The 288,358-nt window shown below is 39.9% G+C and overlaps 6 protein-coding genes and 2 long non-coding RNA genes across 23 annotated transcripts in view; 5 read left to right on the top strand and 3 right to left on the bottom strand.

Annotated features, from left to right (window-relative positions):
* Positions 1-12,322, bottom strand: part of LOC136790258 (uncharacterized) — a 15,170-nt gene extending 2,848 nt beyond the window's left edge. Inside the window, exon 1 of the long non-coding RNA XR_010829798.1 lies at positions 11,190-12,322. This is a non-coding gene — a long non-coding RNA (uncharacterized lncRNA). The remainder of the gene's footprint in view (positions 1-11,189) is intronic.
* Positions 12,323-87,474: 75,152 nt separating this feature from the next.
* On the top strand, positions 87,475-102,316 carry HSF2 (heat shock transcription factor 2). Of its 4 annotated transcripts, none has more exons than XM_048065499.2 (13): positions 87,476-87,734; positions 90,523-90,631; positions 90,855-90,982; positions 91,769-91,893; positions 94,192-94,267; positions 95,412-95,473; positions 95,583-95,667; positions 96,515-96,681; positions 97,780-98,049; positions 98,602-98,707; positions 100,202-100,255; positions 100,877-100,961; positions 101,346-102,316. In XM_048065499.2, exons 1-13 carry the CDS (start codon positions 87,594-87,596, stop codon positions 101,633-101,635), a joined length of 1,698 nt encoding a protein of 565 aa, XP_047921456.2. In that variant the 5' UTR covers positions 87,476-87,593; the 3' UTR covers positions 101,636-102,316. The 4 variants fall into 4 exon arrangements, with proteins under 4 accessions (XP_047921458.2, XP_047921456.2, XP_013030794.3 ...); XM_013175340.3 differs by lacking the exon at positions 87,476-87,734 and adding an exon at positions 88,087-88,254; XM_048065501.2 differs by lacking the exon at positions 100,202-100,255 and having other exon boundaries at positions 87,475-87,734.
* A 1,063-nt stretch (positions 102,317-103,379) lies between these two features.
* On the bottom strand, positions 103,380-120,490 carry SERINC1 (serine incorporator 1). The gene is made up of 10 exons (XM_048065502.2): positions 120,341-120,490; positions 115,009-115,170; positions 114,020-114,213; positions 110,961-111,040; positions 110,648-110,785; positions 108,612-108,781; positions 108,394-108,484; positions 106,657-106,798; positions 106,316-106,546; positions 103,380-104,976 (listed from the first exon to the last, which is right to left on the bottom strand). Exons 1-10 carry the CDS (start codon positions 120,377-120,379, stop codon positions 104,838-104,840), a joined length of 1,386 nt encoding a protein of 461 aa, XP_047921459.1. The 5' UTR covers positions 120,380-120,490; the 3' UTR covers positions 103,380-104,837.
* A 2,826-nt stretch (positions 120,491-123,316) lies between these two features.
* LOC136790457 (uncharacterized) lies at positions 123,317-129,748 on the top strand. Its single transcript, XR_010830396.1, has 3 exons — positions 123,317-123,851; positions 126,947-127,061; positions 129,215-129,748. It is a non-coding gene; the product is annotated as an uncharacterized lncRNA (long non-coding RNA).
* A 13,637-nt stretch (positions 129,749-143,385) lies between these two features.
* On the top strand, positions 143,386-198,398 carry PKIB (cAMP-dependent protein kinase inhibitor beta). 12 transcript variants are annotated; one of them, XM_048065569.2, is made up of 5 exons: positions 143,387-143,702; positions 173,494-173,568; positions 173,784-175,416; positions 192,729-192,903; positions 197,480-198,398. In XM_048065569.2, the coding sequence occupies exons 4-5, from the start codon at positions 192,756-192,758 to the stop codon at positions 197,563-197,565; spliced, it is 234 nt and encodes a 77-aa protein (XP_047921526.1). In that variant the 5' UTR covers positions 143,387-143,702; positions 173,494-173,568; positions 173,784-175,416; positions 192,729-192,755; the 3' UTR covers positions 197,566-198,398. The 12 variants fall into 12 exon arrangements, with proteins under 12 accessions (XP_066850454.1, XP_066850453.1, XP_047921526.1 ...); XM_066994351.1 differs by having other exon boundaries at positions 173,406-173,568; XM_066994353.1 differs by lacking the exon at positions 173,784-175,416 and having other exon boundaries at positions 143,386-143,702; positions 173,494-173,537.
* An 11,866-nt stretch (positions 198,399-210,264) lies between these two features.
* Positions 210,265-213,635, top strand: FABP7 (fatty acid binding protein 7). Its single transcript, XM_048065590.2, has 4 exons — positions 210,265-210,465; positions 210,862-211,034; positions 211,673-211,774; positions 213,270-213,635. The coding sequence occupies exons 1-4, from the start codon at positions 210,393-210,395 to the stop codon at positions 213,318-213,320; spliced, it is 399 nt and encodes a 132-aa protein (XP_047921547.1). The 5' UTR covers positions 210,265-210,392; the 3' UTR covers positions 213,321-213,635.
* A 2,342-nt stretch (positions 213,636-215,977) lies between these two features.
* On the top strand, positions 215,978-231,895 carry SMPDL3A (sphingomyelin phosphodiesterase acid like 3A). Of its 2 annotated transcripts, none has more exons than XM_048065589.2 (8): positions 215,978-216,150; positions 217,951-218,164; positions 218,706-218,850; positions 221,880-221,976; positions 224,703-224,881; positions 226,108-226,288; positions 228,218-228,342; positions 229,519-231,895. In XM_048065589.2, exons 1-8 carry the CDS (start codon positions 216,036-216,038, stop codon positions 229,828-229,830), a joined length of 1,368 nt encoding a protein of 455 aa, XP_047921546.2. In that variant the 5' UTR covers positions 215,978-216,035; the 3' UTR covers positions 229,831-231,895. The 2 variants fall into 2 exon arrangements, with proteins under 2 accessions (XP_047921546.2, XP_013030856.3); XM_013175402.3 differs by lacking the exon at positions 215,978-216,150 and adding an exon at positions 216,383-216,745.
* Positions 231,896-262,050: 30,155 nt separating this feature from the next.
* Positions 262,051-266,446, bottom strand: LOC136790265 (putative uncharacterized protein DDB_G0286901). Its single transcript, XM_066993197.1, has 5 exons — positions 265,505-266,446; positions 264,911-265,350; positions 263,707-264,475; positions 263,271-263,552; positions 262,051-262,242 (listed from the first exon to the last, which is right to left on the bottom strand). The coding sequence occupies exons 1-5, from the start codon at positions 266,444-266,446 to the stop codon at positions 262,051-262,053; spliced, it is 2,625 nt and encodes an 874-aa protein (XP_066849298.1).
* Positions 266,447-288,358: the final 21,912 nt, after the last annotated feature.

Genomic DNA, 288,358 nt, shown 5'->3' with positions numbered 1-288,358 from the left:
AAACATCTGAGTCATCAACAATATCTGCAAACATTTTTTCCCTTTAAGATATAATTTAACCAATGTCACATTAAAAGAAAAAACAAGAAATGTTTTTCTTGTAATATAAAGATAATGTGAAAGCTACTTGTGGAGGCAAGTGGCATTTTTGATTCCACAATGGCTGATACTTTATCAATATAATTATGGAAGAGAACAACCATCCACAACTGCAGAAGTGCAGAAGACTGTCCTTTTGGGAGGCTTTTGCAAGAACAAAACAAAACCGGTGGTTGCATTAGACCGTGACACCCCGGCATCGGGTTGGGGCTGAAACCCCAGCCAGAAACACCTTGCCAGCCCTCTTGAGAGATCACTGATCAATGCGACTGCTCCATCCATTCTTAAGGAAGCCTTTCCAGATAGGAATGTAGGTTTTTACCCTTAGAAAGTCAAGCTAGCAGAGCCTGTCAAATAAACAAATCTGCCTGCAGCCTCGTGGTGCCAGCACTGCATTAAATGTTAGACATAACAACATTTTTCCTCTAGACAGCAAAATTCCCAGTCCCTCACTGGCGCTCGGCAGAACTGGCCGGGTTCCCCGCGGTGCTTTTGCGCAGCTCGAGCCGTGAGAGGTGCAGGCAGCTGCAGCTCCCCAGCTCCCAGCACGCTAAGCAAGCAGGCATCCTACAAGGCTGGGAGATGGGAGGGAGCACCATGCTCCCTCCAGGCAGCTGCTGGCACCCCTGAATGCTGCCTGCTGCCCTCCTGGTGCGCTGCTGGCACCGGGCTGGGCCAGCAGCTGTAGCCAGGTGAACCAGAGGTCCCCATCCCTTCAGCCATTCCTTGTGCCCACACCACAGGAAAACAGGCAGAGAAGGGCTCTTCCTGACTTCTGCAGACTGCAGCACTGCTCTGAGTTGGAGTAACTTGGTATCAGAGAGTAGAACCTGCAAAGCTTTCAACTTTCCTATCGCTTTCTAGCTTACAGCAATGATGTTTTAGGCTGTGAAGCTCTCACAATATGATCTGCACATTCTTCCCTTTCTGGGCACCACTGAGCTCACTGCTGGTATTTAGCACATACATTGTTTTAAAGTCCCTAGCAATGATTATTAGGATAATAATTTCTAAGAATAGGCAAGCTCCCTTAGTTTATTTGGCCAAATGAATTTCTCTTCAGTGTCAGAAAATTTGCTTCTCCAATCTGTCAGCTCTTAGAATCTTGTCACAGTAATATTTTTTTTTTCTAAAAACAACAAAGAATAATAGGAATATTCAAGTTCAGTTTTTACTTGAGTATTATCTGCCTTAGCCAAATTGCAGCTTGGCTGGAATATATGCCACCTTTAGGGAGTAGGAGACTGAGCAAATAATGCTGGCCCAAAGCCCTTGGCCCTTCCCACCAACATCCTGTGTCAGAAGACCCTAGTCTCCCCACATTCCTGTTCTCCTTTCTCTTCCCCGCCAGTGGTGATCGTGCCAGCTCAGTTCCCCTCTTGCAAATGTGGACAAGCTAATGAGCATTTTGTTGGCTCAGAAAAGCAAGCACCACTTCAGCTGCACTCAGGGACACCCAGCTCAAGTCTCTACAATCTTCTGCTCAGTTCCATGAAGGCAGTAATTTGTTCAGCTGGTTTTGTGAAAGTGATATGCCTCTAAAGCTACCAGCCTTCCTGCTCCCTGTAACTCTCCATCTGACCTTCTTTGCTAATCTTTTGCCCCAGGTTATTGTTTTAAATGCTGGAATGAAAAGCTGGACAGTCAGACCATGTTTCTTCGTTATGTTTTCTTTGTACTTTGAGCACTGCACAAAACACTGGAGGGACCTGCTGTGTTCGCATTTTGTGTCCTTTCTGTACTTTTCCTCTTTCTCTCTGGAAGGAACCTCTTGGCATGCAGCAGGAGAAGCCAAAGGGAAAATGTTGTATTGTTTGAAAAAAAAAAAAAGCATTTATTAAATGAGCTATTTCTCTTTTTTGACCCTCCAAGTAAAGGTTACTTTTCTGGCCAAAGATCATGTCATGCAGAGATACCCATACAAGCTAACTGATCTGTTTCAGCAGTAATACAGTGCACATTAGGGCAGTGCTACTAGCCCCACTCTGGGCTTTCTAAATTGTGCAAAATTCCATTGTTGTTATGAGTTGATAATAGGTAGTCCTGACTTGTGCAAGGGCACATGATCAGCCATTTCAATCCTGTTCATCTGTTACCTGCCCTAGACTTTCCTGGGCAAAACAGCTACTTGCAGGCTTGTCTCATATATTCCCCATTTATCTGTGGGACACCTATGTCTGAGCAAATGCTGATGATCTCAGAATTTGAGACTGTACTATCTCCTATGACCAACCTTTCTCTTTAAGGCATACCCAGACTCCCCTTTTTGAACCAGTGCAAATTCTCAACACAAAATATGTGCAGATTCCTCTGATGCCTTATCTGATCCTTCATTCCTCTGCAATTCTCACACCGACCAAGATACCATTTTCTATTATTACAAAAGTAGTGGGTTTAAGTTTTTAGCCAAATCGGCCGTCAAAAAGCTTGAGACCACATCTCAATGTTGCTAATTTATTATTTTAAAAGATGTGTTACTTTAATTTTTTTTCCAGAATTATCTGTTTTAGTCACAGTTAACTGCAATCATGCCTATGAATGCACATCTCATTTTCAGCTCTGCCATCTCAAGAATACAATAATCTGTAAAAATCATTTGATATGTACTATCCAACATGGTAAGATTAGCTTTGAGTAATGAAACAAAATAGTTTGGAACTACTACACACATTTTTCTAGCTAACACAATAAAGCCAGGCACACTTTATTCCAAGAGAACAGTTTTTTATAGGTTAATATGAGCAGTTTGACTCAACTTGGCTTGTATTTTCAGTATCTATGACAAAGATTAACAGCTTTCTCAATGTCACTGTTCACTGAAGTCAGCAGAAAATAGCTCTGGACCTTCTTAGATTTTTCCTTCCCTGAGTGACCTTCATCTTTCCTTCTAAATATATTTTTCTGTAACACTTTACCAATCAATAGGTGTGCCTTCAACAATTTCCTCCTAAAATTGATAATACAGGGGGAAAAAAAAGAAAAAAAGAAAAAAAAAAAAGTCCAAGCCATCTGTGCTCCCATCTTCAATGTTTTGCATGTTGGGTTTCATCTGAGCAGTAGCTATGGCACTTCACTCTCCTGCACTCCATCTGAGGCTGAACAGGACTTTGTAATCAGATTGACACAAACATAATCAAGGTCTGTTCTTAGCTTCACCAGCCTTCTGTTCAAGAGAATACACCTGCACCTACCAAACTTTACCAGGTTCATAAAAGATTTGTAATTTCATTCTGATTACATCTACATACAGAATACCATTCTCTATAGACTTATATTTCATCTGTGTACTGTATTGAAAGAAATAATCCCTCTCTGGGCATATTTTATAGATCCCAGTTCAAAAACAGCACACTATTGCTTTGTCCCATTTTATTCATATCCATCTTAATAGCAAAATAGCCCTGTCAGAATTAATTTAGTCAGATTTCTTTCATGCAGAGTATTACCTACATATTTCAATGTTGCATGATGAAACTTCAGTACTCCAGATCCTCCTGCAGAACAATTTCATGGTTATCTTTAAAATGTAAAAATATCCAGGCACTAGAAGCAACTGATATCAGAAATAAACAATCTTCTCACTGTACGTTTTTCTAATGTGCAAATTTAACTCTCTCCAGGTTTCTAAAATGTTCTCCAGAGACTCAGCTGCATTTTCTTTTATTTTAGGGAGGGAGAGTGCTGTTTTTCTACAAGTCAGTGTATATCTGTTATATTTACAAAGAAAACCTCAAAAATGTAGCTTACTGTCTGTCTGAATTTACAGAGAACCTGAAATAACAAGTCAAACTGCAAAAGGGTTTCATTTATTTCTACCTATGCTAACTCTGATGGCAGTAAGGACATTTTAAATGTCAGCAATTCCACTGCTAATAAAACCATGCAAGAAATGCAGGAATAGCTAATACAGAAATAGCGACTCACTGTATTTGAATGATTACTCCTTCAATCATGCATTAATTAAGTAGTTCCAGAAAGTGCTGCAAAAGTGATATAACTTTTTTTTTTTTTTTCTGAACTAGGTCTCAGAAATAAAAACACTTGGCTAGCAACTTTTGCTTCTGTCCCTAATCTTTCTCCAATTTTGCAAGCATTCCTTTTGAGAATCTAGAAATGAGCACAAGTTTGCAATTTGAAAAGAGTTTGCTCCCAATGCTTGTAAAGAAAGATTCGACATTTCTTTGTCATCAGAGGAGATTTTCATTTTATTTCAAGTTTTGCCTGATAAGACATTCCTGTATGAACATTTTTCCCATGCTATTTTTCACTGTTACGTTGTATAAGGGGTTGATTAAGGCCACTGAAATTTTATTAGCAATTTCTGCTCAAAAGTCTTGCCAAAATAAGTGGTTGTAAAAGCTTTTTTAAATTACCTACATTATTGAACCTCAAACACAAATTGCTACTACTGGAAAGCTTAACAACAAAAAAAAATTACCTGAGATGAGTACAATTCAGTTGCATTCAATATGTGTTTCAAACACTTGTACTATACTTTCTTGTCTTCTTGCTACACATATAGCTTCTGATTACTTGAACATATAAAAAAAATGGAAACATCAAGCATCTGTTTGCTGTGCTAAATAATTATAGTTCAACTGAAACACAAGGGGCCTGTACAGCAACACTAACAATGGTGGAAGGAGACCTCTCCGAGAATCTAATATACCTCAGGAAAAATGGAGCATTGCACCTCCAGAGGCTTCCAAATGTTACAAAAGTATTCAGTATAATGCATCTGGAAGGCAACCCACATATCTTTATGTTAAAACTATGCAAAAGAGCAAACGTTTTGTACCACCTGGAGCCTTGGAACAAGGATCACAAATGTATTTTAGTTATGACCAGACTCGTGTGGAATACACAGAAATGAAAGTTATGTGGGTGTGAAGTTTGGCCAGTCCTAATCACCACTCCATGAAAAAAAGTAAAGAGAGCCAAATAGCTGCCCCACCAGTAAAGAGAGAAACATTCCTCCCCAGCAGATGATAGGGTGGCTGTTGATGCCTGCTGCTCATTTGTTGTGATGAGCAAACGTGATTGCCCACGGACTGCTTTTCTGCAAAAAGGTGGGGGAAGTCTGCTGAACATTTTAATATCTCATTATTAAAGTTAACTTTGCAGACCTAGTGTTTTATATGCTAATGGCTGCATGCCAGATGAACGATTACTGTAAATGTGTCAGTTAAACAGTCCAGTGACAGGTCCATATGTGCTCTATAAAGAAACTAGTAAAGCTTACCCTGATCAAAACCAGAATGATTGACTCAAAATTTCAGGAGCTCAGAAATACAAAGACTGGTTAGAGATCTGAAACAGACTTAAACAGATTACCTAATACCTGCTGCAATCTCCATCCTACCCCCACTCCATATCGCATCCATGTACATGTTCTGCAGACCAAACAACCTCTGCTCCTAGATGCAACAGCACATACTTGCTTTGCAGATGATGAAAGAAGTTGGAAGATGCTGCTGCCGCTGGGTTGACCACCCACCCAATGGAGTTGTCATTGTGGGGACTGTAAGAACGATTGGAGAGAGACTTGTAGGCTTAGTGCAAAATCATGTACCTCTGCAGAGGTAACAGCTTTCTCAAAGGTCAGCTTGGCAAGAGAGGAAGGTGACGGTCAAAGCAGTGACCTGTACACTCAAAGGGAGATCAGTCAGACTTCTTGGTACACCCATGCCACTCTCAAAAAGCAATTTCTGGCGGCAAGTACTTCAGATTAAGAGAGTACATGTATCTTATGTCCCAAAAATTTTAAGTGTTTCTTCCAACAGAAACTGGAGATTTTACAAAGATGGTATTATATTTTGGGTCAGCTTTGGGTTCAGTTTTTGAAGTCGAGTAAGAGATAACACTAACTGAAAATAGTCTGGTATTGGTTTCAGATGTAATTAGTTTCCTTCGTATCATCAACCTCAAGAGCATCAATATGTTATTAATTTTCAGCCACAGAGCATGGCCTCAAAAGCAATCAGATGATGAAAGAGCCTGTGCATGTTGCTTTTGTTCAACAGCAGACCTGAATTTAATATACTTGAATCTATTTGTACTGTATAATTTATTTTCACAATTTTCAGACTCTGCTTTTCAAATTATAGTGATCACTTGAAGGTTAATATCCTCTCCATTGCATCCTGAAAACCAATGATTTTTACTTCATCTTAGCATAGAAATGAGAGAATATAGACTGACTATATTCTGTAACATTGTCATGCATATTGGGTTTAATCCAAAAAATCTACAATAACTGCAAGCACTACTGAAAAGTACAAACTCTGGACTAAGTTAATTCAAGGTAAGCTTCCACAGACATTTAGGTTTCATCACGACCAGTCACCATCAACTTGTTAGAGCCACAGTCTTCGTATATACCTTAGCATGAAGATTCCTTCAGCCTTCTAGAGGTTATTTGTATTGCATTGCTAAACTTTTAAGAATCAGTCTTCTCCATCTTCTTAACTCTTTTTTTGAGTACTTGTAGTATATTTAGAATGTAGAGGAACCAGAAGCCAGGAATGGATCAGTGTAGGATTGTTATGGGTTTGTTATTAGCACACAACTAAAGGCTGCAGTAAAAGGGCTCTATACTAAGGTGGAAAGGGTAGGCCAATGGTGGGTTGGAAGCTGACCTTAAGGTTGATCTTAACTGCTGCTGTGGACATATGCTAACTGCCTTCTGTCCACTGGAAGCCAGGAGAAGAAACAAAATAAATGAAGAAATAATTAAAATCCTACGTGCCCCTAACTGATGAGAAAACTCAAACAAGCATTTTCCTGCCCTGTGCCATGGTGAGGCCTAGTGGAAAAAAAACGTCCTGAATAAGCACACAGCAGATAGGAACAGTTCTTCACTGGTTTTGTGAACACAGCATAAAAATTCACATTCTTGAAATCATTTTGTATGCATGCTAGATTAGCTGAAATAATCAATTTTGAAGTGTCATTGTGGTTCACTTCATTAATCAAATAATATTATGTAGGAGGAGCTAAGACGTACAGTTTACTGCCAGTATGCCCACTAAGCCCAGTCTCAACAGGCAAGTCATTTCTCCCTTAGTAACATTTCACAATGAGGAAAGTATTACTCTTAAATAAATAAATAAATAAAATAGATTCACACTTGACTTTTCTACTTTGTTGGCATATCTTCAAGTGTCACGTCTTCCATGGCTGTGAAATGAACAGCTGCTACAACTATAGACTTGTGGCTTGGCTTGTTAAGATTTGTGGAACTGCAAAGTTTTTCCAGCAACGTCTCCCTTTGCATTTGTTGGTTATGGTTTCTTTTGAGGTACCTCCACATTTTTATGCCCATTCCTTTAGTGTCTGGTCTTTCTTTCCATGTATTTACTTAGCTGTGGTCTCTCACATTTTTCCTCATTCTGAAAATTGACTTTTCACCCCCTCTAAGCAGTATTTATGCATTTTAAAGCAAGTTCAGTTGGTGTTTAGGTCTCAGGATTGTATAAGTTGTTGAGTTCTTTCTGAATTCTAGCAAAAACTATTCCTCTGCTTCTACTTTCTGAATTTTATCAAAGACCCACCCTCTGCTTCTGACTCTGCTGAAAAGATAACAGCAGCAAAGAGTTTGGTTACTGTGTTCCATGTTTATTTTGTAAATTATTTATGGTGGTTGTTTTTGGTCTGTTTGTTTTGTGTGTGTAATACTATAGCGGTATTAAAAGGCACCAATGAAAAAATTGTCTTTGAATTAAAGAATGCATGAGTGATAGTGTCAGAAGTATGACAAGGGATATTAAGTAATGTTAAAACATGTAATAGTTTGTTAAAGGACCATACCATGAAAAATAATGTAAAGGTAGTGGATGAAACTTTGTATTCTGTTAAAAATACCTCATCACAGGCTTCAGTGAAGCCAGCAGTTCCCTTTTAAGGATAACAACATCAGTAAAGCAATGTGGTCATAAAAATGCTAACATGATCCTTAAAATTATTCTAAACAGATACTTTTAGATAAGATATGGAAGTACTAAGGCCGCTGTACATAGCAGTGGTGAGGCTTTACCCAGAGTACTGAGTACAGACCTGTTTACAAGAAAAAAAAAAATTTTGCTGTTTACATGAGCAGAAAAAAGCTGAAGAAATAGGTGTGCTACCTGAAATATACATTACTATGAGGAGAGACATAAAGGAGAGGATACCTATTCAAGTGAAGGGCGATGATGGATTATGAACAAATATACAGAAATGAACAGGAGAAGGTGTAGGCTAGAAATCAGAGGAGGATCCCCAGCCAGCAGAGCAGGGAGACTGCAACCATGCTGGCAGAACCAAAAACAGACTACCATTAGTGGGAAGCTGGATAAGTTTATGAGGATCATTGCAAAACAGACCACTGCAAAAGCAGATGTATTTTCAGCCCTGATCAAAAGAACACGGGCAATAGGATGTCTTCAGAAAGCATTTTGTCCCACGTGGACATTTTGTACTCATGAAGTCTAAATTCAGTGATTCCAGAGGATCTTCTAGTTTTGTGGTCCCATTTTATGCAGAAAGCCTCCAGTGCTTGAAGGGAGGTGAGAGAAAGCACAAAGGTATTTCAGGAAAAATTGACAATACTAAGCAATAAATGATAGGATCAAGGATTGCTAAATAGAGGAACCATATAACAGGTTTTCAAAATGCTGAGCATAACCCTATAAGCTAGTGGGAATCAAAGGTACTCAGTACCTGAGAAAACACTAAGAAACTGCTCAGTGCTTTGAAGATTATCATCTTCTAAATAAATTATTTCTCTTTCCAGTTCAGTCCTGGCCTGCTGACATAAAAGGCAATGTTTTCACTGATGTCAGCAACATAGGAACAGGACAAGTTTTTAGAAGAACTATGTAGCTAATGAATCAAGTGGTTTGTTCCTATCATTCATTATGATTTTAAGCCAGATGCAATATTTCTCTCAAAAAAAATAAAATAAAATAAATTCTTCTTCTGTGATAAATGGTCTACTTTTAAACACTGAAATTTCATGAAAAGCTTTAGAGTTTTGTTTTTAATCTTATTTAATCTTATTTGTTTAATCTTTCGCTGAGAACAAAAAATTTGAATTCTTGTTTTGACTTTTTTTTTTTTTGGTCACTGAACGTACTCAGATTAATAACCTTCAGGAACATTCCTCACCATAATAAAGTGTGTCCTGTGTGTCCTACTCCTCCCTTGCTTTTCCACCTTTACAAGCGGAAAAACACGTGTTATTATGTTATTTTATGTAAATTGAGTACTTCAGACTTTTGGAAAAGAACACTCCTTTCCTCACTTTTCATACAAATGCAATTTTACTGTTGTAATTCATGAAGCTGTAGAGCTTCAGTGGCTGTTGTAGGACACAGAAATATCCTCGTATTAATAGCGTCCAAACAAAACACCCTTAAAAAAAAAAAAAAAAAAAGAAAAAGAAAAGGAAAGGGTTACAGTTCGGCAAATACACTCCCTGGGATACAGTGGGTTGATACTCAGTCTGGGTTACAGACAGACCTTGGGCATATGTATAATTGCTCCAGGCTGCACAAATACGTGTTTTTTTCTCAGAAGACCCCAGAATATCTAGGATGTCCTACTGCAGATAGCATTTTTTGAGATTTCTTAAGACCTCAAAAAATATTTTGATTGTGCCAGACACACCTACACACATCATTTCCTTCTCTTCCATTTGGACATGCTCAGTATGAATGGTGATATGACGAAGGGCAGCCTCTCACATTCTCAATCACTTAAATGTTCATCACCCCAAGGAAAAGCCTACCAATTATTAATGAATAGCAAAGACAGACAATCATTAATGTGGCCATACAAACATTTTAGTTATTTGCTAAATTACTCTTAATTAATTCACTTACTCCTACCTTGAGCACTGCATGCTGCTAATAAAGAAATTTAACCAGTATCCAAAGGCCTAAACTTCAAGAGCGTGATACTGGTACAATAAAGCATCCTTAAAATTGAGAAGCTTTGTGTTGAGAATTTTGGTTCAAGTTCATCTCTGCTCATCAGGCTCATCACTGTCCTCAGAATGAAGGCTCCTGAGGACTGAGATCTGGCAGGAATAGGCTTAGCAGGAACAGGAGAGCTGGTGCACTGGTACCACTCTGAAATGGTTTTCCTTTTCATCCCAAGAGAAAAAAAAAATCACAGAATAGTGCGGGCTGGGGGTATTGGAAATGACTAACTAAGAATTACAGAAGATATTTCTGGCTTGCTTGCCTCAAGCCAGTTAGATATTCTAATAGGAGCTTGTGCTGTTTCAAGCAGCACCAATATTTCAATAAAACCTTCTACACATTTAATGATTAATAAGGTTATACTAAACACTTTGGAGGCAGAATTTTCTTTTTGAAAAATGATAAACCATTTCCGTAACAATATCTGTAAAATACTAAAGGCTGTGAATAGAACAGAGTTCTATATATTCATTCAAAGGAATAATGATTGTGTTCATACAACAACGGTAATTTATAACATGGGCCAAAGAGGAAGCAATATCTGAAAGCCATAGGAAATTTATTTTTAAAACATATTAATCATTTAAATTGTTTCTAAATGTTTTAGAAGTAGAACAATGTTTTCCAAACTGATGTTTTCAGCAGTTTCTGCTCATTCTGGAATGATCTGTATTTTATCCTTGGAAATTCTACAAGACTCGAGTATTTTCTATATGAATGGACAGAAGGACAGAACACTCTTTTTGTGACAATCAAGGTAAACACACAAGTTCATCTCACCTGAGAGTGTTATTGACTTAATTCTCAAAAATACAGTCTTAGAATACTGAACCTACATGTCACAGAAACTATGATATTCTATAAGGCAATATGTTCCTGGCACAGTCTGATTAAGACACACAGAATGTATGAGACTGCACTTGCGACATCAAGTTTTGTTCCAGTGTGCTCCTTTGACATCTTTAACCTTCTTCCTTCCTACAGCAGGAAGGCTCACTTCCCCTCCCCTCTCCTCTCCTGGGTTGGTGTAATTTAAGAAGTATCCTAGTCTTCCTCCTCTTGCAGAATGAGACCTCCTTTAAAAGTAGTTAGATGGTCAAACACATTCTCACATATCTGTCTTACCTCTGAAATATGCTGCAGCCTAAACAGCATCATACTTCCCCATCTTTCCTAGGGTTTCCTCAGCCTTCTTGCAATACCCTTCAACACCTCCATCTTCATATTTCCAGCTCTCCAGGTTTTGGAGCCCTCATCTCCCAAGATGTTAACACACTTGTAGTCTCTTTCCTCTAGTCTCTTTACAGCTTCACCTACTTTAAACTTACACAGCATTTCTCAGTCATGTGCTCTATTTGGATATTACAATACCCATAGAAAATTAGCTTCAGTTATAACTCCCATAAAAAGCAAAAGAACAGAAAGAAATATGGGTTACAAGCCCGGAAGACATCATTATACCACCCGCATAACCCACACCTTACCAGCCTCACTCAGTAACTCATGAAATTACCCACTAATTACTAGTTTAGCAAGAGTGCAACTTCTAGAAGGCTTGGGGCTGCCTTTCATAACTGCAGTTTTCCTCTCCCACAGAGTCTTTCCTTATAATCAGCATAGAGCCACGAATAAAATTGGTTCATTTCAAATATATATAGACACATTGGTCCCATAAAGGAGAACACATCAAAATGGTTTTTAACAAACATAATAGCACAATTGCATTTCTAAGAAGAAAAAAAAAAAAAAAAAAAGAAAAAGAAAAAGAAAGAAAGAAAGAAAGAAAAAAAAAGAATAACCACATTTTTTTCTTGTCTATAATAATTCTGAACTTCGACTTCTGTTAGACTTACCTCCTGATTTATTGGGAAGAGAATTCATTCCAGTAATGAATTAAAGTATTCATAAGTGCACTGGGATCCTTCAGGCTGAAAGATATTTCCATAAATATAATACATACAATCCTAACAAGACAAACTGCTTGGATATATCCAACTACGAGCAGATAGATTTAGATGCAAAACAAACAAATGCTATTATATAAACTATTTAGTAAGCTCCTGTAAGTTAAAAAACAGCCCTTCTCTTCTAAACAGAGTTTATATTGGCATTTTTTCAGTAAAAGGCAGATTACCTTCTGAATTTGTCAAGAACGAGAACAGCATTTTTCCAAGGAAGTGGTCATCCTGACTGATTCATTCATTTCATCTGAGTAAACTGCTGTGTTCTAAATTTTCTTTTTTCTCCTTTTCCAGCAAGGCTAGGAATCAGCTTTAGGCTGATAGGCTTTTAAGCTATTGACAGTACATACCTAAGCAATTTGACTATGCTAAGGGTTACCCAGCTCAACAGACATGAGCACAATGTTGGAGACAGCGCTTGAAAAGTCACTGGGTGTAAGTAGCTTCTAGAAAGTAGTTTACAAATCATAGAATGGCTTGGGTTGGAAGGGACCTTAACGATCATCAAACTCCAACCCATGCCATAGGCAGGGATGCCACCCACTAGATCAGGTTGGCCGAGACCCCATCCAGCCTGGCCTTGAACACCTCCATGAATGCAGCATCCAAAATTTCTCTTGGCAACCTGTTCCAGTGCCTCACTACCCTTACAGTGAAGAATTTCCTCCTAATGTCTCATCTAAATCTATCCTTTTTTTAGTTTAAAACCATTCCCCCTTGCCCTATCATTATCTACCTGAGTAAAGAGTCCTCTTCCATCTTTTTTATAAGAACCCTTTAAGTATTGAAATTACCCTTCCTAATAGCATAGTATTTTATAACATTGAGTATTGGGGTACTGATTGTGTTCCTGTTAAAAAATAAAATTAAAAAATAGCATGAATAACAATCAGATTATGGGAAAAATAGAAAATTATATCATTAATTTTAACAAAAAAAAAACACTTTTGTGACTGCCACAACCTGTGACCGCATTAGGCAAAATCTTGTCCCTCCATGAAGTTGTTTGTTGGATCACAGCCTAGTAGCTGCACAGTAAAGACTAAAATTAAGATTTAACTTATGAAGTAAACTATTTATAATGTGTCTACAGAGAATAGTTCAGAAACTGAATAAGCAATCAGAAACATTATAAAGCTCATGTAAAACCCATAAGACATACTCCCCCCTTTTAAGGAACACAACTTGATGAGGTACAGGACTGTTTTCCACTGCATAAATAAAAGAATGTAATTCAAGTTAAAAATGTGAACTGATTGTGAGTAATAGCTTTACTACAAGTACAAATATAAGTAAAGCAAAGAAGTGGAAGCATTAAAAAAAAAAAAAAAAAGGAAACTAAGAGAAACCTCTCTTAAAATGCTATTAAGAAGTGATAAGGAGAAAACTTTAACCTGGTACCTCTCTGCATTTTTCCCATTCATCATATGTGCCAGGCAGGAAAACTCCACTGACAGCATTATCCAGAACAACTGTCACAATGTTTGCAAAGATAAGTTACATACAAGAAAACATGCTTACGTTAATGTGTTTTAACAAAACATTGGAATTATAAATTAGTTCCTTGAAGTAGTCTATTTATTCGTATTCCTGTGTTCCCTACAGTAGCTACTACAAGTAAGGTTCTTCTCCTGATTAAGCTTGTGTGATATATACCTATTTACTAAATATACCTATTTGCAAGGGTTTTTTTGTTTGTTTGTTTAAAAAAAAAAAAAGACACTAACGATGAAAACCAGAGTAGAGAATGAATTTTGCTATTTCAGACTCAGCTCAGCCCCCAAAAACTCACCACAGGAACTTTGCTTTTCTGTGTCTTACAAGCCTTGCATGGGACCAATTAGCCTAAAGCATGTGACCCTGCACAGCACAATTCAAATAGCACAAAATACTGAAGCTGAAAGTTAGCTTGCCATTCAAAAGACATATGCTAAAACCTCATGGTTAAATTCTCGGCATTTTTTCCTTGTGTGAGGAGAAGGTGTGCTGCATGAAGTTGTATTCAGAAAGAGCATTTTTAATAAAGTTTATAGAACCAAACAGAATAGAAGTAGCAAAGAATACACTTTCAGTAATAAACCAGACACGTTCAGGGTACACAGTTAAAATAAGAGACAAGCTATAAATAAAATTGTATTCGCATAATTTAGACAGAGATAATACATTGCTGTTCCAAAGGAAAATGAGAAATATCTCAAGTAGAGAAATATTCTTCAAATTCTACATTGTACATTGTTAGGACATCTGGGGATTCTTTGTTCTTTGCAATTCCCACTTCTCCTAAACATCATTATTAAAGTGTCTAATAAAAACTGCTGGCAAGCCCTAAGTATTTCATAACGGATTAGGCTATCTTATAAGATAATATCTTGTTAGGGTGTGAGGCGACAAAAAAACAATATGTGGAAAACCGTTCAAGTCAGAGAAGTCAATACAAAGCAGAATAAAAGTAGGAAAGTACTCTCTTTGCTCAGTTGCAGCATCCAGACGAGTTCACATCATCCAAAGGAAATGGCAGGAGCCTCCTTGTGATAAACAAAGCACCAAAGAATACACTGAGGAAAGAACAACCATGAACTGAAGGGAAGATAAACAGACACTCAAGAAAAAAAGTCCAGACCTTAGTTTCTATCTTTTAGGCCAACTCCTGAAATATGAGCACCCATGTCTTGAGGGAGGGAGGGATAAGGGGGAGGCTGCCAATCAATTTTCCAGATTTGTTAAGTTTTTTTAAAATGGTCTACGGATTTCAGCTGCTATGTCTCATTCGCTGGTCCTTTAAATCATTTCGACGCCAGCATGACTCTGTTGAAACCAGCAGGGTTACATCATAACAGAGTGGAGAGTTAGGCCCACTAGCGCGATCGTTGGTTGCTAGACTGAAGGAAGAAAAAAAAAAAAAAAAAAACACTAAAACACTTTGCGCTTCACATAAGATCTTTTAATCACTACATGGGCTAAACTAATCCAAGAGACATCAGGCAATTCCTGTGTTTGGAGGACATCAAGGGAGCTACATTTCTGGTTTCCTAGTCTGGGACATGACTGAACTGATAAGACAAATAGCCTGGGCATCATAACTCTCAGAAGACACTTCTAATCCCACAGATGTGATCAGCAAATTAATAGAATGGGAAGCCAGGAAGAGCCATCAGGTCATCTAGTCTGCCCTTTCACATATCCTGGGCCAACAAATTTCATCCAGTATTTGAGGCCAGTAACTTGTATGTCTGATTAAAGCATTCTGTGTGCTTTGGTTAAAGCATATTTTCCCAAATGATAGCCAGATCTGAAGATTTTGACAGAAATTCACCACCTCCCTGGTGGTTACATTCGTGTTTAAAAAGAGAGAGAGAGAGAGAGAGAGAGAGAGAGAGAGAGATTCCAGGAATGACAGTGCTTTTGCTTTACAAAGTTAAATCTAGAAAATATGCCAAATCAAAGATGACTTCTATCTGTCACTAATAGACATTCCAACTGGCAACCTAACAAACAGCTTCCACCCTTAACAAGTGATGGTTTTCTGGAGAGGGACTCAAAGCACCTTCTCAGGATGACACCAGGAGGCTTTCAGGACCACAACTGCAAAAATTACAATCCTAACACAATCCCTGAAGAAACATCTCGCTTCCAAGCTAAGTAATTCTCTGCAGCTGCTCAGACTTCCTGACACCAACTTATAACCTGCAGTTCCCAGAATTAAGTAGTTTGCTACAGCTGCTGGCAGTCATTTGCAGGAACAGCCAGGCCTGAAAGATAATTAAGTCTGCAGAAATACCAGTCTAGGACCCTTCCTCAACATTAAAATCTGGTGTAGATGTCGTATCATTACATTGTTTGAGTCAACTGTTTTTTAAAATTAGCGTTTACTGTGCTGTTAAACCCATTATTTCTCCCTATGTATCTAAAGACACTAGGTTGTTCCCATTTACACAGTGACAACGGATTTTTGTACTTCTTACTTTTTCCAGGCACTCTAACTTGAGATGGCAGAAAGTACAGATAAAGACAGCAAGATTATTTTATTGCTGATATAATTCTAGTGCCCTGCAGGTTAGGTGAAGGGTTTTTGTTTTGATTTTTTTTTCTTTTATCCTTTAGGCTAGAAACTGTAAAAAGTGTTTACCTGCTTGACAGAACTGTTTTCATTTCAGAAACTCAGATATAGAGAAACTGCATTGCTAATAAGGAATACATGATAGAAAGACAGGAAATTACCACCCTTCCCACTTGATCTGAACACTATTACTGAATACAGGCAGACCTCTCTTCTTTAGCTTGCTTTTAGTTATTGTGTAAAATTGTGTAAATTATTGCGGGAATGGTGACAAGCGGCTTAATGGGACTCATATCATTCAACTGCTTTAGCAAATCCCACTTCTCAAATTCTGGTGATAGCCACAATTTTTCTGTGATCTATTTTGATTAAAGTGTATGAAGTTATATAAAAGTCAGGCTAAGGTTTTGCCAGGCTTAAAGAAAAAAAAAAATCTGAAAAAGACCTAAGTAACCAACCTGCACAGCACTTTGTAGGGGCTGTGCAACACATTAACTTAAAGTGCCTTAAAAGAAATTCAACTTTAAATTTGCCACATTTACCTTCTATAAATAGAGTGGTTTTAGGAAGGTCCTGAGAAAAAATGCCACAAAAAAAGCAGTTCAGATTATACTTGTATTTCACAAACCATTGTAGTAGTGGTGTCTGTACTCAGTTTTGATGCCTCCAACAGGGTGGTGGGAGCAGACATAGATCTCCTACAGCATCAGACTTAAAAGATGGGCCTTGGCTTGTTAACCTTGGAGACAAATCTGACCTGTATGGCCACTGTCAGGTTTTCCCATGAGACAAGGAAGGAGTCAGAAGTGGCTGCCACTACAGGGTCCAGACCTTTATATTTGGCAGATCTGGGAATGGAGAAGGCCTTCAGGATCTCTTCCTGCTCTCCCCTGGTGGCTCAGAAGTGGAAACAGCTGTAGCTGAAAAAGTAAGGCTATGACCCTGGGAGATGGCTAATCTCAGTGTCTTTTGGAAACCAATTATGAAGGAATTGATGATATTTTTAAGCACCTCTCATATCGCAATTTGTGTCCATTCTCCCTTGTCCTGACAGTGGGCACCTCTGAAAAGAGCCTGGCTCTGTCCTCTTTGCACCCTCCCTTCAGGTATTTATACACAATGGTGAGCCTACACATTGATGAGATCCCCCCTGAGCCTTCTTTTCTCCAGTCTGAACAGTCCCAGCTCTCACAGCCTCTCCTCCTCACAGAGGAGAGGTGCTCCAGTCCCTTCATCATCTTGGCGTCCCTTCTTTGGATTCACTCCCCAGTATGTCCATGTCTCTCTTGCACTGGGGAGCCCAGAACTGGACACAGCGCTTCAGGTGTGGCCTCACCAACACTGAGTAGAGGGGAAGGACCCCTTGACCTGTTGACAACTCTCTTTCTAATGCAGGATGAGGAAGGAAATGCCAAGGGGCCTTATCTTCACGCACAGAGAAACACATATGGATGAGCACAACATTGTTCAACAATCTGCTAGAAACGGGTACATTTCAATACCCATTTTGGCAAAATATCTTACAAAAGACTGTAGTCAAGGGCCTAAACTTCACAAAGCACCTTTTATGTTCAAAAGACAACTTACTCCTCAATATTAGCAACATGAATTTACTTTACTGACAGCTGACTGGCTCACATGGCTGATAGTATCATAGTATCACTTTCCCTGGTTATGCCACCTTACAACACAGTTGGAATTTTTTTTATTTTTTATTTTTAACAACTATGAAAAAAGTCCTCCTCCCATAAGTCTTGAAGTGCCTCTGTTCTGTTTCTGGACAGTGAGGCAGTTTATACGTTTGAAATATAACACAATTTTTCTGTTTATCAAGACTTCTGGAAAAGAAGTGACGTTTAAGCACCTTTCTAAAACTATATAGCTATATAATAAATTTTTAGCTGTTGATATCATTATACTATCACCTGATGATAATCAGACATATTTTACTAAAGATCCTTGATAAAATCATCATCATAATAATTGTAATCCACATTATTCTCTAAAGGATGCTTTTATCTTTGCCCATTGATTAACAGTAGGAGATGAGTGACTAATCATATTCAAAATGAAATCAATATTCCTCAGTTTACAAAACAGACTCTGAAAGTTTTGTGGGATTTCAATTAACAAAGGCTTTGCAAAAGAAAAGTATGAGCATCTGATATAGAGAGGGACCTGAGGCCCTTCTCACTGGCATGGAGAGCAAAAGCCTTAATGATAACTTAAAAAAAGTGTCATTATCTGATCAGATTTCTTGAGATCAACCCAGTATACTGATTTTCTAAGTAAAAATGAGCTCGGATTGGAATCTCTAAAAGAAACAAATTTGTAGAAGGCTAGGTGAATATGTTTGCGCTGGTTCCTGTAATATGTGTTACATTTTATACCAAAGATTAGAAAGAAACCACAGACAGCTCTTCTGATCGTGTCATGTGTAGCATCAGTTCACAGCAGGAACTAAAGATGAAAATCTCTAGAGTCAAAGTTCATAAGGAGCTCTAAGAACCCTTCCAGGTGTTTTCAAGGAAATTGATGCAATAGAGCATAGAGATGAAAGAGCAAATATATATTATTTTAAATCATAGCTTCAGGGTTTAAAGCTAAGCTCAGCAGGTACTAGGAGACCCAGCATGGATTTCAAAGCAAATGTACATCTAAGGAAAGCAATTTTTCATTACAGTCATATTTGACATTGTATTAACTTTTTTCTTTTTTTTTTATTTTCTCAGTTTTCTCTTCCTACATTATCACAATCTTTTCTTCCAATACTTCTCAAAAAAAAAAAAAAAAAAAGGTCTCAGAAAATCATTTCTGTTTGTCTTTGTTGACTCTTCATTTATTGTTTCCTGACCATGTGCAGAGTTCAGATATAATTCAGTTTAGAACTGGGCACGCCAACAGGTCATGTTCTCCATTTAAAAAAAATAATAATAGTGCTATAACAATAACAACTAATGCAAAATTTCATATGTCAGATGTGTGTTAGGAAAAAGAGAGTGAAGAGACAAGTACCATTTACACTTCAGACCTGCCATGGCATTCTAGAGGAAATAAGATTCTAAAAGCTCCAGTTCTGTGGTGATATGAATGCAAGATTGCCATGATATTCTGATAGGCACATATGCAAAACTAATATATTCATCTGGATTTTTGAAAGGAAAACATTTAATCTTTTATACACAGTCCTGCTCCTTACTGTCTTAAAAAAAGCAAGCAGAATATGAGAGCTGCTTGCACCATTTCTCATACCTCTAGACAGATGAACATATTTATTGTACGTGCAAAACTCTTCAAATGCACAATATGCACTTTACATGGCTGGACAGATAACTCTCACATTTGGGTTGGTAAGCTCTTTTTTGTGTGTGTAGACAAGGATTTTATAGACAAATATCTGGAAAAATAGTGGTAATTACGGTTCAATTTGATTTCAGGGACCACTTTACTGATAATTTTGGATAACCCACTGATATCTTAGATCATTATGAAGACTTCCAAGATGCTTGATGGTTTTCATATGGATGGATAGTATGTGTATATAGTTCATATTATGGACCTTTGTATTACACAGAAGAGATATACAGCCTCTAACATCATTTACAAATAAAAAATAAGTGTGTAAAGTAGGTTGGTTGGTTTTTTGTTGTTGTTGCTTTTCCCCTAATATTAGCTCTTTCTTTTTCTGTTATCAAAAATGAAACAAATAATAGTCATTTCACATGAATAGCTTAACACAATCCAGTCCTTTGTTCAGTTACCAGAAAAACCACTTTACAACAGTTCCTTGGAATTTATAGATTTTTCCATTCGCAAATAAACTTTTTAAAAGTTGTAAAAAAAGCTTTAAATAATTAGGAATTGAATGCCTAAGAGAAAAAAATTCTTTGAAAACACACTGAAGACAGAAACTATGATTTTATCACACTTTCCCCTGGGTTTCTGCTACCCTGGATGCCAGAACTACAGCCACAGAAACGCTAATATCAGGAAACATCAACTTTGCAACAGGGAACATAGAGCAGTTCTTTCCAATTCCTCTTTTATATGAGTTGAGCACCAATATGGGGAATTTTTATTCACCCATAGGACACAACACAGAAATAACTTTTTGTGCTCTAGTTGAATGCCAAGTGTACTTCCACTACCATATTCTGCTTCAAATAATTGCAAAGCCATGATGTACATAAAAGATTATTTGGACATAAGCAAAGAAGTATACAGAAATACATTGATTGCCCCCAGATGGATGCGTACTGTGTTGTGGCAGACAATAATACTGCAGACTGTTTAGCAAATGCATCTATCTGCCCAGTAAATTCCATACAGGACTATATGAGATATTGTAGATTAAAAGTAGAATGCATTCTTTACTTCTAAGAGCAATAGAGCTAGTGACATTTTGGATGATGGGGAGCTAAATGGATATTGAGGAGAAAGGAAAATGGAAGAGAAGAAAATATGAAAATGATTTTGTTTAGGCTGAGAAAGCAAGAAATCAGAAACATATACAAGCATGAACTAGATATTTATCATCATTATTACCGCATAGCATAATGCTTCAAATTTCTTAAAACCTTTCAGCCAAAGACTCTGAAGCATTAGTAGCCTTTTAGAAATTAATGAAGGTGAAAGACAAGGCCACTGGAAGGAAAATTGAGTTGTACAACAGCTATGGGATTTATCAAAGGTCAGGCATTGAATTGGTGACATGTGGAAATAAAAGCATGAAGTTTCCATTCCAGCACCCTCATTTCACTGCTATACTTCATATAAACGTTTTGCTACTTCTCACGGACATTCTGGCAGAAGCTGAAGGACTTAGTAGCCAAAGTAGTACAGCTTGCTAGGTTTTTTGAAAACTTATTTGCCTGCCTCAACATGTCCATTTTTTTAGGAAACAAGATTGAGTAAAACTCCCTGTAAAGATCTTCTTGCTTCAGTGCCAGCTGGACAACTATTTACTGTGGATTCTTTAGCCATGCTGTCAGTATGACCAAGTAAAATAGAATCTGCTAAAATAAGAGGTATCTTTTTTTTGTGTGAAATTAACTTCACAATATATATCCATAAACTTAGGAACAGATGCAGATAGATATAGATGTGTTCTTAAGTTCAATATTAGTTAAATTGTCTTCTGTCTCCCCTAAGCATGTCTCACTGGCTACTCTCCCATTAATGATCCTCTTTATTGTCATTATGTGAATTTAAAAGAGGAACAAGTCTAAGTCACACAGACTGAGGCTACTAGTGATGCCATGTAATATGAGCACTGTTGCAGCCATGGCTAACACAACAAAATAAGGTTTGTTCAGATGTAGTGCTGAGCAATCCAACCACATTAGCCATTTCTGCTGACTGCTGCTGACGGGGAGCATTGGACCACAGAGTTACCCCATGAATCTCTTTATGAGCAAGAGAAGTTGCATTCAGAATAGTGAATTGCTGCAGCTGACAGGACAAGGATCAGTGTCAAGGGTCGGGAATAGAAACCTCAAAATGCACCACATATCTTGGAGGTTCACAGAATCATCATAACTTTTTCATGATTAAGTGAGCCAGATCAATTCCTTAATTGCCTGTGGTTTGTCTGTCATCATTTTCACATGTGCCATGATTACTCTGTAAAAAGCTACGCATTTGAAAAGCTAACCCCTCTATTAGGGGGCAAGCCTACACCACATATAAAAGCACATGGAACAAACAGAAACAATTTTCAGCTTTTAAATGAAGTCTAAATGGCCTTCCCCTTTCAAACTGTTCATGTTAAACAACAAGCACAAGGGACTGACATTTTCCCTTTGTATGCTGCCAGGGCAATCTCCAGAAATTTCCTGCAGTATATCAAAGACCTATGTTGCATGTACTAAAGCGTATCTTAGTTCAAAAATAAATAAATAAATAAAGGTTAACTATCTTCAAGACTAATGCATGGTGGCTAATTTAAACAGGTGCCTGCTGGGTCCCCATCAGAAGGTATGCCACAAGCATGAAATATAATATTGACTGCATTTTCCACACCTAGGACTCTGGATGAATCTAATTTGTTGTGTTCTCCTAAAACATTAAACTGTCAAACTGTAGTGAGAGACTAACTGGCATATGTATTAGGTGTATCATGAGCAGTCTTGCTTTCAGCCACTGTTAATGTGCATCAGCAAACTACATATTCTCAGCCTAGTGTGGCTTATTGCTATTTAAATAGGTCTCATATGTGTAGTTATAATGCTTAACTGCCTTCATAAAATGTTTGGAGATCTACAGGAGGAAAGGCCATGCAACTTCAGGACTGCTTTCCACAACAAAAGACCCATTTCATGGCCACCCATGATTTCAGGGTCTGGGTTCTGTGGCCCAAAGGATTGCTGGGACTTCTACACACTTCTGATAAAACATAATCTCTACTCGGCTTCTCCAGGGAGTCTGGGGATCCTGTTACTAAAAGGTAATGTAAAGCAATGATGGATGGTTTAGACACAGTCCTAGATTTTTAGAATATGCAGCTAATGCTTTAAAATTATGCTTCAGAAATCAACAATGGTTAGGCAGCCAAACTCTGATCTCACTGATAATCCAAGTAACTTCAGTGAAGTAACGAATTTACACTTGTCCCAGCAAATGAGATCAGCATTGGCCCATTTAACAGAGCAGAACCCCACCCAGTGTTATTGTCTTAGCTCTGTAATTATCAGCATTGGTTGATGTTCTGACTGCCTGTAGCTTTAGTCATAAGTCTAAGGTGTTGACAACTCTTTACTGTCCAAATAATTTAGCTGATCAAGACAAACTATCAATCCACTCATACTCTCCTTTACTACTTCTTAGGAAGCAGTGTTTATTTAGACTGGTGAGCGTAAATCAGTGACATATCCCTATCACTGACATCACTGCTGATGTCACTATTTACACCAGTGAGGGATGTGTGTGGTGTGCACACAGCAGCAAAAAACAGCTTCTTACAAAAGCACATCTTTACCTCATCCCTTTTCTCACTAGGATTTTCAAGTCGAAATGATAGAACTTCACACAATCGGGAATATTTACTGTGGTTTGTCATCCCTGCAAGCTTACAGAAAAGGTGTTCTGCTTCAAAAAAAAAAAAATATTTTGGTTATTTGGATTACTGCCTGGACAGGAAATGATGAAACAGATGTCAGGGAGCTGGATGAGTAATAGAATAATTTTGAAGAGTGATTTGAGCTGCTAAGAAGATGACACTTAAGAGGTCAGAGGCACAAAACATTTTCCACTTTCTTTCCTTCTGAACTCAGAGCTTGAAGGATAGGCTGTGTGTAATTCAGCCTTGTCGAGCTGGTGTGGTCTGCACAGCTATTGTTTAGATCTGTTTAGCCATTGTGAAGGTCCTCAACAGTGCCATTTCAGAAAATAAAATTTAGGGGGGAAAAAAAAAAGCAGGGAGATGTGTTACAGGTAGCATAACAGTGCATGGAATAGTTTCTCTATTACAGACACATTTACCAGAGAGGCTGGAAAACTATCAGCTACCCAGCGTGTCCCCAGCAGCACAGCCTTCACTCGCACAGCTGTGCAAGCTCCCCCCTCCCTCCCATTTAGAGAGAAGCTGCAGTTGGGGCTGTCCTAGTGCTAAGTGGATGATGAATCATTATTTATTTTACAGTGATAATGATAAGCTTTCTCTGTCTGGATGAGGAACTTTCCCTCTTGGTACTAGTCCCTGGCCCCAGTGACAGAGACTCTCTTCCTGGTCTCAGTCTACAGCCTAGGCTGGCAGGACAGAAGAAAGGTGCATGGCAGACAATGCTGTTCTCTCTCCTCCTGAACTGGGGAAGGGGGACACCCAGAGGTGAGGGAAGTGGCCTGAATACCCAAGGGAAGGTCATGACAGGATGGGGAGCCACTGAAGTCCCAATCCTCAGGCACTTTGATCACAGAACTGTCTTGGAGCAGAAGTTTGTGAAACTGACAGTTCTTTACCCTGGTGTAGTAGGTCTGGGTAACAACTTTACCCAGGTTAAACTTGCTTTTCTGATGTTCACAAATCATGCATGATGACTGCAGGAACAACTGCAGACACCTTTTTTTCAGAGTATTGGGGCCCCATCCAGATCCTTCCACTTCCAACATGCTGAGCAGCCAAAACTCAAAGAGCACTGAAGGGTACAGCACAGCAAGAAGAGCACCCCAAATTTGTGTGGGGCCATAGCATCAGGCATCCTATAACAGTGTACCAGGGAAATTGGTAGCTGCAGTCAAGGGACTTCTGTGACATTTTACCATGTAAAATGTAAATAACAAAGTATTCAGTTACTCTACTTTTATTACTGTACATTGCAAGTTATCTGTAGACAACTATTAGTACACTTTCAGGGATATTGTATCTCACAGTGAAAGCTCTTTGCTCCAGAAGATAAGCACAGAAGTACATCTTTTTGCGTAGCTAAAAATTTCTATTGTAGAGAACCTAGAAAATATCAGGATCAGTCTACAACATAACCAAACAAGACTGAAACTTTCTATTGAAGAAAGTTGCTGCCACCTTCGGACGAAATTGAGGATTAGCAGAACACCCATGGAGATGAAATATATTCTGAAAAACTGGAAGTCCAGTGAAAAGGCAAGTAGCAATAAATTTCTCAGTGCTGTCTCAATAATAGTTACAGGTTTCTATGACAATACATTTATCTTTATATTGTAAGAGGTCAGAATAAGTGATGACCATGCCTCCTTTAGCTCTTAACATCTATTAGGTTTGGGTGTTTTTTTCTGTTCTGTACAATGCTTTTTTATTTTCTTTTTTCTTTTTTTTTTTCCTTATAAATAAAGGGTTAAAAAATGCTTTAAGATACATACATGTAGGTTCTCTGTATTGCTGCTCACCATTGAGAAGTCTTTCTCTTGAGGTGAAAGACACTTGTAATGAGATAAGGAATTGTAGATAACTAGTGGTTCAAATAAGATTTGGGCTAAAACATGGAGCTCAACATGTTTTCTTCATCATTACAAAGACAGTATGGATTTCTTAATAGCTATAACTTGAATGAGCAAGATCAAGAAGAAAATTGTATGTTTTTCCTAACTATGGGACATTGGGAATAAATGAAGGGAAAAGGGCAGCCTGATGTTTTTTTCTTTTCATCCTTACTTCAGAGAAACTCCATGTATTCCTCTAGTATTTGTAGACATTTTAGAGATCTAGAGGACACTCAAAACTATCAAAGTTCAAAACGGAAAATGCTGGGTGCTGCTCAGCTTTGAGCTAGAGTGTCCCTTAATGACAGCTTCTTGACAGTGTGACTCAACTGGAGTCAGAATCTCAGCATCTCACTAGCCAAAATCTTACAGAGCCATCTGTAAGATGAGCTTCTAAAAAGTGGAGAAGGCAAGCAGCAAGCTTAATGAAGTCTCAGATTATATTTACATTGTTAAGTATTTGTGCAGAGCTGGGATGTATCTATACACTCTTTAAAGGATAGCCCAGAGAATTTTGACTTTCTGTCCGGGACAACAGGAGGCTGGTCATATCATAGCTATGGCTGTCACCCAGTGCAAATCACTCAAAAAAAAAGGCAATAAAAATTGTTTTGGTGGTGTAGATCAACACAGCCCAGCTGAAAGCCACAGGTGATCAGCACCTCAGAGTCCACAAGATGGTACTTACAGCACTGTCCAGAAAGGACCTGCTGCAAAAATCCCAAACACTGCTCCCAACAAACTTCAGGTAGTTACTTAGCTGTAAGATCAAAGCAGACAGTTCTGTGGCTACAGTGCAGGGAGCAATCTGTACCTTCCCAAGAAACATAGCCAAGCACCAATACCGGATTTCTTTCTGAAAATCAGAAATATATCTGCAGCCTCACATGCAAGGCTTTGCAAAAATATTTTTTATGCAGACATAAATACTTTTATGAAATAGAAAAATTCTTGTTATCAGGATTTTTAATGATGACTTTAACTTGTCCTCTGACTTCAGTTATGCTGAAAAAAAACGTTAGCATAGCAAAGATCAGGCTGCATGAAAAGTCTCCACCAGTCTTTTTATGTGCAGGAATACATCAAAGGGCTTCAAGGGGTTTAGTAATGGAACTATGACAGCCCAAAGAATAAACAGAATTTGAGTGGACAGTTGCACAGGACTTAGAGCTTAATCTAGGGAGTCTGCAACTTGCTGAAAGGAGCCAATATTAAAGTAATTATGCATTTAAAACAATTACTATTTATTCTTCAAAGAGTCATACTCGAAAGAAGTAACCCATTTTAAATTATTTCTGGTAATTGCATTGTATCCCCAAATTATACGTCTACATTCTCTTTGAAGTAGACTTTCAAAAAAATATATATTTTTGTTTAAAGACTACCCCCCCCTTGAATACTTCCCCCCTAACTTATCATTTCCTACAGCTGTAATATAGGGTGTTAAGCCTGAGTAAATACCACTAATTTTAGTTTCTGTGACTAGAACAGAAACCAGTTTAATAATGAACAACTGCAAATACCCTGGATGCTCACTTACCATTGACTTTTGATAACCTGGGAAATTCTATAAAAGCATCAGCACATTACTATTAAAATTGTGGTAGTTCACCAGTACTTAGTAAAACGACTGAACACAAACTTAGGAGGAAACATTGTTTTGCTTCAGATAGCATAAAATAGCTTTCCATTTACAAATTTTTCTACATACAAAATCTGATTTAAAGTAATTTCCAATGTCCGCCGGTTCTCCTGAGACACGCTCACATTATGCTTGTGTAGAAGAACCCGAAGAGCATACTCTATATCTTCTTACTAGCCAGGATGGTAGGGTAATTTTTACTTTAAAGTCTATTTGACAAGGTTAATGATCAGTTTGTGGGGAGATTTCCAGTGCTATGCTTAAGAATACATCTTGCTCAGATATACATGCAGAGGTTAATTTTAAACTAGCTAGCTGTTACATTGCTGAGAGCATAACAGCCGCAGAACAGGCTCTGTACAGGCTCCCCTCCATGGAACTGGGTCATTTGGGGCAGTTGATCTATGCCAAGATGCAGCTCACAGCCACCTGCAGTGTGAGCAGTACCCACCCCTAGCCAGTTTACAGCTGGATTGCAAGAGTCTAAGTGAGCTGCAGTCCCAGTCGGAGTTTCATATTTGCGGTGAATGCAGAGCTGATTCAAAATGAAATGATTTGGATTTCTGTAGATATGACACTCCTTCCAGGTCTGCCTTGAGTCCACCAGCTCTTCTCATTCTATCTGAAGAATAATTCCTCTCCACCTCCATGCCTTGTTAAACTTTCCGTCCTCTTTTGTTCCATTGTACTAAGGCTAGGTTTATCTCACACAGCTATATGCAAGCTAAGCTAGTTGTCTGTTCTAGCTCTATCTTCTACCATATCAAAAAAGAAAGATCAGCATCTTTCTGAAGGGAATGATACCTCTACCTCAGACCCTGTCTAAGGGGAAGGCGCATTGAAGAGTAGCTTCCACAACACAGAGAGTCTTTGAAGCGAGATTAAAGAGAATTATTTTTGTATCATTTTCATTATTGTTTTCTAAAGCAGAGACAGAATTCCCCTGCCTATAGACAAGCCACAAACAAGCTGCTTAGACTAGTTATCTGAAGCTGAATTCAGTTGCCTAAACATTGGCATCTAGTGAGATTTGAGTTGCCGCAAGGTGTTTAATGCATGCTATGACTTTGGCAGATATGACAGAGGATGTATAAGAAGCCCACTCCTTTCTGGTGTGGCAGCCAGCAGCCACACTACATACCCTATAGCACCCAAGCTAGACAGATGCTTACATTTATGCAACTGAATTGAGTCCCTGCTGCTTAGGCATTTAGAGTTATTTATGACTGTTCCTATGCTTATTTTCTAAGAACAAGAAGAAATTCTAAGAATTTCTTCTATTGGAAGAGTGTGTGATTTCCATTTTCAGGATAACTAAAACCTGTGAACTATCCTACACAGTAAAAGCACAGTGAGAAGTGAGCACTTCCATTTTACTGTGGATAAGTCTCTTGATGACAGTTGTGACATGGACCTAAGGATAACACTGGAGTTACTGGTTCTTGCTTGTTGTAATATCTGGTTGGGTAACACATTGTATTTACACTATTTAAAATCCTGGAAATGAGATCTCGGTATTTATTGGACAACTTACCAGCTCTTTGTATGTTAGTTCTTGGTCTATTAGAGAATTTCATTGACATGGGCATAAAATATAAATATCTGAAGCCCTGATAAAATGTAGGCCTCTTCAGGAGCTGTTATGCTCTTATTTGAATTCACTTCTTTAAGTAACTTCCTAATTTAAATACTTCTGGATCACCTTATTTCCTAAGTTCTTTAAAATTTCCTTCATAAATGTTCTGTGTGCTGTATCAATTTATCTATTTATCTATTTATTTATTTATTTTTAAGTAAAGCAGGTTTAAGCAATCTGTTACTGCATCCCATAGTACTTTTAGCAATGTGATGTCTAGAAGCCTTTTCTGCAAATAAGGAAATAAGATATTTCTATATTTCTCAACAGTCTCCTACTCTGGTTCACTCTTCCTCTTGAAAGCACTTGGTGTCACCACTGCCTTTATCCTGAGGTAAAAATATTTATCCATGCTGTCTGAGGAGTTATGCATGGGGCAGAGGGCTCTATAAAGCAGGCTCCTTCTCTTGGTCACCAGGTTTTCTCTCCAGAAGCAGTCTCCTACCTTCCACATCTTTTCTGGGTCAAAAACCTTGACCTGGCCAATTGCTGGCTGCTCCCGCAGGCACTCCAAGGGTAGATGGTCACCAGCACCCCCTCCAGGACACAGGGAACTCCTGAGCATCCTGGTGGCCTGTTCCAGCTCCAGGCATCCAGGGAGATCAGTGGGTCGTGCTGGCAGACATGTCTTCCTGCCTGAGGTCACCGCTGATCCTAGAACATCCCTACTCTTCCAGCACTTCAGGCTAGCTGGCTGTGTCTCTTCAGTTCTTTATAATACAAATTCCTCTCTCTCAACAACTCCTTGAGCTGATCTTTCCTGTGCTGTTTATAATTCTTTTTTTTTTTTTTTCCACTCTGCCTTTTCCTTCTGCCTTCTGGAAGAGGATGCGAGGAAACAAACATTTTTCACTTGTTTTTTTTTTTCTTTCAACAATACTGTTTTTTATTAGCTCCGTTTTTTTCCATTAGTCAGACAGTACCCATTAAAAAAAAAAAAAAAAAAAACACTCTCCTTTCATTTCACAGTGAGAAGAGTTTCATGTGGAGTTCAGAGCTAACCTCCCCTGTGAAAAAGGTGTGAAGCATTTGTTGGGGCCCCAAGGGCACCTAGGGCCTTATGGGCTTCCCTAGGAGCCCATTTCAGCCCACAGCAGTGCCAGTCTCCAGCCATGGACCCACCAGCAGGCCAGGCCACACCATCCTTCTTTTGGGGGATGAAGGTGAGATGCGAGTGTCTCGGAGGAGTGGGTGGGCACAGGTGAGGGCATCAGGAAATGACTTCCAGACAAGCAGCGTAAGCAAGTCTGCTGCTTCTCCTTTGGCACCACATTGCATTGCATTTTGTCCATACTTTCCAGCTTTTGGCTGACTGACTAAGAAATAAGACAACTTTCCTTTCCCCTACTTAACTACTATCATTAACATGCTCTGGACAATCAGAGTCCGTCACATAGACTGTTATTTAAGGAGACATTTGAGATGTGCGCAGTCAGCTGTCTCAAACAAACATGACACTACTGGTCTACCTAGACAAAGGCCAATGTAGCTCAGTGTCCCACTTCTAACTGATCAGTGATGATATCAAGGAAAGCAGTGCAAGGAACAAGGTAAGTATACAGAGACACTTAAACTTTTAGCTTGCAAAAGACACTTAAACTTTTAGCTTGCAAAAAACTTATACCTTAGGACATCATAAGCCAGACATTGTATCCTCATCTTTGCATTTATTAGATCTAGGTGAATTTTCTTCCATGAATTGATACAGCTGTTTTCTGAATCCATTGGTATTTTTGCCCCCACAATATTCTGCATTCCCAGATAAAACTGTATGTTACAAGAAGTATTTTCTTCTGCTTTTAAACTTCTGTCTAGTGGTTCTCTGTTGTCCTCAGAATTCACTAAAAGGTAGTAGTTATTTAACAGCACAGCTGAGAAGTCATAGCTGGATGCAAACTGCCTCTGGCTTGGTCTGCATCAAGGAGAGAGGCCATTTATGCTGTGTTTGTGAGACTCAGCAGCTAATACAGCAACACATTTCAGAGGAACTGTTCTTTCTAAAGCAAGAAATACTGAATTTCTTTTGAATAAGCACTCTTTGGGCTCATTTACATAATTGTATAACAAGAAGACCTCTGTGTGAGTATCAATACCATGTCAAGTAAAAAGGCTAAAAGTCATTGCAGAACATATCAACACTCTTCACAGACAACCAGGAAACCTATACCGTACTGTCAGCTGAAGTAAATAGCATGTTTTTTGCAGACTTCTCTCCCTGCCCAAAGAAAAAAAAAGTCAAAACTGTGAACTTATGAGTGCTGAGTTGCACAGTTCAGCATTTCTGCTAATATCTTGAGCTGTCTCAACAAGAAGTGTGCATAAGGGTTCAGCCAAGCTTACTTCATATGTAAAGTGAGGTTCAGATCAATCCATGGCCAAAAAGCTTTGCTCCAAGGTCAGTAAGTGATGTAGTTCAGTTGCCATCAGTAGATCTAAAGTATTTAAAAAAAAAAAAAAGAAGATTAATATTCTTACTCTGTGAATCTCATAACAAAATCTTCATTTGTCGGAGAGCCACAAGACATATACCACATCTTTTGAAGTGGTGAGAAGGGGGGAACTCTCAGAATAGCTTATGAATGGGACAGAGTAATGATTCCTCAGGGTACCACTAAGATTAGGTTAGGAGGCTGGAAGTGCCCACATAATGTTTACTGAATAGCACCTGATGACTCATTTCCTCCTTCAGTAAAAACAGAGATGTCTTGGAGAAGCACCTGAAGTATGTGTGAAACGTGCTTGTGCTCAAAAAAATGCAAAAAGACAACTCCTATTCTAAAGTAAGGGAAAGATTGGATTTTCAAGTCAGCGTCTTCAGTGCTTAGGAAATTCTTTTAAGAGTTTAACTATAAGCAACTTGGGACACAGAGATTCCTCCTTCAAATAATTTTTAAAATTCTAGCAGTCTCAATTTGCATTTAATAAGGTTATTTTTCTGAAGAATTCTTCTGGAAAACATATTTTAATGGATGTATATTAAGGGACAAAAAATATGCAGTCTAGTCACTTTATAGTCTGCTTTCAGAAAAGGTAATTTTCATGTCTTTATAAGCACAGACTTTTTGAAACAAATGTGGTATGATGACATTAAGAGTGAAATACAGTTATTAATTGTGCAAAGTGTCTTTTGAAAGGTGCTTTCACCAGAAGGCTCCTGTTGACCCCAATAAGTGATCCTCCTTTGCCTGAATTTATAAGGCAGATGAATGAGAATGATTTATGAACCTCTCCTCTCCTCTCCTCTCCTCTCCTCTCCTCTCCTCTCCTCTCCTCTCCTCTCCTCTCCTCTCCTCTCCTCTCCTCTCCTCTCCTCTCCTCTCCTCTCCTCTCCTCTCCTTTCCCTGTCCTGTCCTTTTCCCTTTTTTTTCCCTTGTGTCACATCCAGCTTGACAAACAAAACATCATCTTGGGCCAGAGTTAGCTTCTCAAAGTTTCGTAGCAAAAATTGAATCCCATCATCTAAAACTGATTTGCTTGCAACAGTATCTCCTGCCTTGGGAGGTAAAAGGTGAAACAAGTTTATCAGGGAACTCTGTGATCCTGCTGTTCCTGGCCAGGGAATAACGTATGTTTCCCCAAGCAGCTGCCTTCTCACACATTCTGATGCCACTGTTTGCAGCTATTGCAGTACTGAACTTGATTTTCCCAGATGGAGACAAGCTAATTTATGTATCCACATCTTTGTTGCAAAGAGTCTGCTATCATAGGTGACTGGCTATCTAGAACTGTCCTCGCTTCCTGCTAACACGTAAGGTAACCAAAGAGCTACCACTCACTGCATATTAAGCTGTGTCCTCTGTCCCATACCCACCTTTTCCCTGGAGGGATAGAAGAAGAGTCCATCTACCTGTGCTACTTTATTCTCCATCTACCTTTGTACCTTTATTCTCCTAAGAAGCACAGTAAAATGGTATCAGTGGAGCTCTGAATAGAGTAACTATATTGCCTTCTAGAAGTCACTTAGAGGCAACTCGGATACTTTGGAAATGGACAAAATAGCATGAAAAGTAAATATACCTACATGCAAGTTTCCAACCAGGACATACACTTACTAACACGTATAAGGCAGCAGAAAGAATGAGTGAGAATATAAAATATTGCTGTTCCTGTTCATTGAGTAATCAAAAAGAGTAAACAAAGAGAAAATGAAACATTTCCTCTTTTTCATAAAACTATAGAGGAAAGGAGAAGAAAGGGAAATATTTCTCTGTCACAAACCAGGGAATGGAGGAGGAACCCAGAAAGAGCTATAGATGTCATATCATAATGTCTACATACAAGATGTTAGAGAGTTCAAGAAAGAATTTGTCAACATTAATTAACCTCTCTGAAGCAGAACTGCATTTTGGGGAATAGGTCCAACTGCACAACGTGTCAACTTAAAGAAATCTATTATTTTAACCACAAACGTAATTGAAAAAGCCACAAAATGGGGGCTTAGGGTTTCCCAGGTACTATAAAGTAGACTGCAAACGTAAGACAACACTATTAATTTCATGCCTTCTTTTACAAGAGATAAGTAATGTTGCAATTCTTATAGTAAAAGCAAAATTAAATACAAACATTGCCTGTTTCTTTACAAGAAGTTTTCTGGTAGAAAATAATAAATTAAAGAAAATAATAATTTTAAAAAAATCAGTTTGTAGATACTATGTTGGCATAGACTGTGCCATACTTTAATGCCATATTATACTCTGGAGCTATAAACAAAACTTATTTACTGGCTGCTCCATTTCTTGGGATATAAGCAGCTTCAGAGAAAGAAAAAAGCTCCAGACCATTAATTTGAACACATGAACATTTATTTATTCTTAAACATGTTTCAGAACCACTCACTCCAAGCTGACTGTTCTGTCACAACACAAATATTAGAAATAGTGTATATATACCAGATATGGCAGAATTATCTGTACATGATTTCTTTATGGGAGAGAGGGAAATCAACAGCCCTGATGGTTTAAATCCCAGCAGAAGGAAGATATATACCTTAGGGACTTGGAAAGAGGTAAGCCTCACTGTGATTTCAGTTTGAGCAAGTTGGGACAAAGTGCACAGGACCTGCCTGGGTGCCCTTGAATGAAATATTTGGATAAACTGCCAAAACCTTGGAGGTACCATTTAGTACTTTGCCTGTAAAAACACTCCACATGCTCAAGGAGAAATAGTCAGTGATGCCACATTTATCTGGGCCTCTGCTTAAGAAGTTTTTGTCAGTGAAAAACACAAGGTTGTTTTTATGCACAGTAGCTACACTGCAAGCATATTCCAATCACCTCTCAGTGACAGTGCCTTCACAGCCACTATGAACAGCAGTAATGTTGAGAATTCGAGTAAGTTATGGTTGTGAAATTCAATGCAATGTGAATAAAACAGTCCTTCAGCCATGTGGCCAGTTGTTACCATTCACATACATAATACTGAAATCACAACTCCCAGGATTTTGGCAAAATCCCAAAAATGTTACTTTGGAATGGGAAGTCTGTAACTGGATTTTGCCACATGTGCAATGAAATAAGCAAATGACAAAAAATGGATAAGTAAAAAATTAACTAGTTAAAGTTCTTCTAAAGTATCCAGTTGCTCCATAAAAATTTGTAATTATATTTTGAACTATAGAACAAAATTTAGGAAACATCTTAATTTTTTCCTTGCAGTTTGCTTTCTCAGAACATATTAACATACGCTTTACAAAATTACTCAAGCAATTTCAGAAGAAGAATGAATATTAACACTGCCAGGACCAGTATTTATTTTTTCTCTGTAGTCACATAGTAAGCATAAGTGAGCATATTAATTATAGGCTGTTATTATGCTCTTATCTCAGCTGAACAGATCAGAGTTCAGCCCATGAGTATATATCTACTAACCAGATAGATAAACAGAGCTACTGAAAGCACATTCTATATCAGTGACATTGATCAATGATCCAAAAACCGAGTAATTATATCATTTAGCTACCTGAAGCTGCAGTCGTACAGCACTCTGAGAGAGCAATCTCATCACTGTGAGAGTCATCAGCAAGGAAACAGCTACAGATGGTAACTCTGGACCCCTTTCAACACCTGGATCAAAACACTCCACTCAGAGGCACTTGTTTCACGTAAATTTATCTCACACACTCAGAATTTAAGTAATACACACAGCAATTAGAATTAGAGTCCTTGCAAGATGCATGCATTTCATGATTGCTCTAACAGTTATTTCTTTTTTCTGACAATCAAGCATCTGACTTTCCAAGTGGATTCTTAGTTTTTCCTCCATTTCTTAAAACAAATTAATAAAATCACTGACAAGTTAACAGCTCTTTTTACTCCATATTGTCCTTTGTTTGACTTGCTGTGTTTTAATTGCTCCAAGCAAAAGGATCTTTTGATTTTGTTTCAACCCAACCCAGCAAAATTCAATATTAACCTCCACTGGTTTCTTTTGCTTTCACCAACTTTAACCCTGTAGGCAATATGTACTTTAAAAAGTTAAATAGGTGGGACAGATGCCTTCTTCCAAACACTTTTTAAGAGCTCTACACGCTGAAGTTATAGGACTCTCAGACAAATGTTCTTTTAAAGCTTTTGTTCTGAATCTGTAACAGCGCACAGCGATGGCTCATTTCCAGCAACTCCCTATCATATTCCATTCTGACAGTCATTTTCCAGCTATATCTACAGCTAGGATCTATGACTTGAACAAGAGGGAAAGAACAAAAAGGATGCTAGAAGATTAATGATCTTTGGAACTATATCACCACAATCCCAGCTTCAGTCACCATAAACAGAAACACATGAACAAAATCAATATATCATGTTGTCCCAGTCACTGAATATGCTTCCTATAAACTTCAGAAGAATAGCATTAGGCTAACATGGGCCTCTAAGCACCGCCCTGAAAATCAAGTACAGAATATCCAAGAATCTTCTCAGAAATGCCCCCTTATGATGCAGAAATTCCTCTCCGGTTATTTTTTCCCACAAAGAGTAAATGTTCTTCACTTGAACAAAGGATCACTACAAAGTTGGTTTTACTAGTCTGACATCAAGAGATGCACATTTGCCCCATTTTCCATACAGCCTGGCCTCAAAGAGAAGCTGTAGGTGTACAGTATCTGAAAATATTGGATATCTGGAGCACCTCCAACAAGTCCAAGAACAACTATCCAGATCTCTACATTGACCTCAACCTCTGTGCTTTAAGATGTCTGATAAGTACCCAAGTTACAGCACAATGTGGACCAATAAATACACGAACCAAAGCTTCTCTTTATTGTAAAGTGAGATTTTAATCCGATGCGTTCTTGGCACTTCATGCTGTAGGTGAGCTTTCTGTCCCACCTGGTGCTTCATCTGTTCCCTCTTCTTGAAACAGGGAGCCCTAGCAGGAAGGATTCAGTCAGTGGTGCCAAAATTTTTGCTCTGTCCAGACCCAAGCATGTGAGGAGCATGTGTCAGCCTGGGCTTGAGGATTTGAGAAGGACCTCAACTTTCATCCAGAGTAGTCTGAAGAGAACATGGTCCTCACATACCACAGCTTCATAGGTAGCAATGCACCCATCTAAGGAGTCTGCAGCCTTGTTCCTTTTCTGGTCTGTTTTCCTCCTCCCTTCCTCTGCTCCTAGTCATGAAGACCCAGTGTCTCCTGCCCACACTGTGGCATCCACTGGACCGCTTCCATGATTTGATTTAACTCATTAAGACAGATGGACATTTTTATCTGCCACGTTAATGAGGTAAGCTGTCTCACATGAGTCCCAGAGCTGGAACAAGATAAGCAATCAGATCCTAAAACAAAAAGCTAAAAAGAAGTGCATTAGGAGGAGAAGCAGAGCTTTCCTATTTCAGTGGCACTGAGCTGGCAAATGGGTATACCCCATAGAGACGTAGCCACTAAGTCCAAGCTTGGGGGCACACAGAGTGAGTCCAAACTTGCAGCTACAATAGAGTTTTTTCTCCAAATTTCTGGTCTCTTGGGCTAAGAGATATGAATAGTGAAGGAAACCCATTTATTAACATCTAACACTAAAAGACTACCCTGGTAATCCATTTCTGTGCTTGATAACTAGCCATGTGAGTGCACCAGGAATAAAGCAGATCTCATCCTGTAACTCCAAGAAACAAGCCACTGGGGATTATAGTGCTTCTATTTCTGAGGCAGCTTAAAATACCTATTATGAAATACCCAAACTTCACCCTCATCTTGGGGAAAAAACGTGGGAAATTAAGACTTAGTGAGGGTGTTCAACAACCAAAATCAGTCAAACCTGCACCACAAATTCGTAGGCATCAGAGCTCATATTTAAAATTCAAACTATACAAGTTGAAAGGAAGCTCTATGCTCCTCACTGGTAAGTACTACCTTTGAAAACAGTAATGTTACATAGTAAATACTGTGCTGTGTAGCTGCTCAAATCCAAGCTAAAGACTGTTTCTTAGTGAAAGTGATAAAATTGCATTGCTGGCATGAGCATACTAGGAAATTCCAAAGTATGTTTTAACAATCAGAGATATTTTTTTTTCTCACATCAAAAATCTCAGACCATGAAAGGATTTTCACATACAAGAGAAAAAGAAAACCTAATTAAATTCGATGGGAAATCAGAATGATAGGTCACCTAATTATTCCTAATTAACCCCTTCCCAGGAACTCACACACAAGGTGAACAGATGTACATAAACTTGTTTTGTGGATAACTTCTTCTGCTCAAGACAGGGGCAAATAACACAAAAGAAGCAGGTGGCATTCTCATCTTGCTATGAACAAAAAATACATATGCTGGATATCCTCCAAACTCACTCCTTCCTGTGATTCACCCTTAATGTTAACTTAAACACTGAAAGCTAAACTTTCTCCCAAAGCTTGGTGGTCCTTATAACTGTCCCATTAACACTTCCTCCAGCACTGTGCTCTGTCCTCTTTGCCCTTGGACCCCTTTTAGCTCTAAACTGGAGTTACACAAACACAGCAGTCAGTCTGACTTGATTTAGACAAGCACAATTATGGGGCTTTTATGTCAGCACATTCTGGGCAGCTGTAACCTTATCAGATGCTAAGTCGGCATTGTTCAAGATGAACCAAATTGCAAAGTCTTTTTAAATGAAGTTCCTAAGGGGATATTCCAGTCAAGATAAGCAAAATCAATAAGGCCACACATTCAGCCTTGTAACAGGTCAGCTTCTGACCTACCTCCTCCATTCCCACATCTCACTGAAACTGGACTAGCGTACAGCAGGGACAGGAAGCTGTATTAGGTGGTGCTCTACACTGCTTAGTCAGAAGGTCCATATCTTGCAATCCTGGGAATCAGGCATTACTACCAAGTAAAGATCAGGATAACAGAGAATAAAATCCTCCTAAACATATATTGATATCCTACTTTATACTTCTCCCCCAAATTTTTTAAGTTCTACTTGTTACGCCACCTGAATATTCAACAAGACTTAACAACCTAAAAGAATGTGTGTTTTCTCATGATGCAGGAAAGCTTACCTAATTTCTGCCTGCGACTGTTATTAGTGCAGAAAGAACAAAAGTGGTTTGTGCACACAGTTAACTTATTTTAGTTTCACATGGGTGAGACTAAACAAAATGGAATTAAACTAGAGGAAATTTCCATAGACAAGTCTCTATCCTTGCAAGTGCTATCACTGAGAATACCTGACAGGTATTCAGCTAGAAACTGCAGCTAAAATTAGAAAGAGTCACGAAGAAGTCATTTCTCAAAATAAATAAATGAATAAATAAATAAATAAATCTAATTACCAAGAACTATAAAAATATTCCTAGAGTTGCTATTAGTCATGTTGCATTTACTTCCAATAACATACAGTGGCTCACAATACCAATATAGTAGGCAGACCACATAAAGGAAAGAGTATTCAATTTTCTTTCTTGTTGGATTTAATGCTAAAATATTTTAATGGTTCTGCTGTGGTCGATCTAAGGTTTAAATATTTGCAGCAGTGATAATTTTAATGTATTCAATTTAGAGGCATATGCAGGTTTTATTGACTGCCCTGCTTCAGGAGCAATAGGAGAGATTCATATACTGTTTTTAGGCTTAGTTGCCCGATATGTTGAGTATGTTCTTCTTACCCCAGTGCATCCTGAATCATTGCTTGCTGAGGACATTGTCTGAACCACGCTGTGGGAGACTTCGCTGGAGAGGATCTGCTGCAAGGAAGTTTTTCACTCTTGTTTATTGACTGGAAAATGAAGAGGGAGACCAGCAATCTAACATCTTCAAGAGACCACTTGCCTACATTTTACTTTAAAATAAAATTAGCATAGTCTGTAATTGACACATACACACAAAACCACAACAGTTTACAATAGAGTTACTGCAGTGATTTTTTACCATTACTGTTAGTTTTCAACATCACTGTAGTGATTTTTAATAAAAGCAAGATCCTAGGGTAAGACTCAAATTACGTGCAATGGCTCTGGCTTGCCCTTCTCTAGAGACTAGTGAATTTCCTCAAAGCAAAGGAAGGAAAATATTTGGGTAAAATGGTTAAAAAAAAAAAAAGTTAGTGAACAAACTTTAAAAATAAATAATCCTGGCAGCATTATCTGTGTTAAAACTTAAGGAAAAACCACATATACATACTGTTTGTAGGAACTGTATAGTGCTGTTTTCCTGGGATATAATTATTGTAGATTGTGTTTTTGTCATTGTTTTAAATGATGAAGTATGATGAGTATATTTTTCTGTATATGAAAGGGTCATGGCTTAAAATCTATTAGCTTTTTCCTTTGTAGGCATAGCTTACCCCACTTGTAAAGAAACTTTCCTGGATTTCTTGCATGTGGACCAAGAAATTTTCTTATATCAGACTTCTAAGCTGTCACATTTCCAGATATTAATGAATTATTCTGAGTTATATGAAAGGAAGAAGAAGGAGGGCATATGGTTCCCTTCAAACTTTTATATTTAGAGTCAGACTAACAAAGACTTTGGTGAAATAAAGTGAAACACCAGCTTGTAAAAAATTTACAAACCATTTCAAATACCCCAGCAATTATGTTCTGGTATCTGTGTGGCATATACAGAGAAAAGGATTTGGGGGCAGAATTTATAGGGATTTTTTTAGGCTACCTGCTCTAACTCAAATATACATTATTTCTGAGTAAGATTATACTAGCTCACAGTGACTAGTACAATCAAAGGGTACCAAACAGGTATATTGACTTGGGCTTTTCAGCCTGAAAAAGAGGTGATGGCGACACAGATATGATAAGCATCTGAATTGTCCTGAAGCATGGCAGGAACACAGTGAACGTGGAACAATTTTTCAGTACGACCAATATGAGAAGAACTAGTGAACATCAAGCAGCAGGTACAAACAAGTAACGGAAGATCCTTTCTCTGACACTATATAAAACTGTGAAATTCATTGTCACGAGATATAATGGATGGGAAGAAAATCCATCAAGGCCTATTAAACACTAAACCAGAAATCTCCAAGCCAGAGATCCGTAGAACCTGAAAACTGGAAAGGAGGGAGCCAGCATGATATGACCGTGTACTTCGTTATTCTTCCATACGTGTCTGCTACAGCCACTGTCAAAGGGCAGGTGCTGTTTGTCAGGATAGACAGGTCCTCAATCTAAACAAATGAAAATCTCATTATATCATATATGATGTAGGTGAAAACAATTTATATATACTGTATCTTAATATATTTCTCCTTTCTGTACATATATATATTCGTATGTGTGTGTATATGTATGTATATATGCATACACATTTATGCAAAAGTGATAACCAAGATTTTCTTTGGTTCCAGGTACCCTTTCGAAGCAAGTGATAATAGAAATTGCTGTCCTGGAAAAGCTTTACTAATCTCCCGGTATGAGGACACTGTAATTTCATATGTATGGTGCCATTGAGACTCACGTTACAGAGATTCGTGTTACACAGACTCCTGAGCTAGTGGAAACTGCAACTTTAATAATGTTTTTTGACAGTTTATTTTTGTGTAATGCCCTAGATTAAAAGAAAAGAAAAACAACACACCACAAACAAAAGCTGAAAAGAAACCAGCCAGAATTCCAGCATGCAGCTCCGTAATCAGAGCCACATGTGCCTCCTGAAGGACTGGAACTTTTCTCTCTTCCCTACAGACATCCGCCACTAACCAGCTCTTTGAGGCGCAATCTGAAGCATCCGTGAAGTTTCTGCTTCAGCTTCCTCAGGTTTCCCAGTTCCTGTCACTTTGCCTTGCTAGTCACAGCCTCTCTGGCTCTAAGACTTGGTTGGTCACCTTGTTCCAAAAAATTTGCCTTCTGGCCTGAAGGTCATCTTACAGATTTCAGGCTTCAATTTACAGACACCTCTCCCCAGACTCTCAAATCCAGCATCTTCACAAAATATGTCTCATCTGCTATCTTACTTGCCCTTTTTCCTCTGGCTCCCAGCCAGTCTGAGGCAGTTTTGTTACTCTCTTCTCGTTAATCAGGCTTTTGTCTACTTCTATCAGTTTTATCTCTTCTCTCTCTCTCCCCTACATAACATTTTTTCCCTTTTGCATTTAAATCAGGTAATGTCCTTCTGCAGATTTCCTCAGTGTGTCTACACAGCCACAGTTTCCATCTCCTTGATGTATGAACCAGCTGGGGGAATCCTTTTTTGTCCCAAAGCAAACTTTTGTTTAATGAGGAAATATTTATACAACATAATTAAGAACATTAGTACACAGCATTTTTATGCCCTAACAGTGAACCTCTGGGTAGGGTATAGATTTTTGTTCCATTTCTCTCTGGTTTTTGGTCTCAGATGGTCTTTGTGCTTGTTTTGCATGTGTCAACAAACACGTGTCTTCTCGGGCCACTAATCAAGAGACTTGAGCTTTCTGCCTTGTAAAATTTCCTGCTGTTGCAGGAGGAGATAACAGCCAAGGCTACAGCAATGGATTTGGAGATCACATGTACCTTGGAAAGTTTGAAATTATTTCTCCCAAGACCTTCACCATGTGGAGTTGAGCCTATTCCAGCCTCTGCTCTTCCAGACGCATCAACAACTTCTATTCATCCTTCCCGTGCAGACGACAGGCCTTGATCTTTGCCACAGGGGTGGGAGGAGCAAGGCTCCAAGCACAAGAGCAGAAGCCATGTGAGAACAGGACCCCTTGTAAGGCTGGGTTCACTTTCTCAAGCCCAGGCTGTCAGACTATGAGACCTGCTCACCTCCCCAGCAGGAGAAGAGATGAAGCATAGTCAATGACTACATAAACTTAGAGATTTCGCAGTGCTGCATGTCTGAACAAAGGGTAAGCAGAGACTTTTGACTTCATTAAATGTATTTTCCCCAACCATATTCTCAATAGTAGCCAAAATATTTTGATGGCATTTTCTACACATGCATACACATCGTCAGACTGACATGTAGTCTAATAAAATTTTCCAAGTGCCAGAGTCTTATCTGATGGGCAGTTAACGACTTTAGCAGTTGCATCTGTAGCAAAAATTATCTGCCAAATAATTTTTTCCTTATTTTTTTTTCAAAAGATGTGCAGTCTGTCAGCTATCAGTTTTGCACATCTAATTAGCCATTGAGAAATCATCACCTTAGTCAAAAGCAAAGTGGACCTTAATAAGATAGCAAAGGTGAAGGCTTCCTGCATTGTCCTGCAGGTTATACATGCATTAGACCTTCCTATCATGAGATATTTAGGTTTAATGTTATAAATATCTATACTTTCTCCACCAGCTGCACACCTAAAAGAGACCATGCTTCCCTACTTTCTCTGCAGGTCTTCCCCACACAGGGAAAGGACGGGAGGGGCCAAGAGGAGGAGTTGGTGATATACAAGTAGGTCTAGGAATACAGCTGGGACTGGGTGAATGCACGTTATTCCTTTTCCTGTTCTGGGAGCTTCCCAGAATAGAAAGATGCTCTATGACTCCAGAACGGACTTTTCAGCTAAATGAGCATCTAAAGTTGGCTCGGCTGAGAGGAGTGACACATACCACAGACTGCCAAAACTCCACAGAGTTCCCTCTCTCTCCACTGTAGAGACAGCAATTGACTATCCAAATATATTTCAGAAAAAAAAAAAAAAAAAAGATTTTTTTGGGGGGGATGGGGAAGGAGGAGGTTGTTAGTGAATATTGAATGAATATTCTTAGTGACCAAATTTTCACCACTAGTCTCTGTCACTGTGGTTTTAATCTAATGAAAAGTAAATCAATGGTTAATCTTCACATTACTTTATAGTTCAGATTTGCTAAAGGTCATGAACTATGCACAGCTAAAACACTTCACTGCAAGGGAAAATATCATCACAGATATTTCACAATAAGTTGGCGGATTTTTCTTGTTCTTCAATTTTCTTTTTTCTTATTTTTTTTCCCTGTTACTCCAGGTATTAGAAAATAGGAAGCTGTTAAGAGGAATGTAGTAAGAGCAGCCAGGACATTCTGTTCACTCACTCTTTAATCTTTCTCCTGTAATGCTACTGTGATAACTGATAACAATTATTTTCATAATTCTGCTTGCAATTCTGTATGTATTGATCATATAGATCTAGTCTTCAGGAAAATCAAATAACACTGTCTGTGATAAACTCCAAGGTAGAAATTCTTCTTTATCGTCTTTTTACACATTTATGTTCTTGGGTAATAGGCAATTTAAAAGCACTGTGAAAAAGTAAAGTCCAATCCAGAGAATCAGAATGACACATAATAAAATGGACAAGTAAAATGTATTAATTGAAACAATCAGAGAAACACTGAATTATCACTTCCAGCCTGGAATTATGGAGTTCCTGAGTGGTATGCAGGTATATAATTGCAACACTTGAAAGAATGCTCTCAGATTGTGTCCCATATCACATCTGCTAAGCTTTTGCTTACATAGAAGACCAGTAAAAATTGTTTCCATAACTTTCTATAGGATTAACAACTTGCCTAAGTGAATTGTCTTTGAAATATTTAACAGATTACAACAATTAGAAAATAAAGAGGACACAACAAAGAACACAAAAGATGTAAAATCAAAGTTAATGTTGAATATGTCCTTAATCATGTTACTTATGCATTGTGTTCATATCTTTAATTACAAGAGCACACAGTGATATGTCTGTATTGCACTCTCTTGCAATTAGCCACACATGGATAATCTATTTCAGTACGCATATTGCTTTGTATATGCCATGCTAGACCACAAAAGCTATTTATATGAAATATAAGTATAAATTGCATTTACACAATATGCAACAAATTAAGGATAACAATAAGAAAAAGTAGTAAATATCTGCTAGCATATTTGGCCAACAGAATAGTCAGCCAAGAGTTGTCTACATGGAAAGTTCTATGCTTTTATTTAAGTTTTGCATTTAATTTAGTTAAACTGATACAAAAGGCAATGCAAACACTCATTTCAGTTTACATAAGGCTTGCCTCTTTTTGACTAGTATCATTTAGGAATGAGCTTAAGCCTAAAGAGAGTTTGAGCTTAAGTGAAAGAGAGTTTAGCCCTTACCTTGTTCACTCCTTTATTTCAGAAAGTAAGCTCTGTGTAATGAGCTTTATAGCCAACCTCCTCATTCTACAAATAACATTGAAAAGCTTTTGCCACACAGTGTACTATATACTTGAAAGAAGACCAGAAAAAAAAAGCATTTTAAAATTACTGTACAGTTAATACAGAGTGAGGAATGCAAAAAAGATACATAAGAAGCACAGATCCTAAAGAATTCATCAGATTTTAAAATTGCAGCACAGTTGACAATCCAAATTACTCTTTGTAACATGGGTACAAGTTAAAAACAATTTCTTCATTTTTTTTCTTCTAAAAAATGTAGATCATCAGATGACTGCAAAGTACTCTCTGTAACCCACTATCATTTTCAGCTACCTCAGATTTTAAAGTGGTGTATTGAAACAATACATTTTAAAATATAATCTTTTGAAATATACTAAACTACTGAGAAAATAAGTGAAAGAGCTTAAACTTGTCTAAAATATGAACAGATTGTGACAGATTCGTACATTCACAGCTATTTACATTTCAAAAATTAATAAATATACATGGATAAATACCATATACACATATAGCATGACAGAAGAAATCAAACGGATGTTGTATGAATTTCCATCTACATTCAAAAAAGGGGAGAAATGTGCAAAGTTAAAACCTCCTTAACTAGCTAGCATATTTTAAATGAAGAGTTAAGCTCAGTTAATCCTTATCCATAAAATTTCTTTTGCCTGTTAAACAAATTACTGACATCATATAATTTTATTTGCTATCCTTTTGAAAACCCCAGTTTCCAGTTGAGAAGAGATTTCCAGAGAGAAAGTAGAAAAGGTGTAATAGGATGAGGCTGATTTAGAAACTCTTGCAAATATTCTGATTTATTGCTCTGTTAAGCATGCAAATACACTGCCTAAAGCATTCCCCTTCCAGCCCTGGCCCTCCTAGGAAAACATGTAGAGTCAAATATGTGCAGGCTAGCACAATCTGAAGATATATTTCCTAAGGGCCTTTCCCACCTGCCAAGTACTGTGTAGCATTTTCTTAGGAAGAAACTTGTCTGCTTGTCTGGAGAAAAATTAAAAAAGGAGGGGGGGGGGGGGGGGGGAATGACACTGTATATTCCCAAAGCAAGTATATTTGCCTCTTAACACACCTTATGAACACAAGATATTCCTTCACATACTTGTGTACCAAGCTTGCTGCCCACCCAGTTGGAGAGCTTTGCGATCCTGGCTTTGTGGCATCCGTCTTGGTAAGAATCAAAGCAAATCTGATGTCACACAGCTGAAAATCGAAACTTTACTCAAGATCTACCATAATAAGTCTACTGCTGGAGATGTCATTCAGTGCACCCTCAGAGGGTGCACTGCTATGATAACGATGGGAAGGGTTTGATATTTAACAGGTCTTTCCAGCCTCACAGCTATGCTATAAGACTTGGCCAAGGTCACGGAGCTCTCATTCAGATTCAGGTCTGAATCCAGAAAACCCACAAGTTCAGCATTAATAGTGCTGAATGCTCAAGTTTTCCCACTGCTTAGTCCTGAGATACAAAGTGGATATCTAAATAAGGATCTCGGCAGAAATCTCAGTCTGTAGCTACAAAACAGTCAAATAAAGGTACTGTAATTGCAATGCAGGTGCAATGAGCTCACTTCTTAAACATGAGAAAATTAAATGCAAAAAAAAGTTATAAAAAACAGTGGCCATATTAGCTCAGATTTTTTTCTTATCAGATCTCAGAACTGAAATGGGACAGTCAAAGGAAATATTGGTGAAATCATTACATACTTTTCTTACATACTAAATAGAGAAACTAAGAATGTGCTTTTCAAGCAAAGGGATATTGCTGCCTAGAGGATGAGGCACAGAACTGAAACGATTTTTTTTAGTGGTCATAAAAATGTCTCACTGCATAGACATCAAGCCTAGTGCCCTGGCAAAATTCAAATTTGGATGACTGATATTCTGTATTCCTAAATTTTGTTTCCCTCACAACAGTATTGTGGAATATCTATCCTAAAATGCTGCACAGTGTTGTTCTAGGTCCTTAAACATTTCTTTGGCAGTAACTTCACTTTAATGATGTATAGACTACACCCCAAAATGTTAATACTTCTGTTAATATTATGCAAGCATTTTCTTATAAACTCCATCATTCAGAGTCACCTCCCCACAGCACCAAAATCTATGATAAAAATTCCCTCAAGCCCTGGGAAATCTGTTCATGAACATACAACACAAGGTTGGCACTGGGATTCTCCAAGTATCTTGTGATATCATATCATCCTTCTAGGTGATAGGCACTATATACAGCATAACTTGCTCTGTGGGACTTGGATTTCATTATAGGCCAGAAACTATAGGCTCCATTTCCTTTATTTTTGCCTTTGATAGCAGTGGCAGGAGTGCAGACATTTCCTGTTGCAGAATGAACAAACTTTTATTGGTGCTGTTTTAGAGGAGAGGGTCTTAAAAATATCTGTGGCATGGGCAGTCAGCCTGTGCTGCTGATTTTATTCTCACTGCCACCCACAGAGCTGCTCAGGCTGTTGCATTACTAGGAGAGCAGGAATAACTGAGAAGGTTGCACAGGCAAACTTCTGCCAGATCCAAAACCAACCACGGACTGTGATATGCATTCAGTCAGGATTTTAGTGTTTGCATTGTATTTTCCTTCTGCTGCACTGTTGAGGGATAATTGTGTTTGTATTTGTCCTAATTATGTGATTATGGGTTGCATGTGCCCTTTTAATGTGATATGGAAGAAGCTAATGGCATCCCCTTAGGATTAAACAAAGCAGTGAGCAAATCTCAAACCAACGTGGCTACTTCTCCGGGAATAAATGTATACAAAAGAGATGGGTAGAAAAATGTAAAAGTCCAGGCATCCTATTACCACTATTAGAAATAACTGGATTTTACGCATGTAAAGTGGGCTTTTGACACTGGAGATGTTAAAATTTTACCTATATATTTAAAAAACTATTTAATATGGTTATTTAGATAAATTAGATAAATTAGTAAATACAAATAATAATAAAATAGTAATGTTTTGAAAACTGGTCAATTTTTAATTTCACTAGCTGTAATGGCAAATCCTTAAAAGTTTATCATGTATTTTCATTGGAGAAAGCACTATATAGAAAACAAAAATCTTCCTTAGCTTGGGAGTCTTAAAATCAAATCAAACTCTGCACAGAGCTAACTACATAATATTGACTTGATTCTCTAATTTCTTTCCCATATCAGGTGAATTGGACTCTATATTTTTATAAGAAAGGATAATAGGAGAGCCAATTAAGAGGATTTTCATTGGCTTGCCTTCACATCAAGGAGGTACTGCATAACTGAAAGGATTCACGATTGAGGGTTTGGGTTTTTTTTAAATTAATGGCTATTCTTTTTTTTTATTATTTTTTCAAGTGAACGGAAATTGACCTTCATTGTCTCTTTAGTCAATCCAGCTCAAAATCAAAGAGCAAGTTAATTATAACCATTTAAAACTTAACAGTTGAAGCCTTTTGATGTAATATCACATTCATTTCTAATTAACTGTACATATGTCTTGCTGATTTATCCAATAACTCTTGAGATCTGTCAGCATAAATCTTTAATAAAAGCACGAACACTTCAGGATGAAGATTAGACAATCCTTATATAAGAAGGAACAGAAGGTGACAGGGAACAAGACTGAGTATAGGAAGAAATCCCTGTCTAACTGCTTTCCCTAGTGTTCTTTAATACACAGCTGCTGCTTCTGCTGCTGCATAGCTGTTCAGTGTCCTGAGAGTCTGGACTGGCATTTTTAGTTTTATGAGTAAGAACAAAATACAAGTAGCTTTATATTTCAGCCTTTTCAATGACCCATTGTGTAAAGTTTTAATTCAGTCAAGCATAAACATTTTCTTTCTGTGGCTATTTACATCTTCTGACGTAGAACCTGGTCACTGAAATCGGTTAAAGCCTCCCCACTAGCCTAATAGAATAAGCTGAATAAACTAGAAAAAGTCAAGTAGACCCTGACACGACACATCGTGATTGCATGGACAACCCTCTCCCCATGAAACTGTTCTCTCCAGTGACCAGATTCACCAGGTGTAGAGTTTGAGTTGTGTTGTGGGGTTTGCAATAAAGGACCCAGCAATGCACTAGGAGAGTATGGGATTTTGTTTTTATTTCTCCAATAATGACACTTCACTGTTTCTTAGTTCATTACGTTTATCATTATCATCATTATTCTTACTTAACACCCTTACTCCCGAAAGTAACGCATCTTGCAAAAAGACTTCACAACATGATCCTAAATGTGATTTTCATTCCACATAGCTCTTAAAATGGCAGTGATCTAAATAGCAGAGCTCAGAAAAAGAACCAAAGTCACAGTGTGCCTGCTTTTTTCAGAGCTGCTTCTATAACCCAGATGATAGACCTGGTGGTTTGTTGGTGGTGGTTTTTGTTGTTGGTTGGTTTTGTTGTTGTTGTTGCTGTTATTTGTTTGGTCTAATCTGGTGTGGGAAGGATAGGAGCAGGTTGATTCTCCTCTCTGCTTCTTCGGTTTTGAACCTTGTACTGGATCAGGTTGATTCTTCTCTCTGCTTCTTCAGTTTTGAACCTTGTACTGGATCAGGTGAGCCAGAATGAAACCAAACCAAGCACTGTCCTCAGAGCTCTGTTAACCCCACCAGGCACACCTGTCCATGGCTGAGAAATATCAGATGGAGTGCAATTTCTCTGTTTGCAGTAGGGACAATCCAGGGATAAAGGTCATCTTTGCCAACAGTGGTAGCCATGAATCAGGTTAAGAGTGATCTTCATGTGGGGGAGTATAGAAACCAGAACCAAATGGCTGGAAACCCTTTTGGAAGGATGCTTGAAAGACCAAAATATGGAGATCCAGTGGCAAAGAAACTGTGGATTTTTGTTGTTGTTAATTATAATTTAAATGCTGTTTGGAGATTACCGTGTGAGAGAAGTTTACTACAAATAGCCCTGACAAAGGTCCAGGAAAACTGAAAAAAAGCTGTGAATCTGTATTATTTTGAGGGATGTCATTTATTATGGGTTATTGTTACCTTGGGAAGGAGGAAAATGAGTTACGTACTGGATAATTAGAGAAGTCAGGAAAAGAAGCAAGACTGGGGAGACAGTAGGTACTGTTGGAAGAAATCTGTATATTACAACTTTTTTGTGTATGAAAGTGTGACACACCATGAGTCACACTACTGCACACTGATCTGCTAAACTCGTTGAAATCAGTGAAGAGACAGGAGCAAAGAAATATGAATCACACTCAAAGCATGTTTTCCATATTTTTCCCCAAGAACAGGGCTTTCTTTATTTTATTTATTGATAATCCACTGTACTCAGTATATAGGTACAGCATTTTGTTTTCACTTCACTAGATTTTTTTGCCCCACTGAAAATTTGTAACCAGTAAGCTTGTTCTTGCCAAGGTCTGGGAAGAATCAGACAGAATGACTTCTGTATCCAGTTAGACTTAAAATAAAAGCATATAATTGACCGCAAAAATCAGTTTTGTCCTCATAAAATCTTTCCAAAAAATACTGAAAGGAAATTATGTCACTGAGAATATTTTGTATTCAAATGTTTTTGTTTAGCTTCTCATCACAGCCAACTGGCTGTCATGAAAGTACTTTTATATTTACAATGTTCCTCAGCGTGAATGATCCCTTTTCTTTTTTTTTTTTTTTTCAAATGGGAAAATATTCAGCAATGAAATGCAGTCCCTTTGGCTTGGAAGGAGGCAGACAGCTAAACAAATGGGATTTGAAAAGGCCATGTAACTCTAAAATGAAGTAAATTATGGCCAGTGCTTATAAAGCAAATCTATGCACCATAAAAGAGTGACCAGAACGATTTTAACATCAATACAGTTTCTATTTTTGAGGGTTTCCTCTGAGTGAGGTCTGCACTCTGAAACAAAACTCAGTAGGTATTCACCTGAGAAATTATAATCTGTTGGTCTAGGGTCCTGAGATATATGAAACTTAATTTATCAGCCTTTAAGCTCTCACTGCTATTGACCTAAACAGATGCAAGTCGAACTTGGGATAAATTGAAATGTAATTCTGCATCTTGTACTACTCGTAGTGCAAGAAATTAGTATAATTTAGCAGCATATTGGCCATTTCCTCTGTGTAGCTATACTAAGGATCTGGCAAATGGATGACATAATTTAGCTTTCCTGGATCTAAGCAAGTATACTAATGCCTCAGTCTTCGAGACTTTTAGGTTGTTTCCACTCTTTCAGCTCTGACAACAGCAGCCAAAATACTAACTCCTCACATATGACCTTCAAAGACATAGCTAGGTTTATTTTGTTCTTGCTTCTGACACATTTAAGTTGTCACTGGAAGTAGTCTTCTCAATGTGAGTAGGAAAGCAGGTTTACAACACACAGGTTTAGCCCATTCTACCTTAGAGGATTGTTTAGAGACACACCAATCTGCAGTGAAATGTGATGGCCCATTTACCAAGCAACTAAAAGCTCCATCTTGTAAATGCTACATGAAATCCCATTCAGGGCTTCACAGCCCAAACCAAGCAAAGGTCATCAGCTTGCATGATCAGGAACTTTCTGCACAAAAACAAGTTCTACACAGAAATTCCACAACTACTCATTAGGAAAACCTAAAAGATCGTGATGACAGAACTGAAAATTCAAAACAAAATAAACTTGTATTGGAAAGGAGTTATCCAGACAGTCTTCATATTTATTGAATGTGAAAACTTCGGTTTATGCAAAAAGAGAGTTGGGATGCTCTTTTAACTCCTAGCCTTTTTAAGACAGTAAAAGACAAAGCTGGGAAAGGAACCCTGGGGTCCAAACATCTGCTATTGCACCCTGCCATATTTTTCTTTTCAGAAATGCAATCTGAAGCAGTGTGGTTTTTTGTCTGCGTTACTTGTACTACCAGGTTATTGCAGAGCATCAGGCTCTGACGGTTGAAGGCCTCCTTCTCAATTCCTCGCTGAATGTATTTGTGGCTGATTAACACTTCACCACAAACTTTAACACTTACCTTACACATTTTTTCCCCCCTTCTTAATATTTACTGCCCTGGTGTCTTTATGGCCAACACAAGCATCCTCTCTCACCCTTTCTCCTCCTGAGCAAAGTGATCCTAACTTATTGTGTATGGACAGAGCTAAACCAATGAAGGTCACAATGCCTTCCATGAAGACAACAAAACCACAACACTTCAAAACTGAGTGGAAAACCAAGTCTCTCTAAAAACTCCGTGTAGTAGGATTTTTCAGAACAATGCAGTGAACTCAACCCAAAGAGGTACAACTGCCTGAAATGGATGCTTCTGAAAGCAGAAAAGAGCTTCTGTGAAGAGACACTTCACTATGTGGGACAGCGTTGAACTCACTGAGCTGTACACAGTTGCATTGTCAGATGGGTTCATCAGGGTATAATATACCGTATTGGGTGTAGGTGTTAAGGTTCAGCTAGTGGGATGGCCACAGCTCTGGTCTCTGTGAGAAGGGTCCAGGGGCTGCCTGTGCTGGACTCAGCCAGTTTCATGTGGTTCCAATGGATCTACCACAGGACACAGCTGAACCCATCAGCCAAGCTGGTGGCACCTCTAGGAAAACATTATTTTGAAAAGGGCAGAAAACACTGGAGAAGAATGAGGGAACACAGTGAGAATGGGGGAACCAAAAGATGTGGAAGGGAGTGGTGGAAACAGCACATGGAGCAGGTCAGGAGGGGAGAAGGAAGAAGACAAGGTGCTCCGTGGCAGAGCAGATACTCCTGAAGCAACTGCAGCCCATAGGAGACCCATACCTGAGTGCAGGAAAAGTATAAGAAGGAAGGAGCAGAAGAGAGAAACCACTATGTCCTGACAGCAAATGCCTCCTGCACTGCCTATTGCCTCACTGAAGCAGTAACAGAAGGGAGGAGAGCAGTGACTGAAGGAGAAACTGAGAATGGGGCAGGATGGGTGTTTTAAGTGTCTTTCTTTTTTGTGTGTGTTTCCCAATACCCAAATAAATACTCAAAATATGTATTTTAACTGGTAAATCATTTCCCTGCCTTTATATTGATCCTCAGTCTTCTCATTCTCTCATTCTTGCTATTTGCTCCCTGCTGTCCTGCTGCCAGCCCAGTGAATGAGTCAAGCCACCATATATAATCAAGATGCACTTCTGAAGTAAAATAAATTTCTCCAACCCTCTCTCAGAGAGTCCAGATGAAAATCTAAACATTTCTTCTTCAGATTCTCATTTGCGTGTGCGTGTAAACAGCCTGGAAGACATGAGTTTCTGCTTTCCACAAAAGTGAATGTGGAGGACCTGCAGCAACAAGGACTCATTAAAGTCTCTGTTTCGGGCACTGAAGAGTAAACCTCTAGCAAGAGAGACTCCTTACCCAGAAGCTTATAAATAGGCAGTAGAAACAAAGGAAATGTCAGAAAACAGAAGAATGTAAAGGTAATGTTTCTCACTTGAAATCGTAAGCAGAAAATGTCAAGGTTAGCAATACTGCTCAAGAATGACTCCTGATGAAGTGTGTATCAGATCAAAGACACCACAGATCAAAAAGATCTGGTAGATAAGACAAGAAAAGGCAAAGCTTACAATCCCCAGAATAAGAAATAGGAAGAAAAAAAATGGGGGGGGGGGGGGGGGGGGGGGGAGAGGATAGTTTCAAAATAATGTTAATGGAAGTTAGATGTTTTCAAATCTGCTTGGCCTTAACAGAGTTCATTCTAAAATGCCAGCAGAGGAGGCTGTTGCAGTATGGTATTAGTTATCCCTAAGAACTCCTGGAGGCATGGGGAGGCATCAGAAGCTTAGAAAATAAAAAATAGTGCCTAAAGTGTGAAGCTAGCTTAACTTCAGTTCTGTTTCATGAACAAAAATTATTATTACTAATAATAATTAAAAAAAAAAAGATTGTAAGATTGTTAATAATTCAAAACCTAGAAGAAAAGGAGAGCAGGAGTTTATCAAGAACATGTTGTTTCAACCCATTCTAATTTCCTTTTGGGGTGTTTAACCCAGCAGGCAGACGAAACCAGGACACAGGGAAATGTAATAACTGACTTCAGCAAAGGCTCTGTTTCGTACTTGTTCTTACCAAACATAATCTAGATGAAATGTCTATAGAATGGAAAAGCATCAGCAGATAGCCATTCATATAGAATATTTTCTAGTGGGACACTATGAAACTAGAAAGATGTAATGCCTGAAGTTCTACAAGGGTCTTCCAGGGATGCAGTAGGTTCAGCTTTTAAATTAACCATCTGAATGATGGAATATAGAGTATAGCTACTGCAAATACCAACAACACAAAGCTGGAAGGGATTGAAGTCATATTAGAAGACAAAATAACAATTAAAATGATCAAACAGCAAAAATAATATTTTGGGGAAAAAGAAAATAGTAGGCCAGTGGCTAAGTAGCAGTCCTGCTGAAACTGGCTGTAAGGTTATAAAGAATTGCAAGCTAAACATGAATTAACAACATTGTGCTGTTGCAATAAGAAAGAAGGAAAAGAAGGAAAAGAAGGAAAAGAAGGAAGGAAGGAAGGAAGGAAGGAAGGAAGGAAGGAAGGAAGGAAGGAAGGAAGGAAGGAAGGAAAAGAAAAAGAAAGAAAGAAAGAGAGAGAAAGAAAGAAAGAGAGAGAGAGAGAGAAAGAGAAAGAAAGAAAGAAAGAAAGAAAGAAAGAAAGAAAGAAAGAAAGAAAGAAAGAAAGAAAGAAAGAAAGAAAGAAAGAAAGAAAGAAAGAAAGAAAGAAAGAAAGAAAGAAAGAAAGAAAGAAAGAAAGAAAAAGAAGGAAGGAAGGAAGGAAGGAAGGAAGGAAGGAGGAAGGAAGGAAGGAAGGAAGGAAGGAAGGAAGGAAGGAAGGAAGGAAGGAAGGAAGGAAGGAAGGAAGGAAGGAAGGAAGGAAGGAAGGAAGGAAGGAAGGAAAGAAAAGAAAGAGAAAGAAAGAAAGAAAGAAAGAAAGAAAGAAAGAAAGAAAGAAAGAAAGAAAGAAAGAAAGAAAGAAAGAAAGAAAGAAAGAAAGAAAGAAAGAAAGAAAGAAAGAAAGAAAAAAAAGAAAGAAAAGAAAAGAAAAAAGAAAGAGCGAGCTCTGGTATAAAGTATATCTCTCAACCATAATTCAGGGAAGATGCAGAACCAGGCAAGTGTAAAGCAGAACAAAAACAATGAGAGGGAGAGATAACACCCTTGGCTAGGGAAGATGAGCAAACTTAGAAGAGAAACTGATGGTAGACATAGTAAATCTTTCAAAAGCAGAATAAACTGATATAAAAAGGAAAGGATTAATTTATTTTCTAGAGTCACTTTAGATGCCTTAATGGATCCAACTTGGCCTCAGCTGCCTTTCCAGGATAGCATCCTGTAGGACTCGATCCATACCTGCCAAGCCTCCAGAGATGGCATAGGTCATCTAAAATGTTACTAGGCACCTTTGACAACAATCTCTCCTATGTGAGAGAAGATGGCAGGCATATTAGATTATGCCATGGGCAGTAGACCTCAAGGCTAAGTTAGTACTGGACAGTGTGCCTTCTCCCTAAACTCCACTCGCTTTTGGGAATGACTCCTTTCATCCAAAAGTCTTATGCCTGAAATAAATTAGGTGACTTGAACTTTAGAAGTGTTTATTTCCTTCCATTTTCCACAAGCGGAGAGTGACTAAGGCAGGTGTAGCTGTGTGTATTGTATATATCTAAAATTATATGCAATGAATTTCCCCCCATTGTACAAATATTAACTCCCAGGTCATCCGATACTTTCACTCCATCACAAATAATGGTCTTGATGTAAGAAATACAGATTGAAGTTCTATGACCTATGCTAAAAAGAAGGTCAGACCATAAATCCCATTTATTCTTATAGCCTACTCTGTATGAGCAACCCCTATCCTCCTGTACAGTGTGCAACTAAGCTTCCTGAACCCTGATAAGAATCACCATTACACACTACATAGGCCATAAATCATGAAAATAGCATGCCTGTTGTGAAGGTAATATAATTTCTCAAAAACAAAGAAAGGGAAATTTTAGCTGGTTATTCACTCAACACAGAAGTCAACAACTGCACTGTAATATGGTTATGCTTGGTATTTTATCTCTATATTGTGTTTTAAGGCTCATTGTGAAAAGCGTTCAAGAAGGTCAAATGAAGACCATATTTCAGTAAAAGGCAAAAATGTTTTCCATTTCTGAAAATGGACAAATTCATCCACAGTAATTGGCCATCCACCTAGCAAGAAATAATCCAAAGTATTCCCAATTGGTAACTTTCAGTTTTGTCTTTGTTTTGAAGGAGGGAGGAGAATATAGAAAAGAAAATGAACCATTGTTTCTCTGTAGAAATTTGTTTTCAGCTTTCCCATCTCTCCTGTTTGCTTTGTGTCAGACACTGTACAGGAATGAATGGTGAGACCCTTGCTGTGACTTTTTTATCATCTTCTGGTAATTCAAGGAAATAAAAACTAGTTCACCTTTGAATACACGCTGCTACAAGCAACAACTTCTTCAAAGTTCTCGAAGTAGTCTATATAAAAATCTAATTATCTGTAAGCCTGACTTGTGTAAGCAGGTCTCTGGTTTTAAAATAATCACCTTTATTTTCAGGAAGCTTCCACTGTCATTTAGCAGCACAATGCAAAGCATCTCTGTAACAGCCTGAACTACAAACTTGGCCTGGTTGAAGAAGCTGTATACATCTGCAAAATATCAAATGGCTTCATTCCCTACTCTTTGATTCCTTGAGTCTACAGTAGGCTTACTTACGAAGGAAATAAATTGCTGCTTAAGTTTCTGCTGCTTCCGTTTCTGACATGTTAAATGGTGAAGTTTACAATATTTTTTGATGATCCTTGCAGCATAAATAGAAGCAAAGGATACAAGCAAAGAAGTACAGTGAAACTGAAAGGATTATGCGTGCAAACCCCTACCAAGTGTGTAGTAAAAAGATTTAGGATTCTCTAGGTCTTCAGAACCTAATTTGTATTTTGTACTTCCACTCTCTACCTGAGCTGCTTCAGTACCATCCTTTATGCAATTTGGGATTCAAAGATAACTGTGTCTAAACCAGAAAACAGCTGAAATATTCACACTATTGTTTACAAAGCTTGTGTCATATGATGGAAAAATTCACACAAAAATAACTGTGCATACTAGTTTCTGTCCTTTATTTATATCTCTTGGCTACCTATGGATCTGAGCACAGCCTCAAAGTAAGTACTTTTTGCAATATTCAGGCTGCACATAGCTCAGTGTGAAACTGTATAATAGAAAATGGTAATTTAAACAGAGCTGATTTCACTCACATGGATTCTTACACTCACATGCTTGTATTTCCAAGAAGTCTGGCCAAGGCCACCTCAGTGGCAAGGAGGACAAGTGACACTGGCTATTGAGTATTCATCACATCACTTGTCTTCTTAGATTGGAGACCACATGCTGTTTTTCTGCTGTGCCTTTTGTACCCTTTAGGACTTGACAAGAATGGTGGTACTTTGTCTTTTCCACCCTTAACACCTCTGTAAATTGTCAGCTAACACAGCGGATTTTCTCACTGTTCTTTCAACTCCCTTTCTGCATGTAGCCTGTCCTTTATCTTAGCCTGTTCTTAGCCTGTCTCACAACTGGCCAAGTGGATTATATGAATTTCCCTACTCCTACACATCAGATCAATAGCCATTTTCAAAGACAACAAACCAACAATGGACAAATGGTCTACTATAAACTAATAAATCTTATGAGGCTTTGCCCTTTAGTCCATTTACCCTTTCTGAAATGAGAAATTTGTGTTGCCCCTATGGCTTAGTTACAGTACATGTATCATTCCAGAGCCTAAAAATCTTCACAGCCTGTGATTTAAGGGAAATAATGTTTGGTGTTTTTTGTTTGTTTGTTTGTTTTTGTTTGTTTGATTGTTTTTTTTTTTCAAAATACAACTATTTTTCAAGCAGTGACATGTCTGAGATAATTATGCCACCTATTTCATAAGCCTGAAAGTGGAGGGTTCAAACCAGCTCATACTGAATTTCAGTGGGCTGAAATTTGGAGAGGAGAGGAACAATACTCAACTGTAGCAGTCAACTACAGAAAATGAGTTTATGAACAGGTTTACAGACATAAGCTTATGGATGCGCTCAGTGTATATAGCAAGTAGCAAAGTGTTTACATAACATAGAAGATTGGTGTGAGACATTAAGGAGAAACAAAAAAAGAGTCACAACACAGTGAAACACTATCTTGCCAGGGGAGCCTATGCATTTCCATCATTCAAAGTCCATCAGGTATGACACAGATGTATGCCACACATCTTGAGGAAGAACAGTCTTGATGATTGGAGGTGGTCTGAATCCTCTCATGCCTTTTCCTGGCTCTTCCTTCTTTCTACTAAAATGCTAGAAAACAGGACTAGAAAAAGTGTTTTGTATGGGATCAGTCAAGGAGAAAAGGTGGCAATTCTGAGAAAGTAAGGGAAAAGGTCTGCTGAGTTATGGCATCCTTCATCATAAAAATCTACTGGGAGGCTTGTTGCAGGTGTGTATATCCAAGCAGAAAGGATTGTTATGATGCAGAGAAACCTGCCTTCACTCAGGGTAAAGGAGAAAAATGAAGTCCAAGCAAGCCCAGAACCACTGTAAGCTGCTGTCTCCACCGTAATGTGAAGTCCTAAGAAAACAGGGCCCAACTGCCCAAACAGCCCCAAAGATCCTAGCACCCAGGGACATAGCATAGCTTTCAACACTTGGTGTAGCTATATACTTTTCTTGATCATTTAGAAGATTAAAATCATAGCGTCCATCATTTTTTTGCATCCATTATGTACCAAGAGCATACTGACACATTCCTATGTGAGAGGTTACCCTTTGTAGAATACTACGACCAAAATAGGGAATCATAGAACTGGTGAAAACACAAGGGTTAAAAAAGTCTTTTATGTTTGAAAAAGAAATGTTGAGGTACAAAACTGTAGAGTCTGAATCTAAGTTTTATATCTCATCTAAAGCTTATCCCAATACTAAAACTTGAATCAGGAACAGGTACCAGACACAATCTCTTTGCACTCTTTATTCCTTGTATAGGTGGGTATCTCTGGTTACGTGAAATGACAGCTGGCATTCATGTGGAAGGAAGGAGTTTCGTTTTTCACTATTACCTCATTGTATACACAAAAACGTTGTTCTGGGATATGATGCGACTTGACATAAAGTGAGGCAACAGTAAAAAGAATTTTTAAAGGTTTCTTTCAGCTTGGGTGATTCTTGTCAATTTATGAAACCACCACAGAGCAAAATGTTTTATGAATAATTAGCAGGTTAATTACCCATAAGCAGTGAGTAATTTGTATTACCTATGTGGTTAGCTCGCCACACTGAAACCCATGCTGATCGCACGTCTGTGTTGCTTTACAAATTAAATGATTGGCTCTGCAAGGCACTGTCTGTCCTCAAACCCTACTGTTGCTCCAACAGTGCACAACATCTAATCCAAAAGATATTTCGAAGGGATGACAAATGTTTGATGGATTTCAGATTGGATGAGTTAGGACAATGTACTTTAAAAAAGAAAACAGTAAAGTCAAAGAAAAAGAAAAAAAAAAAAAACGCTATTGAGCCCCACCAGAGCAAAATTAAATATCTGTTGTTATGCATGCCAGGAAGGGAGCGGGTGCTCAGCCTTGTCCCTGCTGCCCTTGACCAGGCAGAGTACAGAGGACAAAGTGCCTCCTGGGATGCTAGATGTGGTAAACCCAAGGCCCATTCTTATCATCCAGCTGCCTCCTCTCTCAGCAGGCTGTGCAGCCCACCTATCATGCCATACAAGAGCCACTGCTATGTATATATTTCCTTTTAATTTAATAAAGCACTGAGGTGAGCTACAGGACAACCTATCTCTGGGCTTTGTCTCAAATGGAAATTAAATTGTGAAAAAGAAAGTCAGTAACAATGACTCAGAAGTGGTTTTCCATTTTTTATATCCAAAAGCTATTAGTATGTATCAGAATGCTGAGCAACCTAGGCTGCCAAGTCAGTCTGTACAAATGAGGCAGGAGGAAGAAAAAGTATCCTGAACTACAGTTCAAAGGAAAAATGGCTGGATAAATAATCACCTTTTATTATGAAAGAATGTATATTGTTTTAAAATAGGCATCAAATAATGCCAGCTCCTATTTTCTGCAAACTGTGCACAAATCTCTATTAGTAGAAAGCTTTGGTTTCCTTTCTCACATTTATATATATATCAGTTAAAGGCTTGAAAGTGCTTGCTTTCACAGAGGCCCAGAAAACTGTTGGCAGGCAGAGCTATGACTCTAGTGCTATGGAGCCTACATGAAAATTACTATATGCTAGACACATGTAAAATAAAAATTGAAAGCTATAGTATCTTTTAAAAATAAACTCAGTCATTAGATTAGTGGTTGTGTAAGACAGTTCTCCAAACAGTGAGCAAACTAATATCCAACATGCCACAATTCTTTGATACAACATTTACTTAAATATGTTTTGTCAAGCCCATTTCTGAAATGATTAGCTTCAGTGGGTTCAAACAAGACCTTTAAATGTTATTTGAACATAGATTTATGGGTGATTCATTTACCAGAAATTCTGTGAATTTTTCTTAGTTGCAAATTATCAATATGTTGAATAAATATGACTCCCTCTACTCAAAAGCTGCGCACAAAATGTTTTCACTGCTATCTGAAGCGTTTCTTAAAACGGCGATTTTGACCACCGAAATAACATTAGCACCACCTAGAGGCATACATTAAAACGACGCTTATCCAGAAAGATTGAATTTGAAAATGTCTGGTTTATACCTCTTTAGTTTCAGAAGGTTCCCTTCAGCCTATGGTTTTGAGGGTTATTTCGAATAGAAAGTTGGAAAGTTACACTCCAACTTCTTCATTCAACATGAGATTTCTAATGCAAAATAAAAATGTTTGATTTGCTTATATGCAGCCTCAAAAGAAACCTAAGAAAAAAAAAATGTGGGAGGTGGGGGGGGTGGGGGGAATGTCGGTAAAAAACCTTGTCCAAACTTTTGTTCACTTAAAATGGACAAAGTTTCTTCTTCAGTGAAAGAACAGACCAACAGTGCCATTTGCTGCTGCTTTACTAATTAAAAAGAATTAATGAATTCCTATTAAAACTGTTATCTTATTATTCCTGAGCTGGAACGCAGCTAATCAGATCTGTCTCTGAAGTGAACTCTTTCCCTTGAGAATATCCCCACAAGTAACCAGCATCAGGATCCCTTTGAGGCTTAGAAATACTTAGCCTGAATGTCTCTGCCTTTTTCTTGGCCTAAATCATGCCAGTGACAGCCGGTCATACTGTGTTTGTCTAGTACATTTAGGTCCTTTATTTCCTACAGATGACTTTCAATTTTTCAAAGACATTTTGCAGTTGATGCCCAATAAATAACCTTCTGTTTCATGCTATTGTATTTTTCCTTATTTCTTTCCTTCATTGTCAAGACTATCTAATCTTTCTAGTACAGTACTTCAACTCTTCACTCTCTTGAAAAAGTTTTGAAACTCATTTTGTCAAAAATGTCACTAACAGATGACTAACAGGTTTACATTTTCCTCTCCAAACAGTTTGCTACCTTTCTCAAAATGTACCCATTTGAAGATAAGACCTAAAATACTTGGCACTTTCTAATTATACTTTATGTCAGCCGAATAAATTCTTAGTTACTATATTCAGCTTTTCTATAGTGTTCTAACTGTTTATTAAAAACTTTTTCACAAAATATATTATTCTTCTCAGCTCAGAGACTATTTTGTGAAAAATTCTGTTAAATTTCATACTTCAGCTTTCACTAGGAACAACAGTGTCCCACTGTTACCAATATAATTTGCTTTTCAACCCATACTGGGAAATTAAATCCAGTCATCACGATAAACTACTTCACAGAATTTATCTTTCTAATATTAGGTAGTCAGATCACCCCTAACCAAACAAAATGAGACTCAAGGCTTTCAGTAGGTACCTACCACGATATAATAAAGCTTCTTTGAGATTTTTCTACAAAGATAATTTGAACCTACTCAGTTTTTTTATGGTTTGTACCTTACTGCAATTATTTCTAGTCATAGAATCATAGAATATCCCGAGTTGTAAGGGACCCACAAGGATCATCGAGTCCAGCTCCTGGCTCCACACAGGTCTACCCAGAAATTCAGACCATATGACTAAGAGCACAGTCCAAACGCTTCTTAAACTCTGACAGGCTTGGTGCCATGACTACTGGTGCCATGACTGGGGAGCCTGTTCCAGTGCGCAACCGACCTCTTGGTGAAGAATCTCTTCCTGATATCCAGCCTGAACCTCCCCTGTCGCAGCTTGACACCATTCCTTTGGGTCCTATCACTGGTCACTAAAGAGAATAGGTCAGTGCCTGCCCCTCCACTCCCCGTCGTGAGGAACATGTAGACCACGATGACTGTGATTCAGCCTCCTCTTTTCCAAGCTGCACAGGTCAAGTGACCTCATCTGCTCCTCATACGTCTTCCCCTCTAGGCCCTTCACCATCTTAGTAGCCCTTCTCTGGACACTCTCCAACAGTTTCACGTCCTTTTTGTACTGTGGTGCTCAGAACTGCACACAGTACTTGAGGTGAGGCTGCACCAGCGCACAGTAGAGCGGGACAATCACTTCCCTTGACTGACTAGCAATGCCATCCTTTGCACTAGGATCAAAACCCTTCCGATACTTTTTTCTAATCTCATCCAACATCCTCACATTAGATTAGGTATAAATTCCTTTTCTGCACATGCTCCAACAGCTATCAGTGCCGTTTTCTTTTTCCATGCTACCTTGTTCTTTCTAATAGATACTTACAAGCGTATAGATAACTAGTGATAGTACTAGAGGGAATGGACTCAAGTTGCGCCACGGGAGGTTTAGGTTAGAAATTAGGAGACATTTCTTCTCAGAAATAGTAGTCAGGCATTGGAACGGATTGCACATGGAAGTGGTGGCGTCACTGTCCCTGGGGTTTTTCAAGGAAATGTTGGACTTAATGCTTAGGGACATGGTCTAGTGGGTGATATTGGTAGTAGGGTGATGGTTGAACCAGATGATCTTGAAGGTCTCTTCCAACCTTAATGATTCTATGATTCTATATAGCTTAAGTCTACCATGTATCTTTTTTGACACATGAATGTCTCACATAGTCAAATAAGACAGGTATTACTCAAACCCCTCCATCTCTGCTTACATGCATTAGTGTTTTCCTGAACTGGCTGAGGCAGGTAAACACACATTTGATAGCTAAATATTTATTGCAGGATCCAGGCAATATATATATATTACTTAAATAAATATGGTAATGTGATAGCTGAGTTCCTGATCCTGAGAAAATTAATTCATAGCAGAATGGAGGTCATCCAGTCACACCTCTAACCTCTCCTTCACCATCACCATCATCACCACCGCATCTGCTGGCTCAGCTCTGTATATAGACAACAGGGTGCATCCCTATTTCTAGATAAAGCTTAAGGATTTTAAGTCCTGATTGCTGCATGCAGGTGACTTATTCTGCCATGTGGAAATGTTTAAATTTATGAAAATGGTGTCATTCAGCTTATATACAGTTTTCTCACTGGCTCGATTGGGTAGTCCTTTTCTTAGCACAGAGGTTATGACACCACTACTCACCAATGCTTAATTCTAAACACAGCCTTAACAGGTGACTATTAGTGTCACCACATGGCAGGATGTGGAAAGGTGACTGCACCAAGCCCATTTGTCCACTGCTGGGCGCAGCACAAGATGAAGGAAAGACAATGCACTTCCCCACACCTCTCCTAGCATACACAGTGCCCTGAGCACTGGAGGCTGAGGCTCATCAGAAGCCCCACTGGCCTCATCAGCAATGTGTGTCCCAGTGGGTGAGTGGTGGAGACCTTCTCCCAGTGTGCCTGGCTGGCTGAGGACTCCCTCAATATGTTCATGTGTCTCAGGTCACCCCACATTCATGTGTCCCTTCATCAGACAAGGCTGGGGTGCAGCCTACAGCAGAATATGCATGGGGAAACACTCTATGTCCTGCAGTCGGTTTCCCTGTGTTATTTACCAGAGCAATTGCAGGGATGTTTATGCTCACTGAGATGCTAGGGTGGCATGAGCCATGCAGGTTGTGTGTATAGACAGGCAGAAAACAGAGCATGGGCTAAGAGGATAGTAAGGCTGCGAGGCCATGATCACAAGAGACGCACAGGAAAAACACAGTATCAATTTAAAAGTAAATGGCCAGTGGGTGCAAAATAGTAGGGGACTCTTTAAAGAAATGGGATACTGAGGATATTTGAGCAATTGCATGCAGCTGGGGGCATGCAGCGAAGGGCTAATAACCACGCACGTAGGCCAACACACGGACCCCCCCCTCCACCATCTTGGTTAAGGGCAAGACCTTCCTTCGGGCATGCAGGAGGAGGCCGGTGTCGGGGACTTCCGCCCCAGCCCAAGATGTCTGCCACGCCCCGCCTTCCGGCTCGGCCCGTGTGCGCGGGGCGGGGGCGGAGATGGCGGCGCCCTGGCGGGGCGGGGGTCGTGGAGGCGGTGGGGCTTCGGAGAGGGGGTGAGTGTGCCCCCGAGCGGCCGGCCTGCCGGCGGTCGGAGCCAGAACGTGTGTTTCCTAAAACAAGGAAGAGCTGCTTTGGGAGAAGGCTGTGCGAGGGTACCGCGGTGCGGTGCTGGTAACGGCTGCCTTCAGGTAATAAAGCACACCCGCTGTGGCCCCGTGTCCCTAGCAAAGGTCTGGGGGTTCTGGCAGAGCCTCTCAGAAACCCCCTTAGGAATTATGTATGCTGTCAGCTCTCCGTGAGCTTACTCTGCTCTTAAAAGAGCATTAAAGGAAAGAAATGACTACTGTTCTTCCATATATCGTTATATAAATCCAATACAGAAACAAGTTTCTGTAGAGGCGTAGAGCTGCTGCTCACCTGTGGGTGAGATGCCAGTTTAACTACAAATGCCACGTTTGGCTAGCAGTATGGAAAACTGTTATGGCTTATCAGTTCTGCTGGCATTTGTGGATCACAGCTGATGTGTGATACTCCTGTGCCTTCATGAAGTCTTTGTAATGTGTGTTTTCACTCTGAGGTCACCTGGAAAGGGATGGGATCCTTCAAATCTCGTAAAATGGGGGGTCCTGGTGGAGGAGAGAGGCACAGGTTACTTGTAGCACCCCAGGGAACAATTCAGCTTCTTAGGCATTGCTAGAGGCGGTACTCAGTTGGGCGGTCATGGCAAGCCCCCGATCAGGTCTCCAGCATCAGAGCACCTTTGAGTCAGGTGCAGCACACCTTGACTGTAGTCCAGGTGAGTAGATAAGGGGAACTGGAGGCTGGGGGAGAATTTTGGCAAAGTAAAGGGGACAGAGGAAGAGTAGGAAGTGGCAGAGAAGTTCCTTGTAAGAAGCCTTGTCAAGAAAAATGGGTTCTGTTTGATCCGTTAAGCGTGAGGTTTAGGTCGCTTGAGAGACAAAGAGGCACTGTACACTTGTCAGGCACAGTTCCTGCAGCTCATGGGACTTGAGCAGTGTGATAGAATGGGCAGCCTCAGCCGAGGTTCCCCCATTTGGGAAGGTTCCCCGATTTGGGATGGACTGCATCATTCAGGGGAGTATGCAGGAGTCTTACTTACTTGAAGTCTGTGACTTACAGCCTTATGGTCAGGCTGTTAAGTAGTCAGCTGACAGCTGTGGCCGAGAGCAGCTCATTAGTCCACGCCTGGTGGGAATATGACAAATACATCAATATATCAAATATATCAATAAATAGATCTCACAGTGGTTTATCACTGTTTTGTTAATTAAATGCATTATATTGGGTGTATATGCATTATTATTTCAGAATAATATTGAATTTAGGGCTCGCTGAGCAAGACTTCACACAGAGGACTTGCTGCTTATACTCCAAGGAGCTTGCTGGCTGCTCATGAGACTCTTTTTTTCATGCTTTAGACATTGTGGTTTGAGACTTGATTCTTTTATTTAGGGGGGGAAAAAAAAATCATACTGACAGGTATTATTTGGATGTCTCTGAGACAGAGTGAGGAGAGGATCTTGGTTTATATAGTTTGACTGTGTGGCTTTTATTTTGTTTGGTAACTTTCAGGATTTCCACTGAACTAGCAAGTCAGGCTGGCTAACTTTAGCCCTTGTTCTTTAATTATCGACATCCTTTCTTATTTGTCTTTATAGGATTTTGTGTGCTAGTTGGGGGGGGAAGGAGTTAAATCCTTCCCTGTTCTCCTTTTCCCATGATGGAGTCTTTTCTGACCAAAGAACACTTCACTGAATGCTTCTGTAGAGTTGGTCTGATTCCAGAAACCACAGCACGTGATGGCAAAAATATTTTGTAGGTTTGAATAATATCAAGTGTTCAATTAAATCAAGTGAAACCAGACATTTCAATTCCAAAAAAAGTTGTGAAAAACAATTTGTCATTCATTACTAAAATGCTATGGTTGTGAAATCCTGAAAGTCATTAAAAGATTTTAAGCTTTTAAAATGTTATTTTTGTGGCTTATTCTATAACTGAAATGTATTTGTATTCCTCAATGTGTCTTTTAAATAAGATGTCTGTTACGAATTAGTGGTGTTTACAAGCTCTTGTCTGATGTGGTGGTGTGGTAGTCTCAGTGCAGCATGTAAATATGCAGCTAATATGACAAGTATTGAACATTATGATCCATAACAGATACACTGGATAAATGTGAATCCTCTCTTTAAAGAGAACATGGTGAACTTGCCTACAATGTCCTTGTTGTATTGACATCTATCGGAATCTTTTTTCATTTGCTCCCTCTTTCTCTTCCATGTGTGTATTGTTGTTTTTTGATGGTTTTCCTTTATTATTTTTTCTTTTCTTGAAGAACAATGTCTCCCCTAAATGACTTTCAGGGACCAGAGTTAACTTTCCTCTTACTACTTCTGTGTTTGTGGTGAGGATCAGTTTAAGCTTTGTCTCTTAACCTGCTGCTAAAGCCTTGTCTCCTAACCTGCTTGGCTCCTCCTAGTGGCAGGATGAGTGCCTGAGAGCACACTGGCCTGCAGCAATTGCTGTTAATGAGCTGAGAAGCAGGCAGGTGAGCTGAATTGATGTCTATTTTCCTGCCCCTGCACTGCCTCCTAGGGTGTGCCACCTGTGCAGGGAAGTGGGGTCAGGGAAGAGATCTGGGTTAACAAGCACTCTTTGGTTGAGTTATCTTTCTTGAATTAAATATTCTGCTGTAAGAATATGCTTAACAACACAGAACAGTTTGTTTTTTTTTAAAATACCGATTGCAGTAAATGTTTCTTTGAAGGTTTGTAACTGAGTTAAAGTCAAGATTTTTGTACTGAAGTTCATACAGAAGCCTTGACTGGTAGGTTTTATTGACTTGATTTGCTCTTAAAGTACATTCATCATGACTCCTGGTTTCATTAGCGATTAAGTTTAAAAGATAAATCTTCCATTTCTTAAGCTCCCTACACTCTTTGTATAAGTTCATAGAACAGACCAAGACTGACAGTGTCTACTAGTATTTATTGATTGAGAGCACCATTTAGTACTGTTACTGTTAAGTTACTCTGGTTGCAAACATTATGTCTCGCAGCTTCTGTGTTCCTAAGTGTTTGCAATGTAGTACAAGAACAGCTTAATACAATATCATAAGTCTTTTGACACTTTTAACTGAAAAAGCATGTATCGTACTGCCTCAAAAGGCACAGTTGCACATGATCCTGAAATACTGACAATTCTTGTAAATCTAACATCTGTGTCTAAAGAGTTGTATAAACAACATTCTCATTTTGGAATTTAAGACTTCTGTCTGAGTAAATGTTTTAGTAGTGTGTGGGATTGTTCTGGTTGTTCAACCTCATTTTCTTTTTTCCTATATATGCTTCTCTTCTTTTAATGAACCTTTTGAGAATGTGAGGAGGATGCTAAGTGAAAGGACTTAATTTTCTTTCTAATTCTCACTGCTTTTATTCAGTGTTCTGTTTTGCTTTAGGTGCCTTTACGTTGTATAGAAAATGTAACATTGATCCATAGAAGATTGACAAGGTGTTAGCAGTTCTTCATCCAGTGCAAGGAAGACAGGATGTAATGGACTCTGCACTTGAATCATTAAAAAGGTATGGTGAATCCTTCTAAAGCTGGTATGTATCAAGACACTGAGTGTCTTTTCCTCTTAGTTTGTGGTAGGAGGTTTCTTGTTTTGTTTCCTGTACCACCATCTCTAACAGTCAAAATCTTTGCTTGTTTAGGTACAGTTGGTAACTTCCGGTTTTTCTTATGATTATGGAAAATTGTTCTGTAATTAAACCATACATCTGTCCATTGCTTCAGGGGCCTGCTCAATGGAGTTGGATTTATCTGATAACAAAATGTGGTAGGAACCACCTGCTACACACTGCATCCGTGTTACATAGTTCCACTGCATCCGTGTTACATAGTTCCACTGCATCCGTGTTACATAGTTCCACTGCATCCGTGTTACATAGTTCCACTGCATCCGTGTTACATAGAGCATTGTCACTTTTTAAAGTGTTGAACCACATTCCCAAACGATGTCTTTGGGATCCCAGTACTCACCAAATTAGTAATAATTGCCTCTGTGTTCACAGAATCACAAAATGGGTTGGAAGGAACCTCTGAAGATCATGTAGTCCACACCCCCATACTGAGCAGGGTCACCTAGAGCACATTGCACAGGATGGCATCCAGGTGGGTTTTGAATATCTCCAGAGAAGGAGACTCCACAGCCTCTCTGGGCAACCTGTGCCAGTGCTCTGTCTCTCTCATGGTAAAGAAGTGAAGTGTTCTTTGTATACTACTTACGGTCATGTACCTGCTATATTAGTGTCCAGCTGGGAGAGTTCTGTAGCTTGCCATGCTCTTCTATTTCCTGGAAACAACTCTCTGGCAGGATAGACAATTAAAGAAATAATCTGTCTGCTAAATTGAGAAATGCTACCCTGAAAGTTGGATTTATTAAATCTAGTCACTTTTTTCTAGGACAGGATAAATTTCCCTTTTGGATGTACTTCACATTCCCAATCTGGAGTAAGTATCTTAGACTTCATGTTTTTAGATGGCTGCAATGTAGCATGCCTGGAGTGCCTAATGCTTGTTGGAAAGCTGTCTGATGTGCACTTGTGTTATAAGAATGTGACTTAAGCAGAGGCTTAAAACCTTTATTGTAAAAGAAATCTGGGAAACTTAAAATGCCTAACATGTTCTAGTATGACTTGAGGCTTTTCTGAGAGAGGTCTTGATAGTGAAAGCCAAGGAAACAATGTTTTGGGTTGTGTTTTTTTTTAAAAAAAAAAAAGAGTACCTCACTGAGACTTTCAGGGCATTTGAGTAATTCCTCGAAGAGATGACCTTTAAAGCTAATTTAATTAACTCAGGTTGCTGACAAGATGACTACTCTGAACTTACATAATCTCTCTTTCTCCAAGTGAAGTATCATCCCTTTCCATCTTCTCAGAATGGACTGCTAATTCATTTATGTTGGCTCTTTGTCTCTAAGCGAAACACAGCTCTTGTAATACAGGAACCTCTTTTAATGAATACTACTGTGATAATTTTATTTTTGTTTTGTTTTCCCTGTTCTCGTGGATTGAATTTCTTCCTGCCACACTTTTTCTTGGCACTGTATTGCAGACTTTAAACAAGCAGGTAGTATACTGTTTCTTGGATCTAGGTAACTCCCTGAAAGTGTTGTTGCACTATATGAGAGGACTTTTTGCTTGTTTGGCATAGCTTATCTGCTGCTCGTGATATTTTGAGGAAGCACTGCAACTGTTTTGAGAGATCGGGTATTATGATGAAAAGTGTTCACTGTACGTGACTCTTACTAAACCAGCACCCTGATCTTCACTATTGTCTATTTCCAGAGTCTGCATGTGGTATAATAATATGTATTAGACAAGGTCTGTGGAGGGAGGTAATCTTCTTTTATTAGACTGGCTTATAATGGGATAGGGTGCCAGGCAAGCTTTAGGTCACACAGTGACCTCAAGAGCTTATGTGCCTAGATGCACATCAGGTCTTTTTTCCAGCTATATCAGTTAGTCTAATAAAAGGTATTACATCTCCATAGAAACATTGCCTGACTCATAGTCCTCTTGGTACAAGGCTGCAACAACATGGCAGCTGTAATCAAAGCTGACCAATGTGTTATTGTGTGTACTGTTTGCAGTTCCCTTCCTCTTGTTTGTCATTTGCACTTTTTCAGTTCTAGGGTTTTTATATTCAAGATGCGATGAAGTCTACTTTAATCAATGTGATCTTTTAATTAAGTCAATTTGGAAACCAAATTTAATTTGACTGCATTGAAATGGGGACTCTCACTTTGGAATACCTCTGCTGTGTTTCATCATCGCTTTGGTGGATGTTTTAATAAATGAGACCCAGGTTAATAACTCTGGGAGCCTAAAGGTCACTCATGCTTTATGTATAAGCATGTATAATTTATCAGTATACTTGTCACACTTGTTTTGCTTTGCTTTAACTTACTTGTGTTCTCAAGCAGCAGAATGCTTCATGGGATCACCTTTATTGTTGCCCTTCATTTACTAAGTGAGGGATGCTAGAAACTTGTTCATGATGGCTATTTTATGCAGGATGTATTTCCTGCTTGAGATATGTAACTAAGAGCAGCTTAACTGGTACGGTGGTAGGATGTGTCAATAATGATCCCTTAGCTTTCGTGTATTGTCTCTCTAGATCTTTTCTGTTTCATGAAGAAAAATATATTTTCCTCAAAAGTGAAGTTTTAAATTATCATTTTGAGGACCTCAGTATTATTTTACAAAACACTTTTTTTCTGTCAATGTTCGGCTGTTCTAAGAGCTACTGAAATATTACCTTTAAGCTGTCAGGGGAAAAAAAAAAACTTTGGAAGGAAGTTCTTGATACTGAACAGAAGCAAATGAGGCATCAGCAGGTCTGAGGCAGTGATTAACTGGAGCTGCTGAGCAATGCTAGAGGAAAACTTTAATTTAAAATGGTGTGATTATGACCAACTTCTTTGACACTGGTGTCAGCTTGCAGTTGTGAACTGTATGGTCTTATAAGAAATATATTCTGGCTTCAATTAAGAGAATATAAATTCTTGTATGGAATTCCTTGCTTATACCCTTAATGTCTTTGCTCTTCCCATAAATCTGTGTGCATCTTGTATCAATATGATATCTGTCTAGGCAGCTAAAATGATCAAGAAGTTGAAGCCAGCAGGACTTGTTTGCCCTGAGTGTTTGCCATGATGGTTTTTGTACTGTTATTCCCTACAGTACATCTGTTCCATTAGCAATAGAAAGTTTTGTGCTGGCGATGTAATGGCTAATAGCTTTCCAGTATGTAACTTGATTTTTATATTGACTGTGATCTAATTAGTGAGAAATGACTGAGAAAAACGTTGCTTCTTTTAAGAACAGAAAACATAGCCATAGTGTCCCAAAATGTGTAAATTCTCATAAGCTTTGTGCACTTACTGTTTTCTAACAAAAGATACAAGCATTACCCAAGTCTTCTAATGATTGTCTGAAGAAATAGTCAGATTTCTATACGCTTGCAATATTACTAAAGTTACTAAAGTGACTAATAGAAGATTGGGGAAAGTATTTCAAATTCCTTTAGTTGTGGCCTTCAAATTGTTTTTCTGTATTACTTATGTATCACTTCTTATGCTACATCAAAAATACATTTTGGTCAGACTTGGTAGATTATTCTTACCTTCACTGGACATCAGTACTTACTCTTCTGCTTAGTAACATTTTCAAGGTATTTTTTGTTTTTGAAAGCTAGAACATCTTTAATCTTATGAAAGAAGAATTTAACACAGTTGGTGCCACATCAGGGTTCTGATATTTTGTTATATAATTTCTGAGATTTTTGTTTTATAATTACTGACAAAACTCTGCATGGTGCTGAGTCTTGATTGTGAAATGAGATATTGGAAGGATCATAGATGCACAGAATGGTTTAGGTTGGAAGGGACCTTAAAGACCACGCAGTCCCAACCCCCTGCCATGGGCAGGGACACCTCCCATCAGACCAGGCTGCCCAAAGCCCCATCCAGCCTGGCCTTGAGCACCTCCAGGGATGGGGCATCCACAGCTTCTCTGGGCAGCCTGTGCCAGTGCCTCACCACCCTCTGAGTGAAGAATTTCTTCCTAATATCTAATCTAAATCTCACCTCTTTTAGTTTAAAGCCATTCCCCCTTGTCCTATCCCTACACTCCCTGACAAAGAGTCCCTCCCCAGCTTTCCTGTAGGCCCCCCTTTAGGCACTGTAAGGCCTCTATAAGGTCTCTGTGGGAGCAGAAGCTCCTGTTACTTCTATTTTCACTTCTAATCAAGAGAATGTTGCTCACCAATACTGGAATATGCTTTTTTTTAATCTTTAAACATCTGATGTTTTATTTTTATTTTGGACCAGTCCCCTGAACTAACTGTTTGGATTTGGGCAAAATGGGTATCACAGAGGGGAAAAATAAATAAAATGAATGAAATGAGTATGATAGCTATAAACTTAAAATTCTGCCAATGCAAGCAAATAACATATACTCTCTAATGAACTCTAGGTATGTGTACCAAGAAAGGGAAGTTGATAGTAAAATTAGGAGTTCTGCTGTGAAAATCCTTGCACTCAAAGGAAAAGGAGGTTGCTATTATTCTTTCTTTTAATACAAAGATATGGGTAGATGCTGATCTCTTCTTGTGTGCATGCGCTGTAGTTCAATGGTGTTTTTTACCATCAGAAGGTAAAGGCAGATGTGAGTAAGCCAAAATATCAATTGATCAGTAGAAAAATGAAGTTGCTACAAGTTAAGTAGCTGTGGTTCTTCTAAAGCTGATATTTCTTTTATTTTTGAATATTAAGACTTACGTCACTCCTTGCAATGCTTTGTTACCTGACTTGTGAGAAAAACTAGCATTGTAGTTGCTTTCAATGATCTCCTAGGCCCCAGATAGCCTAGGAGAGAGACTGCAGTCAACAGTATGCTCAAGAGCTACTTGCAGTGAGCCAGGGTAAACCATTAACTTTTACTCATAGTTCTTCTCTAGAGCAACTGGTGTAGTTCAGCATGCACTCTGTCTTGGCTGGAGCTGCAATCAGTCTACACTTGAAATCATAGCTTATGTAAGATGTTATGTAGCATGATAATGAGCACAGTAGTTAATTAGTTGGTACTGCTCAGCACTTCCCAAGGGGGCTCTTTATCTATGTGCTTAGATTTTTCATTTTCCCTTGAGCTCTCATTCCCACTAGTTTTTACCTTGGTAATCATCACCACTTGTCATGGTCTTAAAACAATACTGCTGTAGGTAATGAAACTCCTAGTGTGTTTGTTTTCCTTATTACCAATGTGAGATGTCAATAATCTTACATACAAACAGCAAGGAATGTATGCAGTTGACAAGTCTGTAATAACTTCTGGGACTTTCACCGTAAGAGTGCTCTTGCCCTGTTGTACATAGTACCAAGTTGCAATTTTGAGGTATTCTTAACATTTAAAAATAATAATTGATTACATGTATCTGTCATGTTCTGTTGTATTTTTCTAGGTCAAACTGAAAAAAATGTGTTCTTCATGGCATGCTCAAATTGTCATGTTTGACAGTAACTGTTACTACGTACATATGGTCACTTTTAGTTGATGTTCCTAAGAAATCTGTTTATTTTTAAGTGTTCAAGTTAATATCACAAGAAACACTTTTTATTTTTATTCTTTACAGTGAGAACGATCAATCAGAGGAGTGACTTCCCCAGGGATGTGATAGAATCCCCATCACCGGAGGCTTTCAAGACAAGACTGGACAGGGTGCAGGATAATACCATCTAAGTTCCCATTTAGCCTGAAAGGTTGGTCTAAATGATCATTCGAGGTCCATTCTGATCTGGGCTATTTTATGACTATAATCATTCAGCATTGAAATGGCATTTCTTGAGACAAAGAACCTCTAAGTACTAGAAAAATATTTTAGTAGTCACACTACACTATTAGCACAGTGATGTCAACATGTAGAGATTGTGGAGTTAGCTTTTTTTTTTAGAGCTCTTTGGAGAATATTCAGTTCCTGAAATACGAAGTTGCATTAAGTATTTAATGCTACTATTTAATGCTTTACCTGACATATTGAGGAAGAATGCTGCGTAACTTGAGTTTAATCTTTTGTGTAATAGTTGCATGGGGCAGTAATTTAGCAGGCAAGGATAGAATGTACTTAAAGGAAAACTTGATTTTGATATTATTGGGATTGCTACCTGGAATCATTCAGTTTACTGAATTTTAAAGTGTTAGATCTGTTTTCTGGATTAATTTGTATAGTTTTATTTATTGAAAACTCATAGTACAATTAAAAAGTATTGATGGAAATGGAGTTCAGAGCTTTCAGTGAAAGGCTGATGAAAGGAATTTCTGAGGGGCTATAGAAAAATAGTGTGCCTTGATATAGGAGTAGAAAAATAACTTGGTAGCCTTGTAGCTCTAGTCATCAGAGGACCACATTCTTTTCAGTGACAGAAATTAAGCTATTGTCTTCTGCTCAAGCTGTTGATAGTTTGCACACAAACATTCCCATACAATTGCTACACAGTTGAGGATAAAAAGTGATTTAATTGTAGTGATTATAATCAAAAAGTCAAAATATATTTTCTTTTGAATTCTCATAAATCCTATGTATTGAATTTCTCAATCTGAAAATATAGTATTTGGAGGCCTGTTCTTATTAATGCTAATTGTTTTTGATGTTGACCGACAAGTTCTTTTTATCAATGACTGAAGTACAAAATCCTCATGTACTGTGTAATATTTACATTGAGAGCGAGCAAACTACAGATCCATCCATTATGTTGTCATGTTAACAATGTAGAAGCAAGGGCATGTTAGAGCTTATTCTTTATTGCCATTAAGTATCCTCATTTCCCTGATTGTGCCTGTAGCAGTCTCCTCCTCACATTATTTGAATAACCGAAAATAGCTTGGATATTTCTTGTGTAATAAATCAAATATTGAACAAGTTGCGGAGTTGCTTTGTGTTTTTTTCTTTCCAGACTTTGGAATAATCACTGTGATGGGACAGGAAGCAGAAACAAACATGAAACTGGAGGCAGGGACCTTGTTCATCGAAGACTTTGAGCAGACACATTTCAGACATGGGGAAGGATTGCTGAAGAGTAAGAACAGTGGGTTCAACTTTATGGGGAGAACAGTACCAGAACTCTTAGATCTGTCTAAGCAAGGAAAGGCTGATGATCTGTGGGAGTTGAGCATTGTTGGTCTCCGTAACAAGACACCCTTGCTGCAAGCAAATTAAACTAATATCCTTCATTTTTACCTGTTTGCTTTCTCTCTTGACTGAAGTTGTTCTGGTTCATGGCAGTTGGTTCAGCATGTTCTAGCTCATGGTCATAACTAGTTTGTAGTAGCTGTTTTTGAACTAAAAAACATGTGGGTAGGAGTATGTGTTCAGAAGGGTTAGTAGATAATCTGTATGTTTGAATGTGGTAAAACAAGGATGAGAAGTCTTGAAAAAGTGTCAGAGAGAAGGGCATCCATGCCCTTCCCTGTGTGGCCTACTCTGCTCTTGAGATAAGAAAACAAATAGAGCTACTAGGAAAAAGGGATACATGAGAGGGCTGGGAAACAATGCTCCTTTTTGAGGGGAATAAGGATGAGAAAAGGCATCCCTTTTTTTCTATGGAGACTTCTTCCTTATGGACCAGGGTATTCCTTTTGCTTGGTAAATTAGGAGCTGAGAAGTGAGGTGGTAGGTGGCTCAGCACCATTCCTGCCTGTCACTTCCCTCCTCAGAAGGAAGGGGGAAGAAAATGTTGGGGGGGGGGGGAAGCTCAAAGGTTGAGATAAGGACAGGGAGATCACTCACCAGTTACTGTCACAGGCTAAACAGAACTAGCATAAGGGAGATGAATGTAATTTATTGCCTATCACTAGCAGACTAGAGCAGTGAGAGTTAAAGCAAACTAAAAATGCATTTGCCCTACCATCCACCCTGGAGCTGACTCTGATCTGACATGGGGCAGCTGCTGGGTTCTGCTCACAGAGGCCACCCCTGCAGCCCCCACCCTGCTACCAAAACTTTGCCGCATAAACCCAGTATAAACAGTGAGAGACACACACTCTACTTCTTGCTGTTGAATGTGAATGGAGTTCTGCCGTGTGTAAAAGCAAAGGCTTCAGAGCGATAGCTTGGGTTCAGTATTAGTCTGAGGTGGAAATGTTCTTCCTGTTTCAGCACCTTTTCTGGCTAGAGGGAAAATGCTAATTCTTAGTGCAGCTCCTCTGTTGCATTAGGAAAAAGTATTTCATGGCTAGTTAGGTTTTTAAAGGGGAATTTAAGTAGTATATAGCGTATGGGTGTACCAGAATGAACATACTTTATGGACTCTGAAACTTCCGTTTGAGATGCTTATGAAACTTATCTTCTGGAACAAAGACAGCCACACAGTCATTATTTGCTGCTTTGAATCAATTTCCAAATAGTCCATTAGAATTTGAGACCTGTCAGGTAAAAATTAACCAACCTAAACCACAGGTCTTTTTGTTTTAAATTTACCTTTCCACAGTATAAGTCACAAATGAAAACATTCTTAAGAATGTTTTTGCTGATGTCGGGTCACCTCACAGGCTAAGCTGCAGAATGGTGATTTACTGAAGCTTTTTAATATGGATTAAATCCATTGCATTTCTTTCCCTGTTTTCTGTTGGGCTGGAGTGAGAGCTGTTGAGCAAATGTGTCCTGTTTTTATTCTGTGCTTCAGCTACTTTGCTACAAAGGAGAAGTCTAAACTCTTTGTTTTGACACCAAGAGGGAAAAGCTGTGGAAAATGTAGTTCTTACCTTCACATACGTACTTCTGTAATTGGAGCTGGTTACCCTAATAATATGAGTGAGCACTTCAGCAAGGCTGAGACTGAGAAGTTTGCTGTTAGTCCTGAAGATTTCAGACTGTGAGCAATTACGTGATTTTACATCTCTGCTGCAGGTATGTGAAGCTACCACCATTTCATAAACTGGAAGTGAAAGTTAGAACAGGTTAAGATTTGCCCAAGGGTTTGGTGTCATTAAATGAGTCCTTCACCCAGTGCTGTGTTACTGTCGACTCTGTGGCAGTTCGAAGTGTTTTCTTTTGCAAAAAAAAAAAAATTTACTTCCTCTAAGTTACTTTAGCCTTCTCCCTGGTCAGATTATTAACTGACACGTTCTAAGAAATAATTCAGTTGTGATTGCGATCTTCAGTTTGAAAGCATGAAAAAAATTTTTGTTGAATATTCACTGTGTGCACGCAGGCTGTTCTCTTACACCAATGTTGTTTGTAATTTCCAAAATGTCGAAGTTACTTGAGCATTACCTGAGTTGAAATTACTTTTTGTGATAGGATTTCACCTACAAGAAAATACTTGAAGAGCTCCCTTTCTTTGGCTGCTTTTCTTACACTGCTGGAAAGAGAACGTATTAACACTACTATGCAGATGCACAGAGGTTAAAACAGAACTTACTGAATAGGAAGATACTACAATTGTGGTGCAAGACAAGTCAGTCTTTTAAGTCGTGGTCTGTGTACAAGCCAAAATTTGTTCTACCAGTGGTATTTCAACTGTTTTCTGGCATGGCTAGTAACTTTGGTCACAAGGAAAACTCTTCAAGTATATGTTATCCTAAGGTTTGTGTAAAATGAAAAAAACTAAATAGTTATAAACAAACACGAGTTTTTATGGTGACGAATATGACTGTCAGAGGTGGCTGACTTAAGTCCCCTTTTTTTAGTAGGTCTGAACTTCTGCCATTGTTACCTTTGTTTTATTGGAATATTTCTAAATAATACTATTAGCTGTTGTACAGCATATGGTGTGTTAATGCTTTATTTTTATTTTTAGTTTGCCAGAACTATGCGTTCCTCCCTACAGCATGAGCTGGTTTTCCTTGTTCACATTCCTTGCAGTCCATCTGCCTATAAATGTTTTCAGGAGTACGTAGAATGATGATGCTATGATACTGATGTGTTAAGTCATTAGCAATAAAAATCAAACAAATTTTGTGGTGTTTTCAGCCCAAGTGCATTCCACCACTGCACCCAAAATCAAGTAACTTCCAGTTTTTATCTAAAATCTTAATGGAAGCTTTTAAGCTAAAATGAGCATTTGTTGTATACATTGAAAGCATTTCTAAGAGCAAATCTGATTTTTTTTCCTGTAGAATGGCCTAATGTTTTGTGGAGAGAAAATACCAAAAGATTTTTTTGAGATTAGGGCAGGTAGTGTAAAAGAAGTCCTCTCCAATTTAGGGAGAATCTGAGTTTGTGTTTTGTTTTGTTTTTACAAGTCACCGTGAAATGACGGAGCCTAAAACATGTATGCCTGTTTTAACTTACTAGCTGAAATGTCTGTATTCTGAGAGGTAGGTGGATTTCATCATATAATCCTAGTCCCAAAATGAAGCTATTATTTTGGGAGGTGGTGGAATAAAGCAGTCCATGTTCAGGAAGCAGCAGAGGCTGTGACCTTTTTCTTGCTTTACCTTAGTGGTTACTAATCTAAAAATATTAACAAATGCAGAGGTATCTAGTTCTGTCTATATTCATCATTGATGAAGCCACACCTGGAGAATTGTGTCCAGATCTGGGCCCCTCAGTCTATGAGCAATGTGGACATACTGGAAAGAGTCCAGTGTAGGGCCACCATGATAATGAAGGCCCTGGATCACCTCTCCTATGAGAAGAGGCTGTGAGAGCTGGGAGTGTTCAGCCTGTAGAAGGGGAGGCTCAGGGAGGAACTTACTAATGTCTATAAATACCTCAAGGGAGGGTGGAAAGAGGACAGAGCCATGCTATTTTCAGTGGTGCCCAGTGCCAGGACAAGAGGCAACTGGCACAAACTGGAACACACAAGGTTCCAGCCGAACATCAGGAAGCACTTCTTTGCTGTGTGAGTGACAGCACTGGCACAGGGTGTCCAGAGGTTGTGGAGCCTCCATCCTTTGGAGGTCTTCAGAAGTTGGCAGGACATGATCCTGGGCAACATGCTCCTGGTGGTCCTGCTTGAGTAAAGCTGGGGAGGGGGTGCAGAACAGATGACCTCTAGAGTCTGTAGTGTAGATCCTTGTGCCTAACTGATCCTTCATTCATATATGCAGCAACAATTTATTTCTTAGAAAAAAAGCTCTTCTGTTGTCAGTATCTGGCATGCTTCATTTAATAAGTGTTGTCTGCCAAGTTAACAACAGTATTACTTATACATGTAATTAAAAATCTTGTGTAAACAATTGGCTTACAGTGATATCTCTGTAGTCTTTACCAGTTCCAGATTACTGTCTAAATAGTACACCAGCATACACCTATAATCTTCGATGTAGCAATACTTTTGTAGTTAATCTCTGCATTTTCTAAGGCAGCATTTTTCCCAGGGTAGAAAAGGTTTTAAGGTTAGAATTTTGTGCTGCATTTGTCAGTATAGACAGCTTTAAACTTGTAAATGGGCATTTTGTTCTCATCAACAGCTGCTCAAGGATGAGCAGAAACTACCTTATCACTAACACAAACCTAGATGCCATCAAGAAAGAAGAAATAGGCAGGACCAATGCTGCTTCTAAATAGATCTGGATCACCATGGCAAGTATTAGTCAGAACCCTTCAATGGTCAAATGAGTACTCTATATGGATTTAGATCTTCTTTGGTAGAATGCTCAGGAAAGTAAGTCTTAAATGTCTGTGAATAACATGTCATTCTGGCATATCCATATTGAAGTTTGGTTAATGCACCATTTTTTGTAAAAGCATGTGTCTTACTCCCTTTTATACACACTTCCTCTGTAATGCAGCGTCTTCTTCAAACCCTTGTGGTACTCAAATATAGCACTGCCAAGCTTACGTGAGTTATTTCAAATTGCCATTTCAAAGGTTAAGGTCTGATTAAAATCCCACGGGTTTTATGCTTTAGGGAGCAGGGTGACTCAAAATGCCTGTGTCAGATGTCTTTAACCTCTCCAGCTGTCCTGTTAGTGACCATGAGTCACAAGCTGGAGTTCTACCACTATCAGTCACTAAATCTGGAAGGTTCAACTGTTAGGGTAACTGATTTAGCAACTTAGGGGTAGGATGTGGACTGGTGCGTTACTGAGGTGACAGCAGCCTTTCTGCAACACTGCCTCATTTCTCAGGGAAGGGAGAGTCTCTTTGTCCTTTGTTTTTTTCCCTACACAGACTGTGAAAACTATTTTCTGGGAGAACTGAGCTGACTGTGGGCTGATAGTGTTTAAAAAAAAAAAGGCATTCATGGGAATTTCTCAGGCTGATTCACTGTGTGAACAGTTTGTATGCTTCCTATGCAAAAACAATAAATCAGCACCTTCCCCCAAATGCCAGAGCTTATAGCACCTGATACAGGAGGAGGGTAATTGGTCTGCAGTCCTCCTGAGTCTGGAAGAAGGTAGGTGGCTGGCTCAGCCAGAAAGGTCAGATGTATAATAAGTGAAATTGTTCCTGTTCTGTGAAGGGGTGGTGTTTATTTGATAGATGATCGCGGTGCCCACCTACAGAACATTTTAGCAGACTGTGCCAAGTCTGCTGTAAAAGCTCTTGAGAACTGTCTTGCCTTGAAGGAGCTGATGGGACAGGCCCCCCTTCTGCCAGCTTCGCTTCCAAAACCAAATTACTATGAGATTACAGCCATTTGACCAGCTCTCTCTGGTTCAGGGCTGTTCTATAATGTTTCACGTTGGGAAAGTGTTTTTTTAATGTAACAGAACATGTCCTTACCAGGGACCTCATATGTGTCCTTGGATTTATGTTTGTGTTTTTTTTCCCATTGAACCTATGGTCAGCTTCTTGTTTCATCCCTTGCCAACCTTTCCAAGTTGTACTTAGACTTTTCTGTTTAAGACAGTTCCTGATCTCTGCTGGAACTGATCTAGATACTTCCAGATGTGTCGCAATGAAACAGATCTTTCCCTGAGGGAGATAAGACAGATTATCCTTTTGATTTAAAGAAATCTCCTTACGTTCTTCAGTGCTTCCACAGGTTTAGAGTGAAGCACAGCTCCACCTATAGATTATTAAAATGGGTTTCACAACATGAAACGTTGGGGGTGGGGAGGATCTTCTGGGTCATGTTTGGCCCCCTCCACTGGGACCTGGGGATCCTTACAGTTCAGTGGAGATGTATACAGTGTATATGTAAACTGCATTCGTGTGTTCAGTTGTGATGTTTCCACACCAGATGCCAGTTTTGGTACTGCTGTCCAGTAGATAAGTAGAACACCCCTTGTCACAATGAGGTTAAAAAAAATTCCTTGCAGAACTAGTACTCCTGTGCAAACTGCAGTTACAGCCTGTATGTTTTTTTTTTTGTGGCCTTCCCTGCCTTTGAATGTTTGAAAGGAGAGCTCTGCACTTAGTGGTCACCTAGAGACAGCGTACACAATACAAGGGAGTGATTTTTCTCTTGAATTTCAAGCTATGACAACTTGGTTTAGCCATAGTTACAAACAGCTATTAAGTGTCAGGTTAGATTAACTTTTTCCTTTTCCCAGAGAAAATCCACAGATCTAACAGCAAGCTTTGAAAAATTTAAAATATCAGTAGACTTGACCTCCTGTAATTTTACATCTGTAGGCACAGGGAAAAAAAAAAAGCATTTCTCTATTTCATTGCTGGTTACCTTGGCTGCATTTGAGAGCATTTGTGTTTTGGTTTGGTTTTAAGCATTGCATAGTGTTAAAACTATTACACAAACAATGTTTTCATTTTACTTCCATGCTAACTCCTACAGGCTTCAATAGAGATGCATACAAGAAGCAGGATTAAGTCCTAGCTTTACAACATGCTTAATTGTCCTTTTAAATGTACAGCTTTTACAGTAGTAGCCAGGAGGTTTTCAACTATTTTGGAAGATTTCTGAAGCTAGCAGGATTTGGAGTACTGCGCTGAATAGTTGTGAAAAGAACTTGGTCCGTAAAATCAAGTTACGAGGTCAGAGTGAGAATAAAACGAACTGCAATAAAAATGTACAGGTTCATTAACTAAGAAAGTGTATCTTGACAAACCAAGCTTTTGGAGAATGAAAGGAAGTTAGCAAGCTAAAAGAGTAGAAGCTCTTGGAGTGTAAAGGTTCTCTAAAGAGTTGATTTATGGGATTGGGTGAATCTCTTAAACTAATCTCCTTTTCTGGCCTCAAAACAGATTCAACTTCACTGGAAATACTCAGAGGAGAGGCATGCCTCTCTTCACCAGATAGGCATGTAAGAAATTGAGTAAGGCAGCCCACCAGTGGCATTTTAAGATCAGGCAAAGGTGCACGCTATAGAAAGTAGTCTTGATGTTTTCTGCAACTTAAGGTGTTTTCTAACACTGGTGTGGCAGAGTTGCTGTGTGTTTAGATTTAATTATTGTTTGTTTCTAGTGTTGGAAAAAATCTATCTAAAATGGTCTAAAAGTGTTTTCTCCAAGACTGAAACTGTTGTTATCACGCATAAACCTGTGTTGTCAGGTTTACATTCTTTTTCTAGAATATATACATCCAACATAGTTGTCAGACATCATAATAGAGAACATCTAGTAAGAAACTGAACTTCTGCCTGTTCTTTATTTACATTAAGAGATTTCTTCTAACCCAAGCCTACATTGTTTCTAACACCTCTGTCTCTTGTTGACACAAATTTTGTTTTGACACTTGTCTTCATTGATCAAAAATATTAAGCACCTGGAAAATCACTTAACCTAGCCTTCATCCTATGACTTAAAGTATAAAGTAAGTTTGGGGGGGGGGGGGGGGGAGAAATGTCTTGCTTTTTTTGTAGTCTGACAAGGTATAATTTGCCTTAACTCATGCTTCCTTAGCTGCTTGATTTTACTCCTGGATCTTTCTCTTGGTTGGGATGATGAAACTGCTTTTGCATCTGAATTATCTGAACTAGATTATAGAACTGATACAGGTTAAAAATTTATTCCCTTCCCCAAGGTGTTTAAGGAATCGATTGTTTATATTTTATAATCCCTTGTGCCTTGATCTAACAGTTATTGCATCATGCTGCAGGAGATGGCACAGTGGAGATGGTGGAAGGGATTGAATAACATGACATTGTTGAAGGGATAGGGAGGACAAAATGCTTATCAGTCCTACAGTCTTTTGTGTCCAGCTGTTCAGTGTTCTCTCCATATATTTTTGAAGGAGCAGCATCTAGCTTGAGAGAACTAGAGGACAGCTGTTTCTGAACAGTAACATGGGGAAATGCTTTTTTTTCCTAAGGGTGCTGGGGAGATGATCGTGTTTATTGGCCTCTCTAGTAGTATAGGTAGTAAATCTGCAAGTGGAATGTCCTTGTCATCTGTGTGTGTGGCTTGTTTGTTGTTTTTAAAAAAATACAGATTTTTCATTCATAATTTGTCACAAATAACAGAGCACTACATCCTGAGTTCTGTTCCTCAGCACTAAGTAGAGAACCTTAATGATCAATAACAAAATTAATGAAATCTTAATCTGTTGTTTGTAAAGTCCCTAAACAAGGTGACTGGGATCTGATTGCATCTCCTATCTAGAGGCAGGGAGAGGAGGAAGTGATTGTTGCTGAGACTCCATTAAAGTTTCAGGATAAGGCCCCAAATGTGCAAACCACAGACAGCATCTGCCAGAACTGTGAAGTCCAGATGCTCTGTGTGTATTTAGTTCTTACATCTGCAAAATATAGAAAACTACCAGTTGCTGGCTTTGTCCTGTTTTTTAACGTATAATCTCAACATAATAGCCAATCTGGGGACAAGAAGAATATGCAGCCTAGCAAGAAAACACATTGATAGCAAATTCAGAAATAACTTGATTACATTTTATTAACTAAACAAAGATGATGACAGCTGCAGTTGCAGCATAGACGGCGTTTCAGTTTCATATGAACAGTGGTGTGTGGTTGCTACAGCTGTAGTTTTAACCAAGCTGGAAAGGAAATAGTAGAATCCTGTGGAAACTGCAGCAAGTCATTACTTTCTCTAGCGTCTCTCACAATACTAGTATTTGGGTCATGTTCTTGGACATCAAGTAATTTTTTTCCCTTAAAATTACAGGAACTTGAGCAATGAAAAACAGTGGATTAGACACAGATGCAGAAGATTACCATTCTACCTGTTCAGATTCAGGTAGATCAGACTGAGATTAACCAGTTTGGTTTGTTATATTTTCAGTTTTGTGGGTTTCTCGGTTTAAACAGGCCAAAGAGGGTGGTTTAATAGCCATCAGCAGGGTGAGGTGGGAATGACATGACAGACTCCACAATCACAGAGCAGGTGGGTGTTGTGCATTCAGATCATCTCTGAATGACCTTTAAGAGGTGGACTAATTTAATACATTTTATTCCTGAGAATAAACTTAATTTTATAACTTAATAAGAACACTTATTTTTACATGTCAAATACATGCTTAAAATTGCACGCTGATACTCTGTGAAGAGTTTCTATTCTGCTTTGTGCTTTGGTAAGAGTAAACCAAATGGAAGGGATGTTCTTTGAAAACTTCCAAAAGCTTCAATAAGGATTAATTTTGCAGAAAGCCCTTAAGATCAGATAATCTGGCCTGATACTGGAACTTGTTCTTACGACGGCTTAAGAACTGGCTTTAGGTTCATATTTTTGGTCTCATTTTTAAACTTTCTTCAATGGCTTCATGCATTTTGAGACTGGATGTTTTTTAAAGAAGCGGATTGCATTCTATCTAAGAATCTATCTAAGCTTGTTTAAAACATCTTTTCCCAGTGTGCAAGATTTCCTTGTAATAAAATCAAAATAGTCTTTTAAGGTGCATTGAGCACTTTCATAGAGTTAGAAGATCTTGTCTAAGTGGGAAAGGCCTGAAACAAATATTCCTTTTACCTAAGCAAATAAAAAATTGATATAATTCCTGTGCCATTTTTATAGCAAGATATCTTGAAGAGTTAGTAATAAATACAAATGTGAGTATGAAATTTCCTTTTAAAAAAAAAGTCATCAATCATGAATGGAAATGGATTTCATACTTAAGTATCATAATTTAATTCTAAAACTTAGTCTTTATTTTATCATTGACCACTAGGTACCCTGTGTGCTGACAGTGCCATCTGCTTTTCTTGCAGGTTGTGTGGAGAAGAGAAGGAAAATGAATAGGTTAGCTATCCAAAAAAATGAACTGAAAAACTGAACACTACTTGAATCAAATGCACAAGGACGGCATGAAACAGAGGATACTTGTTTTAGAAGAATAACCTCTTCAGAAGCTCTCTGAAATTGTCTTTGTCTACTCTAACCAGTTGCATTATGAAGATACAAATTTCAAAGACTGTCCCTAAGTTCAAGGAGGATTAACTCAAAGCAAGGCCTCTTAGGGACACTTTTAAGGAGATGCTAATACATGCAGTGTTTGGACTCCCAGGAGAACGCTCTTTAGTTACTTAAATGGCATAATGTGTTTTTTTTTTTTAAGGGGGAAGGCTTGGATCAAATTTTGGTTGTGAAGTGCAATGCACAGCATTTGATACTGTGGGCATTCTAGGACAGTTAACTTGTGCCCTTATGTATTTGTTCCAGTGGCAACATATGTGCAAGCTCAGTGACTGCTTTTCTTTTGCCTTCACAGGGATCACTATAGGCAAACCAATAAAGATAACTGGATCTGAAACACACATCATAGTATGTCTGAGAGTTACAGGACTACTGTGTTTGTCTCTATTACCTTATCATTGCAACAACCTTCAAATGCTTTGTACTGCAGTCAGGATAAAGAGTGGTCATGAAAAGAAGAGAGCATTGCCTTGAAATGTGTCACCCTACCTTTGACTCCCTTGTCATTTTCAGTTGCTTATTTTGCTTCATGCTGTTTGTCTTGAGGAAAATCTGTAGACTGGTATCCCTTGGGGAGTTGACTTAGGCTTTACTCAGAGTCTGGCATAACAGGAATTTATACAGACTGCACTTCAGACTGAGAAGAGTCATAGCAACAGCCTGTGAGAGAAGCTTGGCTGTTGACCCTTGCTGTGTATTCCACTGTGGTGAAAGAAAAATCAGAATTGAGAGAAGACAGATAAAGTTCATAATAGAAGAGTGTTGTTACATAAGGGCTGTTCCATGTGACCTCTCTTTGTAAGTATATTTGTAAATACGTTAAAGCACAGAGACCATTTCAAATAATTTACCTTAAACCACATCAAAACAGGGCTATCTGTGGCTGAAGCTCATTCAAGGGAGAATGGGACTGCTATGTGGCTTGCGTGCTGCTCTGCCATGAGTGGAAGAGATCAGTGGTGGTGTGATTCTAAGCATATGTGATGTCCAAGTAAACAGGTAACGATATGAATAGATGCCTAGCTTTGTTCCATTGGCTTCCTGCCAAGATTTGCAGTGCTGCTACTTACATAGCCCCTCTGTGAAAGATGTAAGAGAGGGGTCTGGAAAGTAGGTGTTCCCTGTTGGCAGTGTGCTCTCAGTCCCCAAAGCACAAGGTCTTAGGTTGGAACTTCCACATGTGGGGACTCTGGGTCCTAGGGAGGGGACACAAGGTTGGGGAGGAATAGCAAAATATCCCGTCTGCTGGGGCCTGAGGGATATGGGGAGAATTAAGGGATAATGGGAGGAATTTTTTCTGAACTCACAGAATTTCACAATACCTGTAAAGTTTTACAGTGTTCCAATGTTTTTCTGGTGAAGGGAAGGTGGGAATAGTATTGTGAAAGATCTAATTAGTTTGAGCTGTCTCAGAACGGATAATAATTACCATATTTCGGCAAGATGAATGGAGGAAAAATTTACTTCAGGGTGGAAAAAGAAGCTTGATAGCACTGCTCATGAAGATACTGGGAAGTAAAATAGCCATGGGTTAAGCTGGTGAGTTCTACAGTCACTGACTCGTAAGGTAACAGGAAGTTTCACGAACATAGGCAAGAAGTTACCTTGCTTGGACCTTGTAAGACAATAAAAAACTAATTGAAGGGTTACTTGAGCGGTATGTTAGGTATTAAATTAATAACTTTGAGTTCTTATGCCCTAAGGCCTCAGAAGAAAATTCCTCTTTATGTTTTTCCCCTAAACTGAGGTCCAGCAAGAAAAGTTTGACTTCCCTCAACCCTAAGAGGTTAGCAACCAAATTATATAAAAGCCTTTGTCACCAAGATGATGATGTAAACAGAAAACATAAGATGGAGAACAAAACTGTGTCCAGATCAAATCATAATTATATTCGCTCTGCTTACCTGGCATTTCTAGCTACATAAATGAAAGCTGGTAGGAATTTGTATGCATGTTAGGATGAAAAAATTGCTTAGACAATTATTATAAATTTGTTTTTTAATAGGTTTTAAGGCATTTATTTTTAGCTTTTCAGGATTGGTATTTGGAATAAGCCTTAAACTCAGTAGTTGTGACTTCTCTCAGTCATGACCTAGTGAATGTGAGTGAATTAGTTTGTTAAAGGTTATTATAGCCAGCTAATGCTATGAGAAAGAAGTTAGGTGATATATAGTTTGAATATAAAATATTTAAATTCATCTTCCTGCAAGCTATCAAGCTGAAAGTTCTTAATGTGTTTTTTCTATCACATTGTGCTGTTCCCACTGCAGATTGAAGAAGATCAGGTTGACCTTGGTTTTTTTGAGACTTTGAGATTTGATTTGCAGTTTTATGGTACCTCTTAACAAACTGAAACATCAGTAATGCTGTCAACGGCTGAGCATTTGTTGTGAAGATAGTAGTTTTAGTGCCGTAGAGCTTCTTCATTGCAGACTTCACAGCAAATATTTCTTTTATCAGAATCGAGTTTGGAAGGAAATTTACTGCATTTTTACCACTCACTAGGCTATTTTCCTTCAACTGTGCTTCTGATTTAAATCAATTTCTTTTGAGAGGCTCTATAGTCAGTCAGTACATCTGAAGTTTAAATGCTTTACCTTGCAAGGAGGTCTCCTTTGGGAATGACAAACGTCTTCGCTAGAGAGCTTGGGTCTGTTGTGCATATGCTTATTATTTCTTTTTCTCATATCTGTATAATAAATTAGCATGGTATGTATACTCATGTTTTTCATCTGACTAAGAATGGTTAGAGTCTAGTTATTTTCTAACATTCTTACATTCTAACATTTCTAACATTCTCAGACTACAGAGCTTTCTGAAGACTAAGGATTGGGTAAGAAGGGCATGTTCTCAGCACCTTTGACAGCCAGGTGACACCAGAAATGACTGCTTCAACTAGCTTTGGAGAAGTGGATAGTTTTCTTTGTGAGTTACTGTGACTGGAAACTCTGAAAAATCAGCTTTTTGATTTATTTATCCTTGCAGGCAGCTGCAGTTACACTGCCTACGTTTGGAGGTACTGTGCCAAAATGGCAGCCAAAGGCTGGGGCGAGGCGGTCGCACCTCCCCTGCCGCCGGGAGGGCAGGGACCGCCGCTTCGCCGGCTTCAACCGCGGGGTGCCCGGGCAGCAGTGCCCACGGCCATCTTGAAGGGCCCCGGGCACGGCTCCACCGGCCGCGGGACCTCGGGCCCCTCAGCGCACGTGGCCCCGCCCCCCGGCGAGCAGGCGCGCGCCGCCATTGGTCCCCGCCCCTTGTCACTTGCACGTGCGGGCGGCGCTGTTGTGGCACGTGAGGGCGGCGCACGTGGGCCCGTTATGTAAAAGCGGCGCGCAGGCGCGCGCATGCGCGGCCGGCGGCCGGGAGGGGCGGAGCCGGCACCGGAGCCGCACCGCGCCGCTTCTCCTCCTCCTCCTCCCCCTCCTGCCCCTCCCCCGGCCGCACCGCGCCGCAGCGCCGCGGCTCCCGAGCACGATGAAGCAGCAGCACCCGCAGCAGCCCGCCCAGCAGCAGCAGCCACCGCCGTCGGCCGGCGCGGGCGTGCCGGCCTTCCTCAGCAAGCTGTGGGCGCTGGTGGGCGAGGCGCCCAGCAACCAGCTCATCACCTGGAGCCAGGTGCGGCGCCGCCCGCTCGGCCCGCCCGCCTCAGGGGGGGCACCCGCGCTGGGGGGGGGGGGGGCTCGGAGCCGTTTAACGGCTGGAAGGGAAGGCGGGGCGGGGGGGGGCGCGAGGCCGGGCCGCAGGCGGCGGCCACGTGGGGATGGCGGTGCTGGAGCCCTCCCCACCGCCGCCGCCACCCCCCCCGCACACCGCCGCCTTTGTTCGCCGCCGGCCCCGGGGGCACCGCGGTGGGTGCGGAGGGTCCCCTCCGGGGGTATGCGGGGGGGGGGGGGGGGGGATGTGTGCCGTGATCCCATCGGTCGCGTCTGGCTGGGCTTCGTCCCTCAGAAATAAATGTATATATAAAAAAAAAAAAGGGGAAATGGGCTGCGGGTGGCCTTCCTCTCGGATCCTTTGTGGTGAAGTGCCAGGCTGCCGTAGCGAGCAGCGCGGAGCCATTGCCAGGCGGCGAAATCCGCGAGTGTCTGAAAATACCGTAAAGCAGGACGTGCCCGCCTCCTTGCAGCCCGGCGAGGTAATGCGGGAGGCACGGGGAGCGATCCTGCGCGGGTCTGGGCGCAGGCAGCGGGAGCCCTCCCGTAGCGCCGCGCGGATTGTTCTACAATAACGTCATGCTTTTCTCTATCTTAAACGTTTTCCCAACAGCGTGTTTAAAAGGGCTGTTCTCAAACCGCGTTGGCATCTTCGAGTGGTGTTGAGATGGCAGCTTTCAGCTCAGTTTAGTTTAAATATTCAGGCAGCCATCAAAGGTTCCCTTAAGCACTGCACTGATAGCAGGTTACCGGTAGCTTCAACCTGAACCTTTTGGAGAAGGAGACTTGTGGATTCTGCCTAGACCACAACAGCTTTCCGTCTGCTTGTTTCCTTTGGAAGAGAGATGCTGAGCACTGCAGGGAGTGATGCCTGCCTTACGTGCCATTTTTGCCACCTTATGGACGCTCTCCAAATGTATTGCTTGTAGTAAAGTAAACACACCAAGGCTATTGCTAGGTTTCTTTGTGTTATTTCGTTAATTAAGAATTAAGGCCAAATTGTTAGAGATTCTGCAAGGCAGTTTTTGGAAGGAAGATCTACTAATTGTGGTTCATGTTAGCAGCATTTAGTGGTTCTTGGATGGAGGAAGGTATTGGCAGCCTTTGGTATGTGAGTGTTTGTCTGTTTTAAAAATCCACAATGTCAGGTGTAATAGTGGAGGAAAAGTGCTGTAACTGTAACATTTCACTTTTTCCTGTGTCTCTACCCTGGGTGGATAGAAACTGAAGCAGAACAACCACATTTTGTCTCTCCACATGCCTATCTTAGTGGAGGTTGCGGTGACATTGAAACATATACAGGGAATAACAGGTGAAATACTTGGACAATTGCTGTATGCTGCTGTCAGTAACAGTAAGACCTGAAAACTGTATTCAGCTATGTAGTAAGGCTTCGCTGAGTTAAAGTCAGGCCTTAACCTGACGTCTGTTTACAACATCAGTGTAAATGATTGTCAAGGCAACAAGGACGAGAAGAACTATCTCCTGAATTGTTCTGCTGTAGGTCTGAAAATTTTTAAAGTAACCGTGAAGTCAGGTGCTGCGTGAAAACTGTGTTGGCGTTACAGGTCACTGTAGCACCGGTTGAGTATCTTCAGCTAGTGAGTTATGTTAATGCATTAGCTAAAGTCATCTGTTCCTGCTGTTTTGCTTCCCATTTTCCTTACGCTGACTGATCCTCAGCGGGAGATAGGTATACATTACTGGGAAGCTTTCATCTTCCTACTGTTCTCAGATTTGTGCTTGTAACTCATCTAATGGCATTCCGTTTGTAAACTCTGCTTCTGATGATCCTCGCTTGCTTGTCAGAAACAAGGTCTTAGGTAAAGATCTTCACATGGTCTCGTGCTGGTTTTTCAAGCTGCCTGGGGAACATAGAGCTGATGGCGTTGGGGGGTAAGAAACAAGTGGGGCCTCTCGAACCGAAGGGCCTCTGAGAAGATGGAGTATCAGCGATGACGATTGTCGAAGATGGTAGGCTTCTCCATAGGTGCCAAGTGAGAGTACCGTGGGTAGACCACAGAGAAACCTGTACCATTTTGAAGCAGCTGATTTGGATCCTGCCAATTACTTGTCCTTTAATTACTGGAGCAAGATCATTGAAGAACAAAGAGCAGAGCCTTCTTTCTATTTTCGTCTCAGCCCGTGGATGAAATTTGAGGACCAGTTCAGTGGGGAAAAGATCAGTCCTCCCTCACAGTTGGCATCGCAGGAGGAGGGAGGTATTGTCTTAAGTGCTGTTTGGTAACTCTGAAATCCAGTGGACACCCTCAGCTTTTGACAGCTTCATCTTCTCTACAGGTCTTACCAAACTAGTCATGCTATTATGCTGAGAAGCAGAAGGGACTTAAGCTGTGTTTTGTTGTGTTGTGGTGGCTTTTTTTTTTTTTTACCTTGCAGTCTCTTTGCTGTATTCCAAGATTGTGAAGCTACATACAACATCGATAGTATTCTGCTGTAGTGACACTGATACTTGTTGGTAAACTGGTCGTTAAATCATTTCTCTCCAGGAAGTGAAGAGTAACAATAGAAATGTTTCCCTTTAGATATGGATAGCAATGTAAATCAGGAATTCTCTGTTGCTTTGCAACTGAAGGGTTTGTACACTTTTGTTGTGGAAAACTGTAGGCAAGCAGATCAGTTACATACTGCGTGCACAAAGGAAGCATTCCTATGTGGTGATTAATTCTAAAAGCCCAGAGTGTTTTCTACAATAGTCTTTAAGAAGCTTAATGTCTCTCTCATTTTAGAATGGCCAGAGTTTCTTGGTGTTGGATGAACAGAGATTCGCAAAAGAGATTCTTCCCAAATACTTCAAGCACAACAACATGGCAAGCTTTGTCAGACAGTTAAACATGTGTAAGTTCTTGGGGTTTTTTGGTTTCTGGCATAGTTCACGATCCTGCATGTGTTCAGTTATAGATTATTTCCTTTGAGCAGTTCTGCTGTGTTCTCTGCTACTAGGTTGCTGTCTCATTCTCAAACCTGATAAAAGGATAGTCATAGCGATACAGTTTGTTTTCCTTAACGTGGGCGTTGAGAGGTGTTTTTTTCTTCTCTTTTTTTTTTTTTTTTATTAAAGATGGTTTCCGTAAAGTTGTCCATGTTGATTCTGGGATTGTCAAACTGGAGCGAGATGGTCCAGTAGAGTTTCAGCATCCATATTTTAAGCAGGGTCGGGAGGACTTGTTGGAACACATTAAAAGGAAGGTTAGTGAAAAATCAGTATGTAAAAAAGCTGTACCAGTAAGTATAAATGAATAGCAAATTACATGTCATGTTTAATTGCAAGATTGTGAGTGCAAATGAGCTTGGAGTCTGGGGAAGCAAATAAACTGTGCTGCTCTCATTCATATATATGTATATATATAAGATGTATTTAAAGGTATTTTGGGGGGTTTGACTATTTGACTAGTCTCCTTTATCTGAGTATTTTCCTGTCATAGTGAGCTTAACAGGCAGCAAAAATGAGGTGTGTAAATAGAACACTTAGCAAACGTGTATTAGGAGTGCAGCACATGCTTTGACTGTACCATCAGTAATACAACAGTCTGTTTATGTAGCTTGTTTTAGAGCGCAGCTACTGCAAGTAGTAAAGTTTCCACCAAGGAGAAGAAGGAGCAAACGTATAAACACATACGTTTCTGAAATTTGCTCTGTTGTTACTCTGAAGAGGGTGAATGAGAAAATTGTTATGAAACAAATACAACAAGTTAAACTGTGGTGGAAGATGCTTTTTAACGTGGGTTAGTTTGAAGCAGTTACGATACAGAGCACTGGGTACAATGCCTGGAAAATCTGAATGAATACAGATGTTTGTAATAACTAAAACTAATATGGTGACTGTTGTAAGGAGTTTCTGTATTTTAGTATTTGATGCTTGTTTTATTATTAACTCATAGTATCAACACTAGACAAAATATACTTGATCTACAAAATAAAATAACAAATAACGAGTAAAGGAAAGTGTTGCTTCTGGATTCTCATCTTTTAAAGGTTTCTTCTTCAAGACCTGAAGAAAACAAGATACGCCAGGAAGATCTCTCCAAAATAATAAGTAGTGCTCAAAAGGTGCAAATTAAACAAGAGACTATTGAATCTCGATTGTCTGCTCTGAAAAGGTAAATACCCCATCAGCAACTCAGCTCTGAAATTGAGTAATTCTGACAATAGATACTGGAGAACAAATCTGACTTAAGTGTGAGACACAATTTTAAGGGTCTCTTGATTTCTGAGTGTCCAACTGTAACTATTGCTTTGGGAAGAGAAATTCCAGTAAAAGAATTGCATTTTAAATGGAACATTTTGATATGACTAAAAGTAATAGGCAAAGTTGATATTTGAAGAACTGTCTAGTAGTAGGCAATTAAACACGATTAATTTTAGTTCCATAATGGTGCTGAGGCTGAAGATTCAAGTAAGTTCTTAGCGTAGAGTATGCTGAGTATGTGTGACTTCAAGTTTGAAATGGTTATTGTGTTTAGTCTGAGGCAGAGTTTGGTTTGTGCAAATTGCTTATGATACTTTCATACTATAATTAATGTTTTTGCTCATTGTTTTTTTAGTTTCCTCTGTCTTCATTCCCTCACTGCTGAAATTGCAGGACAATTGATGGTTATAAAAATCTGGTTAGAAATCTAATTTGAAAATTCATTAGTTACCTCAGCCACAGAGATACAGAATCTAAAATCCAAATATAAATAGAGTATTTTTAGAACAGTATCGCTTGTGTAGTTACTATGATTTATTCTCAACAATATGAGAGGTGTGTCACAAATGTATGAATATGTAGATGCAAATGGGATAATAAGGGATAAGCTCTTGCACTGTAAGTCGGAGCACCTCCATGGTAACTCTGTCTCAGGACTCCGAATTGACAAAATAAACAACTGCTTGTCTCTGCAGCAGAGGTAAGCAGTATGTTCAAGTTTTGAGAATTACATGGTGTCATTCAGTTGGTGTTTTCAGTTCTAATTACTAGTGATAGAGTATTCAAAGGCAAACATTTTGGCCAGGAAGGGTCTTTATTAGAAACTGGCCAGTCTAAATTAAAAACGCTCACATTCATCCTTTTGAATCATAGATGAATTCGGGTTGGAAGGCATATCAGGAGGCCATAAGGTTCAAAGCCCTGCTCAGAATAGGGCTGACTTTGGCTGAAATGACATCTGGTTGCTAAATACCTGACAGTTTGTAGAGATAAGAAGATAGAATGGTCGGTGTTTGATACCCGTCTTGTTCCACGAGTTTAAAATGATTTAAGTAGAAACTGGAGCTAAGTCAGAAGACCTGGTCCTACAAAACATGTTCATAAAGCTGGTGGAAAGGTTGAGAAAGTTCAAAATCCCTGACTGCAGTTACTAAATTTGTGATGGAACTGTGCCTTTAAATTGTGTGTTAGACATTAATCCTCAGACTGCTGCTAAGCTTCATCATACTGCCTATCAGCAGCTGTTTATGAAAATTAAGCTTAAGGTTTCCTAAAAACACGAAACACCAATGGAGAGATTTTCTTCCCATTTTGGCATTCATCTGTTTTGAAAACTGAACTACGAAACAGAGGAGGGTGGTATGTTGTCTTATCCACTGAACCTTTTGGTATTCATTATCTACTGATTAATATGCTTTATGCTGTTGGAAGCAAGAAGGTTCGTGGATATGATAGCAAGGGTCACTTTACAGCACTTTTTATACTATCTCTGTTCTAGACTCTTGTGAGAACTGCAACAACCAAGGTTTGTGAAATGGCGGTGTTCCCTGAAAGCTGCCAGCTCTGCTGTGCTCCTGTTTTTCAGCATCTAATATATGTCCCTTTACTGAAGCTAATAAAGGCAGCTGTTACAACCTACAGCTGCTTGTAAGGCTTGAGCTTGTTCTGTAAAGGTGCTTTCAAGGTGGATGTAGTTTCTGATAGGTGTCTTGCATCTAGCAAAAGGTGTGTGAGGAGGGGCATACAGGCTTGATATAGACGAAGAAATGCAATATTTACTGGTGAAAGGGCTGTTCCCAAGGGATATTCCTTGGCTGTCTTAGTCCTTTGCTGCTGCCAGAAACCAGTTGTATGTTTGTTTGATTTTCATTGATTTATTTACTAGAATGAAGAGAAGGTAACTTTATGTGAAAGGAAACAAAATACTTCATTTTGAAATGCTGAACGTGTGTGTAATAAGTATTTCTCTATTTGGGGAAAAAAATATGTTTTAAGGAGGCTGGAAGTTCTCTTCAAGCTATTTGTTGTGTTTGGTTCTCCATTTTGTGGTTAGTTATTTATGAGGGTTGTTGACTTTGTGATTTTTTTTCCCTGAAACCTAAAAACACATTTCAAAGAGCTTTAATGAAACTAACTAATCTTTAACAATAATTATTCCTGTGAATATTTTAAACTTTGTTTTGTTTTTTAAATTATCCTTTTCAAACAGAGAGAATGAATCTCTTTGGAGAGAAGTTGCAGAACTGAGAGCAAAGCATTTGCAACAACAGCAAGTTATTAGGAAGGTAAGACGTTGTTCAAAGATCAGTATGAGTGCTTCTAAGCTAAGAATACTCTGTCAAGTTACCTTTCTTTGCCCTCACTCTTTTATCATAGCATGGGAAATAACTTTTTAATAAAAAAACAACTGGGTGGTGCATGGTGAGCAAACCTGTGTGAAAGAAACATTCAGTATATTTCACCCCATAAGCAAAAGTTAAGGCCAAAACTCTTGTAAACATTTTCAAAGAAAGAATTTCAGGAACGTTGTAAATCATTCATTAAGATAGCCTTAAAATGGTCCATTGGTTTTTGATTTCTTCAGGAATCAGGTAACTAATAGACAGTACTGACAGATCTCTGGAAAAAATGGTATCTTACTACACGAATTACAAAGTTCAGTATTGGAGATTAATTCCACTTAACGTTAGAAACACACAGTTAGTATTATCAGAAGAATAGGTTGTTGAATGGAACCCACTGCTAATATGTTAGCTTAACAGTCAGATTTATGATCTACCAAAACCAATGTAAATGCAAAGAGTTTACAGATTCTTATTTTGTTTATGTGTCAGAAATAGTAATACTATAAGCAGCCTTGTAGCAGAGACTTTTACTGATCTTTTTTTCAGTTAGTTCAAGCCAGAGAATTTCATTTAGTCCTTAAATTTAAAACATAGGTGAAAATAGGCTGAGATTTCAAAGGGAAAGGCAGCTGATGTCAACTGTATGTGTCTTTTTTTTAATCTGTCAAAAAAGCCTTTCATCAGGTCCAGTATTTATAGATACAGGTTATATATACAGTCAACACCCTTACATGCCTTCTTTCATTAGAATTAGAATTCTTCTGATAGTCTTGAGTTACTGGATTTCTTAATATATACTGAGTGACATGTAAAAAAATTATTACTTGCTATGTGGAAAAAAAAAGCCTTTCTCAAACAACTGAGTAACTCTTCTTTTTAGATATTACCAGCCATGTTTTCTGATCTGCCTTGATTTTTAATTCTTCTGAACAGTTCTATATAAAAATCACTGCACACACAATAAGTGATGTGCTATGTTGGTATAGATTTGGTTAACAAAGTCTTATGCTGTGAGGTATGTTGGTGCTCAGAGAGAAGCAGTTACAGGGTAAATTGACTAATGATAGTATTCTTTTCCTCATAGATTGTGCAATTTATTGTTACCTTGGTGCAGAATAACCAACTAGTGAGCCTAAAGCGCAAGAGGTAAATATGGCCTTGAAAACTTGCTATCCAGTAAGTATACTGACATGTTTTGTTGAATAAAATGGAAGAATTAGTTCTGAGATGGCTTTCTTCCTTTACTGTGATTTAGGCCTCTTCTCCTGAACACTAATGGACCTACAAAGTCAAATGTATTTCAGCAAATTGTGAAAGAACCGGCTGACAGTAACCATCATGTAAGTTTTCTTTTATGTGTGCCATTTGTTATGATGAAGGAAGGAGTCCAGGGAAGCAGGCAGATCAAGTAATGTGTCGTATTGAGGGTAGAAACATAACTGTGTACCGAGAGCTTTCAGCTTCTAGAAGCAGTATGCCATGTGTATCCTTCAGAAGCCAAGTGTGTTGATAATTACCATTCACTTGTCAGTATGATCATGTGTAAGCCACTTACCTGTGTATTAAATACAGCTACATGTGATCCTACTGAAAGCAGTTTGCTTGTAATAATAGTGCCATTAAGCATATGTATGTTCTGCTGTTGGCTCCTGGAGCTGAGGCCCCCATTCAGAGAAAAGAATCCACCTTGTTGTTCTGCAAGGCAGCACCCAACCCAGCAAAGTCATGTCAAGTTTTTGTGCTGCTTGAATGTGTCACAGCTCTGAAAGTTACTTTCTCCTGTACAAATAATTGTGGGTGGAGAAATCATCAGAATGAGTGCTCTAGCAAGTACTACTTAAATGGCAGGTCAAGACTAGTAGTCACTTTTTTAGCATTTTTACTTCTCGTGTAGTCCTGTCTTTGTATCCTTTTTGTTGCTTTTGCTAGTATATTTTTATTTCTATGCCTGTATTACTTGCCAAACATTTTTTTTCTGTAGCTGCTCTTCTCCATCTTGTTCATTTATTTATTCATGTTTTTTTTTCTGTTAAGCTTAGATCCATGCAAACCCCTTGTAATCTCCAAGGTGTTGGAAAATTCTTCTACTGTTTCAGAATTACAACATTTTAAGATGCAGTGATAAGTGTCAGAATGCTGAAGCCAATTGTCCTTTTGTACCCTGACTCTTTTAAAAATAATTCTCAGGTACCTCTCAACAGAGCTGAGGGGTTAAAACAAAGGGACCAAATTTCAGATGACATCATTATTTATGATGTTACTGAGGATGTGGCCGATGAGGACAGTACCATGGTTGATGAAAATTCTCCTGTTACACCAGAAGCACATGAAGATACCACTTCAGATTCTTCCAAGTAAGAAGTCTCTAGAATTCTGAATAGGTAGTTAGGTGTCACTGCTGTATATTGTGCTATAATTCAGATGTCTTAGATACTGTTTTAATAAAGTGGTAAGAAGACTCCTCCACGTATAGGAACATCATCCGTGAATTCATGCTAGGTTTCCTCTGGATTCCCAATAGTTAACTGGCTGTCAGAGTTTTAATATGTTGAAGATAGAAACTAGTGTGAAGTAACCTGTATTATTGGACTCTTGTTAAGTATACTACTTGTCAAAAGACAGAATAATTGATGTCTTCTTACTTTTAGTTATGAATACAGACAGGGATGGCATCCCTTGTTTTTAAAGGTTTTTTGTGGAGATTAACTTGCATGTGCTGTTTATCAAGTGTTGGTGTGGTCTTTGAACATTACTATGCTAGTCAATTTGGGGAATTTTAGTGTTTTTTTTCTAGTCCCGAGTAGTTTGGGACTACATTTCTTCTTTCTTTACTTAGCACTATAGAAGTAGTTCCTCATTTGCATGATATTGATAGGGCCTGTATTATGCCCCAAGGAACAAAATTTAGAGGTTAGTAGTTTATGCTTGAACTAATACTGTTATGTTTGTTGAACTGATGTCCGGAAATGCATTCTCTGATAGAAAAGTTTAATGAAGGTAAGACAGCACAACTACTTAAGTGTTAAGAAAACTACCAGTGTACAGCGGAAAGCAAGTTATTTGAAACTGCTTTTTCATGGTTCTTTTGGTTGCCTTCCTGGTGTACAAAGCAAGCTTAATTAACTGTAACACAGTTAACTGAGAGCCTTCATGTTACGGCTAATCCAGAGTTGGATTTTATTCCACCAAAAAGATGCAAAGTACACACAGTCTGTCTTGTTCGGCAGTCTCATATGCTTTGGCCTATTTCATAGCTACTTCACGTTTATATGAAAGCTTTTCCTTGTTCTAACGCAAAAACATTGGTGTTCCTCTGTGCTCCTAATAGTTCCTAGTGTGGTCTAGCACAACAGTGTCTACTAACTGAGCTGCGTTAAAAAAGTAACTAGGTGTATGGAATAATGTACCAATTTGTGTATGGAACACTTCAATTCATTTGTCTTGTTTTACAGCTGCAGTCATTCTCCTGATATAGTAATTGTGGAAGATGATAATGAGGAAGAATACGCCCCTGTAATTCAAGGGGATAAAAGCACAGAATCAGTCGCTGTCCCAGCTAACGATCCCCTCAGCCCTGTCAGTGACAGTGCAAGTCCGCTCATGTCAAGTGCTGTACAGCTGAACAGCCAGTCAACTTTAACTGCAGAAGATCCAGTCTCAATGATGGATTCCATTCTCAATGAGAGCGGAGTAATTTCACAGAATATAAACCTTCTTGGAAAGTGAGTAGCCTGATGTTTTTAAGTATTAGAACTGATGGAAATTCAAAGGACAGAACAGTAGCTTCTCTTAAGGATATAAATGTATGTTACCTTTATGCTGATAGATCCTTCGATTTTAAGTATTTTACCATGGGACCACCTCTGATTTTCATCATGAAGAGAGTGGATTGGGGTACATAATCTGACAGTGTAATGTTGTAAATAACGCTGTTTAAACTGATGATGCTGTCAGGATTTATATGCAGGATTCTTGCAGGCAGATTGGACTCCATTAGGACTAGTGAGATGCAGGAGTTCTGTCTCTGCTGATGATATTCATAGTCTAACGTTGATGTGATTTCTCTTTTGGAGCACCTGTCTACTTTACTTGGCTTCGTCTCTAAAGAGTAAGGTTGAAAGTTTTCAGTCTTTTCCAGAAGTTAAGTTAATGAAAAAGTCAAAATAGTGCTGGTGAAGATTTTTAGATTACGTAGCACATCTGTGTAAAACTTGTGATTTTTTTCTTTCTTCTATTAGTGGATACAGTAATATAATACTGGTTTTGTCTTCTAGAGTTGAACTTCTGGATTATCTTGACAGTATCGACTGCAGTTTAGAGGACTTCCAGGCCATGTTATCAGGACGACAGTTCAGCATAGATCCAGACCTACTGGTTGATGTAATTTTCTCTGTTTATTTCAATATTTCTAGTATTTTGGTAATATACTCAAGAAAATATTTGTATAGACTGTTACTGTTTAAAACGCTCAAGATTATATTTTGCTCTTCCTTTCAAAAAGGACAGTTATAAATATTTGTGAATATGTTTCTGTGGCACTGGTATAACTGTACTACACCACTGCCCAAGTGCATGCTGTGGTGGTGACACTGATGTAAATTTTTGATCAAATAATGGCTTTTAGTGAAATAACATTTTTATTTATTGCTACATAAACTCAGACATCAATTAGATTAATATTTTTGCTTTGAAATGGCCCAGCACAGAATCTGTCGTCATCTCAATGAACTTTGGTTAAAAAGGCTCTTGGCATTTATTTTAGAAGGTTTTCTGATGTTTCAGGTAATTTCTTGGAAGTATTTGTACGTTCTCAATTTCTCTTCGGGTTCACGTCTAGCAGAGTGATCTAGGTTGGAAGGGACCCGTGCAGGCCGTCTAGTCCAACCTCCTCGCTCAAGGGCCGACTTGAAAGTTAGATCATGTTGCTCAGGCCTTGTCAACTCAAATTCTGCAGTCTCCAAAGGGAGATTCCATAGCCTCCCTGAGTGCCTGCTTCAGTGCTTTGCTCTCTGTGAAGAACTTCCTTATGTCAGTCCAAATTCTCCCTGCTGCAGCATGTCACTCTTGCATCTTATCCTCTATCCACCTCTGTGGAGTATGTCTTCTCTGTAACACCTCTTTATCAGTAGTGGAAGGGTGCAGTTAGCGCCCTTGTCTGCCCTCTACAGACAAAATAAACCATGTTTTCTCAGACCATTGTATGTATCATGCCCCCTAACCATCTGTGGCCCTTTGGACTCTGTAGTTTGAAAATTCTCATACTGGGAAGCCTAAAACCGTTCACTCTGTAGCATGGTCATACTGCTGGTTTATGTTGGGTGTTGTCTAGTGGGACTCCCAGGTCCATCTCTGAGGAGCTGTTCCCTGTCCATTTGGTCACTAACCTAGGCTGGTGCATGAGGTGGTTGTGTCCTAGATACATTTGTCTGTTGAACTTGATGGAGTACTTGTTGGCCCTCTTTTCCAGCTTGCTAAGATCCCTCTTAACAGCTCTGCTCCCTATGTATCGTTGACTGCTTCCAGTTCAGTGTCACTTGAAAACTTGTTCAGGGTATGTTCCTCCTTATTGTACACACAGTTCTCCATGAAGCAAAGTAAGAATGAATTGGTGGTTCTCAGACTGCAGCGAACCACGTTATTCCGAGTTAGACACGCTTACAGTTGTTTCCTTTGACAGTGAAGTTCGTGCGATTCCGAAGTACGCTCCAAAGATTTTCTTTGCAGAAGTGGCGACTACCTGTAAATAAACTCTAATCCTAACTGAGGGTGAAAACACAGTGCAGGGATTATTCTCACACATGCAGATGTGACGTTCTTGTATTCTTAATAGGAGCATCGAGATACTTAAAGCTTGATGTGTTTTGTCTTATTCAGCTTTTTACAAGCTCCGTGCAGATGAATCCCACAGATCATATCACTAACACCAAAGTAAGTCTCAAACCCATCATTGCTCAATGTACACAGTAGTGAGAGATTCAAATTTTTTTCATCCTTTCCTGTTTTTTTTCCTGGTACAATAGCACTTTTTTCATGCTCTTGCTTTCAAGACTTCCATGAGTATAGGAAGGCTGCAGTTGAATTCATCCTGTTAAGCTTTAAATAGGAAGGGGAAAAACACTCTAATTAGCAACATATAATGTCATTTGAAACTGTGAAACTAAAACTTGTACTTGTTACCAGCCTCTTTTGTAGAGATTTTTGTATCTTCTGTACCCAAGTTTTAGTACTTATAAACATACTTTGTCAAAATGTTTTCATCTGTGCTGTCTGGTGGGAAAGGAAACATTAGAATAAGCAGTAGAGCAACATACTAGCTCTTTGAGTTTGTCCTGTTTGTTTATGAGCATTAGTTTTTGTTCTTGCTTGAATAAATCTGTGTTTCCATTTCACATTTTCTCTGCCATGATCCGTTAGTGTGAGTAACTGATACCAGTGCATCCCTTCACAAATATTTTTTTAAATGGTTGGTCAGCTAAGTTCTAGTATCGTTGCCGTTGCGTTGAAAGAAGCTTTGAGGATATGTATTTAAGATTTTACTTTATTTTCCAGATGGAGACAAAGGGAATAGAAACTACTAAGAATAATGCTGGTCCAGCTGCTTCACAGGAAACACAAGTTTTTAAGCCCAAATCAGGTTAGTTGTAATAAGTGTTTTGTTGAAATGGTTTGAGTTAAGCAAGCATTGTTCTAAAAACTGTCTCAATTATTTGCTTGTCTAAGTTTGTATGATGCTGATAAGCAAATAACCAAAACAAATATATTTATTATATTTGCTTTTTAGGTTTTTGGCACTGTACCAGCCATAGAGAATCTGATGTTTTGCAGGAGAATCTGGATAAATAACTTTATGTAGGGATGTAGTGGATGTAGTAACTCTTTAATCATTTAAAACAAGCACATAGAACTTTTCATTATTAATCATTCTTAAAATAAGTTATATGGGGTGCTGGTTTTTTTCTTCTTTCTACATGTAGGATGGCATGTGAACTGATAATGTTTTGGGAATTTTTTCCCTTAGATAAGCAACTCATACAGTATACTGCATTTCCACTGCTTGCATTCCTTGATGGGAACCCAGGTTCCAATGCTGAGAGTGGGAGCTCCACCACCGAAACTCCTTCCTCTGTGGACAAACCGCTGGAAGTGGACGAGCTCCTGGAGAGCAGCCTGGATCCCGAACCAACTCAGAGCAAGCTGGTGCGGCTGGAGCCGCTGACCGAGGCAGAAGCAAGTGAAGCCACGCTGTTCTATTTATGTGAACTTGCCCCAGCACCCATGGACACAGACATGCCGTTCTTGGATAACTAATGCAATGGGGACTCTGTATATAGTCATGAAGATGAACTATTTATTTAGAATATTGTTTGGTATATGAGTTTTTTGTAAATCACTGTTTTATGTAGCCAGATAATGTGGAATCTAAAATATCTTTCCTATCTTCCTTCCTTCAAGCAATCGTTTAACTACACTGTGTAGTACTGTGTACGCAGTGTACTATTAGATACCATTGGCAATACCAAGTCAGACTGTTACTATACCACTGTCAAACACTTGGTATACTACACATATCTCTAAATATCCAAGGTAACTGAACACTTGTTAAGAATAAGCTTTGATTTATGGTTTCTTCCACTTCTGGTCTTACATATGATAACGTAAAATAGTAGTGTATGGTTAGGGAGCACTGACTTTCTGTATCTTGGGTTTTTTCTATTTTTTACAACATTTTGTTTAATAAACATGAAGCTTTTTTGGGGTGGGAGGGGAACCAGGACCTGATGTAGGCTTTTTTTTTTCCCTGCTTGAACTGGGAACAAAGTGCCTGTACCTTGCTAAATCTTGGTTCTGCCTTACTTTCACTTCAGTGGAAGTGCTTATACATAGCACAAACTGGGGAAAAGTTCTTTTCAGCCACCAGGCCCCTTGACTGCATGAGTACTTTTAACTTGGACCATCTACTCTGATAAAATAAACGTTACTTAAGTGTGATACTTGGTAAGAGTTGGTCTCTTATTCCACATGCCAAGTGGATATTAATTTAACAGCTGGGGTGTTTAATGCCTTAATTATTAAAAATTTGCCTCCCTATGCATACTTGTTAGAAAGTAGTTTCATTATCTACAAATTTTGAGATTTATATGTAAGACCCCATCATTAGTAAAAAAAAAAAAAGTAGTGGCTAATACAGCAAATTAATTTCTTTTAGTAGCATATAAAATTTTACTTGTCTTTCTTACTGGTAACTGCTACAGAGTCCACTAGTTCCTTTCAGTGGAAAAGTTTTACCCTTATTCCAAAGGTGTGTGCATTTACTGTCAGTCTTCCACGCTCATTCAAGTGAAGTTACTACATTTGCATTATACAGCTGAATGGCAGAGGGGTTATATGGCCAGGAAGGTGACAAGTGACATATCTGTAATCAAATTATATCATTCTGAGCACCTGACTTAGCGTATGCTAAATCTATAACCATGGAGCTGCTTTGGCCTCAAAGCTGTAGCTACAGTGCTTTGTAAGAAACTTCAGGGTAGGGTGCTCCAGTAATCAGAGAAACTGGAATTTAGTACTAATTTCTCACACACGTAAGTGGAAAATATCTTCTACAATAGGGGAAGTGTATTAAAAGTAACTGTTGACAGTGGGGTTTTTGTTTGATTTCGAAGGTATAGTCTAGCCACTTATACAAGTAGCTGACTGCATAAGCAGCTGACTTCTGACTACGCACCTTCCTCTTTCAGGGAAGGACCAGTTACTTGTTACAGGACTGGGAAACTACCATATTAACATCAGCATTCAAGTGTCTTACCTAAGCTTAGAAGAAGTGCAATATAATGCAGCCCAAATTGTTTCCTGATGAAGTGGGGCATGCAGTTAAAACACAAGTTTTACACATGTGAGAGAGATGACTACACAGGGCAGAGACAACATGGAAAACTTCACAGACTTGCACAAGATCTCAAGGGCCAGGAAGGTAAGATTAGAATACAATGCAAAACCAGGCACCATCCACCATGTTCAGCGGTAGTATGAGACATGAAAAGTCATTACACAGTTTCATCCAAATTTATTTATTAATAAGGTAACCACATATTCCAAATTACTACAAGCCTTACTAATCCTTTCATTACCATCTCAAGCTTGACTGACATGTCATTTCTGCAATAAGTGTCAGTGTCTAGGAGTAAACTTAAAATAAAAGCTTAGAGAAGAATTAGCAACAGGAAGTAATGGTATAAACACCACAGTAACAGATAATTGTGACATCTGCTAAAGGCTTTAGGGTAACCCCCAATCAGACTGCTCAAATTTCAGCTTGTAGCAAGTAACAGAAATATATAAATAATGCAGCTTATGTACTTCAGTTACAAAGCAGCAAGCACACAGGTATTTAAGATTTCATAACTGCACAATACTATACAGTATTTTAATCAAACACCTAATGTTTTACCTTTCGTCTAGAACTACTTTGTAGGCTCAAGTCCATCTCTAGCAATGGACAGCAAAAAAAACAAAACACATTAAAAGAGATCAAAATTTAGAGCCCCAAATGTATTAAGAAACACTTCTGTTGAAGTCTCATTTAATGCAAGCCTCTGCTAGTTACTGCAATTTCAGTGCTCCTTTTCCTCTGCTTCTATTTTAATCACTATACCACAGAAATTCCTCTGAAGGGCCTACGGTTTTCATCACTCGACTCCCTGCAAACCCTCTGATTGTAACTTAGCCAAGAAAGAAGATGGCACACACAACAGCAATAAATTACAGCACAGCTATTCAGTTTAAACTACTTTTTAAAAATATGTAGATGCATATTGTAAACAGGTGCCTTAAAAACATGCATCTGAGCATCTGCTACCAGGATGTTTTTTTTCCCCCAGTCTGTCTGTCTTCCTGCCTGCAATGGATCCAGTCATTCCCAGGAGGATGTTAGCCTCTCCACAACCTCAGGTGCAAGTTTCCCCAATTAATATTTGTGCTAAAGGTATTGCTGCCTTTACAAGAAAAGGTCAGGCTTTTATTGCCAACATGATGCAACGTGTCCCATAAGCTCTAACGTGCAATTTTGAGTCTAACAATGCTTACTCAAGACTTACTTTGGATTCAAGGCAACGTGGATTATCAAAGGCAGCCCCCCCCTTTTCTTGCAAAGCCTGATCTAATACAGTTTTGTTACTCTGGTTAACACTTGCGCATTTTTTCCCTAAAACTATTTAATGCAATTGAGGAGTGGGGAGAAAGACCTACTTCCCCAAGGCTTTGATTTATCTAATGCTTCCAACGCACTAGATCTAGAGTAATCCTAAGAAAACCATCATCGTAGCAATTGTCACTGAGCTCAGTTAGAAAAAGTCATTTGGTGAAATGACAAAAATACACGATTCGAGGTGATCATGCAGAATAAAGCGGGGTATACTACATGGACAGCACGTGTGCACACATATTTACAGCTACACTATAACCTGGAATACTGTTTGTTTTAAAGACATGATGAAGCTAATGCAATGCTTGCTTAGTCAAAGTCACGGTTTGTGAGAACCAGCGGAGCAACCAGAGTCCACACGTACAACACGATGCCGATCCAGCTGGAAGATATCTTCACCCAGACAGACGGCCATTTGCTGGTCATTGTCTCATAAGAAGAATCCGGACTGAAAGAAAGAAAATAAGTTTGCTTTTCTGTTTTAATATGACATGGCAGTATAGTAAGCTACTCTTCAACATTTTCAAAGGACACCTCTTCTACCCTTCTTCCAGTCAGTTCACACCAATCTGCATGAAAATGCCATTTCTAAGTTGCTGTCACAGGAGACTGGAAAGCAACAGAAGCTCAGAATGTACATCATAAGAGAATTTGTCAAGAAGCAGAAATAATTACTATGCAAATCTGTGGAAAGAGGAATTGGATAGTATTTATATACATACTAGTAATGCAATTTATCTAGTGCAAAGACAACCCCTGAGACTTAATAATCTTCTTGTAATATTGACCCAAGAAGGGCCACAAATCAAATCCAGAACAGATCTATTAAGAGTTACTCTAGAAGAAAATCTTTCTAGTTCTGTTACTTTGGTACAAAGAGTTCATTAACAAATTATTAGAGACCTTTAATTTTTGTTTTGAATTCTGAATAACATCTGCTCAAGCTGTTACACATCTGTTTGTATATTATCAGATGTACATAGGTGGAAAGACTACCCAAATAACTCACTGAACTCACATCTAGGAAGACATTTCAGCAAGCAGGCGATTTAATTTGCTTCCACTATAGACCCCAACATAGAACAGCTGAGGTTAGAAGGGACCTCTGGAGGTCATCTGCTCCAACCTCCCTCCTCAAGCAGAGACATCTAGAGCTGGTTGCTCAGTACCATGTCAAGGCAGCTTTTGGATATCTCCAAGGAGGAAGACTTCATAACCTTTCTTGGGCAATCTGTGCTAGTGTCCTTGATAACCCCCACTGTGAAAAAAAATGTTTACTGATGTTCAGACAAGCTCTTGTGTTACCGTTTGCGTCCATTGCCTTTTGTCCTGTCACTAGACACCACTGGAAGAGCCTGACTGCCCTCTTTGCACCCTCCCTTGAGGTATTTATACACACAGATGAGGTTCCACCTGAGTCTTCTCCAAGTTGAACAGTCCCAACTCTCTCAGCCTCAGGAGATGCTCCAGTTCCTTCATCATCTTTGTGGGATTCTATCCATTACATCCAGGTCTCTCTTATACTGGGGAGACCAGAACTACCAGAACTGGACCCAACATTCCAACTGTGGTTCCACCAGTGCTGAGTAGTTGTTTCACCTACTCAGCACTCAGGGAACACCTCCCTTGACCCGCTGGCATTTACCATGTCCTACCTCTTTTTTCTAGCTCTGTCAGTAAACACCTGGTCCGTCCTTGTTATTTTTAGTTGTTATAAGACTTAATCCAGCTAAATGTAGCTTCTTGTATGCAGATTATTAGCATTCTGTATTATCAAATGTAGATACCTGTACCAGTTGGTAAGTGTCATCATGATATACAGTGATGCCAGGAAAAGCATGAAATGAAAGAAGGAGTAACTGTAAGTAACTCCATCCCTTTCGTTATCTATGGCTCGGTGCACATCATCTCCATCATCAAGGGAGCCATCGTTCCTGGGCATTCCATCCTCGATCAGTGTTGATTCATCGCTGGTCAGCATCAGCTTGTTAACTTGGCTGTTATTGGATGTTCGGATGCTGTATTTGACAGGAAAAGACACAGTACCGTTACCCAAATGAATACAATTTCGTATCTAACAAACGGAAGTAATACAAGCTAATAGGATTTTTTTTAAAAGCAATCTTACCTTGAATAGAGGACACACAGCAAAAACAAAATCAGTCCTACAATTCCTTGTGCATCCCACCACTGCACCACTTGACCTTGGGTTGGAATGGTGGTGGTATTGTAACCAATGATGCTCAGCAAACTCGGGTTACAGCGCCTATCTGTGAAGGAAATTATGTTAGAACTTACATACACGTTTAAATATTTGTTCTGTTCTTGTTTTATTTCTACGGTGAATGCAGAGTGTCCTGGTTTCAATTAGGACAGAGTTAATTTTCCTCATAGTAGCTGGTAGGGTGCTATGTTTTGGATTAGGATGAGAAGAGCACTGATAACATGCTGATGTTTTAATTGTTGCAGAGCAGTGCTTACACCAAGCCAAGGACTTTTCGGCTTCTCGCTCTGTCCTGCCAGCGAGCAGGCTGGGGGTGCAGCAGGAGCTGGGAGGGGACAGACCCAGGACAGCTGACCCAAACTGGCCAAAGGGGTATTCCATACCATCTCACGTCATGCTAAACAATATATAGGGGTGGCTAGCCGGGGTGGGGGGCCGGCTGCTCAGGAATAGGCTGGGCATTGGTCAGAGGGTGGTGAGCAACTGCATTGTGCATCACTTGTTTTGTACACGTTATTATTAGTAATACTATTATCATCATCATCATCATTATTATTGTTATTATTATCTTCCTGTCTTAATAAACTGTCTTTATCTCAGCTCACAGGCTTCACTTTCCTGTTTCTCTCCCCTATCCCAGAGAGGGAAGGGGGAGGGTGAGCAAACAGCTGTGTGGTGTTTACCTGCCGGTCCAGTTAAAGCACAACACAGCGTAATACAAAGAAACTTTGTGACCGTCAAAATCTTGGATGATAAAAGCTCCAAATCTAATTGTAGCCTATAGAATCTCTAAAGCAGAAAAATGGCTGTATGTTACATAAAACTCTTGTACAAGTTTTAAATCCTCTATCTGCTCTATGTATCACGTGCTTTACTGTTGCATCTCATAATTAGATTCAACAAAATAAAGGTGCTCTGCATATTAAATGTAAGAAATTCTACTGCTAGAAACCAAGTTTGAAAACTACATACTCTATAGATTGGGAATCATTTCAAAGTTAAAAAAGAATGCTACAACTCTCAGCATCCACAGGTAACACAAATGAAAGAACAGAAAGTATCAGAAACGTATTTTCCCGTAACACCTCAATAGTTACGCTGACTCACATCAATGGTGTTACACAGAAGCACAAAATATTGTCCATGATTAAGATTAAAGGGCCACTTCAATGCCAGAGGCAATTAAAAGCCCCCAAAATCAGTATTTGGGGGTTTATGTCCATCAATGGAATTATTTATTTCTTTATTTTTAAATAGACGTTCAGTTGTTTTCAGACAAGATAAAAATCTTCCATTAGGAAAAACACAAAGCAGCAGCAGCTCAGTCACCAGGCAAGAAGCTTGAAACCTGGTATGGAAATGAGACTTGTAACCATTTTAGACCACTGCAACCCCGCCAACAACATGTAGAAATTCTTCTATACAATAAACATAAGAGCAAGTAAAAAACATGATCTTTGGAAGAACTGTTTTTCGGTGTTATTACAGGAATTTGGGGCTGTGGGAGAAACCGCAAACTATGCCTGCCTCTAACTTGCATACATTGTAACACCTCATTCCAATACTGCCTCACAAATAGGTGAAGATACAGTTTACTGCTAACCTGGCACCCAAAAAGCCATATACTATTGCTACACTTACCTGGTTCATTGGTCATGGCTGACCAAGTCAAATACATGGTATAAATTGTGATCACAGAAGACTGCAGCAAACCAGACCTTGGCTGAGATTCCTGTATGAAGTAGTGACGAAAAAGCAAAGTTAAGCAATTAAAAGGTCTCGGGCATGATTGCGTAACAGGTTTCTAACACTGAAATAACAACACAGAAAACCAGAAGATAACAGAATTAAAGCCATACCTGAATCTTTGGCAGAATTGACATTACAGAAGCACCGATGCACAGCAACATATTAACACTGATGAATGTCTTGTTTTCAGAACAACCTTCTGGATGAGTGTAATAAACATAAAACAAGACAATAGCTACTAGAGACAGCAGATAATTGACAGCTGTGGCTGACAGCAGAGCTGTGAAGAGAAACAAAAACAGAGTTAAAATTTATTATTAATAGACTAGTAAAACTGAAATAATATTGGATGATGATCATGTTTGGGATATTTTATACAAAGACAGAATTGGAGAGCAGCTCTGGGCTTTGAAATGTAAATGAAATAGATTCCTATAAATAACCTGAGATGTTAAAAAAAATGTGAAGCACAAAGCCATATTTCATTTCCCAGTGCTCTAAGAGCAACCAAGACCACCAAGAATGAAGGAATATAGTTCTACTACAAACACTTTGGACAAAGGCTTAAAAAAAAAGAAACTGAATAACCACTTCTCCAACAGAAAGAAATACAAAACCTATTTCCCAATTTCATCTTATTAAGAATATTAAAGAACAAACTGAAGCACCCACTGTACAAAGACAGGCTGAGCTTTCTTTTGAAAAGACTAAATCATCACATCTGAAATTGCTTTATTAAAATTAACATATTTCTCCAGTGAAATGACTTGTACTTTCCTTCACTATCTCAGCTGTTCACTCAGTATATGCCCACAGTGGGTTTACATAATAAGATTTTGGTATCAGGGGGCTGCAGGGGTGGCTTCTGTGAGCAGAGTTCAGAAGCTGCCTCATGTCAGAGTAGAGCCAGCTCCAGCCGGCTCCAAAAGGGACCTGCTGCTGGCCAGAGCAGAGCCAGGGAACAATGCTGGTTGGGCCCCTGGGAGAGCAGATTGAAGAATGGGTGGAAAAAAAACTGCTGTGCAACTGCAGCTGGGAGAGAGGAATGAGAACCAGCCCTGCAGACCCCCAGGTCAGTGCAGGAGGTGCTCCAGGCACAGAGCAGCAGTTCCCCTGCAGCCCATGGAGGAGCCCCCGGTGGAGCAGGTGGATGTGGCCTGGAGGAGGCTGCGGCCCATGGAGAGCCCCCGCAGGAGCAGGCCCCGGGCCGGAGCTGCAGCCCGTGGAGAGGAGCCCACGCAGGAGCAGGGGGTCTGGGGGGAGCTGCCGCCCACCCGTGGGGGACCCGTGCTGGAGCAGTTTGCTCCTGGGGGATGGACCCCGTGGTACGGAGCCGTGTGGGAGCAGTGCTTGAAGAGCTGCTGCCTGTGGGCAGCCCCCGCAGGCTCAGTTCGGGAAGGACGGCATCCCGTGGGAGGGACCCCACGGGGAGCAGGGGCAGGGAGTGACTGTGAGGGAGCAGCGGAGATGAAGCCTTAAGGAATGACCACAGCGCCCATTCCACTGTGCTGCTCAGGGGGGAAGACACAGAAGAGGGTGGTTTGGACAAAGGTGCTTTGAGTTCTCACTGCTCTAGTCTGTTAGTTATAGGAAATAAATTCTATTCATCTCCCTATGCTGAGTCTGTTTGGTCCACGAAAGTAACTGGCAAGTGATCTCCCCCTGTTCCTTTGAGGAGAGGGAATGAAAGAGTGGTTTTGGTGGAGTTTAGCTGCCCATGAGGGTGAAACAACCACAATATCTTAGAAGAATGACAGGCAAACATATTGAGCTTATGCCTAATATGAACAGTAGTAGGCTAGTTTATTTTTAATCGGTGTTAAGGTGTAACAAAGCCTATGACTGGGTAGAAGAAACACACACACTATAATAGCCACTTCTCTGCTCTCATAAATTGATACCACATGCCTAGAGATTAGATCTTACTAGTCAGCGGGAGCTGCTCTTCTCCCACCCTCCACCCTCTATCTCCATTTTTAACTTGGTACCAAAAGGACAGCTTGACAACTGAGCTAAACTATACCATCTGAAAAAATGATATTTGTGCTCAAAGTAGATCTTCTGCACTCTTGTAAAATACACTATTTTGGTGAATGATGTATTCAACACAATGAAATTTATTTATTTTTCAGTTGTAATACAATACCTGCATACCAGCATCTTGAGTTTCCTTCCTCCATTTTTTCAACCCAAGATTCATTCCAGGAGTGGGCGAAGTCAATAAGCAAGACCAGCTGAATAAGAATAAAGCAGAATGCTCCAGCCATACCTACATAAAACCATACTATAAAGAGAAATAAAACCAGTTTAGAGCCATTTATAATATACTGCTCTGTCTCAAACACAGAAAAGGTCTATAGTTATGCAGATACAGAAAAAAAAAAAGCTATCAGCACACACTTTAGTTTTAAAACCAGTATGATCCACCGTGATCCAGTAGAAGGCCAATATTCTCTTACCAGTAGTAAAAGGTCCCTCTGGGATGAAGAAGGCTCCAACACTAATTGCAAGTGCTGTTGCGAATTTAAAGAACCAGAATCTAAAAGGAAAAAAAAGGAAAAAAGAAGTCAGGCATCTACTGAAACATGATCCGCTTCACAGAGACTCAGCCAACACAAAATGCACATTCTTAGAAGGCTTGTTTTTTAATTCATTCATTCTTAACTCAGCTTTTTCAAGATAAAAATCTTATTCTATCTACCCAAGGCTTTTTTCCCCTTCCAGAAAATGATGCTTAAACCATGCTAGACTCACAGCATGGTTTCAGTACTTATTTCCCATAATTATCTCCCTGATGTACAAAGCCAGGATGGTACAAAGTTGTGAGTTTTTACCCCAAAGGTTTTTACCTAGAGAAATGAGGTTATTGAACTCCATGTATACTTAAGTCATGGGCACAAAAAATAAAAAAGCCTTTACCTGTTTTTAATATTAAAACTAAAAAAGTAGAGGATTTGGTTGGTGCCTACAATGAGAAAAATTTTATGCTGGAATTCCCTACCAGTCTCAAATCATTTCTTACACAGAGATGTATAAAAGCCTAGACTCTTCCCATATAACTTCAGACTTTACGCTGACACCTGATGAAGATTTATCACAGCAACAAAAACAATGGATTTATCCTCGACAGAAAGCAAACAACTGAATTCAAAGCCCTTGTTTGAAACCAGCAGCATTGCACTTTTTCCAATAAAACATATGTGCTCCTGGACAAACAACAGGTCAGATGTCTCTTACATAGAAGACAGGGAAGTCTTTTAGTGTTATCCAAAGATTCACCACGCACACACCAAATGCAGACTGTTCAAATATCCTGCATCGGGAACTTCAAATTGAAAAATTACCCTCAACATAACTATAAGATGGTAAAGACTTCCTGATCAGAATGACACAGCTCCAAATATAGGCACAATACCAACTACATGTACTTCAAAACTCAAGATAGCACAAAGACACGTACCACACCCTCACAATGTCAAACAGCTGCATGGTGTTCAAGTTTTCTAACCCTTCCCATCTTTTTCCGTACTTCAGTCACCACCACCTGATCATAACAGCCCAAAAATGAGATTAAACGTCTTCAGATAAGAACTCTTGAGAGAACTTCAATTGCATAGAAAAGAACTATGTAAGATGAAAGAAGTGCAGAATATGGGAAAACTGAATTCACTGTGATATAGTGACCAAACCTAATATTAAAGCTGAATTCACTTTGGAAAAATATTGTATAATACATTAAAAAAATTACCACCAAAACCCACCAAAAAACCACCACCAAAACCCTAACCCCTAACCACTACCCACAAAAACTAGTTATTGAAACCACATGTGTTTTTTTTTTTAAGCAAATGTCATTATCAGATATAGAAATAAGAACGGTTTCAATTTTGTGTAATTATTCCTTAATTCCAGATATTTAAAAGGATTTTAATGCTTTATCCACATACAGCTTGCATGATAGCTGAAAAGACTTCTCTGAAGTAACACCTACAGCTGCCATGCGCTCTGTGCAAGCCAGCAACAATCCCCTGAATACATTGCAACTATTATAACTGTTTTTTTCCCCCTATTATTTTTATTACCCTGAGGCAAGAAGCCATCCTGACTGCTGTTACAAAAGCAAAGAAAGTGAACACTGGCACTGGATCAAATCAACTGCGTTTGACGTACAAGTGTGAAGAAGTGCATATGCATGGGAAACCTTAATATTCTGAATATTTCAAATGACTGACAAAGATTACATTGCAAACTATTAGTGAGGATACACACAATTTCAAAATCAAAACCCACGGTTTCACAAAGCTACCTGTAAAGCATATTATTGAAGCAACTACCTGCTACAGAGGTGTTGGAAGTTATCATCATTAAATATTTTACTGGTAACTGTCACAGAATATCATTTTTCCTTTTATCCTACTGTTGATACTAGATTGGCTAAGAGTAAACTGCTGTAGATTGTATAAAAAGTACTTAAATTTGCACTGAGGCTTCAGATAAGTGTAACAAGAGATCCCAAACAGAGAAGTGGTCTTCGGTAAGAAGATTTCATACCATGTAAAATGTTTTTATTGTTAAAAAACCTCACACACCCACTCCTCAAAGTGTTTGTAACAGAACATACTTGATCCATTTCCTTTTTGCTTTTAACAAATATGTTTTCAGTTACCTGTGGTAGTACTGGAAAGATTTAGGGGATACTCTCATGAACAAAGTAAGGGGAGAAAAAAAAAAGCTGAACTGAGTTCCTACTGCTAATGCATCTTAACAATACCATATCCAGATTTTTTTCTTTAGACCTAAACAAAGAAAAGAACTAAAGCAATATTCTGTTCAGTCCTGATTTTCTTCCCCCCTACAGATTTAAGAAGTTACATTACATGTAGGTTGACCTTGGAAGAAAAGTATCACTTGAGTCAACCTGCAAGCTGAAATTCCACTAATATCTTCAGTCTCATAAAAGTAACTGTAATGAAACCGAAAAAATATTGGGACACTCAAACTACACAACTTATTTTTCCTTATTTACAGAAGAAGACTGAAGAAAAGATAGCAAGGAGATAAGAGATGTTACATATCTACATATACAGAGAATCTCAATAAACATCAAAGTTAGACGGAATGCAACTCCTAGAGGACAAGTGAGGCTTTTTAAACTTTCTACTTATGAAAAAAAATCTCAGTAGAATGAAACCTGGTACCATTTTTTATTTTTAAATTTTGTTTTCTTTGGACAAAAGCAGAAACTAATTTTGGGAAACATCTGGACAGATTACCCACTGTCATAGTTAAGGCTCTGAAAACTAACGCCATGTGTATCTTTTTCTTTTACAAAAATTAATCTGCTCTAAGAACTCTAACTTTGAATGCCTTCTACTGCAACAACACTCCTCTCACTTTTCAAAATTCTTTGTTTGTGGAACAGTACACTTGAGCAGCACGCTTAACTGCAGGCTTAATTTTCACAGTAGCTGCATCACACACACAACCGCCCGCCTCACTTCTCATTTCTGCATCTTACCCATTGTGCACAGCTGCTCTTGGGTCATTGCTGCTCTTCACTTTGATCATCAGTAAGGAGAAGAGAAGAAAGAACATGGCCATACCAAAGCACACACGGTACACTGCTTTGTAACCAACTAATACATCGCAATTCACATGGCCATGCACACCGGGAATGGCTGTTCCAATCCCTCCGTCACAAAATCCAGGAATCTGTGATAAGCACAAGATACAGGATGCCTTTTACAGCTCAATAAAGTGAGTAAATACATATTAGCATTTTGTTAATATACAATTCATTAATATTGTAACTTTATGCAACTACAAACTTTGCAGAAAGTGATACTGCAGAGCTGTATAGTTAAAGTTTAAGCCAAATATTAAATGAATTTTATTAAATGTATTGAATTAAGTGGAAGAACAAAAGCTTGCCTAACAGAACGTACTATCTACCAAAAGTAGATATAACTTTATATAACTAAAACTGTAAAAATTATCTAAGCACTTCCCACTTCCCTGGGTGAAAAAAATACTACTGTCCTTAGTAAAAAATGTTTTTGCTATATATATGCAGACTTAAAATTTTAACTATTAGAGAACAATGAAAACTAGAAAATAATGTTAGACTGTGGTTCTTTTACTCTTTTATACTCTTATTAACATCAAACAAAATCAATTAAGTGCCACAAACACAAGCACCTCAATAATAAACAATTTAAACCTCTACAAATATTAATTACAGTTTCCTGTTTGAGGAAAGACTTATCTTTCTTATTCAAGCGATTAAAGAAGAGATACAATTTTATTTCTAAATAGTGCTTTTCATCTATGCAGTGATGCTCCCAAGAGTTCATCATTTACTTGATCTACAGTCAAAGTAATAGTGATTGTGAAGCACAGGTTGCAGCAAAATGTTGTACTTAAATAAAACCCGTGCTTTCGGGATATCATTTACTATTATCTGCAACATTTGTTCTACCAAACATGTTAACAAAGAAGTAACCCGACCTTCTTCAGCTGCTCTTCCATTCCTGGTATTAACATCACACAGGCAACGCTCACACCGAGGAGTAAGAAGAACGCATAAATCAGCCTTGTGATGGTGGAGTTGTTTCCACTGGGGCAGCATCGGCACAGCAGACACGGGGCACTTCCACACAAACATGGTATCTGACAGGGACACAGAAGGTAAAAACAATTTCTTTAGAAAGCTTTGCATTCCTTGGTCACAATCAGGCTGTACGGATCCCCAGAAGTTAGATGGAAAATGACTCATGCCATGCATCTCATCTCCAGCGTAGATGGAGTGGCTGCAACGTGTTACAGAGCCTCCTAACAACCGTGGCAGCAGTTCCTAGTGTACCACTGTACAGTACAATTACTGCCACATCAAAAGTAATCATTTATCCATTCAAAGGAATGGAAGACTGGATTCTGGCTTACTTGTTCTCGTTTTTATATTTTATTTCATCTAATTAAGATTCAAGGATTACTTCTGCTTACCAACTACATCCTCCCATCCACAGCTGCAGAGATGAAACACACCCCACAGAAAAAAGTCCGAGTCCAAGCACCATCTAGGTATGTCTTCAGCACCTACCAGAGCTGGGCTGCAGTCCTTACTGGGGCAGAGTCATGCAGCACAGACAACGGGTAAAACAGCCTAAAGCTGGGGCTGCAATTTATTGCATTTTTAACAGCTATTCACATTTAGGTATCACATAATTCTCTGTTAGCTGGCAACACGCAGTCAGAAAGCACACAAATAAAGCAAAGCATGCATTATCAGCTCTACCAAATATCAACAGCAAGAGTTGGATAGGAATGCTCTATAGTTGTAGATGCTATGGGGGTCAATTGAGGACAAAAAATTACTTGCATTGGGTGAAATCTTTTCTTAATCAGAAAGCTGGGGGAAGAAGGGAGCAGATTCACTGAAAACACCTGTACCTCACCCCTCACCAATTCTTTGTCACTTGCTGCATGACCATTCAGGGAGCAAAAGAAAGGCAAGTGCCCACAACTAAACGTAAGCCAGAAGAGGGAAGATTCAATCAAAATTGCTTTTTTTTTCCTTGTTCACTAATAAATTATTTTATGTAAAAAAAAAAAAAGATGGGAAATTCCAGTGAGTGGTTAATAGTTAAGGTTTCGGAGGCCACAAATTATTCAGTTTCAGTAAAGTCTACCAATGTGAGAATCAAATGCATCCCCTGCTACAGTTGCCACCAGGTTTGTTAAGCAAGTACTGTTCCATGTAAGCTACAAGATAACCTGCAACCCACGCAGCCCCCACACTGCTGCAAACCTCGCTGCTCCCCCGGCACGAGCTCAGGTACACCTCTGTCTGGCAATAAAAGCCATCACCGGTGTCAGTCACCACCGGAAAGACACTCAAACACGGGAGAACGGGAATAGCAACAGGGCCACATGACGAGGGCACGTCAACCATCCAGGGTGTGGGCATGTGCCGGAGAGTTCCTACCAGTTGAGTCACTCGGCAAACAGGACACCAGCAGCCTGGCACCACTGGCAAGGCCCCAGGGCCAGCAGGAAGGCTGCCAGGATGCTGCCGGCAGGCTCCTGAGAGCCCTGGGGAAAACGGACACATCTCCTCCTCTGACGGGTTCAACCAGAGCCACACGCTGGACCCACAACCCGGGGCTTTTAAATGATTGCCTTATATTCCTCTCCATGCTCTTTCTTAAGGACACAAGAGCCAGGAGTTTTCCCTCTGCTATGCTACACAATCATTTTTAAATTAACAAACATCACAATTAAAATTGCTTTGCCACAAAAAAAAAAAAGTGAAATTAAGTAGATTTTCACTGTAACTATTCCAGTGTGCTCTTTTTGACCTCCTCCTCCTTCTGTATTTGGTAACACTGCAACACAAAGCATAGGAAGATGTTGATTACCAGCAATACATTAGGGGTGTTTGTGCTTAGTAAGCAGGAAATGTATGGCAAATATTGGCTTCGGATGCATCAGGACTTTTTAGAGTGCTTATGTATTTATGGTATTTCCTCCCCCCAAATAAATAACCTCTCTACTGAAGGATATTCCTATTTTCTGCTCAAAACATTAATTTATTGAACTAATTCTGTCTGTATTCATATTTTCAAAGATATTGCTGAAAAAAGGTTGAATTCAGCAGAGCAGTATACGAGACTAGGTTCATCTGCTGCAGACAAGTTGGTGCAAGGACTGCTGGGCATAAAAATAACTCCTCTGGGTTATCCCAGTGTTAAACAGCTTGTTAAATGCCTAAGTAATCGAGGCAGCTTCCTTCTGAGTGTATCAAAAGGAACACACCGGACTGCACCTAACTTGGATATTTCTAGAGGCTCACAGGAGCTGAAAGAAAGATCACTGTGTCCACCTCAGCGGGAAACATGTGCCCTAACTGAGGCAACATGCCTCACTTGATTTTCATGTCTGAGCAACATCAGCTTTTAAAACACGTGGCCCCAGACAGCTCATTCTTACAAGCTGTGACTATGCACATCTCTGAGCAAGAGACACTTACCAATACTATTCATATAAGCTGGCTCCTACGGGAAGCCACGTTACAGTCCCTCTTTCTTCCAGAAAGGTACATAAATATACACCACTCTCATAAAATAATATTATTATACTATCATCAAAACCATTGCTAATGAGTAGTAGCCTTCAAATAGAAGAGGGAACAAAAAGGAATCTGCCCATGGAATGCAGTTTATAAGAGATAAGGACAGTCTCTGTCAATTTCTGTCCTCCCAAATTCAGAGCTCTGGGCCTACAGACAACACCACAGTGCAAAGAGCAAGCTACCATTACACACATCAAAGCTTAAAATTAACTCCTCAGGTGAAATTCAGCTTAGTCACAGATGCAGACAAAGAGCTACTCTGCAATTAGTTTTTAACTCATTTTCATAAGGAAGCTAGGACAATAATGGGCAAATCATGACAACAAAAATCTTGTGCCATCCAGTAACTGTTGAACCTACCGACCAACACACATTCCTGCACATTTTTTAGAAAAAAAGCAGCTCAGTGGTGTTCATGGATGCACAATAAGAACACACCTATTCCAGGAGCAACCAGTCGGACAGGCAGCTAACTCACGCTTGCCAAACTCATCACTTCATTCTCTAGGACAGTGGAAATTACAGGAGGATCGCACAAGATGAACGTTGCAGGACACAGGAGAAAGAAAACCCCATAAGTCTACTGCAAGTCAAGCATTACTACCACTGATGTGCACTGAATAAGCTTTTGATATCAAATGTAATCTTCTCACTGGGATATAGTCTAAATGATTATGCACTGAATTCAGTGTCTGCACAAACACTAAGCCCCCACTGGGCCTAGTTAGGTTTTAGCTACATCATCCCTACCCATATGCTTAAAGCAACCAATTCAATCAAGATGTTTGCCTTGACAGAGAGTATTAAAGCGCAGGAAGCAGCAGACAAGCTGTTTCAGAGGGCACTGCAATACAAGCAAGCCCCAGTAAAACCATCAGGACTGACTGATCCAGGCCACCAGGATCAGAAACCTTTCGGTGAGATGACAATGCTCTTTAAGGCTTCTCCCCACCCCCTGTCTCTCACAGGCTCTTCTTTGCTCTTACAGACTGCCAGATCAGCACAGTCCTGCAGAGTGCAGTCATAACCAGAAGTACCGCCACACAAAAAAAAAAATATCAAGAAGAAATAAAGGCATGAGGTTGGATGCCGAGGTCAGTTACTCAGCACAGCTCTGCGTGGCACAATGCACGGCCCCACAAAGCAATGCCAGCAGCAGCGTCTTCCTAGAGAGACATGGAGCAGTAATCCCGGCCGTGGCACAGCCTGCCCGAGCACACACCCCCCATCTGGTTCCCCCCACACACCCCCCTCACAGCTGGTTCCTCTTTCAGAGCCATGAGTTGTTTACACAGACACATCCTTAGGGACCACAGCCACTTTCGATTCCTATGCTGCATAGGCTGTAAGTGCCGATTAGCTGTGGTTTTAACCGTGGAAAGAAAGTCAACACTTTAAAGCCATCGGGAAAAAAAAAAAAAAAACAACTGTTTGTCTAGGCACTTTAAAGGAAGGGATGAGAGTCACCCACTGTAAATGTGATTTAACCAAGATTACCTGATTACCTAAGTCATTTTATTTAAAAGACCATTAGCGGAACTTGAAAGCATTTCTCTCTAGAGAAAACAACACTCAAAAGCAAGAGCAACCATACAAGGATTCTTCATGCACTGCAAACACCAGTCAGTCACCAGAAAGGTTGTTCATGCACTTGAAACACAACATATTTTAACTTGATTATTTTCATTACAACTAGCTATACTGTCACCCGGTATTTGGCAACAATTAAAAATGTTAAGTTATCTCTATTCAGCTAGCAATTAAACCCTAACTAGCTTAATCCATTAAGTGGTGTTTAGAATGTTGATTAAAGCAAAACGAACACTGACAGTATCTCTTTAGCAGGATATTATCAGCACTCTGGTAGCTTATTTACATGCCTCTCAGCCTGGAAGCTTACTTCATACTCAGTAATTTACCATCTCTATGGTCCTTCTATTAATTTTGCACAGCAGATTAAGGAGTTACGTTATCACCACTCTCAATATCACTACTCTCTACTAGGAAAAAATAAAGTTATATCAATTGGTGTATTATAGTATTGAGATAGGAGCTTGAATCTATATGAAGCTTTAGTAGACTGTGGGCTATATGAGCTCCTATTTAAATAGATACAACTTCATTTTATCTAAGCACAATAAATGCAATATTTTTGGTACGGAAATCTAGGTTTCCACAATCCCACTGAGATTTTTATCCCAAACGTCTGAAGATTCACCACCCACGTGACCGTGAGTTATTCACACAAGGCCTAGATTTAGAAAGACATCATCCCTTAGAGATAAGTCAGCAACGCCTCGACGGGGAAGATGCCCGCCGGGAAGGACCTTCACCGATCTCTACGATCCTCTGCGCGGTGCTAACAGATTTAAACCCCCCTTGGAGCACCGTTTCCAAGCGCTCAGAGGCGGATGACACCACGGGAGCACGGCGCAGAGCCGCCCCGACAAGACAAAGCTGTCACAGAGGGGCGGAGCTGCCCCAGACAAAGCCGCAAGGAAGAAGCCCTGAACACAACGGCCGGCAGCGGGGCGTCACAGGAGCGCCGTTTCCCCAAACCGAACTTCACGAACACCGAGTTAGGCTTTTAAGGCGAGTTAGGGACGGGGGAGCTTGGACGCCACCCGCTCGGTAACGCGGCTTCGGAAGCGCCCGGCGGGGCGACGCCGTGCGGGACACCGGGAGGGGAGAGCCCGTGAGCGGCCTTACCCAGCTGGCGACGGAGCAGAGCCCCAGCACGCTGCCCATGGTCCGCGCCGGGCGGGGCTGCACAAGATGGACGCGGCACCGCCGCGGGCTCCGGCGGGGGCTGTTTACGGCTCGCGCGGCGCTTCCGGCTCCTGGGATGGCGGCGGCGGCGTCACGTCCGGGGGCGGGGCGGTGAGGCAGGGGGGGGGCTCGTGCGGCAGGGGGCGGGGCGAGGGGAGGTTCCCTATGGCGGCTCCTTACCCCCCCGCTGCCGGTGCCGGGGGGTGATGGCAGCCGCCACAGGGAGCCGGTGCTTGGGGACCCAGGCTGGCAGCCTGACCCTGCGCCTAACTCACGCTCAGGGCTTAGGATTCTGCACGGCATCAGACCTCTGTGCGGGATTGCTGTCCGTGTGCGTGTGCGACTGGCCTAAGCCACTGGTGACCGCTGCTCGTGTCCCCACAGGACATACAAAATCGTACCAAAGCTCATTAGTGACCGTGTTTCTCGATTTCATAAGTACTAGTAAGAACTTCACAGTCCCAAACCAAAAGCGGTTTATACAATAATGGATGTTCAAGGAATAGAAAATGTACATTTTAATAATTAGGCAATATTAAAGATATTTTTTCGCCTGCCAAAACATGACCACCTCATTTGTCCAATGTGTTTTAATATTGAAAAGCTGTTATTTAATAAGTAACAAGGATAAATAATTAATTTTAAAATAAAGTACTTCTCAGTATGACAGTTCATCTCGTAAGGAGTAGACAATACATGGCTTCATCTTACAGATTAAGAAAAAAGATTTATAAGGAATATTTTCATGCTGCTCACAAGTTTACCTTCTTAGTAACGTATGAAGGCAGGTACTTCATGCTGAGCTACTGCTCAGCCTGGTCTTTCATGCTGAGCCTGATGTTATCTGTGAATATTGCTGAATCTATCATCTATAATTGATTTTAAAGGTAGCTGTATTTTCAAAATAAAACGTGAAAAGAAAAAGCTGAGAAGGAACTTTTGTGATCTGATGGTTTAAGACTGTGACTATTGTCCAGCAATAAAAAAAAAAAAAAAAAGGAATGGGAATAATTAACATAGTGGTTATACCTGTTAATTTGAAAGGTAAGCACATAGAATTAGTGGACACTGAATGCTGAACTGAAATAAAATCCAACCTTCCTGTCCTAACCAATCAGTTAAAAGAGGTTTTGAAAGTTATCTAGAGTAAAGATTTTGCTAAATTGAGATGCTAGATGGTGGGAGACAGAATGGACTGTTAGCTAGGATACATCTGCTCCTTCACTGAAGTCTACTTGCCAGTGGCCGCCAGGCTCTCTTTAGCCTATTACAATTAAATATCTCTTAGTCCTGCACAAACACAAGAATTTGGGTGCAGATAACCTCCGATGTGAATGTGAGGCCTGAACCATCTTCCCAACAATATAATGGGATAATATATTGTAATATAATGGGATCTTTACTTGCATTAAGTAGCGTAATGGAAGTGAAATTGTAGTGTGCAACAAGGAAGAGAAAAGATATGGGGAGACAAAGGCAGCAAGCACTGCTTTTTCTCCTACTTGAGCCCAAGCCTGGGGCCTATAGGTGAGGTAGGTGCTGTACCCTCCATACATCTGCCCCAGGGGGGCAGCAGAAGGGCAGGGTTGGGGGGAAATCTTAAAGCCTGTTCAGCTAGGCCAGTAAAGCCACAATTGTAATTCTTAATGATCACTTTTGTTTGTGCACAATTTTGAGCCAGTAAAGTGTGCTTTGTTCATCTTCTACATAGCACTACCGCAATAGACAGAAGATTCTGCAGGCCCAACATCACCTCACAGACAACACTGTGGCTAGCTTCATCTAATGAACTGTGTTCCTTTCAAATCTTCCAAAATGGGAGTACTTCCCTTTCCTTCAGGAAGGTTTTTTTGTTTTTTTTTTTCTGGAGTCTCCAAATGTGTGTCTGTAGTGGTTTCACAACAACAGGCAGCTCAGCTCCGCAATTGCTCGTTTACTTTCCTTCCTTAACGGAACAGGGGGAGAAAATACAATGAAAAAAGGCTCAAGGGTTGAGATAAGGACAAGGAGATCACTTGTCAGTTACTGTTATGGACCAAATATTCTCAGCGTAGGGAGATGAATATAATTCATTGCCTATCACTAGCAGACTAGAACAGTGGGAAACTAAAAGCAAGCTAAAATTACCTTCCCCCATCCACCCTCTTCTACATCCTACCCCCAAGCAGCACAGGGGAATGGGGAATGGGCGCTGCAGTCAGTCCCTAAGGCTTCATCTCCACCGCTCCTTCACGGTCCCTCCCTGCCCTGCTCCACGCGGGGTCCCTCCCACGGGATGCCATCCTTCCCGAACTGAGCCTGCGGGGGCTGCCCACAGGCAGCAGCTCTTCAAGCACTGCTCCCACACGGCTCCGTACCACGGGGTCCATCCCCCAGGAGCAAACTGCTCCAGCACGGGTCCCCCACGGGCGGCAGCTCCCCCCAGACCCCCTGCTCCTGCGTGGGCTCCTCTCCACGGGCTGCAGCTCCGGCCCGGGGCCTGCTCCTGCGGGGGCTCTCCATGGGCCGCAGCCTCCTCCAGGCCACATCCACCTGCTCCACCGGGGGCTCCTCCACGGGCTGCAGCGTGGAGATCTGCTCCGTGTGGGACCCATGGGCTGCAGGGGGACAGCCTGCTCCACCAGGGGCCTCTCCACAGGCCGCAGGGGAACTGCTGCTGTGGCGCCTGGAGCACCTCCTGCCCTCCTGCTGCACTGAAGTGGGGGTCTGCAGGGCTGGTTCTCACTCCTCACTCTCCCAGCTGCTGCTGCACAGAATTTTTTTTTTCCCCTTTCTTAAATCTGCTCTCACTGAGGTACAAACAACATCACTTATTGGCTCAGCTCTGGCCTGCAGTGGGTCCCTTTGGAGCCAGCTCTGATCTGCTATGGGGCAGCTTCTGAACTCTGTTCATAGAGGCCACCCTTGCAGACCCTCTGCTACCAAGTCCTTGCCATGTAAGCCTAACACAGAATCAATAATTAATGTGTTTTATTTTCTGCTTCAGTATTCTCGTGATCTTCATAGTCTACTCTTTCTCATTACAAAAACCTCTGATAGCCAAGACAGACTGTTTCTACCCAGAACAACCTAATCTCTTTTATTCCAATATATTAAATCACGTCATTGTTTTCTGATTAGTTAATAATTTCTGCTGTCTTATTTGTAGTATCTGCTGTGGAAAGATACTGAAGCATTACGTACACTTCGCTGAACCAAGTCCTCCTCCTCCATCGCATATTTTCCAAGAAATTACGTGAGAGAAGATCTGCTACAGGAATTTATCTTCTGAAATTTTATTTCACTTTCGAGTGAAATACAGCTTGTCTGCCAACTATTAATTATACTCTGAAATCTTGGTTGTATAGATACAGTTTCTCAAAATTGGTCTTCAGGAATTTGAAGCTCTGTTTTGGCTGCTCATATTCTGCTATGGAAATACTTAGGACTTTGCTTACCTTCAGCGATGATGGTAAATACTTTCCTTTGTACTGGAGTTTCTTTTAACTAGTTGCTGTCAGTCCACTTACCACTAGAAAACCCTCTTGCAGCATTGCTAGTTTTGAGTCATTTCTTTATTTCATTGCAGTGCTTGAGTTTTATTCAGTTTGAAGAGGGATAGAACCCCTTCACGCTCAGAAATCTGCCTCAGGTTGCTTTTCAAATGTGATCTCCTGTTTCCCTGTGAATTTCTTGAACTTGTATAGATATGAGAACCATAGCTGTCCATTATTTGAGTAGTTGTCTGAAAATGTTTAGAAAATAACAGGGCCCAAATAGCTTGTCCCTTTTTTTTAATCTTTTCTCATTTCTGTTAGGGACCTTGTTGCTAGAAATTGGGTTTCTGTCAGATGCATATTGGAAAATGAGTTTGTCTTTTCCAAACTAGAAACCACCAATCTATCCCACGGTCTGCATAAGTAACTCCCATCTACCCCTTCAGTGAGCACCAGCTATGTAAAGAGTTCAGAGTTTCTTTGTGAGGGGGATCACAGCCATGGCCACACACACTTTAACCTGTGGAGAAAAGCCCTGGTTACCATTTTGTCTGCTGAGTTCATGTCCTCAGGCTGCCGACAGGAAGGGCAAGCTATACAGAAGATACACTAAAGAGGCGTATTTTAGGGAAGGCTTTTCCAAATACATAATTTTATGTTAGAGGTGTTGGAGATCTAGCGACTCCAAGTGCGTAATAGCACAAGTGTAATCTAGGACAGGTCAGACAGAAGCTTTATGATGCTGAACATGGTGAGTGCATCCAGACAGCATCTGCCCCTCTGCTCCCCTGTTCTTTGCCAAGGGAATATAGAGACAAGACCTTCAGAAGGAAAAAAAAAAAAAAAAAAAAAAAAAAAAAAAAAAAACCACTTTTGAGAAGGAAAAGCCTTCCGACTTCAGAACTGAGGGAGGAAAATGTGGTAGGCTTTTGTTCCACGGCACGGCAACACCCGTGCGGCGAGCATCCCCTAGGGGGCAGCGTAACACAAGAGTGGAAAGGGCTCACGGCTGTGCACGGCTACCGGCAATGGGGTGGTGGGGGGTGTTTTCATCTCAACAGTTAACAGAAAAATAGTCTACAGCCATCTATTCCTACAATAAATCTGTGTACACCGCTACGTGCCATTCCTTTTAAGCTATATTTAAGTGAAATCTACAAAAATCCTTTTTTTTTTTTTTCTCTCCTCCATCCTTTAAATGAAATTTAATATAGCAATAATTTCTGTGATAATAGATTATGATATCCAGGCTTATATCGCTGTTTTCAGAGAGACTTCGAGCACAAAAGAATTTACATAATCCAAAAGCATAAAACTCTTGTTTCTGGTGGACTGTACAGAGACTGATATGAGAGAGATCTGAAGTGAAATGGAGTTCAGAGGCCATGATTTTTAAGGACTGGAATAGATGTAAATCTAATTCTAATTCTAAGAAACAGATAGGACTACAGAATAAATATTTATCTTGGTTTCCTTCTTATGATTTTTTTGTTGTTATTGTTCTAACAAACCCCTTTTAGTTTGGTAAAATTAAATGATGGTAGTGGATTCAAATGGTGGAGCACTACTATATATTTTCATAAAATTATGTTGTCATCTTCAAAAATATAGTACTGAGCAGAAATCGATAAGCAACATATTTTTAAATAAATATGTATTGATTTAATCAATCTTTAGAAAGCAATGAATAATTTGAAATGGTTTTTACAGTACTGTAAAAAAAAAAAAGAGAGAGAGAAAAAAGACTTTTTTGACTGTCATGAAGCAAAGAACAAAAAATCATCAGATTGTGCAAACTGCTGTCGGTCCATTCTTGGCATCAGAAGGTAAAATGAAGGTTGGGTCAGGGCTGTTATTAATGTTCCTGCTAAGCCTCATCACAGACATTGTAAGTGAGGGAGGAAAGCTAATTTCTACCTCTGTCACTGCTATTGTCTGCTCGGAAAAAATTCTCTCCAAAGGTAAAATAACAAGACAGTTCCACATCTCGACATAATGCTTTATCTTCTTAACAGGAAAAGACAGAAACATTTGTAATAAAACACCTTCAATTTGAGTAGCATAGTATGATCCAGTGTTTTTAAATAATGGGCATCTTGTGCACTGCTGCTAGCATTGTGCCTTTCATCAGTGTGTGATGCATGCCCTTAAAACCCAATATTGACAACTTTCAGTCTATTCCCATCTTTCTTAGTGGTCCGACGATGGGAACCTTTGTGTTTTTACTATTCATCTCGGGCATAAATTTAAAGAAATCTGTGGAATTCATCAAGGAATTATTTTTTTCTATTATTTTTTGTCAGTCAGTGAGATTTTAGAAGACCTGGATCCATTTGTGTTGTCCAAAATCCACGTCTAAAATCCATGTCAAAATACCATGTCTACTAGAGAACTCCAACAAGTGTCTGAGAGGACATAAGGACACAAAAGTGGCATCGCTCTTGGCTGGCTCTGCTCTCAAGCCCAAGCGACTGGAGACATGGTCTCACTGAATCCACTGGAGGCAGCTTTCAGCACAAAGTGGATCTAGGCTTGCCTGAATCCCCACTGGCAGGCTGCGGTTTCTCCGGTTCCCTGTTCTCCCTGTTCCCTGCCTATGAACAAACACTAATCAACATCGTAACAGGAACAGAGAGAGCAAATGCTCTGAAAGCTCCCACACACATCTTTCATGTATCACAAGAGATGCTGTTTTTGGCAAATAGATGCCATCAGCGGGAAGCTTTACTTGAAATGTCTCTCACAGTTTAGCAACAATATGAATTGCTTCTCCTTTGGTGGAGCATCAGACTGTTCTGCCTCGTTATATCCCTGTGAGAGCTTCTGTGGCACCAATGCTGTCTGTGCTCCCATCTCCCAGTAAAGAAGTGATTAGCCAGTGAGTGATACCCTGCCCAAGTCCTTCTCCTTCCCCCAGGCTCAGCAAAGTAAATATGACCTTTCAGTTAGAAACCAAACCAGCTCCTCGGTGCTGTTCACGTAACACTGAGAGTCTATGATTTTGGTGAAGGTGAGCAACCAGCAGCTGTAGTGACAGTGCTGAGGAACTGGTACATCTTTTGTTTTACAGCTGTGTGTGAAGTCCCAGCATTGATGGTTCTCTTAAAACACTTTACAGCCCACTGGGCGAACAGTAGATGTCTCCAGGATCCTTGAGTAACTCAGGAGTAACTTGGGAGTGGAAGGTAACATGCTTCTTTTCATTGAGATTTCACTGAGAAACTATTTTTTTTTCTTTAGAAGGTTTCCTCAGCTTTTACTCTGAGCAGATTTAACAAAAACTAGTTCAGATCTTAAAGCTGTGCTATCACCATCTATGTGTGTCTGTGTATATTATCCTAATAGGTGTGGACACACAGAGTTTTTGTTGTTATTCATTTTTCATGTAGATGTGTGTATATATATGTATATGTGCATTTACATATCTACATGTTGCACATTGATGTACATATACACATACACAAATACATGTACACATATTTACTTGTTTGCATTACGATATTACTTGAAATGATCTGCCATACCAGCACTTCAGATGAATTTCTTGGCATCTCACTTTTCATTTCCACATTATATGCACACATCCATTTGGTTTTTACTTACTTCTGTTAGTAATGGCTAATTTGGAGGCAAATTCTTTTCCTGATTTTTTGAAAATACCTCTTAAATTGTGAGTGAAATCTACATCTGGGCCAAAACCTTAACTGGCACAGGGTCACCTGTCTTCATTGAATTTAATGGAGATATGTGTCCCAATCTTAATTGAAAAGGTGATTATTTTTCTATATATAGTAGGCAGCACATATAATTATTCAAGCTGTAACATTTTTGTTAATTGCATCTCTTTTGAAAAATACATGTAACTACTGTCTCCTCTAAAAATAAGTCAAGAAATTTAGATATTTTTAGCTCAGGATTAATAGGCAAGACTTAAATGAGACAATTTAATTCTAAATGACCTCAGACTTTTATACCTCATAGTTAAGGCCTAGGCTAGAGGAAGATAGTGGTCTAGCCAATATCTGCTTAATCTGTTTTCTGGACAGCGGTATCTGGAGCAGTTGATTATTGCAGTAAGTTTTTTTTCAGAAACCCTTAAAATACATACTTATACACAAAAAGCCAAACTATTACAGAAAGCTGATACTTTTTCAAATTTTATTATTATTATTATTTTATTTTCAATGGTTTTTCTTTATCTGTAAGGATGTTACTGGAGCTAGGCTGATATACACCAGTTGTTACTAGTTGTATTATCAATGACCTTCTCTTCATTTTCAAAGGCAATGAGGAGATTATTTCCCTCAATTATGTGCTCCTGCTAAACATAAAGTTTGCCATTCATGAGTGGCAATACTCTAATCCGAAAATATAATCATGAGGAGATGAAACTGTAGGGTTTTAATATTTTCTCCATAGAAACACTTACCTGTTGCAGTAACAAGAAAGCAACAGCTGAGGATCATTTTGCTATTAGGACTAATATCTCAGGCACTATGGATAATTTCGAATAAATTAATAACATTGGTGGGATCAGATGTTGTTCACCGGCTATTCTAAACAAATTAAACTACAGATTTGCTGAACCCCTAAGTATTATTTAAGTGGTTCTGGCAGTTCTCCCAGAAGACAGAGGACAACAAATCTGATACCAATTTTTCCAGAGGCTGCGGGGACACCTGCACAGCTCAGCCTATGGGGAACACATGCTTCACAAACCTAATAGTACTCTTTAGTTAGTGAGCTTATGAATAAGGATGATTTGGCTTGTACAGTGTACCTGGATTTTTAAAAAGCCTTACACAAGGTCCTCAGGAAGAGCTTTCAAAGAAACTAATCAGTCATGAAATGACAAAAGAGGCTCCCTTTTCGATTAATAGCTGCTAGCAAGATCCATCAAGGGCTATTAAACATAATTGTCCAGTTGCAGCCTGTATTCAGGAAATCCTTAAAATGGTAATTGCTGCAACTAGGATGGCAAAGCTATCACCACCTGCTCGTCCTTCACTTACACTCTTTCCTGAAGCATTTGCTATTCCTCTGTCAGGGACGTAATGCTGGGCAAGGAGACTTTCACTCTGACCTAGGGCAGCCTTTGCGATATTCTTAGCTAAGTATAGAATTATACACTTAGGGATAAAAAGTATCTACATTTTTCTCCTTTTAACGACAAAAGATCTCTTCCTCATGTAACATAACAATTTTATGTAAAAGTAGAATAACAATTTCCACATCAATGGCTTCTTTTATGAAGGAAATCAAACTTACAAAATTGTCTTTTTCTGTCCAAAATTATCCCTTATTGTCCTTTTTTTTTTTTTTTTTTTAATTGTCCCAGGACAATGTAGGGGGCAATGCAGAAACACATAATTTTTACACGTTTTAGAAGATTTTTGAGGAAGGAACATCATTTCTGCAGTCTGATGAGTTATGGCGAGAGGCCTCCCCTGCAGAGCTCTGGGAGGCTGGTGGGGACAGAGGCTGGCCAGAAGAACTTGTGTGCTTGGCAGGTGTAGGCTTGGGTAAAGTCCTACAGTACTGAACACGAGGAAAAGTTGGATGACAACATGGGCTCTGCGTCGGTAACAACTTGTATAAGAGAGTGTGAGAGTATAAGAGACAGCAGAATTCTTCAGGTCAACTTTTGTACAGGTAAGCATTCTCCCCTACCATGCATATTTCCCAGTGTGAGAATATACAGTGATAGGCTCAGATGTAAATGCAAGTAGTCCTATCCCCTAAACAAAACTGTTAGTAGGAAAGATTTATGTCTGTGTTCTAAACAGAAGAACTGCTCTCTCAGTCTGTTGAGCTCTCAGAATGATCTCCTGGCAAGCCATAATAGTTCGCTGCTATTTTTTGGTGTTGTACAAATCGCCTATGTGCAAATATAACCCAACAGTAAAAGGCACCATGTACAGTGATCAATGCATTCAAGAAAGCAAATTGGTGTTTATTTTCAGAATCCTTTGACTACATATGGAATTCGTTTTTACAGATAGAGAAAAAAATCATTTCCAGAGATAGAAGCCTAAATTTATATGTACATAAATCCTCTGCAATCCCATCAACTCATCTGAACTTCCTGATTTTCTGGACCTCCAGCTAGAAGACCACTTGGCTCCACGCAGAAATCATGCCTAGTTTTAAGTCCCTGTTTTCAAAAAAACTTGAGAGAAAGGATAGAGTCAGTGTCTTTCTTTTTTCCTTTCCTTTCCTTTCCTTTCCTTTCCTTTCCTTTCCTTTCCTTTCCTTTCCTTTCCTTTTTCCTTTCCTTTTTCCTTTCCTTTCCTTTCCTTTCCTTTCCTTTCCCTTTCCTTTCCTTTCCTTTCCTTTCCTTTCCTTTCCTTTCCTTTCCTTTCCTTTCCCTTTCCTTTCCTTTCCTTTCCTTTTTCCTTTCCTTTCCTTTCCTTTCCTTTCCTTTCCTTTCCTTTCCTTTCCTTTCCTTTCCTTTCCTTTCCTTTCCTTTCCTTTCCTTTCCTTTCCTTTCCTTTCCTTTCCTTTCCTTTCCTGTCCTTTCCTGTCCTGTCCTGTCCTGTCCTGTCCTGTCCTGTCCTGTCCTGTCCTGTCCTGTCCTGTCCTGTCCTGTCCTGTCCTTTCCATGGACAATCTCATAGAATCAAAAGTTAAACTGATTTAATGTAATGAGAAAAAAAAAAAAAAACCCTCACACTGAACAACATTTACATCCTTCTGTGATTTTTCTTCTTTGGCTTAACAGGCTGGTTTGAAAAACAGTGCTTTTTCACTGCTAAATCTGAGCCTCATCATTCATGGTATTCCACACTGGAGTAATGGTATTAGAATAGTTGCTTTGTAATAATGGTGGAAAAGCCACGGGCTAGAGGCAACATTCAGAAGCATTACTATTTCTAAGACTGCTTTGGAATATTTTCATCATTTATTTCCTCTTTATGCATATGAAATTAACCAAGCATATCAAGGTTTTGTTTCATACATCTGGTTCACTATACTGCATGGGGAAATCTGTTATCATGAAAAATAAAGGAATCTTAGTATTTTTCCTTAGTTGTTTATATTTCCTAATTTTCCTTTAACAGAGACTCTCTTTCAACAGCCTCACAACTTATTTCAAAATGTTTAAGCACTGTTGAGGGACCAGAGCAGAACCTTTTTGGTTTGGAGACAGCCAAAGCCCAGCTGATCAGTGGGTGGAGCTGGCAGATAACATGACTGCTGCTGCAAAGTATGGATCTCCATGGCATGCCCCTCTTGCATTGCTCCAACTGGCAGGCTCACAAGGGCACATGATGGTGCTTCAGGTACTAAATTGTGACCTATAGCCACATGCAATGTTCAGGCATTGACCCAGAAGACATTATCAAGAAAGATAAAAGTTCAAGAAGGTATTAAATGCAAATGTGTTTCAGGTATTTGCTTCAATACAAATAAGCTGTATTTGTTGACTCCTGAGTTGCTGAGGTCTACTGGATAATATTCTGGCTAATCTACATGGCCTCAGAGATACAGTTTATTATTTTAGCAACAAAGATTCTGTTCTTTGGAAGTGCTAACACCTCTCTTTCCTCCCACCCTTTTTTTTAGAAACTGTTTTAAGTTTTGTCCTTAGACTGTCATTTTGCCTATATTTATTTCTGATATGATTCTTTTTCTTCTTGAAGTGTTTATGTTAAAAGAGGGACACTGGTGAAATACCATACAATGATAATGGAGTCAGGAAAAGTTTATGTAGTTTGCTGTGAATTCAACATGTCCCCTAGAGGATCCAATTCCTGTACTTAAAAACTCTGACATCTGAAGAAGAGGGATATTTGTTTAACTATGCAAGAGTTTAGAGGGTGTCTACCTAGTCTGGTACTAAGAATAATGTGGCAATCCCGCTTATTCATTACTAGTAGCTCCCTAATCTCTTCCTGTTGCAGATTGGTTTATTGTAACCTAAGGCAAGAAGAAGAATCGTGGTAATTTTTATTAGTCTTCTGACACAAGTTTTTTTGTCCTTGTTTAGTACTAGTGCAACCGTATTTTTGCTGTTTCATCTCCAGTAGGTATTGTCTGGTCTAGATTTGCTTTCTTATTTTTTTCAGGCTTTTCCAGAATGTTATTATAACAAACTTGCTTGATATGCTCCTATATTTTGTGTAAATGCAGTTATTTTATATGGATATCCTTTCTGACTAAAAAGTATTTCTCTTATATTTTATCTTGTACCTTGTATGTCGTGGCAACTCAAATTTATCCTACAAAACATCTGTCTTCAATGACAATATGTGCCATTGGCAATGTGTGGCAACTGTACAGGAAAATTATCCATCTAAAGGAAATGCTTCCTGACCTCCCTCCATCTCTCATCCATCAGAGCCCTGGCCTGGGGCAAGTGAGCTCCTCTGGCTGTCCAGAACCATTCTTAGTCAGCAGCATGGTCAGGATGGCCTTTGCCAGCTCCTCCGAGCACTCTCATCTTACTCTTAGCACAGTTTGTCCTGAGCAGCCAGTGTTTCACACCTACCCTGATAGAAACCTTTCAATGCTGAACGAGGTTAACCCCTATTTCAACTCAAGGGCTTAAAGCTAGGACAGTCAGAACTGTGTTAGCCATCTGCTGGGGGGGTTGGCACTCAGCTTCTCAGCAGTCTCCCACCACTTCTAGAATGCCCCCCAACCTGCTTTGTTTTGGAGCACAGAGATTTGGCAAAAAGTGACCAAGTTGCAAATAGCATTTGCCTATGTCCATGTAGGAAAGCTGTTTTAGGTGGACATGAGATGTCTCATAAAAAAGGCAATGAGATTTCCTGCCAGCACTTAGTAATGAATCAGAGCTTGGAGACAGAGATGTCATTCTTGCCTACCCACCTGGTACACAGATAAGAAAAGACAGCTCCAGGCTATACAACAACAGAGACAGGTTTCAGGTTTGGTGCTCCAAGAAAAATAATAAAATGTAATTTGTCTTTTTTTTTTTTTTCCCAGGTTGTAACATCTCTGACAGCAGCATGTCAAGTGCTGGAAGTTGAAAGAGCAAGTGAAAGAGCAGGGTGGTTTCAGAGCAATTTCAGGGCAATGTGAATGGTAACTGAGAGAAATTGATGTGGTACTGGACTGAATGGTGCTAGGGGTCTGTTAAAGGTCACTGTCCAGTGCCCATTATCTGGGCTAAATCATAGGCCAAGAAATACCCTCATCTATCTCTTGCAATGTGGCAAAGTGAAGGCCACTCAAAATCTTTCTTAATGCTTTCTTAAATGATGTGCCTCATTAACTTCTGGTTCCCTGAGCTTCCCTGCGTAGTCAGTGAGAGGATGATAGTTAACCCACTGCTATTTTTCTCACTCAAGAGTCTGAGGAGAGAGGGCTTTAAACTTTGATATCTCGTCAATAGGACTTAAAGCTTCAGGATAGCACTGAGATGTGTTTCTGGAGGTAGACGAGCTCCTTGCTGTATATATATCATAATCCCAATGATGGAGAATGAAAGTGGAGAGCAGCAGGATGAACCCAGACTTGCCCACCCAAGCAGTCACACTGGTGTTATGTTCAGTTGGTACACACTGACCGACTATATATATATTTTTATATAAATATATTTTTATATAAATATATTTTTATTTCAAATATTTTTATTGATTTAGAAGACCATCCATTTGCAAATCACGAACTGTCCCATTTTCTACTGGACGATCAGGGGAAACATATTTCAGGGATTATGAAAGTGGAAAAAAACCTCAGTCTGCGTGTCTTTTACATAGTGATGATTTGAAATGTATGCAAGCTCTATACTGCTGCTAGACTGTCATGGCAGGAACTTCATATTAAGTTTGATTTATGGAAAGACCCCATGCACCATTTCTGTAGTCATCAGACTTGTGTGTGAATCGTTGTAACTGGTCTCGTGATAATGGAATGACTGCAAACAAAGATGCTGCTGTGGCATCCTGATGCCACATGAAGTATGAGTAAATTGGAGATAGACCTATCCATTGGCTCTGTATGACGATATGGTTTCTAATTGGTACCATGTGACTACATCCAACTTTTATTTGAATATGATTTTTATTGGAATTGTTTTGGTAGCTTTGGTTGGACCTTCCACATTTTAATTACCATCAGGGGAAAAATATTTCAATTTCGCTTCGTAAAAGCTCATGTCTTTTCCTGATCTTTCACTGACAATCTTTCCGACAGCTAAATTCTTGTTCAAATTGCTTGCCTCAGAAGCGAAAAAATCTGTTATGTCCATTCTTATTCTCTTCTTCTATGGTCTCATTACCTGGTATAATGTTTTGGACCTCCAATCCACAGTGATTATCCTCTTAATGATTTTCTGAATTATTAATATTCCCTTTCTACAGAAGCCCAGAGAGTCTTGCACAAGGTTACATAAGAAGGTCACCCTGTATCTTCTAATCCATCATCTGTGCCCTAATTATGATCCTTCTTCCCAAGTTTTCTAGAGAACAAAACATTTGCTTTCCTAGTATTTTCAGATAACTATAATTATCTGACTGAAACTAATAAACACAAAGTGAAGAACTTTGATCTTCGAGGCTGCTTAAATTTGAGATTAATTTTATGACTAGGTAAGGATTTATTTATTTATTTATTTATTTTTCAGAGGAAAAAGTCTGCCTAAAGCTGAAACCATGTAATGAAGCGGCAAGAATAAGACTATAGGTGATCAGTCACACTGCTTGACAGCTGAATTATAAAGATTAATTCTCCAGTAATGTTGGCAAGTCACTATTGAGAAACTTTTTGAAAGAAATTAGTTCACTGATTCACTGTAGGTTTCTGAATGGTGAGTACATAGAAACAGCCTGTTTTGTAAAGCTAACCTGACACACTCCAAACAACTGATTCATTTTGAGAAGGTCTTTCATAAAATGTCTTCTCTCTGCCTTTTTTTAAGACAAAATATCCTTTCACCCCTCTTCAGAACAGTTTTTTGCTGCTTTTCAGTATTCATGTGCCTTCTCCCTGGAGAATTCTCTGAGCCAGCCATGAAATGGGTACACCCCAGAAAGACACAGTGCAGATGTACTGCTTACATCACCCCTGACTTAATGATCTCTACATCTGAGATGGGAACTCCAACTCGAGTCCATTCTATTCTCTGAAATTTTGAGTCCAAATTAGTTGCATTGTGTCATCTTTATTTCAAACATTTTAGTCCAGATTACTCAGATTCCAAATTAAAACAACTAATGCCAAATTAATTAATAGTCATGTGCTTGCGTGCCTGTCCTAATTTTAGTTCTCTGATCACCTTGTGATGACATGCAGATAATTCTGCACAATGATGCTGTTTCTCTTATCTTTTGTCTCTGCTGACTTCTGCTTCATTAATGTGTCTTAGGGTTTTTTTGCTCTTCCAGCTGTTGAAGCCACTTAGAAGCTGTTTTATACACTTTTGTAATCTCCAGCTCCTTCATACAATGCTTGCTGAAGAGTGCTCCTTAGTAAACAAAAATCAGAGGATGAACCTAGCAAAGGTAAGCTGGATGCCTTAATGTGGCTGGTTATTTAGATGGGATTGGCACTTTGAAAAAAAGCTGTGTTCCATAGCCCTGGTAATTTGCAGTTGAAAGATAACATATTACTTGCTTTGCACATATTACTTGCTTTGCTTAAAAATATAAAAAAATAAAAGAGCAGAGAACAATGTTGTGAAATGGTTACAGAAGTATCATATACTTTATACATCACATGAGAAGTAAAACCTGACAAAGACATCACTGCAGCCCATATGCGTCATTTTATTTATCGGGGAATGAATGAATGTGTTATCTTAGGCGTACAGAAGAGAATCAGGCGCTGTAACTCTTTTAGCCTTATTAATGGCAACCAACTCACCACACACTGTTACACAAGTGGTCCTTACTGCTGATGAAGCTAACCTGATGTCAGGAGCTTTGGCTGACTGTACTTGCTGTCAGACTGCATATGTTGCACCTTGTGTTCACATAAGTGTAGGCAGAAGGCATGTCTCACTGCTACTTGCATTTCTGCAAGCTGAGCAACATGTGCTTTGTGACAGTCATGTTGCATGGCCAGGTTTGAGAGACAGGTTAAACACCTTTGGAAGAGGGAAACCTGAAAGGGGACTAGAGGGATGTTGTGAACCTGTCCCTTATGAAGTGAGAAAACTGGAGAGTATTCTTTGTGTTTCAACTTTTTTTTTTTCTCTCATTTCTTTTTCTTTTCAGCAGCTTTCCTCAGTAATTACAGCCTGTCCTCGACATCTGAGAAGATTGTTCCTGGTAGGACAATTTCCCAACATGTCTAACTGTGACTGGAAATATATGTTCTTGATATCCTCATCCCATACAATCGTATTGTCTAACTGCTATGGTGTGCAGAGGACAGCTAGCTTAGAAAAAGTGAACATGCTCAGCCCAAGAATTCATGCACTGTGTGACATTATTGTAGCACCCAGTGTTAGCAGCTCTGGAAGTGAACAGACCAGTCGCAAAGAAACACCTTGCAGACAGCCATACAAGTAAATGTCTTCCAGCTTCCTTGTACATTTCCAATAGAGTGAGGAAAAATAAATAGATAAATTTAAATGGAGTTGGTGTCTTGAAAGAGTGTTTGGACCAAAATCTGATAACCCAGAAATCAGGAACTGTGTAAATCTTTCAGTTGAGATAACTTGCTAAACGTTCTGTATCAACAAAGGCCCTGGGTTCTCTGAGCAGAGCTGATGAAATTATGCATCATGGCAATACCGTATTAGACTTGGAAGACATCCCACAAAACTCTAGAAAGGCTCATGAACAGCAGCAGTTAGGCTTTTCTGAGCTGTACATTGCAGTGCGGCTTCTCTTCAGAAGCCCAGCAAGTCATTTTTGAGTCTCTAGCTTGCTTTCATTGTCTTTTGGGGATGGATTTGAAGCTCTGTTGCTGTGGATTATCTGAACAGAAAGTTTGTCTATTTAATGATCTGAAAAGGAGATGCTTTCTCCCCAGCTGTGTGAAACATGGAAATGTAGCCTGGAGAATGACTGTAAACATATTCCAATTCTCTGTATTTTAATGGACCTCATCTTTTTTCCCTTATTTCATATTTTCACCCCAGTTAGCTTAAGTTCTGAGGGTTAGGCTCTTTATTTCATAGTTATTCCTTTGCTTAGAGTGATGCTTTGTAAAACAGTCAGCTAAGCATTAATCACCATTTATCTTGTCATTTTGGCTGTGGCTGACATATATTAAACTGTACCTCAGGACATACACATCTGGTGATGACAGTCATTTGTTAATTGAATATGACTTTTAATGAACTTTTCACCCAGTAGGCTATATCAGGGATTTATGATATTCAAAGTGTTTTTTTGTGATTTTTGGTAGCAAGGATCAAAAGGAAGCTTGCAGGGTTGTACATGTTTTGCCAGTTGATCCCCATGGGTACCAAATTCATCAGCATCATGTCTGACTCAATAAATGCAAACTTTTAATGACAGGTGTTTTATAACCACTCCCAAATGTATCATCTGAGTACAGCTATTCACCACAGCAGCCATCATAGCAGGCGCACGCCTCAGAGGCAAAATCACCAGGTTGACTCGTCTTCCTTCTTCTAGGTTCATTTGAGAGAAGACGGCTGCCTTGTGCATGTGCTGCTGGTGAGGCTACACGTGAGTCTGTGTTCTCCATGGAGGTGACACAGGGGAACAGCTCATGTTCCGTTAGAAAGCAGGAACAGGCATCAAGGGGTTGTGCGTGCTTTTCACGGGAAAGAAGTGAGGATGACCAAAATGGTAGGACACAAGTAAACTGTAAGTATATTTGGGACTCAGAAAAGCAACCTTACAGTGCGAACAGACCCTTTCCCAATTCTTTTGTTTCTGTTTCTAATAAGAATTTGGCTATTATGACTGGTTCATGAAATGCCTCTTTCTTTATCTTGACTTCCGATTGCCATTGTTTACATGCCTTTGGAAGAACTGAAGGTCAAACACAGAACAGGGGGAGAGAAGCTTTGGAAATCAGCTATGTGTATAAAGAATTGGCAAGAGCATTAATAGATGCAAAGGAAAATTGCAAGAAGAAAAAAAATAATCTCAATGAAGGCAACTTGCAATATGAATATCAAAAGAGGACTAGTTTGGAAATGGAAATGCAGCACACTTGGAATTAATGTAGACTCATTCTAGGCCCGGCATGATTCATACAGTGCCAACAGGCTGTACAATTTGCATCAGTATCTATGTTTCAATACAGTTTTGTAACAAGGCTCTTTAAATGATCTAATCCTTTTATGCATGCATGTGGGAGCCTGGAGATGAGGAAGGATAGGCAAGAGCTGGGTATCTGCGGGGCACGGCTCACATGCAACTTGTCAGGGCCAACTCCAGGCTGAAAAAGCAACACCTCTGTTCAAACCCCGGCTTTGTCATTTTGATACACACATTTCGGCTGCAGATCCTCTGAGCAGACATTTCTGAATATATGCAATGTAATCTCTTCCCTTCCCTTTAATTCAAAGCGTATATATAGTTGTCAGTCCTGCTTTAGGTCACTGCAAGATGTAAAGCCTGATGCTATAACACAGAAGACAGAATGTGTGCGTTTGGAAGTTTGCATACATCTGGATGCATACATGTAACATCAGGAATCAGAAGCCTGATTTTTGCTTCACCTCCTTTAAACTTATGTGGAGTTAACTCTTGATTTGTACTGAATAGAGGCCACTTACTGGAGGCCAATATGTTGGAGGCAGTGCCCTCTTTTTGATCATCATGGGTATACGATGGTAACAAGAAGAAAATGTTACCACTTTGAATAATTGTGCTATGCAAACTAGAAGGGGCTCCATGCGGTGCTCATGCTGTCAGTATTGTAATGAAAATGCTGGTACATAATAAATAAAAATTCAGTATTCATGCTGAAATGTCTTTTCCAAATAACATCCTCCCCAAGAATATTCCTGAATGTGCTCAGAGTCTGTGCTTTCCCCAGGCAAGCAAGCAAATTTCAGGCCATAAAGCTGTGACACTGATGATGCTTTTGAACTTTCTTTTCTTTTTCTGAAGCCTATCATAAGACTTGTTGCTTTTGGTCTTTTATTAGAGGCCTCATACTTATAAAGAATGGAAAATATTTTTTGTGTGTGTGTGTGTGTATGTTTAATTGTACCTTATGGGTATTTCTTCCATAACTTACACTTTATTACCTGCTCGTGGTTTTTTTTTTTTTTTTTCCTTTACATCGTTCTTTGACTATGTGGGCAAAACATCATTTAATAATGTGCTATGTGGAAAGAGTACTTCCTTTTACATGTTTCACACTTTTTGAGGATTTCATTTAGTGCCTCGTTCCCTGTGTTGAGACAGAAGTTGCATCTGGACCATTTTCTTCAGTATCCCCTGATGTCCTTTAATATTTCTTTAACATCTTTTTAAGTAGTTATTAATTCTTTTAATCTCAAGATAGTTGAGTTTCTTTATAAAGGTCTTCATAGGTCTTACCTAAAAGACCTTGACAGAAGTATTAATAATATTTAAAAGACACCAAGATGACCGGATCATTTACGTAAGAAGAAACTTGGAGATTTTGCAGATTGTGAGGCATGGTTTCCCTCCCCAAAAGGCATGTCAATGTTTCTCCATGAATTCAGATTTACTCACATGCTGACCGATATTATTCCTTAGGATATTTTTAAACGGATCACCTCAAATACAAATACCCTCTTGGAGCCCTTTTCAAGATCTGGTACCTTCTAGTTGTCTGACTTCAAAAACTGTTTGAATGGTAAGTTTACATTTTGGTTAGTTGACCAGCTATTCATTATCTGACCTCTGTAGGATCTTCTGGGTGGGCAGGACTTAGGTCGGTTGATTTCATTATTCATTTTATTTATGTGAGCTATTTTTTTCTTCCAACCATTCAATGTGAGATAAATTTTCAGACCTGATTTTTGTAAAGAAAGCAGGTGTGTGGACCTCTATAAGCTCCTTGGTAGTGAACACTGCAACTAAGAGTTTAGTTAGTACCACTACCGTGACCTTTGTGATCTTCCTGCTCCTTTATTATCTACCAACTGTACAAAGCTTCCTAGTTCTTATGGGCTGAGAAGAGGTTTTATTAGTAATTTTAATACCTGTCTTCAGCTAGATGTTCTTCAAAATATTTGTTTATAGTTTTAAGCCTAATTTGTCTGGGTTTATGTTCTATGTAAGCTCCCTTGTTTGCATACAACTTCCATTTTTTGAAACATGATTTTTAGCTTCACATAACGCCTTTTACTCCTTTTAACCCTGCCAGTTTATTTATAGCCCTCTAAGATATTTTTTTTTTGCAATGAATATTCATTTATTCTGAATCTCTTAAGATGATGCTTCCAATAAGGGCAAAATGTCAGCTTTCTAAAGCCAAATCTCTAGAAGAAAAGAGATTTCAGAAGCCTTTACTGAGGCAAAACTCTGCCTCCAGCTTAAAAGGCCTCCTGAGCCTCTGATATATTGATGCAGCCACAGCCATGGCTGCTCAGCTCCCACAAAATCCCAGCTGAGTGCAGCTCTACCCACAGCTCAGGGAAGGACCCTTTGCAAGAGGTTTGCTTCATCGTAAGGCTGAGGAGCAGGACAGTGGTCCTGCAGTCCCCACTGCTCCCCTGCTACTGCTCCCCTACCTGTCCTCTCCTGCCTGTGCCTGCTGCACTGGGGACACCGCACCGAGAGCAAGAGAGTTTTAGGGTCTGCCCACATATGATGGGCACATTCAGTTCGACCTCCTGTGCTGGCTTGCTGAAGATGGGTGAAAGGAGACAGCCTTTTTTTACAGCGATGCTGTAAAACCTTATCCCCACTTGCTTCCTCAGATAGAGGTATCTTTAATAATCCTTGCACTGAAATTAAGGCAGTCAGAGTGATATGTGGCCCCAAGGCTGTAACAGTCCTGTGTTTTGCTTTTGCCTCATTTTGACTTTATTGATATCCTGTTCATTTCAGAAATTGTAGCTGTCAGGTGGAAAACGTTAGGGTCACAGGATGAGCAAGGATGTGGACCACTGAATTCATTCCCTTGCTCTAGGCACCACAGTAACCCATATCTTCACAAATTTCTCAACTGGAATTCAAAAATATTGATCTACAATATTTTCCTCCCTGGATCCTTACAATTTCATTAGAAGCTTCTTTGGGATTTAATCTTTTATTGCATTCTATCAGAAATATCCAACATTATAAAGAAAGGTTTGGAATGAATATTATTAAAGTACACTAGGATTTTTTCCTAATCCTCCAGATGTCTAAAAATATAGAGACTGCACAGAGCTACATCACAAGTTTCTTAGCAAGGCTTTCAGATATAAAATCTGTTTTTCAAGTGACATTGATTTTGCTATAAAGAGAGGGAAAATGCAGCTAAATAAAAGAAATAACAGTTTATAGTGAAGAAAGGGAAAAGAATCCCTGTTGTGGTTCTAAGTGGACTGCTCCATGTCAAGGCATGCCCACAGCAGTCGATCCCAGCTGCTTTGAAAACAGCTTTCCATGGCTGAATATCACTGAGGCAACTGATTTGTTTCTTTGCAGAAAGGTTTCTTCTCAGTGCCACAGTAGGAACATGCACATCCCTTAGGAAGAACTTCTTGCCTATGGTAACCATCACATTTACTGGCATCTATGGCGAGTCTGGGCCAGATCAGGTGTCTGAAGGGCCCTAGGCCAAACAACACGTGTCAAACCCAGCCTGCATGCAGCAGACGCTGGCTGCAAGGGGAAAGGGGAGCAGCATCTTGGACTACCTCAAAAGAAGTAAGTTCTACCACTGCATCTGTCAGAAGCAGTACACAGGTTGGGGTTTCTCTCAGAAGACATCCAGATGGGCTAGAAAGATGTCAAGGCCTTCACATTAATATTAGCAAGCTAGATCCACTAGTACGGCATTTTGGCACTAATATCTGTAATGGGGGTGTGTACAGCAGTTGGGTGTATTCTTCTTTCCTCACGTGTCCTCAAGCAAATGATGTGCTACAGGTGAACAGCACACTGAATTCCAGTTCCTGCAGCAAAAAACGAGCTCCTGAGTGTAAATCGATCACATAAATACTGCCCTCATGGGCAAATAACTGCAGGTTTCCCTTATCTGAATAACTCTTTCCTATATTTTTTTTTCCTATAAGTTATTTTAGTCATTAAACTAAAAATAGTAGTCATGAGGGTGGTTTTGTTTTGTTTTGTTCTTTGAGAAATCAAACCAGATACCCAAATAATAAAATAAATGACAAAGGGGCTAATCATTAAAGGATAGGTAATAAATTATATTATAAAGAAAAATCTTTTGAAGTGTGGAGACATGACTCCAAATTAGAGTTCTTTAAGAGGACATTTGGAAAGGTCTAACAAAAATGCAAGATGATCAACCAATCCTAAGCCATGCACTGAGTTATTAGGTGTTTAAAGTTCCCATTGTAAATTGAATTACTGTAATAATAAGGCTTAAAGAGTTGTGACAATTGATCCCAAGTGTGCTAACTCACAACAGAAAAATGCAAGTAGGGAGGGATTTTAGGTTCAGGAACACCAATTTTAGTTTTGAGATAAATAGAATTCTAAACCTTCTATTGTCTTTATTATCATAGATAATTATGATGAAAAGCTTGACATATTTTGTAGGGTAACCACTGAAAAAGAAAAAACAAACAGGTATGATATCCATCCTTAGCTGAATCTGTGAAGTTCTGAGAAATGGGTAAGAATGGAAAATATTTCTGGGGGTGTTGTCCATTGGACTTTGGGACTACAGGATTTCTCTCATCATCTACAAAACGGACATTAAACTGTTGGAGAGTGTCCAGAGGAGGGCAACGAAGACAGTGAAGGGCCTAGAGGGGAAGACAGATGAGGAGTGGCTGAGGGCACTGGGCCTGTTCAGCCTGGAGAAGAGGAGGCTGAGGGGGGACCTCATCGCAGTATACAACTTCCTCGCGAGGGGGAGTGGAGAGGCAGGTGACCTATTCTCCATAATCACCAGTGACAGGACCCGTGGGAACGGTGTTAAGCTGAGGCAGGGGAAATTTAGGCTGGACATCAGGAAGAGGTTCTTCACTGAGAGGGTGGTCGCACACTGGAACAGGCTCCCCAGGGATGGAGTCACTGCACCAAGCCTGTCTGAATTTAAGAAGCGATTGGACTGTGCACTTAGTCACTTGGTCTAAACTTTTGGGCAGACCTGTGCGGTGCCAGGAGTTGGACTCGATGATCCTTATGGGTCCCTTCCAACTCGGGATATTCTAGGACTCTATGATTCTATGATCATTTTGCTATGACGGGATCTAGTGTGATGGCAGGATTAAGGCTCAGATAAATCTGTAGTGGTTGTAATGAGATTTCAAAATAAAAAATAAAATAGGATTTCCAGATGAATAGTCTAGAGCCCCTTGGTACAATGCACAAACTATGTCAAAATCAATGCCTAAGATGTCGAGGTCATTTTAAAAGCCTTCAGAGCCTGTGTGTATGAGACATTTTCCCGGTGGCCCCGGGTGCGGGAGAGCCTCCCCTTAACCCCAGTGTTTCCAGCACCGCGCCACGGCGGGGCCCAGGACCGGCCCGGGACAGGAGCGGCGGGGCCAGGCGCGGGGGGCCGCGGCCACCACGAGCCCCGTGACCTTGCCGCGGCCACCGAGGGCCACCCGCGGTCGCCACCAACTTCTCAGCGGCGGAGGCAGCAGCAGCGCAAGTTGGCAGCCGCCGGCTGCTCGCCTCGGGCAGCAGCGGGAGGGCGGCCCGCGCTCTTCTGCTGGCGAAGGCAAAAAAAAAAAAAAAAAAAAAAAAGGAAAAAAGAAAAGGGAGGAGGAAGGCGGGGGAACGACAGAACGACAGACAGACGGCGGCCGGCTCCAGGTAAGCGCCGTCCCCTCCCGCTGCCATCAGGGGCAGCGCGGGGAGACCGGGGGCTACTGGGGGATGCATGGGGCTACTGGGGGCTGCTGGGGGCTGGGTTTTTGGTGTTTCGTGGTGTTTGTGGGGGTGGTAACGCTCCGGGAGCGCCTGGAGAGGCTGCGAAGAAGAGGCATCGCTGGGCTGCGTCTCGTCGTGGGGGGGGGACTGAGCTGAGGGGCTCCCGGGGCAGGCAGGGAAGCAGGGGTGATCCGGCCGCAGTTCCTTGCCCTCCTCTCTCGTACTCTGTTCGGGCGGCCAAGTTAAGCAGCGCTGGGGACACGGGAAAGTAGCGAGTGGGAATAAGCGGCGTTATTCACATAGCCGCACTGCTCACTGACGTTAAAGTACATTTCTGACAAGTCAGGTCTGTGCTTCACGCTCGAAGTCGCACGGGCGAGAGAACGAAGTAACACGGCTTTTAATTTGTTGATGCAAAAGACAGTCCTGGAAAATCAGTTAAAATACATCCTTGGCTTTCATCTTTCTGTGATTGTAACTAAAGTCCTTACAGGGAGAGGATTTTGACCACTCACTAGACAGGAGTTTTTCTTTCTGTTTGCAACAGTGTTGTCAGTAAGACAGTTTTTCTTAATTCGGTTCCTGTGGATGCTCATCTCCATCTGTTAAAAAGTCCTTTGTGGACTCTGAAGAGCAGGCAAGGGCTTTTAGAGAAGGACGAAGTAAAAGGGTATTCAAAATATTCCTGCAGCAATACCCAAGGTGATCTACATGATGCTGTTTGGTTGGTACAGATGTACCCGATTCTTAAATGTTGGAGTTTTTGAAAGGAGTGAAACTTTTTTTCAAGAAAATCTGAGCTGACTTTGTGGGCAGCATAGGGAGGAATTACGAATGTGAAAATATGCAGGGTGCATTGACTTACCCGGTATAACTTAACCACCTTTTGTACCTAGCAAAAACCAGATCCGAACAGAGACCTGGAAACACCTGAAGTAAAGGCCATGACTCTTTGTTTACCTTTCCTCACTGAAGAAGTCATGGTCCGGTGTTTCTCATTTTGTTTTTGTTTTTAGCTCCAATTGCTGATATTCCCTTTGAAATTATAAATGTCTCTGTTACAATGTTTGTGAAATGTTACATTGTGGTTGGCAAGAACTGCTTACATGGAGGTAAAACGAACCGGAACTTCACTAGAAATATCCAAATAGCTCCTAAAAGCAATCACTTCACCATTAGAAAGTTTGGTTCCGTAGGTGGTTTGAAATAAACCCTGTTGGAATAGAGACCTGTCAGAATATGTCAAGACAGTAACCAATTTAAGCAAAGCAACAAAACATGCATGGGAATGCTATGAAAATATCCATGGGCTTCAAAATCATGACAAATTTAAAAATATTGATGCAAATCATGAAATAGAAAAACTCATAGCATGTTGTTAATGTCTGGAAGAACAAAATTGTTGTTTTGTGTCCATTTATTGATCTATTCTGTTCAAATAAGGTTTATGGCTAGTATAATGATGAAAGTTTTTAATGAATCATTCAGAATGTACCTCCTTTCTTTGGTTTCTAAAACCTGGGATCAGTCTGTGAGGAATCATATGTGTACTTTTCTCCATAAGCTGAAGATCATTCTCCTGGGAGACTGTAAGCTCCCTGAACTCATACCAGGCCTTTTCCTGGAGTTTATTGATTTCTCCTTCTGGTGAAGATGCTCCAGGACCTTGCTGAGCTCTCTTTTGGGGAAAAGTGAAGCTTTGGGAGAACAGTGAGGGAAATTTCTGTGCTCTCTCCATATCTTGAGGGCCAAAGAGCCTTCATTCACTGCAATGTCTTCCTAGCATCTTCTTTGTTCTCAAACAGCTTTGTGAGCAGTGAAACAGTTGAGGATTTAGAATTGAGCAATAGCTTACAGCAAAATGAATTACTGATGTAGTGTTTTTGATATGACACTTGCTACTGTGTCATGTTGTTTCAACTCATATTTGAGTAATCTCAGGCAGTGAATTTTCTTCAGAAGATTTGTAATGAAGTTGTGGCCTTCTGGAGAACAAGGCAGCACACATGAGTATCAGACGTGCCAGGAAGACAACAAGTCTAGCCATATCCCAGAGCTGTCTTTGTCATTCAGAAGTCTAGGATTCTCAAAGCTTGCTGATGGCCTGATTTATTCCTCTGTTTGGCATCCAGGCTGGCCTCTCAGACCCATGGGTTTGTTTTGCTTCAAGACTGACTACCAGCACTGAAAGGGGAGAATTATAAAAATGAATGAAAGTGATCTTTTCTGGTAGCAGTATTTGAATAGTGAAATATCTGCATTAGAATGAATTAAGAGTCTGGCATTAATTTTTTTATGGATATGGAGATATGGAGATCATCCAGATTTTCATTGCAACCTAAGAGCATTGCTTAGCAGAAATTCTAAGAAGTCAGGAATACTGATCTGTTTGTGAAAAACTCCAAAATCTGGCTTTTCACACATAAAATAATGTACTGTATACTAGGTTCGATAATTCTGATCTTTTTTCAGAATTTTCTCAATTTGGGGTTTCTCTATGTTATTTCTTCCCTTCTGTCCTGAGTATATTTTTTGACCTGGTTTCCTACAGAAATGAAGCTGAAATAATAATGCTGTCCAACTGATAGTTCCTCTCATTGTCCGCCAGTAACTTTTTTTTACCCCGGGGATCAATTTCAACCAATATAAATAGAAGAGTAGAGATTTCAAAGTGATGACATTCTTACAAACCTCAAGACTGCTGGTGACCAGGGAGATAAGAGAGATGATGTTGATGCCCCCACTGAGGGGAGAGCAGTAGCAAGCATTCAGCTTATTAGACATCAGAAAATTCATGTGGGTGCTCCATAGGATGCTGAACATCGTAGCTTTTGCTACTCACAAGGTTGGTGATTATAGTTTTCAATTTCTCTGCTCCTTGGGAGTGCATAGTCTCTAGGAGGTTTTGATCATGCCTTTTCTCCTCCATAGTTGGTTCAAAATAAACTCTTAGCCTGAGATGTTTCTGGTAATGAGATATATGTAAGTGCTGCTGTTGTTCCTCGACTTTATAAACTGACCTGTTGCTTTCCTAACCCATAATTTAATACTTCTCAATACAGGTCGATAGCCGACGGTGCAGTAATTTTCTTTTCTTACCTTGCCTCAGTGCAAACACTTGATTGCTGTGGTCACAATAAAATGTACTTTCTTCCAGTCAGTTTCTCTGAATTGCTTACAAGTTTTTGATTAGGTTGTAATTTGTTTCCTTCCATCACTGCTGTTTCTTCTGCTTACAGCTGAATCCAAACTTTCTCTTCTGCTTTCTCTTCATAGCATGGTGTCGTAACAATGTGTGTGTCATGACAGGAGAAGGATAACAGAGGACAAATATTAAAATGCATCGTGGGTTTATCTAGCAGGGACTTATTATAAATAAATGTTGCTTTTATTGACCTTTAAGTGACGATCATTGTTCTGATAATTTGTTCTGATATATAACTATAGTTAAGAGCTATATTTCTGCGCAATTGCCCATTTTCTCCTTTATGGCCTTTCCAACATCAATACCATCACAATACTTGCCTTTCGTCTCTCTTTTGTTACATTTCTAGAAAATTCCTTTGGGTGCTTTTTAGAAAGTTTTGTTGATATAGTTGATTTGCCAGTCTTCTCCAATTGTAAAAATCGTATCAACTGGACTTACTGCCTGTGCATGAACATATATAAAGTAAACCAACTGAGTAGAGTGCTTAGAGTTAATTTCTTGTCAAATATTCATCTACATTCAATGCAGATGCACTAAGCTCTCCTTTACATATTTTAGAAATCATTTAATTATTATTAAAATCTGCATTCCACACTTGGTACAGAGCATTGTGTTCGTATAGTGATTAAATTTAACTCTATTCTACCAGCTTATATTTTTGAGAGGAGGAAGGAGGCACATAAAAATGCCTTTCTTCTATGGGAGTGAGAATGCATGCTGGTATAACATCTTGCCCTACTTCATCTTCTTGTACTTGCATGGAGACAAACAGCTTTATCCAAACCCTTTTCAAGGATCAGGATCTCCTGGCTCTTGCCTGGCCAAGCCACATGGCACTTCCCGCTCACCTCCTGAGGTGAGACCAGGCACAACCACCCTCTTCTGGTCCTGTCCCAGTTGGTTGAAGAGGCTTCTCCCGCAGCTGCTTCTCACACCCACCCATCACCAGAAGTTACTGCTCTCTCAGAAGCACAGGATGTAGCAGCATATGTAGGTGTTACCCGGTCTGTTTCAGTTAAACTGGATCCGGAGGATCTTAAAAAAAACTTGCCAGTAAAAGTGCTTAACTTGAATCTCTTTGGCAGATCTGGTAGGGTGTGGAAACACCTGGGGTTATGTTGGCAGGTCGGGGAAGGAAGGGCAGTAACATCCTGCAGAGAAAGGGAAACATCCTGAGGGCATTGGCCTGGGTTTGGAGGCCAGGAGGGTAGGTTGGGGTGTGACAGCCAGCAGCTGGGCTCAGAGCAGCCTTTTAGCTTGGTCAGCTGCAGCCAAAGCAGCTCAGCTGACTTCAGCCTAAAAAAAATCCCCTAGTGTCAGTGAGGGGAGGTGATGGTTCTGCTAAATTGGTTGTATTTCTGGTGCATGTGCGAAGATGTGTACCTTGAGCAAGCTTTGAATGTGGAGCTGTGTCAGATGTACCCAGGCTAGGGTGTTTGGACAGGAGGTGTTGCAGCTAACTTGCCACAACACCATTAGTGCTGAATATCTGCAGTAGAAGCTCTCCTGCATGTGCTTTCTTTGATACATAGCACAAATCTTTCCTTGCTAACTTTAGAGATAATGGCAATTCTGTACTAGACTGTGCTGCAAGGATGCAGCTCTTAATTAAAAATCTACAATTTTGCTAGGCTCTCCTTAGGAGGATCCCAGGAAAGCAATAACCGATCAGAAAGCAATTTCTTCTTCCTTTTTTTTTTTTTTTCTGTAATCTGGATTAAGCAGTATTTGCTGCTTATGTAATGTTAGCAACATGCTATCTTCCCCTCTGTTTGCTTTCCCCTTCCTGTCCACATAATGCATCCAAAAGAGGAAGGTGAAGTGGGTTTGTAGCCCATGTTAATGTCTGCAGATCTAAACACACTGATATAGGACAGGGGAATGAATAACTTCTGCTAATTTCTAGCCTTTGTGGGCAAATAGGCCACCTTTTATGAGCCTTTTTATGAACCTTTAGAACTGGTTTGCAACACTGAGAAATCACAAGCTTGTCAATAGGCCCCTGAGCAACCTGAAACTGCTCAGTAATGCCACTGCAGAGTTGTTGAAACGTCCTTGGAAGACATGTTAAATTCAGCACCTCTTGGGTGCAGCTTCCTCCATTTGAAGCTCTGATCCCTACTGTTGGCATTGGATGGAATTGCCATTAAGCACCTCTGTTTCTGTGAAAAGAGGCTAGTAGGTCAACAGAAATAAGTATGGAAGTGAATATCGTTGTAGCACGCAAACCATTTTTATAAGACAAAACCAAATGCCTTCAGATCTCTGGGTTTGGTCTTATGATTATTATTCTTAATGGAGCAAGATGACATGGAGGATACCCTTCACTTTTTGAGATAGTTCTGAATACAAAACACTTAGCAGTACTTGTGTGATAAGTCTTAAGAGAAAAGGAAACAAACAAAAATGAAAATAAGTACAACGAAGGAGGAAATTTCAGTTTGTATGCCCAGAACCCTAGTAGCACTGATTCTTTATAGTTTCAGGACTTTATTGCATTAAAGCTAGTAAATTTTCACCGTGACCTAACATATGCTGAATAGGAAACCTCTTGGAGTTATCTTAGAAGCTCTGTTGATGTGAATATTTTCATATATGCCATAAAAAATACCTGAAATGTATTTCATGATGTTTGTGCCATCATTTGGTGACTGAGACACTAGACAAGCATTAATAAAACTCACGCAACTCTGTATTCTGTCTGAATAATATATTCCCTTTTACTCAGACTTGACATCTCCTTTCAATTCTGTTTTGCCTAGTTTTGAGTCCTGTGCTATTTGTATCCTCTAGCTAAAAACCTCACCCATTGATAATTATGATGTCTTCATTACAAGGTATTTTCTTAGACAGAATCAGAAGCGTTGGCAGCTGTTACATATTTCGTACGAACTAATGAAAGTGGTCTGTCACATACCACTGTGTGATGTCAAGGAGATTATTATTAAGGTGAGTATATGTCCTCCCTCTTCCTCATCAAAAATAGCTATAATTCTTGGGCAATATGTGGTATGCTTTGTTCATAAGTAACTATAAAGTTAGATGTTAGAGTCCTTAATTAAGAGAGTGTCTATTAAATAGTGTTGGCAAGATTTGCTGTGTAGGTATTTTTATGTGGAGAACTTGATCTCTTCTGTTTGTTGTGGACAAGGTTTGGTTAGATATGAACGATAAAGAGAACAGAACTTTGGAAGATGGTCTCTAGAAATTCCGTCTCTGAGTGGACAAGCAGTTCTGAAATTAGTATTTGAAATGTAACTAGAGTTTCCCCCACGAGACCACACAGAAAGATGTGGTTTGCCCAATACCTGAAGTATAACTACATATCTCAGGGCTTAGGCAGTTTTGAATAGCACTGCTAGATTTGGCAGATGGTGTGACAAGATGTTGGGCAATCATATGGCACTTCATTTAAATTTAAATCTAGGGTATAGTGGGAGTGCTGGAGCTTTTCTGCTGCTGTATGAATAAAAATCTGGAGGATTGGCTTTATATATACTGTCCTCGGAAAAAAGGGAAGCCGTGCTGGCATCAAGGAGCAGAACAGAGCTCTGTGTTTCTGTTGCCACTTTTCGAGAGCGAATGGAATGCTCTTACAGAGAAGAACTGTAGTTGGATGATGAGATGACAGGACAGGCACAGCGGTTTGCCTGCAGTCCTGCCTGTAGTAGAGCCTTGCTTGCATGCAGGAACGCAGCTCCACCCCTGAAGCAAGGAGTCGTGGTACTGCAGCTTAAGTTCACAAGGGCTGTCAATGTGATCAAATAAGATGCACTTCCCCCTGGGGGAGAAGCAACAGTACCTAGAGCTGGTAGGACATCAGGAGCACGATGGGTCAGGGCTGGAGCAGTTGCCCTGTGAGGAGATGCTGAGGGACCGGGGCTGGCCCAGCCTGGGAGAGATGGTGGATAGAAAGGAGCTGGGGAGACAAAGGGCCTTGGCTGAATCCAGGGAGGCTCAGAGCGGATTCAGGGAGAAGCTTTCACCCCGTGGGACAGGCTGTCAGGGAAGGCCATGCTGGCACAGTTCTCAGGGTTTCTAGCCCCAGCCCCACACAGCCCTGAGCAGCCCGGCCTGGCTTCAGCGCTGAGCCTGCTGCCACGGCGCTGGGATGGGGACACCCCGAGTGCCCAGCCAAGCATAGCTGTCAGGGATCCTATCATCTGAAGTTCAAAGCTGAGCCTTTGAGAAGTTGCTGTTAAGTTTAAATTACCATCTGTGCATGAAAAAAAAAATGTAATGGGGAAGAGGAACCCTAATTTCCTAGACTAGAAGAAGGCCAATGACAAGTACCTCTAATAAGAAATAACAAATAGGCACTTAAACAGCATAGAGTTTCACAGTCCCTGTCTTTAAGAGATTACATTATCAATATATTTAATATGGCTAAATTCAGTTATGTAAAATAATTTGTAAGCGTGCTGCACGTGCTCTGTTTCAGGCTTCAAGTCTAATTCAGTTAGCTTCTGCCTTTGTTAACCTAAGAGAAGCTTTCTCCAAGGCACCATGTGGTAGTATGAATAGGCAGGGATTTCTGTAAACATGTTTTGCTTAAGTGTTAGCATGTGATATTTATGTTCTGCATTCAGAAATGAAACACTAATCTTTCTTAGAAGATGGCATCACTTGTAATGGCCTGATTTTGAGGCTTTGAAGAAAAAGGTCCCTCAGTAGGGTTAGGTCCTTTGAAATATATTTACTGATTTTCTTCTTGGAAACCTCAAATATTAGAAATTCTACACCACCGTTCTTGTGTTCTCTTTAAGTGTCTTCTCAGAGGAGCTGGAGTGCGGTGAAGCCTCATGATAATGAAGTCTCCAGAGAAGACAGCCACTTGCTAGGCTGTTATTAAGACTGTGGCTTGCTTCTGTTTAGCACATGCATGTGCACACACGGCAAAATAAAAGCAATTGTTTCTAAAACAGACATAGTCTCACTTAAACAAACATAAAACAAAAAGCGCCTTTCAGTGTTGTCAAAGTTGCTTCATAAACAGTGATTGCACATATGTTCCCTGAGTAGTATAAAGGTGTTTGCATTAGCAAGCCAGCGGTGCTTTCAACCACCTCCTCACTTTTCCCCATCATTACTCAGAAATTGTCACTAACAGTGCTTGCTGTTTACAGTGGAGAGCTTAAAAAAAGCTTAAGAAGATGAGTGCATGAGGAATAATTTTTTTTCTTTCCCCTTGAACTTTTATTTGTTTGCTGGAACAGCTAGAATTGTGAAAGGAATTGAACTGAAGAAAAATCCCTCCTGATTACTAATGGATAGTCCTTTTATTGATGTGGTTGTAAACTCTCCACTTGAATGTGGAAGTCTCATAGCAGAGAGCCAGGGTTTGATGCCTTTATGAGGAAGAGGATGATGGTAGCTTTTGCTGTTCTGAATTTGGTAATTTTATCTCTGATAGTTTGAAGAGAGTATACTTGCTCTCCATGCACTTCCTTTTATTAATGGATTATTTCACTTTTGTGTACCTTTGCTCCTTCCAGACTGCCATTACTTAAAGCTAGCTGGAAGTAGCACTTAAAATAGAATAAATTGGATGATGCTTTTCTTGAATAGATTTACCAATAGAGCCAGTGTATTGTTTCTGTTCTAGCAAGTTTTGAAAGTAAAATAAATAAATACTAATTCATAATACTAATTCATTAAACTGTACTGATTATAAAAATAATTCCAAATGGAAGCCTACTTGCTGTAATCACATTTAAGTAGAGACAATTACTTGTTTTGAGTGAACTGTAACAATTCATGCATCTTGCCATGGAAATTGAATGCTATTATAGAAACTCATCTATTTTGATGGAAATAATACAACCTTCAGCTGTATAGTCACTGTGTTAATTAAGTGACTGGTTAATAAGCCGGCCTTTGTAGAGAGTTAAATTATGTCATGCAAAGAAGGAACAAACTCTTTTGGAGCCTTCTTTAGAAAGAATTAGTAATTGGTAAAGCATCTAAAGAGTGTAGAAGGAAGCTGAACGAATGTACCCAGCTGACCTATTTTGCAACTTCACATGGAGTGATATTTGCCTCTTTTCACATCCAAACAATATCAATTAAAACTTTGCACCATAATGATATTGAAAGTTGCGAGTTCCTTAAATTTATGTAAAAATATAGAACTTTAAGTTCTATTGCTTAAAATTAAATACAAGTTTATATTCTGGAAAAAAGTGAAAGATGAGATGCAGAGATGTATTTTTTTTTTTTAAAAAGGGAACTTCCAAAACATAGTTGTTTGCTCAGCTCTTGCCGTAAGTATTTTACTGTGAAAGTTTTCTAAGCACACATTATGAGATGGTCATTCTTTAGTTTTGTATCTTTGCCTTATTTCTGTGCTTTTTTAAAAATAGAATTTTGTTGCCTAGAACTTAGAAAGTACGTAAGATTAGAGCTGAATCAAAGCATATTCAAAAAAAAAAAAAAAGACAATTCTGATTTTGGACTGTGCAGGCATTACCCCCGCTCCCTCTCCACCCTCTGATTCTGTGTTTTGTTTGCATTTGATTAAAGCCATCAAAAAGATAGAACTTCCAGTCCGGGCTTTTCTGCAGCCTGCCTCTGTCAGGGTAGGAATGAATGCATTTGTTCCTGCACTATACCTGGCTGAGAACTGGAGAACAGAGATAACAGCTGGTACTGTAGTCTGTGGAGTGGAGGACACTTCCTGTGATCTCAGTTTCCTTGTTAAGGCTTTCCAATGGCGGTATTTCGTAGAAGAAGAAAAGTGGGGCTGACAGGTTTAGCTACCATCTGATGTGAGTCAAAGTTTATGTATAAATGGCAGCTGATCTGTCGTGTCTGTGATGAGTGAGGCAGCCCAGCAATTTAGGCTTGGAAGACAAGGAGAGCCCAGAAAAGGTAAGGTGTAATTACCATTTGAAATTGAACTTCTCTTATTTGTTCGAGTGTCTTAGCAGGAACTACGAGTTCTCATATAAGAACATATAACTAATGCAAGTGTTCAATGAAGGAGTAATAGGTCTGATGGTGAATTAGAAGGTGTAAGTGTTGTTAAGAGGGATGAACACAGGGGAAAGATATTTAATCACATTGTCCTTGTGAGAGGAAGAATTGTGTTGCTGAGGTGCAAGACACCCAATCTCTTGGTGAGAAGGTTGTAAGCAGGTTGATAAGGTCATGACTTTGTATTTGAACCACATTTCACAGTGTAAAAGAGGGGTTCAAATTTCAAAGTAACCATTACAAACCACACAGGAGCTGAGCTGGCAGGTGCATCTGGCTCTGCTCCTCTCCATGGCATTCTAAGCTGCTCCATCAGAAAATGGGCCAATCTAGACAGCTGAACAAAATATGTGCAGAGTAAGACCTAGCGCTGATTTTTCTGGTATCCATGTTGACCTGTCCTATATTTTTCGGCAGAGACCTTGATAGGAGCAGAAGGAGACACATGCTCTTTGTTGGAGACCTTTTTAAGGTTTGATCTTGCAAGAGAGAGTGTAGGGCATGTATCCTCATGTTCAGAAACATGAAGATATATGGATGATCACTAAATGGGATGTGATGAGGGGGAAGATGCTAAGTCTAAGGTAGTGTGGGAACTAAAAACAGCTTGATGTTTTGGGATCTGCACTTGCAGAGTTCCAGCAGATAGCACAGCGAGCACCTAAGCTGTGAGCAGTTGGAGTTGTTCTGGGATTGTTCAGAGAAGCAAATTCTGTAGGGAGAGTAAAAAAAAAAACACCTTAAGCTGAGTAAGGAATATTAAGGCATGGCTATGTCTGGTGTCAGTGTGTGTGAGTTTCAAAACTTGTTAAGAAAATAAGCATATGGACTTCAGTGTCTAAAAGGCACATAGGCTTTTTTGAGTGAGGAACATAGCAGACAATCCTTTTCCATTTTACATTTCTTCAGAAAGTGTCTTCACACATTTTCTTGTATATTTATGTCTCTGAATTTAGGGAGGGAGGGAGGGAGGGTGAGGAGGAAGGGAAGCTGAGGAGACAAGCAATGTTGGATTTTGATGGAGATTAGCACCAGTTTGTTTGCAAATGGAAGTGCAGAAGAGCTGCAGTGATGTGTTATATTGTTAATTATGTTTCAGTGGAAAAGCTGCCACTCAGGAGAAAGAGGCATTTCCAGTGACAACTCTGGAACTGGAGCTCCAGCCTGCATGAACATGGTGCTTAGTATTTGTTGTTGAACTGTGACATCTGAAATAATACTGCTCTAGATAAAAATAGAACTTAACTGTGCTAAATGGCCAACAAACACTTATTGAGACTCCAATTTCAATGTTTAAACTAAACAAAATAGTAGGGTGTTGGGGGAATGAATTCTGTAGCTTTTACCTTCTAGAGGAAATTGTTCCCTCATTTTCTAAATTAGAGGAACAAAAATATTTGGTCATAAATTGCATGAAAATAGCACATAATTTTCCTGCACGTCTCATCTGGGGCACTGAGTCTGTGGGACGTTCATTTGAAGCAAAGCAGCCGGGGGCAGAGCACACAGGAGTAGGACGCAGAGCTGGGGTGACTGGCCAGCCGGTGACTTGGAAAACGAGATCTGCAAAGCATGGAAAGGGCGTGAGGAACGGTTGCTTTGTGCTGTGTGGCCTTGTGGATTTCTGCATGTGGTGACTTTGACTGGCATCAGTTATGTAGAGCAGAGAAGTGAGGAAATGTTGGGCTCGTGTGATGTGGTGGGAGCATTTTGCAGGAACAAAACTCCCCCAAAACCTCGGCTCGTTCTCTGAGGCCTGTGAAGGTGTCTGTTCATCACAGTGAAGCGCGGGTGGACGCCTGCTTTGGTGCTGTGGTGGCTTTGCATGACGTCCTGGCACCGCTTCTGCCCGGGGAGCCCAGGGACAGCTCTGCCACCAGCTGCCAGGGGCACCGCGGCCTTGTGTGGGCGCAGGGGCAGAGCAGGCCGAGGACTTCAGCTGCCCTGAGCACAGTGTGTTGCCCCCTCTGAGGAGAGTTATGTGTACTGTCTGCATCACTCTTGTAGATGGTTTGTTTTCCTTGTGTTTATTCTGTCAACACACTCCTTTGAGGAGGACAAACGGCAAACATGAGTGCTGGAACAGGAGCAGCAGTCACTGCGGGTTTTAGAGCCAGGGTGGGCAGGTTGAATCCAGCGAGACCTTGCAAATGCTTCCCTCCCCCACTGAGGAGGGTGCTGGCTGACAAAATGGAGGTGTGGTGGCAACACCAGTTGCACCCAGTTGTAAACATGTAGTTCAGGAGCTATGGCAGGTGTCCCGATTCAGGTTATTTTCTTCCTTCAAGGTAGAAGGCACTTTCAGTAGTCTTTGATATCCTGGATCTCTCTGTCCTCCTTTTAAAAATGAATGGGTGCTATAAAAATACCAGGGCTAGGATGTTTCCTCTGGTCATAAATTTCCCACAGAAAGATAGCTCCATCTTTAAAAACTTCATGCTGGATCTGGTGCCGAAGCTTGGGTTTAATAGGATTTATTAAAGGACCTTCACTTTAGAAGAAGTCTGCATGAAATTGTACTGATTTTCTACTGAATTATAATACTATTCTATATTATATTATTATATATATTATATATTGTTATAATACTACTGAATTATGCTTCTGCTTTGGTAGCAAACATTACCTTATTCTCTTCTCCATAGCTCAGGAACAGCTCTGGTGTTACACTGTACCACTTTTTGGACAGGAAATGTAATGAAATATTGTACGTATTGCAAAGTGAGTCTGCATAAGCAGGAAATAAATCTGTAATCAAACATGGAAATCTGTAGGAAAGGTGATTTTTAGTTAGATGTACCTGCCTTTTCCCATCTGCTAACTTGCTGTTTTAATGGCTCTGGGGAGTCACAGATTTGTTATGAGTCTTTGCCTTGAACCAGCAGTGCCTTTTCAGATCATGGAGGAATTGTACTGGACTTTATATTCATGGGTAGCTCAGGCTTTAAAAAACCACCACCACGAACCACTAGCAACAAAACAGATGAAAAGAGCTTCTCAGGGTTTAGGCTGTAGCACCTCACAGATGGCCCCACACTGTGGTTTGGCAGTGGGGCCCCTCTGGTGGTTATGGGGCATCCTGCATAGGGAGCAGCCCCCCCAGCTGGAGGTCAGCATTCAGCTGGGGGAGCTGTGAAGCAGGGGTACGTTTTCTCATAGACCTCCAGCTTATCCTCACTGGCTCCACCACAGCACCTGGAGGACTGCACAGCCAGAACTTTTGCATTTACCTGTTTGCCTCAAAACATATATTTTTTTTCCGTTTTTAAATGATGGAGAAGGAAAACAGAGGCCAGCAGTATGTGTTTAGTCTCAAGGAAGAGCATTGGCAATGCTTGTGCAGGCCTGAGATCCTGTAAAGCAGAATACAAGAAAACGTGCATGCTCACCAAGAAATTTCAAGTTGTCCTCTAATCTATAATAATCCTGAGAATAAACATTACTTTAAGTTGTAAGACAAAGCCTTTAAAATGCAGAACAGAAAACAGTGTCACCAGGAAAGTTTACGGAAAGACAAAGGAGTTTGTTTTCTTTAAGGAGGCAAATGAGTGATGTCCTCTGGATTCAGTTGTGCCAAGCAGATGATAACGGAAAATCATTATTTGTGAAAAAGTTTATGGGCATGCCTGCATTGCTACGCACGAATATTTTTCACCCCAAATAACCCCAAAAGGAAGTTGGCTGAATACACAGACTCCTGAGGACTGGGCCATGCTTAGAATCATAGAATCATTAAGGTTGGAAAAGACCTTCAAGACCATCTGGCCCAACCATCCCCCTACCACCAATGTTACCCACTAAACCATGTCCCTAAGCACCAGGTCCAACCTTTCCTTGAACACCCCCAGGGACAGTGACTCCACCACCTCCCTGGGCAACCCGTTCCAATGCCTGACTCATAATTCTGTGAGATCTAGCCTACCTATTGCAGCTGACATCAAAGTGAGGACAGGTTCCTCAGGGCTTTCTGTTTGAGCCCTGAAAATCTCCTAAGGACAGAGCTTCCACAGCCTCTCTGAGCCCCATTTCCAGGACTTGACCACTCTCACTATAAATCTTTTCTTCCTCTGCCCAAACCAAGTTTCCTTGTTGTGACTGAGCGACTCTGAGAAGAGCCGGGATCTCTTTTTAGTAGGCCTGTGGAGGTGGTGGAGGACAGCCATGGCAGTCCCTCCTTGGCCTTGTCATCTCCAGGCTGAATGGTTCCACTTCCCCCAGCCTCCCCTCGCATATCTTGTGCTCCAGCTCCCTAAATCGCTCCGTGGCCCCCTAGCAGGCTCCCCTCCTCTGCAGCGTGCTGGTGCTGGGGCTGCAGCTGGACCTCACCAGTGCTGACTTATGAGATGTCTTCTTAAATCATGTCTGCTATAAGTGCCCTATTAAGAGCAGAGTGGACTGCATAAACATGAATATATTCTTTTCGTTGCTGTGCATAGCTGAGAGATGGACCAGGAATAATAAGCTAGTGAATTAAAATCAGAATTATGTTCACTTACAGGCTGCTAAAAGCTGAATAAGTAGTCTCCTGTCATACATAAACCATATACACAGAGGATGGAAAAGCAAAAATACCATTAGGATGCCTGAGGTTTGGTTTCATAGCACACTGAATCCAGAGGTGACCTTTAGTTATAATCAATGTGATATCCTTGGATATACAGTGTGCCAAGGCTTCCTTCCCTTAGTTTATCTGAGGTTTGATCTCAGTGATACCTGATGCAGAATAATGTGCTGTCAGCCAGCCTGCTCGGATGAAAGAAATGCTGGCAGACATGGTCCTAGAGCCGGCACGACAGAGACCCTCGTGCTAACAAACATGGTCAGGTTTTGTGCAGAACAGCATGGATGGGAGAAAGGGAGGAGGATGAGCACTGTTAAAGTGGCATGAAACTGGGGAGGGAAAATCTGTGTCTGAGGTGAGGCAGTATGGTGCATGCAGTGGTCATTCTGGACACAGGATGGTAGCTTTCAAACACGCTTGCTTCTCTTTAGGCTTGTCATCCTCCTGCTGTTAACATCAGCTATGCTTTGGTTGTGGTTGTTGTTACTGCTACTTGAAAATACAAATACTGTGTTTTCATGAGAGGTTAAATTGCATTCTTCTACTGACAGCAGCAAGAATTTTTGCTGGGGGGATTGCAATGCAATCCGTTCTGTGGATGGGGTATGAAGAGAGTAGGGCTGGGGTTTAATGATTTCTGCTTTCTCTCTTGTGCTCTTTGCAGAGATGCTGTTGTTCAGGGGAGAGCTAAGAGGCGCAGCCCTAACCCTCAGGGAACACCTTGAGCTGCATCTTTGTGTGGTCTGCACGTTGCAAGAACAAAACCTGAAGAAAACCTTCTTCTGTTGTTCTCCTCTGCCTCCTTAGGGATCAGATGTGATTTATGGTCTTTCCCTGGGGCTCCCTGCACCTCACCTCCAAAAGCCATTCATTCAGCCTTTGGCAAGCCCTGGTGGGGCAGCAGATTGCTTCAGCCGAACATTGATAAGCAGCCATACAAGCTGTAGCTAAAGGTGGCTCTGGGCTTCTGGCATCCTTTTCCTTCTAATCACGTTTTTTTGGTTTTTTTTTAAAGAGGTATTTCGTTTTGGAACTGCTGACTTCGGCGCTCACATCTATGCTGATAGCTTTATTTATGCAGATGCAGCACATAAATTGTCATGTCCTGACTGCCCAGTGTCAGGGATGTCTCTGTAGACAGGAGAGCAGGTGTTATTTCTTTGAGGCATTTGACTTTTAAATTTCCTCGGTATCACCTTGCTTGAAAGAACACCGCTTTAGGAATTGATTTCTCCAGTTGCTGCCCTTTCAGAAGGACAACCTGCAGTACTCCAGGCTGCCTCTGCAGCCACCAGTGGAGAGTGGCAGGGCTTCAGGGACGATCAAAATGGAAAAACCTGTGTGTTCATCTCTCTGTATGCTGCAAAGCTTCCATTTTAACATTTGAGTAGAGTTCAGCACAAGTGGAGGAGTCACACAACTTCAATAGGAAGACAAAATTGATAATCTTTATATTCTTTTCTGATTGAGCTTTTTCAGTCTTTAGAGCACTTTCGCATTCTTTCAGTTTCTTTGAAATCTAAAACTAAACTGAATGAACAGTTTATAGGGTCTTTTCCCATTTTCATTTGAAAACAAAATGCCTTATTAGCCCAAAATACCCTTGTAATTTTCCACTTCCAGATTCTGCTTTATGCCTCTCCAGAATCAGCAGACCCATTTGACTTTTCCTTGCTACAGGAGGAAATTCCCATCTGGAGACTGCTGTAAGGCTGGTTGGGGAAGGTCTTGTACACCAACTTCTGGAGGTGGAAATCAAAACTGCAAATGTTTTTTGTGATCTTCTCTTCATTACAAATGTGATGTTCTGCCTAGCCACAGCACCAGGCTGCCAACACCAAACTAGAAACCTCTGTGTGCCGTGCTGTGCCATGCTTGGGTGTCCAGAAAGAAATGGATTTGTCTAAATTGATGTTGACTGAATGATTTGGATGTCTCTGGTGTGGAAGGGGAGGGAAGTTTTCCATTTGCTTTGAAGTGACAAAATGGGAATTTCATTTGTAAGTTGTTTTGTTTGTTTGTTTTTTAATTTTCATGTTTTCCTGCAGAGTACAGGAACAGTTGTACTGGATCAGGTTGAATGACTATGTAGTGTACAGTGTCTTGCCTCTGACAGAGGTCAAAAACAAATGGACTGGAAAAAGACTATCAGCACACAACAGTACTTCCCCCTCTATATTCTCCATTCCTACAGTGCTCAACAGCTCATGGTTACTTGAGCCAGATATGGTATCTTTGTGTTTAGTAGCTGTTGATAGGTTTTGCTCTCTTTATCTCTTTCTCTCGACCTTCTCAGCATTATTAATTACATCCTGGACCCCTCAATCATCTCTTTAGATTGAATCCAGTTTTCAGGTCCAGGACAGATTTGCCTCAGACATCCAGACATTGCTCCATAATGACACCTGCATGACACCAAGCAAGTTTGGTTCTGGAAACAATCGAGATTTGTTGCTTATTGATCCTGTGGATATCCGAAATGCTAAGATCATGTGCAATGGAAAGCAAGCCATATGTCTGTGGAGGTGTGGGAATTTTCGGTGTTGGTTTTTGAAAGAGATCCTGGCCAAAGATCAAGAGATTCAGAACGATAACCTCAGTCTTTTCAAAGCCAAGCCTCACTGCTGCCAGATTCATATTACTTTTCATGGCACTGCTATCTCCTTGATGCCATCTGCCAACTGTTATAATTATCTCCTTGTCACTAGCCTAGCCGTCACCACTGCTTTCTTGTCCACTCCAGGTGTGCAGGTACATGGCTGGTACTTCACAGGGTAAGCAGTTTTGGAGGCAGGAGCACTGCCTCTCAGCACACAAAGAAGTACTGAGGTGAGGTGGGCTGTTACGCACAGTGACCAGCCTTCAGGTGATCTAGCTGCTCTTTTGATTTCAGAAGATGTGCATTCAGACACCCCAGAGGAATAGAGTGAAACAGGATGTCGTCACAGCTCTGGAAGAAACCGAAATAATCCTGATGATTTCTAAGATCTTATTGAGCAGGAGTGTAGAGCTCCTTAATGTTGCATTTGAAGAGCAGAAGAAACTGTACGTTTAACAAAAACTTCTAAACTTACATCATTGAAATCAAGCCTAACTAGAGTAGATGATTTTTACATTGTGTCATTCAGCCTAAGTTTGTAGAGCCCCCACATGAGAAGTGCAAATACTCAGCAGGTCTGCAAATCAGTAATTCAGTAAGTGCTTACAGTCAGATTTTTTAAAGGAAGGATGCTTACTGAGGCCTCTTTGCTGTAGAGTGACTTGTTTTTGAAAATTAGTTTTCTGTTGCTGAAAACAACCTTTTTCAGGGTGCTCGTTCCTGAATGCTGCAAACAGATTTTAAATATCTCAAGAGTTTAAAATACTTACGAGTAAGTAGTAGTAACACAAGGTATTAAAATGTTTTTTTTTCTCTCTGCAGCTGTGAAATTTGTTTTGAAGCAGTAGAGTGCTCTTTGCTTACGCAAGTAACTAGTAGAGGAAGGAGCCACAACTGTAAGTGGATGTGGCTTAAGCATAAGATTAACCTATCGATCAGCTGTAGACATTTTTGTTAAGACTTGATAAAAGCAGAACTCACGAAATACATTTTTCCCCTTATTTCACTGTAGATAATGGTCATGACACAAGCTGTGTAGCTTAATAATTTACAACATGAGATCAGAAATTGAATTAACCTCTTTTATCTGTTCTGATGCAGAGCCCACATATCTCTGTCTGGAAATGGTAAAAATGTGGAAATTGATAAGCTGCATACATTTTTGAAAGATAAACTTCTAAAATGTGGGTTTACAGTGTGGAAATCAGGCCTGCCGATATCCTTCACGTTCAGCGTAGGCTGCATGGGGAGGAATAAGTAGTTGTGCATCTTCTCAAGGTTCAGAGATGTCCTGAAGGCAGAACTCTGCTGCTGGTCCAAGCCTATACAACAGCCCTCTCTTTGAGCCCTATCCTGACTGAGATCCTGGAAAGTCTCTCCCTTCAGACTTCAGTGTGAGTTGGATCAGGTACTCAACCCATGTTAACTTCATATCTTTATTTCTTTAATATAGAAACCTTCCCCTCTTCCCCCTTATTTCTTTCCGTCTTTCCCTCTTTCCCTCTTTCCTTCTTTTTTTTTTTTCTCTTCAAAGCCTCCATGGACTGTGTAAGCACACCACTGAAGTTTGCAACACTGACATCCAGGTCAATGTAATTACACTGCGCCATGCAGGAATTGTGATAAAGGGTTTTTGCATTGGAGAGACCATGTATAAACTTCTCACTGAAAAAATGGTGGAATCTCTAAAACTGCTCTGCATGCATGTTAAAGATGTTCTGTAAAAGCACTGCACAGACTAAACCTACGCCATATTTCCATATTTTAGAGGAAAGAGCAAGTTGTCCTCTTGTGGCCAAATAGATGCTGTACTTGCTTTCATGCGAGCAGACAGGAAGCCTTCAAAAGCTCTGTCCCTAGGCTGAAGTTCTGGTCCCTCACCTGCTGCAGGGCTTTACCTGGCCAGCAAGCCTGTAGCCTTCCTTAGCTGGCATAAAATGCCTTTTGGCAGAGACCAGCACTTTGGAGGCTGTCTCCTAAGAAAGATGCAATCTAACCCAAACACAGAATGAGCCAAATGATAGGTATGTTGGGAGCCGAACTGTAGGGGCCTCACTAAGAAGCACTTCATTAGCCTATTGTCTATCGGCCAGATCTTTCTGTGTGTGATGGGACAGACCCGTCTCCTCTGGGTTACTTTCTCCAGTCCACGATCTGGACAAGGAGTGGGTGCATGTGTTTGGAGTTGCCTTCACCCCTTCTTTCAAAAGAAGACAGAGTTAGGAGTGGAGATGCTTTTGCTGGGCTAGTTTGGTTCTGATTCATTCTCAAAACAGAGCATGCACTAAAATCATAAGAGCAGCTGTAATATGCCATGTCTTCTTTTGTTGCCATGTCAGTAACCTTTTACATTTTATCTTGAGAATGATTGTGAAAGGCCAGGCTACCTCAGGAAAACAGTGGCAGGTGAGTGTCTGGAGAGTGCACTGACATTTGTCATGACTTTCCATGATGCGTGAATCAGACATCTGGGTCCTCAAAGCTACGCTCCAAGTATTTGTCATTTAGCACATTCAAATCCCCCGGAAGTTCCATTTTACTCTGAATAGGTCAAATTATTTGTGAAAAGACAGAAGTGAAGGGGGTGGGGGTGGAGAAGGAGTCCTGAACCGTGCACACCAAAAATCTAAAGAACGACACAAAAAAAGGGATGCCCCCGTACTTCGGGGAGGGCTAACCGGGTGTCCTGGGCATACCCCTTGTTTCACCTGCCAGCTGGCTCCAGAGCTCTGCACAGTGCTGCTTTTAGCTGTCCCTGGGAATGCGGATGGGGTGCACAGACACGTCCCCGAGCTGCGAGTCCCAGCTGCTAGAGGGAGCCTTGCATGGGCTGGCAGGGGGTGTCTGTATTGCTCCTGGTCGCCTGCTCCTGTTGGCAGGGGCTGGTGGCTGTCACACCCTCGTATTGCTGCAGCCCTTCTCTGCTATGGCTGGAGAAGGGGAGCGTGGGCTGTGGCTGGTAGCAGCAACTCCTCTGACGTTTCACAGCTGGCAAGGAAGTAGTGGTTGCTCCGTCTAAATCCCAGGTAAATGAAAACTATAAATCCTCTGTTAGGAGGCATGTCTCTGTCCTCAAATGTTCTTGAGGCTATTCAGACAGCTTCAGGCCGAGTTACAGCAATGTGCTGAGCTGGTGCCCTTCTTCCTCAGTGCTTCAGAGGGATGTTGTTGTTTTTGATGTTTTTCAAGTTTAATTCAAGAAAAAAACAACCAAATCCCAGTACAGCATCAGCATCATCTATCACAGGATGAAGGCAAATCCTGTCAGAGAAGCCAAGCTCTGTCTTTGCTTTTTGCTCTTCTCTGAGGCACAGAAAGTGGAGGGGAAAAAAGTGAGCAAATGCTTCTAGGGGATAGTACTGAGGCTGAGAAATTAAAAATGAACTAGGAGAATAGAGTCTTTGACATAGGTGCCAGGGAGGCAATTTTGAATTGGAAAGGGGAACTGACTGACTTTGCTTGTTTGTTCTGCTGTTCTAGTTCTGTTTGCTTTTTATGGGCCAAATTTTTGTCATGCCAATATCATTTCACTACAGTTTTACACTAGTACAAAAGGACAACATGTTATCATAGTGGTTTGTACAAAAGGAAAATATATTATCATAGTGGTTTGATGTCTGTACTTGTACAAATAAATCTTTAGCAAGCTATTTATTATAGTTATTTATACTTTACAACATCAGGGGAAAAAAAAGTCACAGAATAGAAGTACTTACATAAAGATAGTATTTCTAAGAGAGCACCGGGGAAAAAAGCAAGCAAACAAACACAAACGTAAAAGGTGTGGTGGTGCGGCCTCACCTCGAGTACTGTGTCCAGTTCTGGGCACCACAGTACAAAAAGGACATTAAACTGTTGGAGAGTGTCCAGAGGAGGGCGATGAAGATGGTGAAGGGCCTAGAGGGGGAGACAGATGAGGAGCGGCTGAGGTCACTGGGCCTGTTCAGCCTGGAGAAGAGGAGGCTGAGGGGGGACCTCATCGCAGTCTACAACTTCCTCGCGAGGGGGAGTGGAGAGGCAGGGGACCTATTCTCCGTAATCACCAGTGATAGGACCCGCGGGAGCGGTGTTAATCTGAGGCAGGGGAAGTTTAGGCTGGACATCAGGAAGAGGTTCTTCACTGAGAGGGTGGTTGCACACTGGAACAGGCTCCCCAGGGAAGTAGTCACTGCACCAAGCCTGTCTGAATTTAAGAAGCGATTGGACTGTGCACTTAGTCACATGGTCTAAACTTTTGGGCAGACCTGTGCGGTGCCAGGAGTTGGACTTGATGATCCTTATGGGTCCCTTCCAACTTGGGATATTCTATGATTCTATAAGTCATGTCCACAGTCTGATACTTGATATTTGAAGCTCATATGCATAAGGCAGCCTTAACAGAAAGCATCAGTTTAGCATGCGCTGCAAAACTGCAATGCTGTTGACTTCTACAGTGTTCCTGTGTCAGCTGCATAGGAGTGAAGAGTTTGTGATCTTGAAGTCAGCAAAAGCATACAACGACCTGCTAGAGAAGGTGATGGAAATATTCATGAGGTGTTTTGACCCTCACCTTTCTTTGTGATGATCCCTGATTTATAAGTGAATATGGGAAACGATTGAATCAACGTTCTGATGTGGCAAATATAATCTGTTATACTGTTCCCTAACTGTTTTTTTCCTTGGTGCTGGAGTAGGAAATCCTCCCAGGCTGAAATGCATGGTAAATGGTTATTTAAAACTCTTTAAGGGCGAGGGTAGACTTTTTCTGTGTGTTTCACTGTATAGATTACATTGTTGACTTTAAACTAAGGATTTGGGAAGGATGGGGTTTTAGTTCTTTTCAATAAGCTGATAAAGCTCAGGAGGCTACATACAGCTTTATCAGTTGCTCTAACTACTCATTTGCACTTTCCTGATTTTCCCTTGCCACTTATCTTTACAAAAGGTAACTGATATAATCAAATTATGGTCTTTAATCCTCACCAAAATCAGTGCTTCTCTTCTGCAGTCGATACCTGTGCAGTTTGAAAACCGTATTTGGGCCATGGCATAGCTTGAAACTCAGTTAACTGTTAGTGGCTTCTTAATTTTAATTTTGGAACAAATGTTTCTACCTGTTGGGATCTGTTGCCCTGATGAAGAATAATGCAACATGCCGTGAGACAAGTCAGAAGTGCAGCTGAATAAATTTAACATCCATGCTCTATGAGAGCAGATGTGTAGCCCAGCTTCCTTGTGCATAATAGAGCTTCATGACCACCTGTGCTGGTTTCTGAAGTGCTGCAGATAGCACAAATACCTCGTACAGCTTTCAGGTATTGCATGGCAACATCTTGGGGGAATTACTGCAGAACTTCATTTGTACAAGTGAACTGCAAAGATGATTGCTTTTCACCAAATCGGCACTTTAACTTTAATGATGTGTGTTAACATTATGCTGCAAATGTTTACATATCAGCAATTCCCTTTATTTTTCTAGCTTCAAAACAGCCAGCAGCTTAGTTCTATCTCTGTTCCTTGTTTTGGACTTGGAGCACACCTGTAGGAAAGAGGCCAACAGCGCACTAAAACTGGAGGCAACTGGAATTTTTTCCTATCTAAGCAAAACAAATATCTTTTTATGGCTTCACATTTCAGCTGTGATATGTGCAAAGTGATGTAAGTAAGTGCTTATCCTAACAGCTGCCTTATATATATATCATAAGCACCAAATTACTTTATTTATTATAAAAATCTTGGTAACATTCTTAAAAGCGATGGGAGCGCAACAGCTTTTTGCAAAGTGGTCACCTAATGATTTAGGAAATTAATCAGTCCTGGATATGACCATCTCTCTGGGAATGAGTTGTGGAAGCATTTTCCTAATCTATTTCAGTGCACAGTCACCCAGAGGAGCTCAAACAGTTCGTGCGCACATAATCTGTTCTGGTGGGTCAGCACTGAGAGAATGGCAAAGGGGGGACAGGCTTCAGCAGGCTTAGTGAAGGATGTCTCCTTACCTCCTTAGGCTGATACACTGTCTACTCATGATGTTTTTACACTCATCTCCAGGATGAATGTAGGAGGAAGAATTTCTAAGCAAATTCGTTACTAGCATTGTGGTGGATAGATATCCAGCTACTGTCAATCAATGGCATTGGCAAATTCAATGGCTCTTCTGTTCTGAAATCATGCCTAATAAAAGAGAGGCACTGTCACAATAAATGATTACGGCGGTGACTTACTTGAAAAATAAAATATAGATGAATGGAAGGTGACGAAGATGGAAATCATCAGAACAGAAACAGTCTTTTTCGAAGGAAAATTAAGAAGTGGTAGGCTTTCAAAATGCAGTGATAATTGGGATAGGATCAAATAAGAAATAACAGGGCTAACTTGCTGAGGCTGGTTGAACTTTGTGCATGGGTTATATGCTGGAATTATTTCCATCCACCTTTAGCAGTGGTTTTGCTAGAATAATGAAAGGCAGCAGGCTGTGGAAACAGGCACAGCAGCAGGCACTGCACGGATCGCCCAAAGGCTGCTAGGGCAGAGATAAAAACAAACCAATAACAAACAAAACCACACAGACATCAGCAGCTTCATCGGTGTATTGGCTGCTGGATGTGTCCAGAGGGCCCATGGCAGAAGGCACTTCAGGAAGCCGTGGTGCCCAGCAGCCTGCTCTGCAAACTGACTGCAAAAATCATTTCCTTAAACGTGTTTTTCTTCAGGATTTTCTACCCATGCAGAGGAACGCAACTCTAATCAACCGAAGTAAATTGCAAGCTGCAAAAGAAAAAAGGAAGAGCTGACAAAATTTCTAGTTGTTTAACACTTGAGGGGAAAGCTGGTATCCTGGGAAGGTGAAGTGGCATTACGGTGGGAATGTTCATGTTTTGTTTCAGCACAAATTGTATTCTCAGAAGTCACAGTTAATGCTCAAGGGACAAAATGCAACATGCCATTTACATGCCAGCAATACTTCATCATTTGTCACTCTTTCCAGCACAGAACCGCTGCCCTTTTTATTTTCTATCCCTTTTTTTTAAACTGATAAATAGGTATTAGGGTTGAATGCAGGAATGGTAAGATTATAATGTACAGTTTCCATTTTTGTTATGAGAGCATCTTCTTGGTAGCAAAAAGAAACCTCCATCTGCAGTTTTCCAGAAGCCTGTTTCTTTAAAAAGATGTTTTCAAGATTGATTGGTATCAGGTGTGCCGAGCCGTGTGATTTCGGCGTTACTATGGTGATAACTCTTTTTAGATAGGATGTCAGAGAGTATAATTGCACTTAAAAAATCCTGTGCACAGTATGATAACCTGCGCGGAAATAGTCTACAGCCTCACTCAGACTGAGGTCTGTCTGTGTGACTTTGCTGACTGCGAGTCACCAAGATTACATACTGGCGTTTGGAGGAGATTGCTGTCCCCTCTCCCTTTCTGTTTGACAGACAGGCAGGATCAGCTTCACCAGCCTAAGAGGAAAGACAAGACTTTCATTTCGACTGACATTCCTCTAGCCCCTTCTGAGTCTGACTTTCTCTGTGTCTCAGGCTACCAGATCTGCCCCAGAGGTGCTCTGGTGACGTCCATGTGGCTCTACTTATGTCCACCTTGTGCTAGGTCTTGTCAATAAAGGTGTTTACTTCCACACTAGCATCTCTGTGGTTGCACTGTGGAACATGGAAAGCCCAAACCTCCTCCTCCTCAGCCTTCCCCAAATCTCTGACCGGTGATCAAAATTAAATTGCCTTGCTTTTCAAAATGCTTCTTGCTAACGCTTTGTGTTTCATAGGCCCTAGCACTGCAGCCATACATTTACCTTTTCACAGTGCAGCCAGCAGTAACATTACTCTTGTTCACAAACTTTTAACCTGTGCCCCTAACCCTGCAGTTGGCCCTCTGTCTGCACAGGGCTTATCTAACTTGATCTTTTGGCTTCCTGTAGCCTGTAGATCCTGGACTTCTGCTTCAAGCCAGGTAATTTATAGTTCACTTGAAGAACGAGAAGCACACAGAGCTTATTAGCTTGAATTCTGCATCAGTAAGATGGAAGGAAAAGAAGCAAGTTGGTAAGGAGTGAGGAAACCATGACATGGCTTCATGGTCAAGAGGCATGGGATGAAGAAGCCGTGGCATCAGAGGGTACCGTGCCTTCCTGCCCCAATTCCTCCACCCCACCTCCTGCTTCTCAGCAGCAGCAAGGAGCTCCGGGCTCAGCCTCCCGTGGTTGCCCATAGGCAGGATGGGATGAGCTGCAAGGTGAATCCTGTTTTTCATGACTTGGGATTTCATTGTCCTTTTGGTCTGCTCAGAGGGTTTGGGCTCTAGGCCATGACTGCATGTCTGTCAGTGTACCAGCTTGGTACAGGAGTTCAGATGTCAGGGAAAGGTCCACTGTTAGAAAAGAACATTTTCCTAGAGTTTAATAATGACAGAAACTTTTCTGACGAAAACTTGCAAATTTCTGCAGTTTTAGTAAAGCTTGATCCTGTAAGTTGTTAAGTAACTTCCGGTGTCCAATATCTGTAGAAGTCAAAAATACTCAGGACTTTTTAGAGATAAGAGTAGAAAGGTGAATATTTGGATCTGTTCTCTCTTGGTGGTCTCTCTTAAGCCTGTGACTGCTATTTTGAAAGATAAAATTAGAAAACAAGATCAAATAAGCAATTATGGCCCCAGCTGTACAGAGTGCTTAAGTATGTGTTTTTAGCCTTCCAACTACAAGAATTAAACACTTCACTGAGTGCCCTGATAGATTGGAGCTATGTGGTACAGTGACAAATAGTGCTACAACTTTGGAGTAAAAGTGGCATTTGATTTGATATTGCACTGCAGTTCAGTTCATTGATTTGACATTATCCCTTATTGTGTTTGAGTTGTCTTTTGCCAAGTAGAAAGTGGGCTCTAATGCAATAAATAGATGGAACATGGTTAAATAGCTAAAGGTGAGTGAAGTCAGCAGTCCTTTAACTCAGTTTTGGTGTGTCCCAACTGTATTATTAGGTGTGTGCCCTCCAGCCATACTCGGGTTCTGTTAGGAGCCAGGATTAGTACAGGGGTCAAATTCTTAAACTGATTTCTCCCATTGAGTTTTAATGATATTCATCAATGAATTTGAGATCAGTGAGCTGTAGGAAACACATTCAAAGATGGAAACACTCAAAACAGTCCCTAATACAGGCATCAAGCTGTTTGAAAAATTAAATATCAAAAGCAGATAAAGAGCAAAAGAAGTCAGACTTCGTGTATCATAGAGTACAAACACTGATGTGGAGACTGATTGAAATCTGAAGGGATGGTAAACAAGAGCATCTGTCCTTTCAAAGACCATTTTTGTCAATAAAGATATAATAAGAGCAGTAATTGGCTGCTTTGCATATAACTGTATAAATGAGACTGGAAAATGCCAGCCAAGGCTACTACAGACCGGAGAGTCAAGCACTGATTTGTTTGGCATGAAAGTGAGAGCTTCCACAGCTGTTTCCTTACTTGAGAAAAGAGCGACACAGGAAGTGACTTAATTTACTAATTATTGCCTTAGCCCTCACAATTTTACTTCAGTTTCCCTGATTTCTTGCTTCTCTCTGGAAAAGGCTTTTTCCTCTGATTTTGCTGTGTTCCTCTATGCAATAGAAATACACAACAGAAAACCATCTGGAAACCAGTCTCGGTGCCAGCCCCATTCAGAATAACAAAGCTGATTTTTGATGCCTGATTTGGAGCACCAAATGCTCTGCCTAACAGGAAATCTGGTGCCATGCCCAGTTTCGGAAAGATGGAGGCTTTTAGGATGCAAAGTCACACTGCTTCGGTTGATAGCTCCCTGTCTTTTGCACACCTGTGGGAGTGAGCAGTTCAACCTGAAAACTCTTTGTGACTCTGACCATCTTGATCCTGCTTTGTGTGTTGTCTACAATGAGCTAAACATACTCAGCAGAGCATGCTGGTGGCGAGGAAGTTGTAACGAGATACTGCGCTGTACTTGTTAGACTATGTCTGGAAAGAATGTGTCTAGCTTTGTCCTTGCCTTATAAGCAGGATGTTGATAAACTGGAGAGGGAGGCCATCAAGTTGAGGAACATTTGCCCTATGAAGAGAGGCTGAGGGTCCGTGACATGTACAGTTTGGAGAAGACGAGGGGATCTCAGATTGGCCTTCCTGTACCTACAAAGGATTACTGAGAAGATGGAGCCAGGCCCTTTACAGAGTTGCGCAGCAGAGAGAATAAGAAACCGTAGTTACAAACTAGAACAGGGCAGGTTCTGACTTGAGGTAAGGGAAAACTTTTCACCATGTGAGCAGTTAAGCCCTGGCACAGGTTGTCTGGAAAGGTTGTGGAGTCTCTGTCCTTGGAAAGGATTCTCCATTCTGGGACATATTCAAAACAAGACTGTACGAATCCCTGAGCAAACTGATCTGAATAGTTGACCCTGCTTTGAGCAGGAGATTGGAGCAGATGACCTGAGGTCTCTTCCAACTTGAATTTTTCTGTTGTTATATATCACCAAGTTTTCAGCCATGCTTTATCCTATGCTTCTGGCTCTGTCCCAGATATCTCCTCCTGGCTGCACGTCCTATGCCACTCTCAGAGACCTACCACTAATGCAAAATATCATTGCTGATCTCCTCCAACTGAGCCTTAGCATGATAAAAAAGTGTGCTGGTTTTGAGATGTTGACAGACTTTTTCTTTGAGAAAAACCCTACCTTGTCTTCATAAAAGAGGTGCTTAACCAGGACGTGTAAAGCAATTGTCCAAACAGGAAAATCTTTGTTTTGAAATGATTGCTCCTTTTTTTTTCCCAGAACACTGACATTTTGGGATATCCCTAAATTTGTTTGTTTGATATTCAAAAGTAAGCATAAGCAGACCATGATGTCTGAGAAACCACCAGAGTTTTCTTCCACCTTCCCCCCTACCCCTGCCCTTTCTTCTTGTTTTGTTCACTCCGTCTATCTGTAAAGTGTTCTGCAAAGTCAAGTAGGATACCTTGCTTTCCTTTAATTAGGTTTTTGAGTTGTCCCGGAAGTGGTGATCCTAATCCATTTTCATATGTAGAATTCTTTTAGAAGACTAGACAGGATGAAGTTGAACTAGTTCGTATTTTTCATAATTATGTTAATTCTTCCTTTCCCCCCTTCAGCAGACTTTGGGAAAAACTCAGAAAGCTTATGCTTTTTTTTTTTTTTTTCAGCAGCAAAGTTAGAATTCATACAGAATAGGAAGAGATGAAGACATCATCTAAAATGTACCTAAGAATAGCCTGAAATAATGACTTAATAATAAATGTGAAATAAAGTTAGGAAAATTGCAGAATTTATTTTCTTTCCTATAATGAAAGGACTCAAAGGTCAGATTTCTAATGTTGATTAATGACATGTAATGCTTCAAAAATTATGATGAAGTGAAGTATATAACAGACACTTTCTCTTTGGGACACTCTTGAATCTTTGATAATGCATCATTTCCCCCCGAATGTTACTTTTGAAACTGAAATTTGCTAGATTGACTAACAGTAAGGAGAGCAAATAGTCTCTCCCAGAAAACATAGGGCCTCAAGTGGACAGTGGTGTAGGCTCATCAGTTTGTCTATCGAAAGTTGCTTCATACCATCTAGTTATACCTGCCTTGACATCTTGTCACCACTGTTTTCTTAGCAGTTGCTGAGTTCAAATTCAGTGATTACCTTGGGATGTGACTGAGGGGATGGGGTCCTCTTAGTGCTTTCTTTATCAGTACTTTGCCAACGTAATATTGGCAATGCAAAGCAAATACTCTTTCAGAGAAACACTCAGCAGTTCCTTGGAACGTGGTCAATGCTTTTAGTGTTAAGTCTTAAATAACACAGTGGTTTTACTTTAATTTTGTTTTGGTTTTACTAACAGCTCATTGCTGTGAACACTTTTTATCCATCTGTTTGAGAGATAATAGGAGAAGAAGATGGGTAAGAATTCATGATTTGTGGGGACAAAATGAGCAAAGTCATTAAAGGACTCCATTGGAGATGTGGGAATTGTGAACCTTGCACTGAGACCAAGGGCTCGCTCTTCTTGTATAAGAATCAGTCACTGCATAAATTACAGAAGCAGTCTTTAGGCTTCAAGCATAATGTTTTCCCTCTGTGTTTCAAATGGTGGCCTGACTAATGCCATCCCTGACCCCAAATTCTATGACATACTTCTTTTTTCCCTTAAAGGAAGCATTGTATTAGAAGTTAAAGTGTGAAGATGGTGGTAAAACCTAGTTGACTTCAAAAAGACAGAATTTAATTTAGAATACTTCCATTATCTTCTGCACAGTGGAAAGTGCTGTTGCTCAGCTTATTTTTTTCCCTAGTGAGCAAAGCATTCACCTAGGAAACAGAAGATGAAGCCAGTTTTCCTTCAGAGCCCTAAGTCTCCTCTTCTGGGCACCTTTTCAACAGGAGGACAGAGCTCTGCTTGGTGATTTGAAGGAGTCATTGCAGAGGTGATTATTTCTTCATCTGATGAAGTTGCTGGTGAGTAGATGGAGGTACTTCCTGGCAACCCAACTTCCTTGCAACAGGTAGGATCCCTAGGCATGCCCTTCTTCCAGGTATTATCAGTTGTTTAGTTCCAGGTGGCTTTCCTTTCATGTATGAGCTTTGTAAATTGAAGTGGTTTTCTGAAGCATCAAGTCTTTGTAGATGCTTCAGCATCTACTTTCATGGTTTGGATTCTTTCTACCTTGCAGGACTGGTACCTCAAGTGAAAGTATTGTGGCACCCATCTAATGTGTATACATGCTCTTTGCTGAAGAAGGAAGAAGAATCCAGTCCCAGATGTTGCAAAGAATTGTGGTCTGTGGAACAAGAAATGAGGCAAGATGGGGTCAGGGACAGTACTGGGCCTTCATAGTGACAGTCCACAAAAAGCTTCATTTTGCTTATGGCTAACAGTGAGCTTTATACCCATCTTTATTCACTTTAGAGAGAAGCTGTTTCTTTTGTTTGGTTGGATTTTTTCATCAGCTGTAGTATGAGCCTGAACAGTTCCATATCCAGTCAAATGTAGAGAGATTTCTTTTCATCTTTAGTCACCTTACCTTAATAGCCATTGGAATGGCATTTGGAGGAAAAAGAATTTGGATGACATATGACCTCAAACACTGGTGTAAGAGCTGTATGTCAACAACAGTATCCATACCTAATAATACAAAATAAATGCTAATTACCTGAAATGGCCTTTATATGCATAGGTAAGCATTTCATCTATAAAAATAAGAGCATTCTGGATGTCAATTACATATCTCATAGTCTAACTTTAATTTCTTTACAGACTTTGTACAAGATAGCTTGATTGGTGTATAGTAGTACAGACAACTGAGCTTGAGCGTACTGAACTTAAATTGAGAAGACTTTCTTCATCTGTTTAAAAAACAGCTAAGTACAACTTCTTACTGTGGAAAAAGCCAGCAAGGAAAAGTCTCAGCAATTTTATTTGGAAAATAAGTTTCTTGAAATGAGACTTGTAAAATTCTTTCTTAATTAGTGATGGTATGCCAGAATAGACTTTCCACAGCCCAAACATCCTGTTGCTTGGGAGATTCTGAATGCTCTCAGCATTGCAAGACCAGTGAAGTTTACCTGGATTTACAGCAAATAATCTGTCCTTACACAGGTAGTAGGCGAGCTTGCATTAGAGCATCCTGCTATTTATGAGGAAGCTGTTAGGTGGATAATAGTTTATCTGGCATCAAGCCATTTGCCAAACTTCTAAGTGTGAGACTGGTTGCTGAGTCACAGTTTCAGCAACTGCAGTAACAGCTCATAAAAAAAATCTATCCTTTAGCTGGTGAAAACCCTGTAGAGCTGAAAAGATGTATTATATGTATGCTTTTGAACTTTAAAATAGAAAAGAGAGAAGCCATCAACAGACCTTTTATGTGTGCATGTTGTTTTCTTCCTCTCCTCAGCACTTAGGTAACTATAAAGCAGCTAAAATCAACACATGAAATGTCAAGTTTGAAAGGGCATGTGTGCAAAGAAAGTGTTTCAGGCTGAGGATGTGGTTCAGAGCACTGACTGTACCAACTGTTTGTCCAGTAATATAGCAAATGAGTTAAAAACACGATTTTCAGTCTTCAGGTAAACAACAAATTTGGAATGGGAGAATGTTTTACCCTGAGAAAACATTTGCAGTTCTGTGGTTCCCTAATGACACCAGGCACGATTTACTGAAAGAGGTGGTAAGGGAAGGTAGAAGGAAAGAAAATAGGTTGAAAAGGGGACTAACAGAGCTCTAGCTATTACATTTCCAGAGATGGGCTGTGTATGTGTATCAGCATGATGGCAACCACATACTTCTTTCCTGCTCCTGCAGCACAGGTAGGTATGACCATGATACCATTTACTGTTTCCCTTGACTAATGCTAGTCCCTTCAGATCCTGGATTTTAGGTAGACCCCCATTCCTGCTTTGTTTTACAACTATACTAGTAAAATAAATGAAGCAATTTCATAGCCAGTGTCCAAGAATAGTTATGTTGTTGAAGTTTTCCGGATTGTGTTAATTAAGCAAAACCAATAACATAGGCGTAATTGACAAGCACAAGAAGAAAACTAATTTAACAGAGTGCTAAAAGCTGCAGAGAAGACTGCAATTTATCTTGTAAATGTACTCTTTTTTATTGTATCAATTCCTCTTGCAAAGACGTGGAGGTGGAGAAGTGGTACAATTGATTTTGCAGCATTTTGAAATACAATATTCTCTCCATAACAAACCCCTATCAACTTCAAAATGCTGATATTTGAATTACTATTCTAGTAACTTCATGGAGTGTCATTTTTTATAACTAGTACCTGCAGTCAGGGTTTTGTGCTGGGTTTGTGCAGGGTTTCATGGAGTAATATCATTTAATCTGAAAGTCCAGAGGGAAGAATGGTCACCCAAGAGAAAATATGGGGAAGAGAATATTATATTGGGAAGTCCTGAATTCTTGGATGGATAGATCAGTGTAGACTTGATGTGGTTTTGTAGTATACTAAAATAAATACATAAGAGATTTGGAGGCTAACTTAATATAACCATCTAAACATTTTTTTCCTTTTTTCTCTTCTTTTTATGTCTAGATTAAACATTCAAAATAGAGATGACAGTGCACAAAAGGAGAATATATCTATGCAAATTGATTTCTATTTCTGCTAACTATGATTCCACAGACATCCGCTAAAATGTCCCATTGTATATGAGCTCTTTTCACTTTAGTAACTAAATAATTGGCTGATATGAACAGTTTGTGGGATGACCCTGATCTCAGTTGCCCTGGTGTACATCCAGAGGAGCATAACTCCTGTGGCATTGCTCTGGATTTACAGCAGTAGAGTTTTACTCAGCTTGGGTCCTCTGTGTTGGAAGAAACCTATCCAGTGGTTAATAAAATCCCATCACCCCTTCCACTTGTGTGTATTTGACCCTTGAAAAATGTCAGGTGGAGACTCTCTTGCCGTTGCACAAATGGTTGAGTCATTTCCTTGATTGAGAAGTTTGTTTTTCCGCAGTGTTCCTTTTCTTGTTTTTCCCTGCTGACACACTCTGCACACAAGAGCTTTTTTTTATTTGTACAACAACAAGTTGTTTCAGCCCTCCTGAGTTTTAAAAGCAGTGAGGTTTTTCCATTGGCAATTTGCTTCTCTGGTAGCTGTGTGATGGCAGGTTATTTTCGTGGGGGTGGTGGGAGCCAGAGCTGCCGTTGCCTTCCTGGATGTTCCTCGCAGTGATCACGCACAGCTCTACTGGTGGCTCTCTCCTCTTTTTAGCTCATGCCCTGTCCCTCTTCCAGAAGGAGCGTGCTGTGGGGCTGAAGGCATATATGAACCATGAACTTTAAGGTACTTGGCATTTTGTGGAACAGAATTGGGCAAGATTGGCTGACTGACCATAGTAGGTAACCCTCTTCCCTGCTGGCCAGTTGGTTCTCCATGCAAATCAGCTGACAGCTAATAGAAACTTAAGTGATATGGTTATTTCCAGGTAGCTTTCTTGGCTGCTGTGAAACTCGGTGTGTAGATGCTGGAATACCTGTTGTTGTAGACATTTGATGCCAATTGGGTGGGAAAGTATTATTTATCTCATAAAAGCAATTTTTATGCTACAGTGTCGTCGTGACTGGCTATTGACAGCTTCTGAATTATCACTTCTGGCAGCAGAATGCCATTAAATAGACACAGCTTGCTTCCTTAACTAGCATTTAGGCAGTAATTACTACCTTTGAAGTGAATGTAGCAGCACAGCAAGTGCGGAGAGTCTGCCTCTTTTACTGGAGGATGGAGAATTCAAAGACCCTGTTATTAAGGACTGAGTGTAGAAAGCTGATTTTTGTACCAGAAGTGCCCTAAATTGAAATGTTGAAGCCCAGAAGTCTACCTATAAGGCATATGATCTTGTATGTGGATGTGCTGTTATTTATTTGAAACGTGTTCAAGTTTTGTTTCCCTCTTGGCCACAATTCAGCTTTCCCTTGGTGTTCTGCTGTAGTCAGTTGAAAGCCAGAAATTGAGATAATGTTCTAGTTGTTTCTCTGATACTCGATATCCTTTCTTTCTGTCCTGTGAGTTATGTTCTCATCTGCTGTATTCTACCATTTGTGTTCTCTACCTCTGGTAAGCTTTTTTTTTTTTCTTTTTAATATTTTATGAGGTTTCATAAGTGTCTAGCATTCCTAATGAGCTTTAGCTAAAGAGCTGTACTTGTCTCCGTATTGCTTTGAACAAACTAAGCAAGCAGAAAAGAACCCTTTTATTTAAAATTCTTAGCCTTTCTGATGTTCTCCTGCTTGCTGGGCTTTACATACACGTGACCAAGAAGGGGTTTTAGTCTTTCTAGCCCCTCCATTGAAACAGCAGAGTAAGAATCTTCTTTGGTATAATGAGGTATAATGAATGTGGTTAGATTAAAAAAAAAAAAAAAAGAAAGAAATAGCCTCTAGATTTATGTTCAGGTTTTGCTCGTTGTCTGTGACTGTCGGTGCCTTACAGAGTTCTCTGCTGAGCAGTACAGAATTTTGGTACCGCAATTTTTCTGTGGAAGCAGCGATTCCTCCTTCAGAGAGGAAGAGTGATTCATCAGGTGAAACTGGGGAGAGCCACTGCCCATGTGGCCCTCCAGATGCAGACTGTCAGGTCTGTCCTGTAGAGACACCTGTATCACTGCAAGGCTTTTGGAGCTCTGTGACCAGGAGGATGATGGTCACCAGGAGGTGGTGGAGCACTAACCACAAACAGCTCTGAACACAAAGCACCGTGTGGGCTTGGACCTGGCTATGGGGTCTCTGTACAGTCTTCATGAATTCAACAGACTCTTTACAGTTTGGGATGGGTGTTACAAGTTCAAGGCAACAACAAATCCTGCCTTTTTTTTTTTTTTCCTCAGAATGAATGAACAAGACTTTTTGGAGGGATATTTGCAGAGATTTATATCAACTCTCTCCTAAACCTTTGTTGTGTTGAACAAATCTGTACTGGTTTGGTTGATGTTATAAGGAACAGAATGTGACCTGTGGTTTCAGAATAAGTGCAGCATGCAGATCTGTGAAAGGGTCATGTCTTTTTGTCTGCAACCAAGAAAATACAGAATTATTTCTTAAAGGGGGATGGGGAGGTTTGAGGAAAAACTCAAACTCATGAATAAAATAAACTTTGCAACTGCTTATTTTAAACTGAGCCATAAAATGTGGCAAAGAAGATCAGAGAAAAATATCTCCCATGGCCCCTGTAGCCTTTTGTAGCTCTTCAAGAACAAGTGGTCTTCTGCAGAAAAGCCAGTTGCCTGAAATGCCACCATCTACAGTTCTCTACCCAGATTCACATAGGACTCTAGGAGGGAAGTGTAGGTTCTACTCATCTCCAGTGCTGACTGGAGTCTAGAAAACCAGAATCCACCATCTCTAAGGACGTATGTTCAATGGGAAAGCAAGGCAAGCATCCTTCATGTTTTTGACTTCTCAGATAAGGTCTTAACGCAAAGTAAATGCAGAAGTATGTAAAACAAGAAGTAAATGTTTGGAGTGCTAGAACAACATTAAACAGAACACCAGTTATACTAACACAGTTACTATAATTTCTAGGGAGTTGTTTTGAAAAGCTCAACTCCATACTTCTGCAAACAAAACTCCCTTGGAGTTCCTATGAAGCAATGCAATTAGATCTGTGTGTTTCTGGAAAAGATGCATCTTTGAATGTGTCCTCCAAAACTGCCTTTGTTTTGGTTTCAATCTGTCTAGAAACAGAAGTTTTGCTTGGTGATAGTACCTATCTGTTTTCTTCTTTCCCTGTCTGCTTAATAAGACAAAATGGGGAACAATCCTCTTCCGAGGGATTTACGTGGGAAAAAAAAAAAAAAAAAAGATTAATTTACACTGCCGGGTGTCAGGCTGTAATGTGATTATGCTGGCAAAGCTAAAAAAGGAAATGTTCAGAGCTCATAGAAATTTTAGAAGATGTCATTAGCTTAGCAGATGGGAAAATTTGTTTGTGAGCATTCAGCAGTTCCCAAACTCACACAACACGTTACACAGGTATGCACATCGGCCAGCTGCCGCGGAGGATGCAAAATCTTCCAAGTAGCTCACAAGGGGAGTAATTCCAGTTTAACATAAAATGTAAAGGCTACAAAATGTCAGCACAGAAAAGCAATCCATAGCCAACTTGAAAGTGGTTCTTTCAGGCACTCATTCTGCAGCATCAGAGCACCTTCAGACAGCGAGGCAAATGGCAAGCGCACTGTCTGTGGTGAGCTGCCTCCCTCTCAGTAGGAAATCCCACCCAATTCTGCTCTGCAGAAAAACAGAGTAAAAATGCTTGGTTGGACTGGTCTCGCTTGTTGCTTTTGCTATTGCTTGTGGGAGAAAAGCTCCGATTCGATATGTCAAAATTAAGCCTGTCTCTCGCTCAGAATACAGCAGACAAAAATGTTAAATTAATAACAATAAAAACAAGAGAAAAAGATGATTGTTAAACTTTTATAACCAAAAGAACCAGATAAATAAGTATGCAGGCCTGCAAACTAAAGTTATTTGTATGATAGATAGAAGCAAGACTTGACAAGGGACAAAGCTTTTTAATGTTTTGGTTTCCACCCCTCCACCTTCCCTTATGCATCAGTGGCCCACGTAGATTAAGAAAGTTAAATAAAAGCTCTGTGCTCGGTTATGTTCCAGCTAAAAATAGCTGAAGGATCTAGCCGCGCTTGATTCAAGTCATTTATAAAAGCACTTTTATATATTTATTTATTTATTTACTTTCTCCTCTGTCATCTTTTAACATGTACCATTTGTACTGGTTGTTTTCGTAGCCTTGTTATCATTTGGGATATAAAAATGTGTTTGGTTTTTTTTTTTTTTTTGTATGTGTGTTTTTTTTTTTTCCCCTTGGTTCTTATTTAAAGCATTTTATCTAGGTGTTGGTAGAAAGGCATGTTTACTGAAGGATCATTTACCAAAATGGAAATGACTCTTTGAAAGCCACCTGTCTTAATTATAGGTAATTTTAATTGAATTAATTTAAAACACATTAATTCAACTGTGTGGAAATTATCTGACTGGCTCAGTACATGTCATAGAAATGGCTGTTTGGTGTTTGTTTTTGAACAACAGGCGATAATCTTTGGAGGTAGAGATCTGGTTTTAGAGCTTACTTTTTTTTTTTTTTTTTTAAGAGACAATAATTCTCCTCAATTACCGAATAAGCTCAGGCAGACCATAAAACTATCTCCTTAGTATATTTTACTGGAAGTTTGATTGAAATATGTCTGTTTTCCTGAGCTACTCTGAGCTACTCTATAACTGTGAAGCTCTAAGACAGTAAGGCTGTTTAATGTCCTAGAGCAAGGGCATTGGAGGGTAATAGAGGTGATTCATGCTTTCATAAAATGGAAGTATATAGAAAGGCTAAAGAAATTAAACCAAATGAATCCCAGGTGTAATTCCACTGACTTGTTTAGCCTTATAACTAGTATGAATTTCACCTATTAGGCCTATTCTCTTGGGGAAAAGAGACACTCTGAAATAGCATGAAAGTCAGGGAGTTTATAAATCTCTGTGATCAGTCATATCCTTTCAGGAGAGATGCAAAGAAAAAAAAATGGAGTCATCTAAATATAGGGAGTGAGGAGCAGCTAGAGTGCTGCAGATAAAACCCTTCACCTGAGCATAAAATTAATCCAAAATAAGTTGCAAAGAAGAAGTTTTTAATGTGTACTGTGGCTAATCATATGCCCTACTTGTTTCCATCTTTAGTCCTCAAGAGATTGTGGGTTCAGGGGTATTTTCTTCATTTATTTGAAATTCAATTTCAGCAGCGCCGTTCAGTGGGAGCAGACTGTACCTGGCTCATTCCCAGAAAATTTAAGGACAAGGTGCTCTCAAATATCTGTGCTGCCATACTCCCCATTCTGTGGAGTTTTAGATAACATTAGGCATCTGATCCAATGGAGAAGACTGCTGTCTCCCAGTTTGAGTGGGACAAATCCAACACAGTGATCTGTTCCTGAAGGTTTTCTGTAACCTTCACATTCCTAGTTTAGCCCTCTTTCTGTACTGCCAAATTTGAATGGAAAGAGCAGAAGCCTTCCAACTAGATAAAGTTAAGCACGTGCATAACTAACTGCAGGATCAAAATGTAAACTTATACTATCAGGGTATATGTTTCAGTGAATTGTAATCAAATTTTTTTTTTAATCAGCACATTAAAATATTCTGTAAATATAATCGGGAAGTCTCATGAATCAGGGTCATTGTTTAACTTAATTGTAAGGCTAAAGGCAAACACATTTCTCAAATCTCAGTCTATTTTCTTGGTGAGTCACCATAGAACGAGGTAGATTTTTTCTATCTGAAACTTCACTAAAATCAGTAAACAGGATTGCTACCAAGACTGAACAGGTATGCTGTAGAGGATATATGACTGATTGGAATTATATTAGAATAAAAATGATGTGTGTCAAAAAGTGAAATTAAAATGAAAAATTATTCATTTGATATTGAAGAAATATTGTATATGAAGTAAAATATGTGCTAAGTCATAAGCAGAGTTTGAATGCAACATACAGAGCAGGGGAAAGAAGTGGAGCTGATGATCCAGATTTAAAATACAATTTTAGAAGAGGGTGAAGAAAAGCAGTTCAACACAAACTCTCAAAATGCAGCCTTATGTCCTATTGATTTTTCATCTTTGTGAATGTTAAAGTCACTGAGATGTCAAGCACAGCAGTAAGAGACTTCTGTAACTCATTAAAAGGTGCTTCAGTGCACCAGGGTCACTTGCAGCCCAGGGTGAGCTCTGTTCTGTTTGGGTTAGACTTCACATATCAAGTGGTTGTTTTCTGCTGGGGTTTACTTAGAAGTCATCAGATTACTGTGAAAAGCACACCAACATGCACTGGTTCATCTTCCTCCGAAGGCAGGCTGAACCAAAGTGATTTAGTAAAGCTTTCCGGCACCTGTGTTGGCCTAAGGATGTGGTTGCAAAAAAGTTTACAGGGACAGAAAATATATTTTATTAATTAGGAAAATGTCTTCGCAAAACCTTTTGGATATAGCAGCTCTTCTTCAAGCTGGGATGGCTTTATAGAATAATCCTACAATAGCTCATTTATATTTGCAAAATCAAAGACCTTTTATTACCCTTGAGCTGAGTTAATAAAATAATATTTTACTACCTAAATAAACATGTATGAAGTTGAGCAAATACATTTTGCTTTCCAACATCCTATCCACTAAAGAAAGCTAAAAGAAGTATTCTGGTTTGGATTTTCAGCAGCATTTGTGAGTGAGCTAGAAGAATATTTCAGGAAACCCAGGTCATTTCTGGGTAGAAGTAACCGAAGTGAGAGAAAGAATAAATTTTGAGGGAAAATAGTTATGCAGAGCTTCACGGTGAAAGCAAAGAACTTGAGTCAGTAGAAGCCCTGAGAACCTAGTCTTGTAGCCATCACCCCAACACTTCACTCAAACATCCGAGCAGCTATCAAACTGACATTTGCTCTTTGTGAATAAAGTGGAATAGGTGCTAGCACCAACAATAAGCACTAGTGATTTATTTGAAGTTGTCAACAGCTTTGCCTTTTGATTTGGTTCTTAAAGAAGCTAGACAAATAATAAAAACTTGAAAAATGCTAGATTTAGAAACCCTCTCATGACAATGACAAGCAGGCTTTGTTGCAGCTATAAAGAAAATAAAATTAGCTTATGGTACTTTAGCAGTACTTTGATTGCCCAATTACGAGCTGAAGGTTAAGCTGACTTGGCTTTAAATGTAGTATGCAGACCCGTATGAGTAATTAGCAATGAAATGGTAAATTTCTCTTCGGGATTTTCTTTTTTTCTTTTCTTTCCTTTTTTTTTTTTTCTCCTTCCTTAAACAGACTGCTGTGAGTAATTCTTGGTCTGGAAATAGTGACTTCTCCTTCTGTGTGTTTGGCAGCATGAAGCCAGAATACAGAAATGAAAAATTGAAATAGGCAAGTTTTACTTCAGTCAAAGGAGAAGAGTGGGTGCTTGGATTTGGTTACACTTCAGCTCTTCCAAAGTGTCCAGCAGACGTGAACCACAGCATCACAAGAAAGTGATGCTCTCCTGTGTTCAGGCAAGGAGGCAAAAAGGTGTGTGGTGCAAAACTGGCTAAACACAAGTATTTCCACATCAGCGAGGTGCAACTGAACCTGAACAGGGAAGAAGCCGACATGTAGGACACGTTGTTCTCTGGGTGTGATTCAGACCAATCTGAGGTTGGGTCTAGCATTGCTTATATGAGCACTGCCTGCATCCTACATCTTTTAAGACCATGTATATCTATCTGTTTATTGGCATTTCCCTGAGTTTCATGACAGTAAACAAGGACAAAATGTAGCCTTACACTAATTTTTAAAAGCGCTCATAAACCAATCAAATCAGTATTTCAAATTGTTGTTGTTTTTCAAAAAGCTAAAAGATATAGCTTGTAGGTTTGAAGGAGGAAGAATCATACAAATAAGATATGATTATGTTTTTCAATATAATCATGGAATGTTACTTAGTGGTGACATAGATAATAAAACAAAAGTCAGCTGTCATTTGCATAAATAAAACAGTAAAGTGCTTCTGAGAGCTTGTCCTTGCTTTTTCATTGAAATAGACCCATGTTTTGAAGGCCTAGGGACTTCAAAGCCTTTTAACCAGCTGTCTGCTCACTGCGAGTCTGTTACCACCTACTGCCTAACTGGAGAGAAGCACTGAGCTTCATGACAGCAAGGTAGCTCTTTCACCAAACCTGCTTCTGCCTCTGAGAGTCCTTGGGAAATCCGAATGTGAAGAAGACAGGGACTTTTCGCCCTGGTAGGGAGCTGCTGTGCAGAAGCTCGCGTTGTAACTACTTGTTGTTTTGAGGAGTTCCCACAACATCAGGGGTCATTGCAAATACTGAATCTTCAGTTAACAAGATGTTATAGCATGTGGCACGTTAATGAAATAGTTTATCCCCCTTAAAAAATAAATAAATCTGTAGTGTTTTAAACTCTCTTGTGCAGACTCTTCAGGTTTTCTGTATGTGGGCCTATTGGGTTAATTGTACATACAAACTTTTAAGCACATACATGCCTGTTTTACTGCTGCCTAACTAATTTGCTGCTAATCCGTAGGCTCTACTGAATGTATGCATCCTCCAGTAGGACTGGTTTCCTGAAAGTCTCCCCAGACTTTACCATGCCTCTCTTCTTCCCTGCCTACATCCCACTTGCCATCCAAATAAATTCCTCATTACGTAATTTCATCCCTCTTCCTCAGTCATTTTTCAGAGTTATCCTTCCTTGTCTCTTTAGTTTGCCAGGTAATTTCTTTACCTCAGATAGATCTCAGTTTGTCATTCCTTCTTCTGATGTACAAGCACACCTATAGTCTCTTACTTCTCTGCCATGCTTGTTCTCCTGTCTTTCAGCAATTTGTGCCCACATGTTCCTACCAGACAACTTCTCTTTCCTTGCCACTATTCCCTTTAGTAAGCACGTCTACAAGGATCTCCATTCCTACGAACCTCCCTATAAATATCGATACCCCCTGATTCACTCTGGTCTAGTTGGAAATGTTCCTCATTTGTGCCTGTAAGATCAGAAGGGGACTTGGGCCTTCTCCAGTAACAGAGTTTGGGTATATATGTGTGTTGGTTTAGTGCATAAGATTGTCCTGTTCCTATATATCCTATATATCTGCTGAATTATAAATTCATCTTCTCTCTGCTGCTTTTTATATTGTACTGCACTGTTTGCCTTACCAGAGGGCATTATGCGGGCAGACCACAGCATGCTATAAGCTGATTGCTGCCTGAGCCTCTCCAAGTGGTTTTGTCAGAGTAATTTTCTTCCACAGAGAGAGCAAGTGGAGACCAAATCACTCCCTGATTCACATAAAGAATGCAGTACCAACGTGTGCATATGCTGGCTTACGCAGCTGTTTATCTGTGTGTGCTTCAGGAAAGTGTTCCTGGGATTCTGGGACAATGGCTATGTATGAAAGCAGAGGGAAAAGCTCGTTTGGTTCTCCCTCAATGAATTCATAGTTCAAAGACTGAGGAACAAGCTGAGGGGAGAGGACAGACGAAAGGTGTGGTGCACGTGTGACCATAGTAACAAGACTAGGTGGTACAGTAAAGATACTGGCTTCCTTGTGTGCCTGTGGCAATATGAAAAATCATAAATACAACATAACTGCAGTCTTAGAGTTACCAGGGCCTCTGGAAACTTAGGTAGTTAAAAATGATGTCTAAGTAATTCCTAACTTACTTCTCGAGTATGTGCCTGTGGGTGGACAAACTTTTCTAGCATTTCAGGCCAGGCGTAAATCTTCAGGAAGGATATGAGGCTCTGTGGCAGAGATCAGAAAGTGTATGTGTATGACAGGGGATATGTATACATTTTGCAATGGGTAATGAAGACTGTGAGGATGAATGGCCAAAATATAAGAGGAGGAATTAGGTTGTTCCCCTGCCCCACGCTGAGCTTCATTTCTTATTCCATAGTAGGAGATGCATTTGACTTTTTTTTTTTTTTCCAGCATAGCTGATGCATCAGCCTTTCTTCCCTGTTGAACTGTATTTTCGACTAAAACTTGTGTCTGCCATTGCTTTTGGTCACTCAGAGACATTTGGAAAGTGACTTGCTCTCTTTGCTGGTATTGACTGCCTTCAGCTAATGTCACTTCATTTATTACTTACTGCAAATAACTTCTGATTAGGTTGTCAGTATCATGACCCTTTCCCCTCTTCCTTATTTTCTTTCAAAATGGGAAATTTGTACCATTACTTAGTGCTATTATTATTATTCTTGTAATGTGTTTTTCTGTACATCAGAGCACCGTGTACTCAGTGTCTAAGAGCTCACAGTAAACCTGTTCTACTTTGTGTAGGTTTTCAGAAGGTGAACTTCACCATAGCATCTGCACATTCTCCATAAGTACAAAAGCATCATGACTAATATGTTATGTAGCTTTTTTCTCTTCTCTTTCCTATAACATAAGCTATGTGGAAGTGTTCAGAAAGTCCAGGTACAGTGTACAGGAGAAAACAGAGGTTAAGAAAAATATATATTTTGCATTTGGACAGAAGATGATTGTGATAGTCCTTAACACTTAACAAAATTAATTCCCCATCTTGAACCATTTCTAATGAAAGCACAGACAAGATATATCTAGAAATTGTATGTTACCAAGGGGCAAAAATTGTCAGTTCTTGTCATTATTCTACAGCTTTGGCCAGCCTTTCAGATTCTGCACCCCAAACTGATGAGCACCTGAACAGTAGGAGAAAGATCTTGGATTTTGACTCAGTGCTTCTTCTGAGAGGACCAAGGCAGGAAATGAAGGGATGGTGTGATACTGCTATCTCAACCTGACTGGTTTGAGACTAAGTAATAAAAAGTTTTGAAAATAACATCTGGACGCCATTTCTTCAGATTATCAGAAAGGATATTGCCCCGGTACATGAAGGTAGAGTAGGTCACATCCGGAGCAGAAGAATACAGATGTGTGTCCAGCTTTTTTCACTTTGTGAAGAAACCAAATTGAAAACCTGTAAACAACATAGCAAACTTTCAGGTGCCATGCCAAGAATGTCATGTGTTATATGGGCTGTAATAGCCCAGGCTGAGACATAAGATGTAGGAAGTCTGTAGACCCAGACATGCTTCTGCATTATAGATTCACAGAGACGGGAAATAATTTAATTTCCCGGTTAGCTTAGTTAACATCTCTGGAGGTACCGGAAAGCCAAATCATCTTTCTGCCGTGAAAAATAACAGAAACTCATTCCAACTTTAGTGATATATTTAAAAAAACAAACAAACAAGCAAACAAAAAAAAACCACCACCACCAACAACAAAAAAAACCAAAACTAAAGAATTTACTTCTTTTCCTGAGTGCTTCACTTTTAACTTTGGTATACTTATCTATATTGTTTTGCCTTTCCAGTTATCAAGAAGTGTGTGGACTCTTGTTCTAAGCCCAAAACAGCCAAGACATATGTGTATGCTACAGAAATCCTAAAGACTGCTTGCTTTTATTTGTGTGCTTCCCACCACTAGGCAAATGAGTGTGTTGCAAATTTCATTGGTGGAGAAAAACACCAAACAGAGATCTCACAAAAATTGTTATGCAAATGTCCAGGTTACTATTAGTCATCATTGTAATCTCTGGACAGTCTTCATTAAAATCATGACTGCTCCTAACTTTTTTTTCCTTTTCTGTGGTCCTGTACTGCTTCAGGATAAAGTGTAAAGATTACATTAGCACGTATGAGAATGTTCCTATTCTGACATCTTTGGGAAGAGCAGGCAAAGCCACAAGGGTGCAGCAGCAGCAGAAGAGGATGTGAAAGCATGGCAAGTGTGTAGCAAGGAGATGTGGTTTTCATCTCAGTTGCACAGTGGGAAGTACTGCATTCAATAAGTTTTCTGTTCTCCTTACTTGAACACTTTTGAACCTACAGACTTTTGGGGAAAAGGTGCTTGAAGAACACTCCTCTTACTTAAAAGTAAAAGAAAAAAAAATAAAAACAACTGAAGTTTTTCTTGAATAAAACAAGATGCTGAAATACATCTTACAGCAAGAGACCGTCAAGACACAAAATCAATCAATCTGGCTCTTGCAGTATTACTTGGCTATTCTATTTCTCAAGTGTTTCTAAGAGGATTTATGTTTTCCAGTCTGTTATCACTAATGAGCATTCAAAAGGAGTGGAAAGGTGTTTGGGAAGTGTATCTTTCAATTCAATAGTGCAGACAAAGGCCTAAGAGAAAAGTTTTCAAAAGGAGAGAAGAGTCTGAGTGGCAAGGAGAGATGCATTTGGTTGTTCGGTTTCCTACGTGGAGTTGCAACAACATGGATGTCAGGAACATTTTGACATTTCCTGAAGAATAGTTTGTCCTTATAAGCAGAACAAAAACAGTATTTTGTCTTTGTATAAAACAGTAAAAAGATGAGAAGAAAAAAGCTATCACAAACATGTACAGTGGTGACTTATCTACTTTCTAGTAGATAAGGTGAGCAAGAGACAGCGCTGACATTTAACGTGGATTGTGGCACCTGTTACAGCTGAGCACTGTAAAGCATTTTTGCCTTGATCCTCAACACAAGTTGTTTTGGGAGACTTATTTGTTCTTTTCCTTTGTAATTCATTTAAATAAACCTGTGACTCATTTTCCCCAGAGAAGCTGGCTATGCTGCTGACAAAAGAAGATTCAAAGATTAACAAACTAGCTGTCTTGCTTAGAAAAAAACACGCTGGTAGTTTGCCTGCCATCATTTTCTCTGAGGACACTCACTTGAAAATCTGACGGGTACACTAATCAAATTTTACTTTTGGTGGTAGCCAGTTTGCACAAGCAGACTTCTTCCTTCCCCCTTGTGCACCAGAGTGGTCTGCTGTTTGTCCTGTGTGGTCCTGTAGGAATTTCAGAGGATTATCGGAGAAGATTAACTATACTCCTGAGAATCCCTTAGCCCTGTGTCATGGCCCATGAATGAGCAGCAAAATTAATCTGGTACCATGGAATATTGATGGAGTACTTGCTGGGTTATGTTTTATTTATAATGACAGCCAAAGCCCTTATCTCTAGTTTCAGTAGGAGAGCTGGTCTGGCAGTCCATCTGCCTTCCTACTGTTGACCCGCTGCAAACAGCCACTTTCCCCACTCATGTCCCACCCAGTCCCTTCTGCTATCTGGGCTGCCTGTTTTTTGCTTTGGAAAAGAGAGAGGCAGCGAAGTAGGGAATCTTCTGCTCCAGCTATCTGTCACTCTTTCTTTAAACCATATACCATTAGCCTGGTGAGCGGTGACATGGGAGGAACTTGAAAACAGTAATTTGGAAGCTGAGAAAGACAACTGCGTGCTGGCATTGGTGAGATGTACATATCTTTATCTAGGATAAGTCTACAGCAAAATGAGCTCAATGAAGCTGAGGGAGACGTTGCTGGAGGGAGAAGTGGAATTGGGAAAACTGATGCTGTGCACACCATGATTATTATTTACCCTGTGAGAAAGCATGAAAAATGGTAAACATAACACGTGTGAGAGGATGCCAGCCTCAGGGAGATGGTTACTTCCTGATCGAAATGGTGAAAAAAATAAAGCTAGACACAGATGAAGAGAAGTAGAGCTCTACATCCATACCTAGATGTAGGACTTAGAAAATACTATTGTAAGGGAGCAGCAGAATGAAAGTGAACAAATTCCTTAGAACATTAAAGAAAGAAATGCCATTTAACTGTAGTACTGTAGAAAGATATTTTGTATACAGTCTGTTCCATGTTTGGAGGTAGACTTAAGTTTTGATTTATATGAACCTAAATGGTCATAAGTTTTGATTCATATTGTAAATTATAAGCCTGCTGGAGTAGTCTCATCTTTGAAATGTGCTTAGAGAGTGTCCCGTATTCAGTCCTTTCTCTTCAAACTTAGAAGTGTGCTACTCACTTAGAAGTGAGTAGCCCTTAACTTTTGAACTCAGCCTTCTCCTCAGCCTCTGATACCTAAGATTTAATACAGAAAAAATGATGATGATACCATAATGGTAACTGCTACGCAAAGGACAGTGTATTGCTGTTATTTTTAGATAGCTACACTTGAATTGTGCCCACCAGAGTGACAGATAATGATAGGCTGATTTCTTGTCCAACAGGTGTTCTAAGATTTGCCCCTGCACACTTTTAAAATCAAATAATAAATCAAAATTCATGTACATGGAAGGATGTCAGACTGCCCTTTGTCACCTTCCTGGGTGGCCTAGCATTATGCACCAAAGGGAGATTACATTGGGAAGAAAGAGAGAGGCTGGAGAGAAAAGGGAGGGATTTGACATAAGTGTCCAACATGGCTAAGATGAAACTGTGCTACAGGAGAGGGTGGTTTGATACAGTTGTAGTTGTAGAGCAGATTTTCTCCATTTACAAAGTAATTGCAAGGGAGAAAAGAGGAAAAAACAAATGGACAAGGCAGGTTTGAGAAAGTCTCTGGTGTGTTTTAACTCATGTCAGTCTGGAGATCTTTTGATGAACAGCAGCCAGCTCACAACAGTGTTGGCCCACCAACTGCGTGGCCGAAGTGAAATGAGGATACCACACCGGTATTTTGGCATCGGGAACAAATCTTAATGCCTTTACCAAGCAAAGGAAGATGCTGAGTATTTTCTGTTCTGAAGTGTAATTTACAGTCTCTTTTCCTTCTCTGGTGAGCATGTAGAGAAATATATTTATGACACCTACAGTTAACTAAGTACAAACACCTACAAAAAGCCGTGAGACTGTGTCTGTAAATTTGGATTCATTCTCCTTATTTTGTTATTTCTTGTCCAGTGCTGAGCTCACCCATTTTAATCAATACGAAGTATAATGCTGTATCTAAACCAGAATTGTGATACACATACCTTGTATATTTTCTCAAAGTCACATTCCTGAATGTCTATTATCACTTTTATATTTTTGCTGCTTATGGAAAAGATTCATTTGGACTTGGCCTGGCTGTTTTCATGTAGGATGGAGCTTTCAAATCTCAGGGTCAGAACCTTTAATCACTGACTTCGGTTGAAGAAAGTGGTTTGTTTGCCAGTTCAAGTCATCTTTCAGATTTGCAGATTCTACTTAAACCTCATTTCTTGCCAAGGAGGATTCATTTCTTTTATTACAACACATTGAGAGATACAAAGAAGATTAAGGATATTTATTACTGTAATTGGAGTGACGCAGCTGAAGGAAGTTTGAGGGAGAAGAGGGAAATGTTCTTTGTGGTGGAAACAAGGTCAGCATCAGTAATTAAAGCTCTGCCCCTCCTTTCCTGCACATCAGAACAGGCAATGCTTGGCCTAGAGATCTCCCTTGTTTTTTCCATCCACGAAGTGAGAGCACTACTGTTTCCCAACCCTGGCAGAATTTTAGAGTGGTGACTATGATTCTCTGTTTGTTATATGAAGGACAGTAAAAATGAGACTTTGCTTATCTAACTCTTATTCTAAATACAGGCAGTTGTCAATCAAAACCTGATAGCCTTCCATCAGGCAGGTCTCCAACCCCACCTGTATCCGTTCCACATCACATGCTGAGCACAGTGACACAGAGACAATATTCCTGTTCTCACACTGCACGCAGAACCGTGCTCATACAGAGCAAGTATTGGTTTTAATTGAACAATTCATGGCTAATTATTAGAATTTACTCTGTTAATTACTGAAAATAAATGTGTAAAATTCTGGTGTGATAGCCTTCTATGATTCTTAATAAAACAGTTGCTAATGGGAGCTTTCATACACTATCCCTGTGTGTGGCAAGCAGCTAAGTGTCACCACCTTCTGCTCCAGGTGTTCTCACAGAAGCTGGTGCCCTGGGGTGTGATCCTGCAAACACACCTATTCCTGATCCAAAGCCTGTTGTGGTCAGCAGGAGTTTTCACATTCAGTTCAATTGGCTTTGAGACAAGCTTGAGGGAACAGAGCACTGTTGGCTCTATTCAGTCCAGGGTTTGGTTATTTGTTAGGTAAAAGTCACGTGCACAAGCTGAGGTTAAACCAAGCAAACAAGTTATTCCTGTAGGAGCAGAGGAAGCAAGTGTTTTGGAATTTACAGGATAAAGAAATTTTGTGCAGATTTTTATTTTTTATTTTTTTGAGAGGTCTTTTTATATAATTTACTCCTCTGTGAAAGGAATTTTTTCTAACAAGATTCTAAATAATAGTCCAAACAAGATTCCAAATAAAGAAAACATGTTCTGCTTCATAGAGACAGTATGACTAAACAGAGTTTCAGTTCCCTTCCCAGTGGCTGTGTGTCAAAACCACCTAAAAAGAGGGCTCAGGTCATAAAAATGCATACAAGTGGCTGGCAGAAAGGTCTGTTGCTGACTTTATCTGCAGGTTTCCTGTAGGTTGAGAGCTGTGCATTGTGCTCCTTGGGTGTACAAATGGCAACATAAGGAAATGCACAGGCACGTACAGCTTCAGCACCCAACACTGAGGTATGCGGCTTTACTAACAAGAGACCCACTGGGTCAAAGCCCGTGGCTATCATTTTGTTGAGCAGCTCGTTTGATTAGTATCCATCCCGAAGAACCAGACCCAACTTCATGGTTGTTGTTTTGTTTTGTTTTGCCAGGCTGTGGCTGTTTTCTTCTTATGTTTTTGATCTATCTCCAGATGTTGCTATGAGGAAAGGAGTCAGCAATGACTGATGTGGAGCCCCTGGTCACAGATTTTGCAGCATCAGGAAGGTCGGGCCGCCGGAACGCCTTGCCGGATATCCTGGGCTCTCCTGCTGGTGCTGGGACTTCAGACCTGCCACACAAACTGGCCGAGCTCTCCGTTTCAGAAGGTAATGCCTGTACGTCCCAGAAGCAGACATTTCTATGCATTCTGCCGTCATGCAATTTTGATGTCAATACTAATCTTTTTCTTCATTCAGGATTAAGTTCAACCTTCTAAAGCAGTTACCGCTTGTACCTCCTAACAAGACAAGTTAATTTTAACCCAGACTGAGTCTGCCACATCCACCCACAGATTCTCTGTGCAGTAGGTTGGGGAAGGGTGCTGGGAACTGAATTCCAGTTCCACTGAAGAAAGGGAAAAACAGTACATTGCTGGGTAGCCTGGAAAACCACCACATCAGCTATAAATTAGGGTCTCCTCCTGCACTGAGATAACAGCACAAGACAGTAAGCTGCGCTGCTGATCCGATTACAGCTGTCATCCCAACTCAGACATTTAAATTAAGAGTAGGGTTTACACTGATTTACTCCTGCTACTAAGCTTTGGACATTGCTATCTGACAGCAGTGTTGCATTTTGCCGTGTTCTTTAGGTTGGTAAATGTCCTGTTGATGAACACGGGTCTAATCAATGCTGGCTTTGCATTTAAGTTTTTGTTGTTTGTTTGTTTCACTTTTAGAGAGGTTTTCAGATTCTTTCCACTGCTCAGGAAAAGTCTGATTTCTGATGCCAGAGAAATGAGAATTATATGTTGCCCCTGAGCATGGCTCGCCCCTACTTTTTTAGGTCCTGATTTGGAAGATTTTTTTCTTTCTCGTGCCTGTCACTTTTGCAGCTCTTACAAACACCACTGCAGCTGGTGGTCCAATTCTAGCAGCTGCAATGGTACAGGGGCAGCACAGTGAGCCTGTGCTAAGGAATGGAGGGCCCATGAATCCGAGCTGAAGTAGGTTACAGGAAGGATTCCCAGGCACAAAGGATGTATGTCCTGTATGTCCTGCTTGTATATTGCTGAAAGCAATTACAGGATGTTGAACTTACAGCCTCCTAACACCTTTAAGTTGTCGGGGGTTCTTTGATTACAATTTGTTCTTGCTCTGAACATTTCATTTATACTCTTTGGGATTCTGTAAATCCAAACCCATCTTGGGTGCATCAAAGGACTGCTGGTGGTGAAAAAGAGGGCAGGTAGAAACAGCACTTCCAGGAGGAGTGGGAAGGGACTGGATCACCACCTCCTGGCTTTGAATGTGGGAAGGAGAGGGAAATAAGGATCTGAATGGGTGCTGGAAGGAGGCATTACCTTTGAAAAATGGAACAAGGACTTATAAAGGGGAGAGGGTGGACGTAAAAAAAAAAGGGGAAACAACAAGGATGGTCAGATATACTTAGGCTGAAGGGCAGTACTGAGGAGAATTGGGGGAATCTGGAAGAGCAGGTGGGACAGGCAGTGGGCATTGTGTCAGAGTGCATTCAAAGTAACACGGGTTAATGCCAGCAGATAAGCCCCAGTTCAAACTCCTTGGCTTTGAGAAGTGATTTTTCCCTAGGAATATGAGAAGTACATCCCTACAGACTTTCCCATTGTGTTGTATGTGACTTCAGTGCTGAAAATCTATTCCAAAGTATAAACAGGCACTTAATGTTTAATGCTTTAATTTTCAAATATGATGTTTGTTTGTTTGTTTGTTTTTTTAATTTCAAAAAGCTCTTCCACCTGGCACAGGTTGCACATGGTGAACAGAGTAGGTTCCAGCAAGAGAGAACTGTTTCCCTTATCAAACGGGATGCAGATGGGAATTACTGCTGTTATTAGTGTCAGGAACTGTGGAAGTAAAGCTCTTGAACTGGCCAGTCCAACCCACTGAAATATTCATTGCTACATTACGTATAACTAACCTTTGTATTGTTTAGAGCAGTGAACCTTGAGGGACATGCACAAAACCATGTTAAACAAAGCTCAAAACATACAGCAGCGGAAGATAAGTGCCTCATGTTTGTTTCATTTTGGTCTCTAGAAAGCTTAGTAGTTGGAAATTATATACTTTTTAAAATATGGAAAATTTCTCTCTGATCCTTTTTTTTTTTTTTTCCCTGAATAAAAATAAACATGAAAGAGTGAATGTCTTGTTAAAAGAAATGTTACAGCACAACATATAATAAGCACTCCAGACAGAATAATCCTCTTCTGGTGTTCATCCAATGTATAAAGAAAAAGAAATGACACAGCTACATTAGTATTAGCAAAATGTACCAATGCTTTCTCACAAATGCAAGGACCAGCACTGCCAGGATTTGGAGAACAATTTAGAGCACGGAATTATCCTTTGCTTTTGTCGTCGGCATATAGCTGTACCAGAGCATGCCCGGAAGGAGCAGCGGCTGTTATCAGCACTCTGCAGTAATGATAATAGAAAGTGAATACAGGACACAGTTAGGCACACTGTGACGAGTGGGCCCTGCTTGGGTGCTTTTTGGGGTTGGGAATTGGGAATTCTACAAGTATCGAATGGGAATTACAGCCTCATTTTCTTGTCAGTTAAACTTCCAATCAGCTAGCAAGCAAAATGAGGGGAACTCGTCAAAATGGACAGAAAATCTGTAAGTTCAAATGCTGTGACTGGGAAATTGTTTGCTTGGGAAACATTTTGGGCTCTAACAAGCAACTCTTTTGCCTGTCTCTGGCTTTAACAATAAGCTATTAACAAAATGAAAGCCACTTCCAGCTCAGAGCAAAAAGGCTGGATAAATGAGAAAAGTGAAGATGGAACATGTGGCTATATAAAGCATGCCCTATTTTTTTCTGCTGTGAAAGATTCAGTGAAGATTGTGGGAAATGGTGAGGAGGACTCTCTCCATCTTGCTTCAAATTTAGCTAATGCTCATTGGATCATACATTTCCTTTCCTTCTAAAATGCTGTTACTTGCTGTCAGAGAGAAAGGTCAGGAACAGAATGTGCTAATACCATTTGTCTGGTTGAGAAAAGATGCATGTGTTCTTTATGAATACACAAGGATCCTGTCTGTGTGACACAAATTCCCGTGCACCCTGAAGGTTGCACCAAATTCATGTTCTCGTTGACATGGATGGGAGAGATTTTGGCACCAGCTACTTCTATCAGAGCCTAATTCTGAAATGAAGGCTATCTGTAGCCTAACTACCTCTGGTGATGCGTTAGTTTCAGAGGGCTGATACTTCCCAAAGGTGGTCTGGTAGGAGGCTGTAGTGGAACCACGTTAAACAATTGATTGGTGTCATTGGTGATCCAAAGGTTAAAGAGGAGTCTGCAAGAAGTTTGAGAGCAAAGAGGCTACACTGGCCACCTGTAATCTGCTTTAGGGGAAAATTCTGCCAATAACTTGTTTGCTGATTTTTTTTCTAGGTGACTATGTATGACTGACTTGATGCACTCAGCAGCTTAGCACTTGTTGCACACTTAAATGCTGCCAAGTACGAGATTAGATTTCCTTGAGCAAAGTGTGTTTTCCTCTACCCTGTTTGCAAGACTGCACTGGTATTGGACATCCAACCCCACATAGGAGCAGCCAATAGAGGATAGAGCTCTATCTCCCCTTCCACAGCAGTGCTGTGCTATGTAATAGTGAAGGATGGCAAATAACTCATTTCTTAATTTACCACTGTAAATCTCCAAAGCTTCCAAATCACTGAGCAGGCTGAGAACATCAAGCAGTTTCTGCCAAGAGCTTTAGCTGATAAATTGCTGTGGTATGTAGAGACCAAGATATATAATTCTTTTGTCTGTTTGTGATTTTTATGGCAAGTCTTCAGGGCAAATAGCTGAAAATGTACCCCTTAGATTATGATTGTTAAAGTGGATAGAACTTGGAAGATGGTACAACCAGATTTGCTGAGCAGACCCCTCCTTACCTCCAAAAGCTACGGTCTGTCTTAGATTTGTGTATACAAACTGTTTTGTTACCATTGTTAATGCCATGTGGGACTTGAAGATAGTGTGAAAATAGTTACGCTTTGCAAGGAAATCAAGGCAAGAGGAGTTCTCATTTCTCAGTGACAGAAATCGAGCCTCAAAAGAGACAGAGCTGAATTCTGTTGTTCTAATGATGACCATGACCATAAATCACTTATGCTAGGGTGCTTTTACTTGTGCTACTTGTGTAATCATTCCACTCTAGTGTATGGAAGAATGAACTTCCAAGTCAGAATACAAGGGAAAAAAAATATATTAATATATATACACACACACATCCCATCATCTTGTGAAAACAGGATGAATTTTCCTAGGTATTTCTTGGTAAAAAAGGTCAGCCAGATAACTGGCATGTTCATAAACTGTAATGTTATCTACCTGAAACCAGGCAATTCTGAGAGGAATGCAATATTCTAACCTGACTTTGGAAATAACCCAGAAAAAAAAAATAATAATAAAGAAAAGTTTTCTCCAGTCTGATTCTTACAACCAAGTGCACATCGATCAGCAGGTGCAAGGAACAGGGAAATCAGCACCAATAGGAAATTGCTTTTGGATGATGCCTTTGCAAGTTCTTTATCTTTTCAGTTAATCTCCCTTTCCAAAGCACCCATGAGTGTGGTAATAAAGAGCCAATCTAAATAGAGGTGATCAGGAAACCCAAATATTTAGCAGCAATTAAAAAGCTCTGAGAGTGTGCGTGGTATAAATGTTTGATTCTGTGTTTTTGTAGATGAAGGAGCAGAAGGTGGAGAAATGCCATCATCCAAAGCCTTGCTGGAAAGTCAAGAGGCAGAGGGAAAGAGCAGCGATTCCTAACACTTAAGGACTGCTGGATTTGCGAAACCCATCAAAAGACTTTCCAGAGTTTCCCTGTGTTGTTACCTGTTCTGAAGTGTGGTAGCTACTGCAGCAGCACAGACAAGACTTCAAGACTTTTGCAACATCCTTGTATCTAGGTGGCATTAAGATGGAACTACTTTTTTTTTTTTTCTACTGTAGTCCATCAGAAACAATGTTCTACACATCCCGACGGGAAGAGAACTAAAGAATGTATCTGTTGTTCTGAGTTCTGTAATGGTTATTGTATTCATCCTAACTAATCTTCTTTGACAGTTTCAATGAATATAAATAGCAGATGTACCAAGTAATGATCGCTTTAAAATAAAAGACCTATTTCTTAATTTTCCAGAATAGCTTCTTTCTCTCTAACACAAAGGTGTATTTATTCTCCCCACCTTAAGATGATAATAAGTATGTATTAGATTACTGACCTAATTTGCAGTTCATCTCCAGAGATTTTTGTTCTCATTAGGGATATGTAGATGAATGTGAAAATTAGGAAAAAAAAAAAAGGAAACAAAAAAATATTTATTTTTCTCTCTTCCTCCTGACTTCAAAGAATTTTGTATACCACTTAAACCACCAGTGTCTGTTTTTAAACTCTCTTTAAACTCTATTTGATTATGGCAGATCATTTCACATATCCTACTCCCAGCAGTCTTGCTACTTCTGTCATTTCTGTTTTCAGGCTTAATATTGTAGCTATTCATGTGTATCTGAAATAAAATAGCCATGTTTGTAAGTGATTAAAACTGTTTGATCTTACAATGGAAATTAAATAGCTATTATGTTTTCCGTCTTCTGTTGAATCCTTGATGTTTCTTTTATTTGACAAGACTCAAACCCCATAATATAAAATTATTTCATCTCAGTTTTGCTTTTTTTCTTTACTGCTGATGAAGATGTTCCAACGTTTTTGATATTTACAATGGGTGTTCCCCGCTGAAAGGCACTGTTGTGCTATGGAAGTCGTGCTCCTGGAAACACCCACATGCACCCCTTTATTGTAGGAGACCCAAGAGTCATGCACAGACGTGCGCCGTTACTGCAGTCTAAAGCAGCTGCCATTTTATGTGCTTTGTGAAACCTAACCAGCACTGACAATCAAATGCTTTTATTTGCCCATACAGTCTCTGCTGGACTGTAGCCAGAGGGAAGAAGCATCCCCAATAGGTACATCAGACATCTGACAGGTATTCCATCTACAAAATATCTGTGTATTTTACAGCTGGCAGAGAGCTGGCAGGGAGGTTTTCCCACACAGCTACCACCCATACTATGCATTTGCATTTGTTCATGGGCTGTCTTTTGGGACCATTCAGTAAAGGGTGGATTTCATCTAACTGAGGCAATACCGAATACCCTCCTCTTATCTGCATTCCTTCAACAAGTGCAGTGCAGTATCTCAGAATTACTTACAAGGTTGGAAAGGTCAATAACCTACTCTGCTGGAGCAAAACAGGTGGCTTAAGAAAGTCTGAAGTAGCTGACATGGAGGACCAGAGTTAGAAACCACAGCAGAGAGGGACTCAGAGTCAACTGTGTCTGTGGTACACAAGCTTGTTTGGGTTGCAGTCCCATTCTCATACACCACCCTCCTTTATAGCATCCGGGCACATAAAAGCGTTGTTTCAAGAAGTTAAAACGATCCCATGGAAATCAAGTGGTTGAGCATTACTGAAACAGAATTCCTTATATGCTTTAAGTGGAGCATATGCTAAAACGCTCTTCTGGGTCATGGCCTATATTGAATTTTCCTCTTCCATCACAGTTGCAGCACTGTATATATTTAGAATCTTCTCTTACGTTAAACAGACGCTGAAATTTGGGTTACAGGAGTAGGTACTTAAACAAATATTTTGCTAGCCTAAGAAACTTTTTTTTTTTTTCTATTAAAATACCAGTCATGGGAACCAGGTGAATTTAGCAAATTATTCACGTGTTAAACTATGTATAAAAATCACAGACATACACACATGGAGTTAATTGCTCACAGATGTTGAGCTTAGAACCTTAAGCAGGGTGCTAAACACCCTGGAAAATTGGTGCTTACTTTGGTCTTGAGCTGTATGAACCTGTCATAGAGAGAAAGGGTATGGAAAGAAGGTTAAAAGAAACACTGCACAAGAAATAAAGACAAACAGGAAGATTTAAAATGCAACTCAATTAAAAGCAGGATTAATGTGTTTGATCTATAATATGTGGGGTTTGCAAATGACTGCTACAGTCAGTCCTCATTTGCCTGTTCTTTATCTAGTTGCAGATTAACCAAGTTGCAGATGCAGAAATACTATTTTTTTTTTTTTTTTGCTAAATGCACGTATGGTTTGTGTCTAAAGAATTGTTAGTCTAGGCTGCATGAGAGAGCTCTTCTGTAGTCAATTCAGATATAGAAGATGAGTAGCTAACCAGGGCTAACTATACCCTGGATCTTGTCAAATAAGCCTTTCCAGTTTGAGGCAGCTGCATATTTCTGGCCTGTGTACCTAGAACTACAAACACTGGTTGGTGTGAGAAATGTCGTGCTGAAAAACTTTGGTATCAAAGAATTTATTAGTTCTGTATTACTCTTGACACAGCCAGGCAGGAGGCAGTGAAGCCCTTTCCGAGCTCTTTAGGGGCCTCCAGGCCTGGGGTTTAGGTGTTTAGACAGGGTTATGGTCTGAAGCACCCCTAAAATTGTGGTTCCTTTTTTTTTGTTAGTATCTTGAAGATAGGTCATAAATCCTGACGAACTTTGGCTGAGCCTGGAAAGAGCCAATTAAGTGCTTCTGAATACTTCCCACTGAGCCAGTTTATCCAGCTTTAACCAATATCCAGGATATACCACCCTCCCATTAGCTCAGCTAATGAATAATTAATGATAGTTTTCTCTTAATCCATAGAGTAACAGATTTATGGCCCTGAATCAGCAGAATATTTTAAAACGTGCTTAACTCGAAATGCAGACTAGTCTCACTGAAGTCAATAGAACCACTCAGTGCCTAAAATTAGGTACATACTTAATTAGCTTGATAAATTACACCATCAAACTTCTATTAGGGCTAACCCGGTATTATAATGCATTAATCCCAATTTCCATTTGCAACGAGTGCAGCACAGGCAATAGCATCTTTTTCATCAGCATATAACACTGTCCTGGACTTTTAGAGAGCCAAGACATGTATTAGGACCAAGCAGAAAGGTAACTGTTGTTTCCAACTTTTGGAACTTAATGAAGTAATTATTCATTCTCAGCCACACTGCATACTTAAAAGAATAGGAAAAAAAAGCAAGGAAATAAAAATAAACCCCTGTAACTTCATTCTGCATGCATAAAACAATTTAGGTACATTGAACATGTATAAAATTGGATTCAGTCTTTTCCAGATATCATTAAGACAGTGATTTTCTTTGGATCAGCCCTTCATCAGAAGCTCCATGTAAGAGGTGGGTGAACATGCTGAGGCATGTCTTTTGTTTTTATTAATCAGGAAAGCTCAATTTATTTTCTGGAAGGCAATGAAGGAGTAAATAGGTTTTAAGGTAGAGGACTGATTATTAGAATGTTCTAATTTAGAAAGATTAAGAGGAGTAATTAAACTTTCTTTTTTTCATTCTTTTTTTTTTTTTTTAGGTGAAGCTTATTTGCTATAATTCCTCACACAGCTACCTTCACCTATGGCATATGCCATTATTCTGGTATAACATTGCATCAGCTGAGCTTAAAAACAAATGTCGGATGAAATGAGTGGCAAAACAGTTTGCAGGGTGGCATATTTTAAAAGGATTTTGCAAATCATTGATAGTACAGCAATGCAGAGGCTGGATTCAGTTGTCATTGAAGACAAAGATCGTTTTACACTAATTGCAGTGTGCATTGTATCTAATTTTAGTTTTAAGTCATGAGTTACAAATCATACAAAAAATTTCTCCCACTTTAGAAAGTCCACGAACAAAGGATTGAGACAAGGAAACTGCTCAGTGGAAACATCAAATATGTTTGTACTGTCCAAGATATGATATTTGCTTATATGGATCTTTGATCTGATGTGACCAGTTCTCTGTTGTGCAGCTTTCACTCCAGGTCATAACGGAGCAGTAATGACTTATATGTCTTTTACATACATAATATGCTTCCAAATGGGGCCTAAAAGACAAAAAGGGTTGTGTGCACAGAAGTTTCTTCATGTGTACCATACAGGAAAGTAAATCTTGAAGTGTATGTTAAAAGTAATCAGTATTCCTATGCTCACTTCATGGATGCTATTAATAAACAGATGCTTATAAATGATAGGTCAGCTGCCATATACCACCTGTTTCACTGTTCGGGGTCTGCAGTTTTTGTAGAGAGAATTTATTTAAATAATGCTCAGCTACTTCCATGTAAGAATCACATATCACAATATTAGCCGATGGTTTATTTTCAGTTTTTATCCCAGCATATTCATAGTTGCACCATGATGACCCACTGTTTGACAAGCAGAGATGTGGAATTATACCTTCTTTATCACTCCCAAATAGTGAGAGGCTACACAGTTATGACACATTAATAAATACAGTGGTGATCATACAAAGAATTATAACTGCACTTGCATTAATTAAAAATGACAACACAGCAGTGGCTAGAAGAGGTTTAAACCACACTTTACCATTGTGTATACCAAATATCTCTACATATCATACATGCAGAGAGGAATATTTCAAGATCTAGAAAACTGTTTAGGCCTGCTTTGTATTCCTCTCTCCTCCCTGCTCGAGCTCTGTGTGAGATAAAACCCGTGAGGAAGAATGAAAAACTCAGAGATTTATTTCTGCACAGATTTCTTCACCGGTTTGTCACAGGCCTTATTTGCTGTGCCCAAGGAGCATAAGCCCCAGACCTGCTGTGGAGCATGGAGGGTCTCCAGGATCCCCACTGGGCTGTGCTGAGTCCCCTAGGGAACAATGGTGGCGAGCTCCAAAGTGGTTTGGCTAGAAGTAACAAGGACTTAACTGTCCTGCCACCTAGTGGGATCCTCAGTCTGCCAGGTAGTTTGTTCGAATAGAGGGAGTCAGTTGTTCAAGCGACCTCAGCACCAGCTGGGAGACAGCTACTTGAGAGTGAAGTGCAAAGCAGGCAACAACTGGGCTGGCTAGAGACTGACTGTGTCCAGCTGATCTGAGACACTTACTAAGCTTTTTGCTAGGGGTCCAAACATGTCATTAGAGTCAGTACCTCGATGTCTCTATATGCAAAAAGTTTGGTGATCACAAGCAGCAGAGATCTTGCACCTCTGAGAATATTGCTCTAATAATGATTAGATTGGGAAAATAATCCTGGATAAACCCTCCAGCTACATAAGCACTGTCACTAGCAGATGTGCAGCACTTCTTCCTGTTTTCCCTTCTAACCTACTCCCTTGTACAGTGTCTGTCACCTCTGACCTGAGGACCCAGATCTCCCATGGAAACTCACTCACACCGCATGTGCAAAAGCAAGGAATTTAGGGTCCAAGGGCTGAGCTAGCCAAAAGCATGTTCAACTTGTAAACACTATAGTAAAACAAATGTCTAACTCTGGCTTGCAGCCTACCCAGGTTTACAACCCTGTTCTGTGCTTTGGGTTAGGGTGCCAACACCACCATATATGAGTGGTTTTGAACTCTGTTTCACCTTCCCCATTTGAAGCTGATCTATGCTGGATAAAGATTACCAATAAATGCTGAATCTGTTATTTTATTTTATCATTTCACTTCATGTCGCTGCTTAGGTTGGTGAGGAGCAGTTCATACCCCAAGAGGATGGGGGAGTTCACTTTTACAAAGTGGGATTGAAGGCAGCAGACAATGCTATTAGCTTCTCTGGCACTCTTCCTGTGCCAGGTCCTTGGCTTTAATGCTTTATGGAAAAAATATATATTTGGCTGATGATATAAAGCCTGCAATGTAAAGGGACCTCATTTAATGATTTAGACAATCCCTACTAGTGCTTTATTACTACTTTAAGAGAATCCGCCGTATAGTGACTGCAAGTCCAATGCCTATCACACAGCGTACTGAGAAACAAATCCCTGAGAGAATGGTTTAACCTTCCTATCTATATGCTTGCCAGAAACCTTGAGCACTTCGGTCACGTTCTTAAACTACCCACCAGTGGAGGCGGCCGGCGGGCACAAGATGGCGCCCGAGTCCGTGGCAGGCCAACGGCCGGGCCCTGGCGGTCCTCATACGCGCCCCCACCCCGCCTCTCCGCGCCTCAGAAACATCAGAGTTTGGGCTTCCTTCGCTAAAAACCATGACATGAAAAAGAGGGAGAGCTGTGGCAGCGCCAAGCAGCTCGGCTCCGGCGGGGACGCGGGACCGCGCTCCCCGGTGGGGCCGGCAGAGGGCGCCGCCGCCAGCCCGCCCGCCCGCGCTGGGCAGACCGCGGCTGTTTGCGGCCCCGGCGCGGTGTGCAGGCCGACACGGGAGAGCTTCCCCGGCCTCACACCGAAACCTGACCTACCCATCGCCTGCTCGATCGCTCAGCCAGCTCAGCCCATTCCTTTCCCCTGTCTGAATGTCTTATCTAACGCCATTCGACGCCCACATCAGCCTCCTCACCGCCTTCCTTCGGTGCTCGCTCCGTTCTTCACTCATAGACCTACTTATGCCTCCTTATGCCCAACATCAACTGTTAGTGCTTTAAACACCCCATATGAGAAAGCAGTCTCTTCAGTTGCCTTCATATACAGTAAAATGAGATGTAGAAGGACAACTCATTGCTATTCCTCCCAGCAAGTATTGGCCAGAGAGCTTACATATCAGACAGACCCCTAAGACCCTTGAGCCAGACCCTGAATAGCCTTTGTCTTGGGCACTGAGAGAGGGAAAGCTGCTCTAGGGAAAAAAATAGCATGTGACCATGTAAATAGAGGTGGTGTTGCAATATAAAAAAGTGCTGAAATAAGTGTGTCTCAGGCATTTTCTTTCAGACAGCCTTTGAACTCTTTGACTTTGTAACTTTTTGTTGTTGTTTGTTTTCAGTGTGGGCTTTTGTGAGTGGAAATTTCTAGCTAAATTTATGAGGGATAAAATGCTGATACGCAAGAAGGAGAATATTTAAAGCCGGGGAGACTAAGGACAGTGGGAATGGGTTAAAGGAATGAAAGCTGGTCCACTTTCTTTTCCATGGCCCTTCTTTGAGCAGAGCAGCTGAGTCTGTCTTGGCATGCTCCTGTACCCTCTGCGGCTTCTGGACTCTGGATGTTGTCAGCGCTGTCTGCAGCTCCCACCACTTGCTCAAGACAGTTTCAAAGGTCTGGAGGAAGACGCTATTAGAAGCCTTGTTTAACTATTACAAGATTAGTTAAGGAGCTTGCCATACGTAGAAGCTCTGGGTTATGTATCAGCCACACGGAGGGGGAGATCTTTTGAAATACATATACATGGATATATACATGTTGAAGGAATAGTGGATGTATCCGTATGTTCCCACTGGCATTTGTTACAGGACAGTCCAGGTAGTAAGTCCCATGATTATGCAGGCAGGGACTACATGCCTGTTTTCCTTTTGATGCGTATCTGCATTTTCTCCTATAACAGAGTCTGGACTTGGCGAAGCAGAAACCCACGCTCAGCAAGTTACTGATGTGTTTTTAAGTCTTCCATTGTGACTTCCTCATGTGATTTCTTGCATAATCCAGGATATGGAACTTCTCTGAATTGCTTCCTGTATCACGTCTAATAGCAGTGGCTGTTAACGTAATTTATAACTTGCAGGGATGAAATATCTAATAAGGCAGTTTGTAAATTGATCTGGTGGTTAAGCCTCTTCACAGCTAAAAGGCACTTTATTTTTAATAAATTTTCTCTAGACTCAACTTCCAGCGATTGGAGTTTTCATATCTTTGCATACTGGAGTGCAGATTCACTCTTATTTCTGTTTCTCTGGGATTGTCTCCCAATATCAGGGATGACAAGTTTTATCCAAGTTTCTCTTGTTATTAGTCCCTATTTAAAGCTAGTAATGAGCTATCTTAACCCTGCAATGCTCAAACTTGCTTTAGAATTTTGTTTTCCAGGAAGTTTACATATTTAGACTCATGAAAACTGAAACATGATGCAACACTTGCTCACAAACCTATGTGTAAAGCAGGGATATGGCTGCACTCTGTGAATGAATTGGCAAGGGAGGTCTGTAATTCTATCTAGGTCACCCAGCATGAGCCAACATTTCAGAAGCACTCCTGCCTGATTTGTGTCAGGCATTTTTTTTCCATTAACAACAGGCCCATAAATTTATAACCTATTATTATTTTAAAAATATATATTTATAAAATTATTTATCAAGACTGTGGAATTCACAAATTTCTTAGGAGTGCATTAACGCTCTCTGGATTCCTCAGCCAGTTTAGGACTACAAAAGAAGTAGCTTGTGCCAGAGAAGAGATTCTGATTCAGAGGAGACAGTGTCAGAGGGATGTGGCTCTGACTTATCTGAGGGATGACTTCTGGCTTTGGCAGGGTGTGACTCAGCCCTACCAGTCCATAGCTGGATGGAAAAGAGAGGGATTCATGCAATATCGAAGTCTTGAGGCTGGTTATACTGATTGCCAAATAGTCTCACTTCGTAAGTGTTAGACAGCCTCCATGGCATATACTAGGGCTGTAGAAAGAGAGTATGATACTCAGAGATTACCTGTATCTTTAATATTGTAAAGTTTGGATTGATGATGATAAAAATCATTCCCTATCTTTGCTAAAATACAGAATCCTTGAAACTTAATGCAGTGTGTTTCTGCTCCACTAGTACTCTCACTGATCTCCTCTGAACACCAAATCTACACAAGTCTTCCAGAATAAGTTGCATCTAGTCAAAGGCAAGTCATCTAATCTGCTTAAACGTTTGTGCTATTCTTCTGATTATACACATTATTTTCACTGTGTTCATCTTACTCATATGCCTTCTGAGTTTCTTTCAGAGTCATTATTGCCCCTGAAATAGTTACTTATTTATAAGATTGCTTTTCTTTCTTCCTCTTGTGTATGACCTCGCATTTAGCCATGCTGAAGTTGTAAGTCTGGAAAGCTGTTTTTTAGTATTGATTTTGCAATAACTAGGCAGCTGTTGTGAGTGACACCTAACATTTCTGTAAACCTTTTGAAGTTTTTTTAAATAGCTTTTCTATGCTTAAACACAAAAGAAAGCAAAGGCAAATATTAAAATAACCAAAGGCCTAACGGTACTAAGACAAAGTAACTTAATCTTCGATAGATAGAACTGGGAGCCAGGAAGATGACTAGTTTTAGCACCATCTAATTTTTTTTAAGGAGAGCCTCAGTCTTCAGAGTCCTCTGAATGGCAGATATAGTAATATAAGATATGAGACAACAACCCCCAAAATACCCTTAAGAAGCAGTGAAGACCCTGGAGATATTTAGTAGTATTTCCCTCGCTCTTTAAACCATTGTATACCAGCTGTTCTATCAGCTTAAATTAATGTGAATAAATGTCTTAATAGTTCATAATGAGGTATTGGCAGGTATTTACTTTCCACGTCTTTCCTAATCTCACGTTGCATCAATTTGTATCCTCAGAGAGAGTCTATCAAAATGAAATCCACAATCATAGACCACTCTGTGTTCACCAATTAGCCAGAGACACCAGGAACAGAACTTAACATAACTTGTGCTCTGATGTTAGCCTGTCCTGGCATTATTTTAATTGAACTTTCACACTAATAGGAAGCCTGCTAACATGTACCTTAAGCCTTGCCTAAGGTACGCCTTGCTCTTAGAAGGCATGTGGTATAAACATGTCTTCCCTGCTCCCATCTGAATTACCTTGAGCCTTGCCTATCATATGGTCAGCTGTTCCAGCAAAGCCCTTCCAGTGGTGCTTACATAGCACAAAACTGGATTCTTACAGCTTCTTTATACCTAGGACCATTCTATGACCACTTGTACAGCTGCATATTTAGGCATTTTCTTCATCTTCATCTTCATCTCTTTTGTTTAAACTGGGATATCTAAGGAGCTGCACATCACTAAACTTAGTAATTTTCTGACTCACCGAAAAGCACTACTGTTTATTTTTATTATTGGGGTCAGCAAATCAGCTAGAGGATGCATGAGATAATTTTCGTTAAGGACATTCTACTGCCCTGTTTGACATTACATTTTTCCACAGCACCAAAAGTCAAATCATTCTCAGCCCTGAAGCAACATCATTCCATCTGACACAGCAGCTACTAAAATCCAGTCATTTCTGTATTACGCTGAGATCAAAGCTGAATAGAGTCACAGTAGGGCTTTAAACAAGGTTAAAATGTGTTGAGTATACCTTAGTCTGCTCTCTAGGAAATCTCTTCTGCTTCCTGCTACACATAATTTTCAATGTGCTTAATTCAAAATTAGTCCCTTCTATGAGATTCCCCGAATGCCTGAGTGAGTTAGGACCCTGAATCATGTTGGCTTTCAGTGGGATTTAATACCTAAGGTCTTTGAGTGCCAACACTTGCTTTCATATCAGGAGAGTTAGGATTTGGTGTCACTGCTACTTTTTTCTTGCATACATGGACACATGCAAAGATGTTCTCCAGCTTCAGGGTCTGCTGATCCACACACAGAAATGTTTGAATAATACAGTCATCTCTAAACTATCTGAAAGTCTTATAACATAATATCACATTAACTATTGATCAAACTCTACAGAGTAATAATGGCTATCGTACTACAAAGATGCTGAAAGGATAGGTTTAATTGAGTTGTTGTAGCAAGAGTAGCCCTCCTGTGTTACATCCACAGCAGGACATGGCAGAAAGGTAGATAAACCTGACTTCAAACACTACCTGCACTAATTTTACTACTTTTCCATAACCAGAGTACTAAGCCTTTAGTGACAGGCCACACTGACTAGATTCTCAGCAGCTCCCAACATTGATTATGAGGAATCCACCTAAGACAACCTGTTGGTCAAACTTTTTCATCACGTGAGCCTGGTGGCAATTTTGTGCTGTCTTTTTTTTTTTTTTTTTCCTGAACAAATGATTTTTTTTTAATTTTTTTTTTAAGGGTTGAACGGAGTTGACCTGAGTCTGTGCCCCTCATTCTCTGAATGCCTGGGGGCCTGTGAAACAGGGCTATACCAGAGGGGAAAGGTAGCAAAAAGCATTTTTTGTGTCCTTTATTCAAAGGCTGAAGGTTAGAGCTGTCTCACATTCACCCTGGATGGCCTTTGGGAGCAAGGTTTACTGATTACACTGGGGTTATAGAGGGTTTGACTGACTACAGGCATTAGGTTAGTGGACATGGATGTGAGACGCACTGGTAATGCTGATATTCTGTGCATACTTGGGAGACAGCATTTTTCAACTTAGACCAAAAAAAGGGACTTCTCTCCTTTCAGCCTTACAAGGTGGTGGTCTGTAATTTCAAGTGATGCTCTTACTCTCCCTGTGTTTCTGAACGTGAGTTAAAAAGTCTCAGAAATACAGGTCAGAAGAGGAAGTTGGACATAAACTGAGGAGCTGCAAGAGGGCATGCGTAACTATCAACACTATGTCTCTGTCTCTACTTCAGCGTAAGTAGATGGAAGTAGATGAAGAGAAGAATAGATGCGCTAGTTCATACCCTTAGTTAGGTTATCAAAACTAACAAAAAAGTGTTGTTTGGTAAAAGGAATTAGGATTATATCCCTGGGGTTAATTCAGAGAGGGGTTAATTCTTTCTGAGGCCAAGTCAAAACATGACAAAATAAGCATCGATTGCCCTATACCCAAAGAAGGTGCCATACCACAAGAGCCTGAAAGAAATGCAAATGACAGTCCAAAGCTACTTTTAAAATATTAGGAAAATATTCACAATTATTTATATTTCGTGTGGCTGAACCAGTTAGACAATTGTTGAGGTTTTATTCCTAAAGCACAGGAAATCACTTTCACTTAATCCCTGAGTACTGCTGCAAGAGCTAAGAGCTAGATTCATGACTCTGGAACCTATCCCAGCCATAGGTCAAGAAAAGCTCACACCATAACTTGAACCACAGCGCTGGGCTGCTTTCTGAAAAACTCTCAGAAGATGAGCTTTCAAGGAATTTCAAAGAACTAGAAGAAGGGAAAGACTCTCTGGCATTAAAAAATCTTGCTAGATGAAATGGTTTTAAGCAATTTTCTTCCGTTCTTTGCTCATTCTTAGCTTCCAGATGGTGTCGGTTTGGGAGGCAAGACGCTGTTTCCACACAACAATAGCAAATGCCAATTTCAGGCAGCATCGGGATGAACGGCACAAGATGGCAGGGGAAAGGAATCCGCACTTGGCCAACACTGAAAGAACTTGGCTGAAAAGGCCTAAAGGGAAGGCTTCTAACGGAGGTGTTTCTGTGGTAGCGCATTTTTATTCAAGCCAGGTCTTTCACGTTTGGCACCCGCTTCTTTCTTGGCAGCGGGAGTACAGCGCGGATGGTTGGTGCTGTGGGGTGCTGAGGTGAGCAGGCCTGCCAAGCGCATCCCTCTGCCCTTCCGCCCACGGCAGACCCCCGGGGGGACACCGCCTGCCCCAACCCTGGGCACCCAGCGCTCCCCTTCCCCTCCCCAGCAGCCAGCGGCCCTCGCCCCTTCCCGCCCGGGGCCTGCCCGCGGCCGCCCCTCAGCGCCCTCCCGGGGGCCCCGGCGGCGGCGGGGCGGGGGAGCGCCCTCCCCCGGCGGGGCGGGGAGGCTCCGGGCCGCGGCCCCCGGCCTGCCCGCGAGGGCGGACCGCCGCCATCCCCGCCTGCCGGCCCCCCGCCGGGCGCCGGCTTTATATGCGGGGCGGCGCGGGCGGCACGGCGTTCCCCGGCACTCCTAGCACTCACACCCGGCCGCCATGGTCGAGGCTTTCTGCGCGACGTGGAAGCTGGTGGACAGCCACAACTTCGACGAGTACATGAAGGCGCTGGGTAGGTAGGGCCGGGAGAGCCGGGTCTGGGGCGCCGCGGATAGCCCGAAATGCGGGAGAGCCCCCTCCCTGGCTGCAGGAGGCGGCAGGGCGAGCACGAAGTAAGGGCGAGCGCTGCCGGGGCCCGCGGGCTGCTGGCGCTCGCCGTGCCCCCGAGCGGCGGCTCCTCGTGGCACCGAGCGGGGGCAGCGGCAGGCCCGGGGCTGCGGCCGCGTGGAGACGGGTGGCGGGGGCAGCCGCGGTCCGCGGGCGGGATCGGGGCGAAAAGTGGCGTTTCTCACTGGTCATCTAAAGCTGTGGAGCGGGGGAGGAGGTTTGTGCGCCTCGGTGCGCGGCGGGAAGGATGTTTTAGGATAACGAATGTCTGATGGATCTTTGTTTTTCCTTGGGGGTTTAGGAGTGGGGTTTGCCACACGGCAGGTGGGAAATGTGACTAAACCGACTGTGATTATCAGCAGCGAGGGGGACAAAGTAGTGATCAGGACTCAGAGCACTTTCAAAAACACAGAAATCAGCTTTAAACTTGGAGAGGAATTTGATGAAACTACCCCAGATGATAGAAACTGCAAAGTAAGTGAACTCTTGGGCTGCAGTGGCTTTTTTTTTTTCTTCCCCCTCCCCACCCCCGAGGTTGTATCCTTTGCAGGGTGGGATCAAAGGAAAAAAAAAAAGAAAAAGTAACCTCTGCTACTGCTAGTTGTAGCACAGTGAACAGAAGAAAAAGCCAAGATTGCATCTTACTTGTCTACTTGCGCTGTGTCCTGTCTGAATCAACATACTATGTCTTCAGCCCCCTTTCTACCTCCCAGTGTTGAGGAATTCTGTTGGGTGCTCATTTTTCTTTTGATAGAAAGATCATTTGATGCAACTTTTTCCAGTTGAAATGAGGGAATGCCTTCTCCCTGTGTCATTGAGGGCTTAACATAACAGTTACCCCAAAAGCACATCTGAAAGGATGTTTCCTGTGAGACTGGAACTCAAAGGAAACTTTTTTCTTTCATTGATACAAACGCTAATTGTATGGAGTTCACCCTTAAAACAAGGATTATTCATGTACTTGGCTTTAAAATGGCTGGGACTACTTTATCTTTTCAGTAGATGCATGTGGATCTAGAGAGAATTCAATAGAAAAGTGCATGCTTAACATGCGAGTAGAATCTTAAATACCTCCAAATCAATGAGTGTCTGTATTTTTTGATTTCTCACAGTCAGTTGTGACCCTGGATGGAGACAAGCTAGTTCACGTACAGAAGTGGGATGGCAAAGAGACAAACTTTGTTAGAGAAATAAAGGATGGCAAAATGGTAATGGTAAGTATAAAAATCACTGAGCATTCACATAACACCACTAATATCGTTATCTCAAACTTTGTCAACTTTGTGGGTAAGTGTTGCTTGCACACAAAAGCTAAAACTAATTGGTGGGGAAAGCTAGCAGAGATTTTTCAAATGTTTATTTTTTCTTTTGCATCTAGTTTTCCTGACTATTCAAAAATTGCTAATTGTTTTAGGCAGGCCAGCCTGTGCATATGCCAAGTGTATCCTTTCTTTCTAGACTTCTTGTAAACGCACAAGCAAACATAAGTAAATAGTTGCGGTGATTTGCAAAATATATGAAGTTCTCGGTTATTATATAGGCAGTGATTTGTTGTCAGTGATAATGTAGATTTCTCTAAAAATGTTTTATATATGCACATGTAAATGCAGTTTAACTGCATAGAACAAGTATTTCTGTAGGAAAATAAAACTTGAGTATTGCAGGAGGTAATAGTATTTTCATATTTCATTTAAGGGCTTATTCTTCCTATCTTGTTGAAAACTGATTAAAACATCAATAGTCTGAAGAAAAATCGTTCTTGTTTTAAATTCCCCTTATCTTCCTGACTTTTCAGGAACAGGAGTATGGGATGGATAAATGGTATAAGTTACTGTATTTAATGTCCAGACTGACAATACTCATGCTTATTTTTGTCATAGAGATGTAGCTTTTAAAATAAAACCTCTTCACCTATTTTAATTAACCTATGTGATTTGGCTGTTGGAGAAAAACAGGTAGCTTTATTTTCTGAATACTTCAAAGAATATCTGTGTGGATGGAGACTTACAAATAATGAACTTTTCAAAGTTTGTAGTCAGTGCAGCACAGTGTAACAGTGATTCAAGGAAAAGTACATTTTGTTTTTGGAAACAAACACACATACACAGAAAAGCACTTCCTTTGGAATTTGAATGCAGTGAGATGCTATATTCCAATTAGCAAAATACCTCCAAAGCTCACACACAACACTTAGTGTTTTTAAATAACTGCAGTAACTGGAATATTTGGCAGTTCTAGCCATATAAGTGCATAGAATGCATTTATTTTAGTATGAGGTTCTCCTTAAGTATATGCGTATGCAGAATAGTATAGAATACAGAAATAGGGGAGTCGGATTTTAGACTGCACATTTTGATTAACTTTGGCAAAATAAGTGTTAAATCTGTATTAAAATGATAAATTTAAGAAGTTACATTCACAAAATTAGAAAAATTAAACAGTTGTTTCTAGCCTCACTTTAGTTGTATTGTAAGCATGTATTATGTGTTTCTTTGGTTTGAAAGTAGCAAGGATAAAGTTACATTAACATGGGAACCATAACTTTGAAATTTTTCCTCTTGTTTACTTAAAATATCAATACTGTAAAATTTTTTTATAAATTATGTAATATAAAACAACGTTATTCTCATATGGACTTCTTAGTATGTGTTAAGTCATTACAGAAAATGTCCAGTATCTAACATTGCTGTCTTTTCCTTGGACTTGCAGACTCTGACCTTTGGTGATGTGGTTGCTGTTCGCCACTATGAGAAAGCGTAGTTTACCTGACCCCTGTCCAGATGTTACTTCTGGATGGATTAATGTACCGTCCATAACTGAAAGTAGCTTAAATGCACATTTCTGGTATGAAGGATTAATAAAGATTTGGGGGGGGGGTGTTGTTTGCTTTTTTTTTTTTGGAAAAAAAAAACTTTATGCCATCAAATTGGCAGACTTGTGCTGTATAGTGCAACAGGTTAAACTTTGCATTAAAACTCTGAAACACTTGCCTTTCTTTTTTACAGTAAATGGAACATATTTGAATTGTTTTGGAATGGAGATTCAACAGAAATTAAAACATTTTTTAAACCTGTGCTCCATTTGCATTTTATGGGATAATATTCCAGTGTTTTAGAGGAAGTTGTAAAAGTTCCTTTTTCTCAGTTAAGCAGTAGGAAAGCATGTGGTACAAAACCCTGGGGCATTGGCTGTATGAAATGTGGGGTACATGGGAAATGAAAAACTGCCTTTATTCAGAAGAGGTGGCTTTGCTGAAGAAATCTAAATAAAGCCCCTGTCTTTGTGTGTAGGCAGAGGTGAGAGGTTCAACTCAGTTTCAGCTCCCCTCTTCCCTTGAAACTTGGAAACTTGCTATCCGGTTGTCCTGCTAAGGTTAGCAGATAGACAGCCTTTGATTTCTGTGGGTTTCCCATAGTTTTTGTTTTAATAGTTATGAGAGTTCTTTCTTTGTTTTTGATTTGGTTGGTGTGGGGGTTTTTTGTTGTTTGTTTTTGCAAATATACAGAAGACTAGAGTACATCAGTGTTCAAAGAGTGAAGTGTTTCACAGGATGGGAGGAAAGGACTGACATGATAAAGGGCAGGACTGGGGGAACCCAACATACAAAGCTTGTCTTTCATCTTTCTCCACAGGGGTGGGAGGGAAAACAATACAAGACAAACCTTCTGAGATTCCTCTCCCTGCACTGTAGTTTTATAGCAAATATGTACTGGAATTAACAATGCACTGTGAGCAATTTAAGATAAAATACTGTGTAGAAAAATTAAATTAAAACCTTCCTGGAAAATATTCCCTAAAAGATTAGTGGGGCAAAAACTGCCCTATACTTTATCTTCTTAGGAAAAGTGAAGCAGTTGCTGGCATCATTGAGGAGCATGCTTGGAAACTCCCATGTTTTCAGACACGCTGGCTTGGTGGCCCATATTGAGATGTAGGTAGCTGCAAGCCTTTAAACAGTGGCGCTGTGGCATTCAGTTGCTCAGTACTGGGGGAGTGTGGCTGCAGAGGGAGGTGCAGGAGGGGAGCCCTTTCTAACCTCCCAGGCCTGATCCTCTGTTGTGCCTCCCCTCAGATCTGCAACTGCATATCATGGGAAGTGGCTTCTTGCTTCCTTAGATAGACAGCTTTCTTCCTTAAGGGCTACGGTAACCTCAATAGCTTATCTCACTCATCCAATAGAAGTTCAGACACAACTGTGGCATCTAGCCAACAACAATACAAGCCTTAATTTGTCAGCTTCACTTTTTCACAAAGAAGCTGCCTGAAATGAACATCAAAATTTTTTTTTTCTTTTTCCTTATGGGGAACACCAGAAATGTAAAATACAGTCCTTAATTATGAGCTATCATAAATACGTTTTAAATGGTGGATATTGATCACTTAAAATCTAGGAGCTAACTTTTCATCAGAGAAATGTAAACTTCTTTCAAAGGTATGGGGAGCTGGATTCTTTTTTGTTTTGGGCTGTTTCAGCCTCCATGTGCTTAAGCAGCATCTTCTGTCCTTTGGTTTTATTTGCTCATTTAAACCTCAGTTTCAGCTTTCATTTGTCTCACTCCATCTCTGCTTATCCACCCATGTGTGTATTCATCACAGTGGCTGTGGTCCTTGCCACCTCTCCGCAGAGAGACGGGAACAGCTGCTTTTACTTCATTACTGAGGAACACAGACTTGGGTTTCCATTAGTGGCATTCATCTTTGTGACAAGTGATTTATAGGGCATGAAGTGAAAAAAAAAGAAAAAAAAAGTTTTAAATATGAGACAAAGAACACCGAGACTGTTAAAACTTGGTTTACACATAAAGCCTGAATGTTGAATATTTTACATTACTTTCACTTTTTAAAAAAGATGGCTTTTCCATACAGATGTGTATTCTATATGTAACATATGAAACCATCATAAATCTTATTGGTGAGGTACTTTCCTGTTCTAAAGATGAACAATATTAATGCCAAAGTACATAAGGGTAAGAAAAAATGGAGAAGTGTGGTATTCGTGAAGTGCCTGTGGCACTGTTCAGACGAGAGAGCGGGAAAGTGAAGGAAACACTGACACAAGGGACCTCACGCTCCGCTAAAACTGGCTTTGCAAGCCATTGGAAAGAAAATCCGAACAGAAAACCACCCTCAGCAGGTGGACATGGAGGGGCAGCTTGGGGATTGATGACAATTACTCAAATTTGCTACTAAAACTGACACCGAGTCCTCCACAGGAAACTATTCTTGAGCAATGAGCTCCTGTATGGTAACGTGTAACAGTGGGGCTGGTGTTTACAATATAACTCAGCATTTTCCCGTGAGGAACCTTCCTTCCAAAAGCTACCCTAGACTTGCTCTGGCCTCCCCTAGGCCTGCCAAGAACTCCTCACGCTGCCCGGGCTCGGGCAGCCCCGGGCTCGCCCCTTTCCTCCCCTCCCGGCCGGGGCGGTCCCGCGAGCAGCCGTCGGCGGGCAGGGCCCTCCCGGCACCGCCAACATGGAGCCGCCGGGGGGACGCGCCGCCCGCCTGGCCCTCGGCCTGGCGCTGCTCTGCTCCTCGCTGCGAGCGGCCGAGGCAGCGCCGGCCGGCCCGGGGCCCCGCTCGGCTCTGGGTGAGTGAGGCACCGACAGGCCCCGCGGCGGAGCGGGGGCCGGCGGGGGCCCGGCCCCGCGGAGGGGCGGCGGGCGAGGGGGCAGCGGCGGGCCGCGGTGCCCGCCCGGCCGAGGGGGGCCCCGGGAGGGGAGACCCCCGCCAGCCTCGGGGGTCCCCTGCCAACCCCGGGGGCTCCCTGCCAGCCCCGGGGGTCTCCTGCCAGCCTCGGGGGTCCCCTGCCAGCCCCGGCAGGGCCGGGTGCCCTGGCTGTGGGTCCCATAACCCGCAGCGTACCCCGGCTCGAGGGGCAAGCCCCGTCTGGCGCCTCCCTGCATGTTTTTACCCAAATATAGGCTGCTGCCGGTTTACGTCCCAGCTAGCTGTAACTTTTAGCTAACTGAATGCAGTGCTGTTCAGGTAGGTGGGGGTTAACCAGGGTCTCCAGGCGGTCAGCAGGGTATGCCGCGCTCCAGCCGGTGTCAGGTAAGGTGAGCCGTGCCCTGCCCGCCGTGCGGTGCCCTGCAGCGTGCCCTGCAAACACGAGTGCTGCGCCTGTGCTGCCAGCCAGCAGCGTGCTTTGCCTGGCCTGATTTCCGGCACAGTAACAGCCACAGGTGAGTGCCCTGACATTGTTTGCACGGGATTTGCCGTCCCTGTGAGCACAGACGTCTCAAACCAAGCGCGCAGCAGCGTTCAGGCGTTTCCGTGTCTTGTGCTTGCAGAAGGCGTAGCGTTGTAGATCTGAAAGATTGCTGCTGGGCTTTGCTTCCTGAAATAAAGCTCCACAAGGTCGAGCCGTGTGTTGCCTGCTCTGTTGTTGAGTGAGCATGTGACCTTGGGAAAATCAATTTATATCTGTCCCACTTTCACAACCAGTGCCGCGGATAGACTTGCCTTTTCCAAATGCTTTGAAACTGACAGAGAGAAATTGCTCATGTTTTACATGGAACTTGAAGGCTGCTAGTCTCATACAAGCTTAATTCATCTTGTTCAATATATTCCCGTGCTTTTGAGTGTGTTTGTTTTTTTCCTGAGCGGTGCTAACTGACAAGTGACTAAGAATGTGTCAGCCTAGAAAATACTCAGTATTTAAGGCTGACACACCTCTCTTTGGTAAGAAGCCCAGTCTTTTTGCTGCTGTGGCTGCTAGGGAGAAGCACTTTGAAATCCGCACACATGCTGTTTCGTGTCTTTCCTTCTAGACCATTATCTTTTATAGCAGCCTCCAGCCAGGGAAGGTGTAGAAAAATAATTAAAATTGTTACTCCCTTTCTTTTCAGGTGGTAGAATGGAGAAGTCCCTCTATCACCTCCTCTGCTCTTCCATTTCCAGATTGCTATAAATGAAAAGGAGCTCCATATTCCAGCCCCTACCAACCTCCATTTTTTTTTCTGCTGAATTGTTGAAACCTATGCCTCTGCTTCTGTTTTCAGTTTTTCTAAGCAGACTGTGTGAAGTAGTCTTATCAGGAATGCACCACTCATGCACACTTATCAGGCGGGATAATCAGCAATTTGTTAAATTCATTCTCCTTTACAAAACTTCAAAGAGGAACAGCAGTAGAAAAAAATGGAGCAAGCATGGGGTTATCCATGTGTATCCAGTTCACATTTGCAAGTTGTAATCAGAAAGTCACAGAACTACTATATATTTTTTAAGTAAAATACTTGCACTTTTTTGAAGTCAATGTCAGGGATTCCTGTTCAACTTTAGATTCAGCTAATTATTTTTTTTTTTCCCAGGCTATATAAGGAATGGGATTCTTAGAAGCCTGGTCAGAAATAATGCATTTTCTTTAATCTTTATTTTCTGTAAACAGGACAGTTCTGGCATGTATCTGATCTGCATTTAGATCCGACTTACCACATTACCCCTGATCGCACCAAAGTTTGTTCTTCTTCCAAAGGAGCCAATGCCTCTAACCCAGGCCCTTTTGGAGACTTTTTGTGTGATTCTCCTTATCAACTTATTTTGTCAGCATTTACATTCATGAAGGATTCAAAGCAGCAGGCTTCTTTCATGATTTGGACTGGGTAAGTAAGTGTTTAAGTCACTCTACAGTTAAAGCTTTTAACAGCTGGATAGGCATATAGTGCAGTAATTCACAAGTTTATATTCACACCAACACATCCTCAGTTTAGTATCTCACAAATGCTACTTTTAAAGAGTCTCCACTTGTCTGAGTAGCTAATAAGTGGAAGATTGAGTATATAAGGCCTCAGGAAGAGATTTTGATCCCTGTAACCGTTTGTGGGTTTTGTTGGACTGTTCACTGTGACATGTGCCACATGACTTTATTAGTGCAAGTTAATAAACATGCTGCGGGGAGGGTGGAAAGTAGAAAAATGAAAGCAAAAGGAAAGGTCAGAGGAATAACTGACTGGAATGAATTATCATGGGAGGCACTGTATTTTTGTCTTAAGGTCATTAAATATAAAGTGGATATCTTTTTAGATGTCCTTTGACAATATATTAGGTAGTGGGTTCTGTAAGATGTATCTAGAATCAAGCTATATTATAGCTTATGACTTCTAATCTTAAACTCTTTGTTAATAAAACCTTCTCTTTTTTCAGAGATAGCCCTCCTCATGTTCCAGTGAAAGAACTCTCGACAAAGCTCGTCATTAACATCATTGGCAATATGAGTTCTACAATTCGTAGTTTCTTTCCAGATCTTCAGGTTTTCCCAGCCTTGGGAAATCATGATTACTGGCCACAGGTAAAACAAATACAAAATCTTTTTAGGTACCATGTTGAGTGTCTTTCTAACTCCTCAGAGGGCAAGTGTGGGGAAAAAAAAATAACAGTGAAATTTGTATAAATGTTATCTGGAAACAGTATCCCAGGGTTCTCTGATTAGCACTTCAAATGATAAATAAATAATTCCAATCAAAAATACAAAGTACATTTCTACGTGTTAAGTTACCCAACCAAATGTTGGTGTCAGGTAAAATCTGTACGTTGCCTGAGGTAACGCAGATTTACTGTTAACCATTCGTCTCCTTGTGGCTTAGAACCACCAGGTCTCATCAGTGTGTCAATACACACTTTTTCTTGCTATGTAAGCCATACATATGTGTAAGTCGGGTGTGTGTGCAATAGTTTAACGTAACAGAGATAACATCCTTAGTGCATCTGGCAGCATGTGGTAAAGTTCAAGGCATGCTGAAAGACCAGCTGGAAGTCTACCTGTGGACATTAATGTTTTTTTGTTTGTTTGTTTGTTTTTATCACACTGATGGAATAACTTTTGTAATGTTCCCATAGTTTTGCCACTACTATTAAAATGTGTCTTTCTTTCTTTCCTTATTCAAAATTTAGAAATATTCCCATTAACTATTTACTGGATATGTGGGCCATTGCAGCTGAGGACAGTGCTTCTTTACAGTCAGTGATCTGTGAATATTTTTCTTGGCATAGCACAAAAATAAACAGTTGCTTCATTTGTCCTTTAAAGCATATTGCAAGGTGATCTGGCAGTGCACAGGACCGAGAAACAAATTCTGTCATTGGATCTGAGGGGATCGGAAGGGATGTTGAGCAGGTCAACTAAAACAATTTGATAAAGGCTTTTGTTCCAGCCTTCTGTGTTATTTAGGCCTATCGTGGGATATGTGGTATGGTAGATGGCTTTGGTATAGTAGTATCATTGCCTGTAATTAGTGACTCCTAAATCAGGGGGTATTGGAGAGGGAAGAGGGCAACGTGAGAAGGAAAATCAGAGCTAAGCAAGTAGCATAGCTTGGAGCTGTGAGTGCCCAGACCAAGCTGGGACTGGAGAGTTTTGTGGTCTTAAGCTTTTAGGATAGCTTGAGCTTGTCATGTGCATTCACAGGAAACAAAGTTAGTTCACCAAAAACTACTGATGATTTGGTAAATACCACCTCAGATGAAGTTTAACTCATTGTATTATTTTTATTTTAATTAAAAAACAAAAGTTAGCAGAGAATAGTTGTCATTCAGCAGTCTCCTGTGGTATAAAGGAAAAAAGCTGTATACAGTAACCCCATAACAAAGATACGAATCCACATGGCAGACACTGACATTTGAATGTAGTGACACTTTTTTGACAAATATGAGTTTTGTTTGTGAAATTAAGTTTGAAGGTAGAAAAAAGATGGTCAGCAGGGGCAGCTGGACAGCAAATAGCGTTTTGAAGCAGGCTGCCTTTTGGAGTAACTGTTGTAGTTTTGTGTCCAAAACCACACGAGTATTTTTGCGGTGCTTTGCTTCAAAATGGCAGACTCCACTAATGCACAGAACTGGCATACTTTTCTGTTACTGTTGGAAAAAGACCATGGGACCAGAAATTCCCCACTATGAGGTTGTTGGATTTTTTTGCTCTTGAAGACATTTTTTTTTTCTTGTGGACGTGCTTGGCAATACGTACCATAGACTGGAAGTAATGTGGAGCAAGCCACACTCCGTAGGCTGTTCCAGAGGCCTACACACTGTTCCTCCACAGCTGTGGAGGCTGTTTGCTTACTATGCGCCAAATAATTTTATTGCTTTCTATTGCATTCTGACCTATCCATCATAATGATTTCACGGTCTTGGATGATTTTTCTTGCAGAGCCTATTAAAAATACTACTCAGGTTAATCAACCACTGGGATACCTTTTAGATTTTTTTACTGTGACCTTGGTCTTTCTGCATAGTCTTACTTTGTTTCACATTCTTGACCCTGCTTACAACAAATGCCTTAACTGCTGCCTGATCCAAATGTTCACAGAACACTGATTTGCCTTTTAGAGCCCAAGACCAAATCACCTTCAGTCCATAACATGGCCTCTTATCTGAGATCAGACTTTGCTGTGTCTTAGTGACTTAACTCTGGCTGAACTGGTATGACTCAAAGCTTTCTTAGTAACCAATATCCGTGCATTACAAGCAACAAATGTCTGAACAGACTACTGATTGCACTACATCTAGACAGAGACTTAGTGCCTAAGCCTCTAATAAAGTAAGTTTGGTTTCAAACATCTTAAAAAGGTCAAATTCTATGTTTAAGAAAACATGCACTGTAATAGTGTTCCTATTTTTTGACCTCTGATTCTTTTTTTTCCTAGCATTAAAGATCGAAGCAGGTATTTTAGGAAAGGCAAGGACAAACTGGAATCTCCTTGTCAGTGTGAGGTGGGAGCATGGCTCTAATCAGGCTGTGGCACTTGGGCATTGCTTGGCTCGGACCGAAAAGTGCTGCAGTCCTTATTAGAGCTGGTGTGTGAAAACATTGAAAAAACTTTTCTTCTACATTTTAAATCAGAACTACAGGATATCGTGGAAATACTGATTAATCACATTGAAATATTTCTGAGGGCTTTAGTGGAATTTCAGGGAGCTATGTATCCCAAGTTGTGTGAAAAATTCACCTGCTATATAAGAAACTTGGGTTTAAGCTTCTCCTCCAAGAGACTGTATTTTTAGAAGGTAGTCTGTGAATCTTTGGTTTACAATTTTACAGGATGTATGGTTTTCTACTTAGCTGTGCTCCTAAGGCTTGAAATGTTTCTGGCATTAGTTTAACAATGCATTAACATTGTTAATGCTGTCAGTTCTAAGATTGGGATTTTCTTCCTGATCAGCAATACTGCATGGTGAGAAGTTTTGTTGCTTTCTGATGTGCTACCTGGTGATTACTAGTTACACTTATGTATTATGGCAGAAATCAAGTGGGATGATAAATTAATTTTTTTTTTGTATGTGTGTCTGAATGATAAGACTTAGGCAAGTTCTGCTGTCTCACAGGATCAGCTTCCTGTAACCACCAGTGAAGTTTACAATGCTGTAGCAGATTTCTGGAAGCCTTGGCTAACTGATGAAGCAATCAGTACCTTCAGAAGAGGTAAAGTATGTCAGTAATACATCATAAAGCTAGGGCTTAGAGAACTAATGATTCTATAGATTTGTCCCTTTTGTTTAGCTTTCTCACAGAATGAATTGTTACAGTGGATGATCTAGAATCACAGAATGGTTTGAGTTGGAAGGCACCTTAAAGACCACCCAGTTCCAACCACCCTGCCAAGGGCAGGGACACCTCCCACCAGACCAGGCTGCCCAAAGCCCCATCCAGCCTGGTCTTGAACACGTCCAGGGATGGGGCATCCACAGCTTCTCTGGGCAACCTGTGCCAAGGCCTCACTACCCTCTGAGTGAATAATTTTGTCTTTACATCTGATCAAAATCTCCCCTCCTTTAGTTTAAAGCCATTACCCCTTGTCCTATCACCACACTCCCTGATAAAGAGTCCCTCCCCAGCTTTCCTGTAGGCCCCCTTTAGGCACTGGAAGGCCACTATAAGGTCTCCCCGGAGCCTTTTCTTTGCCAGGCTGAGCAACCCCAACTCACTCAACCTGTCCTCTTAGTTGTCCCTCTGCACTCTGTCTCTCCCCTCATTGTCCCTCTGTTCTCGTCTCTGGTGAGGCCACACCTCAAGTACTGTGTTCAGTTTTGGACCCCTTACTTCAAGAAGGACATCGGGGTGCTGGAGCTTGTCCAGAGAAGGGCAACGAAGCTGATGAGGGGTCTAGAAAACAGGTCTTATGAGAAGCGGCTGAGGGAACTGGGGTTGTTTAGTCTCTAGAGAAAAGGAGTCTCAGGTGAGACCTTATCGCGCTGTACAATTACCTTCATTGTACAGGTCATAGCGAGGTGGGGATCAGGCTCTTCTCTCAAGCACCAGGAGACAAGGTGAGGGGAAATGGCCTCAAGTTGCACCAGGGAAGGTTTAGGTTGGGTATTAGGGTAAATTTCTTTACTGAAAGAGTTGTGTGGCATTGCAATAGGTTGCCCAGGGAAGTGGTTGAATTGCCAAACCTGGAGGTCTTCAAGAAACGTGCAGATTGAGAACTTAGTAGTGTGGTTTAGTGGTGGACTTCAGTACTAGGTTAAAGGTTGGATTTGATGATCTTGGAGCTCTTTTCCAACCGGAATGATTCTATGATTCTATGATAGGAGAGGTGCTGCAGCCCTTTGGTTATCTCTCTGGCCCTCCTCTGGACTTGTGCTAATAGATCCATGTTCTTCTTGTGCTGGGGGCCCCAGGGCTGAATGCAGTGCTCCAGGTAGGGTCTCACAAGAGCAGAGTAGAAAGCGAAGATCACTTCCCTTGATCTGCTGGCCACGCTTCTTTTGATGCAGTCCTGGATATGGTTGGCTTTCTGGGCTGTAAGCACACATTGCTGGCGCATGTTGTGCTTCTTATCATTAAACACCCCCAGGTTCTACTCCTCAGGGCTGCTCTCAATCCATTCTCTGCCCAGCCTGTATTTATGCTTGGCATTGTCCCGCATTGCCAGGCACAGAGGTGAGACTGACTGGCCTGTAGTTCCCCGGGTCTTCCTTTTTTTTTTTTTTTTTTTTTTTTAAATCAGGCTTATTTTTCCCCTCTTCCAGCCAGTGGGAACTTCACTAGACTCTCGTCTAGTGAAAGACGTCTACTTATCAAATATGATGGATGGCAGCTTAACAATAATGCTTCTTCTGGAAGAAAAATGCTTCTTCTGGAAGAAGTTACTTAGCTTTTTGAATATCAATGCTTGTCTTCAGGGTACATTTGTTCTCCTTTGCAATAGTCATTACTGCTTCTTGTAACATGGACAGTTTTATTGGCTTTTTACCAATACTCATAAAGTATCTTATTGCCTTCAGGACCTCATAAAAAGTACATTTCTAGAAAAAGATGTATGATGCACAAGAAGAGTTAAATTTGGTTGTACAGTAATTGATGACATGGTGTTTCTGTTTTTATTACTGTATGGAATAGGCATATATTTCTTCAGATTATAGTAGTACATAGTCTTGGTGATTGTATTGTTAATTATATCATGTTTGTATCCAACTTACTAAACTGGGAAAATAAGAATATGCTAATTATGATTTTTCTTTTTAGCAAAAGACTGAAAAATTCAACCCAATTTCCAGACGTTAGGGATTTGGAATTTTAATTTGTGTTTTGTGTCCTGAATAAGAAGGACATCTGGGTAAGAATGGAAGTAGGAATTCTAATAGGAAAATAAAACTCAAAGGAACAGATCTTACGTTAAAGTATATTGTTACAGTTCTATTGTCACGGCTCCAGTGAAGTCCATGAACTATGAAATTGCACCCATTGAAGTTCTGTATGACATGCTCTTAATTATGTTCTAGTCTAAAGCTAAATGAGTTTCAAAGTACAAGGCTACTAAACTCAAACAGTTATTTCCTGGACAAACCTATGTGTTTGCAGTGTTTTAAGAAATGTATACTTCTAACAATTACTACATCTCTGTGGTAGAAATGTTACAGGGCACTTCTTGTGTGTGAATTGGATAATTGCATATGGAAACAAAAACAAAGGCAATTACAGGCAAGAATTCATAAAATATTCAGTGTCAACTTTTCCTACTAAAATATTCCTGAAAACAGATTCTTAAGATGTTCTGTTATGATCAGGTGATACATAGCTTGATGAAACACATCCTATTTTATTAGAAAGAAGAAGACTGAATATGTTGTTGGTCTGTACTTTGATTCTAAAGTTGTGCTTTGAAGCCTTTCTTTTTTCAGATAATGTTGGTCTTACTTTCACAGGTGGCTTCTACACACAGCTGTTTGAATCAAGCGTTGGCTCTCAACCACTCAGGATAATCAGTTTGAACACAAACTTATATTACAGCCCAAATAGTGTGACTGTGAATATCACAGACCCAGCCAACCAGTTGGCCTGGCTGGAGGGAATATTGGAAGCATCTTCACAAAAGCAGGAAAAGGTAGGGGTTGTGAACAGAACCCATTGGCATTATTAGTTTAAACTTTGAAGAAAAGAAGAAACTAAGAAGAAAAGTTTAGATTTAGAGCTTAGTGATACGGTTTAGTGGAGGACTTGTTAGTGTTAGGTCAGAGGTTGGACTAGATGATCTTGGAGGTCTCTTCCAACCTAGATGATTCTGTGATATAAATATGATTTTAGAATAATATTAATGTTACCAAAGAGATGGAAAAAATCACAGTTTCATTTGCATTAATAATTCTTTGTTGAATGTGCACATTGTGTACATACTACAACAATTAATACAGTAATTGAATATTCTTTCTCAAATAATGCAGTAAAATACCTTTTCTCACTTATAATGTAAAATGCCATAGGAGCCAGAAGGAAAATACTTTAACTTTTGTTTCTGAATCTTTTTACTCAAGCCTTCAATTTTAAAATGTGCACCCATGGTCTAAGACAAAAGTTAGTGTATTTCATTTACATTGTTATGTAATTTTGAGTATGAAAATTAGATATTAGAAAAGATTTTGACAACCACAAAACTTAACCAAGCTTCAGTTTGAGTGCTATAATAATAATAAATTGCCTAATAATACTCAGTTTTGAATTGGGGTTATAACTTGTTGCTCATGTTTATTGATTTGTGTGGGGATTGGATCATCAGCTGACCAGGAAAAGTGTTTAGTTTGAAACATGTTAACAGTTGTTGTTTTTTTAAATATTATATTATAGTGGGGGGAAAGGAGATCTTTCCCTTCCTTGTTCCGTTGGAAGCCAGTCTCAGTCTAAACAACAGACTTACAGAAAGATTGTAATTAGTTCTTCTATGTTTATGCTGAATATCTGACCATTCCCTATAATATTCTAACACCAAACTTTTTTGCTATTCCCTTGAGGTGCCAAATCATAAGTCTTGCCCTAGTTAACTTACATTTTCATTTGAAACAATTGAACACATTTTTCTTTGCCCTAAAATCATGCAGAGAGTTAGCAGAACTTTCTTCAAGAATGCACTAAGAAAAAACTATTTTTGTCATTATAAATTTAAACATACTTATTCATTGTATTTTGTATAATAAAACTGCTGTGATTTCTGGCTTTCAGAATGTTATTTCAAAGATAGCATCAGAATAAAATTGTGTTAACCTTTTCTAAGTTAAAGCTAAAACTATCAGTTTCAAGGGAAGATGCTAATTGTGTTTTCTCTATCTAATTTCTTAGGTGTATATAATAGGACACGTACCAGTAGGATACTTGCCATACGCAAGGAATACTACAGCTATCAGGGAGTATTACAATGAGAGACTAGTGAAGATTTTTCGCAAATACAGTAGTGTTATTGCTGGGCAGTTTTTTGGCCACACACATAGAGATAGTATCATGGTCCTCCTGGATGAAGAAGGTAATGATGCTCATTGAATCCTTCATCTTTTCCTTTTTGATTAAAAGCAAATTAATGTTTTCTTACATGGTGTTACCCGTCAGTCGGTGTTGTAAATAACTGAAAAATGAAATTGTGATATTCTGCTATTTATCTACAAAAGTTCAAGCCTCACACACTTGCAGATTTTTTCCAAAGAAAACCTTGCAAGAAGACTTTTTTTCTGAAGTTTGAAGAGACTCTGCAGGCTTCCTATATTTTTAATGAATGCTCATGCCTAGACAAGAATTTCTACTCTTTCCTCTCCACTTTCTCAGTGACACAGGCAAATTGTACTAGCCAGTTGCTATTGTGTAATGTGTCAAAGGGAATGTTCTCAGGCCAACTAGACATGCTCTGTGTTCTTGTGTTTCCTGCATCATTACTGTGCCTCTCTGCTGAGTTCCCTGCTGCTTCAAAGTTAATTAAGATAGGGGTAAGCAGGAGGCAGGGGAATGAAAGTCTCTGCTTGTTGCACCTCTTAGATCAGCTAATTTCCCTTCAAGAAAAGCACCCAGGTTTGAAAAGTTTGTTTATTGCTTTGAAATCCCTTAATTTTAAGTGTGGATATTTCTGTATGAAGCACTCTTACATCTCTAGCAGAAGATCTCTAACAAGTAGCTAGTTAAATACTTGTGTCTACAGCATAGTGAGGAGTCTACTGCTTTGGTTTACACAAAATATTCCAATATTAATTGGCTCCTTATCTGTGTTTGTTTTTATATGAACTCATAAAAGCAATGCCCAAAATGCGGACTGGGATACCAGAGTTTTAAATGACTTACCTTCTTGCATACCGTTAACATGGAATTAATGTCCAGTAAAAATCAATCCAACCCAAGTGAAAGAAATGGCCTTTAATACGCTCAAATGGTTTTCAGAACAGTCTTACACATGCATGTTTTTGTACCTTGTCCCATTTGTGCATGAAATCATCACCTCTACTGCAAATTTCACTGAGAATAGACAGAACTTGATGCATTCTCATTACAGTTTTCCATGTGCAAGTAACTGCTTCCAGAGTATTTTAATAATTTTGCATATTTTGACAAAATCCAAACAGTGAAATTTCACGTAGCGTGGTACAGTTTGTGTTTATCTGTACAGTTTTAGGCTGTCTTCTCTTTATGTCATTTTTCTTTTTGACAAAATTTCAGAGAATTCAAGATAAATATAATACTATAGCCAACATCAGGATACTGAGATACAGAGCTCGGTGTTATCTCTTCTGGAAGTATTTACTGATTTCTAGGCTTTAAAATCTTCTTGTCATTTGTGGAGACTGGCCTTGTGATTTCACCACCATGATGTTGTTGGAGAAAGGAATGGTTAGGGTTTCTTTTGTTACACAGAGAACCTCTCAATACTCTTACCTGCATATTCTGCCTATTAAAACTTCTGTATGTCCTCATGTTTCAGTTACTGTACAGATCAGTGTTTACTAACTAGATTCTGGGCTAGTCTAGATGAGTGAAGTCAGAGTCAGTTTATGATACCCTGGTGTTTCTAATGACATTATAAATAACATGAAGAACAAATACATAATGCAACATGTAAAGTGTAGCATGAGGAAAGCTACTCAAAGTTCTGGATATTTCTTCAGTAGAAATATACAAAGTACAGAGGCCTTACCTGCAGGCAAGACCATTCAGCACTTGGATAGTTGAACTGGTGTGAAGCCTCCAGTATAGATAAACTTCCACTGATAAGCAGTGGAATGTGGGTACACAGATTTTGGTCCATTGAATGGAGATAAAGGAATTCATAGTGGTGTAACTAATCCAGGGTAAAAAATTGCTGGCGTTCCTAAGCTTCTCACTCTAGTTCTTGTTGTGTTGGTTCTCCATAAAAATATGTTTGAGAAAGAAATGATTGAAAGGTAACTGTTTCCTCCGCTCCCTTTTCCTGCAGAAAAGCCAGTAAATTCCTTGTTTGTGGCACCTGCTGTAACCCCAGTGAAGAATGTATGGCAAATGGAGTCCAATAACCCGGGTGTCAGATTCTATCAATACGATCTTCTCGATTATAGCTTGCTGGTAAGTAAGGCTTTTAAAGCATTGTTTAGGACTTAAATATTTAAATACACTGTCACTAAAAATTACAGTGAGATGTCAGCCTTTGTAGTATTCTGGTAATCGGTGGAACTTTGGTGCTTACTGTTATTTTTCTTCTTGGGCAAAGAAGATGAAATCTGAAAGAGAACTTGGTCAGTCTGTCTGGCTGCAAGACTACCCAGTGCTTCCTGTTCTCTGAACATTCCTACGATGTAGAATCAAAGATGGTCAGAATTTTTCTGGGCATAATCCTGAAACTGTTTGCAGTGAGTTCAGCTCTGCAATGGTGAAGAAGGTTCATACCAGCTATTATTAGCTTGTTTACATACCAGTGTTGTTTGCTGGTGATTGCCTGAGCTTTGGGAGGCACGAAGTACTGCTACAGGGTATAGAAGAGCAGATGAAGAAAATCACACTTCTAGCCATGTGATGCCTTTCATAATCATGCAGCTTCCTATATAGGGTTTATACTTTTAATAGGAAATTGTAAAGACTCTTTAAAGGAGAAAACTTAGAATACTTCTGTAGTCTTTATTTTTTTTGGAGATATAGTGAATCCTGTATGGTAATTTTGGCTCTGAGTAACTCAGACATTCTCTCAGTAATTCAAAGTAAAATCTTGACCTTGCTGAGTTCAGTGACAGCACATCCTGTGGCTTGACTGAGACTGGGGTTTCCCTCTGGAGATCTGTGCTAATGTTGTCTGCTTCTTTCCTGTGCAGGTTTCATTCCTGTATCTCCATCTCTCGCTTTCCTCTGAATTCTCCCTGGGCTGTTCTTTTTCTGTCCATTCTGCCCCTCAAGCAGTGTCCACAGAAAAGAGTTCTGGATTTCACCCTTTTGCCCCAGACCCAAGCCAGACACGAGCATAGTGGAGTTTGGTTTACAGTTTGGATAGGAAAGACTTCTAACAGTGCCTCTGCTGCCTTTTGTGTTTCCTTTTTCTTCTCCCCATCCCCCCACCATTACCACACTGCAAGTACCAGCTTTGGGTGTAAGCCCAGCTCTTAGGGTGGGACGTGACCTTCTATTCATTTGTGAATAATGAGGAGTGACAGCTTCCTAATCAATATATCACTCTAGAGACTTAATGAAGCAGGGAAGAAAGCAATACAGCCGTGCCTATTTTTTCTTTTTTTTTTTTTCTCCAAACTGTAGGATCTTTGGCAGTTTTACTTGGACCTCAGAGACGCCAACAAGAAAAATGAATCAGACTGGAAATTAGAATACATCCTGACTAAAGCTTATGGTATTGAAGACTTGAAGCCTGAAAGCTTATATGAAATGGCCAAGCAGTTGTCTGTGCCACACAGCAAGCTGTTTGAGCAGTATTACAATAACTTCATTGTCAGTTATGACAAAACCATTGTCTGTGAAGAGGGGTGCAAGACCTGCCAAATATGTGCAATCCAATATCTGGATTATTCCTCATACACAGATTGTATCAATCAGGAAGCAACGAGGAGATGAAGTCTCCAATGCAATGTATGCCAATATTAACTTGAGCCTTTGATTTAAAAAATCTGATCATCCTCTTGCTCAAGTGCTGACGTGCTGCCAGGGAACCTGTGGGACTTGCCTGAATTTCAGGGGAGTAATAAATCTTCCTAGATTTTTCTTCTTTTAACCATATTTTCCTTCCACATCTAAATAAAAGTTTATTGGCTGTGTAATAGTGGCCAGATATTTTGCTGTTGTTTCAAGTGTCCTGTGCACCCCTGTAACAGGCATCAGGATGTATGAGAAAAGAAGTTACTCAGTTCTTTGGAAATCCAAGTTTCTTATCAGGGTGTATAAATGTAGGCAATGCCATTCCAGGCATGGGAATTGTATGGGGGTGGATTTCAGCCATCTGCTGCTGCGATTTACAAAGTGAAGTCTGCAGAACCTCTGTTTGCTGAGGCTGGAGTGCAGTTACCTTTTTGATGTGATGCCAGTATTAGGCATTTCTGTCCCTGTGCCAAGTTTCCTTTTCTCTCTTATCCTCTTAAATTCACCTCTGTTCAGGGGCATATTTTAACAACAGCATGAATGTGACTTAATGGATCACAAACCTCCAGCCTGAAAATACTTGAAAATACTCAGTACACCTGAGTGTACTTTCAGAATGTGATTATCTAGCACCAAGTGCTTCTTTCCTGTGATAGGCCTGTGTATATTGGTGCTGCTGTCAAGCAGTCAGCTGGCATGAGATTTTGCAGCACACTACGAATCAGGTTTAAATTAATCAATATCAGTAATTAGACATAGCTAATGTGCAATACAGGCAAACATGCACTAACCATTATATTTCTTGAGTTTCTCAGGTTTCTGTGTTTCATAGAGCACTTGGGCACTTAATGCAAAGCTTATCACATGTATCAATTTACAAGTGCACAAACCACTTCTTGGGACTGTGATGATATATTAAGAGGATAATTTATCTAGTGCATACAATCAAGAATGATCATTACTATTTTTCTCTCTCATCAAGAGTCATACTTTTAGAAACTTTGGTCAATATAATATCATATAGACTCTATTGTAGAAAATATAACTCCAGAGTAATTAGGCTGTGGCAGTGGTTACGAGACAAATCCAGTTGCTAACTGTTTATTTTCAGGAGATTAAAGTCTTTATTGTAGCTGTTGAGGAATTTTCTGGTTTTGTTTCCATCCAACCTTGAAATACTTGGAAAATCTGTCCCCATATATTCCACTAAGTCTATAGTGTTCATAATTATAGATGCAGATACTTCAGATTTGTCACGCATCAGTCATCGGCAGAGGAAATGGCTGGTTTGGTAAATTTGCATTCAGAAACAAAATCCTCCTGTGGCAACTGTGTTTAGAAATGCCGTTAATGATGCATAACAGGTAGTTGTACTGTATTTTCAATTTTGTTCTCAAAGAAGGTACATGGGCATGTAAACTCTTTAGAGACATCTATTCTGGCTAATCTTGAATGTATCTGGATATGTAAATAGTGTGAGTTAACATGGGTTCCATGCAGACTGTCACTGTGAGGAAGTACAAGAAAGTTTCAGTGGTATATGTTGATGATTCCCTCTTTGTTGGATGTGTTTATTGTTTGGTTTTCTCATGGTTTGGTTCATTAAAAAAAGCCTGTGTTACCAGTGTCACTTCTCCAAGGGCAAACAAAGTTATGGGTGGATAGCATATAGACAATTACAGCTGACTTTGCTCCAATTTGCCAGATGGGTTTTGTTCAATTTAGTTTTGTGCTTTGAACAACTGTCTCTCTTACTGGTTTGTTTTTGTGCTTTCTCTGACTTCTGTTTAAACTTAATACCTACAAACCATCCTGGAAACGTGCAATAAGAATTACCTAGTTACATTCTCCCACTAAGGATATTTTTATTGCTGAATCTTAGGGAGAACTGAACCATGTAGCAGATCAGTTACAGAGCTCTGCTATGCTGTTGATGAGTTCTTGGGCTTCTTGCTTCCTACATTATTTCTTGTCTCTGTGTATGTCTGTAGTTATTATTTAGTGAGCATAAAAAAAAAAAATAAATGCCTACAAATGTCTAATAGCAATCTATGATCTGTTTGTTTGTTTGTTTTAAAAACATAAATGCTGACTTTATCTGGACTTTAGATGAAGCCAAGTCCTGGATGGCACCAGCCAAGGAAGTTGTTTTTGTTTCAGCCAGAAGGACATATCCCCTAAAGAGTAATATATTTAGCTAGGGGCCATCTACTAAGATGCATCCAGTTATGCAGCCTGGCATTCTCTACTTCTCTTATACGTAACTATATTTATTCAAGTGCAAATGGAACTGGCCAAAAAAGATCCAGGAATATGTTTAACTGCATCATCTTGTAATTTGGACATAAAACAAAGGGCTGTTAAGAATGTTACACTGTAATAAACATTAAAAAAAAAAATCACACAAAGAACTTAAATGTCACCTGTGTTAAGGACAAATAGAGGGTGATGTTTTTGTTTCAGGTTCATACTTCATTCCTCCATGGATCTAAGAATGTTCTAGAGGTAAGTTATCCTTTCCTGACATCAGTTTGTTGGTTTTTTTTTGTTTGTTTGTTTGATTGTTTTTGAAGGAATCATAACAATTAAACTCCAAAGAGGAGTGGCCTGATAAAACTTCTGTAGGCCAGACTCTTGTTTCACATTTCATGATATTTTGTGTCCCTGTCTTGAATGAAGGATTCGGAGGAATTTTTGTAAGGCCACATGTGACAGAAAGACAAAACACACCACCTAGTGGAGATGAAAGCTTTCAGTTTATCTAGAATTAAACTTGGGACATATTAACAAGGAGAGAAATTTTTCAAATATTCTAGGATATACCTTCTAGTTATTTCTTCTGTAGCAGTGCTGCCCTGCTGCACAATTCTTCTGGATATTAAATTGTTTCTGTCTCCTAGAGGCCATGACATTTAAGGGGATCCTGAATCCTGAGGCAGGTGCAGGTCTCAGCCCGCTTCCTGGGAATAAAGAGCTAACAGAAGGGATCCGCAGAGGCCAGCTCAGCTAAGTAGATAAGGATGTGATAGAAACAAAAGATCTATGGTGTCTTCTTCCCATTAGTTTCTGTGCTTTAATTCTCTCCTAGAGTTCACTCTCTGAACTTATGTCTACCTTAACAGGTAGTTCAGCCCAATAGGAGCACTTTAACAGCAGAGTTGATGCTGAGAAGCTGATGCCACTGCTGCAGGTTTCATTTGCAACTGGAGAACATCAGATGAACCCTTGAAGTGCACCTCACAGCTGCATTGCATCTGAGAGAGCACTCTCCAAGAGCGTTCTGCAACATGAATGAAAGCACAGTAAGTGGGGATGATCAGTATACTTGGTCCAAACGTGTGCTCCTGATCCAAACTAAAATTATTATTTAGTGCACCCTGAGGTCAGCGTTAAATTGCTTTAGATTGAGGCACTGAGTGGTGTCTCGTCATTTCTGTTCTTCACTTGTCAACCTGAAGAAATAGAGATGACTGGAGGAGGTGGGCAATGAGTGAACATACTGTTAGTAAAACTGGTGTTGAACTAAAGTTGTCTGCAGACAGAAATAGATAACTGGGTACATGTAGTCCCTCGTGATCCATTTCCTGTGTGGACAGCTGATGAGCACATAGCATCTTCAAGGAGCAGTGTCTAGTTTAGCAGCCATGTAAGTTCCCTCTGTAGAAACAGACTTCTCAAGGAGAGTTGTCACATTTGTCTAAGAATAAAACCACTAGGAAATCCCTCTCATGCACGGTCAAGAGGAACTATGCCAGTGTCAGTGTAGAAAAGGACTGTAACTGTCTAAGTAAGACCAGCTGCATTCCTTACTTACTTTCCCAAAGCAGGAGACTGGCTTTTATATGTTTAATGCTACAGCTTTCAAAAAAGAACATTGCTCTAGGTAATTTCACTTGTCATGTGTCAGCTCCAGCTTTCTTGTTCTGATGGAGGAACATTCTACCTAGGAATTCTACCCTGTTTTGTTATTTTCTGATCTGCAAATAATAATATGGATGTTGTTTTCACACTGCATGTGAAATATAGCTGTAGAAATTCAAAGAAAACACATAGACAAAAAAAATCATCAAAAATGTTAACCATCACACATCTTTAATTAGTTTCTGACGGTTGGGAGAGTTGCAAAGATAATTTATAGAATTAACATTTCCGGTGTTACTGGATGACTTATTCCTGTTAATTCCTGTGAACAGGCTGTATGTGTTGCTCAGAGCTGCCCTAGCAGGTGTTAGGAGAGTGGACAGTGATAGGATGGATGCAGTAGGTGGCTGACTAAAATCATAATGAGGGAATTACTTAAAAAAGCTGAAAACAAACCACTGGAAATGTGGTGAACCCTAAAAAAGTCCAAAGCACTTAATGAAGCACTTGAAGGAGCACTGGTGATGTTAAACGTAGGCTTATAAATGTGGCCAGTTTTCACATGCAACTTACATTGCATTCAACGGTAGAGCTATTTTTAAAGACTGTCTGGAAAAATCCTTCTGTTATCTGTATTTCCATCTAGTAATCTGAATCTAACTGTCAAATGTGTTGTAGATAACTACTGAAATATTCCTCTATCATGTCTTCTAGTGTGCAGCAGGTAAAAAAATGGACATATCGTTCTTGTACCCTATAAAAGTCTTTGATTTTAAAGCAGGAATATTTAAGCTGGAGAAATTTCAAATGCGGAGCTGGGCAAAAAGAGGATTTTCCCATCCTGAAACTTCAATATGTCCCCCTGGAATAAAACCAAGACCTTGCCAAGTTTTTAGGAAGGGAGATAGGCAAAGTTGAGATTTGCACCTGAGCCTGCCACCTTCCCCCTCAAGCACTTGCTCTGCATCTGTCATGGTGTTGAGTGTGCTTTCTCTTTCCACCCTGGAACTGAACAACTTTCTAAATTAAAATTTGCATTAGAACTATTACATTCATATGAAAAAATGTGATATTGACATAGCATTTTCCACTGAAAACTGTTAAGTAATTCTCAGGAAGTTCTCCCCCATGCTATATAGTTTGACACTTTGCCTGTCCAACACAATACATGCCAATGGATACATTCCCGCAGCTTTTTTGTCCTATATTATCTATGATTTCTGAGAGTTCTTGTGGGCCAGATGATCATCTGGTAAAAACTGAGTTTGGACCACCAAAATGAATGAAGCTATGAATTAATTAACAAAATAATGAATAATCCTAATGGAGATTCAGAAATGGAATGGATTTTCCAAAAATGCTTAAAAATATTTGTGTGACATAATGCAGTAATACTTAAAGCTGAATAAGAAGGCTCAGGTTACAGTAGTAGAGCAGCTGTATCAGTATAGTGCTTTTCCTGGAATAATTCCCCCTGTAGACCGGAGCAATGTTATAACACAGTTATGCTGCTGCATTATGCAGGGAGAATCTTTCAAGCTACCCTGGATGTTTGCCTATATAGCATTGATTTATGTTACATAAATACATGACATATAAGTATAAAGTATAAGTATACAAAACCAAATGAAAAGAGTTGGAAGTTGTGCTCTTGGGTCTTCTGGTTTGATGTTTGTTGACTATAGGTGGACAACCCTTATACAGTGTTTCTGGGGAGGTGGGGCACTGCGTCTTTCTGAATTTGGTGATAACTTACAAGATAACTTAGCCTCATGCCTGTGGATGCTAAAGGGTCGCAATTTCTGTATGCACTTGTATAAGCAATGAACTTACCAAAATCACCGGTGTTCAGTCTAGCAGGATCTTCCTTTGTGTGGGGGTGGTGATAAAAGCCTGGAGTTATGTCGCTCAAAATACATGGAGAAAAGCTCTTCTTCCAGATGGGTATAGTACCTTAAAAGTCTTGCATTCTGCTCTGGCTTCTTTATACCTTGTAAAATGGGAAGCACCCATTTTTAGACATTTCGAAAAGCCTTTTCTGGGCAACTTCTCCTTCCTATTTTGTGGGGCATTTCAGGCAGAACATGTCCCATATATTAGAATATTTTACACTTATGCAAACTGCCTTCTACACAAAACATTCTTAAAACAGCTGAAACTTAAGACTTTGGTAAAATATCCCACTAAAAGATTCTGATGTTGTTGCTGATGATTGCAATGAACCGTGCATTTTACCTAGCCTTAATTGAGTCACTGCAAAGAACATTTAACTTAGTCTCACAGGGGGGGATATTTGATGTTGTTTTTACATCAACCTAGCTGAAACCTTCCAACATTTCTAACAGACTTTGTTGATAGCTAACAAGACATGTTTCAAGCTGTCTGTTCTTAACAGTCTCCTCTTTTTTTTTTTTTAAAAAATCTAATTGAAAGTATTTGTACAGAGCTTGAGATTCTAGACAGGCACAGGATTTTGCCCAGAATAATTGCCAGCGTACAATGGAGGACTTTTCTATAGTATTTTTTTTTTGTGTGCGTTTCTCCCCTCCTCCAGTCCCCTGGCCAAAGCAAATTTCTGCTAAGCTGTGTCAGAAAACCATAGCAACTATCTTGTGACAGATCTGAGTAGGTTTTGTTCCACCGAGGATCCATTAATTACTTGTATTGCCCCCAGCCCACAGTCCCATCCAATGTGATTCTGGGAATTTTCTGCTGAAAACTGTTGCCAAATATTTGTGTGAGTTAAACTTTCTGGTCAGAGCAACCCCCAGAGGAAGTGCAGCGCCATCAGTCACCATGTGTGTGGCAGTGGGAGGCTTCAGGGGCGGTGGGGTTCTCCTTGCCAGGCAGCAGGAGTAGGGGATTTTGCCTGGGGAGCAGGTCGGGGGCAGAGCTGGTGGGGCAGCAGGGCTTGGGGGGCTCTTTAGGGTGCATGTCTGGATGGTTTCTGTGGGGCTGTTGGTGGCCGAGCAGGTGTCTCTGCTCTCACTCACTGCTTTTTACATAGGATCAGTTCAAATCAAAACTAATTTTCAGTGGAGTCCAGAATACACCAACAATTGAGCTTTGACCTGTCAAACCCATCCAAGAGTTCCCACTCCCTTACTGTATTTACTTATTTATTCCATAAGGCCTCCCAGTTGCAAGAGAAATCCAGCCCACTTGAGTTTGCATTCTTGAATATATCAGTTGCCTATGATACCAACAGCCACTTCAAATAATTTTAGGACTTCAGAGTCCAGAAAAAATGAAGAATTCGAAAATTTAAGCACAGCTCTTCCTGTATCCTGGAGGTCATTATTTACCCCTGATACACAAACAGGAAAAGCCTTAGAAAATAAAAGTATTTCTATATCCTGATCATATTTGCTGCTTTCATGTCATGATACCCAAAAGCAGTTGCTGTGTGATCAGCTGTGTGTTCATGGAAGGCAGGTGGTCCTCAGCTCCCGCAATGTTCTGGAGTGCCATTTGGATGGAAAATAGGATCCCATCTTACCTAATGATTTATGTGAAAACATGTCAGAGCTTCTCAATGCCTCAGAGGGGATGTTTTCCCACAGAAATTTGCATATCTGAGTTAGTGCTGTCTTCATGTCTTTACACCAGGCCATGTTTAGCGGCCACTTCTCTTCATGGGACAAAAATAACATTAACGGGCAGGACCTCATAGTATGCTATTTCCTTTGCCGATACATTGATTCCCTTTCAGGGCCCCTAGCTGCATTCAAAGCCTCTCTTGCTTTGTTTTCCCTCCCGAAGCAGCTCTGAGGCTATTAGAAAGAGCCCCTGCCCTTTACTGCTCTAAGCTGGGGTAAGGCATATCATGACCAGGGGAGGTGAATATCTGTTGCTTCAGCTGCAGTTAGGAGGCTGTTATTATGCTCCTGCTAATGAAACCTCTTAATAGATTTTTTTTTTTTTTTGGACTCTGTCACTGAACTTCTTCTTCTGTGGTTTGTTTTCAGGTGATAATTTTTTCTGACACCTTGTATGTGTGTAGGCAAGGTGACAAAACAGCAGCCTGTCCTTAAACTGCAGGGCGGTTAGCTCTATGTAGTTTACTGTGTATTCAGCTGGATGAATAATGTCCACCCATTTCCTTCATTTGGGCATAAAACTCACCCCTCAGTTTGTAACAGCATAAAGGGCATTTACATTCTTTTCAGAAATCAGACTTCAGGAGGTGGGATTTTTGTTTTTGTTGATTTTTTCCCACATATTTGAGGGAGAAGAGTGTGCTCTTGAAGACATAGTTCCTGGAAAAGAGAACAAGGTGTGGTGAAAAACATGAATCAATCAATTCTAGCTGGGTGGGTTGAGACCTGGGTTGACAGGTTTAGGATTTGGGGCAACTCAGTGAGATCAGAATGAACCCTGCATCTACATGATTCAGCCCAGGGTATGAGAAAACAAGTAATACATGGACTGCCAACTGTGGTTTCCATTCATTGTTTAGGTTAAAAAAAAAAAAAAAAAAAGCCTTTATATATATGGCAAATGTGTAAAAGAACTAGAATTAGCAATTTTATTTTAAACTTTTTCATTGTGTAACTAGACAGATCTTGTATTTGTTTAATACATTGCTTCATTATGTGCCTGCCATTGTGGTTTTCAGCATCTAGCCAATTTTTATTTCAAAAATATCCTCTTATTTTTTTCTGTCCAAACTTAGAAGAGTTTGTCACCCACTGATACGCAGAACTATAAACCACTTGAATTTAGTGGTTAGGAAATATTTCTAAACTTTGTATATATTAAATGCAAAGCATATAAAATCACAAGAGATTCCTTCTCTTTTCCATTGCGGCTCTCTGGGCAATCAGAACCAGCAAGAATTTCTATTTCCCTGTAAAGCTGATACTAATTAACCAACCTCACTTTTTTACTCTCGTTCTCTCTCTTCTGCATCCATTCATCTCCCAGTTATGAATTACAAGCGTTATGAAGAAGGCACACTTAGTTTTGTTGAGAATTTTAAAATATTCACTAGAATCGTATAAGGGTTTGTCCTGCTCCTGGCAGAAAGCACTTCTATAAACAGTGTGGTCCTTTGTTTGCCAGGAGCATAGTAACAAACGGATTATGTGTAAGAGCCATCTATAGAGCTTTTATTCCATCTCCATTCAGGCTCTACATGTTTTGCACTGCTTTTAATGAGGCTGCCTGAACTATGGTAACCCCACGGCACATTTGTAAGCAAGAGATATCAGAGGAATCAGCCCCTTCCAGGACTGCATTATGAGGTAATCTGCTTTCATTACAGGATTTATTTTATAGGTGGTAGACCTCAGCAAGAAGACGCTGCAGGCATAAGCAGAACTTATCTGCTCCGTAAGGCCAAGTTCAGGGTCTGTGTGAATGTGAATCTGCTTTCCCACAACCCAGTCTCCATTCCTCGCATGTCTTGAAACACAACCTTTTTTGTGCATGACCCCTTCTTTGCTCCCCTTCTGACTCAGACTCATACTGGAATGATTGATAGTCCTTTATAAAATACTCCACAAAGAACTATTTTACTTCCACATCAGCATGAAAGCTTGGGTCCCCACATACAAAACAAGTACAAAAACAAGCATCTCACATCAGAATGAGAAGCTTTTTCTTCCTTCTGCCTTTCTGAAGTGTGAAGATTTTTCTCTGGAACTAAAAATGTTTATTCCCCTGGTAGTAGAGCCCACTGTTGTCAAAAGCAAACAGACACATATTCATAGTATAGATGGATGCCTTCTTTTTTCTCTGGAGGCCTATGAAGTTTTTATTTTTTACTTTTTTTTTTCTTGTTACTTTTTTCTTCTTCTTTCTTTCATTTTTTCTTCTTCTTCGGCATTGTTTGCAAATTTTACTAGAACAAAACAGGATTCACAAGTGGCAGAGTGCCCTATTTAAGTCTTTTGTAGTTTGTATGAATGCAATCTGCTCTCCTGATCTGCTGTTTGTTCTGCTGCTCTTCAGTCACTATCAGAATCAAAACTGGGCAGTTTTTATAAGAAATATTATTACAATACAGAGGACAATTGCAAGCACAGTAAAAAAGTAGATAAATAAAGCCACATGGCAACTCACAGGTCATAGACTTTTTTATAAGCTGCTTGAAGTATTTAGTTGTTAAAAAATATAGCTCAAGCATTTCTTGCCTTTTAAATAGGAGACCCACTGAAAAACTGGGGGTGGTAGAAGAGGTACAAGAGATGTTGTTTTGGATCACCCCCAGAACAGGACTTAAAGGTTCAAGTGCTGAAGAAGTCACTCTTGCTAAGATTTCAGATGTCATGTCTGGAAGGTGGCTTTGGCAAGGAGTTACTGGCTGTAAGGTAACATCAGGTTGAACTGTGGACTGTTGTGTCTTAGTGAGAATCCCAACAGCACAGGAGTGAAGGTAACACCTTGAAGTAATTGTAGACTTTGGTAGCTAGCAGCTGTAAAGAGCAAAGCCCTGAGATTAACAGTACCATGAAACAGAAGTGAGAGGTCTTATAATTTGTTACTACAGGGAAAAAAAAAAAAAAAAAAAAAAGTCTAGCAAAGGGGACAAATTAATTAGCAAAGCAAAAAGTAAAAATGCTTAGAGGAAGACTTAAAATTCTTTCTTTTTTTTTTTTTTTCTTTTTCCTTTCAGTAATAAATTGACCTCAACTATTTCCCAACTCCATTTTGTGTAAAAACATACAGTGGGGCAGGCTCAGGAATTTTTCCGGCTATTTTATGCTTAGTTTTTATTAGGAAAAAAAAAATCTATTTTCCAAGCACTTTCAATTTTTGGCTTTTTTTTTATCTCATATCTATGAGATACACCATGGTAAAGAGAAACAGACCCTGAATGTAATAGTGGATGCACGACTTTGCTGTACATACTAACATCTCGGTTTTAGCTTCATCATGTTTTATGTCTAAGCTCCAAATGCCAATACCTGAAAATGAGAGGCTGAATGGCCTGAGAGGCAGCTTCTGATACCCTGAATGAAAATGCCCAGTATACTTTATGTGCATGCACTTTTTGTCATTGAGCTGCAGAAATAGGCAGCACCTGCACACACTTAAGAAATGGACTGAAACAGAAAGAAGATTACATATGTATGTGGAAGATCTTAAAAAAGATTATTTAAAAAAAAAAACTTGAAGGAAAGTTTTTTTTTTTTTTTAATTATTATTTGTGTTACTGGGTGATAAGCACAGGTTTACTTCGTACGGCTTTACTTGTACTTTGATTCAAAGGTTTAATGAGTATGAAGGCATACAAATCAAACATCTGGCTACTTATTTCCATTATAACTAAAAATGAATGAATTAATCTCCAATCTTTAATTAGACTGAATTTAAATACAGAACATTTCAAACTCAAGACTCCGGAAGGCATTGAAAAGAATGAAACTGAATGCTGTCAGAGGCCTATTATACAAATTTAAGTGATACCTATCTTGGTAAGTTGCATCTGAAAAGGAAGTTGACTTGTAGTTTACAAGTTGAAGTAATTTTAGGGTGAAAATCCTTCCCATTCATCCTCTTCTCCTCCACTTAAGATCTAATCTTTTCTTAGAAAAATATTGTTATATGTTTTCACTGTCTTGCCCCTCTGAAAGCAAACAAGCTGCAAACTTCCACTGCTTTTCATTCAGTCTAGATCTGTCAAGAGGCTGTAACTATTGCAAGCAACAAAGTGTTTGGATGTGTCACCACAGGAGTCAGCCTTTGATGGGCTGAGTGAAGACAGAATGAAGACTGAAAAAGTAAAAGTATTTAACAACTAACTTAACAAATGTTAATCCTGTATTTTCTACCTTCTAATGTGGAAGAACCTCAAATATTTAATAAGGCCTTTCTAAGTCAGGTGTCTGGCACACAACAGGCATGAGAACTATTAGGTGCCTTTCTGTGGTAGCTTGCCTCTAGTTACCAGAATGTAACTCATGTTCAAAATTAGGACTGAAAAGTCCATCATAAGCAATCATCAAATTTTGGGCAAGGATTATTATTATTTTTAGCATTTAATAATAATGAATACTCTTTAGGCAACATGAAAAGTCATAAGATGACAAAAAAAAATGCAAGCTGTTTTTAAACCCACTGCCTAAATGTCTCTATTTAAATAGATATTAGCACCCAATGAGCTTACTCATCATCCTAGGAGAAACTGCGACAGCTGCAGAGTTAAACTACCTGTCAGACACGCCGGTACACCATTTGTGCTGATACCTGTTTGAATATATTTGCCACTGAAGGCAATGAGAGCATGCTGCTTTATGTCAGCCGAGGTCTGGCTTTGTATCCTGTGGGGAAAAGAAAATGGTTTAGTTTTCTCCTGCCCATCTGTGCTTACATCCCCCTGCCAGCCCCAGTTTCGTGGCATGCTCTTCCACCAGCTCATCATCATCATCTCAGAGGTCCCAGGCTGGTCCCAGCTCTGGGCAGGGATGGTGTGGAAGCAGGGAGCCCTCCCTGTGCCGCAGCGGGGGGCACCCCCAGCTTCATGCTCGGCTGGCGCTTTGTTCACCTCTCAATGCTTCCCCCCCGGAGCCTTTGTGCGGAGGCCGGGGCTGAGGTGTGAGGCGGCTGCCAGCCGATTGCTGCTCCATGCGTGGACAGAGCATGACCAGTTTGGCTGCAGCCAGTCACTGCCGGGCTCGGCCGTTACATCAGCGTCAGCCCACAGCACGGCCAGACAGAGCCGAACAGGCCCCTCGTTGTTTTTCTTCTTTAATGGACGAGAGGAAAGCCTGGGAAATGAGCAGGGATCCCAGGCCTTCCTTGAGAAAAGCCAAATATTGTCTGCATGGTAATGAAGGGAACAAAACGACACAAGGCGCGCCGCTCTCCCCCGCCCCACAAGTCAGGACTCACAAAAGCGGAGGAATGATCGGAAGGAGCAGAGCAGGGCAGCAAAGGGTGGCAAGGAAATTACCGGCAGTCCCACAGCTCCTTGGTGCGATTTGTCTGCAGGACCCGCTGAGGTTTTTGGGACTGTCAATCAGCCAGAGCACTTCCCTTGTTCCCACTTGTCAGAGCCGTGCCTTACGCCTGAGCTGAGGCATTTGGGGTGAGACAGCGGCAGGATCTCTTTTATAAAAAGTATTGCAACACACAGTGGGCATTTGTGATGCCAGTTCATCCTGGTTTTTGTTTTTCCTTATATTACCTTAGGAGAAAGTGATGCCTCATTTATTCTCTTTTGAAATTCAAAAGAAGTTTAAGTTTTCTGCTTGCAATGGCAGTCTTGGTTGTTGCTTTTTTCAAAAGTGAAGAAACAGGGGAAAGTGAAGAGTTTATATATTTTGGACACCCTGAGCACTTGAGCCATCCCCCTCTGCTGGGGACAGGTCCAGATCCTGCGAAATTTCTGCAGTCACAAACATCCATCCGCTGGCAGCCAGGCTTCGTGTCCCCATGCAGAAACGCTGTTGTCATGGGAAACTGCGATCTGGGAGAGACAAACAAACCCAGTGAGCCATCAGGGAGCTCGTCTGTCTGTGCTGTGAAGGCATGCAGCGAGGTTGTGCTCCTCCAGAAACCAGAGCAGAGGTTAGCTGTGGGGCAGTGAGCTCCTGGAAGGCTTGTGCTGCTTCCACCTGTTCCACAGCACCTTTGCACGGGTTCTAGGTCATCTAGGGTTCTGCAGAGAAGCTTACTGCCCCAACCCTTGCACTGTTCCCTAACTCCATTTCTGCTGCGTGTGATGTTCTTTCTAAAATGTCATAAGAAGCATGTCATCTGGATGGCTTGGAGGAACCCCGTCTGCCCCAGAGCTTCTGTTTTTGCTGTCAGGGAGTTGTACCAGTGGCAATGATAGCATAAGCACTTATTTAGAAATAAAGGTCTCTTGCTGCACACTTCTGAGAATTATCAGAAGCTGACTTCTAATTTGCAGCCATGTTTTTTTACTTATTTATTTATTTTTTTTTGCCACTCTTTTACCATATGTTTTTTTGACATTGTTCTGACCATATGTTTTATGCAACTTTGCTGCATAAGTTAAATTAGTCTTTCCCTTTCCCAGTGTTTTGCCTTCTGATTTACTTATGGGAGACAATCATTCCTTCCCAAACTTCTCTTGAAGATATCAGAAAAGCCAGACTCTTTCTGAAATGTGGTTCTTGGTTTACTGTGGTTCTTGTCTAGCCTGTGGACATAGATTTCCTTTCAGAGAAAACAATGATGTGGAGAAGAGTTGGATGCACATCAAGATCAGGCCTAAGGATGGTGTATATATGTGTTCATTGCATATAAGCCATACAGCAGCTGCGGTGCTCATGAGTAACATTCCTCTGATGTGCTCCACTTAGTCTTTTTTTTGGATCAGAACTGACCAGAACTGTGGATTAAGTCCTGTCTGTGGCCTGTATCATTCAGACCTCTCCCTCTCCATTAGAATTGTTCTTCCTCATGTGCCCTAAAACGAATAGGCATTGTATGCCATTGCCTCATAACCATTCTGTGAGTAACCAAAACACACAGGCTTACTCCTTATTTATTACGTGCTGTATAGTATGAAAGATAGTGTAAAAGGTCTCCATAGAAATACAGAACTTTATACATACATTGAATATCCATTCATAAAGTCTTTCTGGTCTCTGACATGATAAATTTTTCCACTAATGCATGAGATCTGATTATAGCCTGCATCATTATCAATGTTACCATTGGTTACAGAATTGTCTGCTACTTAAAAATAAAAAATAAATGAATAAAAACCTATAATTAAAAGAGAGTTTTCATTCAGATGTGCCTTTACAAAGAAGGACCTCAGTGCATGTTCTCAGTTGTGACAGCACTCTCTGACAGGCAGAAAATGGGAAAAATTGTTTCAGCTTCTCAAGTTGCTGTGAATGTGATGGTAATTAATTATGTAAATAGATGTGTGTTGTTCATTTTGGTTGACAAAACATACCCCCCTTGCACATGAAGATGAATTGTTGCTTCCCATAAGGAGCCAAGTCCTGAGCAAATGTAGTAAATTTGCAAATAACCTTGCAGTAGCTTTATTGGAAGTGCAGTGTGGGTTGAAATCTATTATCTAAATGTGTCAGTTCTTCAGCGACAGTCATCCAGATAGAGTGAGGACCTGAAAAAACATTTTTTTAATGCTAAACTTAATTTGACTGAAATAGAGACACATAAAATGAATGCCTAAGCATACTACAGTCTGGTTCACGCTGTGTCTCTACTCATCTCAGAGACCAACCTGCTCTCAGAAAACTACTGACAAGGAAGTATTTTTCATTACTTGGCTGGAAGATTATAGAACAGAAAAGCATGACTTGGCTTCCGCAGCTTTTCCCAAAGATAAGGAAGTGGTTCAATCAACTCAAATAGGCCCTATCAGAGCTTACTTTTCATTTAAAAAGAAAACATAATCAGAATATATGTTTTTGTATACATCATGAGTCTGAAATAATTTTAGAGCCAATTTACATTTTGGGCAAATCATTTCGTCTGCTTTCAGGTCCATGTGTAACTCTTTAGTGCCCTCCCCTGTTCCAGTTTGGAAATGCCCATGTCTTGTATGGAAACGCAGATTTCCATCAATGGTTAAGAAAATAAGAATATTGTGACTTTATTCCTAAAATGACATAATACTGTTGGCTGTTTTATACACAGATTCGATCATTTTGTTTCAGAATTGGAGAGAACACCATCTCCCCTTTCTTGGAGAGAAAGGAATCAAAGAGCAGTAAAGGAGTGTGCCTGTGCCATCTTTTTATTTTGCACATTTTTTTACCAGTGCTCATGGTGATAGTGATTTCTCAGTAAAATATGTCAGAGATGCAAATGGAAACGAATTTCAAGTTAATGGTTAAAACTCACCATTCTAGATTAATCAGAAACTCTTTTATCTGAGTCATTTAGCATTGAACACATTGTGCATTTTACATGGATCAGTGTGCTAGGTGTGCTATCTAAACGGTCACATTAATCAAAGAAAGAAGGAATGTAGGAGTATCATTAAGAGTGGTGGAGGCACGATACAGAAGAATGAAAACAAAATCTATTGTGCTTGCACATGCAGGAGACTTGCATCATCAGTAGCTGATGGTACTTGATGGTCAGTTCTTCATGGATGGTGGACAATCCCATCAGTGTGTGCCTGGAGCCTCACTGCATGCCCCAGCAATGCCAGTCCTGTGCAAAGGCAAGAAGGTCTGATATACAGTCAAGAGATGCAGATTTCCCTAGACTTTTGGGAGAGGTAATCCTTGCCTGCAGAAGGTTTATAGCTTCACATCTTTGGTGCAGCGCATCAATAATACTTACTTAGACAATGTCCGCTTCATTTCTTTCTTAGTAAAGAATAATTTTCCCATGTGTTACTCTCTCATCTGCCGGTCACAACCTTCTTACAGGAAGCAGAATTCAATAATAAGTTAAGCTGCCAAATTCTGGTCTTTCATTTGTCCGAGAAAATAGATTGAGTTCATAGCTTTGGTTAGCATTGCAACCAAAGGTGACATGAGAGGTTATCAGTATAAGTGGCATGAGGTGTTTTTGTTGTTGTTGATTTGCTGTGTTCTCTTTCCATTATAATTTTCTGGGATAATTCTGTGATTGTAATACTTGGGTGGGGAGAATTTAAATCCTGTTTTCCACGGGTTTCCTTCTGCCATGCAATGTGTGCTAAGAAAAGAATCTGTCCATCTGTCTTCCTTTGGTACACAGGTCTTTTTTCATAACTAAAATTGGATCTTATATCTTGCAAGACATTTATATGGGTTAGCTTGTCTTAAAATGATATAAAGACAAGTAAATGGAAGAAAGACAGACAGTAACTAGAATATATAGGTCAAAGTTTTCTTCATCCTTCAGATAATCCAGTTATTTCAAAAAGAAGCAGAAAATAATCTTAAAATCTGAGCTTATACAAATCAGTTATAAACATTGCTTCAAAACCCCACATGAATTTAATATTTCTTTTTTTTTTAATTTTACATATCTCAGTAAAAAAAAAAAAAAAAAAACACACACACACACAATGAAAATAAAGTTAAGAACAAAACAAAACCCACCAAAATATATAGCTTATTTGCTGGTTACTGGAAGTGAATGTTTTCAAATGGCAATTTGAAAACATTCTGTTTCCAAGTATTTGGACTGACTGTGCCAAGACTGAACTGAATATTTGCAGCATCTATCAGAACATCTGAAACAACCTGTAGCTAATTTGTATTATGGACTTGATAATCACATCACGATTATCTACCTCTACATGTGAATTTGTGCAGAGTTCACTTTAAGATAAAGGCTTCAAGATATTCACATGCAGTGCTGTCATACTCACAGACATGTAGACAGATATCTGCCCATAGCGGTTTGTGAGAAACACTCTGTAGCCAATAACTTAGGCTCAGGCGAGGATCTCAGTGAAGCAGTAATTTATTCGCGATTGCAGCGGAAGGCGTCCCACAAGCAGGAGCGCCCCTACTAGTTCCATAACACAGCTTATATACTTTTTTTTTTTTTTTTTTTCTTCTCTCGAGGATCGGGACCCTCCTCTGTTTCCCCATTGACTGGGTAATGCAGGTTCACAATCTATCCGGTGTTTCAGAGACAATACATGGCTTTCAGTTGCCGGCCTGTTATAAGTCAAATTTCTTTTGACTTTTATACTCTTTGAGGTGGTAATGTTTCTTACACAGTGATTTCCGCCTAAGTGCTCTAAGGATTCTGGTTGTCTGCATTTTACAAGGTTGTCTGTTAAGCTTTCTTATCACTGCAAGCATATCTCAATACCACATTCCTTCCCTCTAAACAATGTAACTCTGCAAAAACAACATTTTTATTCCCACACAGTTCAACATTAGAAGGAACAGGGGGTACTCTTCTCAGCTAAGGCTAGTTAGGAAAACTAGTCTTTTATTATAGAACAAAGAAATCAATATTCCAGCAGTGCACCTTGAAAGGCAAGTAGCATCAATTCGAGGTTTTGCTAAGCATGAATCAATACTATTATTGTTGTTTATTTTATACTATTCAACCACTGAAAGAATTTTCAAAGCCAGTAACACCAGTGAACTTGCCTTCCTGCAGCTCCCATGCTGGCTTGCAGTGCTGTCTGCCAATGGCCATTCCTACTCGATTCCTTTTTCATCACTGTACCACTGCGAAGCAGAAGCACTGAAACATATGAGAACCATTATGTTTCTGTGCCTTTATCTCCAAAGACCAGGATAATTCATCTTTATCTGTCTTTTGCTGAAAATAAATGTCGGGGCACAGAACCATATATGGCTGCTGCTCACAGCAATGAGAGATTTTGTAGCTGTTGCTAAGCCTTCACAAACAAGATGATATAGTAGGCTAAACCTCTTTAAAAGCTTCTGGGTTTAACAGTAGCTCTCTGAGAAGGATAAAGGTAAGAAATGATTAAGCTGCTGTAAGTATTCAGAGAGCTGAAACAAAAACAGCTTACACCTGAAATAAAGGCAAAACATGAATGGGTTTTGCTATACTATGGTTTTCATACCTGTGAGGTGCAGGATGACAAAAATAGCTGGGAAAAAAAGTCTACAAGAGGCAATTAGAAACATGGGTGAAAACAGAGAGAGAATTTTTGGTCTAAGTGTTGTTGAGTGCGGGATGTTGGTCTATTAATTTCACTTGCATTCAGGAAAGGTGAAAGTACATTTTTTTTTTTTTTAAATGAACTGCTTTGTAGCTAAGATATGCTGGCCTTTGCCCCTGTTTGAAATAACTCACAAGACCTCAGACTCGGCTAGAAAGATGTAGCATCATCTTTTCTTTGAAAGAGAGAATTTGGCTGTAATGTTTAATTTATTCTGAAATACTATGAATTGCATAGCATTAAAGTATTCCTTACTGAGGAGTAGTATCTGTGGGTAACAGGCAGCAAATGATTCAGTTGCCTGTTCCTCACTAGCGACAGCACACAGAAATCTGAATCATGGGTATTATTATCCTTTATGATTCCAGGTGAAAGTGGGAAAGGTTAACCAAAATCTTCCAGCAGATGACTGCAATGCATTCTAATGCAGTGTTGAAAATACTGCTGATTTCTAAGTGTGCAAATACCTTGGTGTTGTGAGTTACAAATTAGATCCCTCAAGACATATGGGAGCAGACATATTTCCATTTGTAGGTTCTTAGGTTATCTCACTTCTACAATCTATATGAATTTTTAGCAGAAAAAAAAATGGTTTCAAACTGCAGTTGGTTTATTTTGACAAAATACATCTTAACTGTCTTTTATGGCAAAGAGTGTTTTTGACTTGTCAGTCTGCAGCCTGAGGCAGGAAATTTCACACAGGATCTTAAACAAAACTAATTTAATGATGTTCCAACAGTGGCTGTGAAAGGGTGAGGCTTTATCAGTTGCGAGATTTCTCTGCTTTGTTCATATATATTTTCTAGAGAAGAGATAGTATTTCTGAACCACCTGCTTGGAAAAAAAAGCAGTCTTCATTCCACAAGGCAGAAGCTCCCAACGATCCCTGCTAACATCCGGATTAAAGCTTGCCTTCAAATTTGGTCTATTTTCTGTCCATCGCTTCTTGTTTGTGCACTTGGCATCAGCTGAAATTACCAGCTCTTTGGGATGCTCAGTTGCTCTTTCTTCAACCTCAAAAAGGTGCAGAGCCTAACACTACTAACTCTACTTCAGCCTGCCTTTTCTTCTAGGAAAGAAAGCCTTCTATTAGGTGACACTACTTCTTGTCCCAGGTTGTTGACTAATGATATATTCAAAAACATAAATGCAATCAAAGAAAGAGTTCAAGCAAACAGGATTATGTTGCAGCCTTTGAACTGGAGTATATTTTGCTCAGTGAAATGCAGAGAATTCCCCTCCCCCCAGCATTTCTTCTTAATTATTCAAAGTCCTATACCACAGGGATTGCTTTTTTTTTTTTTTTTTTTCTTCAGATACTGGTTGGATTTTATATCTAGCATTCTGTGAAGACAGAGTAATTCAAATTTTCAAGATGAAAATTAAACATATTACAAAAATAATTTACTGAAACTGGGTATAAGTCATATAATAAGAAAATGTCATTGCCGTGAGTCGTCTAATTCACTGACCAAACTGTTTATAAAACTAAATTACATTTCAGATTGCATATTACCTAGCTATGTATTAGTTTACATATAACTGCGCTTTTGTTTTAGGGATGCTAATTCTTTTAGTTTGAAAAAGAACCTGATGATATTTCTGTATTATGGTAATGCTTCCTTCAGTAGTAAATGTTGTGTACCTAAGGTAAAAGCAGATATAAGAGTTTCAGATATAAAGTTTTATGCAGATGCTATGTTAGAGATATAAGCAATTTATTCCCTTCAAAGCAGCAAAAGTTAACGAGGGGTAAGAATTACGTGTGAAGAGAGATCTATTTTATACACATGTAAACCAGTGACAGCCTCAGGTTATCTATTACAATGTCATTAAATATATCTGAAATTTATTTTCATTACGTATGTTTAGCTTATGTGATTCATTATAAATGATTTATAAATGAAATTATGTGTCATGGGAATGTTGTACAAAATAATGAAGGATGTTTTAGTGGTTCTCCTTCAGCATTTATCCAAAGAGGTTTTATCTTTCTGCAGCACAGCACCAGAACACAAAAGTACTTACAATACTCTGATACCAAATCGAATAATCCACTGTCAGCTCCTACAAGTACAAAGTACATATTTTAAAAGTAGGGTGGTCAAGAATTGGTAGGGGATACAGCTGGGACAGCTGACCTGAACTGGCAAAAAGGACATTCTGCATGATGGAATGCCATGTTGAGCAATATAAAGGGGGGTAGAGGAAGAAGGGGTGGGGTTTTTGGCTGACTGACTTGTATCAGGTGGTAAGCGGCTGCCTTTATATCATTCGTTTTTTCCCCTATTTCCCTGTCTAATAAACTGTCTTTCTCTTGACCCATAAAGTTTCTCACTTTTGCTCTTCCTCTTCTCTCTGGTGTCCTGCTGAGGAGGGAGAGGGGAGTGAACAAGCAGCAGTGTAGGTTCTTGGCTGCTGGCTGGGGTCAATTCAAACAAGGTCCCACGTAAACTTCAAGTACCTTTCAGCTACAGACAGCAACTAGAACTGTTCCCCTGGATGCAGGTAGGAGGTATTTTGACTTTTGCAGCTTGAGGTGTAATCAGTCTGGGAGCAAGGGCAGAGCTGGAACAGAGCCCTGGGTCATGGGCAGGGCTGGGGGGGCTGGGCAGGGCCAACAGAACTGACTGGCTTACAGAACTGACTGGCATATTTGCGAGATGCAGCAATGTTAAAGTGAAATCACTTTAGTGCAATGCCACTCACAGCTCTTGCCAAATCGCAAAAGGAATAAACTGCAAACCGTCCTTTTGGAACAAAAATGTCAGTAATCTTACTGCCTCAAGAATATCTGCACTGTAAGAGGCATCTGAAGCTACCTAGTCATATGTATAGCCCTTTGTTAGTTCTTTCACTTTTTGCCTCAGGCTGTATTTTTTTCCAGCAGATTCCTTATCTCGTAACAGTAGATTGCTGTGGCATAACGACCACACGGACACCAGGGTTCTTTTAGGATCAGCAACTGCTACTTCTTTATTGATGACATAACTTCATTACATCTCCCTTGTCGAGGACAGGCTCCCTTCTTATACCATTCGCCCCACAGCAGTTCTTTCCCACTAACTGTTCGTTGGTCAACAACTTTGCCCGGCAACCGCAAACCCCCAGCAACCCCCATGCCCCAACGGCCGGAGAACAAGCAACCCGAGACGGCAAGGCGTCTCCTGAATCACCCCTCTTTGTTCCCTCTAAACTCTTTACATTCCTGATGGCCTCATCATTAAGAGTCTGATGTTATCACCAACTATGGGGCTTGTCGACCCCCATGGCCACACTCCCACAGATTGCGCCTTTGTTCTCTTCTGATTACATCTTCTGTTTCCTGTTTTTCATCGTTATCAAGTTATTGCCTTAGAGAGTGATGCTTTCTGTCTTTCAAAGTTAATTTCCTTGATGTATTTTACTTTATGTTGCATTTGTGTCTAGCATTTCTTGGATTTGCTGATTTTTTTCTCAGCTATATTTAGCAACATACCTTTATGTATTTTTTATCTTCCTCTTTCTCTTTTGTTCTAAACTTGTCCATAAAACTTCATTATTCTTCCTTTTGTTATAAATGAAGATACAACTCAATCTGAATTTAGTAATATTTATAAAAGGCAAGTAAACAGCGCTGGGTGTGCAGGGAGTCTATGCTCTACCAACATGCATGCACAACCGTCAAACTTTCTAAATATAACATTGCTTTTACATATTCATAAGAAACCCAAGTATGCCTATACATATGTACAATCAGAAAAGGTATCAACTGAAACATAAACATGGCAAAGATTTCCGAATTCTGGCAAGTGTTTAACAACAATCCTTTAAGTCTATTACTCTTAATGTCCATGACTGTGTTAGCATTCCCGAAGACACATAATCCTCAAAGTGATTATATGAAGGTGCTTTTATTAGGCGCCGGAAGTTAGGGGCATGCCTGCCCAAATCTAACTTGGTCCGATTTGTTCACTCACATTCTCATTTATCTCCTAAAATATTACAAATGCATTAAGTTTTACAACACATCTATGCATATTCATTTCCTAGCTCCACCTAGCCCCGCTTCGTATGCTAATTATCTTATCAGTCCTTCTGCGCTTGCGTGTCACTCTCTGGTGGTCGTCCAGGCGGTCGTCGGGATGAAGTAAGATGTCTTCACCAGAGTTGAACTTTTTACCTTTTCTTCTTACACGTGCTCTCTGAGCCCTTGGTCTCAGTCCAAACCGTAAGGTTGGTTTGATCCAGTTCCCGGGGTCCGAGGGGTCCCTGTTATCTAGATGTCTTGCAAATTTGGCATGCTTTTAGTCCTCCTCCTTACTCCTCATCATGAATCGGTGCATTCTCTCATGCTGTCTTTGCACATATATTTTGTATCTTCCAAGTGCAGCCCAGGCACAGTACATTGCAAATGTAACACATATTAAGCAATATTCATTGGATAAATGTATATTTCGTCTTCTTTTACCAACAACTGGGGGAGCATAGCTGGAGTTGGTAATCCTGGTTGAAGTGCTCCCATATCTTCCATGACTTCATTAATTTTTCTCAGATCATATGACAGCCTCCATTTTCCATTCCTTTTCTTGATTACAAACACCGGAGAATTCCAGGGCTAGTCGTGGGAACAATATGTCTCGCTTTAAGTTGTTAAGCAACTCGGCCTTTGGGCCCTATGTATCCTATTCCTCCCGGATCGAAGGGAAACAGATCCGGCTCCTTTTCAGGGCCTATAGGGCCTGGATCAAAAGGAACATCCAGGTCACCAGGGGCATAACAGCAAAGGCCTGCGATGGCGGTAGCGGCGGGGGGGCCATGGTGTAGCAGAAGGATCGGTGGATGAGCCCGCAGCTCCCTCACTGTCTGGCAAACCACACATTTCTGACTGTGGTCGCACGTGGCTCTTTAAGGCCTCAGAGACTGCTCGCCAGGCGCCGAGCAATCCCACCGCAACCTTGTCGTTTTTAGTAGCAGAGTCACACACTTTGACCTCAGTTTGGTCCCATGTTTTAGGATCATAAACTGTCTGATTGTTAATAAAGGGAATAAGCCGTAAGGTTACCAGGACAGTCTTTGTCTCTAGGGACGTATGATTCCCCATAGCACGCAACTGCTTACCGTCGGCCAGCGAGGGGCAGTTGTGTGCGCGGGTCTGCTTCTCTCAGCTTGAGCTTCCTTCCAGCTCCGGTGCGCCTATTTCCAGCGACTTTCTATATGAGCTTCTTAGAGCGGTTTGCTGAGTTTGGCCGAACCCATCTTCATTAGACGATCAATGTCCCTGTTTGTTTTCTTCAGGTCCCTGTTTGGGTGCCATTTGTGGCGTAACGACCACACAGACACCAGGGTTCTTTTAGGATCAGTAACTGCTACTACTTTATTGATGACAGAACATCATATCGTGTTGCATCCCATACTGAGGACAGGCTCCCTTCTTATACCATTCGCCCCACAGCAGTCCTTTTCCACTAACTCTTCATTGGTCAAACAACTTTGCCCGGCAACCAGCAAACCCCCAGCAACTTCTATGCCTTAATGGCTTGAGAACAAGCAACCCGAGACAGCAAGGCGTCTCCTGAATCACCCCTCTTTGTTCCCTCTAAACTCTTTACATTCCTGATGACCTCATCGTTAAGAGTCTGATGTTATCACCAACCATGGGGCTTGTCGACCCCCATGGCCACACTCCCACATCTCCCCCTTCTTTATTAACATCAACCATCTTCTTGACACGAATTATTACTCCATATATCACACTTTAGAGCCTCTTTTTCTGTTTCCCTAATCCTTCTCCCCATCAGCTGATCAAGGATTTCTTGAGATCTTTGAAGCTTTTGTTCCACTGGAAGTCTGTTGCTAAACTCAATAGCTTTGACCTAGTGATTAATTTACTTCACAATTCCACGTCTTGTCTTTTCTTTTTGTTAGTTTAACTCTGGTCTCTTATTCTTCTCTTCAACTTCTTTCAAACACCATTTCTCAAAAGCCTGGCAACCTTGCCTCTGAGAAGATTATAGGCCATGTCTCTATTATCTTTCTCCATGATCTACATCTCTCTTAGAGATGTTTTTCTTGCAAATGCTTCCTATACTCATCTTAGAGATTTGATTTCTCAAGTTTTGCCTTGCACTGTGTTTCTTTCTCCTGCACAGTCTCTGTCATTTCTTCTCTTGAGACATCATTTCTTTTAGCCAGGCCTCCAGAAGCTGCTCCCCATCCAGCCTGCACTTGGCTTTCCTTTCGTCCTACTCTCTTTGCCACTTCTGCAGGCTTTCTGCCAGCAGCTGCCGCCTTTCTTTCTTCGCTCAGGATCTGATTTTCTTATCCTGCCTTCTCCCCTCCCAAGCCTTGGAGGCCTGCAGCTGCATATCCTGCTTCATGTCCTCTTTCATGTCCTGCTCCTCCTGGCACCCAGACAGTACCAAGGCAGCCATTGCCTCATCTCTTTCAGTATTTCTCATCACAGAGACCATGGAGCCTCCTGGGGGACCTGGCTAACCTCAACTGGTCCCGACAGTAACAGCTCCAGCTCCTTTCTCCCTGCCTTACTACAAGCAGCCCATCCATGGAGAAGGAAGGTGGGCAGGGGGAGATGGGCATAGTGTCCCAGCCTGCCTCAGCCTCTGGGGAGATGCTGCAGAAAGGAGAGAAACCTCCATGAGAGAGATCATGAGAGCTCTGCCCAGAGCTGACGGCCTCATCGGATGGGTGGGAATATTCCCTATCCCAGAAGACTGCTGCAGCCCTTGCACTGGTAGGAACAAGAGAGCATCCCACACTGCCCTCTGTTCCATCTTGTGAGGAGGCCAGTGCCATCTGATCTGGTTGTCAGATCCATGGGATGCATCTCACTGGGCTAGGTGTCTGGGGGGAGTATCACATGCATTACTGCATATCTAACACTTTCCCAGGACCACTACTTTAAGGTCTACAGGATTTTACTAGTACCACAATCCCCCCTCCTACCCCTCCCTATCTGAAATGGAAAGAGTGGGATTGAGAAAAAAATAAGTTATTTACGATGTTAAAGACTATACTAAGGATAGTTGGGACTAAAGACAATCTTAACATGGTGCGTTTCTTTTAGTCATACCAGTTGAGGTGAAGTTTGTTTTACAGCAAATGCCACAAGGAATCCATCCATGGCATTACAGGAGAATCTCTTTGCAGGAGTTTGTGAGCTTGCACCTAGTATTAGTCACAGCTTTGGATGCCAGTGGTGCTTAAGTACTGGACTTAAGGACCTGAAGAGGAATTTCTGATCTTAAATCAGAATATAGCCTCTAGTTCTGCCAATGTGATGAAAGCCTCTTCCAACAAGGTGCTCTTGAACCATCTGCTGGGTAGGCTCACCAGATCCTTCAACCCTATGCCATGGAAGGCCACTTGGTTTCTTTGTTTGCTTTGGAGTCAGGCTATGGAGTAGAGTGCTAGGGGATCACGTTCTTCACGTCTAATAACATTAAAATAAATTGCTGTGATTTAAATCAGCTGAAGCTCTTTTTAATCTCAGCATGTGTACTAAGCAGCACAAATAGAAGTATTAATCCACCCTGGATGTTATGAAGATGTAGATTGCTGTGACTAAGTCTTTAATCAATAATTAAGAGGCACACACTGCCTTCTCAGAGACAGTTTTCTCTTAACTTCCCAATGAAAGAAGCTGAGTTTTTTTCAGTCAACATAAGTTCTGTTTCATGGCCAAGAAGTCTCCATCTGATATTTTCTTAAACCTATCTTGAACATTAAATAAGTACTGGATACTCTTATCAAAGGTTTGGCTTGTTTTCTTATGTAATACTCAATTCTTTAAAATCTGACTCAGAAATCTTGATTATTTAAATACTCTGATACAGTTATTTTGTATATGCAATTTCTTTGAACATGAAAATAACTCCCTAAACCCTTTAATGATCAATAATTCAAACTAATCACCCAACTTTGTGTATATCTGCTGCACTTCTGTACTACAACAGATAGAATGTTTTGTAATAACAAGCGTTGTTACCCTCCTTTAAAGTGACAGAGATAATTCTGTCTAGGGATAGTTATTTTAGCAGTTGCTAAGCATATACCTCAGAGCAGAAAGCACATGGAAAATGATGCAAATGAAAGCAGACGGCCTTCTCAAACTATTTGCCTGTGAATTTGTAAAATGATTTATGAAAATGCAACGTATGGAGATGAATTACAGAAGGACCAGTTTTGTCATATGCAAAAACCATGCCTATGGGAGCAAGGGCAAGAAAACAGAGTTCTACTAACCAAAACACTGTAAGCATGCTGAAAATATGAGTGCCTTTGCACTAAAACATTCCGGTATATGACATTCCTTCTGGAAAAAAAATCTTTTGATTGAAAACCTACCAAAAAAAAAAATAATCAACAATGTTCCTAAGGACCTGTTAAGAAAAACAAAACCGAACAACAATAACAAAAAATCCCACCTTGTCCCAGTTTTAGAGATGAGGAAATGAAGAGGACAAATGGGAGCATTTTCTGAGAAAGCAGAAAAGCTCCTCTGCCCCTCTTTCTTTAGCTATGATATACACTCAGGAGTGTTTCCAGATATTTAAGCCAGAGTCTGTATGCTGTATCCTTTCAGCAAACTTACAACCCTACATAAACTATGCAAGAACATGATATGAAGGTGGTATTATTAACAAGAATTATATAATTTGTAAGAGAGTAATGTTCATTAAAGCAAATAAGTGGCCCTGTGTTGTCTATTTAATCTCTTAGAGTATAAAGGGAAATGGCTTTATGCTAGTGATCAAAATGTACTTTTAAAAATTCATTAAAATGGTGTCTTTGTAGTCTTTTTTGTGGACTTGGTGTCACATTTTAAAGATGCAGGATAATTGCTGCAGTCAGCCATAGAATCAGTCTTTAGGTACCTGAATACTAAAATAGCTGTATACATAGAGTAGCAGTATAAACAAAAGCCGAAGTCAAATATTTTACAGTATTTCACTTCTTTCACCTGGGATAGTTATGTGACTAGGGAAGTCTAGTTTTCCTCTCACCTGCCCACAAGTTGCAGCCATTCAAATAAATTAATCACTAAATAGTACTAGTAATATATAGCTAGGAGAACTAAAAGAGAAGTGGCTATTGTTTTCCACTGTCATTGCTTCTTACTCCTGCAGTTTAGCTACAACCCTTGTCTGATCATGTTATGTGTTTGTGTTGCAGGATCTGAAGTAGAGATCCAGGATTCATACTTTGGGTTGCATTTAACTAGCCATAAAATGTAATTACAAAAACCAGGCCACAGTAAGAATACATCTTTCATGATATTATCAGATATAGGCAGTGAGGTTTAAGGAAATAAATGGATTAAAACCACCAAAATAAATCTTTTCTTTTCTTGAGGAAATAAATTAAGTATATGAAACAATTACTATCTGTTATGAGAAATGCTGTAGGTGAAAGGTTTCTAACCTTCTGACCAGGATAGAAGTTCAGGGTGGATTGCTTGTGTCACATGCAGTGAACAACAGATATCTGCAAGCATAAAGGAAGAAAACAAATATTTGACAATGTTGTATTAAAATTAAACAGACCACTTCTTCAGCTTGTATAGAAATGTGTCTATCTATTGATTCTCATAGAGGTTTGCTGCTTTACATGTGGCTTGTCCTGAGAAAGTATTTTTTTGATTATCACTGGGTGGTAGGAGATATTATGCATAGAGATTGAGCTGATCAATAGAATAAATATTTAACTTGCCTCACGATACTTGCAGCTTGGATGTTGGTTCAACATGTGCCAGAGAAGAGCTAGCTTTAGTGTTCATATCCTGGTGTCTGAGAAGTTTGAGTATAGACAAACTGGTATAATGGTAGACACTTGCAAGCTATCCTGTCTTAGCTTATCTGCTGAAAGGGGAGCTGCTTACCAGGGCAAAACTTTTGCCCCTTGACAGTAAACAGATGTGAACTGTGATAACAAATACTTGTATTGATGATGCTTATATTTAATTAAAATGCCCCAACTGATCAAAATGTTACAAGAGAAGATTGAACGGTTTATGAAGCAGCAATGCCTGTTTTTTTGTCTGAGTAACTCAGCCCACGTGAAGTTTGCCACTGCACCCATGTTTTTCCCATTAAAGCTGCTCCATGGAAGCAGGAAGCATTCTTGAGGGAGTCCAGTAGGGTGCACTAGGAGGCTACTACACATGCAGCTGCTGGGAAATTGCACTGAGATCAAACAACATGAGGATTAATTTGTTTCTGCTGGCTTTTTTTCTTTTAAAGGTGACTACATTAAATTGGAAAACAACAGTACCATTTAAGAATGATCAAAACTGTCATGTAAGAAATTGGAGGGAATTTAACATATTCAAGACTATATCACCATGCCACATTGGACCGCTTTCCTCAGAGAAGTGCTTTAAATACAATTTCATTTTGTGAGCACTCTACAATTGCAGCAGAATCATTCATAGCGTGATTGAGGTCAGTGATTTTGTCTCAAAGTATGTCTCACTAATCACTTGGCTTCATGTGTTATTGGTTGTGAGGAAGACCCTAATTATGTTTCTACCCTGCAAAGGGGCTGGTTAACACAAAGAAATCTCATCTCCTTTTATGATGTGTTCAGCCCAGCAGTTACTTTTGTTCTAAATTGGGCCTGGCAGCCTCCAGGGTGAATGATTGACGTGTCAGTGTGCTGAAAGAAGCCAGAACCAATTCTCTTGTCTGACACCTCCTTTCCTCCTCAGAATATTAATGATGAGTGACCCAGCTGAATGAATGAAAAGTGCACACATCCCTCGTGGCTCTGTGCAGATGCTCAGAGATGACAGCAGGCCTTGCCCAGGAGAGGACACAAAACCATAAAGCCATCTGGTATTATGTAGTGAGCTTAATCTGTTCACTGACTTGGCCAAATGCTTGGTAAATCAAACGTTGACAGGAAAGGATTCATAATATTTATGCTTAAAAAAATACAGTCAAAACATTGCAAAAACTAGCAATTGGAAAAACTAGCGTTGGAAAACTAGCAATCCTAGATGAACTCCTGTAACAACACAAAGAGTATAGCCCAGATTTCGTTCTGGGAGAATAGGCAAGAAAAATATAAAATTGTTTTAGATAAGAGCAATAAGCCATTAATTTGCTTTAATAGTGTCTTCAGTTACGCCAGGACTGGTTTCAAACAGCACAGGGTATGTGGCATGATCACCACAGACTCTTATAGCACTTAATCACAATTTCCTAAAACATCCAGAGAGCCAGTCTTGGAAGCCATTACAGTCACTTGACATTTACTAGCTGATAATTAAGATTTGGTTGAATCAAATCTTCTGTCTATTCTTAGCCTGTATTCATTGTTATATTACAGACTGATAGTAGTAAAGATACTGTATGACTGTTTGGACTAGGAGATATAATGCATAATCAGTGAGAAGATTTCTTTATTTGATCATGTCAGTTTTATTTATTCCTTCAATAAAATAGATTCCCTTTGGTATCATACCATTGAAGATTTCCTGCTTAAATGTTTTTAGTATCTCACTCAGCAATTCTGGCACAATAGACAACCAGAAAAAATCCATGCAAACATGCAATAGATTATTTCTCATTGTGACATCTATATTCAGCTCAAAGACAAAACACCTTTTCTCACCACTTTTTGCATATTACCTCTTTTATTTCCAGGGCAGTAAAAATACAACCTCTTCCCACCTTCAGTGCCTTTCTCATCTTTTGCATATTCCATGCTGAATACCCTTAGTGTTTTCACAATACCCCAAAGAGCGGTGATTCTTTTTCATCCCTACAGGAGACTCTATTCATGCACTGAGCAACTTCAGCACTATTACAAATCTTCCCGCTAGATAGCTTTTCTATTTCCTTCCATACCACATGACAGGCCAGTCAGACTTACCTGGTTGCTGCAAAATCATTTTGCCCTGCACTTCAAATCCTTTTGTGTGGCCCCATTTGATTACCTCATTTGGTTCTTTCCCATCTTCCATATTCTTTCCTGTTTCCCATTGCAGTTCACCTCCCTTTTATTTCTCAGCAGCTGATTTCACTTACTTTAGCTGACCCCTTTTCACTTTGCTTGGCATACATCTCACCTAACTTAGATAGCTCCCAACTCTAGGAGATAAATATCCGGTCTAAACCAGGTATCTGGTTAGTGGAGAGAAAGGACACCTTCAGAGCACATTTATTTCATCCCAGTCAAATACAGGTATTTAAGTTAAGTGAGATGAATTGCCCTCTGGGTATTCCCTCCATATACAGGGAGACACCTAGTTACACCTAGTTTGTAGCTTACAAAGCAGGTAAAATGGATCTCAGTTTTAATCAGTTTGCCCAGAGTTTTCCCAAGGACCATGCTCCCTTCTGCTTCAACAGCTTATTTCCTACTACCTTATATTCCCACCCTTGGAATCCATCCATCTACTATTATTTTCTCTAATTACATGTGCTTTAAAATCTATGTCTTCAAGAAAATATGTAAACTCTGACTGTAAACATGCTTAAAAAAATTAAATTAAGAAAAAGGTTTTGTTGACTTAAAGCTTTGCAGACAAAGTGTTTGTTTCTAGGGCATTGCCTTTTTTCTCTGAGAGAGTGCCTTTTTGTTCTTGTTGCAAGTAGAGATTGTTAAGGCAAGGCTATTCAAGTTTACAAACTAAAACAACAACTTACAACAGATACCTGAATAATACCTGTTACATCAGACCCATGAAGACAGGATTTGGCTGATGGCCAGGCATGTGGTATACAGAGTGATGATTCAGGCCTGAATTTGTCTGAGTTATTCAGAAGCAGCATGGGAAATGTTTTTTGTTTATTTTGTTTTCTGTTTGAACAGAAGCCTTTCACTACATTACAGCAGTAAAATAAAAAAATGGCCTGTAAAATTTGTTTTTCTGTTATTTTAGAACAAAATATCCATCAAAATATTTTAAGCTGGTGAGAATAGTATCTCCTTTCTTTAGTTTTGCATCTTAAAAATAACCAATTTAATTTTTAAATAATTGCAAAGAGAATCACTCTCAAATTAGACCATTGCAAGATAAAACATGCAAGTTGATTTCCTTCCCTCCCTCCCTCCCTCCCTCCCTTCCTTTTCTATGCAGATACAAAGCTAAATCATAGTTGTGCCACAGGAACATTTGTCTAAGTACCATAAAGAATGTAGAGCTGCACTTCAGAGATTTATGGCAATTCATTGATCAGTCTTGCTGAAAAACAAGGAAGTTTTTTTTTTTTTTTCTTTTCACCTGTGGTCTGCTGTCTAATGGGTTGTCCTTTTCAGCTTAAGCAAGATGAGATGATGAAATCTTTAACTGCTAAAATATCTGATAAATGTCTTTGTTAATGTATGTTCTTTTCCAGATTTTAAAATATATCATAATTATCATATTCCAGTGGACAAAGGCATTAACTCATTTCAGTAAAAAAGATTCCTTTCTCTTGGACTAGACGATCTTCAAAGGTCCCTTCCAACCTCGGCCATTCTGTGATTCTGTGTACCAAATTCAGCTTTGAAACTCCTAGAAAGGGCTTAATTTCTCTCTTTATAAAGAGAATGTAGTAGCCTTGCCTCAACTTACTAGACTCCCAGATAACTCTCCGCTCTTCCCCAGTAGTGTTCCAAAGAAACCTCTGGTGAAAACAACAGATAGGTCTCCAGGGCCTGGATCCAGGAAGGCAGCTAGTTGCATTTTGCATTTTGAGTATTATGTTTCTGCAAAACCATTTTACTAGACTATTCTGTAAAAAAAAAAAAAAAAAAAAAAAAAAAACATTTAATCTTTTAAATGCTTCATTTTGACTTTATTTATTATTATTATTATTATTATTATCATCATCATCATCATCATCATCATCATCATCATTATTTAATGGATGACAGCCAGTGGGTTCTTTTGTAGTCTGTGCCCCCACAATTTTCAGCCAAGGCAGTACTGATGCTGGAAACCTAATAGCAAAACAAGATTTTCTCACACTCATGCATATAAATCCTGTCTGTGAAAAATCGTAGTAGGTGTGTGTACCTATCAATTCGTTTGGCTAGGCCATGGTCCAAAAGGAAAACCAAACAACAACAACAACAAAAACTGGCAGGAGATCAAAGTTTAATCAGTGAAAGCTTTTATTACAACAGAAATGCCAGGCGCCTCCAACAAAGAGAGATGGTATTAAATCAGAGTCAAATTATTGAAGGCCTGACTGCATCATTCCCCTATTGAATGCTAAGAGAATTTTTCCTATTAGGATTAGATTTAGGGGGATGGGAGTGGGGAGAGGCCAAGTTTCCATCTGCTAGGGCCAAATCAGAGAAACTGTGCAGATGGGATAGGTCTCAGCTGAATGGTAGAGGGCATGTAGCTCTGTGATGGATGCATTTACACCATGGGATGCAATCCACTTAGTCTGCATCTCTAGGGTGCTTAGGACACCTTAGGACACATAGGATGTTAGGACATTTTCACTCTCCACTGCCAAGGGAGAAAAAAAATAAATCAGTGGCAGTAATTCAGGGGAGTGTCCTCAGAATGGACTTAGCTCAGTTTCAAATGGTCTGAACCACTGGAGAACAATTTCCTCTTCTACTAAACTAATCTTAACTTGAATTATTTGGTCTACTAAATGACTCCCTCAAACATGACTGTGGGACCAGCAGGAGCAGTACAGGTGTGCAGTGTGGGTCATGGCTCTTGTATCTGCTCACATTGAACTTCCAGACCCTTGGGAAACCTTCCCATACCACCACTGTGCTTGTGGCTTTCGGGAGGATGCTACTCAGTGGCATCTGCATGGGAATAGGGACCTCTGTGTGCCGTGCCTCAAGAAAAGGCAGTCATGGCAGATAAACTCAAATACAGGTATAGAAAGAGAAACAGGAAAGGCAAAAAGAACAAGTATACATTGGTTATGCTTATGGTTATGGTTAGGGTTAGGGTTAGATTTAGGGTTAAGGTTAGGGTTGGGGTTAGGGTTAATATGGTTAGGGTTACTGTTAGGTTTAGGGTTAGGGTTAGGGTTAGGGTTACTTTAGGGTTAGGGCTTGGTTTAGGGTTAGGGTTAGGCTTAGGGTTGTGTTTTGGACAGGCATTATGTTTAGGTTTACGGGTTGGGTCAGGTTTAAGTTTCGGTTTATTGTTAGGATCATTAGGGTTAGGGTTACGGTTAGGGTTAGGGTGACGGTTAGGGTTTGGGTTATGGTTGGGGTTTGGATTAGGGTTAGGGTATGAGATAGGGTTAAGGCTGGGATCATTAGGGTGAGGGCTAGGGATAGTGTTATGGTTAGGGTTAGGGTTTGGGTTAGGGTTAGGCTTAGGTTTAGTGTTAGGGTTGGGGTTAGGTTTAGGGTTAGGTTCAGGTTACTGTTAGTGTTAGGGTTTGGATTAGATTTAGGGTTAGGATGAGGTTTCGGGTTAGGGTTAGTGTTAGGGTTAGTGTTAGTGTTAGGGTAACGGTTAAGGTTACGGTTAGTGTTACGGTCAGGGTTACGTTTAGGGTTAGGTTTAAGGTTAGGGTTAGGTTTAGGTTTAAAGTTAGGGTTAGGGTTTTTAGAATTATGGCTAGGTTTAGGGTTTGTGTTAGGGTTAGATTTATGGTTAGGTTAGGTTTAAGGTTAAGGTTTGGGTTAGTGTTAATGTCATTAGGGTTAGGGCTAGGGTGAGGGTTACGGTTAGCACTACGCTTACAGTAAGGGTTTGGGTTATGGTTGATATTTGGGTTAGGGTTAGGGTTCGGGATTGGGTTAGGGTTAGGGTCATTAGGGTGAGAGCTTGGGATAGTGTTAGTGTTAGTGTTAGGGTTAATGTTATGGTTAGAGTTAGGGTTAGGTTTAGGGTTAAGGTTAGGGTTAAGGTTACAGTTAGGGTTAGGGTTACGGTTAGCATTAGTGTTAGGTTTACGGTTAGGGTTACTGTTACGGCTACGGTTACGGTTACGGTTACAGTTAGCATTAGTGTTAGGTTTACGGTTAGGGTTACTGTTACGGCTACGGTTACGGTTACGGTTACAGTTAGCATTAGTGTTAGGTTTACGGTTAGGGTTACTGTTACGGCTACGGTTACGGTTACAGTTAGAGTTACATTTAGGGTTTGTTTTAAGGTTAGGCTTTGGGTTAGTGTTATGGTTACGGTTAGGTTTAGGGTTAGGGTTATGTTTAGGGTTAGGGTTAGGATTAGGGTTATGTTTAGGGTTAGGGTGCTTAGGACACCTTAGGGTGCTAGGGTGCTTAGGACACCTTAGGACACATAGGATGTTAGGACATTTTCACTCTCCACTGCCAAGGGAGAAAAAAAATAAATCAGTGGCAGTAATTCAGGGGAGTGTCCTCAGAATGGACTTAGCTCAGTTTCAAATGGTCTGAACCACTGGAGAACAATTTCCTCTTCTACTAAACTAATCTTAACTTGAATTATTTGGTCTACTAAATGACTCCCTCAAACATGACTGTGGGACCAGCAGGAGCAGTACAGGTGTGCAGTGTGGGTCATGGCTCTTGTATCTGCTCACATTGAACTTCCAGACCCTTGGGAAACCTTCCCATACCACCACTGTGCTTGTGGCTTTCGGGAGGATGCTACTCAGTGGCATCCGCATGGGAATAGGGACCTCTGTGTGCCGTGCCTCAAGAAAAGGCAGTCATGGCAGATAAACTCAAATACAGGTATAGAACAGAGAAACAGGAAAGGCAAAAAGAACAAGTATACATTGGTTATGCTTATGGTTATGGTTAGGGTTAGGGTTAGATTTAGGGTTAAGGTTAGGGTTGGGGTTAGGGTTAATATGGTTAGGGTTACTGTTAGGTTTAGGGTTAGGGTTAGGGTTAGGGACTTTAGGGTTAGGGCTTGGTTTAGGGTTAGGGTTAGGCTTAGGGTTGTGTTTTGGACAGGCATTATGTTTAGGTTTACGGGTTGGGTCAGGTTTAAGTTTCGGTTTATTGTTAGGATCATTAGGGTTAGGGTTACGGTTAGGGTTAGGGTGACGGTTAGGGTTTGGGTTATGGTTGGGGTTTGGATTAGGGTTAGGGTATGAGATAGGGTTAAGGCTGGGATCATTAGGGTGAGGGCTAGGGATAGTGTTATGGTTAGGGTTAGGGTTTGGGTTAGGGTTAGGCTTAGGTTTAGTGTTAGGGTTGGGGTTAGGTTTAGGGTTAGGTTCAGGTTACTGTTAGTGTTAGGGTTTGGATTAGATTTAGGGTTAGGATGAGGTTTCGGGTTAGGGTTAGTGTTAGGGTTAGTGTTAGTGTTAGGGTAACGGTTAAGGTTACGGTTAGTGTTACGGTCAGGGTTACGTTTAGGGTTAGGTTTAAGGTTAGGGTTAGGTTTAGGTTTAAAGTTAGGGTTAGGGTTTTTAGAATTATGGCTAGGTTTAGGGTTTGTGTTAGGGTTAGATTTATGGTTAGGTTAGGTTTAAGGTTAAGGTTTGGGTTAGTGTTAATGTCATTAGGGTTAGGGCTAGGGTGAGGGTTACGGTTAGCACTACGCTTACAGTAAGGGTTTGGGTTATGGTTGATATTTGGGTTAGGGTTAGGGTTCGGGATTGGGTTAGGGTTAGGGTCATTAGGGTGAGAGCTTGGGATAGTGTTAGTGTTAGTGTTAGGGTTAATGTTATGGTTAGAGTTAGGGTTAGGTTTAGGGTTAAGGTTAGGGTTAAGGTTACAGTTAGGGTTAGGGTTACGGTTAGCATTAGTGTTAGGTTTACGGTTAGGGTTACTGTTACGGCTACGGTTACGGTTACGGTTACAGTTAGCATTAGTGTTAGGTTTACGGTTAGGGTTACTGTTACGGCTACGGTTACGGTTACGGTTACAGTTAGCATTAGTGTTAGGTTTACGGTTAGGGTTACTGTTACGGCTACGGTTACGGTTACAGTTAGAGTTACATTTAGGGTTTGTTTTAAGGTTAGGCTTTGGGTTAGTGTTATGGTTACGGTTAGGTTTAGGGTTAGGGTTATGTTTAGGGTTAGGGTTAGGATTAGGGTTATGTTTAGGGTTAGGGTTAGGATTAGGGTTAGGATAAGGGTTAGGGTTAGGTTTAAGTTTAGGGTTAGGGTTACGGTTAGGTTTAGGGTTATATTTTAGAGTTAGGGTTAGAGTAATGGTTGGTGTTAGGGTTAGGATTAGGGTTAGGGTTAGGATTTGGGTTAGGGTCAGGGTTGGGTTTATGGTTATGGTTATGGTTAGGTTTAGGATTAGAGTTGTGGTTTGCATTACGGTTAGGCTTAGGGTTAAGTTTAGGGTTATGTTTATGGTTAGGATTAGTTGTAGGTTTAGGGTTATGGTTAGTGTTAGGGTTAGGTTTAGGGTTGGTATTAGGGTTAAGGTTAGGGTTAGTTTTACAGTTAGAGTTAGGATTAAGGGTACGGTTACTGTTAGTGTTAGGGTTAGGTTTATATTTAGGGTTAGGGTCAAGGTTAAGTTTAGGGTTAGGGTTAGGTTTAGGGTTAGGGTTTTGGTTAGGGCTAATGAGAAATGCTTTCTTCCACACAATTTTCTGCTGATTACTAAATATTAATTAAGCTTTACAGCCTGGGTCCCTTTCAGCAATGAAATGAATACATTAGCTATTGTCAGCTATGAAGAGACTATTTGGATTGACAAAGGAAAATAATTTATTTTCTGGCATGATGAAGTCTGGGATCCTTCACTGAAAGACAGCATTTAAGGGACACAATAGTAAAACCAATAAGGAGGGGAGGAAAGAAATAATGGTGCTGAATAAAAAAAAAAAAAAAGAAAGGTAAAATAGGGTTGTTATTCTATTTTTAAAAGGGATGGACACATATGATGAAAAATCCAGTGTGGATTTAAGGTTGTGGATGGGAGGGAGATAAGGAGCTTAAGCCCTTTGCATTAGCACCAACTGGTGCTGTGCACGCACGCCTGTGACATCGGCTGTGGAGCTGCACAGCCCTGCTGCTGCGGCTGGGCAAGGTGCCAGGGAGAGAAGGGAAGCAGTCAATTTGTCAGGTGGGCACACCACAAACTCTGGCTTCCAAGCTTGCCCTACAGGTTAAGTAAAACTAATGAGATCCTACCAGTGACTGGAGTAGCTCCGAAGTGCCATCCTTTTCCTGGCAGAATTAACCCTTCTGCTGGGGAAGGGGTCCTACCTGAAATTACTCATGGGGGTTGCTTTTGTTTGCTACTTCATTAAAATCAGTACAAGGGGCACTGGGAATATTCTTAGTCAGGTGGACAGCAGGTTATTTCAAATATTTATTTTCTGTTTATTTCTAAATAAAAGAAGCCGTACTCTAATCAAAACAAACCCCACAAAATTAAGCAAGAAATAAACATCCCTACATAAGCGCTTGACAAAAAATGTTAAAAAGGTATTCTCTAGGTTAAACTAATGCAATTGTGGGAACAGAAAGGGTATCATTAAAGATAGAGATGTCTCAATATTTAGCGTCCTCATGCTAGCAAAATTCTTAATAAATTCCTAAGAATAAGATTTCTGCTTGAACAATGATTATAGGAGCAGAATCTGTGTCTCTCTGCTGACTGTGCTAACAGGAGTGTCAGCTGTGATTTTGGTTCTTGTGATATGGTTTAGATCCAAGCTGAGTTTGATTTTTTTCCAAGTCAGTTATGAATTATCTGAGAACCAAAGCAGCCAAATGAAATTGCTCTGAACTTGAAAAAGAAATTAAATTGCCTGTATATTTAAGAAAGAAGAGAAATTTGTAATTTTTAGGAAGTGGGAAACAAATTTATTTTGTTGTTCTAGTTATTGATAAGAAGATATTCAGATATTATGGTGAAGAAGGGTCAGTTAGATAAATAGAATTTAAAGCAGAGAGGAAGAAAATAATTAGTTGATACTCTTCATAGTCCAGTTACTGTGTAGCATTTCAAGTCATGTTTCTTTATGAAAAAAAAAAAAGCCAACCACAAAACAAAGACAGAAACAAACCAAAACGAAAAACTGTGCTGCTATGAAAATGATACCTTGGGGCCTTGAAGTATGAAAGAGGTGAGTAGCTTGGGTTTGTCATAGAAATACAAATGAACTTCTGAGTCTTTCCTAGTCATAATCCAGGGGGTAGCATCCCTGCCAGCAGAAGGGGGGTTGGAACTAGCTGATCTTTAAAGTCCCTTTCAACCCAAGCCATGCCATGATGATATTCTATGTTAATTTCTTTTATGGCACTCTGTTTTCCTACCTTGGGGTTCCCTGTCAGTACAACTGGAATAAATAATATGTAAGGCTAATGTTAACAGATTCTAAACACATGCATCTCTAACTAAATAATTTTAACCTCATCTAGCTACATCAGTAGAATGAGATAAAACAAAAATAGGCTTTCTTCCTATCTACAGTACAACTTTCACTGTCTGCAGCAGTGATGCTGCAAAGCAGGTGAATTATGGTACAATACTTGTTATTCTGAACATGGGCTAAGTGACTGAAAAATGTATTGAGAGATTAGTAGATGAATTATATCCTGTTCACATTTTTTTTTTTTTACATCCACAAAGATAAAGATCCAATTTTAGCAAGAGCTGAGAATGCTAAGAATAACAGATCATCTATCCCGGCTGAAGTTAGTGATAAACTGTCCTTTAGCTTCAGCAGGGTAACATTTTTACCTTAGATGTTTTTAATGAATTTGTGAAGTTTATGTTTTGTTTTTGTTCTTTCAATGGAAAAAAAAAAAAAAAAAGGAAACAGATAAATTATATTCCATTTGTAATTCCATCTATGAACCCATTGCATCTACTGCATCTTCATTTTATTTCCTTCATATGATATACATAAGGAGAGTTTTATTGATCTCCTTTTTATCATTCTCTCTGTATTTTCCCGGGAATAGATCTACTTCTAAATGAGGCAGATATTGCAACTATCATCAAATATTTAATAATTTTTCCAATCCTCATGTCTTGAAATAACACTGGAAAAAGATTTATTTGTCCATTAGTACAGTATTGTTTGTTCAATGGCAGAGGTAAAGTTTAAATAATGCAACTGTAACAGAATTTTAAGAGATTTTTAAAGCTGTAATTTGTCACAAGTTGAATTACTAAAATATTATATTATAAGCCATATTTATTATAATTTTTCCACACCTCCTCACATATTGGAGTATGACGCATATTTTTTTCCTCTGTCAACAAAGTTTATTACTATTTATTTTTTTCATCTTTTATCATAAAGAAAATATCACTCTATTTCCCTTCAGTTTCTATATAACCATGTTTTGTTCTCATCAGATTTACCCATTATTCATGGAAATATTTCCTAGTATTAAAATAAAGAGATTTTCAGATATTGATCAGTTTATGTCACATGACATTGATAGAAAATACAGTTCAGGAAGGCTGCATTAAACTAAATTACCCCTGTCCACAGTATGCTTCCTACTAATAGCATTTACAAATTCATGGTCTGCATTGAAGAAGAACTAATTATGCCGGTAATATCCAGGTAAATGTGCCAAGTTTATAGCAGTGATCATGCTATTAGTAGAGGGGGAGGCAGTGCACTCCAGTAGCAAAATTGATTTATGTGCAGATACCAACTTTCTCTTCAGCACACAGTAGAGAAAAGCCAGTTTTCACAGCCCCAAAGCCAGCCAGTTCTATCATTGAAAGGTATTTTATGTCTCTGTCTTTTGAGACACCCCTTTGTGTTTTTTGAGGAATAAGAGGTTTACAGATAAAATATTATTTCATTTCAGAACTCAAGAAATTTTGCATAGACCGAAAAGATGAGAAATCTACATGAGGTAGGATTGAATACTTACAATTTGTGGATTATTCCTATTTTGAGTAAGATCAGAGAGTCCATAAATAAGGATGGATTCCTGTTGGAACAAACTTTTGACTTGATCTTTAATGTTATCATTTCTTAGACTCTTTGTCCATGAGAGCTTCTGAGGAAAAACGAGACATTTCTGTTTTTCTGTTCCTCCATGTCCATGGCTGCTGACCAACTTTGGTTTGGTGTGACCAGCTTTGTTTCTCCCAATAAATAACAGCAGTGAAGATGCTTTGGTAGTAACATTCCTTTTGAAGGAAAAAAAAATTGTTGGTGTGCCATAGGAATCCTCATGCTTCTAATATATTGGTTTTGGAGGTAATGAACTTGCAGCACACCTTGTAAATTTTTCATTAAAGTCCCTCAGTCCTAGTTATAAGATCATCAGTTTATGGAAGCTGAGAAGACCACACATGGACTTGTGCTGTTTAGTCCTGGTTAGATAATTGTGTGATGATTTTCAGCTTAACTTGTTCAGTGAACAACTTTTATATGCAGGCTGTAGGTCGCAGAGTACGTGCTCTGCTCTTCCAAACAGGAAGACTGAAAAGAGCCACAAAGATACCCAGAAGAAGCAAACAAAGGCCGTGCCTGGCAATCTTGTCTAAGATTTATGGGGGATGAGGTAAGCAACATTCTGAGTCAAAAGATCCCACTGTAATAATTGTTTGGCTCTGACGGTGAGCATCAAAAGTCCTGCACAAAAAACAGTCTGTCATTGCCAATCAAGAGGAACCCAGGGGACATAGTGAGGGCTCTGTAGCTGTTGTCACTTGCCCTCTGGGCTGCACAAGGAATCCTGGACAGGCAGCTTGGACACATGCATCTTGCTGCCTGTAAGTGTGCTGGTTTGAGAAGATAATCCAGAGGAACCTGTGAGAGAATATCACCTCTCCATCCATAAGATCTGACTCTGCATCTTGTTACATTAATCTCCCACTTCAGCACTAGCCAATGGGACTAAAGGTACTCGGTAGCCCCATTCTCCATAGCATCTATAATTGTTTCAAGAAATGCTGCCAAGATGTTTGTGAACATAATCAAGGCAAACATCCCATGGAGAAGCAATCATGAGTAGGTCTGGCTTCAAATCCAAGGCATTGCTTCAAATCAATTTTGTGTCTTTTCCTTAATCTTTGTTTCCAGAACTGGTTTCATAAAAGCAACCCTCAAGCAGAAAAGAAACACTAAGAAAATAAATGTGGAGGGTTAAAACTTGGTAAAGTTAGAAGCAACTGTTCCAAATATTGAGCTTTATTAATGCTTCATTAATGACTACTTTCACTACTAGGCAATGAAAGATTCTTGTTAGCTCATTTTCATGAGAAGTCTGTGGCTTTAAATTTGATTCCAAAATTTTCTTCTCAACAACCACTCATATTTTTGGGCAGCACTGTACAGATCCTGTACAGAACTACCTTTATAACTGACTAGACTGTATGCATTCACTTGTTGAACATTAATTTAAGTATCCCAAAATAGATCAAAATCAATAACAAAGTTAGTAATGGTATGTCCTTCCTAATTAAAAAGGTTTTGTTTTAATTTAGCCTACTAAAACTTACGGAAAATAAGTTCACAGCAGGAATTGTGGTGTTCTGTAACGTAAAACTTCCTTAGATTGTGTAAGTAACATTTAATCAATGAGTTAAAACAAGAACAACAACAACAATAACAAAAAAAACCTGGCAAAATATATTCCTAGCTATAAAATATGCATACCTTTCTAAAAAAGTATATGGTATAAGAATCAGCACCTCCATGCTTTTAACTAAGCTACTGATACTGTTTCTAATTTATTATCATTAAACTGTCAGGAATCTACAAAGCATGAAAATGAATGCTATCAAAGATGTCTGTAAATGTACTTCAAATGCTGATAATGCAGTATATAGAGGTCTTTGTTCATCACAAAATGCACTTTTTGTGGGCTGTGCTCCACAGAAATTCTCTGTCTCAGCAGCTAAGTCTACTTTGTATCGGCAACCAAAAAATCCATTTCACTGACCATAGTGAAGAAAATTTCCAAAGATGGGGCACAACTTGATTTACATTCTTCCCAGCAGCACATACTTTCTTTAGGGGGAATTGTCAAAGATCTGTATAAATTTACATTCTGGTAGTTTTTGGTTTTTTTTTTTCTGTCTCTTCTTCATCACATTTGCCTGCCTACTAGGGTATGAATCTCTAGAGGTTCAAAGAGCTCTTGAGAGATCTCAAAGCCATGGTCTAGCCACAGCATCACAACATGAACACAGAGGGGTGAGGGAAAGATTGAAGGAAAAGAAGGGAGGGAGGGAGGGAGGGAGGGAGGGAGGGAGGGAGGGAGGGAGGAAGGAAGGAAGGAAGGAAGGAAGGGACTCCAATGTTTTTTTCTTAATCTCCCAGGAAAGAAAAAAGCACATCTTTTTTCTGCCTTTTGCTGTTAGACTTTTTAGTAGTCTCGCCTCTCCGGTTTCCAAGAACAGTCGATTCTTTTTGCTTCATTCCCACCCCCACCCCCCCGCGCAAGAATGCACATTTACCCAAAGGTAGCATAACGGACCCAGAGAAATTCTACATTTCTTATTGCTTGTTTGCTGTGTGAAGCCCTATTTCCAAATGCAAGATTTACTTTCTCTCCCTGTCAGACAGTCTTGATTACCGAGTTAGAGAAATTGATTCATGAAGAAAGGTTAGGGAGCTAAATACAAATAACTTGGCTGCACAATGATGAAGACAGATGGGAACATCATAATAGGCTTCAGACTACTATTGGGCTGAGAAGGAAAGGCCTCCAGGGAAAGGCATAAAACATAATCTGGCTCATTTTGAACCTTCCAATTGTCACCAGAAACATTATGGTGAAAAGGGAAGCAGGTGGCCACTTTACACACTCTTGAATTTAAACAAGTCTCAGCAGAAGCACTTTGTCAGTTATGGGTTATCATAAGAGTGCAAGACTTGTCCTGCTCCTTTAGATCAAAGCTCTATCCAGCTGCGAATCCTGCCTCCTTCAAAGCTGTGTAGCAGTTGTTGTGGAGCTGAACAAATGTGCAGTGTTCCTTCCAGTCTTCTTCCAGCTCTTCTTCCAGTCCCCAGCTTAGCGTTTTCTTTAGGTTTTATGATGGCCATGCGTTTAATAACCACAAATTAACTTAACCCTCCATTATTTGCCTACTTTTGAACCTATTAATAATTTTGGCATTGGGAGTGATTTTCACAGTTTAGTTATGTGTGGAGTACAACTGTTTTCTAACCAGGAGACTGTGTGTTCTGGTCTGTTGTGTTGAAAGATTGTTGTCTTTCCAGTTGTTCAGACCCTCTCTTTAGGTTTCCTTTCATTTTTCTCTTTTCCAAACCAAGTAATAATGGTCTATGTGATCTTTTCTCTTAAACTCTCAGTATAAATAGCTGTCCCACACTTTTCATTATCTTTATTGCAATCTTTTTTTGTAGATTTTTTGCCTATTGCTGAGCAAGGATGACTTATTCACAGTGCCATAGTGTGACCCAGGATCTCTTTCCTACATAGCAGTAGTAAATCATACTGTGCTTGTATCTATGCTGTTTTGTCCCAGGTGTCTTACTTTGACCACTAGATGTTGAAAATGTTATCCTCTGTCCCAGTTTAATATTTGTGCATGTGCAGCAGGGAGAGATTTTACTTCACTCCCACCAAGTACAAGGAAAAAGTTTTTTCTTTCCTCCTCCAAAAATGAAGTTACATGGAGATGGTGAGTTTCAAAAGGGTAATTCTTGCCTTTGTTCAGGAGCTAAAGCCATTGGATAGCTGAACAAACAAGAATTCTTATTTTCTGCATTTCTTCTCTGAAACAGCTTGCTGCTTTTAGCAGCAGTTGTAACATGAAGAAGAGGAGAGTGGAGTATTTACACAGGTGGAAGAGAGGGAAAGATATAGTAGAGGAAGATGGCAAGACAGAGCAGTTCACTGCAGCAACGCTTTTGGAGAAATAACCACAGGTTGGTTTAGACTGTAGAATGCAATCATTGATAGGGTTAGAAGCTATTCAGCACAGATATAAAAGCAAAGTTCAATTAACCTACTGTGCGCATTGCCCGAGTTTGCTGAGAGCTTTGTCAGTAAATGCACAGACCTTTCTTTTGTAATTAATATGACTTTAACTCAGGGAGTGGCAAATATTATTTCTAATCTCTCTGAAAAAGCTGCTTTAGAACTGAAAGGACTTCAAGCTCAGTTTATGTCAATATCTTCCTAAACAAGGAGAATCTGTAGAAGAACATGTTCTCTCTAAAAATATTTTTTTTTCTTCCCCCAGAGATATTGGCAAGATTAGAAGAATAAAGAAATCCGAGAAAAAATGCATTAGTATACATACATAGTTGTGCTTTTCAAAAGCTGTCATATTATATTTAAAAGCTGATGCTCAGGCAATTAACATACCAATACTAACATCTCAAACTATAATTTAACTGGGGCGTTATGACTGAGACACAATAAAGATAAGAGAATGTCAAGCAATCACTGTTCTTTAGAAAATGCAAAAGGGGGATGCAACTTGAACATGTCATAGTGCTCATTTAAATTAATAATATTCCAGTGGCTTTCCAGAAAAATCTCAAATATCAGTATTTCAATTCTTACATACGTACAAGAACATCTCCTATTGATATCTTTGTGAGATACAAAATCCTAGCTGTGTGGAAAAGTTTCCTCAAAAGTTTCCTATACCAAATAATTGCATAAAGTAACAATATGTAAAATTGTTCAGAAAAATCACATTTCACATGAAACCCTAAATATAAATTATGAATTTAAACAGTCTTGGTACATATATAAGTACTCATGCAAACAAAATTATGAGCTTACATTGATAGCATTACAGTGGACACTGAAACATTTTCAAAATTATTGACAGATGACTTTGGGTCATTTTGTAAAAACTACTTTTCCTGACAGAAATGCACCTTAGCATTCATGAAATATGTTATACTTTTTTATTTTATTTTCTTAATATTTTGGATTCCATTTCGTAATTAAAAAAAAAATATCAGTGAAAAAACATACTTTCTATCTACAAAAAATATCAGCCTACCGAGTGTTTAGTTGCTACCTCTTCTAACAAGCTGCTTTCTCTAAGTCTCTGTTTTCCTGTAATCAAATTCGAATGGAGGCCAAGATTTTTTCATAATATGTCACTGGAGTCAAAGAGATCCACTGTAATTTAATATGCTCTTAAATTCTGTGCTTTCCTCCACTATCTGGCCTGGTGGGGAAAAAGACAGACATATGCAGCATCAATACCCTAGTTTCCAGTTTCATCCTTTGCTTTGGAAGGGAATTTATCTCTACAGACCTGGATGTCATTAGTATTATGATTTTGATTGAGAATGCTGGATTAAGGAACTGATGTACATGAATGTTATTCTAGATGAAAGAAATGATTCATGAGTTATTTTTCTGTTTTGCTCTACTGGGGCAATTCCAACTGTCTTGGTTCATATGCAGTATTTTGAAATAAAAATAAAAAAAAAAAAAAAAAAAAAACCAGAAACCCCATTCTGTATGCAGATGATCTCCTTTTGTAGCACATTATTTTAGGCTTATTTAGGCTTTCATCATCTTCAGGATTCATGGACTATGTAAAGGAAAAGCCTAAAAACTCAGTTGTGTCCTCCATTTTTAAATCACTTGTAATTTTATATACTGCTTCAGAAGGACGTTCAGTGAAGCAGCCTTACAATTACTGCTTTCATGTTACTGAAGCTACAAGAAATGATGAAATACAAGTGATATTGGGGTATATTTACGTATGACATGCCCATGGACAGCTTAAATCTTTACACTTTCTGTTATTTTTAAAGTTCTTTATAATTTACTGTATAATGATAGAATACCAGCCAATGAATGAGGTAGGAGAAATCAATTCTCCACTATATCTCCACAATATCTTTGTCTATTTTATTTTTGCTCTAGACAAAATTGTGTGCCATGCTATTTTTCTTGTAGATCAGATTTATCCAATTCTTCTTTACAGCCAGCCCCTTAAAAAGTGTAGCTTATTTATCATCTTTCATTTGGATTTACATTGTCAACAGCTGCATCTACTTACCCCACAGTTCAAGCCTCCATAACTTGGTCTTTAAGTTTACCTGCAGGTATCTCATTCTGTCCGTTTTCTTGGTGTGATATAATTTTGGTGTATTTGGAATGCATTTAGATTAGTTAAAATTACTTTTCCCAAATCTGTCTGCAAAGCATATTCACTGTTCGTTTTCAGGCTCTCCTTTGTGTCTGCCAAAACCTACAAAAACTGTTAAGCTGCTGCTAGTCTGAGGGCACCACTTCATCCATTGACTTGTGCATTAAGAAGCTGAACCTTACTGAGAAGTTCAGAACTTCAGCGTGGCTGATGGTGACAAACAAAAATCGGTGTCAGAGCAAAGTGACTCACTTTCTTTAAGAATGAAACACCAAATTGCAGTAAGAGCAAATGTTGGTGAATGTATTGGGTCCGACTGAAAGAGCCAAGGGAATGTATCTTAGTGCACTTCTTTTAAAGCCAGGCTGTTGGATTTACTAACTTTTCAGTGAAATCTGGGGAATTCAACATACAACAGTCTGCTGGCATACTGACCCTGGAGCCAGCTGATCTGAATAATCCCTGAGTTCGGAAGGTCTCATTTAATAACTTGCAAGACTAACAAGGACCAGCTGTGACACACACAAAAAAAAAAAGTCTCTAAAGTAGAACAAAAGAGGTTTATTCTTTCCAGGAACTTCCTGTGCTTAAAGACCAGCCCTTAAAGACTGAGCCCTGTTTCCAGGGTCCAGCTTTACCCCAAGCAATGCTGGGCAGATCCACTTTGGCTTAATGTGTGCTATCTTGGCTGTAGCCTAAGGGAAGAGTCAGTAGTTTTGCTGCTGTAAAAGCAACTCAATCAGCTTCTCTTTTCTGAGACACAGATAAGCAGACATTTTCAAATAAAAGGAAGTTGCTTGTCTGTACTTACCTCTACCATATGCTTTTCTGGAGTGATCAAAGAAGCAATTGCCAGGAGCAAAAATCTTTATAGTTCACAATCCCTAAATGAGTCAGTAAGGATTTGGATTTTAAAATATTTTTGTTTGTTCAGTACTGAGGCAAAGTGTACAATATTCATAATGCGGAAGGAAATATTCCGGCAGCTACTTTGGTTGTTGCAGAAGGCAAAGGACATAAAGTGAACCTGTGTGGATGTACAATGGTAAGGTTCAGAGCCTGAGGCTGCTCCTCTTGGCGGAGCTGATCCCAAGAATAGGATAATTACTGTGATTTCAGGGTCAATAGTCTCTTTCTACTGACTCTAATGGAAATCCAAGTCAGTCTTTGAGAGGAATTCATTTCTATTTGCTCTTCATGTTCTATATGAGCAGTAGCTATCCCACAGAAGAAACTGTGAAAACCCTGGGAAAGATGAGACCTTGTTGAGGGGCAATACATTTCATCTAATGCAAGCTAATCTAAAAGGTCAGTATCTAACCTAAGATAATTATCTGGGCTCCTTATCGTCAGAAAAATCACAGAGAGAGAACATTCTCCAAAAGGTGATCAATCTTGTGTACCTTGAACATCCATCTCAGGACAGAGTGAGCGAATTGACCCTGGAGATGGCTCTCTTTTTATTAAGTAATGAGACTGTTGTCCTAGACAAGGTATTTAATTTCTAAATGGCTAAGAAAATTGAATTCCACATACTCCCTCTATTCAGCAGAACATATTTTGTTGTGTCTGCTAGTTATGCATGCGTAATGTCTTCTTGTACTAGATGTTTTGGATATATCATTGCTTATACAATATTTTAAAACTATCTTTACACTTTGTCAATATTTTAAATTAAAATAATTGAGAATAACATAATTTATAACTAACAATTCTATAACAGATTAAAATTTTATAAATTCTTTGATTTTTATACCTTTTTAAAGATAAAGAAAATACTAATCTTTCTAAGCAGCACATTTTTTTTCCTGTTTTCTCCAATAATTGCAAAAACTCTGGAAGTCTTCAGGCATTTTGCAAGCAATATAAAGGGTACAAAGCATTACAACCATAATATATATATGTGTGTGTGTGTGTGTGTGTGTATACATATATATATAGGTCTTTTCTCAACAAAGCACATCTGTTTCTTTCTTTTTTAAATAGGTGTGATCCTCCCTTAGGCTGACTGTGTTGTGGTCGGAGTGTGTTTTGCCATTAACTGCAATAGGACATGATTCTAGATAATCAGCAGAGACAGCCTGTATGTAGAAGGGTGGCTTGTTGCAGGCAGCCTAATGTGGGAGCCAGTTCTGTGAAAATAAATTTACTTTCTTTTGTTGTGTGCTGGCATATCAAGTCAGGTAAAGAGGCAAGAGATGCATACCTGTTTTAGATGAAAGGGCACTACAAAGCTGGTTGATAGATGGGCTTGCGTTTGGGGATGGTCACCAGCAACAGATAAGGCGAATGAACAAAAAAAATATCAAAAACCAAAGGCCACTGGAGACTGTGTAAAGCCTGCTTAAACTTCTGTTTTTTATGCCTTGTAAACAGTCAAACTGTAATCATACAGTCTCCCATGGAGAATGTTCAGCTGGGGAGTGAACAAGCTATGGTAAGAGTCCGTCGAATTAGTACTGTCTGTTTGGCTGCCCTTTCCAGATCTTGGGAGGCCACTGGGGAAGTGCCCAAGTCCCACAGCTCACAGGCAGGAGCATTGGTTGGTCTACTAAGGTGAAGAGTCCTGGGCCTCATGTGCCTGGATGCCTTGACAGAAATGTGATAAGTAGCCAAGAGTTGGTGCCAAATTCCATACCACCCCACCCATCATATTGCATCATACAGTTATGAGTTATTCTATAAATCAAGGGCTTAATCCAGTGACTGGTGCTTCATGGGGCGTCTCTGAAGACTTCAGTAGCACCACAGAAATGTTGCAGATTTGAACAGGGAAGTGCCGAGGTAGAAACTATATCTAATCTGAGAGCATTCATGCTCCATAAGGTGCCAGATTTTTGAACTTCTTTGACCACGGCGCGCGATTTTCTCCAGTCTTGTGCTCAGCTCTCTGAGACATGACTTTTTATAAGCACCCAACTGATACAAGAGCACAAGTTCCATTGATTTTAAAGTGCTTGAAGTTCCTGTCTATATCTTTTCCTTGACAGTAGGAAGGCTGGGGAGAGAAGGGGCAGCTGTTGCACTGGTGTCCCTGTAAATATTTGATTTTCTCTTTGAAACAGTAGCTATGACTCTCAGAGGGGGATAGTGATTACATTCTTGGAATATGTAAGTTATAAAACTAGCCTTGTGATCAGTTAAAAAATGTGCGAGAAAGCACTTGCATTCAGGAAAGTTGATGTTCAAGTTTCATTTCCTCTGGAGACAAATATCAATTCAGAGGAGCAATAAAAGGTAGAAAAGAATGAACCAGGTTACTGTAAGATCATGGGGTCATCGCCATGTAATTCCAGACAGTGTTGCAAAAGCTGGAATATTAAATCTCAATGGGTGGAGAGATGGATGCAGGCCAAGGGTAACCTACAGGGAAATAAGATTGAACTAATGAAAGTTTGCTATCTCAGTAGTATGTAAAGAATGTCTCCAATTTTGTGCTCGCTAACATAGTGTCTCTGGGTGATGTAAGAATAATCATAGGTAGAAATTACACTTGCCTACTAGATTCACATGAACAAGAATAAAAACCTATGTATGAAAGAATATGATCTGTAGATTTCAACAAGCAAGCTGTCTCATTTTTAATGATATTTGAGTATCTTCTGAGATTTCCTAACATAATGAGATTTCAGACTGGATTAGATGATGTCTTTATTTCCTTGAATCCTTTAGAACTGTTGGTTACTGTCTGATTTTCTTCTCTGTTCATATTTGGTTTTGTGGAGGTTTTTATTGGAGTTATTAAGACAACATATTTGACTACTTCTATTCTGACAGACCTATAAAATATACTGTCATTGAAAGATTAAACTACATTTTACAAATGTTGAAATAACTCCTGAGAGTTATCCCTGTAATTTTCAAGACAGGACTGGAACAGTTCATGCTGTGTTTTAGATAGTTCCCAGAATTTTATAGGAAAGAGAGCTTGGGAGAAATGTTATCCTAAGGCTAAAGATCACAGAATCAGAGAATAACTGAGGTTGGAAAAGACTTCTGGAGATCAACTAGTCTAGACCTCTGGCTCAGAGCAGGGACAGCAGGATCACCTTGATCAGGGCCATGGCCAGCTACCTAGTTTTACTATAACAGGGTTCCCCTGACCTTCACATCTCCAATCAGTTCTTCCTCTTCGCAGACATGAGGTTCAGCAGAGTTGTTTTCCTCATTATTTCCTCAGTTGCCCGTGTTAGGGAGTTGTCATCAATGCACTCCAGAAACTTCCAGGATTGCTTGTGCCCTGCTGTGTTGTCCTTCCACCAGACATCAGGGTAGTTAAAATCTCCCGTGAGGACCAGGGCCTGCAAACACAGGACTTCTTTCAGTTGTCTGAAGACTGCACCTACTTCATGATCACTTTTACTGATACAGGTCTGTAGCAGACACCCACCCCAACCTTACCCTTGCTGGTCTGTCTACCAATCCTAACTCATATATAACTCATATATAACTCATATATAACTCATATATAACTCATAATATAACTCATAATATAATATTAGCTGGCTCATCACCCCTCCCTAAGCAGAGCTCCATGAATTTATTATCTATAAATTTCTTGAACTTCCTAGAGGAGAACATAGCTAATGGCTTGTGTACACCTCCCTAACAAGTCATAGACATTTAAAATGGAAATGTAGACAGAGACAATGTTTACCATGCCATTTCTAGTAACTCGAAGGTCAATAATTCCCTTTCTTCCTGTCTTAAAGTGGTATTTCAGAGATGTCAATATTCTGATTTTGGTAAACTGACTGATACTGATAAGAAGTAAGTGAGAGGAGACCTCAAGCCTCTTCTGCCAAAAGGACTTGATTCCAAATGAAATGCTACTTATGTACACTCATAAAAAAAAAAATTATACCAGCTAGCATATGGCTTATTTTCTCTTATGTTCTTGCACTGATATTCAGTCTAGTATGGTATTCTTGAGTTACTTCAAACATATAAAATGTTATATATTATGATACACATCCTAGGGGGTTATAACTGCAAATGGATAAACATGTCTCAGTTTGATCAAAATCACAGAACTTGTATTCCCAGTGTTGTCTGCAAAAGAATTGAAGTAAATCCAATTTAAAGCTCCATTGACTAGTTTGCAATAAGCATTTTGGAAGAATGTGGGGTAGTGTTGCTACAATATACCATGCATTCATCCTTTTCTGGTTACATCAGAGTTTGTGGTCTGCTATTTACCTTGAGTACAGAGTTAAGAATTGTGATTATTGACTGCATTAGCCCCTTGTTCTTGCTATGTACATTGTGTTTTAAATAGTTCTTACAGAGAAAATCCAAAGGATTCTATACAAATGGGGGATGTTACAGTTTTCATTCATTCTCTTGCTCCCTGTCAATTGTTCTGGAGCTTGGGATAAACTACATATTGGGACTTGTATAAAAATTACCTGCAGTAATAGGAAGAGGGAGGAAGATTTCATGCATCATATAGGACAAGAGTCAAATAGATAATCAAAACAAAAGTCCAAACTGTAAACATTTTCTTTACTACTTTAAATGAGTGAAAACTTATCATATAACTGTCGAGAGGGAAATAGGCACATTTTTCTGCTCCCAAACCACGGAAACTAGAGGCAAATGAAGCATTAACATTTCTGATCTACAAAAAATAATCCAAGGACTATAGATGATTAATGGAATAATTGCTGACAGCCTGAAGAGCCTGAAGAGTTTTTTGGGTTTCATTTTTTCTAAGTGATTGTCTGCAGGAAAAAATAGGTGAAATCTACAGGGATGAAGTTTGTAGTAATAGTTTTCTACACAACCTGTTGTTTTAATTTGTATGTGGATGCTATGTAACTATAGAGAAGAGAGGAGGACAATGTTTTCATGAATTGTAGTGTAGAAATTAATGACTGATGGATACTTAGAGATGAGCACCTTAAACAAACAAACAAGGAAACAAACAAACAAAAACAAACAGCTTAACTTTAAAATACAGTCTGTAAATACATAAGATTGAAAAAAAAAGTCTTTAATTGATTTTTTTTCCTTGTCCAAGTCTCTAGGGTTTCAAGGAGCCCACCATTTCACTGTTTGTAAGGAAGCATTTCTAGTGCTCTCTGCCCATATTTTATTTTCTGTTCTAAAAATCTTCTAATTTTATTTTTATTATTATTTTATTTTTTTTTTCTTTCCTTTTCTTTCTAGGCCCTTTTGTACCTTCCTACATATGGGTAATTATTCCCTCCTGGTTCTTTAAGATGATTCTTTTAAGATGATCATCTTGGACCAACATATGCTTGTAATTTGTAGTTTTAATTGTATGCACAAAACCACATTCCTGGGAGGGACAGGGTCTTCCCTAGACTTACCCAGACAACTGGAAAAAAAGTCCTAACTGGACTGTATCCTTGTTGGGAAGATTTTCTAAAGAAAGTTAGTTACCCTGCACAGAGGAAAAGCCCAACACCTCCTTTGTGGCTTTGAGATTCACCTCCCTCAGTTTTCCTCTTTTTCTGTAATCTGGCTGTGCTAAAGGACACCAGCAAGAGTCAAGTGTCACCTTGCGACTGGCTGGCAGAAAAAATTCTCTAAATGGAAAAGCGCAGTTTCACAATTAAACTTAAGTCTCCCTTTTCGTGATGTCTCCTTCATTTCTCTTTCTATAATTCTGCTTGTATTATTTTGACAAGGACTTCTGTAAACTCCCAAGATGCAAACCTGAAACTGACAAGAATGGTGGCAAAAGTACTCAACACACAAATTCTTCTGACAGACTAACAGGAGACTGTCATCTGCTGGAATCACCTTTCTTTTTTTCCCTGTGCATTTATTCTGTTCTGCCCTCCATACACACCTCAGTGACAGCCTGAGGGTGTCAGGCATAATTCTGCAAAGACACAGAGAAGGAAAAGAAAATGCCAAGTGTCAAGTCTATCCCATGGCCTCCCAGCACTGTATAAACTGAAAATAGAAATTGTGGGAAAATGGCCTGTTAGCTCCTTTAGTCTTGATATGTTGAATTGGTTTTCAAGTGTTTTCATAGCTATTCTGAAGAGTTATTGGCATTTACGATACGATGCAGTGTCCACTGAAATCTATTAGACCCTTTATACTGGCTTCAGCGGACTGAAATTTGACACTGGCTTTCATCATGAGACTTTTGTGTAAAAACAACTTACTGATGTGCTTTTGTAAAGGATCAATATAAAACATTAATGAATAAGACATACAATTAAGGAGGCAAGGGATATTCTGAAGTCTTTTGTATTGGAAACAAATTCTGTAAAGCTAGATAGATGTCTCTGAGCTTAAATAAGTGTTGTTATAGAACAATAAAAGAAACTTTTGCAGTTACTGCTGTGATATCATTTCTACTGTTACTGATCCGATCCTGCTTTATGTAGTTTTTCTTAAGAAAATGTTTGCTGGTGTCACTAACCCTGACCATTCAGTTGTATTGCCAATTAAGTCCAAGCAGTAATGTTCAAGAGAAATGCGGATAAGCACACTGCGATAATGGGTTGCTATGCAAAGGCAGAACACTGACTTTGATAAAAACTGAATCAAACTGCAGCATGTGGTTAATCCATCCCTTTTAATTTTTACCATTCTGATTGGTTCTTCTAAAATGGAGACTCTCCACTTCAGAAATAGAGAGTTGATGTTCTGCATCTTTATCCACTCAATCTGATGTTTGTCTTGTGGATACTTGCCTTCACTGCCATTTGCTACATATGCTGATGTCAGCTGTGTATGCGCATGTCATAGAGACAAAATAAGCGAGATAATAGATGTTAATAAACAAAATGATGATAAATATTCAAATTTTTAATGCATGAATTGTTTTAAATTAGTTGATGTAACTTCTGCTTTCACTTCATTATTAGTTGGAGCTTGCATGGGAAGGAGTTGTCAAATGAAGTATGACATTCCCCAGGTTTGAAAGGTCAAGTTTAATTTTTCAAACATCTGTGAGTTTATTTTCAACATTTCAATGGCAAATAAAATTCACTTGAACAAACTTGTCATATAAATAACTTGCGGTACTGGAGATATGGATTCAAAGTAAAACTGGGGAAAACATAGTCCCTACCTTGTAAGATGAACTAACAAATCCTGGCAGTCAGAAGGTGGCTGGAGTGACCATGGCATTCTTAAATGGAGGCTTTTCTAAGTAATCAATAGCAGGCGTATATTTTCAGTGCGAATAATGTGATATGCTTATTTAATTGTTTTATCTTTAATGTTAATATTACATTTAATAGTTTATGCCTTTGCAGGGAACTGCACAAAGGAGGAAAGAGAAGTGACACAACTCTCAGATTCCCTGCAAAGTCTCAGCATGGTCTCTCGAGAAGTAGCTGGTTGCTTTGTAAAGGAGACATTTGGAGTACTTGGCTTTTGAGCTGTCTGAATGCAAATGGTGCAGTCCACACCAGCTGATGCTCAGGTGCCTGGGGAGCTAGGACACTGGCTACAGTTATCTATGGGCAAGTTCCTCACAGCTGCTGACTTCAGTATAGTTGTTGCAGTTATGACAGTTGTCAGAAGTAGACAATCCTTGTTCAAGGTGTAGGCTGCATTGGGATATGCTGCCAAGAAGGGAATGGGCCCCATGGCCTAGCCAACTGCCAGCCAGATCTTCCCTGTTTTCCTAATCTAGCACTTATCGTCCTTTGCAGTTAGTAATTTGATACCCAGTATAGTCTCATATGTAGCAAAGAAAAGAGACTTAAATGACCCCAGAAAATACAGCTGGCCAAACTTTTCAGAATAATAGGTATTAAATATATAGATATATATTTTCCCTAACGACTTACAATATAAAGTTGTCTCATGCATTAGCTTTTTCTTTTTCATTTTCTGTTTATTCTTTTCATTTTCCTTCACCTTCATTCCTACTTTTCCTGTTCCAGCTCTCACTCCAACTGACCAAAAAAAAAAAAAAACAAAAAAAAACAACATGATGAGATGATGGCAAGAGGTAGAGATGATAGACAGGGATAGAGAAAAAAAATATAGGATAAAAATATGGGAAAGAATAAGAGGAAATATAAAAGAAGAAAACAATGAATTTCAGAATCAAACTTCTGATGAAAAACATTAAAGAGACTATTAAAAAGAAAATTTAAAAATAGTCTATTTTTAAATGAACAGAATACAAATAATGGAAAAAAATTCAAGTACTTCATTTCTGACTTCATTACAAGATTGTTGGATAATGGACATTGCTTTTTTTTTTTTTTTCTTAAACCAGGAAATTTGTTTAGATATCCAAAATTTAGCAAAAGAATCTGCTCCCTTAGAACAAAAATGTTAGTGGATAGAACAAGATTTACTTAGCCTGACTAATGAAGGAATAATTTTCAGCACTGTCCATTATGTACTTACTATCTTAGACCTCCACTTATTGCAGCTCATCTTCCTTTGCGTCAGTTTTCAAGAAGAACATATAGTGGATTGTCCTTAACCTGTATTTATGCTCAAGCAGAACATATTGGGTTTTCTTAGATTCAGTTTGAAATAACCACATGATATGGCAAATATTTAATTTAAGAAATCTTTGGCTTGATTCTTATCTCTTACTACTATAAATCAGGGATAAATTTTTAAGGCTGGTGGAGTTACATGGACATAAATCCAGACAACAGAAGGAAGTGTTTGATCCTGCTGAATGTTTGTGACTTTTTCTAAACAAGGCTTTGGTAATATAATCAGGAGCAGTGAGAAATCTTTAGCAGATACCTATTGTTCACAGTCCAACAGACTTTTAGGTCAGCTGTTGAATTACCATGACTTATTAAGCAGTGGTATCTCTTCCTTTCAGTGCCTGGTGTTGAGTGATATGTTCCTGACAAGCAGAAGAAAATCCAATTATCTACTTTTCTTTCTTGACTATTCAGGAAATGTTTCCATTTTTAATATGGCAGCTGGCCATACAATAAAGATACTGGTAAAGTCTCTTTAAGCATATTATATTTTTGTAACTTTCATAAGGGTTGTGAAAGACAAACAATTTGTTGTTGCAAATATATGAAGAAAACAACATTAAATCTGTGCCTGGACAGACTCTGTAGGAGAGTGTTACAAAAAAGTAGTAGAAAATATGCTATCACGTTTTTCGTTCCAGTCCTTTTGGACCAGCCAGCTTGTGATAGGAGGGTTGTTGTGAATTGAATGACACGACATGGGAGCTACCTGTCATAAAATAACTGTTTCTCAGAAAGCAAACAATTACTCTTTCACAACTCTTTTGAGGCCTATTTTCAAAAATCCTTTAGAACTAGATAAGTGGCCAAAGACTTTTGACTTACAAGAGACATTCAGCTCCTGAGAGTAAGAAGACTTGTGTGTCACCCTTGGCTCTACAACAATGTTTCTCAGACTGTTTTGGAGGATCAGCTAATGATTTTGATAAAATCAATCAGTCAATCAATCAATAAATAAATTCTCAAACCCATTTTACATGGTATCCACATATTCTTTTTTTTTTTTCTTTTTCACTTGTATGTGTGCAAAACCATTGGATTTCTTGTCTCCTTTCTTTTATATGCATATATATATATATGTATAACACATATATATATTACCATTGCTTCATGGTAGAAACAAACTTAGAAGGCAGTAACTGGTGCAAACCACACCTGTATCTCACCGAAGATTAGAATCTTACTCCTGAATCAGTCTTTTTTTTTTTTTTTTTGCCTCGGTTTGATTTTGTGGTTATTTCAAGAGTAAATTGCAAGAGAGTCTGGCTGGATTCTTGCTATTTTAACAGCCAGTGTAGTTTTCTGTTCTTCATAAATGATAATAAATGTAATTGGGAGGACTTCTGAGGCTCCACAACTAGATTTTCAGTGGCTGAATAAATAGTGCCCTGAGAATTTATTTCATTGTGTTCAAATGCCATGGTATCACTTTGACTTTTAAATTTAAACTTTCAGATTAGTGGGAAGAGTTTTAGCCAAAAGATTCTCATTAGCATTTGTGGCAGACAAAAAGCTGAATGCTTTTCTGCTGAATTAAAATTTACCTCTATCTCATGGACTATGAAACCATATGGTGAAAGTCAGAGGAAGTGTTAATGCAAAATACGCTTTCAGAATTCATTCTGTAAAGTTCTCTTGCAACAGACTCAGGTAATTTCTGGACTCATTTTGTGTGGTCCTAACAGTTTAAAACCTCATAGCATTTGGACCTAGATTTACTTAGTTTTCAGAGATTTACTTAACACTTCTGTGGTGCTGGAGTATCAAATGATTTCTGACCAGTAACAAAGGGTGCCTTTTTACAAGATACCTCTGATTTTGAAAAGCATTTATCCTGAAAGGCAGAGAACCTGCAGAAGTACAGCTGCTCCTTCATCAAATGTATTTTCTATAAATTCAGCTTCATTTTCTATGGATTTCTGACAAAATGTTCAGACCTTGAAAACACATCTGTTTCATCTGATGATGTAGGTTTTGCCTTTCTCTGAATTTTAGTAATTCATTGGCAGGAGGTTCCTTAGTCAGCACTGTGGTATGTCATTGCTTCCTTTTATTTCACTATTAACAGTGAGGCAGTTAACCTTTTCACAGACATTAAGCTTTATAGATTCATATATATTTTTAAGGCCAGAGGGACTGCTGTGTTAGTCTACGCTGACCTTTGTTGCAAGAAGTATTCTCCCTTTCTTGCAGAAGCTGGAGAACTAAGTGAGTTCCCTTACTTCTCAAGCGCAATATGAAAACTCCCCTGACTTTGTGGATCAAGACTTCATGTCTGCATGACATTTTTCCTTGAACTGTGTGTAGAAACATGTAAGCTTGTTTAGGTTTGATGCAATCACCTCAATAAGATAATTCACTGACAGATGCTGAGAGCTAAAGGCCAGAAGGGAATGTCAGTGTTCGAAAGATCTTTACAGGTGGAAAGGGGCTTTGGGGGGCTTTTTGCTGTAAAAGAGACTGGTCGAACACAGTGCATGTGCTACTTTCATTTACAGGAGCTACAGGGCCTTTCTAGGCTCAGCTGGTAAACTTGGCCAGACTGAAGGAGAAGTTAGGAAGGTACCTTCCCAGTGTGAAGGGTCCCCATGAAGTGCCCACATGCCCCACTATTGCTAACATAAAAAGGACTGGTGAGAGCAAGACCTACTGAGCCCTGGCCACACCAGGGTGTTACCTCTTTATTCCATTTTTTTTCCCCTGCATTTATGATCTGTTGACAGGGACATGAGCTCTC

The sequence above is a fragment of the Anser cygnoides genome, chromosome 3 (assembly GCF_040182565.1).
Source record: "Anser cygnoides isolate HZ-2024a breed goose chromosome 3, Taihu_goose_T2T_genome, whole genome shotgun sequence".
Lineage (NCBI taxonomy): Eukaryota > Metazoa > Chordata > Aves > Anseriformes > Anatidae > Anser > Anser cygnoides.
Note: the sequence above shows the minus strand (reverse complement) of the source record. Positions and strands in the feature narration are given on the sequence as shown.

Excerpts from the sequence above, each read along its gene's own strand:
- FABP7 (XM_048065590.2), top strand. The coding sequence starts at position 210,393 with ATGGTCGAGGCTTTCTGCGCGACGTGGAAGCTGGTGGACAGCCACAAC. Across the intron at positions 211,035-211,672 it reads CAGATGATAGAAACTGCAAA|TCAGTTGTGACCCTGGATGG; the intron begins GTAAGTGAACTC and ends GATTTCTCACAG. Across the intron at positions 211,775-213,269 it reads AGGATGGCAAAATGGTAATG|ACTCTGACCTTTGGTGATGT; the intron begins GTAAGTATAAAA and ends TTGGACTTGCAG.
- HSF2 (XM_013175340.3), top strand. The coding sequence starts at position 88,102 with ATGGGCTGCGGGTGGCCTTCCTCTCGGATCCTTTGTGGTGAAGTGCCA. Across the intron at positions 90,983-91,768 it reads TGGAACACATTAAAAGGAAG|GTTTCTTCTTCAAGACCTGA; the intron begins GTTAGTGAAAAA and ends CATCTTTTAAAG. Across the intron at positions 94,268-95,411 it reads AACAGCAAGTTATTAGGAAG|ATTGTGCAATTTATTGTTAC; the intron begins GTAAGACGTTGT and ends TTTTCCTCATAG.
- LOC136790265 (XM_066993197.1), bottom strand. The coding sequence starts at position 266,446 with ATGCAAACCACAACTCTAATCCTAAACCTAACCATAACCATAACCATA. Across the intron at positions 263,553-263,706 it reads CCCTGACCGTAACACTAACC|CCTAACCCTAACCCAAACCC; the intron begins GTAACCTTAACC and ends ACTAAACCTAAG. Across the intron at positions 262,243-263,270 it reads AACCAAGCCCTAACCCTAAA|ACAGGATTTATATGCATGAG; the intron begins GTAACCCTAACC and ends GATTTTTCACAG.
- SMPDL3A (XM_048065589.2), top strand. The coding sequence starts at position 216,036 with ATGGAGCCGCCGGGGGGACGCGCCGCCCGCCTGGCCCTCGGCCTGGCG. Across the intron at positions 218,165-218,705 it reads TCTTTCATGATTTGGACTGG|AGATAGCCCTCCTCATGTTC; the intron begins GTAAGTAAGTGT and ends CTCTTTTTTCAG. Across the intron at positions 228,343-229,518 it reads TTCTCGATTATAGCTTGCTG|GATCTTTGGCAGTTTTACTT; the intron begins GTAAGTAAGGCT and ends TCCAAACTGTAG.
- SERINC1 (XM_048065502.2), bottom strand. The coding sequence starts at position 120,379 with ATGGGCAGCGTGCTGGGGCTCTGCTCCGTCGCCAGCTGG. Across the intron at positions 114,214-115,008 it reads TGGAAGAGCAGCTGAAGAAG|ATTCCTGGATTTTGTGACGG; the intron begins GTCGGGTTACTT and ends TGCTTATCACAG. Across the intron at positions 111,041-114,019 it reads AGAGCAGCTGTGCACAATGG|ATTCTGGTTCTTTAAATTCG; the intron begins GTAAGATGCAGA and ends TTTTCCTTTTAG.
- PKIB (XM_066994353.1), top strand. The coding sequence starts at position 192,756 with ATGACTGATGTGGAGCCCCTGGTCACAGATTTTGCAGCATCAGGAAGG. Across the intron at positions 192,904-197,479 it reads CGAGCTCTCCGTTTCAGAAG|ATGAAGGAGCAGAAGGTGGA; the intron begins GTAATGCCTGTA and ends GTGTTTTTGTAG.